At 44.0% G+C, this 269,169-nt stretch overlaps 1 protein-coding gene, 1 long non-coding RNA gene and 1 pseudogene across 6 annotated transcripts; 2 read left to right on the top strand and 1 right to left on the bottom strand.

The window, feature by feature from the left end:
• Positions 1-27,721: 27,721 nt before the first annotated feature.
• Positions 27,722-263,138, bottom strand: LOC148028953 (acyl-CoA thioesterase II). Of its 4 annotated transcripts, XR_015692350.1 has the most exons (19): positions 262,899-263,138; positions 262,040-262,132; positions 203,795-203,862; positions 187,778-187,841; positions 187,440-187,495; positions 187,236-187,361; positions 157,994-158,071; positions 141,268-141,355; positions 141,008-141,120; positions 89,236-89,295; positions 89,089-89,144; positions 71,346-71,450; positions 31,422-31,478; positions 31,126-31,230; positions 30,150-30,198; positions 29,937-30,005; positions 29,667-29,831; positions 28,740-28,761; positions 28,204-28,446 (listed from the first exon to the last, which is right to left on the bottom strand). XR_015692350.1 is itself a non-coding variant. In XM_087687717.1 (17 exons), exons 1-17 carry the CDS (start codon positions 262,918-262,920, stop codon positions 29,754-29,756), a joined length of 1,287 nt encoding a protein of 428 aa, XP_087543843.1. In that variant the 5' UTR covers positions 262,921-263,138; the 3' UTR covers positions 29,015-29,753. The 4 variants fall into 4 exon arrangements, 2 of the variants coding, with proteins under 2 accessions (XP_087543844.1, XP_087543843.1); XR_015692351.1 differs by lacking the exons at positions 28,204-28,446; positions 28,740-28,761 and adding an exon at positions 27,722-27,875; XM_087687717.1 differs by lacking the exons at positions 28,204-28,446; positions 28,740-28,761 and having other exon boundaries at positions 29,015-29,831.
• LOC148028955 (uncharacterized) lies at positions 134,580-139,598 on the top strand (annotated as a pseudogene).
• On the top strand, positions 163,739-188,510 carry LOC148028954 (uncharacterized). 2 transcript variants are annotated; one of them, XR_015692352.1, is made up of 2 exons: positions 163,739-163,992; positions 188,168-188,510. It is a non-coding gene; the product is annotated as an uncharacterized LOC148028954 (long non-coding RNA). The 2 variants fall into 2 exon arrangements; XR_015692353.1 differs by having other exon boundaries at positions 163,739-164,033.
• Positions 263,139-269,169: the final 6,031 nt, after the last annotated feature.

Genomic DNA, 269,169 nt, shown 5'->3' with positions numbered 1-269,169 from the left:
TCTGAGTGACATTTCTATGTTAGAGTTGTGGTAGAATTTCAGTTGTATTTTTTTCTTTGCTGACCTGATGGTCTGATGTAAATATTTTCCACGTAATTCAATTATCTTCACGAAAAAAAAGAGAGGTGTTGGGCCAGACTGGATAGGATCTACATTTGCCAAAGTGATTCTTTTCTTCCTGCAGTCATTAACATGTGGGTGGAATGACATCATGTCTTGTCAGATCATTACCCTTGTCTTGGAAATGAGCCATAGACCTGTTCATGCATTTGAGGCTCTCCTTGCTTGTTTGCCTCTTTGTTTTAACCAATCTTTTCTACAGCAAAATCAGTTTTTGGATGGTGTTCAGCAACTGATTGTTTCTTTTAGCTTGAGGGTTCTATCTGAAGGGATGGAAGCATGGGCTGTTTTTAGGGATAATGCCCGAGCGTTGTCTAGACAATATGGTATTCAACATACTTCCTCTTTACGAGCTGAATTGCAGCATGCCCAATCTTTATTGGCCCATTCATTGTCTCTGTGTCAGTTAGGGGATTCCAATGATGACTTGCTCACATGCTTTGAATGGTGGAAAGGTAGGGTTCAATCTCTTCAGGAAGAGGAATATGCAAAATACAAATTGTTGGCCAGAGCCGAAGCTTACACGATAATAATTGTCAATCCCATCAATTTTTTGCTCGTCTACACTAGAAATATGCCCAAGAAAATATAGTGCGTTTAATGGATAGGCAAGGTGTTATGGTGACTGATCTTGCTTCCATAATTTGGATGAGTGTTGGACTTTTATAGATCCTTATTGGGTCCACAAGAGATTCTTTTTGATACTTTTCACTTTGCTTGCCGATATATTTGTGAGTTGGTTAGTAATCAAGTCAAACCAGAATGGGTGGATTTAATGGACGCTAATATTTCAAAAGATGAAGCGGATAAAGTGTTGTCCCTTTTACCTCGAAGGAAAAGTCTTGACTGGGATGGGTTGCCTAATGAGCTATTTTCAACCCATGTGGAACAACGTAAGAATCGATTAACTCGCATGTGTTAGCAAGTGTGGAATTTTAGTATGATGCCTTCAGACTGGAAGATTGTTGTCATTAGGTTGTTGCCCAAGGTTCTCTCTCCAATCTCTTTGAAACAATGGAGACCCATTTTTGTTATGGGTTCTTTATATAACATCTTTTCCAAAATCATTGCCAATAGATTGCAGAAAGTATTTCCGCACCTAGTTCACCCACGTCAATACGGTTTCATTAAAGGCCGGAATATAATGCATAACATTTTGAATGTTCAACAGGGAATTGACTTTGCCAAAGCTTCAGGCTAGCGGGTTGTTATGCTTCAGCTTGATATTGAGAAGGCATTTGATCATGTTAGTTGGTCATTTTTGCGGCAATTAATGTCTACAATGGGATTCGGTCCTCGTATGGGTTCTCTGGTTGATACCATTAGTCAGGGTGTTGTGGCCTATATTGCACTTAATGGAGGGATTACGAAGGAAATTGCCTTATCTCGGTCTCTTCGGCAAGGCTCTCATTAATTATTGGATAAGTTCGTTGATCAAGGTGAGATAGTTGGCTTGTCTCTTCCTTGTGGTACCCAACTTGTGGGTCAATCTTTGGCAAACGATTCTTTTATGTGCCTCAAGGCTGATCGCACTAATGTTAATCGAGCAATGGTGGCATGGAATCTTTTTGCTTTGGCATCGAGTCTTCATATTAATACTTAGAAATCTACTCTACTCTCCTATACGGAGAATGATCTGCAGGCCTTGGGCTGGCATGTAATTGTGATATCAAGGGGAAATATAACTAGACACTTGGGATATCCTATTAGTGTGGAGGTAGCTCCTTGTGCCTTGCTGGATTGGATGGCCTCTTGGATTCATGATAGGTTCATGTATTGGAAATCTCAAGGTTGGCCTCTATATGTTAGACTTAAAGTTGCTCAATGCATTATGATTATTGTTTTTTTTGCCACTGCTTCCTTGGACTAAGAAGTCCCTTTTGGAATTGGTATAGCCTATTAGATTCATGTTGTGCAAAAAGAAAGGTAATCGTTTGGGACAAGTGTGGATTTCGTGGCAGCATGTGACTACTCCTAAAAGTATGGGGGGTGCAACTTTGTTGGATGTTAACTTGCATATGGCTGCTTTGAGGCTAATCCTTTTGTAGGCTCTATGTGTACAGAGTCATCCTTGGTCAGATATTACTAAATTTTTCATAGAAAAGACTGGCATATCTCATGGTAGCACAGTTATTCATGCTTCCTGGTGGCATGTGCTTAATTCCACGAGGCCTATTAAGATCTCCCAATCTTTTCTCCTTTCTCATTTGATTGCATCCTAGTAGAAGATGTTACGTTTTGCAGTTTGGCACCCTCTTGATATTCGTAAGAAGGAGAATTCGTTGCAAGGAGAAGTATTGGCTTCCTCCAGGTTTTGGATTGGTCGGATAAAGATTTGCAGTGAGACAAGTTTAATTGGATTGCTCATTTGGGGTTGCAGACAGTCCTTGATGGTGTTATTCTTGGGCAACCCCGTCTTTATTCTTTCAGGCGTATTCGTCCGTACTTTCGGGTGCCTCGCGGATATAGTGACATTTGGTCATCCATATAGGACAAACTTCAGAGGTTCTCTCCTTTGCATTTGTTACAATCATTGTATCCATGGCGTGACTAGATGTTTGTGCTTCTTGATGATTTCGAGAAGAGGTCAGCTAATCAGATATATCATCAGATGGTGGAGGCCAAGAGATGTGTCACTAGAAATGTTAATAAATTATGGCATATTCGAGATAGCAAAAAGAAGTGGCAGGAAAGATTTATTGGGGTCTTCCAACTGGTGATGTATTGCGTGCTTGAAAGATCTCTGCTGGTCGTCGTGTATTCTGCACTACATGTGATGAGACATTGCTTCATCTCTTTGTTTCTTGCCCTGTTGCTCGACATATTTTGAGTTTTATTTCCCACGTGTGGTCCTCGGAGACTCAACATCGGATACCAACTCGTTTGTGGATTATGGGAAACATGCCCTCTATGTCTTCTTTGCATTCTGATTATTCCTTCCTTTTCCATTTCCTTAGATGGACAGCCTTGTGGCATATTTGGCGTACTCGGAATGCCCTCCATGCAGACAGGAAACGAGAGCCAGGAGGGTTGGATAGCAACATTGGGGGATAATATATTTATCATTGAGTGGATGTGGGAGGACTTGCAAGAGGTGCACTACAAAGGATGTCTACCAGGTGACTCTAAATGAGCGGATAGAAGCTCAAGATAGAATAAGAGACGCAAATGTGATTGAGCTAGATCTTGGTACATTGGATGATCCATGACCAATTAAATTAGGGTTTGGAAGAAAGGAAGGACTACGTGTGACAAAAAATGAGACGTATCCTTTTGAGTTAAGGGATGGACTATTGAGGAGCTGCAAAAATTGCGTAAGGCTGGCTTGATATTTCCTATACAACACATGGAGTGGTGTTCGCCTATATTTATTAGGAAAAAGAAGAAGGTTGCCCCTGCAGTGCAAGCCTGCCTACAATGTCCATGCAGCACGCATGAAACAATGCAGGTAGATGGAAATACATCTGTAGCACAGTAACGATCAGTCTACAGGGGACAAACCTGAGGGAGAGAGAGAGAGGCAGACAGAAAGTAGGCTGTTGGAAAATCAGATGGGCAGAGCAAAGTTAGTACTTTAGTCTAGCCTGTGGGAATTATAGACGTGCAGACATGTGACCAAGCGTCTGTGAGAGAGAGAGAGAGAGAGAGAGAGAGAGAGAGAGAGAGAGAGAGAGAGAGAGAGAGAGAGAGAGAGAGAGAGAGAGAGAGAGAGATGGAGACCTCGTGTGGCATCAATATGAATTTTTTCGATTAGCACTTGGCTGGGGTAGAAGGTAGAGACGATTTGGATTCGGATGAGTCATCTTGGGTTGAGGACATTCTTGAAGATGTTGAAAATGATGAAGTGGGCAAATGTTGTAAGATAGAGAATGGACCTACAAATACGACTGTTTGGAACCCTCGCAGTAAGGTGGTTTTCCTCCTTTGCAGGAGCAAGGGGACAAGTACCAAGGTGACATGACTCAGCAAGCCGTGTGTACCCCTTCCTCGTAGACTACGCAAACTCTTCAGTGTATGCTTACTAGCTCGAATGATCTCATGCATGATTATGCACATGCAAATGACGGAAAAGCAATCTCTTTGCTAGATGGTGATCTTGTGGTAGTGGTCATGGGGACATAAATTGTATTGCAGCAGATTGCTGCCTTCCATGAGAGGGCAGCCATCTTTTAGTTTACAGGAAGGGTTCCTTTGATTCCCTAGATTAGAGTGTGGTTGCAGTCTGTGGTTTTGATAGATTATGCAAGTCAAATTGATGCTTTGGGGAAACTGCAAGCCCCTTTTATAGAGATGTATGATGATCCTAAGGGGTTTTTTGAGATACTATTTCGTTCTTTAGATGCTTGGGCGCACACAATGCAACATATTCTGGATGGTCAGTTTGTTCATGCTGTCCCATGGAGGCCCATGGAGGAATTTCAAGATATCCTTAGGCAAGCATGCTCGATCTGGGTGGGAGTGGTTAATTTCCCTTCTCACCTTTGGCCGCTTCTTCCTCTTGTATTGGGATCTCTATGTCAAGTCTTGGTGGAGCCCCATTGGCCTCTCGAAATAGAAATAGAGCTTGCATGCTTTGGGATACAAGCAAACCTCGCCTCAATAAACTTTGTGTTGAGGCACTAGGATTGCATACGTTGGGTCTTTGAGCTAAAATGGGAAACCTTTGTAGGACATCGTTCCAAATGTGGCCAATTGGGTCATTTGGTCTTTGAATGTGTTCATGCTCCAGAGGGTTTGCAGCATGGTTTGGAGTTTGAGGTGGATATGCAAGAGTGCGAGCCCCAAGCTCTATCACAACACTCCACGCCCCCCCCCCCCCCCCCCCCCCCCCCCCCCCCCGCACACCTCCCAAGGCAACACACAAATGCTAATATAGGTTCACTTCAGGTTAGGCTTACTGTCGAGTCACATTCTATGTGTCAGGATCAAGCGTGTAAGGATGCTCCTTGGGTTTCTGTGGTCAAACGACATGCTTGACAGGAAGCTTGTTCAGTTCTTGCGCATTGGGCTTATGACAATATCACTCAGACTTTGCAATGTAGGGGTAAAGGATTCTACTCAAAACCTCAACCGCAATCTTCTTGGGTACTAGCAGTTGGAGTGGTTGGTAAAGGTGCTACAGACTCTACTTTGAGGTTTGATGCTAGTGGAAGGTTGTTGCCCTCTCGAGATGCATTTCGTGTTTAGCAACATTAGTTTCCCCCTTGTGCATCGATTGTTGGATTGCAAATGGTAGAACTTGTGGATGTGTTTTTTGTGAAATGCAAAGATTTCAGGCTGCCAAATCAGTTGATGCAAAAGGGAAAGTGGTGATCCAGTAGATCTTCCCCTCTTTGTTCATCATAAAACTTGTCTTACGTAATATCAAAGGGGCTTCGTTGGCCAATATTAGTACAAATTATGGAGGACGGTTTTTGCTAGTAATTGGGATGTTTTTTGTGTAGTGGAGCATAAGCAGCACTTGTTGGCTAGTTCCATCTATGTGTGTAAGGACTTCACGGTTTTCTTTAGTGGTCAGGTTCCTCATAAATTTGGGGTGATGTTGGCCGTTCAATCTTCATTGTAGCCCTCATTTGTTTGTCAGGATGTGTGGGGTAGATTCTTGGTGGTGGAGATTATGTATGGGGGGGGGGGGGGGGCTTGTGGTTGCTAGGTGTGTATGCACCTAATAGAACTCAAGACTATCGTCAGCTTCGGGAGCATTTGCAATCTCTTTCCATGGCTCGTTAGCAGCTTGTTATGGGTGATTTTAATATTTGTGTAGCTATGGAATAGGTGACTTCGCCTCACTTTGTTATGGACAGCCCTAAGCATCAAGCATGGGATGTTATGGTTGCCTTGGCTTTGAAATAAGACATGTGGCCGTGGTTACATCGTCACAAGTTAGGTATTACACACCAATGTCTTCAACATTAGGAAACCTGGGCTTGACTGGATAGAATGTACATTTGCTAGAGTGATTCACAGAGATTGGCATGTGGGTGGAGAGGCATCACATTCTTTCGGACCATTACCCCTTGGTTTTGGACACGACTCATTAGCTGGTGCATGCCTTCAAGGCTCTTCTCGCCTGCTTGCCTTTGCGTTTCAATTAGTTTTTTATTTTGAATGATCAGTTTTTTGGATACATGCAACAGTTGATGTGTTAGTTTAGCATGTAGAATTTGTCTAGGGGCATTAATGCATGGCCTATTTTTAAGGATAATGCATGTGCCTTGTCCAGACAATATGACATTTAGCATGCATTTGCTTGTGCGATGAATTGCAGTATTTGAACTCTTTGTTGGGATATTTGCTTGGTTTGCAATAGGCTAGGGACAACTCTAATGATTTGGCCACATGTTCCGAATGAATGAAAGGGAGAGTTCAAGCTCTACGAGAGGAAGAATATGCTAAGTTCAAATTGCTAGCTTATTTGGATGCTTTGCATGATAATAATTGCCATACTCATCACTTTTTTGCTCATTTGTGTCAAATATTCATGGGAAAATATTGTGCGATTAATAAATGAGCTAGAGGAAATGAATGTTGAGTCCTCATCCATCATTTAGATGTGCCTTGGATACTATGGTGGGTTTGTAGGAAATTCTGTCTGATTTAGTTCTTTTTGCTCGAAGATACATTTGTGACTTGGTTTGAAATCAAGTCAAGCATGAATGGAGGGACTTGATGGAAGGAGATATCATAGAGGAAGAAATGCTATGCCATTTACCCCCATAGGAAACGCCCAAGTTGGGATGGGCTCCCTAATGAGCTATTTATGTGGAATAGCGTAAGGACTCGTTGACTCGTCTTTGTTAGCATGTTTGGAAATCCGAATTGATGCCTACAAATTGGAAAATTACATCTATTTGTTTGTTGCCCACGGTTCCTTCCTTGTCCACTCTAATATTTCAACTATGGGTTCATTATAAAAAATCTTTTCCAAAATCATTGCCAACAGATTGTAGAAAGTGTTTCCACAATTGATTCATCCCGGACAATATGGGTTCATTAAAGAATGAACATCATGCATAATATTTTGAATGTTCAAATGGGGATTGATTATGCCAAAGCCTTTGGCCAATAGGTAATTATGATCCAATTAGATATTGAAAAGGCTTTTGATCATGTCAGCTAGTCCTTCATGTGACAACCAATGTCTACCATGGGCTTTGGCCCCTGCATGAGTTCTCTTATTGACACTATTAATCAAGATGCAGTGGCATATGTTGCACTTAATGAGGGAGGTGCATAAAAGATTCCTTTATCTCATTCTCTCTATCAAGGACCCCCTCTTAGTCCTTTATTGTTTGCATTGTCACTCACCCCATAGTTTCTTTGCTGGATCGTTTGGTGCAGGATGGGGACATAATGGATTTATCTCTTTCTAGTGGCCCTCAACTTTTGGGTCAATATTTGGTAGATGATTCCTTTATGTTTCTCAAGGCTGATCAAACTAATGTCAATCCGACAATGGTAGTTTGGAGTTTGTTTGGTTTGGCCTCGGACCTTCATATTAATGCTCAAAAATCAACATGGGTCTCTTGTACAGGGACAAATTTGTAAGAATTGGGTCTAGTAGGAGTTGTTGTTTCCAAAGGAAATATTATGCGACACTTGGGATATCCCATTGGTGTGGAAATCCCTTTGGATGTCCTCCAAAATTCATGATAGGTTTATGTATTGAAAATCTTAGGGTTGACCTCTTCATGTGTGGCTCGAAGTCGCACAATCTATCATGATTGATATCATCTCTTATTTCCTAACTCTGCTTTCGTGGACTAGGAAGTCTCTCTTGTAATTGGTGCAACCTATCTATTTTATGTTATGGAAAAAGAAGGGCAATCATTTGGGCCAGGTGTGGATATTGTGGTAGCATATTACTATTTCAAAACGGTTGGGCAAAGCTACTTTATTGGATGTTCATCTTCACATGATAGCTCTGAGAATGGCACTTTTGCAAGCCCTTTGCGTGCATGCTCATCCTTGGACAGGTGTAAAGTTCTTTATTGACGAGACTCGTATCTCCTATGGTCGCACGGTTATCCGAGCATCTTGCTGGCACATGCTAAATTCTACGAGGCCTCTTAAACTGACACAGTCTTTTCGTTTGACATATTCGATTGCCTCTTGGAAAGAGATGCTTCGCCTTAGAGTTTGGCGTCCTTCGAATCTTCAAAGGAGGCTAATTCATTACAGGTAGAAGTGTTGGCCACATCCATGCTACTTCATTGGCCAAACAAAGATTTGTAGCAAGATAAATTTAATGTGATGGCTTGATTGGGGCTGCAATCAGTACACGATGCTATCATTTCGAGGCAGTTTCATCTTTATTCTTTTTGGCATATATACCAATACCTTTGGGTGCTTAGAGGCTATAGCTAGATATGGTCGACCCTACAATACTTGCTTCGGCTGTATATTTCATTGCTTGCTTTTCAACCTACTTCATCGTGGCAGGATTGGATGTTTGTGAAACTAGATGATTTTCAAAAAAGATCGGCTAAATAGATCTACCACAAAATGGTAGAGGACAAGTGATGGGTCACTGAGAAAGCAAATAAAGTTTAGTGTGCTTGTGATAACAAAGAGAAGTGGTGGCATAGACTTATAACACATAAATATCATGTTGGTTGCGGAATAATTAGAGCAGAGTGAACAATATCTATCCAAGGAGTAGCCACATCAGGCAGGAGGACATTTTTTGCAATCATGGAAGAAATTTGCCATAAGAGTAACCCTCGAGCACGGGCTACATGACCACAAATACCCAAGGTGGAGTAAAAAATAATTGCATTATGGGTACACCAAATGTGCCAAAGGGCATCTAAGGAATTGGAAAAGGTAGGCATAATCTGAATGCAAAGAAGATAATGAAGAAATCTTGCCCAAGACCCAAGAATGAATGGGTGTCTACTGTTGATGAGTCACCAAGGTCCACCTATGATAAACAAATCTCCAAATCTGTCTTGCCAGAGGGCAAGATATGATATGAAGAAGTGAATCGGTGTCTCATCACAAGTAGTGTAAAATACACAATGGCCCTACAAGATCTTACACGCACACAAGACATCCCTAGTAGGAAGACCACCAATAAGCAACCTCCATACAAAAACCCTCCCCCGATAAGGAATCTTGGACCTCCATAATTGAATTGGTTTTGACTTGTGCTTGACTAGATTTTTTTGGTTGGTGAGAAGGCTTGTTGTTAGACTTGTATCCATCCTTTTTGTTTAGATAGCCATCAATGCACACACACACACACACACACACACACACACACACACACACACACAGAGACACACAATTATATATTATGAAAAAAAGAGAGAGTTCTTTGTACTTTTGGTCATGTTGTACTTTTGACATTATATTTGGTAACCAATAAATTACCCTTCAAAGAGAGAGAGAGAGAGAGAGAGAGAGAGAGAGAGAGAGAGAGAGAGAGAGAGAGAGAGAGAGAGAGAGAGAGAGAGAGAGAGAGTGTGTGTGTGTGTGTTTTGAATACTCGAGCATCACACCATGCTAGAGCTAAACACGGCCTTCATAGACAAGGTGGTGGAAGCCTTGGGGCCTGATTTGGATGATAGAGAGTCAGAAGAAATGGTTCCATGTATGGAGATGGTTGCCCCCCTGTCTTGAGGTTCAGCTTGGTTATGATGTGTCTCTCCCCCCCCCCCCCCCCCCCCCCCCCCCCTTCCCCCCCTCCCAATTAAACATAGTAAACATGCCACCGATGCCATGATGGAATGCAGGAAGCACACCCTTGATGATGTGATGGCAGGTCCTTAAGCCCTTCGAGCTCATCCTTCCCCTTTTTCTTCACCAATATCATCATCTAAAGTAGAAGTGTTGGTTCCATGTAGCGGATGCCCTACCCCATGTGGTTTTGCCCTTCCATTCTCATCTTCTAACTCTATCTCTTCATCTACTTCTTCATCATCTTCTTCTTGATCAAAGGCATCCTGTGCCTCGCAAGAGGGCGCCAATGTGGCCTCACCCTCAGTCTCAATGGGTAGAGGTGTTCCAAGATCTGTATTGAGCTCATCCTCCCCCTCTGCTTCTTCTAACACTGGTTCTTCAACAAACTGGGCTTCTTGTGGGTACAATGGCTCATCCTTCTAACATGTCCACCTTGCTTCCTCTTCCTTTCTGTATCCTAACTCCATCATGATATTTTCTACTTTTGAACTCACATCCATTTTCCATCCTTCTCCCTTCACATAATATTCCATCATTTCTTCTTCTTTTGGAACTTCTTTAGTTTGGTATTCTTTGGGATAGGGGTAGTCGATGTAGAGGTATTCTCCTTCCGGGTGGTAGTCGGTGGGGACATCTTCAAGGTAGCCATATCCATCTCCTTCAGGAGGGTATTCGTTGTGGAAGTATTGATCTTCAGGGTAGCCTTCAGGGTAGTAGTCTTTTGGGTAGTAGTTGGGGTACAAGTCCTCAACTTCTTCTTGGGGGCGAGGGGTTCCAGGATCGGTGTCAAGCTCATCCTCCCCGCTCTCTTATTCTTCATGTTCATTCGACCATGTTTCTTTTTCTTCTTTCACCTGTTTTTGGCTCTCTTGCTTCTTTGGTTCTTCTTTGGTTAGCTTCGCTCCATTCTTCAACTCTTGGACTCTTTCAGCCTGCATCTGCTTTAAGTATAGCTCGGCCTGCTCTTTGGCTTCTTTAGATTCAGAGGTAGTCTCCTAGTTCCACCTCAGCATGATTTTCTCTTGTAGCTCCATGTCGAGTTCTCGGCCGTCTTCACTTGCCACAATCTAGCCCTCTCTCCCACCATGATCAACTGGTAGTCAACCTCTTGCAGGTCTTCATCCAGCTCTTCAGCCTTCTCTTCAAGATCATCGAGCATGTCGACTCCTTGATGGGTCTTCTTTAGCATGTAGATGGTTCTCCTTATTTGCTCGATCATTTTGAGCCGCAGCTCTTTTTTCCTATATGTGATTTTGAGCCAGTGACATAGCTCATCTTCCTCTTCAAAGAAAGTGTCTTCCCATAGCCTCAGCTCTTTGCAAGACATTTTGAATGGTATGCCGTGCGCTCCTATCACGCCTCGGCTCCCTCTCAACTTTGTTGGCACATCAGGCTACCTTCCAACTTTCAGCAGAAAACTCACCCGGAAGGGCATCGCGATGTGGTGCGTCGCGCCGTGTCGTGTTGCATCGTGTCAGGGTCATGTCGCGTTGGGGTCATATCGCGTCGTGTTGGGGCTGTGTCGCGTCATGTCGTGTTGGGGTCACCGCGTCGCGTTGCACGACGTGTTATGGTAGGATCTCCTCCGCGTCTGTGAGCCTGCTCCCCTTTCGAGCTAGTATGCTCCGCGCTAGAGTTGCTCTGATACCAAGTGTTACGGACCTTCACGCGACTTCATGGTAAAACCTATTATGAGGCACAAAAGGCACATCGGAATGGCACACAAGATATATCAATAAGGAATCTTTGTATTCATGATATCAAAAAAGGATTACATTGAGACACATCTCAAGACTACACCCTCGCGATGCCGCATATATGAGGGTTCACCACTGAGCATAAGGAATCACACGTAGCGTGAAAACCAAGCAGAGCCTAGAGTCACAACTACTCCCTATATAGGTGCATTTGATGATAATACCATTGTATAGCTACAAAGCCCATACCCTTACACGGGGGGGGGGGGGGGGGCGCGGGGAGGAGGGGGGTAGGTAGGTTTGTAGGTAGATGGGACAGGGAACATGGGGCGGCTATGCGTATCTGGTTTTTGGCTCCGCATGTCTTATCCAAGCACCCGTGCTTGAATGTCTGCATGGATTCCATTTGGTGCTGTCTCGTCATATGATTTTCTGCATGGCCTTGTGTGCTCTTTGCTTGGCAACCATTTGTCACTCGAGAGAAACCAGAAGGGAAAGGAGACAGGGTGGGCGCGTCATCACCTTACCTCATTAGGTGACATGTGCAAGAGGACAACAGTCGAAAGAGAGCTCGGGGAGATCGTTTCTTCATGGACGAGGGTAGTTTTCAGGAGGGGTCTGTTGCGGATGAATGGAAAGGTCACCTCTTGTGTAGCTCACTCAGTTCGTGAGTTGGAAAATATCTCTTACGTTTGTCCTCGCTTTTCAAAGCTTGTGCACCGCAGGTGGTGTCGTGGTGAGAGGATTGGCTGGTTACACATAGCCTTGGACGGGCTGGGGTTATGTGCAAGTTGTCCATTGGTCTGCTTAGACACTAAACTCCGCCCAAATGTTTCATCAAAAAGGCTTGGCCCAATGGTATTGAGATTGAGGTGTGGGTGGAGATTCAATTCTTAAGAGTCATCCAATTCCCTTTTTGAATAAATGTGTTGTCTTCTTGTGAATTGGGCGCGCCCGAATTTTAGGACGGGGGAGATTCCCCCATCAAGAAGTGTTTTCCAATCTGAAAAATCAGATTGCGTGAGCCCTTGCCCACCCTCAAAATCATCCAATGTTTTCCTTACACACTAGGCACGCCTAAATCTATCACACAAGTGCATGTGGTCCACTAGTTAGAGCTCCAAGGTGGTAGGGGATTGGTTTCCGGCTCAATACTTGTCAGTTGCGTCACACACTTTTTTAAATTGAGCATATTGTCTTTTTCCCTCTTGGTCACAGGTTCCCACCTTGGACCGGGGATCTCCCTTGCCTGTTGTCTTGCACACGGGTTGAATGGAGCCAATCATTCGTTATATGTCAACAATGCGCCCCTGCATTTTTCACACTGAATTTGCTATCTGAGCATGTGTGTAACTGACTGAAGAGTTGGGTCGCACTTGGCTCTAGTCGATGGTTGGTAACGCCGCTCCCCACACAAAAACATTATTGCACTACCCAAATGTTAAATTGGTTCCCTTCTCCCTAGTATGACCATATGGAAGTGTAGCCCATTGGAAGCTTTTTATTAGCTTAGTTGCTAGAGCAGCCCTAGGCTGGTGCGGCCCAACCCTAGGGTTGTAGATTCAAGCCTTGGGAATGTGCATTGGAGGCCCATCTCCTTTGTGATCTTGTCGTTAACCCATAGCGGGCTTTAAAAAAACATGATGGGCCTATCCTAGATGGTGGGACCCATGCTGGGATCTATCCTCGACCTTTCTCTCATAATGCACACTCATCAAAGGACAAATGTACAAATGGTGATCAATGGTCTAGATAAGAAGGAAACCAAGATCTTTCAACCCCTCAAGTGAGCAAAGAAAATTGCAAATACCAATACAAGAGTGTGAAGAGATGACAAGCCGTAGAAGTTTTATTACCAATAGAAGCAACATCATAGGAATGTACTATCTCTAGATGAGTTTGTGATAATTGAGATTGTGGTGGTTGTGATCTAAGAGAGCTTTGGACCAATATCCATGACTGTAATCACTCATCTTGTTAATGCATTATAAGTCATGTTTGTTTCTCTTGTGAATAGTCTTAGGGCCATTGGTGGATAAATTCTTACTGCACATATATAAGTTGCACTTTTATTATGATCAATTGGCATGTGTTGTGATATATTATATCTATCTCCATTATCAAACATTAAGAGGTGTATGCATGAATAGGTGGACTTAATACATATGTCCCAAACAATACTAGCAATGTGGTAGCTTCCTCTCCTAAATATAAAGGAAACCTTTGTCTCAAAAAGATAAAGGATCAAAAAGTTGAATATGACCTATCAGTGCAATTCATAGCCCATGTTGTACTTGGAAGAGTTGACATTCTCTGTCAGATCTCTCTCTCAGACTCTCATTGTGTGAATTGGCTCAAGGAGCTTTACACGTAGTTGCTCTTTTTGTCTTTGTGATATGCGTGTGCATGTATGTCTATGTGTGTGTGTGTGTGTGTGTGTGTGTGTGTGTGTGTGTGTGTGTGTGTGTTTGTTTGTTTGCTTGTCTCTTGCACATATGCTCTCTCTCTCTCTCTCTCTCTCTCTCTCTCTCTCTCTCTCTCTCTCTCTTCACTTTCGTTTTTGTTGGATCTCTCGTCTCCATATGTAACCCCCCAACACCCCCCCCCCCCCCTCTCTCTCTCTCTCTATTCACTTTCGTTTTTGTTGGATCTCTCGTCTCCATATGTAACCCCCCAACACCCCCCCCCCCCCCCCCCCCCCCTCCCCCTCCCCGCCCAACACACAAAGCATGCCAATGCTTGTTGAGTGTATCATATGATTGTTGATGGATCATTTTTTCATTCTATCTTCACCTTCCAAGGACCCATATTATGGAGATCTCAATTGAAAATGAAAGAAATTCTTTTACTACACATTGTCTTAGTTGAGTGCAACTCATGCAAACAAGTTATAATCAAGGGCAAAGAGGAAGCATGAAACTGTGTGAAAGTCAAGGACAAGAACACTATCAACCACATATGTTAGGTAGGATGACACTAAACAACACAAAACCAATTATGAGATGCTAAAGTGTCTCACTCATTAAACATAGGGTATTGGCAAGGTGGAAAAGATGGAGATCCTCAAAAGGTTTCTTGAGGACATACAAGTTACCTACAAGTTCAATGTAGCCCACCTAAGGTTTCTAGTGTTGCACATTGTCTTTTGGTAACTAGATTGCAGAATATACTCAACACAAAGAGGAACCAAAAGCTTAAAAGAGTTGTTCTTGAAATTGTAAGTATCATGATGTTGATGAATTTTGCAAGCTAGATGAGGAAATAAAATATTGTTGTTGCATCATGAGTTCTTGGTATTTATGGAAGAAAGCATGTGGCTAGATCTTGATTGCAACAAAATGAAACAATGCCACCATTACATTTGTGTGAATGATGATCACACACAGAAAAAGTATAACTACACAAAAAGTTAGAGACATAGTTGTGTCCTTTTGGACAAACAATGCATGTATCTTGCCCAACAAAAAGGAGGTTTGTTGAAAGTGTATTAATAGAAAAGTATAAATGCAACACCCAATATATCTTCTTGAGCAACCTTGGGTTTGTTTTCTTCATTCTAGCATTAATTTGATTGTTCTATAGTTGATTAAGGTTGCACATTGAGTTTGAAATATAATTGCACTATCTTTCATAGATTCTTACCTTATTTCTCCTACTACCACAAACTGTGAGTTACCATCCTAATGCAAGCTTCTTATAAGATTGATTATAGCTACTATCCACTATTACCTATCTCTTTGCTACCAAAAAACTAGTAGCTAGTTGTCTTTTATTAGCTCCCAATCTACTATCAAACTATAGCAAGTACCATATTAGTCTACATAAGATGTACAAGCGCAATATTAGCTACCACCTCTACACATTAGAAGCTACCGTTCTACAATGAACAGAAAATTTTTGGAGATTACAAATTAGAGGCTACCATATTGCTACCACATTGATAGATTGCTAACTACCACTTTGCTATACCATGCTCAAGATATGAGAGATTACAAAGTGTGAGCTACCAGTTTACTAGTAGACTAGAATATTATAGGCTAGGAGCTACCAATTCTTTATTAGTTACCACTCCACTATCAACTACCATTCCATTTTTAGCTCCATTAGATTGGGCACTATCACATTTAATAATAGTATACTTTGATTTTGCTACCTAGTCTACTACTTCTAGTCTACTAGCACTTTGCTACCCAATTGGAAGCTATCATTTTGTTTTCATCTTGCTACCTATCTAGAGATAGAGAATTGGGAGCAACTAGTTTGATATCAACGACCAATTATTATCAATTGTCATTTCACTTTTAGCTCCACTAGCTTGGTAGCTTGGGAACTACCATACTGTTTTCAACTAGTACTAGTTTGCTACTTTTAGTGCGCTATTAGTGTGCTTTTAGTGTACTACTAGTATGCTAAGTATCCATGTTAGCCTCATGTATGAAGTTTATTTGGTCAAGGTTGTTATCTATGCTACTTCTATATTGAACATAAGATGACATTTTTGATTTTATTTTTGTGAAATGTTTAAGAAAATTCAAAATTTTTAAATAATGTTATTGGGAAAAACATTTATGATATCGGTAGCTTTTAGGTACCTTCCATTATAAGGGCATGATTTATGTTTGTAGTTATAAGAAAAACCAAAACTTTAGGCAACATTGGTCGCTACTAGAAGGTGAATAGTGGGAAAAATATTAGTCTCATTAACTAGGAAAACATGATAGCTATAAGAAAACACAAAAATTTAGAGGTATGATAGTGAGAGATGAGGATAGATAGCTACTAGTATGGTAATAGCAAGTACTAGTGGGTCCAAACTAGCTAACTATAGAATAATGGTATATACCTTTTGCTAGGAAATGATACTAGTTTCATTAGCTAGAAGAATATGCTAGCTACTAGTAGGATAGAGGTAGCTATTAACTACCTGTACCAACATGAAATGGTAGCTACTAGTAGGATAGATGTATCTACATGTGGGATGGTTTAACTACTAGTAGGTGACAGTGGTAGTTAGTAGTGGAACAATGATAGCCACGACTCAACATAAGGAAGCTTTACATACTTATATTATATCATGGTTCATAGTCATCCAATGTTTAAGCTTAAAATTTTTTATCATTACATCACGTGTTAGATTCATCAAATAGTTAGGCTTTAACTAGAAGAACAAGGTAGCTACTAGTGTGCATTGGTAGCTATACTAGTAGAATAAAGGCAGCTACACCAAGAGGACACTAGTAGCTAGCAATAGGATAGTGGTAGCTACCAAAAAAATAGGACAATGGTAGCTATTATTTCTTGCTATGGTTGAGAATCAATCTAGGCATAGTCTGAAATGCCTACAATTTGACAATGGGGTGAATATGTCTCTAAGGCATATGAGCAACTTTTTGATAAGAGAAGTATTAAGCCTCAATTGACTGGCCCATGCACCCCGCCCCATAATGGTGTTAGAAAGTACATCTTGGGAGAGGTAATATTGTCTACTCTAGCATCACCATTCTTGCTTCTATGTCATTTTTGTCATTACATTTGAGCCTATTACTACTCCATAACAACTCTAAAGGACTTGATGTCCTAATAATCTATGTTGGTTGCTACTAACTAGGTACATTGCACCACCTACAAGAAGCAATACAAGATAATTAAAAAGTCAACAAAATTTATGAAATTGTATCTTTTGGCTAGCAACAAAATTTCACAAATAAATTATCAGTGCATGCGTATAAGACAATTTAGGAAAGAGTCTGCATTATGCATAATCAAGTAGACTTATCACAGTGTTTACCACATCACAGAGGATCGGAAAATGGAGCAGAGGAGCAGTAAAATGGAAGGAGATAATCGAAAGGGCACAGGACAAAGGAAGGAAAAGGTGCCCCGGATGGAGGTCAGACCTTGAAAAATTTGAATGACGACCTCTCCAGAAGGCCTCAATGTCGCCTCGAGAAAAGAAAAGAGTAAAAGTGCACCATTAATTGTGAAAGCGCTCCCGAATCCTTGTAAAAGAGTGCCAGGCTCACTCCTGTGCAAATTATATGCATTAGTTGGGAAGGGGATAAGTTAGAACAGTGGGAAATAGGAAAAGAGGGCCTAGGCTAACGGCCGACCATGTAAAAAGTGGGGATGACCGCCCAAAAAGTAGGGCACGTATATAAAGTTCAAAAGTGAATGAGAAGCTCATTCTTGTGTGTGGCCAAAACTTCTTCTTCTTCTTCTCTTGTTTCTTGCCTTCTTGTGTGTGCTTGAGTGAGGGATTGAGGGAGTGTGAGGGAGTGAGGGAGTGAGTGTGTGAGAGTGAGGAATCGTGGAGAAGAATCTCCCCATCTTCTCTCTTCATCTTCTCTTCTTCTCTTCTCTTCTCTTCTCTCGCACGATTATGGAGGTTGGAGCTTGATAGAGAGGGCTTGAGGTTGCTTGAGCTTACTACAAGGATCATGAAACTACCAGAGTGCAAGAGAGAGAAGGGAACTCGATCGAGCATCAAGGTAAGCTCACTACACCCGTAAGATAGGCATTGCGTGTCGGCTATGTGAGAGGTAGCCATGGCCACTCGGCTTGAAACGCTTAATCAATAAGCGGTCCATAGGCCTCGGGGTAGAGCTTAGTATCTCCCCTCCATTTTGGTTCCATTGCCAGGACAGACGAAATTGAGCCTTGAGTGCTACGCGCATTGAATCATCGAGCATAGAAGTAGGGTTTGCAGCCCGAACTAGTGCTTGAGATAGTTAGGAGATTTAGGAGGTTTTAATCCTTGGAGCAAGTAAGTATTTTGATTTGTTGTTGAATATTAGAGTAGGAGCATCCATCTCCATCTCTGGTTTTGATTTTTGTTGCATTAGGTTAAGATTAGGATAGGAAAAAGAAGGAAAACAGAAGGGTTCTGTTGCTGTTGGAAACAAGGAAATAGGGGCACAAATTCAGATTTCAGGCTGGAAGAGTGCGAGGGATTAATTTCTGAGGTTAGAGCAGGTTGGGATGGGGCAATAAGAGGCCCAGGGAACCAGGAAAGACCACATTTGACATTCTACCTTGTGAGAAGAGAGTAAGCTTGAGAGCCAGGGAGGGGGGAGAGAGAGAGAGAGAGAGAGAGAGAGAGAGAGAGAGAGAGAGAGAGAGAGAGAGAGAGAGAGAGAGAGAGAGAGAGAGAGAGAGAGAGAGAGAGAGAGAGAGAGAGAGAGAGAGAGAGAGAGAGAGAGAGAGCTGCAGGGAGATCGTCGAAGTGCTGATCGATTCGAGTGCCACATTGATTCCAGGTATGCTTCGCAGTTCCTTGTATTGTTTTGCACCTATTTGGAAGGCATGGGATGATTCCATGGAGTAGGTGTTGACCTTGAGGCATCGCGCGCAACCTGCGGGCCATCGTTCGCACCGTCGGACCAGTCCGTCTGATTCCCAAAATCGGACCACCGAATTTCGGGAGTCAGACCGTCTGACTGAGAGAATCGGACCACCTTGTCTAATCCAATTCCCAAAATCGGACCACTAAGAGAGTGGGGACCCAATGCCAAAATTGGACCACGTGTCCTAGTCCCAGAATCAGACCACTCGACCCATCGTAGTAGTCGGACCCCCTATCCGACTAGGGAAATCGGACCAAAGTAAAATCGGACCAGCCCGTTCGATTCCCAGAATCGGACCAACCCGTCCGATTGCCAGAATCGAACCACTTCACTAGAAATTAAAATAGAGGGTTTTTAAACCTGCCCTACAGTCCTGTCCACCCTGTTCACATCTCTGACCCCTTGAGAAACCCAATTTAGCCCTTAGAAGCCAGAGACCAAACAGGATAACTGAGGATTCACCCTGAACAACTAGACACTGAGCAGACCAAATTTTACATAGTCAGAGTGACCTTTGTTGGAACATCTTCATTGTCCTTGAAGTCACTTGCATGCTTGTAACCTCTTGATCCATAGTTTTCTTAGCAGAGTTCTTTGAACCATGTCCTCTAGGAAAAAATACTATAATGATTAGGATTGATGTTTGAACAATATTCTATGTCTTAAGGAAATGTATAGTCAACTATCATGTGTGATCTTCCATTTTCTTTCCTTTTGTATCTTCTTTATATTTTGTAGAATAGAAGAACTCTCCTTTGCAACTTCATCTAAACATACATTCAAGGGAGTAGCCATATTCTTTGTTTCATATGAAATGCTTATAGTACCCATCTCCTCCCCTACATCATCATACTTGACAATTGCCTCTTCTTTATCTCCATTTGAACATGCATTAGTCTTTGCAATCATAATATGTATTGAGTGCTCATGGCCATTATCTTTTGTTGTCTTCTTCTTTTGTGCAAACTTAGATTCTATAGTTATGACAAAGTAGTAAGGTAAAGGAAACATAGCGTAACATGATTAACCAATTTAGGGCTAGCAACCACCAATCTAAGAGATTGATAGCTACTAGTCTACTGTTTTGGGACTTGTAGTTGCCATTGGGATTGGTAGCAAGGGGTGGTAGCGAGGAGGCAACTAATAGTTTCATATTGGTAAATATTATACATTGCTATGGTAGCCACCAATCCTAGAGTATTGGTAGCTATTAGTCCCATTGGGACTAGTAGTGATGAGTCCTAGACTAGTAGATTAGTACATACTAGTCCCAAATTGATAGACTATCCTAGACTAGTAGTTGTGAGACTCCCTAGCTTGGTAGCTACTAGTACCAAATTGGTACTAGTGTACAAGACTATTAGCTATCAGTTATAGACCTCATCAACATAGATAAAAGGAACTAATAATTAGTTCAATCGGAAAGTTAGGGTGCATATATTGGACTAGATGCATTTTTGTGTATAAGAGTATCGAAGACCATAATGTTTGTGAAGCTCCCTAATAGGAGGTATCACTAGACTCCAATAGAAACATAGACTACATGGCATGCGAAATGTCTTACATGCATCTAGTAACCATACACCTATCCTTTAATAAAATAGTATTTCTTTTGGCCATGATATTGTGAACAAAACACAGTTGTGCATGAAAAAGATTCTTTTTTCTTAAGTGAAGTCATGCCCATCTTAAGCGCTATGTATATCTTCTTTTAATGCTTGTTGATGACCACTCCTTGCAATGCTTGGATGGTCAATATCAGCCTTCTTGAACATTTTTCAACTTCATTTTTGATGCATCTTGTATATGTCTATAGTCTTTTGTTTATTGCAAAGAGTCTTGTATGTGTCTATTAGCAGGACTAGGCTTAAGCAAGCACCTAGAGAGTGATACCATAAGTTTTATGCTTTCATGGATTCACAACGGTATTCTCGCAGTGATATGGATTTGTGTTTATAGAGGAAAAAGACATGTGATGATAGCCTTGTTATCTTGGTGCTTTGTATTGATGCCATGCTTATAATTGGGAGTGCTCATGTTGACATGGATGCTTTAAAGACTTAGCTCAAGAATAACTTTGAAATGAAGGGCATGGGGCAAGCCTTACACATACTTGGTATACACATTACATGCAATTACTCTAAGATACTTCTCTACTTGTCCTAGAAGGAGCACATACACAATAGAGTACTTGAGTGATCCCGAATGTGGGATGGTAAGCCTATCAGATATCCTTTACCTTCTAATGTGAAGGTTAGTTAGGTTGATTGTTTACATTCAGATGACGAGAGAGCTGAGATGGCCAAGGTTTCCTATGCATCTGCAGTGGGTAGTTTGATGTATGCCATGATACCCACTTGGTTTGATATAGTATTTGTAGTGGGAGTTATGGCACATTATATGATTACACCTAGTAGGTGACATTGGGATGCTGTGAAGGGTATCACGAGATACCTTAAAGGCATAGCATATATGTACATTGGCTATGGTAGCCAAGATATAGGAGTCATTGGTTACATTAACTTAGATTATGCAAGATATGTAGATATTAGAAAGTGCACGTATGGGTGTATCTTTACCTATACTGGAGGTGCTATCTTTTGGATGTGTAAGGTGCAAAAATGCACAGCCTACAAGGCTAAATAAATTGCATCCACACTAAGGCTTGCAAAGGAGGCCCTAGGGTTAGGCCGTCTGGTTGCTGCATCTTGGTATAACTATGACTCCTACGTTGCATTCTGATTTGATGAGTGCCATTTAATTGACCCGCAAGCCGATCTTCCATGCAAAGAAAAAGCCATTGAGGTGTGCTATCACTTCATCAGGGAGGTGGTAGAGGACAAGTCCATTGACATTGTGAAGATCCCTACAGATACAAATCCTACAAAATTTCTCATTAAAAGTCTCCTAGTAGAATGATATGCCTTTCTTAGGAGAATGACGGGCATAGGATGGGATGATGCCTTTTCTCATCCTGTTGTACTCTATGTGCATGTTGTATTTTTCTTCTTTTTCCTTTTACTCCTTACAAAGGTACATTCTCCTTTAAGTGGGAGGTTGTTGGGGTCAAAGGCCACATGTGCCTAGCCATCTACATTTACTTGTATACATTATTTGCACATCTATACATTGTAGGTGGTGGGTGCCCACCATCATTGTCATTTTATTCTTTATTCTCTTAGTCACAATAGAATAAGGAAAGGTAGGTCACACATTGAGTTCCCACACATTGGTCTCTTTCTTCTTGCTTAAACCTCTATAGCTCTTGCTCCCTTATTGCTTCTACTCGTGCTTCCACCTCTTGCTCACCTTTCATAATAACATAATCATTTTGCTCGAGTCTACCCAAATGTGCTATCATGTCTGAAGGTAGGATGCCAGTTACTCAATCATAGATGTACTCATCCCGATAGATATTTAAATAATTTACATTTATTATGGAATTCACTCTAGGTTCTTCGAATAAGAATAATTTGAGAAGTTTTAATAGTTCAATGTGCAAATCTGCTTTAGATTTGTATCAAGGTAGGCTAGCCTTTGAACATTGATGAAGCAATAGATGCCATATGGAGGCTGGAATGTCCACATAGTATCCTTGGGGATAGTAGAGGCTCTCCAAAGCTTCATGAAGTTTTCTCATTAAGAGTAGTTACATAAATAAAGGGTAGATTGGTACACGGTACGGAAGACTAGGAAGTCTTATCATAGTTCATTTTGAATCTAAATTGAAACAAGGTTAGCTAAATTGAATAATAATTTTGGAAAGGATTACAAAAATAAAAATAGTTATATTTTATTTATTTATATATAAAGGCTTTACTTAGGAGCCATACATCTCATATAACATCAGCCATGATACTAGTCTAGGAAAGCAGAGTAATATATAGATGGCTTACTCATGACATCTTGCATCTTGTTGAGAAATGACAAATGATGTATGCTCTAGGAAGAGATGTCATGAATCCAACATGCATAGTGAGGGGAGTAGAGAAAGGCCAGAGACTATATAATGATATACTTGGCTCACTTTTCAATGCAATGTCATAATACTTTTGTCCTTCAATCAAGTGTGTGTGTCATTGTCAAACACACAAGATTGTGTTTATGAGTCCAAGTCTCAATGTAGTGTCAAACAAAGTGTGGGAAATACAACTCAAAACTTTCAGCTCTTTTGGTCCCCATGGCTACATCATTGGTGCCAATGGTGGACATTACAATTTTTATTTTATTTTTCTTTGGTGCAAGTACTTTCTAACTCCTTGGCTTGGTTGTCTCCTCTTCTGTTCTTCTTCTCATTAGCTTTGGCTCCATTTAAACGGAGGGGAATTAGCTAAAGAGCTAGACTCTCCAAAAAGAGAGGCGGTTGTACCCTCACAACCTAGTGAGACTATTGAGTAGGCCACGGCTATGTCCCATGAGAACACACCAGAGAAAGAGAAGGATGAGGCCCAACCAAGCACATCAACAACTATAGGCATTCAAAGGGGGAATATATACCCTTACATGCACTTATCTAGGGGGTGACCTAGCACCAAAGGGGGGGGAAAATCTCAGCTCATTGTAATTTTGCACCTATTGCTATTTGTACTGATGAATCGTCTCCTACATTGCACGATGTACCTTGTGAGCATAGGGCTTCAAAAGCTCACTATGTAAGCTCTCTTCCCATAAAATATATTCAAGAAATTTTTCTCCTACAAGTTGCATCAGAAGAAAATTTAGTCGCCTATCTGCAACCCTAACTGTGGAAGCCATAGCCAAAGCTTCAAAGCTTGACATTTTCACTGTTTCTTCTCACTGAAGCTATCAACAGTGATTTTAATAACTGAGCTACACTCTCTAGAGCTCACTATAGATTTGGAAGTGCCCGAGTAAGCTTAGAAGTTATCCAAAAATATTTAAGAGAAGACCAAGACTCCATACCCATTTCACCTCAAGCTTTCTTTTCACTTCATTTTTACAACTCTCTTAGCTCAAGGAAGTTCCTACAACTCTGATTTGGTGATTTACTCAATTTTCAACAAGTTCTTTTTCATCAAATCAGAAAGAAGGGGATAAATTATCAGCAACATCAAGCTCAACATAAATATCTTCAAAACTTCAAGCGTAGTATCGATTGATACTCAACTAGTATTATTTGGCACTAATCTACTTGTGTTCTTGGGCAACTCACTTTCTGGTATAACAAGGCTCTAGGCATCATTGCTTGGGGACTATTTGATGATGCATTGCACCATATCTCTGGTATTAGAGATGCTAAAAAAGGCTTGGGATGAGCTTGACAAGATCTTTGGAAGTCAAGCCAAAAACTCTAAGGTCAAGTTGTTACTATAAGCTTGACATAAAAAACACTTCAATGACTAGGCATATTAACAAATTGAAAAGTCTAAAAACTCAACTTGTCACTCTGAAGAAAACAATAGATAAAGATGAAGCCATTGTTGTACTCCTTGCTAGTGTAAATGAGGATCCTTATGAAAATCTTGTCTCTACTCTTAACAATGTACCTAATTTGTCACAGAAAGATATTGAGCACTCTCTTCTTGATGAAGAGAATAAATAGAAGAACAAGAATGCAAAAGATAGTGTCCCATCATCTAGGAAAATCTCTTATGCACCAAAGGAGCTGCTGGAGCAAAAGGCCGAGACCGAGGATTCAACTCCGACAACAAAGATCGGATGACATGCCATTATTGTGGTAAGATTGGCCATACAGCCAGCGAATGTTTTCACCGTAAAAGAGCACAACAGGTACATAATGGTAACCATTAGAATCAGTTCATGAATGAAAAAAGAGAAGAAGAAGAAGATGCTTCCACCATCAACTCCTCCGATAGATTGTTTTGAAAAAATTATCTTTCCCATAGTGGATTTTTGTTTCCCTCAGTGGATTTGCTTTGCAAAACAAAACCCTTGCCAAAGATGTAAAGTTTCAAGCTTTAACTTAACTAGGTTACCTATGAGCTAGTTTCCCAGGCCATGTCATCATGTAGGGGGGACAAAAGCCAACAAGTGTAGGAACTTATCATTTGAGGGGGCCCGGGTGTTGAGAAATGACAAATGATGTATGCTCTAGGAAGAGATGTCCTGAATTCCACATGCATAGTGAGGAGAGTGGAGAAAGGTCAAAGACTATATAATGATGTACTTGGTGCACTTTTCAATGCAATGTCATAGTACTTTTATCCTTCAATTAAGTGTCTGTGTCATTGTCAAACACACAAGATTGTGTTGATGAGTCCAAGTCTCAATCTTGGAACCTAATTCACTTGTATGAGTTGATATTGTCTGTCTATGAGTCATGTCTACATCTTCCATCCTCCATAGCTCATGCCATGCTCTAGATCCACGTCTTTTGACACATCTAAGGCTAAATACTCTCCAAGAAGATCTAAAAACCCCTCTATACAATAGTTAGAATCTCTAAATTGATGGGAAAATACAACATGGTTGGGTGGAATGATCCACATAACCCTTATTGAACTATTGTATACCATAGTCTCACCTTTGTGGTGCACAGAGTAGGCCTTGGGTACCCTAGAGAAAAGATAAAAAGGCAGACAAGGTTGAGTCTCTTGGCCCAATGAAGTCTCACAAATCATAATATAGATTGTCGACTTGATCTATACGGATGCAGTAACTGGGAGGTGTCATATCTCATCCCATATATTGAGTCCATTGAAGTAGGCCTTAATGAATTGATAGCAAAGTGGCACAAATATCCATTCCATAAATTGGAAAAGATGCTCTCATAAATTGTACAAAAGACATGGCGTAGGCCTTGTTTATCAAGGACTTCATCCACCCATTTCTCTTAATTAAATGAGGCATACCTTAGTTTTTAAAACAAGCATGCTACTCACACTTTGAGATAGTTTTAAAAGAACTTTTTAATTATCTTGGCACAGGGTCCTTTGGCATGTTTATTTACATAGAGACACAGAAACATTCATTTACAAACAAGTTATTGTCATATTTACATCACATCTAATTTTAAGAGGAAAAACCCAACCCAAACCTTAGATTGCCAACTTGCCCTATTCATTCTAAGCCTTCCAATGCTATAAACCTTGTTGGGTTCATATTGGTTTTCTTCCCTATTAAAGGAGCGAGCGGACACGAGATTATATGATCTAACTAGAGTTCTGATGATTCTTAGCTGCCATAAGGGAAATATTCCTTTATTGAATACCTTACATACCTATATAGATCAGTTGCCTTAGGTAGTTTTATTTAGCTTTGGACAAAGAGCTTTCGGTGAGGCCTTAGGGGAAGCAAGATAATCCAATCTCCTTTTCAACAGTTGAAGTCACATCATCATGAATATCCTTTGAAGGAATTTGTACCAACCAAGATCAATCTTACAAATTAATAAGACAAAAAGAAGTCTTTCTAGATAATCCCTACCTTAAGCCAAGGTAACTTGCTAATGGATAATTTCAATTTTTTTTTCAATTGATAATTTACGATCAACTGATGGTTTGAGTCCAACCTACACACGTATATAAATATTCACAAATATTTAAATAAAAAGAAAGCTTGACTAGCTTGATTGTTGGAAAGTAAATAATAAACTAGAGTTAGCTTGATCACAGTATACTTGAAACTAGGGGTGGGGGACTTGTAGCTTCTACATGATTGTATGGGGCCATTTAGGTCAAAGGTATACCTTGATTAAATTTTGTATAATCCTTTCATTTACACCAGTGATCGCTTTCCTTCGTATTGGGACTTTCTCTCTCTCTCTCTCTCTCTCTCTCTCTCTCTCTCTCTCTCTCGGGCTAAACACACAATAGCCAAGACATTAGACAAACTTCTATTTTTAGAAGATACAACTCACTTCCATGATAATCTCTCACCTTGTCCTTTGTACTAGGACACTCCTCTCCCTTTCTTTTTCTTTTACTCTTTCACACAAAAAATTGAGCTAAACGTACAATAGTAGAGACATTGGACGGACTTTTATGCTTTCAGAAGTTGCAACTCACTTTGATGATAATTTACATGAAATCTAATGTCAATCAAGGATCAACAATTGTAGGGTTTGGATTAATTTATAATTTATAACAATTTAAAGGTTAACTTATTCAATTCTTTTAAGAACTTTGAAAATAATAATATTATGAGTTAGCTAGGATCATGGTATTCTTGAAATTAGGGACAAAGAAGGGGTTCACAACTTCTATGTGCTTGTGCAAATGACCGCTTTCCTCTCTCTCTCTCTCTCTCTCTCTCTCTCTCTCTCTGTCTCTGTTTGTCTGTCTCTCTCTCTCCTTTCTTTGCAAGGTAGTGGATTGATTGCTTGAGGTGTAGTCATGGATTTTTGGAGATGGCTTCAAACAACCTAAAGCCTTAGAGGATTGTCAAGGTAGAGGTACAAACTTCCAATGCAAAACCAAGCCTTATGATGCATCAAGTGCAAAGACATAAAGTACCAAAACACATCCACAAGTGTGCTCAATCAAGAGAGCATAAATCCATTGGTGAATCCAACGTGTATGCACCATGAAGCATTCACATTAATGACCAAATATGAAGGCTTTCATCTTTTCCAACTCTACTCAAGCAAGAGGATTCACTTTGTCATCATGAAACAATGCTAAAGGTACTTGGACTTTATATCCATACAATGCCTCAAATGGTGACATACCGATACTCATGTCATGACTATTATTGTAACAACACTCCGCAATAAATGCCAAAACATCATTAAAACATGTAATTTTCGCCAACAAAAAGATCCCAAAAACACTTCAAGACTTACTTTATCCAATTTTGGTTTTTATCTTGCATTGACAAAAACCATAACTAAAAGGTAGATATAATCATTTCTTTTTACTTGCAAAATGTCCAACTTGACTTTGCCAATGTGAACACAAAGCCTTTAGATAACTTGCACTAGTTTACCAAATAACTAATTCCACTCCCATCTATAGTGAAATGGGTTTTTGATTCTAACTAGTGTCAACTTTGCCAATGTGAAGCCTACTTGAAAACTATCCAATTTGAAATAGCTTTAGGTGTGAAAGGCCTGCATTGATTGAGGTTTATAACTTTGGTTAAAAACAACTTAATAGCTAAAAGCTTATGTTTGTAGAGTGTATTGTACCTTAAATTGTGCAAATTGAATCAAGCATGGAGGATGTTTTTGATGCATTTAAATTGATTTGAAACATCCTCTTGTCCTTCTTGATGAGATGTGTGTGTGTTAAAGCTTTTGAACAAGGCAAAACATATTGAAATTCTTTAACTCTTATTTGGATTTTTCATTTACTATACTTGCCATACTTACCTTATGGTTTTATATGGACATATACACAGATTTCAATTGAGAATCCACAACTTCAGATTTCTTGATTTATCCTACAAATCATTAACCTTCTTTTCGAAAATCTATGGTTGCATACATCCAGTTACTTTGCCCAAAATTTTGCTTCCAAAGTGAGCTTCAATAGCTTGCTCAATCCAATAACATTATGAGTCTTGACTCCTCACAGTCCACAATCCAACGACATTCTTGCTCTAGCATTTAGTGAAAGATTGAGAGAGGAGGAGATTGAGATTGGGATGGGCAAGATGTGTTCCTTTATGTTGTGGCTTGCATGTGACAATGGGACATTAATATGGATTGGGTAAGCATTAGAAGCTGACTTCGAAGAAAACCAAATACCTCATCAAACCTTTTGAGCCAATTTCTATACTTGATCATTAAGTTCACAATGGTTGATTGGAGTTTGGAGTGCAACTTGCCCATTGTTAGATCTTTATCCTTACATTACAATTGCTAGTTACAAAAGTAATTTATCAGCATATCATTGCTAGTCACATGTTCACTCCAGAATTTTAATTCTTCTTTTCCCTGGTTATTTACATGAGCTGCAGTGAAATAGTTGCCTAAATTCTCCACTCTCTTAAGCCTGCATTGATGCAAGTTGCATCCTTGTTAGGCAGGGAATATTAATCATACTGGTTAACAAACCTCATGGCATTGTGAAGTATACCCTGTCAGTAAAATTTACTTATCAAGCAGGGATATACATGCATTTGTTCTTCAGTGATCAATTTATCAACTTACACGAGCACTTCACTAAAGGAGACCAGCGCTTATATTTTACTAGGGTTTCAAAGGCTCACAGCAAGCAAGAAACAGTAAAATCCCATAGCTAAAGGTTGCAAAAAAGTGGCCATAGGTTGCTGGACATGTAAATATTGTTTTCGATAAAATATATTGTTGTATGGCCGTTTAAGCAAAAAAAGGTTGCTTCTTTTTGCCGAAAATAAGGCCATGGTTTCATTGGAGATCATAATGCTCTTAGAGAAGCATATTTGGGATAAAGAGTTAAACTATTCCACCAATCCGTCGGCGAGTCATATCGATGGATAGACGAAATCTCTGGAATAGGGACAAGGGCCAAAGCCCTTTTTTTTAGGTCAAACTCCAAGCACAAAGTATACGATGTGCTTAGTGTTTCTTTGTTTTATGGCCAATGGACACTATGAGTGGAAATAGATTAACTTAACTTATGTATTCAAAACAAGCCAAAATCTCAAAGTTTACATAGAGCAGAATCTCTCTTCTGAAGTTCTGTATAGTATTTATTGTATCAGAAAGTTGGATCTTCTGCTTGTCACTGTGGTGACTGGACTTTTAATTAGGCGATTCAATGGTTACTGGGAGTATGTGCTCATGCCTAACCTGCCAAGTGCTCTAAATGGTGAAGACTTTGGCACAATTAAGGTTGTGGGTTTAAGTTCTCCAGTGCACAAGGGTTATGGAAACCTTTGCTCCTCTAATATTTTTTATGGTGCATGTGGCTCTTACCCTTGCAGTAGGCTCCAATTGCAATGGCTCCTTTTCTCAGGTACAGCAGGAGAGATGTGCACCACTAGAGAGGCTTGCAGCCAAGGACTACAATCTGGACTTTGGCTTCATTTTGGATTTATCAAGCTTCCTGATCACTCCCTCTTGAGCTGTTGATACAACCAGCTGTAAAAGAGAATTACTGAGAATACAATAATGATTAAGAATTTACATTCCTTAATGAAATGGTATAGGAGCAAGTCGTTGACTGTAGCACAAGAAGAAATGTACCTCTCCCTCCATGTTGAACATTTTGCCCAACACCAATCCACGGCCATTACTAGCACGTGGGCTTTCGATCTTCAAGTTCCGGTAAAAGTGACACCATCATTAAAAATAAATGCCATTGGAGAGCTTAAATAAACCATCTAGAAAATAATAGAAAACGACCTGCTAGAGAACAATTGCCATTTTAGCAGTGTAGCACTGGAGTAGAACACTTACCACATACAGTAGCCATTCATCTGCTCGGAAGGGCCTATGAAACCACATACTGCACAATACAATGCCAATGTGATGCTACAAGCTGTGGAAAGAAATGCAAGCACTTCTTAAAGTAATACCCTTTCAATGTCACTAGTCTAAGCAAGAGAAGCAGAGTCAGCTGACAGCAGACTCCTATGGGAATGTACTTTTCTAAATGATGCCACTTCCTAGGTTCTTTAATAAAATAAAGATGAGTGATTTGATGATCTTTAATTTCCTTTGTGTGTGACATAGGATAGCTATGAATAATCTGCAACAGAAATGTGAATTGGAAGCAGTAGGTAAATGGATACCATGTCTTTACCGAGAAAATTTCAAAAACAAGCCCTAGAAGCTGCAGTAAATTATACTGTCTCCACTCAAATAGAATCACAAACCTTCATATTCATGGCTTGAAATACTTTTGATACCTCCCCAAAATCCTGTGGCTTAACTTTGTGAAGGTCATGCTTGGCACAGGCTGCTTTCTGACTGTCTAGCTGTGGTTCACCTAACATGAATCCCCATGTGCTTTCCAAACTCAAACTTTATAGCAGGTTTCATGATGATATATATCAAGACTAAGCTCTCTGAAACTGCTCTTTGTTAATGCCTTCATGGTTTCATGGTGATAAATAGCAAGACCAAGCTCTCTGAAGCTGCTCTTTGTTAATGGTTTGAAATCGTGAAAGAGTCTTGTGAAATAAACTTTTCAGTATCTGATTATAGTTATTTAAGTCTGTTTGAAAATATCTAAAATATACCACACTTCTGGTAGACTAGTGTGAAGAACATATTCACAAAGCAACAACTAGTTACAATACAGGAAATATACTCAATTTATCTGGAGTAGGGTGAACAATGTGGATGTTCTAGAATCATTTCTAAACAATAATTGTCTTGTATTTAAAACAAGATAGCAAATGAGCACATAAAGATAAGTTGAGCTACATACGTATGATCCAAACTCAAAGATCTTGTTTGAAATCCTGCCTCATCACGATGAGGACGCAAAGATACCTCAAGAAAGTGCATGTCTGAAGCATAGGCTGCCACACAACTGCCATCACAGGCATTGTAAATAATAAGACTTACAATAATGTTCAACTCCAAAGCTTGTAAGATTGAAATTCAAAACTCTATTAAATGATGGGCTCCCTTCAATAAAAGTATAAAGCTTAAACTGAAATTCAAATCCTATTAAATAGTGGGCTTCCTTCCAATAAAAGTAAAGAAGCTTAAGCTTTGTACCGTTGTAAAGCCTGGTCATCTGAAAGTTTACCCCTTGCACGTAACCACACTTTGGCCCTGCAAAGATAGAACAAATCCAGCCTGCATTGAGAAACTCCCATAGAAGAAGAGATTAGCAATACATGCAACCATGTGGCTGAACTCAAAAGTTACTGTCCCTAGAAATCCCTATAACCAAGTCTCAACTACCAAACCCCTATAAGCAACCACCCATAGGAAAAGATAAATCTTCCTCAGTCTGTAAGTTCATACTATGACATGGAGACCTATGGTGGATTTCCAGTGTCCCTTTAACAGGAATGCCTGGTCTCAGTGGAAGTTGAAGGCTGTTGTACAGTGTATTGGATTGTATTAAAGATGCCATGGCGGTTGTTGGCACTGTTCTAGTGCCCCTTGCATGAGGGCTGCATATCAAAATTGCTTGTGTATGTTATGGGATACTTTTCATAGAAGGGGCAATTGGCTACGTTTGAACTGTTTGAGTATGCATTCCATGAAATAAGGCCCTTTCCTAGACCATTGCTTTCCCTGTGGGAAATTGGGTCATTTTATGGCTGAATATCCAGAAAACATGGGAAACTCTGATGCCAAGTTGATCTTGCTGTTGATACAAATACAATGGTTGAAGGTCCTACTGTTGATGAGCCCCCTGTGCAGAAGAATGTGGATAAAGGTAAACAGCCCATGCAGTCTTCGGATCAATTTGAACCTAGTTGGGTTGATGTTCATTCAAAAAAAGGGAAAAAGATTGATGTTGAGTTGCCAATTGCCATGCCCAAAAGATCTCAAGACTCCTTCCACACAGATGTGCGAAGGAAGGATAAGTTTTATTCTAAATGTGCTGTTTCTAAAGTGGTTCCTTCTGGTCATCAGAGGTCTTGCCTTTGATAGCAAAGGTAAGGTGATTACTCCCTGAGATTGCCGTTATCCACACTCCACTCTTAAGAATGGGGATAATCCCTCTCCTTCTAAGTTCGAGCCTCGGGAAAAGAGAAAAGAGAAAAAACGGTGCATGGGAGGAGGCGGACAGAGAAGCCAGGAGAGACCCGCACACACGGAAAAAAACAAAATAAATAAAAATGAAAATAACCGCCAGAAAAAGCCTCTCCCGACAAACCCTTTCCTTTTCTTTCAAGCCTGCCTCCAAATTTGACCGGTCCCCCTCTAATCGATTTTCCGTCACCAATGGTTGTTTTTTTTTTAAACATCGTTTTTATTACCACACTTTCGTGCTTTTTTTTTTTTTTGGTTTTATCACAGAAACAAAAATTTTGAAATTCTGGTCCCAGTACTACTGCGGCCAGTGCCCACACACAACCTGCCTGCCTGCCAGTATGCAAGTTTGCGATAATGGATTTTCTGAGTTGCGTGCCACAGGTCGTTCTTTCTCAACAAAATAATTTATAACGGATTCGAATTCAAAATCTTTGCTGGATCCAGACTGATGATGAGTGAGTCGACCTGACGCGCACTGCAGCCGGCCGGACCCCGGCCTCTCATCACCAGAGTACCCTCGCAAACCATAATCCCTTTCCCATTACATTTCCTACCGACATCAGGATTCCCAACAAACCATGGAATTTAACAGGACTTTTTCTTCCAAAAATTCAACCAAGGGCGATTACAATTGATCCCAATACGATAATCCAGATGCAATTTAGATACAAGAAGCTGCAGACAGCCAAGAATGGATATGGATTTACGCCTTCTTGTTTGAAGAGTTCTCCTTCTGGTTCTAGCAACTATGCAATTGAAAAAACGCTGCTTGCTTGGCAAAATCATTGAGAATCATGTGCCAGCAGGTTTGGGCCGCTGGAGTTATGCCTACATCCTAGAAGAAGGGCATTATTAAGTTGATTCCTAAGGTCCCTTCTTCGTTGATACTCAAACATTGGAGACCAATCTCTTTGATGGGCACATGTATAAGCCTTTTTCCCCTATTCTGAACATTCAATTGGGCATTAACTGGGTGCAACATTCTCACTAGGAGGTTGTAGTTATACAACTAAATTTGGAAACGGCTTTTGATTACTTGGAATGGTCATTGTTGCAGAGCTCATGCAAGCTATGTGTTTTGGACCTCACATGTCTCATTTGATTTACACTATTAGCAGTGATGCTTCTTGAGTTATGCTAAATGGTGGCATCACTGAATCTTTCTCTTGCACATTTGGTTAGACAGGGCTGTCCTCTTAGTCCCCTACTTTTTGCCCTAGCTAGCCACCCAATTCTTACGATGTCATCGCATCTAGTAGACATTGGACAGTTGGTTTGTCTCTTCAATTGCATCAGCACTTTGTTGGGCAGGAATTGGCTGATGATACTTTTATGAAGTTGAAAGCTGACCGGAATAATGTTCATAAGGCATTGGACATTTGGGATTTGCTTGGTTGTGCTTTAGGGCTGCATATTAATGCATCTAAGTCCTCTTTCATTAGTTGCACTAAATGTGATTTGCAGGATTTGGGATGGCAGGGAAAAGTGATTCAGAAAGGACATATTACTGGACATGTAGGTTATCCTTTGGGTGTGGATGTGACACTGAAGCATTTACTGCAGTGGATCTCAGATAAGCTGAATAACAAGTTTCTCTATTGGAAATTTGAGGCACGGCCCTTCCATGTGCATCTCAAAGTGATGCAGGCAATCATGCTTTCTATACGTAGATCTTGCCGCTTCTACCTTGGTCCAATAGTAATTTGTAGGAAATTACATGAGCCTCAATGAAACATCTAGCTGATTTTTACAATGATATTTTCTCAAAAAATTATGGCCTTTTCTACGTGCAGTTAATATTATACCCCCTCCTAGACGAGTGCCGATTGCATGGCGCTCATATCAAAGGTAACTTCTTGTTGCATGCAAAAAATATTGGGACAATTGATGAGGAGTCACGATAGAGGAGAGATGGTGGTCAACACTAAAGAGCTGGGAAAGGCAATTGCGAGGTGAAAGGTTGCTCAAGCTCTAACATGGCTATATTAAAGGTGGTGGAGTGATGGTTGCCTAAGAGATGATGGATCATGGTTGATGTGAGCCACCAAAGTTGATGCGCTTGCAAGAGGTCCAATGCACCTTTTATGTCACTCGCGCTCTCCCTATGGGATCTGTCTTACTTGTGCATTGAGTGATGTGCGTGCTTGTGCAACTAGGAGTTGGATCGAATTCCAAGTAAACTTCTTGGTGAAGCTCTTGTCTTAGATCACTTCATGTCAGATATCCTTGCCTTGGGTAGAGTACAACATTTCTAGTGAGTCCTATTAATGAGACTGGGATTCTTTAGGTCAGAGACAAGCACCTCCTCTTAGCGTTGTCATCATCTTGGATCACCCCATGATAGATATCCTTGCCTCGAGGAGAGTACAACATTTCTAATTATTCCTATTGGTCAGGTTGGGATCTTGCATGTCAGTTAGAGAATCATTAAGAGATGAATTTATGTAGGCTCATAATCTATATTTACAGTCCTTAAGATTGTAAGCATCATCATATTTAGTTGTTTTTTGTCATTCTTGAGTTGAGACAACATGGCCAAATGTACTCATATCTTTGTCTTAGGCTACTTTTTTGGCTTTGTTTTTTTAATGAACAAAGAAAATTTGATTAATAACACCTCGGAGAAAATCCCCTTGAGGTTAGATACAAAGGAGAAAGAACCTCATAGAGAAAGGCTTAGTACATCATGAATACAATGGTTCTGTTGACCACCAATTTGGTGGGCGATAATGCCAAACCATTTGAGGGACTATGTGAAAGAAGTTGCCAAAGTCATCAATGTACAGTCCAAACAGCAAAGGAGAGAGGGGACAGCCTTGCTTTACACCCACCGTGCTAGACATTGAGTCTGTTGTGCCTCCAGGCACTTGTACTCTCCTTGTCACAGTTTCATACAATGCATAAATACATCACTGTATATCCTCCTGGACCCCAATGGCTCACAACCTTTGCATGAGTCTTGCACGTGGTGTAGTATCAAAGGCTTTGTGGAGGTCCACAAAACAACAATAGATTTTTTGTCTCCGTGATCATCCCCCCTCAATCAAGGCCCTTAGCGTGAATATATGGTCTAGCATATTGTATCCATGGCGGAAGCCTTCTTGTCCTGTAGACTGTATTTTATTTGTTTCAGCCCACCAACTCAACTCATGCTCCACAATAGAGGCATATATCTTTGCTAGCATATGGCCAATCATAATAGTGCGGTAGTTGTTAGTGACCAATGGATCTCCACTCTCAAAAATCGGCACTATTGTGTGGTCACACCAATTTATTGGAAACCCCTCACATACGGCTCTATTGAAGAGATTCGCCAATATAGGGGCTAGTGCATAACATGCATGTGCAAAATGCTTTGCCACAAGGCCATCTTGATCATGTGCTCTCCCGTTCTTCAACCTCCAAATGGCATATCTCACCATCCTTTCCGTAAAGAGACCACACTGTGTTGCCCTAGAGTTTGATGGACAGTGTCAGATGGGAGAGGATCGAGGTGCAGCTGAAGTGCAGTAGACAGTGTGAGAGTGAGAGACAGAGTTGAGCACGATACCCAATGCAATAGTACTGAATAGAGTGTTAACTGAAAGTACAAATGATAACCCTTATACCTTAGGGTTATAAGGGGCTGTTCACACCCGAACACAGTAAGTGCCCGTAAGTGTGCACCACAAGCACATACAAAATAGTACACATAATCTGGGGGAAAAAACCTCTCCTGCCGAGAGTAAAAAGTGCCCCAGTGTCCTACTAGTGATCACCCGCACACTCCCATATGAGCGTAGGCGTAAGTAAGGCGTGTGAGATACCCAACAAACCCCCCTGGAGTGAAGAGTGATCAAGTGTACAAGGATCATCCGCCACCAAAGGGCGTCAAATTCAAAGCATCGCGAAATGCTTCAAATTTGTCCCGTGGAAGAGCTTTGGTGAAGATGTCTGCCACATTGCTGGTGGTAGGACAGTAGACAAGGCTGATATCACCTGCATGTAGCCTCTCTCTGACAAAGTGGTAGTGAATCTCTATGTGTTTCGTGCGAGCATGAAACACAGGGTTCCGTGCCACTGCAATGGCACTCTGACTGTCAGTATATAAAGGAGTAGGCTCCGTAACAGATACATCCAAATCAGCAAGTAAGCGTCTAAGCCATACGCACTCAACTGCAGTAGTGAAGGCTGCCTTGTACTCAGCTTCACATGACGACGTGGCAACAGTGGATTGTTTCTTGCTAAGCCAAGAAATGCATGATGAGCCAAGAAAGAAACAATTGCCACTAGTGGAGTGACGAGTATCAAAATCACCAGCCCAATCAGAGTCACTGTAAGCATGTAACTGCAGTGGTCCCCCCTTGGCATAAAGCAATCCAAGAGCTCTAGTACCCTGCAAGTAACGAAACACACGCTTCACAGCTTGCCAATGCGACATACGAGGCTGATGCATGTACCTGCTCAAAACTGAAACGGCAAACTGTATGTCTGGCCGAGTGTGGCATAGATAGATGAGACATCCCACTGCTGGAGCATAAGTATGGATATCAAACAAATCACTGTCATCATGTAATGACAGTTTGAGCCCAGGTTCCATGGGTGTACAAACTGGCTTGCAATCCTGTAAGCCAAACTTCTCAAGAAGTTGCCCAATGTACCTTGACTGACATAATCCAATGCCTCTAGCATCATGTACAAACTGGATGCCCAAGTAATAGTGCAAAATACCCAAGTCAGACATGTCAAAAGTTTGCTGTAAATTATTTTTGAATGCTGAAATCTGATCAGCATGTGTTCCAGTGAGCAAAAGGTCATCTACATATAGACACAAAATCAGCATGGATCCCCCCCCTTTATGTACATAAAGGGTAGACTCAGATGGGCTGTTTACAAACCCCTGACTAAGCAAGAAAGCATCTATCTTTGCGTACCAAGCTCGTGGAGCTTGTTTCAAACCATATAGAGCTTTTTTCAGCTTGCATACTAAATTTTCTGAGCCTTCAACTGCAAAACCAATGGGCTGCTGTACATACACTTCTTCCTGAAGTTCCCCATGTAAGAATGCAGTCTTTATATCCAGCTGATGCACTTTCCAACCAAAATGTGCAGCCAAGGCAATCATAGACCGAATGGTCGTCATACGGGAGGTAGGAGCAAAGGTCTCCTCATAGTCAATGCCCTTTTTCTGTGCGTAGCCTTTAGCTACCAGCCGTGCCTTGTACTTATCTATGGATCCATCTGCATTCCTTTTCAATTTGTAGACCCATTTCGTACCAATGGCACGCTTGCCAACTGGCAAAGACACCAAATCCCAAGTATGATTCTTATGAATAGAATCCAATTCAGCTTGCATGGCTGCCATCCAATGCACACTATGTCGTGCATCCTCAAAACATTCAGGCTCCTCATTATCATGAGTACATGCTGCCATAACCAACTCCATGGAATGTGCTGAATCATGCAGTCGAGTTTGCCTTCGAGTACGACCAGCCAAGGGTGTTTCCAAATGACTATCTCTCATAGTCTGCGTGTACCATCTAGGCACCTGTCTTGCTTCCTGACTGTGTACAAGTTCCTGCTGAATTTCAGTTTCAGCAATGTGCTGATTTACTGCATGTTCCATAGGAGCAGCTGGCTGAACATTAGGTTCATTTGCTGAAGTACCAGCTGAATCACCAAATGTGATGGGCAGCAGCCCTTCAAAGACATCACGGGCAGCCTGATATGTATCAAAACCAGCCAAGGATAATTCTGATTTTTCATCAAATACAACATCCCTGCTGACAAAAACCTTCTTGGTCACGGGATCATAGAGTCTGTAGCCTTTGCTTTCGCTGCTATATCCCATAAAGATGCATTTTACAGCCTTGTTGTCCAACTTCTTTCGAAGTACCTGTGGAATATGGGCATATGCAAGACACCCAAAAGTACGGAAGTGGCCAACAGAAGGTTTGCGGCTGTGCCAAGCCTCAAAAGGTGTGACGGTTTTCAAGGCCTTGGTAGGGCATCTGTTCAAAATGTGGCAAGCGCACATGACGGCTTCCATCCAAAAACTATGAGGCAAACTCTTTGCCTTCAGCATACATCTGGCCATCTCCATGAGTGACCGATTTTTCCTCTCTGCTACCCCATTCTGCTGTGGAGTATATGCAGTAGTGTACTGATGGATAATGCCCTTCTGCTGCAAATAAGAATTCAGCATAGAGGACATGTATTCCCCCCCTCGGTCCGAACGGAGAGTCTTAATCTTGCAACCAGACTGAGTTTCCACAAGTGCACTGAAAGCCAAAAATGCATCATACACTTCTGACTTCTTTTTCAAGCAGTAGACCCAGCAAAAACGTGTAAAGTCATCAATAAATGTTACAAAATAGTAACAACCACCCAATGACTGTGTCTGCATGGGCCCACAAACATCCAAATGCACAAGCTGCAATCTGGTTGTTGCTCTAAAAGCAACATCACGGGGAAAAGAGAAACGATGCATTTTCCCCAAAATGCAACCCTCGCATAAATGCTCAGGAGGTCTCTCCAAGAGAGGTAATCCATCCAACATCTGAGTACGCTGTAATAGCATCAAGCTGCCATAGTTTACATGCCCCAAACGAGCATGCCATAACTCTGCCTCTAACATAGCAGGAGTAAGAGTGGATGTCAAATATGCAGACTGATCTACCGAAAGAGCATCCAACTCATATAACCCATGACACAGAGAACCTGTCAAGACCAATGTCATGTGTTCCTTGTCACGGACCATGCAACGGTCATCATCAAAGGTGACCTGCAAACCACAACGTGCCATAGAAGAAATGGAAAGCAGATTCTTCTTAATGCCAGGCACATACAAAGCATCCTGTAGGCGGAGAATAGAGCCATCAATGGCTGTAAGCTGAATCTCCCCAATACCACGAACAGGGTATGATGCATTATTAGCACACTGAACAGACTTCCCAACGGGAGGTGCACCAAGAGAAGCAAACAAATCTCTACGAGATGTGATATGCCGTGAAGCACCACTGTCAAAGAACCAAGTGTCAGCATCTTCTGTAGAGCTAAATGCTCTATCAGCCCAAGAGACATCATAACTGCAAGTGTAAAAATAATAGTCCCTGTCTGCAACAAAGGACGCGGACTCACTAGCAGTGGAAGGAGCTGCAGAAACGGACATCCCTGACTCCTTCTTCTTTTCTTTGGCGATGCGCTTCCTGCACTCAGTGATGTAGTGGCCAGGCTTCTTGCAGTAATGGCATTTTCCTTTCTTGGCTTGCGTGCCCCCCTGTTTCTGACTTGTCTGTGAAGTGTTACTACTACCAGAACTCTGCGAAGCATTTTTCCCTTGGCTGTTTTTACCCTTCTGTCTTGACATAAAAGCCTGCTCAGAGGCTATACCATCCACACCACTGTTCCGTCTAGTTTGCTCTTCCTCTAGAAGCAAATTGACAAGCTGAATGAAAGTGATGGGCTCTTTCGAAATCCTCATAGTGAGGTTCAAGGCAGTATGAAAAGCCAAGTAAGAGGGAGCCAGTGAATTCAATGTCGTAGAAATCAGCTGCGCATCTGAGTAGTACTCATCCACATTCATGAGTTGCTCCCGCAAGTCCTGAATTTTGTTGAGATGATCCTGCATAGAATCACCCTCATTCATCTTTAGAGTCTCTAGCTCTTTCTTCAAGAAAGAGATGCGAGTCTCATTCTTTCCTGCAAACATCTGCTCCAATATCAACCAAGCTTCTTGTGAAGAAGCTGCTGAACGAATATGAGGAATGATAGAACGCTGAACTGCCAATGCAATCAGCGACATAGCCTGTGCATCCCGTGTATCCCAAGTTTTCTGAGCTGCAGTTCTTGGGGGAAGTGGCTGAGCGGGGTGAGGTGGAGGGGGCTGAGGTTGCCCTCTTGCACGTCCTCCTGGAGGAGGAGTAGCGGGAGCCACAACTCCCGGTCGTGCTTCCTCTCCACTGACATAATCCCACAAATTTTTTGCCACTAATACATTCTTCATCATGAAAGACCAAAGGGAATAATTGTTCCCATCCAATCGGTCTTCCTTGGACACATAGGTGAATACATCTCCTCCCTGATTTGCCATTATTTCCCAAAAGGCAATAGAGCAATGTCAATGCAGTACGGGCTGGAAATCTGCAAATTTCCAGAAATTGCAGCAAACACAAGTCTGCAATTAATGTGCAAAGGGTACTCTGTCACAAAAAACTGTCACTGATGCACGCTTCCCAAGGTGCAATTAGTGCTCAGCAGCACTAAAACATCAAAAGCCCCAAAATTTTCTGTCACAAATGTCTGTTACAAAAGCCCCAAAATGTGCATTCAATGTGTCACAGACAGACACAGCACGTTTCCCAATGTGCAAACAGTGCAGTGCAACACTGTTATGAATAAATCCCCAAAATTTTGCCAAAATCTCTGTCAAAAACAGTCGGTCTGTGACTGTATCAGCAGTTTAAATGCATTTGTCCTCCAAATACACAAAAGCCCCAAAATTTCTGACCATTCAGTCCAGAAATTTGCATGATATTTACTTTTCCAGTAAATCTGTGCCAACTGCGTGTGAACCGCCGCTTCCAGAATTTTATTCTGGGCTGAAATAATAAAATTTTTGAAAATTTTACCTGGTCGTGTGGCAGAGTACTGACGTGGAGTAGGTCGTCTGACGGGCGGGCGGACTGGCTGACGTGGAGCTTTACAACGGCGGTAGGCAGATTGGCGGGCTGCGCGAATCTGAAGTGGGCAGGCAGGTCGCGAGCAGGCGTTGACTCCGCCTGCACGAAACAGGGCCCTGGCGGACTGGTGGAGCTGCTCGCGAGCTGACGAGCGACTGCTGACGGGCAGCTGCTGACGTGGACGAATGTAGTGAGAAGCTTGCGCTGACAAACGTCAGCACCTGCAGCTGACGCGACACGCCTGCTGGTGGCGCTCTGGGACAGGGCAGTGTTGCGTGTTGATTGTGAGCTGCGCGCAGGGTAGTACTGGGCAGGTCTAGAGCTGGCGACTCGGGGGCAAGACTGACGGGGACTCCTGGCTGCTGACTGAGGACAGCTCTGATACCAAATGTCAGATGGGAGAGGATCGAGGTGCAGCTGAAGTGCAGTAGACAGTGTGAGAGTGAGAGACAGAGTTGAGCACGATACCCAATGCAATAGTACTGAATAGAGTGTTAACTGAAAGTACAAATGATAACCCTTATACCTTAGGGTTATAAGGGGCTGTTCACACCCGAACACAGTAAGTGCCCGTAAGTGTGCACCACAAGCACATACAAAATAGTACACATAATCTGGGGGAAAAAACCTCTCCTGCCGAGAGTAAAAAGTGCCCCAGTGTCCTACTAGTGATCACCCGCACACTCCCATATGAGCGTAGGCGTAAGTAAGGCGTGTGAGATACCCAACAGACAGGGTATCTACTCTTATGATGGAGCATCATATAAAGAAAAAGAGAGAGAGATCTATTACCTCACGCACCATGAATGAAAAGAAATACGAAGAAATTCATATCATGATTCGCTTTGAACTCGAAGTATGAGACAAGAATTGGAGAATGAAATATGACAGCACGTCAAAGCCGAACTGATAGAAAATCAGAGGGCAGAAATGCAAGACATGCAGATAAAGATTAAGAATGACTTACAAATACAAATGCTGTCCGAAATGTATACGCTGAAAACTGAAATGTTGAAAGTGGTAGATGCCTACAAACACACCAATGTAAAGGTAGCCGACTACCAAATGAGTGGGGATACAGGTAGGAACGTGCATTTCGTTGAGCAGCTAGAAAACTAGGAAGCACTAGGGGTTCTGGAGGTGTGGCCATACTATACTGGGAAGACCTCAAAGGGATAGTGCAAGTAATGAAAAGAGATGATGATGCACGATATTTATGGATTAGGATACATGTAGGAAGACCATGTGATATATTCATCGCAATGTGCTATTTCCCTCCTGCAAATTCTACCTATGCCAAACGAGATGGATCTCCCTTTGATGTACTCTATGAGGATATCATGAGATATGCTAGCATTGGGGACATATTATTAGTAGGAGATTTCAATGCACACACTGGAGATAGACAAAGTGACTTTTATATACATGATAATGCCATGCTCAAAGAGATCGACATAGATGAAATAGGCCTACGCAGGAGAGCCCATGATAAAGTAGTGAGTACCTATAGGACACACCTATTGACTTTGGGAAGTGCACATAGACTAGCCATCTTTAATGATCTGCCACACTGGCTAGGATCTGACAATTTGACATGCTGGAATCACAAAGGAGGGGCAAGTACTGTGGACTACTTGATGGGCTCACCAGCATTGATACAAGACATCCAAAACTTTAAGATATCTAAGAGACCAATTGACATTCATGCTCTCTTGTGTACATATGAAACATGAAACACCATGCCTTCCTAGACATCGCAAATACTACTTTACAGAAGACACCTCACATATCTACAGTGGTTCTCTGCAGACCAGTTTACATACATTGGACTTAAGTAGATCGTTGGAAGAATGTACAAGGGATTTAGCAGAGGCCATACATGGATCAGCCATGTATGCATTCCCACACACCTTGCCCCTATATAGACCCACACGATCTACTGCTCCCCAAAATAGTTGGCATGATGATGAGTGTAGAGTCGCCCGAGCTCGCTTACAGAAAGAAGTGGAGCTAGGTACTCAGATACATCGCCAAGCAAAGGCGTTCTTCAAACGCCTTGTGTGGAAGAAGAAACAAGACTACTTAGCGAAAGCAGAAGTAGAGCATGGAAGATGTTTCATGAAAGAAAGCCCCCATACAGATTACATCACTAGATGCTTGGCTTGACTATGGGAGATAATTGTATGACCTGCCAGGACAGCCACCTATGCAGCCCCCACAAGCTTGTAGGCCAACATAGTGGTCTTTCTTCACATGGAAAATGGTTAGGGATGAAATTTATAGATTACAAAACGGGAGGGCACAGGATGAGGATGGACTAGTATAGTAGAACATTTCTCACATGCTTGTGACATATTAGCACCCATATTAGCACATATGTTCAATAGAGCTGTATGTGAAGGTTTCCCTATGAGTTGGTCTGACAATTCTATAATCCCGCTAGCAACTACAGGACTATCATGATCGGTCATACTTTGGCCAAGATATACGGATCTATATTGGAGCATGAACTTAGTGAGTGGACTGAAATGCAAGGCAAGAGAGCACAAGGACAGGCAGGTTTCAGACGAGCATATACCACGCTAGACCATATTCTCACACTTAGAGCCATTATTGAGGAGGGTCGAGCCCGAGACGAGAGGATCTATTGTTGCTTTGTAGAATTTCGCAAAGCTTTTGATATAGTGCCTTGTACACGCATCATGCAGAGATTGCAGGACATTGGAGTACCAGAGGGTATATGATGGGGTGTCTATGCATTATATGAGGCAGTGATAGGTCATGTATGAGCACTTGGGGGGCTATCAAAGAGGATTGACAGTACCATAGGAGTGAAACAAGGATGTCCACTTTCACCCACATTGTTTGGTCTATACATAGATGAAGTGTTTGATTACATAGACCGAGGAGGAGGAGCTGGAGTTAGCCTGGCAGGGGTGCTGATACCAATATTATTGCATGCAAATGATATTGTTCTCATTTCAGATTCACCGGAGGGATTGCAGTGCCATCTAGACGCTTTGCATATCTTCTATAGAGATAAAGACCTCACAGCCTTGGAAAGCCCAAAACCATGGTTTTCAATACTTCAACAGCATGGATGACTAGATCTATGTACCATTCACATTTGGGGAAGACATATTGGAGCATGTGAGGGAATATGTCTATTTGGGAGTCACCTTCTCTGGCCCATGTTTTTCGTTGAGAGGGGCATCAGAGGCACGTCTGGCACGTGGATTGCTCACATACAGTTCCAGGAGCCCCGCACCAAACTTTGGTTGTTTGACACCCTAGTTACACCTACATTACTATATGGAGCAGAGGTATGGGGTTGCAGCTTGTACCACAGGCGTCTTAGACCACTCATTGATTAGATTGGAGTAGAGAGGGATTATTATAATGGTTGGGATAGCGTGGAAAGCCCATTGATCATGATGATAGCACGCATGATTAGGAATAAGCCCTCCACCCCACATCCCATTGTCAGAGTAGAGCTAGGGCCAACACCTACAGTTATGGAGGCACTCTTTAGGGCAGTGACCTTTTGGCATAGACTATGGGAACTTCCACGCCATAGATACTCTAGATTGGCACTAACCTCATCAAGACAACTAGTAGTAGGAGGCAAGAAGAACTATTGGTTTTCACAGATGGCTATTTGGATGAGGTGCTCAGAGCTGATATATTGAGGATTGAGACAGTAAGGACATGGATCCATCCACCACTCCCTCCAGGATCGAGGATGGAGTTCTACAGAAGTCATTTCTTGTGTCATTCTGATGATGGTTTCACTATTCGGCCAGCATATATGGACACCCATCTCTCCCATAGCGTACGGGTTGCTATTGGACAGATTTGCACCTCCTCTATAGGCTTCAGATGGAGACAGGCAGATGGACAAATACCCTACCAAAGGATAGGACTTGCTAGCTTTGTGATCGAGACACTGAGACAGAGGAGCACTACATATGTAGATGCACGGTATATTATGACATATGAGGACGGTACCACTGCCTCTTCTGTGATGGATTTGGACCTCTTTGTCGCATCATGGAGTATGAGGACCAGAGATGCCTAGGTCTTTTCCTCCTAGAGCTCGAGAGGCGCCGAACTGCACTACTGCGAGATAGGTGGCTAACTCATCCAGAAGGACACACACAGAGAGCAGTGACACACTTTTTCTACAGAGCCGACCCTACTGACACTACCAGCCTAGCAGAGACAGAGCCACCCCGCTGCGGACACCTTACAGGCCACGCCGTGGAGTCACATTGGATAGAGCCATTTCCCTTCATCGAGCACGATGGCCCTGTCTACCAGAACCACGTTCGAGGAGGCCACACCACAGTCGGATTAGAGCCATTATCACAAGATAGCGAAGACTCACCACCAGGCATATCAGTGAAGCAGCTAGGGACCGCATCATAGCTGAGATTATGTGCAGATCTTGAGATCAGCTACAACCCATAGTCTCCATCACACTTTTGTACATGACTCTATTAGATCTAGTTCTCCTTTCCTTCCCTTTTCTTTTCTATCGATGAAACAACACTACACATGGTTCAATCCTAATATAGTCCCATCGTATAGTTATTTTCAGTATGTTTTTAGTATTGTTTCATAGGCCACCCACTTATTTGTAATGTTATCTTTACCTTATTGATGAGATGGCATTAGACATGGATGTACTCTGGATTTTGTCTCATAGGCCACATTGGCCTTATGTAGACGTTAATATATCTTTCTTTCTTTCTTTCTTTCTTTCTAGCAAAGGTTTTACATACAAAAGCCATAGAGGCATTTCCATGTAAGATGGGCTCTACTGCACCACGTAGATATACTGACTCTCAAAATGCTTGATATGATGCTGAGTGCAAACACACTAGGACTTGCCTACAGAGGGATATTATACTGGGGACATGCACACACAAGCATGCACGGAATGTCTTCTGTCATCTTGTGTAGAAAAAGAAGAGGGATTATCTAGCCAAACTAGAGTTTGAGATGTATCAACTCTTTTTGAGCAGGGACAATAAGATGGCATGGAGGAAATTTTATGGTAGACAACCCCCTATTGAGTTGACATCACCTACGGTATGACATGAACATGCTAATGCACTGTATGATGTTCCATCACGAGAGCAAATTTCTTGTTTGTCAAACTCTACGCCAACAAAATGTGGATTCTTTATAGAAAAAATGGCAGGGAGGTTAAAGAATGGAAGAGCACAAGATAAAGATGGCCTTGTGGCAAAACATTTTGCACATGCATGTTATGCATTGGCCCCTATCTTGTCAAATATCTTCAATAGAGTTGTATGTGAGGGGTTTCCAGCAAGTTGGTGGGACCAAAAAATAGTGCTGATTTTTAAGAGCGGAGATCCATTGGTCACTAACAACTACCGCACTATTATGATTGGCCATATGCTAGCAAAGATATATGCCTCTATTGTGGAGTATAAGTTGAGTTGGTGGGCTGAAACAAAGGGGATATGGTCTGTAGGGCAAGCTGGCTTCCGCCAAGGATACAATACATTAGACCATATATTCACACTGAGGGCCTTGATTGAGGAGGGACGATCATGAAAGAATAAAATCTATTGTTGTTTCGTGGATTTCCACAAAGCTTTTGATATAGTACCACGTGCAAGACTCATGCAGAGGTTGCAAATAATTGGGGTCACAGAGGATACGCAGTGGTGTATTTATACATTGTATGAGATAGTGACAAGTAGAGTACGAGTGCCTGGAGGCATAACAGACTCAGTGTCTAGCACGGTTGGTGCAAAGCAAGGCTGTCCGCTCTCTCCTTTGCTGCTTGGATTGTATGTTGACGAGATCTCAGATTACATACAAAGATGGGGTGGTATGGCTAGGGTATTGATACCAATTTTGTTATATGCAGACGATATTGTGCTCATCTCCAATTCACCTGAGGGGCTACATCGACATGTGGATGCATTGCATGTGTTTTGTGAAGAGAAAGGCCTCAAGATTAGTCTTAGAAAGACTAAACTTATGGTCTTTAAAACCTCGGCAGCTTGGGCGACACGCTCAGAACATCACTTTATGTATGACGGTCGGTTTGTGGAAATGATCAAACAATATGTATCCTTGGGGTCACTTTCAAAGGGCCATAGTTTTCATGGAAGGAGACTTCAGAGGCTAGGCTTGCACGGGCATATGTAGCTTTGGGCACTCTAGAGCGATAGTGTGCACACATATAGTTCCGGGAGCACCGTACCAAATTATGGCTCTTTGACACTTTAGTTATGCCCACACTACTCTATGGAGCAGCCATTTGGGGTCCAAGCCTTTATCATACTAGACAGGCACCTCTCATGGATTATAACGGAACTAAAGCACAACGTTATGATGGTTGGGAACATATGGAGAGACTGTTGGTCATGATGATATCATGTATGATAAGGGCGAAAGCCTCAGTACCACAAAAGATCATCCGAGCACAATTGGGTGTAGCATCCATGGTAGTTGAGGCACTATTGCAGGCAATCACCTTCCTCCAAGAGGATATGGCAGCTCCCTAAAGACTGATACCCTAGGCTAGCTCTGGAGTCTTCAAGACAACTTGCAGCAAAGGGAGATAGACAGTGTTGGTATGCACACATGAACATGTAGCTGAACTTGCATGGCATGAATATAGACAGATTGCCACCATTCGATTACAGTCTTGATTGTCCCACTTTGAGTCTCAATCGTTCAAAGTTAAATAGACTAATCAGAGCAGATATCACTAAAGTGGAGACAAAGAGGACTTGGTCTAAGCCTCCTTTCCCATTAGGCACAAAGATGGCACAATACCAACATTACTTCTTGCAACTTTCCCATGACACTTTTATAGTGAGGCCGAGATATATGGATGCTCAACTTTCTCACACGTTTTGAGTTGCTATTGGACAGATCCACACCTCATCACATCAGCTGATTCTTGAGACAAGTCGATGGAGCCGTGTTGCAGCAAATGAGAGGATATGCAAGCTTTGTGGATGGGAGGTAGAGAGAAAGGAACACTACATTTGTAGATGCACTGTATACTATGATATACGAGGCCGCTACCATTGCCTCTTTAAGGAGGGCTTTGGACCATTGAGATGGGTGATGGACTATGAGGACTAGAGATGTCTGGGCCTTTTCTTATTGGAGCTCCAACGACATAGAGCAACATTGTTATGGGATCAGAGGCAACCCAAGTCACATCCACCCCTCTAGAGAGTAGTTACAGACTTTTTCAGTATAGCTAACCCTCAGCCACTGCCACCTTAGACACTACATCTCCTATTGATAGGCACCATCAAGGGACATCATTAGGTGGTATCACAGTAGACAAAGCTACAACGTTATGTAGAGCACGACACCTTAGGATTCTTGCTCGGCAACACAGGTCCGCTCATATGCAACACATTCGCGTCATGATTGCTCATTATAGACGAAGATTACCATGTCGAGTCAGGTGGGGGTAGCTTGTAAAGTCTTGGTGGATTCCAGAAACTGAGAGGGAGATATTCTATACTCTTTTAGTTTCTCAGTTTTTCATATTATTTGTTTTCCATATTCTTCATTTTCCATTTCAGTTTATCATGTAGACTTAGACACAATTTTTTTTTCTTCCCTGATGAGAGATGATGATGCTAGTTCTATTAGTTATGGTCTCATAGGCCATTTTGGTCTTTTCTCTTTCTTCTCTCTCTCTCTCTCTCTCTCTCTCTTTTTTTTTTTTTTCGTAAAAGGTAATTGTATTAATTACGAAAAAAATACAAGATTACTGGATTACAAGATACATGATGACACAAAGCCATCATGTGAAGCGGTTTTCTCTATCTCTCTCTTTTTTATCTGATTACAAGATACACGAGGGCCCTAGGCCAACGTGTGGGGAAGCCCCGTAGTGATGCACTGAAAAGATTACACCAATCATGGCAACGACCCAGAGGCAATTGCCATATGCCACGGATGCAAATCCTCCCGAGGGAGCAAGTCGGAGTGTCGGATGATATCTAGCTGCCAATGCAAGAGGCCTTTAAGCCTGGCAATATGTCGGGGTACATTAGAGGCCGAATCAAAGAGAAAAGCATTGTGCGTGGTCCAAATGTGCCAGCATCCCCAATATCTGAAAAAGTGAAATAAGAGCTTCTCATGCAACTGTGGCGGTGCGGGATACTTCGGGCGCACAAAAACCCAGTCGAAAGGAGTTAGCGAGGACCCCACCACCGCGCGCCAAATGTGCGACAAGAGCGACCAGATATTCTTGGCGAGCGGGCAAGAGAGAAAACGATGTCGGGCCGATTCCGCCGATGTGATACAGAAGAAACAATTGCCATTCGAGATGCGACGCTTGGCAAGGGCCGAGGCCAGAGGAAGACCACCAATCATGACCCGCCAAAGAAAAACCTTGCATTTGAAAGGTGTCTTATTGAGCCAGCCTTCCATCGCCGTTTTCTGCCACCATGACAGCGATTTCCGCAGTCCCCAAACAGTATTAGCTTTCTCTCCCAGCCATTGGTGATCTTGAACAAGAAGATGATACACCTGATTAGTAGAGGCCTTTTCCAGACTGAGGCGGCCTGCAAGGTCCCAGTCCTGCCAAGGGCGATCCACAGTCAAGGCAGGAAAGGGTTGCCGACCCTGAAGTTCCGACGAAAGCTGCTCCCATAAATCACGGTATCCACGCGGGATCTTGAAGAGTCGCCGAGCAGTCCGAAATGATACGAGGACATTGCGAGTGGCAAGGGTAGCATCCGCAACCGACGTCATACCTAAACGGGCCATGCGATTGAATCTTGGTCTGAGTTGATGTTTATCTTCCCAGGAAAGGAGTCTCGATACCGCCAACAATTCCTGCTGAAAGGAGTTAGTCTGCAAGCGGTCCCCTACTGGGTGCCAACGGGCCTTTTGGAGCACCACTTTCCAAGAGCCGACCAAGTGCAGTAACAAAGAGGAAGAGGGACTGGAAATACGAGAGTCAGCATTAAGGACATGCCACCAGGAGGCCCGAAGCCGTGTGTTGCCATGGCGGAGCCCGCCGTCCTCAAGAAAATAACGGGTTATGATGGTCCATGGGTGATGGTCCACACACATGGCACGAAAAAGGGACCAACGGAGAGCTAACATGTGAGTGTGTGCATCCAAAATAGCTCCTCCACCCATGCGCTTAGGGGTACATGCGTGTGACCACGAAATCCAGGAAATGCCGGCCTGCAGTGAATCCTTCTTCCACAGCATGAAACGGATGGGATGAGTGAGGGCCTTCAAAGTAGTAGGCGTCCATGGCAACAAAGGCAGGAAATACGTTAGCATTGGAAGCATGATTGTCTGGGCCACTTTGAGGCGGACATGGAATGGCCACGCTTGCGACTTCCAATACATAAACTTCGCCGCCAGCTTTTGTGAAATCCACTCCAGCAGGTCTTTGGGCCGTACATCCACCCCCAATGGGTATCCAAGATGCCTGACAATGGATCCACGGGAAACCACCTGGCCTTGCCAGCCTAAGGACTGTAAATCAGGCTCCGTGCAACTGAGAATGGCTGACTTGAGGGCATTGATGCGAAGCCCAGAGGCCTGACCAAAGAGTGTCCAAACATCTAATGCCCTGCGAATGTTGTCCCTGTCCGCCTGCAAAATCATAAAGGTGTCATCAGCCAAAGATTGGCTAACGAAGTGCTGACCCAACGGAAGAGACAGGCCGGCCAGCTGAGCAGAGGCTGCCATGGAGGATAACATTGAAAGGACCGGGTGAGTCGCCAGGGCAAAGAAGAGAGGGCTCAAAGGACAGCCCTGTCTGACCGAGCGTGCAAGGACAAATGGCTCTGTAACTCCACCATTAAGCATAACTCTGGACGAAGCCTCAGCACTAATGGTGTAGATCAATCGGGACATTCGGGTACCAAAGCCCATAACCGACATGAGGTCTGCAATGAAAGACCAGTCCACATAATCAAACGCCTTTTCCAAGTCCAATTGGATCAATACCACTTCCTGGCCGGAGTGCCGCGCATAGTCAATAGCCATTTGCACATTTAAGATATTATGCAGAATGTTGCGGCCCTTAATGAAACCATATTGGAGAGGATGCACAATAGCTGGAAGGTGCTTGTGAAGCCGATTTGCCAGCACTTTGGAGTAGATTTTATACATGGAGCCCATCAAAGAGATTGGTCTCCAGTGTTGCAGCTTTGACGGCGAAGGGACCTTTGGAATGAGTTTGATAAGAGCTTGTTTCCATGAGGAGGGCATGACTCCCGTTTCCCACACCTGCTGAAACATGGCCACCAATGGCTTCACCAACTGCGTGGCCGAGGTCTAAAAGAATTCATTAGTGAGACCATCCCAGCCAGGACTTTTATCATTCGACAGGTGCAACAAAACATCCATGACCTCTTCCTCGCAAATATCCGTCTCCAAAGCGGCTTGCATATCAGCTGGAACCTGCTGGCGGACCAGACGATAGAAGACCGAGCGGGCATGCGTAACCTGGCTAGAAGGCGAGGAAGAGGAACCAAGAAGGTCCATAAAATAGTTTCTGCACATAGTGACAATGGTCTGCGGATCCGTGACCATGCGACCTTCCGAATCCTGGAGTCTAATCATATTTTCGCGAGCCGGAGACGCATGCAAGGCGCGGAAGAACTTATGAGACTGGCAGGCGCTATCTTGCATTGTGTCCGTCAAGTTGTGGAGCTTGGCCTGTTGATAAGATTTCAACTGAAACACTTGACTAAGATGGGCCAACCGCCTCTCCAGAGACAGCAGAAAATCATCATCAGGGGAATCTAGGAGCAAGGAACGGACCAAAGCCAGTAAGTCTTCTGCTGCATGTCGACGTTAGCGGCAAAGCGAGGCATGATGAATCCCATACTGACGAGCAACCCGCTGCACATTAGAGAGTAGCCGTGCAAATGAAGGCAAGCCCTCAGAGGCGAAGTCCAATAAGAACCTCTCAATCAGCTGCTGCATATAGCCCTGGAAAATTGAATGCTTCAAATAAGAGGAGTTGAAACGTAAAGGGAGCCTATCCAGGAATTGCACAAAAGGTGCAATAGAGTGTGCCCGCATCTCAAGCTGGAGGGGGAAGTGGTCCGACAACGCATATTGCCGCAAGACCTTCATTTCCAGCATCTCGGGGAGAAAATCATCGCCCTGCATGATATACATTCTGTCCAGTCGCGACCAGGTAGTTGCATATTGTGCGGAATGAAAAGTAAAGCCTGAAAAAGAAGGGTGAAGCCACGACCAAAGATCTTGCTTGAGCACGTGCAAAGCAAAGGAACTCCACACCCGGCTTTCCGGCGTATCCATTACCGAATGCCCTGAAGTGGATTGAGAAGAGTCAACACACATATTGAAGTCTCCCATCAAGAATCCCCTTCGGCCGAGTGACATGGAGCCCTGCAAAGTGGACCAAAGATCTCGTCGGGATGCAGGATCATTCGGAGCATAGAGGCCCAACAGCCATAAAATCTCTCCTTCAAATAAGACTTCAATCACCAGAAAGCGCCCGTGCACATCATTTTTAACAAGGACAGGCTGATATTTCTCATGGACAATCATCAGCACGCCCGAATAGTGGGTAGCATGGGTCCCTGCATAAAATAGACGGAATCCATGACAATCCATCACTTTTCCTGCGTCATCGTGACTTTTGTGCTCAACTGCACACAATACATCCCACTGGTTCTCGTGCAAGACGGTCCACATGGCATGTTGCTTATGGCGAGAGCAAATGCCTCGCACATTCCACGTGGCTATCTTCATGTATCCTCAAAGAAGGAAGTCAGGAACGAGGCGCCTGCTGCCTCGATTTCACCTTTTCTGCGAGAGCATCCAGGACACCCTCATCCAGAAAATCAGCCAATACTGCGAAAGAATTCTGGCGACCTGCTTTGGAGGTAGAAGGGAAATCCACTGCCTTGGGAGAGGGGCGGGGATAACGCCGATCCCAGGGTGTAATAACATTTCCTTTGGCATCGAACGCCAGCTTGGCAGGTGGGCCTCTGGGGCCGTCGGTATAGGCTCTCCTTGGAGACTGATTGCGGGGGCCCGACGGGGCCGTAGGACGCGCAGCCTGCTGTGAAGTGGCCATTTCTTTCCGGCGCGTATACGTGCGCACGGAATCCTGGGAAGCGGGAGGCCCAGGATCCGCCAAGCCTGCATCCAACTTTTTACCTTTTTTTGGACGTGCCTCAATCCAGTCAGTGCGATGGGGATCCACACTCAGGACCTGTTGTTTGCCTTTATCCATGACATGAGGAGACTGAAGGGCTTCCTGGGGCGTGGCATCAAGCACCATGTCGTCCTTGGGCAGCACAACCTGCGCATCCTCGGAAGACGATTGCTTTTCAGGGCATTCGGCCATGAAATGCCCCAATTTACCACATGAAAAGCAGTGGCCCGCAAAGTTGCCCCATTTTAAGCGAAAATACAAAGGATGCATGCCCGAACAATTGAGGCGAAGCCACGCGGGCCTTTTCCTGGCCGTGTCCCATAGCATGCATAAACGGTTGCGGTTCATCGCCCTGAGGCTTGGGGGAACCAGCACTGTTCCCACAACTGCCATCGCATCCTTCAACATGGGCCAATAGACCGCGGGACAGTTTTCCACCTCCACCCACACTGGGCATTCGCGTTGAAGCAGACGCTGGAAGTCGGCCATGGGGCGCCATGGCACAACATGGACCAAGCGGCGATCAAAGAATAGCGGCAACTTGGACAGGAGCTCAGCGCGATGCGTTTCCGATTTCAGCAGGACCTCATAAAACCCGCGAGGTCCAAGGAAGATCTCGTCAACAGACTCCCCTTGCAATAGATGGTGCAACCACTGGCGAATGTGCGAAAGCACTGGGATCCTGCCGGTGAAGAAAAGTATAACTGCACGGTCATAGAACATCGAGAAGGATCGCAAGACGGATTTGGGGTCCACCGTGGCTTCCAGCACATCATCCGTTCCCGCAACAGAAAAAGATTCGGTATTATGCTGGACATAATCACCAAGCAGAGTATTGGCGAAGTCCAGCAAGTGCTCCCAGTCAATTTCCTGCGAATCCACAGGATCAGAGGCCACTTGCGCATAGGAGCGTTCCGGAGGACTCATGGGCTCATCGGGCGTATGCTTGGAACGTTTGCCGGCAGGCGGCTGTTCAGAACTCGGCGGCAACTCCTCCGTGCATGGCACCATATCTTCCGGCTCCTCAGCATCGGAATCAGGGCCAAGGGCTGCCACCGTCCGGTCAAGAAAATCCAAATCCAGGCCAGCCATACTGCTGTCTTCACACGCGTCCTGGCAGAGGGCGAGCTAGGTTAGGTGAGGTCGATCCTGCGCAGGGACGTATTGCTAGTTCCCAGCTTCGCGCAGGATCCAGTCAAGCCTGCGCTGCCCGGGAGGACGGGGCCAGGCGGCGCGCAGGGTGGGATGGCGAAGGAACCACAGGGCAGGGCGGCGCAGCACGCAGGCGGGACAAAGACGAACGGCGCGCAGGGGGGGCGATGAAAGGACGCAGGGTGTAGCGACAGGCGAGAGGGTAGGGCGGCGCGCAAGGCGGCGCCAAGCCCGCAGGTCAGAGGGGCGGCGGCAGGAGGGCCAGACGTGCGCAGGACGGCAGACGGGCGCAGGAGGGCTAGACAGGCGCGCGCAGGGCCAGACGTACTCGCAGACGCTTTCTCTCTCTCTCGACGAACAGAGGCGACGACAGGGCGTCAGGCGACTGGGCTGGCGACAGGGCTTCAGGCGACGACGACTGGGCTGGCGACAGGGCGTCAGGCGACTGGGCTGGCGACTGGGCTGGCGACAGGGCGTCAGGCGGCGAGGACGCAGACGAGAACCGATTTAGGGCGCGCCAGAGCATTCGACGACAGGGCGGGGATGTTTTCTCTCTCTCTCCTACAGAGCTCTCTCTCTCTCTCTCTCTCTCTCGGATAGAAAGTCTACCACATGTGAAGACGAGCTTCAGATTCTGCACGAATAAGAGCGGCCATGCCTGGGACAGATCCACCAGAGGATTCTCTCTCTCTCTCTCTCTCTCTCTCTCTCTCTCTCTTTTCCGTAAAAGGTAATTGTATTAATTACAAAAAAAAGGTACAAGTTTACATGATTACAAGATACACGATGGCTCTAAGCCATCTGTGTAAAATCTCAGTACCAGACAAACCAAAAGTTACAAAAGTCATGGCAAAGACGCGGAGGAAATTGCCATATGCTAGGGAAGTAAGTCCTCCCAAGGGAGTAGGTCAGAGTGCCGAATGAGATCTATCTACCAATGCAAGAGACCTTTAAGCCTCACAATATGTCCCGAAACATTAGAGGCCGAATTAAAAAGAAAGGCATTCCGAGTGGTCCAATTGTGCCATTATTCCCAGTATCGAAGAAAGTGAAACAAGATCTTCATATGCAACTGTGCCGGTGTGGGGTATTTTGGCCGTACAAAAACCCAATCAAAAGGGCTTAGCAAGAAACCAACCATTGCTCGCCAAACCACTGACAAGAGTGACTAGATATTCTTAGTGAGAGGGCAAGAAATAAATCGATGACAGGCCGATTCCACAGTAGTGGTGCAAAAGAAACAATTGCCGTTAGAGATCCGACGCTTGGAAAGGGCTGAAGCAAGAGGAAGACCACCAATCATCACCCTCCAAAGAAAGACCTTACATTTGAAAGGTGTCTTATTCAACCAGCCCTCCATCACAGTTGCCTTTCACCATGACCGGGATTTCCGCAATCCCCATACAGTATTAGCTTTAGCAACCAGCCATTGATGATCTTTAATCAGAAGATGATACACCTGGTTAGCTGAGGCCTTTTCCAAATTCAACCGACCTGCAAGGTCCCAGTCCTGCCAAGGACGATCCAAAGCAAGAGCAGGAAAGGGTTGCCTACTCTGGAGCACTAACAAAAGCTGTTCCCATAAATCACAGTATCCACGAGGGATTCTGAAAAGCCTCCTAGCTGTACGAAACGATATCAAAACATTACGACTGGCAAGGGTGGCATATGCAACAACTGAAGTCAAGCCCAAACGAGCCATGCGGTTAAATTTTGGTCAGAGCTTATGTTTGTCTTTCCAAGAAAGTAATCGCAAGGCTGCCAATAATTCCAGTTGAAAAGAGTTAGTATGTAAGCGGTCCTCCACTGGATGCCAACACGCCTTCTGGAGAACCAATTTCCAAGAGCAGACCAAATGAACAAGCAGGGATGAGGAAGGACTAGAAAATCGAGAGTCTGCATTAAGAACATGCCACCAGGAGCTCCGAATTTGTGTATTACCATGCACAAGCCCGTGATCCTCAAGGAAATAGCGGGCTATAACGACCCACGGGTGATGATCCATACACATGGCCCGAAAAAGAGACCAACGAAGTGCCAGCATATGAGTTTCGGCATCCAAAATAGCCCCACCACCCATGCGTTTGGGGGTACATGTATGCGACCAAGAAATCCATGAAATACCTGCATGCAAGGAATCCTTCTTCCATAACATGAAACGAATGTGTTGAGTAAGAGCATTCAAAGTAGTAGTAGTCCAAGGCAGAAAAGGCAAGAAATATGTGAGCATTGGCAACATAATTGTCTGAGCCACTTTGAGGTGAACATGGAAGGGCCAAGCCTGCGACTTCTAATACAGAAACTTAGCTGCCAGTTTCTGTGAAATCCACTCTAGTAGTTGCTTTGGCCGAACATCAACACGCAAAAGGGTACCCAAGATGCCTGACAATGGAACCACGGGGAACCACCTGTCCCTGCCAGCCCCATGACTGTAAATTGGACTCCGTACAACTGAGAATGGCTGATTTGAAAGCATTGATTTGAAGACCAGAAGCATGACCAAAGAGCGTCCAAACATCTAATGCTTTGCGAATATTGTCCTTGTCCGCACGCAAAATCATAAAGCTGTCATCAGCCAAAGATTGAGCAATGAAGTGCTGTCCAAAAGGAAGAGACAATCCAGCCAATTGAGTAGAAGCTGCCATAGAAGATAACATCGAAAGAACCGGATGAGTCGCAAGGGCAAAGAAGAGAGGACTCAAAGGGCAACCCTGTCTCACAGAGCGTGCAAGGACAAATGGCTTGGTAACACCACCATTCAGCATAACTCGCGAAGAAGCCGCAGCACTAATGGTGTAGATCAAGCAGGACATCCGAGTACCAAAGCCCATAGTAGACATAAGTTCTGCAACAATGAAAGACCACTCCAAGTAATCAAAAGCCTTTTCCAGATCCAATTGAATCAATACCACTTGCTGATCAGAGTGCCTTGCATAGTCAATAGCCATTTGCACATTTAAAATATTATGCAGAATATTTCGGCCCTTAATGAAACCATATTGAAGAGGATGCACAATGGCCAGAAGATGCTTGTGGAGCCGATTCGCCATCACTTTGGAAAAGATTTTATACATCAAACCCATCAAAGAAATTGGTCTCCAATGTTTCAACATTGATGGCGAAGGAACTTTTGGAAGCAGTTTAATAAGACCTTTCCATGAGGAAGGCATGAACCCCGTTTCCCAAACCTGCTGAAACATAGTCGTCAATGGTTTCACCAGTTGGGTAGCAGAAATCTCAAAGAATTCATTGGTGAGACCGTCCCAACCGGGACTTTTATCCTTGGGCAGGTGTAACAAAACATCCATAACCTCCGCCTCACAAATATCTGTCTCCAAAGTAGTTTGTATATCAAGTGGAACCTGATTGCGGACCAGATCATAGAAAACTGAGCGTGCATGAGTAACTTGGTCAGAAGGTGAAGGAGAAGAACCAAGAAGGTCTAGAAAATAATTCCTGCACATATTCACAATAGTCTGAGGATCAATGACCATTCGACCTTCTGGATCCTGGAGTCTAGTCATATTTTCTCGAGCAGGATGCATGTAGAGCTCGAAAGAACTTATGAGTCTGACAACCACTATCTTGCAAATTCTCAGTCAAATTTTGCAATTTGGCCTGTTGATAAGATTTCAACTGAAACTCTTTAATAAGATCAGCCAAACGCATCGCCAGTGACAGCAAAAATACATCATCTGGAGTGTCCACCAGCAGAGAACGAACCAAAGCCAGTAAGTCCTCCACTGCTTGTCGACGGCACCGACAAAGAGAGGCATGATGAATCCCGTACTGCCAAGCAACCCGCTGCACATTAGAGAGCAATTGTTCAAAAGAAGCATTGCCCTCAGAGGCGAAGTCCAATAAAAATCTATCAATCAATTGTTGCATATAGTCCTGAAAGATTGAATGCTTCAAATAAGACGAGTTGAAATGCAAAGGGAGTCTATCCAGAAATTGCTTAAAAGGTGCAATGGGTTGAGCAAGTATCTCAAGCTATAGAGGAAAATGATCCGACAAGGCATATTGCTGCAACACTTTCATTTCCAGCATCTCAGGAAGAAAATCATCATCCTGCATGATGTACATGCGGTCCAACCACGATCATGTAGTTGCATACTGCGCAGAATGGAAAGTAAACCCTGTAGAAGAAGGGTGTAGCCAAGACCAAAGATCTTGCTTAAGTACAGCAGAGCAAACGCATTCCACACACGACTTTCCGGAGCGTCCATCACCGAATGCTCTGATGTGGACTGTGAAGAATCAACATACGTATTAAAATCCCCCATAAAAAAACCCCCTCTGCCAAGTGACAAGGAGGTCTGCAAAGTATTCCAAAGATCCCGACGGGATAGAGGGTCATTCGGAGCATAGAGGCCCAACAACCATAAGATCTCTCCTTCGACTAAAACTTCAATCACCACAAAACGGCCATGTACATCATTTTTAATAAGAACAGGCTGGTATTTCTCATGTACAATCATAAGCACACCAGAATAATGCATGGCATGCGTCCCTGCATAAAACAAGCGAAACCCATGGCAATCCACAACTTTTCCTACTTCACCGTTGTCACAACTCTATAGAAATAGAATTTGTATCCTTTTTCATTAATTTGCCTATATAATGATTTATTAAATTTATTTCCTTTGCACTAATTAGATATAAAGAAAAGTGCATTGGAGCTGGCCACTGATGAGTGGTCACAGGTTATGGTGGACCCACGCGGTGGGTTAGAGAAAAGATAGTTCACACTTCCACCTATATGGCCCGATTGGGCGCCTGTGACTAGAACTCACGCATATCAGGGTTAGACTCGCACACAGAAAGGATTGATGCCTTGAAGTGTGGGCTAGATCCACCAGAACAAACAATTACAATCAACAAGATGGCATGATCATGAAATGCTTGTATAATGTGCATGTGTGGGCTGAAAGCTTGAAATGCACATTTCTTTGCATAGGAAAGTCACATGAAGATTCGGATACCATTTTTGCGATGTACACGGAAAAAGCTTTCATATGACACCCATATTAGGGGGGGGGGGGTCCCCTAAATTTTAGGAGATCCCTAAATTTTAGGAGGTCCCTAAATTTTAGGAGCCTCGAATTAGCCTAAAAATGCTAGTCCTAAAAAATAGGGATGTCATTCTAAAAATAGTAAGTTCTGTACTCTAACTGTGCTTACTAAAATTGGTTGTTTCTATTTTTGACAGTATTCAACCCAAAAAGGAAGGCCATAGAGAAGAGACAAGTATCAAGACACTTGTCACACAAGTTTCCAAGTGTCCCACCACTTGTCACATCTCATGACATGTGGCTGGACACTTGTCTTGTGCTACTTCACTTTCCCCTTTTGTACTAGCTCTCCCCTCTCCTATAAATAAGAGCTCGTTTTTCTTCATTCAACATCATTTTTCTTTGCTGTAAACTCATGTACAGCACCTACAGATAGCCAGAAACTGGCCCCATCCATCCCCATCATCATCCCCCACTTCCCCATTATCAAATTCCTCCATATTCCCTCTTCTATCACTGCTGTTTTACAGGACAGTAAGCCTGTAAATTCATTACAGCACCTCCTTCTCGAGCTCTTTCTTCCATTTTAGCAACAAGAAGCAAGCCCTATCCATGTACTGTTGATCAACGATGGAGAAAGGCTGATTTCCCCTTTTTCTTCTCTTATACTGTAAAGAAATCAGTTCTTATCATTGCATAATAGATAATGCATGTGTGTTTGTACATCTTTGCATGATCTTGTGAGAGTGAGAATTACTTCTTCTTACTCTTAGGTTGATTGTAACTGAGCGCTTCCCTAAGGGACTTGGGTTGAGCAGAAAATACATTCCTTCGGGGGGGGTTGCCCATCTTCAACCCTCAATCTTGTCTCCATTACTTTTTCATTTTCATGGCTGTAATTTTGTGAGTAATTTTCATTTTCAGCTTTAAGTGTTCATTCTCTTTTATATTAAATCTCGAAAACAAGCGAATATCATAATTGTTAAGCATACTACGTTGTTCGGGGCGTTTACAACCGTGACTCTTGTGCTCAACAGCACACATGACATTCCACTGATTCTCATGCAATACAGTCCACATGGCATGTTGCTTATGGCGAGAATAAATGCCTCGCACATTCCACATGGCTATCTTCATGTGTATTCAAAAAGAAAATCAGGAACGAGGCACAGCTTGCCTCGATTTAACCTTTTCTGCAAGAATGTCAATGACTCCCTCATCCAAAAAATCAGCTAACACGGCAAAGGAGTTCTGACGGCCGGCTTTAGAGGTAGACGGACTATCCACTGTCTTGGGGATGGAACGGGGATAACGACGATCCCATGGAGTAATCACATTACCTCTAGTATCAAAAGCCAACTTAGTTGGTGGGCCCTTTGGACCGTCCGTATATACTTTCCTAGTAGACTGATTACGGGGAGTAGAGGAAACCGTAGTATGAGCATTGTGCTCTGAAGACACCATTTCTTTCCTGCGCATATAAGTGCGCATGGAATCTTGTGAAGCATTAGGCCCACTATCTGCCAGGCCAGCATCAAACCTTTTATCTTTTTTGGCACGCACATCTACCCAATCATTGCCACGGGTTACCTTTATCCAAAACTTTAGGTGGCTGGGTTGCATCCTGTGACGGAGCATCAAGCACCATATCTTCCATGGGCAGCACAACATACTCAGTATCTGAAGTCGGTTGCTTCTTTGGGCATTCGGCCATAAAATGCCCAAATCTTCCACAGGAAAAGCAATGGCCTGCAAAGTTTCCCCATTTCAAACGAAAGTGCAAAGGATGCATGCCAAAGCAATTAAGACGTAACCAAGCAGTCCTTTTTTTAGCAGTGTCCCATAACATACATAAACGGTTACGATTCATGGCCCTTAGGCTCGGGGGGACCAGAACAGTGCCCACAACGGCCATGGCATCCTTTAACAGTGGCCAATAGACAACCGGACAATTTTCCACTTCAACCCACACCGGGCATTCACATTGAAGCAGGCGCTGAAAATCTGCCATTGGGCGCCATGGCACAACATGGACCAAAAGGCAATAAAAAAACAATGGCAGTTTAGACAGGAGATCAGCACGGTGCTTCTCAGATTTCAACAACACCTCATAGAAGCCTCGGGGCCCAACAAAAATCTCCTCAACACACTCCCCTTGTAGTAGATGGTGCAACCATTGACGAATATGGGAAAGCACTGGGATCCTGCCAGTGAAGAAGAGTATAACAACACGGTCATAAAATACCAAAAATGAGCGCAAGACATTTTTCGGGTCCACCGTGGCTTCCAGAACATCTTCAGCTCTCGAGTTAGAAAAAGCTTCATGATTATGTTGGACATAATCGCCAAGCAGCGTGTTTGCAAACTCTAGCAAATGCTCCCAGTCAACATCCTGAGAATCCATAGAATCAGAGGCAACATGAGCATAAGAACGTTCCTGATGATCCATTGTCTCTTCCGAAGTATGCTTGGTGCGCTTGCCCGCAGGCTGGAAGTCAGGACCAGGAGGCATCTCCTTTGTGCAAGGAACCATATCCTCTGGTTCCTTTGTATTAGAATTCGGGCCAAGGGCTGCCACCGTTTGGTCGATAAAAGCCATATCCAGACCAGCCATGTTGTATCACCACCCGATTAAGCCTGGCAAGTCTGCGATACACTGGTTAGGGCATCCACGCTGTGGCACAGCACGATTGATGGTAGGCAATATGTAGGACACGAAAAACGGGGCGGGCCAGGTCAGCAGAGTGCAGGTCGCGCGAGCAGGCGCCAGGGGCCAGCGCAGGAATAGCGTCCACGCCTGCCTGCGTTGCTCTCGCTCTGTCTCTGTGTCGCCGCTTCTTTTCGTTGACGAAAACAGTCGAATTAGGGTTTTCTGCAGCAAGGCACAGATGTAGGCGACGGCGGGTCTAGGTCCAGGCAGCGGCAGGCGACGGGCCCCCAGACGACGGCGACGGGCCTCCAGATGCAGGCGACGGGTCTGTAGGCGACGGCGTCGGGGCGCATGCGACTGCCACTGGGCTTGAAATCCCCTAATGGTTCTATCCACTGATGGCAAAATATTAGCCACGTCTATACCAAACTGTGGTTGGCCTAGTTCATGATAACCACTTAGAATCTCCTGATGAAACGTCAGGTTTTCAATATCTCTACGAATGGATCTACCACGATCTGAAATCCCTTTCCGAGCCCTGATCCTAGCAACCTGCCGTCACTCATACCTTGTGGATGTAAGCATGTCCCTATGAACATGCAACACATGGTCTCTGCCAGTTGCTTGATGTCAACACTCCATATTGATCGGATGGCCACAAAACTTGCTATCAGCGTATAGACACATTTAATATTTAAATATTTAAATATTAAGACTAAATATCAAGACAAAAAACCAATGCCACCGTATTTGAGTTAATGCCTACAACCCAGTCAATGTATCTGTCTACAAAGACGATGCGCCTGCTCATGAGAGAGAGAGAGAGAGAGAGAGAGAGAGAGAGAGAGAGAGAGAGAGAGAGCTTGGTTGTTGAGGGACTTGGAGGTCTCAAATCCTTGAGCTCCCAAGACTAGCATTGGCTCTCTTCTCTCTCTCTCTCTCTCTTTCCATTTCCAACAACACCTCCCCTTATAGTGTGTCACTACTCTAACTCTCTATTTAGAACATCCTTTGAACTCCACCTAATCCAAATCCTTTCACTAGAGACAACCATCCTCCACCGTGAAAGTGAAAATCCTGTCTCTGCTAGTCGCAAATGATCTTAAGGAGGATGTCCCCTCTAAAGAAGAGACCAATACAGATTTAAGAAGTGGATATGTCTGTCCTCCACTTTGGAAGTAATCCCTTTGTCACAATCTGTATTATAGATCTCTGGCCCTTGATGACTGGTCAAGACTACCCCTGGATATCTTGCAATAACACATGGATTGTATATCAATCTCCAACTGAGGAAACATGTATAGAGAACCTCCCACAGGATAGGTAAGTCTTTTGTCCAATAGTGTGGCTCAACTTTGATTGCAAACAGTGATTGAAGAGAAGAGGCTGTCACCTCCTCTTTTGAATTGTCGTTGATGGTAGCTGGTGGAGGCCACATGTTCTGATAATAGCATTTCAAATCTGACCTTAAACTCCTCCCTAGGTCTCTGGTATTGGTTTCCTAAAAGATCTAGTGGATTCTATGCTGCCATGGTCCTCCGTGTAAAGGTATAACGGATTGATGACTCCATAGCAAAAGTTACTTCCAAGGCTCCTCACCTAGAAGGAGACCCATAATAATGAGCTTAGCCAATAGGTCTTTGCTCTAGATGTCTAGGTCCATGATTCCTAAGCTATCTTTGCCCTAGCTAGGCTCCCATCTCCTGCTGACCAAATAAAGTCCCTAATGATATGCTTCATTTGCCCAATGCATATGACTCGGAGAATGCTCAACATGAAGTGATGTACCACATGGATGTCAGAAGAACCTTGTCTCAGCAACCATCACTCCTAATGCTCAAAAGAAGAGGTGCCAATTACTACTCTAAAGTAATGTTAATCCGACATGACATCCAATATATCATCAGTCCCTCACAGTGTGAGATGGGAGGAAGTACAAGGATCATCCGCCACCAAAGGATATCAAATTTAAAGCATCTCGAAATGCTTCAAATTTGTCACGAGGAAGAGCTTTGGTGAAGATGTCTGCCACATTACTGGTGGTAGGACAATAGACAAGGCTGATGTCACCTGCATGTAGCCTCTCTCTGACAAAGTGATAGTGAATCTCAATGTGTTTCGTGCGAGCATGAAACACTGGGTTCCGTGCCACTGCAATGGCACTCTGACTGTCAGTGAACAAAGGAGTAGGCTCAGTAGCAGATACATCCAAATCAGCTAGCAAGAGTCTAAGCCATACGCATTCAACTGTGGCAGTGAAAGCTGCCTTGTATTCAGCTTCACATGACGATGTGGCAACAGTGGATTGTTTCTTGCTAAGCCAAGAAATGCAAGAAGAGCCAAGAAAGAAACAATTGCCACTAGTGGAGTGACGTGTATCATAATCACCAGCCCAATCAGAATCACTGTAAGCATGTAACTGCAGTGGTCCCCTCTTGGCATAAAGCAACCCAAGAGAACGAGTACCCTGCAAGTAGCAAAAAACACGCTTGACAGCTTGCCAATGTGACATACGTGGTTGATGCATATACCTGCTCAAAGCTGAAACTGCAAATTGTATGTCCGGCCTAGTATTGCATAGATAGATAAGACATCCAACTGCAGGAGCATATGTATGTATATCAAACAAATCATTGTCATCATGTAATGACAGTTTCAGTCCAGGTTCCATGGGAGTACAAACTGGCTTGCAATCCTGTAAGCCAAACTTCTCAAGAAGCTGCCCAATATACCTTGACTGTGATAGCCCAATACCTCGAGCATTATGTATGAACTGGATGCCCAAGTAGTAATGCAAAACTCCCAAGTCAGACATGTCAAAAGTTTGCTGCAAATTTTGTTTGAATGCTGAAATCTGATCAGCATGTGTTCCAGTGAGCAAAAGGTCATCAACATAAAGACATAAAATCAGCATAGATCCCCCTTCTTTACATACGTAAAGGGTAGACTCAGATGAGCTGTTTAGAAACCCCTGACCAAGCAAGAAAGCATCTATTTTTTCATACCAAGCTCTAGGAGCTTGTTTCAAACCATATAGTGCCTTTTTGAGTTTGCATACCAAATGTTCTGAGCCTTCAACTGCAAAACCAATGGGCTGCTGTACACAAACTTCCTCCTGAAGTTCCCCATGTAAAAATGCAGTCTTGATATCTAGCTGATGCACTGTCCAACCATAATGTGCAGCCAAAGCAATCATAGACCTGATGGTCGTCATACGGGAAGTAGGAGCAAATGTCTCCTCATAATCAATGCCCTTTTTCTGTGCGTAGCCTTTAGCTACCAGCCGTGCCTTGTATTTATCAATGGATCCATTTGCTTTTCTTTTCAATTTGTAGACCCATTTCGTTCCAATGGCTTTCTTCCCAAATGGCAAGGACACCAAATCCCAAGTTTGATTCTTAGTAATAGAATCTAATTCAGCTTGCATAGCTGCCATCCAATGCACACTGTGTTGTGCATCCTCATAACATTCAGGCTCTTCATTATCAAAAGTACTTGCTGCCATAATAAACTCCATGGTATGTGCTGAATCATGCAAACGAGTTTGTCTTCTAGTACGACCAGCCATGGGTGCATCCAAAGGACTATCTTGCATAGTCTGCAAATACCATCTAGGTAACTGTCTAGCATCCTGACTGTGTGCAAGCTCTTGTTGAATTTCAGTTTCAGCATGATGCTGAATATTCCGATCAGCCAGTGGCTGAATTTCTGCACTTTCCATAGGAGCAGCTGGCTGAACATTAGGTTCATTTTCTGAACCTCCAGCTGAATCACCAAAAGTAATGGGCAGCAGCCCTTCAAAAACATCACGGGCAGCCTGATATGTGTCCAAACCAGCCAAGGATAATTCTGATTTTTCATCAAAAACAACATCCCTGCTGACAAAAACCTTCTTTGTAACGGGATCATAGAGTCTGTAGCCTTTGCTCTCATTGCTATATCCCATAAAAATGCACTTAACAGCGTTGTTGTCCAATTTTTTTCTAAGTACCTGTGGAATATGGGCATAGGCAAGACACCCGAAGGTACGAAAGTGACCAACAGAAGGTTTACGGCTGTTCCAAGCCTCAAAAGGTGTGATAGTCTTCAAGGCTTTGGTAGGGCATCTGTTCAAAATATGGCAAGCACACATGACTGCTTCCATCCAAAAACTATGAGGCAAGCTCTTTGCCTTCAGCATACATCTGGCCATCTCCATGAGTGACCGATTTTTCCTCTTTGCTACCCCATTCTACTGTGGAGTATAAGCTGTAGTATACTGATGGACTATGCCCTTCTGCTGCAAAAAAGAATTCAGCATAGAGGACATGTATTCCCCCCCTCGGTCCGAACGGAGAGTCTTAATCTTGCATCCAGATTGGTTTTCAACAAGTGCACTGAAAGCCAAAAATGCATCATACACTTCTGACTTCTTTTTCAAACAGTAGACCCAGTAAAAACGTGTAAAGTCATCAATGAATGTCACAAAATAATAACAACCGCCCAATGACATGGTTTGCATAGGCCCACAAACATCTGAATGCACCAACTGCAATCTGGTTGTTGCTCTGAAAGCAACATCACGAGGAAATGAGAACCGATGCATTTTCCCCAAAATGCATCCCTCGCATAAGTGCTCAGGAGGTCTCTCCAAGGGAGGTAAGCCATCCAGCATCTGAGTACGCTACAAAAGCATCAAGCTGCCAAAGTTTACATGCCCCAAACGAGCATGCCATAACTCCGCCTGTATCATAGCAAGAGTAAGAGTGGATGTCAAGTATGTTGACTGATCTACTGAAAGAGCATCCAACTCATATAAACCATGACACAAAGATCCTGTCAAGACCAAAGTCATGCATTCTTTTTCTCTAACCATGCAACGGTCATCATCAAAGGTGACCTGCAAACCACAACGTGCCAAAGAAGAAATAGAAAGCAAATTCTTCTTGATTCCAGGCACAAACAAAGCATCCTGCAGGCGGAGAATAGAGCCATCAATGGCTGTGAGCTGAATCTCCCCAATACCACAAACAGGGTATGATGCATTATTGGCACACTGTACCGATTTCCCAACGGGAGGTGCACTAACTGAAGCAAATAAATCTCTGCGAGATGTAATATGTCTAGAAGCACCACTGTCAAAGAACCAAGTGTCAGCATCCTCTGTAGAGCTAAGTGCTCTATCGGCCCAAGAGATGTCATAACTGCAAGTATAAAAACAATAGTCCCTCTCCACAACAAAGGACGCGGACTCACTAGCAGTAGAAGGAGTAGTAGAAACAGACATTCCTGACTCCTTCTTCTTCTCTTTGGCAATGCGCTTCCTGCACTCAGTGATATAGTGGCCGGGCTTCTTACAATAATGACATTTGCCTTTTTTTGCTTGCGTCCCCCCTTGTGTTTGATTCTGCGATGTGCCCGAAGTGCCAGAACTCTATGGAGCATTTTTCACCTTGCTGTTTTTGCCTTTCTGTCTTGCCACAAAAGCCTGCTCAGAGACTATAGCATCCACACCACTATTTTTCTGTGTTTGCTCCTCCTCTAGAAGCAAACTAACCAGCTGAATAAAAGTGAGTGGGTGCTCAGCAATCCTCATGGTAAGGTTCAATGCAGTATGAAAAGACAAGTACGAAGGAGGTAAGAAATTCAAGGTGGTGGATATCAACTGTGCATCTGAAAAATACTCATCTACATTCATGAGCTGCTCCCTCAAGTCCTGAATCTTATTTAAGTGATCCTGCATAGAATCACCCTCATGCATCTTCAGAGTTTCCAACTCTTTCTTCAAGAAAGATATCCGAGTCTCATTCTTTCCTGCAAACATATGCTCCAAAGTCAACCATGCATCTCGTGAAGAAGATGCCGAACGGATATGAGGTATGATGGACCGCTGAACTGCCTGAGCAATCAGCGACAAGGCCTGTGCATCACGTGTATCCCAAGCTTTTTGAGCTGCAGTTCTTGGAGGAAGTGGTTGAGGTGGAGCGGGCTGAGGTCCCCGTTGTCCATGTGTGCCATGGGGAGGAGTAACGGGAGCTACAACTCCCGGTCGAGTTTCCTCTCCACTGACATAATCCCATAAATTCTTGGCCACTAATACATTCTTCATCATGAATGACCAAAGCGAATAGTTGTTTCCGTTCAATCTGTCTTCCTTGGATACATACGTAAAGACATCACGTCCCTGATTTGCCATGATGACAAATTTCCAAAGACAAAATGAGCAATGTCAAAGCAGTATGAACTGGAAACCTGCAAATTTCCAGAAATTGCAGCAAACACGTTTCTGCAATTAATGTGCAAGGGCGTACTCTATTAGAAAACTGTCTTTTAATGCACGCTTCCCAAGGTGCAAACAGTGCATTGCAACACTGTTATCTCAAAATTCCCAAAATTTTTGCCAAAATTTCTGTCAAAACAGTGTTTCTGTGACTGTACCAACAGTTTAAATGCAACTGAGCACAAAATACACAAAAGCCCCAAAATTTCTAATGATCCAGTCCAGAAATTTGCATGAAATTTATCCCCCACTTGTTCTGTGCTTGCCGCGTATGAACCTCCTCTTCCAGAGCTGTGTTCTGGGCTGAAATTAAAAAAATTTTGTTTAAAAATGTACCTGACGTGGAGCAGGCCACGAGCAGAGGCAGGTCGCTGGTCAGACGTGCGAACGAAACGCAGGTTGCTGACGTGGACACATCAGACGGCGGGAAGACTGTCGCGAGCTGCAGGCGTTGAGTCGTGGAGGTGTCACACGACGGGCAGGACAGTCGCTGTGTGGTAGGTCGTCGGGCGGGCGGGCGGGCTGGATTACGTGGACGACAGGCGGCGCAGGGCAGTCGTGTGGCAGGTTGTCTGGCGGGCGGACTGGCTGACGTGGAGCTGCTGGACAGTCGCGAGCAGTGTGGCACGTGGAGCAGGCTGACGTCTGACGAATAGGACGACAGGCGAACAGTCGAGCGTGTTGTGTGGCAGTGCTGACGAAACGGATCTCAGTCGACGTAGCTGGCGCCTGGGTTGACGAGGGCAGTGCTGAGGAACAGCGCGTTGGTGAAGCTGCGCTGGCGGGCTGTAATGCGGGCAGATTGACGACGAGGTGGCGCCTAACTGCTGACGAGACTGACGATGCACTGGAGACAGGTTGCGTGGAGCTGTGCGCTGGCGGCCTAGAGCAGAACTGGCGTGGGCTGCAGATTGCAGACTTGCACACTGCAGGCAGAAGCTGAGTTCAGAGCTGTGCTCTGATACCAAATGTGAGATGGGAGGATCGAGGTACAGCTGGGATTCAGTAGACAGTGTGAGAGTGAGAGACAGAGTTGAAGCACGACACCCCAGAGTATAGACTGAATGAGTGTAACCAGAAAGTACAAAGTACAACCCTTAACCTTAGGGTTGTAGGGGGTGTTCACACCCGACACACACTAAGTGCCCAAATGTGTGTAACATAAGCACATAAGTACATACGACAATAAGACCATAAGTCTGGGGGAAAAAACCTCTCCTACCGAGAGTAAAAAGTGCCCCAGTGTCCTACTGATCACCGACACTCCCATATGAGCGTAGGCGTAAGTGAGGTGTGAGTCAAATACCCAACACACAGAACCCAAGTAAAGTCCTCATACGGTCGCCATTCTGGCTGCCTAGTGTGGGATACTTAAAATTCATACGATTTGTGCCAATTAATTAAGCCACCACTAGATGCTCTACAAAATATCTCGAAGGCCACTACAAAGGGCATAAAGTTGCTCTCATCCCCGTCTAAATCAATTATTGTGTCGTGTACAAACTCCACACCAAGGAGCTTGTTGAGCTCAAGGATGGGAAACCTGATGCTCTGATACCTGTGGCTCTATCTATCAATAAAGAGCTCATGGCCTCTGCTACAAATAGAAAGTCAATAGCCACAAGGAAGTGGCATTGGGAGGATGATTATATAGCTAGATAATTCAGCGATCAGTCAAGGGGCTTGTTGAGCTCAAGGACGGGCAACCTGATGCTCTGATACCTGTGGCTCAATCTATCAAGAAAGAGCTCATGGCCTCTGCTTCAAATAAAAAGTCCAGTCACAAGGGATTGGGATTGGAAGGGTGATCATAGAGCTAGATAATTCAGCAATCAGTCAAGGAATATAGCAGTATATCCCTTGTCATTCAATTCATCAAAGAGGAAAGCATCAAATTTTCCAGATGTGATCTTCGCATCAAATACCCAATCTATTGAAGCATTTCCAACAATAAAGCAGCTGAAATCTCAAAAACCGCTTGGAAAATGCAAGAAAAAGTAGTATTCAAAGACTGGACTAGCTGTAAAGTTGCAAGTTTTCTTATTTCTTTGGGCTGAGGATTCATGGTCCTCTTTTATTTGGAAGTTGGCGTAATCAGATGGGCAAGGAGTGAAATGTCCGCAACTGTATTGAGGCATCCATGGAAACCAGCCATTTCTGCCTCTGGAGTTTTCAAGCAGTTAAGGTGATTTGGCACATGGCTTTAACAGTTGTTCAAAGGTGAGCCTGAAATTAGGATTGCATAAGTTGGGTCCCAAGTCCTTGTCAGCATTTTGAGGCATTAGCAGAGCCCCCAGATGTCCCAGAACTGTCAGTGGTCTAGCTTTAGGCTTATCTTGGGGATTGCATTTCATAGCAACACAGGGGAGCAGCTTAGAAAGCTGATTGGGTGTGGGCAGTACATGCCAGCATCATCACTTGATAAATATAGCTCTAGAGAACCTTGGGAAGGACTCAGGAACAAGCTCTATTTGGCAAAGAATATAGTGCTAGAGAACTTTGGGAGGCAGCAGGCTCTATTTGGCAAAATCATGCAGCATACTTTACAAAATCAGCAAAGGCCAGTTGACAGATTCCTCCAAGAGAATTTTCTTACGGCTTAGACAAGGAGAACCTAAGTGCCATTGCACCTCAACCTCGTGACTGTTTGTATCTGTTTCCCATTGAGCTGCTTGGGATGTTATATAATCAAATAAGAATGCCATTAAAAGAAATAGAAAGTGCTCTCAAAGGCAATTTTCTTCTGAGCCAGTTGAGAAAAAGTTGTTCTTCACATTCATGCAAAGCTGGCACCTTCCAAGGATCCGAAACCTTCCAACTTGTTCATTTGGTAGAACGCTTGTTTATCCTTTGCAAATATGAAAATCAGCAAGCTCTATCTAAAAATGACATAGGCCTGAAATTGATGACAATCAGCATATTCATTTTGTGGGAAAAATAGAGTAGCTTTTAACATCTGCTTTAAAATCTATGAATGAAGAGAAATGCTGGATGGGCTTTGTATAGTCAACCTTGGCTCCAGTGCTGTAGGCATCACTTTATCTTCAGGATCACAAAGCCGAATATCGATGGGTCCAGGAGGCATTTTTCTCTTAAGGAGCTTGGTTCTGTACAATCTGTGCAAACATTCAACAGCCAGAAACAAGTTAAAATGATTTAGAACAGATCCTAAAGTTTACTTAGCATGTCTCTGTATAATGACTTTATGCAGTTGAATTTCTCAGAATTACAACTCAAGGAGATTTCAGGACAAAAACAGCAATGTTTCATGAAAGTTTTTTCCAAACTTTAGACCTACAGGGAATTATCTTTTTGACATTATGCACAGTGATCCTAACACTCAAAAACACCACTTACGAACTTCCAAATACAATTCTATTCTCTTTAACATTTCCAGTGAGCCCTTTCAAGTTTAATAGAATTGAAAGTTATTGCAGTTTGATGGCAAAGATCTCTTGTTTATAGACATTGGTGTGTCCTCATGTCTAACTCACACATGAAACTTTAGAAGCTTCAAATATTGAAGCAAATCCTCTATCCATACTCTGCTCTTCCAGGTCTCTCTCTTGTTTGGCTCCATCATTCATGTGATTGCTGGTTAGTGATGTTACTGTCAGGTGCCCGAGACTTTTACCACCTAGGAGCTTCCTTGCATGCCTCACATTAACGTTCTTAAGCAATCATGTATCAACATCAGCATTTTAAAAACATCACCAAGGCATGCAAATCGTAACATTACATAGCCCTCCTAGGAAAGCTTTTCCGGCAGCCTATGACATGTTGTAGTGGCATGACTTGTTTTGGCACAAAATCTTTCCGTAGCACAAAGCAACACTTTCATGCAAAGTTTAGAGATTTTGATATTACCAATACATCCAAAACAACTCCAAACCCCCAATACAACTTTTGAATCACCAAAATTGGAGTTTGGATGAGGGAGAAATGGCATTTGGTTTTTTGGGGTGGACGGGGAGGGGAAGAAAGGGGTTGGTTTTTGCCTAATACAAGCCATGTTAAGCAAAAAATTGCCTAAAATGCACAAAATTGAAACAATACAAGAACATTTTAGTTATATTGGAGCACCATAGTGTATGTCCAACTATGCGAGGAGTCTTTCCCAACATGCCATCTAAGGCTAAACATATTCACTAGCATGATCAGATGGGGAAAGTCGTGCTTGAGGAATGGGCCATTGACCTCAATGATATGCAGCTCCTTTTTTTAACTGCTATGTGAGTCAACACCTTTGTGTGTGGTCTCAAAAATTTAAGACAGGTTTTGGTATCTATGTTTTGTTGTGCATGCGTGTACTTGAATTGCTTACTATAATAAAGCACAGTAAGCACTCTTGGTGCTTCCAAACTGCTAGCTGCATCATAGTGAGTATCCTTTTCTTAGGGTACATGCATGTATGGTCTTAGAGGCAAGAAGTAGTGCTCTTGTGGATTCAGTCCCTAGTTCCTATGCTTTAGGAGCCAGCACCAGACCTCCTTCAGAGATGAGGGAGGTGGTGGACCTAGGACATGGAGGAGCGATGCAGAGCGCTAGAGACGGCACAATGCTAGTAGAGGAGCCAGCACCAGTGATAGTGAGAGCGTGAATACGAGGGACATGGGCAGGAGCAAAGAGGCCCAAAGCTGAGATAGGCGAAGGGACAGTGGAGAGTGGTCAAGGACCTTCGACCACCATCCCATAGGCTGCCACCTCAGCCTTCTATGGCTTCCACAGTCACTTCCCTGGTTATCCAGGAGATAGAGACTCCATAACAGTTGACTACAACAGCACCGTAGATTACACCTACACCACAGATTACAGCAGCATAGCAAATAGATGAAACATAGCCCACAGAGGCAGTGTTACTAGCAGCGACACAAGAGATGCAGTAGGTTGCAGACGTGCCACCTCACCAGGCAGAGATCCCAGAGTTGATCCCATCACATGTACTCGACACCCAGCAAGGTGGAGAGGGTGAGGAGACACAAGAGAGGTAGAGGACTTGGATGCATACTCCGAGGACTTCCCCCCACTATACCGGGCACCAGAGCTAGCAGAGAGGACGCATGAGGGGGTGCATGCTAGGAGATAGTAGAGACAGGCATGGCCAACAGAGCCACGCCCATCTGAGAGGTTGAGACTCCATGAACATACTCCGTAATGTACAAGGCTTTGGAGGATGCCACTTCACGTAGGTCGGAGCCTCATGGGGAAGGACTTACATACAGCATTATTAGGAGCAGCAGTTGATTTTCTCATGTTGCAAGAGCACCATCTCTTGAGCAGAGAGGATATCTCGATGCTGCGAGAAGCTGTTGCCAGGTCAGAGTTACATGTATTGGGCAGCAGATGTGGGAGATACAAAGATACAGGCTAAAGTATGCATATGCATTGGGGAGCAGTGGATCTAGTTGGTACAAGGCTGGGGTATTGTGATTCCAGGAAAAGCTATGTGGGTCTCAGTGAGAGTGGAGAGTCCCTTATTGGTATGCTGGTCATTTATGCCAGTGAGATAGGAGAGTCTTGGACTACCCTTAGTAAGTTGCTACCACAGGTGGATCATTGGATAGTAGGGGGTGACTTTAATATGGAGGAGGCTCTCGAGGACAGGAGAGGCTGATACATGGAAACTATTAGAGGAGAGCAGGCTGCTTGGGAGGAGTTAGTACTTCAGACCAAAGGCCAGGACCCACGGTTCATAGCAGAGTATAATAGGTCCACAGGCTCATTCCAGTTCTCCAGGAGAGACATGGCAGTAGGAGCTAGGACTTTCTCTATGATTGATTGATTTTATGTAGACGATTGGGCTTGCAACAGGGGTGGCCTAACGGGCATCATGCCTGGCATGACTCTCTCAGACCACTCACCAATTCAGCTACTTCTCTTTGAGAGAGTCAGTGGACCTCACTCTAGTGTTAGGATTCCAGAGCACTTGTTCTATGAGGATGATCTCAGAGAGAGTCACACAGCTGTGGAGATCCAGACCCCTCTTGGTTGGATGAGCAGCTACTGACTTGGATGAGATCTTACAGTAGATTAGCTCCTTGTTTAGGGAGGAGGCTAGGAGGAGGAGAGAGGGCCTTCTAGAGAAGGAGAGATTTGCCAAAGCATCATTGGCTGCCCTACAAAGGGGAGAGGAGAGACGGCCAGGGTGGACAGCTGAGAGGATGCGCATTGCCAAAACAGAGATTGATGCTATGAAGGAAGCCAGATCAGAGTATAGGTTTTACATGAGCCTCCTTCTAGACTCAATCAAGTGAGAGGGTTAACAAGCATTTTTTCCACATACAAGGCCAAAACACTCCAGACAGGGTGTTAGGAGACTTAGGAGAGTAGATGGATCTATTCCATAGGGTCCTTTGGAGGAGAGACAAGTGGCTACACAGTACTACACAGCTTTGCTTGGGTCCACTATTAGGCCTCTGGGATACAAATGGGATATGGGGACAATATGGCAGAGCACAGAAAAGGTGATTATAGATAGGATGAGTAGATATTTGATGGCCCATTTTACAGAGGAGGAGGTGCAGAAGGCACTTCTGGCATTGCTCTCATGCAAGTGTCCAGGCTTTTCAGAGGGATTGATTCACCTCATTCCCAAAGGAAGTGGAGACAGATTGGAGATCACACAGTGGAGGCCAATCACCTTGCCCTACAAGATCCTTGCAAAGGCAATCAGTCTCAGATTAGCCCCATTGATGCCAGATATCATTCACCCTACACAAATAGGTTTTGTCCAAGAACGCAACATCTTAGACAGGATCTTCACTTTCTAGGACTCCACGGCTTTGGGTAGATCTAGGAACCAATATCTTATTGTGCTACTTCTTGACTTTGAGGAGGCATATCACCGCGTTGATTGGGAGTTCCTAGAGGGCATGATGCTGAGGATGGGATTTCCAGAGCAATGGATCTGAAGAACAGTGGCTCTTTACTCCTCAGCACACATCCAGGTTATGACCGGTGGGGCACGAGGAGACAGATTCAACATTCAGAGATTGGTTAGATAGGGCTGCCCACTAGCTCCCTTCTTGTTGCTGTCTGTAGCAGAGGCCATGAGCTCCTTCTTGAGAGAGAGATCTACAGGTATCAAGTTACCCATCTTGAGTTTAAGGAGCTTCTAGATGTGGAGTCAACTTGCCATTTTCAAAAGGCCAGTAAGTTGTGCCTCCCTCACTCGATGTGGTCATCGAGTTCTTTCAAGGGGAGGTGTGTATGAGGGAGTACCTCTCTAGCTCCCTCACCCACGGTGTTGGCGTCATGTCGCAGTGCGTTGATAGCTCCACCCACCCACCGTGACATAGTCCCTTTTACTGAGGCCCGGCAAGCTTGTAAATGATCTTTTGACTATGAATATGATGTGAAGCCCCCAAGATGGGCCCTTGTGCAAATCGCGTGCCATGTTATGTTCCGTGTCGCGTTCCGTGATGTGTTGGGGTGCCCCGTGACGTGTTGAGGGGTCAGGATGGCAAAGTTATGGGAAGGGTCTAGTGCTGCCCCGGGGCCTCCCCAGGGGGTCCCGAGCGGGTCTCTGAGGGTTGGACCATCAGTGGATGACACAATAGTCTATCAAGATGGGGATGAGAATAACTTTAGGGCCCTTGTAACTGCCATGGAGATATTATGTAGAGGAGCAGGTGCCTTAATTAATTGGCACAAGTGCTATGGATTTTGGGTATTTGATTCTAGGCAGCTCGGTGATGACCACATGGATTTTACGTGGGTTCCCTGTGGGACTGCAGTGAGATATCTTGGTTTCCATGTGGGGATTGACATTACCTCAAAACAACAGCGAGCATCCCTCCTCTTGAGCATAAGATAGAAGCTTATTTATTGGAGCTCAGTACAGCTCTCACTAGCAAGGAGAGTAGTGGTCACCAACCAGGTCCTTCTTGCGACTATGTGGTACATCACTTCCTGTTGGGCATTCTCCAAGTCATGCATCGGCCATGTGAAGTGCCTTATCAGGAACTTTAATTGGTCCAGAGGAGGCGAGAACCCGGCTAGGGCAAAGGTTGCTTGGGACGTCATCATACAATCTAGATCCAGGGGAGAGTTGGGAATCATAGACCCAGATAGCCAGAGCAAAGCCTTGATGGCTAAGCTCATTGTTAGGGGTTTGCTTCTTGGTGAGGAGCCCTAGAAGAAACTTTTGATAGGGAGGCTACACGCTATGACACCTACGTACGGAGGACCATGGCTGCCCAACATCCATTGGATTTTTTAGGAGATTAGGACTAGGGACTTAGGGAGGAGCTTTGAGATGAGATTCGCGGCTGTGCTATTATTAGAGCCTAGAGATTTGTACTACCAAGGCTTCACTAGCTACCCCCCCACTACAGCCGAAGGAAAGAGAAGGCAACCTCTACTCTTCAATCACCTCTTGAGATTAGACTCCGGTTGTTGGGAATAAAGGCCCTCATGCCTTTAAATGTGCTCGGGTGTGAACACACCCTTAGTGTAACGTATCCCCCTGTCCACTTGTAGGACACGTCTTAGCAGCCCATCAGGAAGAGAGTCTAGAAAGCGCCGCCTAGCACTCATAAGGAATGTCACAGGGTTTGCGATCAAGGTCTTCCTGAGTCTGCCACGAAGTGGAAGTATCTGGCCGTTCCCACTTAGGACCGACCTGAATTAGGGTTTTCCTAATAGTCAAGTTTCTAGGAAGTAGCTAGTGTCGAGCCCCACATGAACCACTTTGCGCAGAAACATCAGGGTCGAAGCGGATTTATACTGCACTTGGTTCAAGGAGAATGGGAAACGAGAGGGATGGGAAGCTCAACCTTCCTGCCCGTAAGGCATAGTCCCATTCCGTTCCTCTAAAACAGCATAAGTCGGGTCTTTAACTCTATTGATTCTAGGTCATCGCTACTTCGCTATCAATTCCTTCGAGAAAAGTTCCCAGCTAACCGGAACCACCCTTCTGTAGGACGGACCCGGAGTCACGTCCACCGCACTTTCCTCAGGTGCTTAGTTATCTAATTACCTACCACATTAAGTTTGACATGCAAAAACAGCTTCCTTAATTAACCAATTAATCACTGGTTCTTTCATGTAACTTAGGCACTGACATAGAAAAACAATGTCAAGCAAGTTCCTTTTTCAATATTTGATCTTTATTTATCATAGTCTTTGGAATACATCAAATATCCTGCCTGAAGGCTATCCTAGCAATCCTCAAGATTGCTACTCCAAGCTCCGCCCGTTGACTAGTATGCGGGCCTCGAGATCCCATCTCGAGTAACGTCGGCCCCTTGTGCAGGATCCGGAGGCAAGGGATTTACGGCCAGAGCCTCCCCTGGCACCCAAGTGTCCTCCTGCTCCAAGCAGCACCCACGAAGAGACCTCTCGTGGCGGGTTCGGTCCACGTACCCGGCGCGGCTAACAACCCCCTTGGATAGGGTTAGGCAGACAGCCGGAGGTAATTGAAACTGCCTCTCCCTCCAAGCTTTTAACCTGAAGCATTAGTTGTTTTTCTTGAATTAGTTCCTTGAGCAAAGAAGTACAAACAATGCACCTAAGTGTACAATCACGAGCATTCCAGTGGTCGTTCGTACGGCCAACTGCTAAGGTGTGATTCCTTTTTCCGAAATACTCCCAGTATTTGATCCTGGATCATTCGCGACTTGGCAAGATCCCAAAGGTTTAGCAAGTTGGGTTGCTTGTTTACCCTTTTTCCTTGGGTTAGGGTTTATATCCTATTGACCCCAAATTGTCACTACCTTAGGTTTCCTTATATTATAGTCAATAGATCCTAGACAACCCCGTCGTCCTAACTTGGTTGGTCAATTTACTTCTTGGCAATTCACCATTGCCCTAAGCTTGACAAATCAGTTCCCAAGAGGGAGTGTTGTAGTAGGGCAACTACTCATTTCCTAGAGAATCTAATTTGTAATTAGAACTCCCCAATCTTGGTCTAAGGTGTAGCAGTACTATCTTGTGATTTAGACGCAAGAGCATATGACCTTGCAGGCTTGTTGCACGAGATAGGTGTCAGTACCTAACTTGAGGGATTATATCTCTCATCATATGGTATTTCTTGATCAAGAATACCTTTGATCAAGATATAGGGTTTGGAAGTCCCATTTCTGTTATGCTGCCAAATTTCACCCAGAATAGGTGAAAGACAGCCCACTGTAATTTCTCTCTTTTTTAAAAAAAATAAATAAATACCGCAAGGGGCGCCTAACTTAGGGGCCAACAGGGTGTCTGTGTTGCAACAGGAGCATTCTAGCTTCCTGTATTTCTTCTTGATTCTGTCTCTTTAAGTTCAGGTAAAGTGGGCGACTGTGAATTGGGTGAAAGCATTTATATATTTTGGTTGTATACTACCGCCCTTTCCAGTGAACAGGCCGGTTACAGTTGTTCCATTACCGGGATCGAATCACTTTTTCCCTAAAGAGCGAGCCAGGGTTTGTTTGGGTGTAAGACACAGAATTGTGCATTATGGCTGATAGAAAGGAAGACACCAGAGAGGGAGCGTCTTCATCACAGGAGATCCGTGTTGTTCATGAGGTGGGAGAGTCTTCTAGACCTCCACAGTTTGTTACTCCTCCTGTTATGGTTGAGCCACAAGTTCATAGGGCTTCTTCTATGGATGAAGACATTTTCAAGACTCAGTTAGTTGCTGTTGTGAGTAGGTTTACTCAAGTGATGCAGAATCCAAGGTTTTTGGCATTTTTGCAGCCCTCCCTTCCTTTATAGCAAGTGGGCAATCTGCAAAGATTTCGGATCCAGTAGAGGTCTAGGATAAGGGTAAGCATGCTGCGGATTCAGTGGAAACACCAAGGTAGCTTGCGGAGTCAATGGAGACTCCAAGATTGGTTCCGACTGTCCAGGAACAGGTGGCGGAAACGCTAGTTACACAGGCATTGCCAGTTCAGCTTGCCACTTTACAGCAGCCAAATGTTGGCTTAAATGGACAGGGAAACAGTTTTCAGGCTTTACCACGGGTTTTCCCACTGACCTCTGTACATCTTGGGTACTTTGGAGGTGGATCTGTATTTCAGAGTATGGCTGGTTATGCGCCTGGAAACCAGATTTATGTACCAGGAACAGTGTTTGGGGGTACACAGGGTTTTATGCCAAACTCCATGTATGGCAATATAGGCATGCAGTCTGGATTTCAGGGTGTTCAGGGCAGTTTTGGCATGCCACAGGGCACTTTTGGTATGGCTGGTTATCAAAATCAGCAAGCAAGTATTGTGTCTACAAGCCCTGTAGTCAGTGGTTCGGCAACTCCTATGCCACCTGTTAGTGTTCCTATGTTACATGCATATCCTACGGACCCTTTGATGGCTCATGAGAAGCCAAAGCCATACAAGGAAGGTGGTGTAGCCGTACAGTTTGACATCTTTCGAGGATTTGAAGATAGGACTAAGGCTCTTTCTTTCTTACAGCAGTTTGATGCCGCATTTGCAGGAGGGAACTTTACAGAGCCTTCTAAGGTTCGGAAAGTTGCCACTTTTCTTAAGGACAATGCTAGTCAGTGGTGGAGTACACTGTTGATGCAAGGACAAGCTCCTGCCACTTGGACTTATTTTAAGCAAGTATTTGCTTCTGCTTGGTTGACCAATGAATTTGAGATCGATGTTATGTCAGCTTGGCACAATTTGGATGCATCTAAATGCAAGGATCTGGAAGACTATAACAAGAAGTTTTGGGAGGCTTTACTTCCAGTCACTTCTTACAGGGTTGTGCCATTGACCGAGTAGATAGAGAAATATTGCTGCCAAGGAACTCCAGAATTATTGTACAAAGACAAAGGTCACCACTTTGACTCAGTTAATTGAGAATGCTACCACAGGAAATGCATTATTGTTGGGACAGTCAAGTGGTTTTGGGGGCAGCATTAAACATGATAAACCTGAGAAATTTTCAGCAAAGAAGCCATTTGGTAAACAGGTTTCTCAGATTTCTCAAAGTACAGGTAAACCTTGGCAGTTCAAGAAGAAGCCAGCTAAGTTCTTTGGACAGCAGTCAAAGGACCAGAAGAAACCTTTTGTGCGCAAGTCTCTTGAAGAGAGAAAGGCTTTAATGGCTGAGAGAAAGTGCTTTATCTGTGAGTAGACTGGTCATATCGCATCTAATTGTCCGGACAAGAATAAGAGATCAGCTGATGATGATAAAGAGGACAGGAAAGGAAAGAAGCCCAAACCTTTAGCAGGTTTAGTGCCAGATATGTTGGGAGACAAGCCACACTCGGATGCTAATGAGCTTTGCAGAGCTTGGGGTAAAGTTAGGGATCAACATGTACTCATTTTCTTTGATCCTGGAGCTAAGGCAAACTTTATCTCACCAGAGTTGGCTTCTACTTTGGGCATTAGAGCAGATGAGATGGGCTACACAGCAGAGGCAGGGTTGGCATGTCCTGGCCACTCAGAGTCTGTGACACCCATTCTTGGAAAGCTGTGTCTTCATATACAGTCTTATGTTGATGCAAAAGAATTTTATATCATGTCACTTGAAGGCTATGATGTCTTGTTGGGAATGCCATGGATGTATAGAAAGCATGGTGTGTTGGATGCCTTTAACAAGACACTGACTTTGGAACATAGGGGAAAGACTCATGTGCTTGATGTGAAGCTTAAAGGAGAGTCTATACTTGTTGTATCGGCTTCTGCCATTACATCTGTAATAAAGAGTCATCTTTCTGTGTACTTGATTTTTGCACGTGATGTCAAGGATAATGATGAGTCAAATTTCTCTATGTTAAATAGAGATAGGTCTGCTTTCTTGTCTCAGTTCAGTGATTGTTTTTCTGACTCATTACCATCACAGTTGCCACCAGAGAGGTCTGAGGATCATGCGATAGATTTGGCGCCAGGTAGTAGCCCACCAAATAGACCTCCGTATAGGGTTAGTGCAGCCCAACAGAAAGAGATATTGAGCCAGGTGAATGAGCTGTTGGAAAAAGGGCTGATTCAGCCAAGTTCATCTCCCTTTTGCTCACCAGTGCTCTTAGGGCAAAAGAAGGATGGCTCTTGGCGCATGTGCATAGACTATCGAGCGTTGAACAAGAGTACCATCAAGAACAGGTTCCCCATTCCAAGAATTGACGACATCCTTGACCGTTTGGAAGGAGCATCAATTTTCAGCAGGATAGGTTTGAAGAGTGGATACCATCAGATCAGGATTAAGCAAGAGGATGTGCATAAGACTGCATTTAGGACCACGTTTGGTCTCTATGAGTTCTTGGTAATGCCATTTGGACTTACTAATGCTCCTGCTACGTTTAATCGAATGATGGACAGGATTTTTCGTCCATACAGGCAGTTTGTTGGTATATTCTTTGATGACATGATTGTCTTTTCAAAGAATGAACAGGAGCATAGAGAACACTTGAAAGCAGTCTTTGATGAGCTTTGCAGTAATAGGTTGCTTATTAATGGCAAGAAGAGTGAGTTCTTGGAAGAAATCCAGTTCCTGGGGCACATAGTGTCAAAGGATGGTATCCAAATGGATCCTACTAAGGTTGAAGCAATTAGAACATGGCCAGATTTGAAGTCTGTCCATGATGTTAGAAGCTTCTTGGGTTTGTATTCTTACTACAAGAGGTTCATTCGCATCACATCTCGCAGAGATTTATTTCCTTCTGTTGATAGCTCCAATTGGCAAGTCTGCACAGTGTGCCAACGATGCATCATACCTTGTTAGAGGTATTAGGGAGATTGTGCTTACAGCCATTGATGGCTCTATTCTCCGCCTACAGGATGCTTTATTTGTGCCAGGTATCAAGAAGAATTTGCTCTCTATTTTTTCTTTGGCATGTTGTGGATTGCAGGTCACCTTTGATGATGACAGATGCATGGTGAGAGAGAAGGAACACTTGACTTTGGTCTTGATTGGCACTTTATGTCATGGGTTATATGAGTTGGATGCTCTTTCAATTGATCACTCAGCGTACTTAGCATCCACTCTTACTCCTGCTATGTTATAGGCAGAGTTATGGTGTGCTTGCATGGGGCATGTGAACTATGGTAGCTTGATGCTCTTACAATGTACACAAATGCTAGCTGGATTACCTCTTTTGGAGAGACCTCCTGAGCACTTGTGCAAAGGATGCATTTTGGGAAAAGTGCATTGGTTTTCGTTTCCCCGTGATGTTGCTTTTAGAGCCATAGCCACGTTGCAGTTAGTGCATTTAGATATATGTGGCCCTATGCAGACAAAGTCATTGGGTGGATGTTACTATTTTGTGACTTTTATTGATGACTTTACTCGCTTCTGCTGGGTCTATTCTATGGTTAAATAGTCATAAGTGTATGATGCATTTTTGGCTTTTGTAGCACTTGTTGAGAACCGATATCGTTGTAAAATAAAAACTCTTCGTTTGGATCGAGGGGGGGATTATATGTCCTCTATGCTAAATTCCTTTTTGAAGCAAAAGGGCATTGTTCATCAGTTCACTATTGCTTATACTCCACGGCAGAATGGGTTTGCAGAGAAGAAGAATCAATCACTCATAGAGATGGCCACATGTATGCTGAAAGCAAAGAGCTTGCCACACAGTTTTTGAATGGAAGCCGTAATGTATGCTTGCCATGTTTTAAACAGATGTACCACCAAAGCATTAAAGAATGTTGCACCTTTTGAGGCTTGGAACAGCCGGAAACCTTCTGTTGGGCACTTTCGTACCTTTGGGTGTCTTGCATATGTACACATTCCTCAGGTACTTAGAAAAAAGTTGGATAACAAGGCTATCAAATGCATTTTTGTGGGATATAGTAGTGAGAGCAAAGGCTATAGACTCTATGATCCTGTCTCTAAAAACGCATTTGTCAGTAGGGATGTACTCTTTGATGAGAAATCAGAACTATCCCTTGCTGGTTTTGATAGATATCAAGCTGCTCATGATGTATTTGAAGGGCTGCTACCCATTTCATTTGGTGATTTAATTGGTGTTTCAGCAAGTGAACTTAATGTTCAGCCAGCTGCTCCATTGGAAAATGCAGAAAATCAACAATTGGTTGATCTGAATATCCAGCAAAGGGCTGAATCTGAAATTCAGCAAGAGCTTGTGCATAGTTAGGAGGCAAGACAAATGCCTAGATGGTTTTTACAGACTATGAAAGATAGTCATTTGGATGCACCCTTGGTCGTACTAGAAGGCAAGCTCATATGCATGATACTACACATACCATGGAGTTTGTTATGGCAGCAAGTACAGTTGATGACAAGAAGCCTGAATGTTTTGAGGATGCACAACATAGTGTGCCATGGATGGCAGCAATGCAAGCTGAATTTGATTCTATCATTAAGAATCACACATGGGATTTAGTGTCTTTGCCCATTGGGAAGAAAGCCATTGGAACAAAATGGGTCTACAAGCTGAAAAGGTATACAGATGGATCCATTGACAAATATAAGGCAAGGCTTGTAGCTAAGGGCTATGCACAAAAAAAAGGTATTGACTATGAGGAGACATTTGCTTCTACCTCTTGAATGACTACCATCAGGTCTATGGTTGGTTTGGCTACCCATTATGGATGGACTGTACATCAGTTAGATATTAAAACTACATTTTTACATGGAAACTTCATGAGGAAGTATATGTACACCAGCCCATTGGTTTTGCAGTTGAGGGATCCGAACACTTGGTTTACAAGCTGAAAAAGGCTTTATATGGCTTGAAATAAGCTCATAAAGCTTGGTATGCAAAGATTGATACCTTTTTACTTAGCCAAGGGTCTATAAACACCTCATCTGAGTTTACCCTTTACGTATGTAAAGAGGGGGGATCCATGCTGATCATTTGTCTATATGTTGATGGCCTTTTGCTTACAGGGACACATGCTGATCAGATTTCAGCATTTAAACAAAATTTGCAGCAAACTTTTGAGATGTCAGACTTGGGGTCTTTGCATTATTACTTGGGCATTCAGCTCATACATGATGCTAGAGGTATTGGTTTATCACAGTCAAGATACATTGGTAAACTTCTTGAGAAGTTTGGCTTACAAGATTGCAAGCCAATCTGTACACCAATGGAACTTGGACTAAAGATGTCATTACATGATGATAGTGATTTGTATGATGTAGACACATATGCTCCAACATTTGGATGCCTTATTTACCTATGCAACACTAGGCCGGATATACAATTTGTAGTTTCAGCCCTGAGCAGATATATGCATCAGCCACGCATGTCACATTGGCAAGTTGTTAAGCATGTCTTTCGTTACTTGCAGGGTACTAGATCTCTTGGATTGCTTTATGCCAAGGGGGGACCACTACAATTACATGCTTACAGTGATTCTGATTGGCCTGGTGATTATGATTCACGTCACTCCACTAGTGGCAATTGTTTCTTTCTTGGCTCATCTTGCGTATCTTGGCTTAGCAAGAAACAATCCACTGTTGCCACATCGTCATGTGAAGCTGAATACAAGGCAAGCTTTCACTACCATAGTTGAATGTGTATGGATTGGACGCTTGCTAGCTGATCTGGATGTATTTGTTATAGAGCCTACTCCTTTGTTCACTGACAGTCAGAGTGCCCAGTGTTTCATCCATGGACGAAACACATTGAGATACATCACTTTGTCAGAGAGAGGCTACATGCAGGTGATATCAGCCTTGTCTATTGTTCTACCACCAGTAATGTGGCAGACATCTTCACTAAAGCTCTTCCTCGTGACAAATTCGAAGCATTTCGCAATGCTTTAAATTTGATCTCCTTTGGTTCCTTGTACTTTTGATTACTCTTCACTCCAGGGGGGTTTGTTGGGTTTCACTCACACCTACGCTCACAGAGGAGTGTCGGTGATCAATAGGACATTGGGGCACTTTTTACTCTCGGTACGAGAAGTTTTTTCCCCCAGACTTATTCTCTTCTTTCATATGTGCCTATGTTACACACTTATAGGCACTTATCATGTTCGGGTGTGAACACCTCCTACAACCCTAAGGTTTAAGGGTTGTACTTTGTACTTTCAGTTTACACTCTTTCAGTCTACTGCACTCTCAGCTGAGCTTCGATCCTCGCAACCTCTCACAGATAGGAGAGGCTGAATGGTGGGTTTGAGACTAGATGAAGAAGTTGTGTGTATAGAGAGACAAAATTGAGGTGTGGTGTGGAAAATACCGTGTATACTCTGATACCATGCAAAACAAGCGAAAGTGCAAAGATACGGTAGGGTTTACCGGGAGTAACACAAAGTGTGTATGGTAAACATTAAGAGAGAAGAGAAACTCAAAAACAAAAAGAACATGATGATGATGCAGTGAATCATACTATGAGAAGAAAATCTAATACAGTAGAGCCGAAGCTTAAAAGATAATTGCATTGTCCTGTTTGAATCAGGCGGTAACACTTATGGGAAATCTGCATAATGAAGGGAGCGAAATGCAGTCCTCTAGGTAGTGGGCTGTCGAAGTAATCATTGGAAGGTGAAGGACAACTGTTAAGGGATTGAACCGCAATCCTCTGATGCCGTCGGAGACGTGGAAGATAATCACCAACTGTTGAGTGAGCGAATCGTGGTCCTTTGATGGCCGAGAGTGACCGAGGTAGCAAAACGCAAATCCCAGAGTGCTGGAGCTGTCAAACGCAGGGAGAGCAGCCCCAGATGCTGACGCTAGGTGGATAATGATGACGCCAGATGATGAAAGATAAACTGGGCTGCAAAAAACGCAGGTCCCAACAGCCTCTGTGATGGAGGCGCCAGGCTGCAAAAACGTAGGTCCTAGCAGCCCCTGTGATGAGATCACTGCACTCCATGATGGAGATTGTCGCTAAAGACTAGGATGTTGACGCAAAGCTAGAGATAAAGCCATGCAACAAGAAGATCTCCACACAGAAAAACGCAGGTGAAGGTGAAGCCTGATGGAGAAGGATGCTAACGTCAAGCAGATGGTGGTGGCACCAGGTGGAAGATGCTCCAAATGCAAGGCCTCATGTTGGAACAAGGCGCCTAAAGCACAAGAGGAAGGGTGAAGGCAACCATGAGCTACGAATCGCAATGTCCTAAAGGGGTGTGAGGGCAGTGGAAGGGGCTAGTGAGAGAAGTGAAGGGTGTCTAATGACGGAGAAAGAGGGGGTAAAGAATGAATGAAGAGTGGTGGGGTGGTAGGGTTGAAGAATGAATGAAGTGACTGCCTATTTATAGATATAGGCTATCCAGGGTAGCACACCACTATATGGGCGCCCACTGAAAAAGTGGCCAAAATGTGGGCACCAACTCTTTTTGGGGCTGTTAGCGTGAAACCCTAAATGAAGTGTGCGAACTAAAGAAGTGGTTTCTCAACATGTGGAAGGGTCCTTCAAGTGAAGTACGGGGGGGAGGGGGTTGGGTTTGTGTGAGCAACAAGTAGATGATGTTAAGACGATGGGAGGAGACGTTCTAATGCAAGCGCAAGTGATGTATTCCTTTTCCCTTCTTTTTATGGAGAATAAGGCTAAATGTCTGGTTTGGGACAAGTCAGTTAAGTGCCACATAATGAAGATGAGGTCAAGCCATGACATGTTGAGGATAGTGAATGAGGAAGAGGCACTACATGATTGGTATTACATTGAGGAAAATTGGCACTGTTCAATGATGCATCTCACTTTTTCAAGCACTACGATGAGTGCTAGCACACAAAAATTCCAATCATGAAGGATAGGATGGAGATAACACCCATCATATCCCAATAGAAATTTGAGATATGGGGCATAGACTTCATTGGCCTATCAGTCCAGCTACTCAATCCTCACAGAAACAAAATACTGTCGTTGCTATAAATTATCTCCCAAATGGACTGAAGCTGAAATTGAAAATGTGGAAAAAAAGGCAGGGATCATCTATAGTGAAAAATTACGGTGAAGGCAAGTAGACAAGCACAATTGTTGATAAAGGAGTTTTTTTTTTTCCAAGAAAAGAGAATTCTATTAATAACACCTCGGAGAAAGCCCCCTAAGGTAAATACAAAGTACAAGAAACTCTGTGAAGAGTAACTAAGTACATCAAAGATACAATGGTTGTGTAAACAACCAGTCTGGTGGGCTAAAGTGACAGACCATCTGAGGGGTAGTATGAAAGAAGGTGTCTGAATCCCAAATCCGCAGGAAAGCCTCTCTATTCCTTCTCCTCTCAGAGCTGCCCTGCAACCTCTCCCATCTCCCACAGAGAGTGTGGACTATCTCTCCAAATCCTCGATAAAGACTCCCCAGTGGGTATATCCTGAAGATCAATGACTTGGCTACATCTCGCAGTCCATATGTACCAAGCTATAATGCTGGAAATCAGCTCCCATCTGTGACAGGGTTGAACCCTAGGGAGACAGAAGAGTAAATTTCTTGAGCCTTGACCCACTGACACAAGAATTTCCTTGCTATAGCAACTAGTTAGATTGCGCCCTGGAGAGGATGTCTAGGACCTTGTAAGGATCTTGTCATGCATACATAAATGCATGTGTCACAAGTTTTGGTAAAATCCCTGTAGCGTCTAAAAGTAGAGGGCCACCACAAGCTACTTAGGATGATTGTACACCTGATTGGTTATTACTCAGCCTTTGTATTAGACTTTGTACCTTATCTCTGATGTATCATTGAAGTCATATACTTGACTTATTTTGTAGTTTACTTCAAGAAGTCTTTTGAAGGAATTTATTAATAGATTGCTCTTTTCCTTCTTTTCTTTTTTTTCAATAAAAAACAACTTTATGGAAGACTTCCACTCTCACATTTTACCTGCTATCTCCAAAGAAATCTGGCCCAAAAGGTATGAGGTCTCATGAGTCATAGCTTTAGGGGTAAGTCAAAGCTTTGAATAGATAGTAGAAAAGATGAGGCTCTCCTCTTCTCCTCAACAAACTACTAAGGAACCTGAAAAAGGCTCTGATGTGACAGAAGATGCACCTCACACTAGGCTCACATGGGCCTTCTCCCTATGCCCTGATGTATTCGAGTTGAGCTGAGCTGCCCAAGCAAAAGGCCTGGCATATATGGTCTAATTTGTTGAAGTCAAAAGATTTGAAGCTTCTTCTGAGGCTCGTAACCTCACATAATGCCATTCTCTTGTGCACGCTGCAAAATTATCGTCTTCCACCAAAACAGAAGAGACAAGCTTCCACAATCAGGCTATATGAACCATTTCTCCAGCCCTCCTTGCTATGTACTTTCTGACATTGGAGATATTTTCACCCTCATTGCAATGTTCACACCTCTGGTTGGCCAACTACCTACAATTTTGGAGAACATAGACCAATTTTCTCCTGATGTTTTAGTCTTGCAGTGAAGCCTGCATTAATTGGCAATGACATTGAAGACCAGTTCAATGCTCAACCTGAGGGAAGGAATATCTGCACAAGATGTTTTGTCCCACCTTGGTGGGGCTTGGGGATGGGTCTGACGATGAAAGAAGAAAGGAGAAAGAGGAAGATCAGAGGAACATAGACAAGGGGAGAGGGGGACAAGGAAGAAGGAATGGACAAGAGAGGCAGGCTGCCATCAAGGCATCATGGTAGGAAGGTGGAGATGAAGGGAGGAAAGAAGAAACAGGGAGATGAAGAGAGAAGGCAGCATGAAACAGGGTGTTAACCTCACACAAGTTGAAATTCTTCGACTCCTATCATGCCTTTCTTGAATTTCAACCTTTAGTAGGACACTCATGAATAATCTAATACCAGCAAAGTGACACATTCACCCGTAATGAGATACTCTTCTGCTCTAACATTGATGCTTGCCAAAGCAAATAGAGATATGACAAATGGGATCTTTCTCTTTCACAAAAATGCAGGCCACAAAAGAGAGTCAAAATCAGTACTTTCGCAGCTTACACTGGGATTCGTGGATCAGTCAGGTAGCTCTCCCTCAAGTCCTCCATTGACACAAGCTGGCACATCAACAATTTGAAAATCTTTAGTTGCCTAAAGCATCATCTTCTTTAAGCTAGCATATCAAGAGATCCAAACAGCAATTGTAACCTTCTCAGGGTCTGGAGCTGGTGGCATAACTTCCTGATGCATGAAGCCTTCTTCAGCTCTCTGAAATGACAGAGCATAATCATTGACAAATGTTTTATTGGAACCATAGTACACACAGACACACACACACACACACATCATTACTGTTATGAGTTTCTTCCATAACTTTTCCAAATGTCTCTTTGACCCTAAAATCACTGTAATAAGCATACTCGGCTACAAATGCACAATGTAGGGAAAAGTTCAGAAAAGCTAAACAAAGCTGGACAACAAGTGGCACATCTTTCAAAGGAGCTTGATATCATTTAGATGAAGAGTCTTTTTTCTATTAAAGTTTTTGCTGACAGAAAAAGCTTGATTAGGTATGAAAAGAACATATAAATGAGCTACACATTTAAAATTGTGGAAGGTAAGAAGATGTTATGAGCTGGTTCCTTGTGGCCATATCCATTTTGCATTTCTGAAAGTTCTGGAAGCTCAAAAGCCTTTTGACATCTAGTATCTCAAATGTTCAACTTCCAAGATATGATCCTGGTGATAAGATCCTATGTTGTGTCAAAGTATCTTTGTTTGGTTGCCACTCTGCATACTAGGAACATTTTGTAAGAGGCATCCCTTTGTAAGGCAGTCCACCAATATTAGTTGGCCTGTCTAAACCAGATAGAGCAACGACAGTGATTGCTTTTCACTAAATTATTGGAAACTTTTCCAAGGACCTAAGGTGATCCAAATTCTTTTGGCATGCCTACTGGGATCACAATACTGGCACATTGCAACAGGAGCTGATACACCGACCTGGACCCAGCCACTTGTTTGATTCATGGAAGAAAACACCGAGCTTATCAAACAAGACCCCATCAGAGCCTACAATGGGATCCAGGAGAGTGGGTTTCGAGGGCCCCATTCCTTGATAGACCATGCGATGTGGCCTTCTTTGTCTACACCACCAGATTGGGGAGGAGGATTCAAATAAGTAGGATCAGAGCACAGCCAGCAACTGCTGCCCATTAGGACAGACGAGGCATCTTAGATCATTTTTGTCAAACTTTTGGAGGAGGTTGGATGACAGCTTCAGGCGTAGGATATTTGACTTGTAAGTGAAGGTCTAAGTTCCTGTGGAGTGAAAGAATTCTCTATTAACTCTCTCTTATTTGAGTCTAGCAGGAAGCTCGCAAATGGTAGCATCATTCTCATCTTGTTCCTTCATGGCCTTTATCTCTAATTTGATAGTATGAATCCTCTCAGCAGTCCGGAGCTGCCTCTGTGTGTGTGTGTGTGCGCGCATCAGGATCGGGTTGAGCTTCAGAATAGGGGACTACCATATCAGTACATGGAACCATTTCTTCCCCCTCAGCATCCAAATCGGGCCCCAAAGCCTCCACCACCTGATCAATAAAAGCGGTGTTCAATTCAGACATGACTGCTGTAGCAGCAGAGTACACGGGTTATGTCCACCCTTCTGATCATGCAGGTCTGCTCCAAATCATGCACTTCAACTAAATCTGCAGGTTGCTTCTCTCTCTCTCTCTCTCTCTCTCTCTCTATATATATATATATATATAGAATCACAGGAGGGTCTACAGCAGCATCTCCACGCCCTTCATGACTTTTGTACACAGCGCAGATTGACAGTTAATCTTGGGAAAACCAAGATCTTGATCTTCCACACATCAGCCCCAGTGAGGAGGAGATCAATCTTCACTCTAGGAGCCAGAGAGGTGGAGGTTGTGGACTCATATGCCTACTTAGGGATCACTTTCACTACATTTGTTGGGAGATTCACCATGGCACCAGCAACCAAAGGTTAACCGACACAAGGATACACAGCATTGGCCATGATGGAGAGAAATGGCACCAAGCACACTTCTAGGAGCCTTGCACATGGAGATGGCTATTTAATACACTGGCCACACCAACCATGATGTATGGTGCACCTATTTGGACCCTTGGCCTGGCTACATACCTATGGACACAAATTGAAAGACCATAGATCATTATGCTCTCATGGATGACACACAGCAAACCATCAATACCACATGAGATTATTAGAGCTAAGTTTGCTACACCCCCCATAATGGAGGCCCTGTTTTAGACATCAGCTTCATACATAGAGTATGTGACATGCATTTGGACAGACTACCTAGGAGGGCCTTCAAGGCAAGATGAGACTTCATGGTATGCATAGGTCCAGGAGTGGCTTACAAGATATGGGATTGACATGGACCATCTCCCGCCCTTTCAATATGATCATGACTCCCCCTTCATACAAGTCTCCAACACAGAGAGAAACTTGGTCAATGTGACAGGATCTCTACTAGTTGTACATACACCCACATGGCTATCACCAAGGCAGCCGCTTCCCCCGAAGATATCTTAGTATAGAGACCACTTCATGGATACTACCACGGATGGCTTCATTCTAAGACCTGATACCTAGATCAATACATGCTGCATGAGAGGCGGATAGCCTCGCTAGCTTAGGGTATCCTCTCACTAGCTTGAGATCGAGACCAAGAGAGCAGCCCACAACCCTAGAGCTGAGTGGATTTGCAGATTATGCCAGGAGGAGGTAGAGAGCGAGGAGCACTAGATCTGCATATGTAGAGCCTATAACACAGTCCAAGCTAGATATCCCACGCTATTTGGAGGAGACACCTTGCTTAGACTAGTTATGGAGTCTCCACACCAGCACCACTTGGGCCAGTTTCCAGTTGAGATCCAAAGGCTCCACACATCACTACTATAGGCTGCCACTACACAAGAGGGTGATGGCAGTCACAACTTACTGATTTCTTCAAGGCAATGCCCACACATGCGGCACCTACACAAAGAGGGGTGACAGTCCAAAGAGTAGAGGAGATTAGAGTGGAACACCGCCTGCAAATACAGTGATACCCAACACAGATGATACATCAAAGACAGATGAGAGAGACCACAAGCAATATGAGAGAGATTAGAGTGGCACACCGCCCGTAGATACAATGGTACCCGACAGAGATGATACATCAAAGACAGCTGAGAGAGACCACCAGTGACATGAGCAGAAGCTCACAGAGTTGAGGACCCAGACAATAGGCTACCCTCATACTATCTCATCCGGAATATCTGGCATTCTCTACCCATCCATCTTGACTGGGTGGAACTAGGTATACAAGTATCATTCAGCTATACAACTAGACATGTACTATCTCATCCTCTCATTGGATCCCTCTGTGAGCACTCTTTATCTTGTACACCACTTAGCTTCTTTTATAGTATATCGTTGACCATACTCCAGCACGTCATATTTCGATGTCCAGTAATGATCAACATTGTACACGATTCTATCTCATAGGCCGATTTTGACCTCAGAAGACGTTAAAATATCTTTCTTTCTTTCTCTTTCTCTCTCTCCGTCTGTTGTACAATTCTGCCCAGATCTATTCAGTTTTCACCATTCATTCTTTCTTCATTCTCTCTGTCTGGTGACAAAATGGTCTGGTGATGAAATGCAGAGAGACTAACATAATACAAGAGATTCTGAACTGATGAGATGGTCTGGCAGATGCACCACTGAGCGTGACTTCAATCTGCAGTAGAGGGTCTACTGTGTTGTCACATCAATCTGCAGTAGCCCGACTTCTTCCCACAGGGTCTCATGATTTCTGGTCGCCACCTGAAACAGTGATGAACTGCAGAGATAGAGTGATGAAATGTAGAGAAAGTGACGATTTTGTGTGTGGTGACGAAATGCTCTGAGACTGAGGAAATGCTTTGAAACAGTGAAGCAATGCACTGAGACTGACGAAATGCTCTTTTTGTGTGGTGATGAAAACGTAGAGACTGATGAAATCCTGAGCTAGTGACAAAATGCTCTGAGACAACATTGATTGCTTGATACAGTGACTAATGCAAAGACAGTGATGAAACACTCTCCCTAAGTGACCAAATGCTTGTAGAGTTTGCAGTGACAGCTTGCATTTGACAGGACACACAGAGTAAAATATACCGGTGTAATAAATGCAAAAGTGCACACATTGAGACAAAATCTGCTGTAGCAAACATGGGTGAACCAACATCCCCAAGAAAACAGAGTGTTACCCGGAATGAAGAAAAACCCTTCCAAACCCCCCCAAAACTTTACCGAAGATGCATACACAATGCACCCACACCAACAAGCATTAAAAGATGCTCAAAGGTTGCAAAATTATTGAAAACAACAAGCATGGGAAGCATGGAAGACATGAATGAAATCTTTCATATGGGCTGAAATTAAAGAGATGTAGGCATCAATGTATGACAAAGCACAGCAAGAAATGAAAACACATATGCAAAAATGCATTAGTGAGTGGGAATAGGGTAAATACAATGAAGTGAAGGCAGAATTACAGACTGAAATGACTGACAACTTTATAAAACTGGATATAACTTGGAGAACGGAAATGGAAAGCTGGAAGAAATATACTAATGCTTGCATAATCATCAAAGATGAAGAAATTACTCAACTTAAATCAGAGTTAGATGCATATAAGAAAGACCTAGCGGCATATAAAAAGAAACTTGATGTACAAAGGCCATCACAGGATGCCCCAAAACTAGAAAAAGAGATGGAATGCCGCAAGAAAGACATGCACACATGAGTAGATGTAGTTGAAGGAGCAAGGAAGAAAATGGAAACAGTAAAATGCTGAATGGATTGACGTAGCAAAAAAGAACAAAGGGGGACATGAAAACAAAATAGAATTGATGAATGCAACCATAGAAGAAGAAGCAAGATGAAAGAGTTGGCACTGCAAATCCATGTGGTAGGATGGGCTGAGAAAGGAACCCCACAAGAAGATGCAACTGCTCTAGGTGACAAAATGGGAGTAAAGAAAACACCCATCTTAGATGCATGGCATGTGGGAGACCCAATGGACAAGAGAAGGCTCATCCTCATGCTGAAATTTGAGAGTTTGGATAAGAAGAGAGCTTTTCTCACAAAATGTGGGCCTCTAAAAGGGATAAAGATATACCTCAATGAGGATTTGACACCTGCCCAACTAGAACATAGAAGGGCAAGCGTGCCTAGGATTTTGGAGGCATGAAAGGAAGGGAAATATGTAGTGTATAGGGACGGCACAGTGATTATTGCAGAACACCGGCAACAATGATGGTGCATGGCCTATGAGACACTTAAGATGTTGGTATGGAACTGTAATGGAGCATTACACCTAGATGCTGGATATTTTGAGGATAGTTTTTGAAATATGGATATAGCCATGTGTACAAAAACACATCAATGTAAACGGGGTTGATTGCCTTATGTCCATGGGTACAGATGGGAGAGTGCATTCTCCCCACATGCTAGAAAGCTTGGTAGCACTAGGGGTTCTAGAGGCATGTTTCATGAAGACCTTAGACATGTGGTGCAAGTGACACAAAAAGACAAAGATGCACAATACATGTGGGTCAAGATACACACAGAAAGACCACATGATATTTTCATCGCTATATGCTATTTTCCCCCTGCGAATTCAGGATATGCTCCACAAGATGGATCACCATTTGATGTATTGTACGAAGATATCATGAAATATGCCAACTTAGAGACGTGCTATTAGTAGGGGACTTCAATGCGCAAACTGGGGCTAGACAAAGTGACTTTTATATATAGGATGATATCATGTTTAAGCTGATTAATAATGAGGTGGGTCTACGTAGGACGTCCCCAGATATAGAAATGCCTATGGAACACACTTACTAGCTTTGGGCAATGCACATAGATTAGCCATTTTCAATGGCCTCTCATGCTGGCTAGGATCAGATGCTTTGACATGCTGGAATCACAAGCGAGGAGCAAGTACAAGGGATTACTTGATGGGTTCACCAACTTTGATATACCAGACATTAGAAACTTTGAGATCTTGGGGGGCCCCATTGGAATAGCACTTGACCATGCCATCTTAACCTTCTCAGTCTACTGTGGATGTATGAGAGATACATTATCATACCCCCCCAGGCACCCAAGATATCACTTTGTAGAGGAGACCTGACACATATATATAGTGGCTCTCTGCGTGACAAGATATGAATGGTAGATCGTGACAAATCGTTAGAAGAATGCAGAAGAGACTTGGCGGAAGCTTTGCATACTTCAGCTATGTATGCATTTCCATATAGCATATCATCAAGCAAACCTCCACGCTCTACAACCCCCCAAAATGGCTGGTATGATGATGAATGCAGAGATACTGGCACACAACTACAAAAGGAGATTGCTTTAGGCATTCAGACACACCGCCAAGCAATGATACTTTTTAGATGCCTTGTATAGAAGAAGAAATGCACTTACTTGGCAAAACTTGAGACAAAAATATATCAGCATTCTTGGGGTTGGACAGTAAAAGCGTATGGAGAATGTTTCATGAAAGGAAACCCCCTATATAGATTACATCGCCTAACGCTTGGCTGCATTATGGAAGACAGCTATATGATGTACAAGGACAGACACCTGTACAATCCCCACAGGCTTGCAGGCCAAAACAATGGCATTTTTCACCAATAAGATGGTCAAAGAAGCAATTTATAGACTGCAAAATGGAAAGGCACAGGATGAGGATGGTTTAGTAGCAGAGCACTTCTCACATGCATGTGACATACTAGCTAAAATGTTCAATAGGGCTGTTTGTGAGGGATTCCCTCAGAGTTGGTCAGACCATAATATAGTTCCATTATTTAAAAGTGGTGATCCTTTGATCCCTAGTAACTATAGGACCATCATGATTGGCCACACATTGGCCAAGATATAAGGCTCCATATTGGAACATGAACTTAGTGCATAGGCAAAGAGGGATGACAGAAGAGCACAAGGACAGGCTGGATTCAGACATGGATACACCACTTTGGATCACATCCTCACACTCGAGTAATTATTGAGGAAGGACGGGCTCGAGGCAAGAAGATCTATTGTTGCTTTGTGGACTTTTGTAAGGCATTTGACATAGTACCTTGGGCACATTTCATGCACAAACTACAGGAAATTGGTGTGCCAGAAGGTATGCAGTGGAGCATATATGCACTATATGAGAAAGTGACAGGTCGTATATGCACATCTAGAGGGATGTTTGAAATAATTGACATCACCATAGGAGTAAAACAAGGATGTCCACTCTCACCCACATTATTTGGATTATATATAGATGAGGTGTCTGAATATATTGATAGGGGGGGAGGGAATGGAGCTCACTTAGCTGGAGTATTGATACTGATACTACTTTATGCAGATGATATTGTACTTCTCTGATTCACCAAAGGGCTTGCAACAACACTTGGATGCATTGCACACGTTTGCAGGGATAAAGACCTCACAATGAATCTTGGAAAAACCAAAAAGTGATGGTATTCAATACCTCAGCAGCATGGGTGACCCAATCTATGTATTAGTTCACAGTCGGAGGGGATGCAATGGACCATGTAAGGGCATATGTATACTTGGGAGTCACCTTCTCTCGCCCGAGACATTCACTAAGGGGGGCAGCTGAAGCCTGACTAGCAAGAGGTTACACAGCACTTAGGGGCCTTGAGAGTCAGTGCGCTCATGTACAATTTCAAGAGCCCCACACCAAATTATGGTTTGACACCTTAGTGACTCCTACCCTCTTGTATGGAGCTGAAACATAGGGTTGTAGCTTATACCATAGATGACTGACCTTGCTCACAAATCACATAGGCCCAAAGAGAGAACATTATGATGGCTGGGATCGCATAGAGAGACCATTGATAATGATGATATCACGTATGATCAAGAGTAAGGTCTCTATACCACACCCTATTATCAGAGTGGAGCTAGGGGCAACACCCATGGTTGTAGAGACACTCTTTAGAGCAGTGACATCCATACATAGGATATGGGAGCTCCCACATCATAGATACTCTAGATTGGTATTGGCCTCTTCCAAAACGTTAGCACAAGAAGGGGAGAAAGATTGTTGGTACTCACAGATGACAACATGGATGAGTCTACATGGGTTAGACATCAATCGGCTCCCCCCATTTCACTATAGTTTGGATTGCCCTAAACTCGCCCTTACCTGACTTGAGCTGAATTCAATCATTAGAGCTGGCATTTTGGAAGTGGAAACAAGGAGAACTTGGATCCAGCCACCTCTCCCTCTAGGATCCAGGATGGAACATTACCGGGATCATTTTCTACACCTTTCGGAGAATGGATTCATTGTTCAACCACAGTACATGGACACACCTCTCCCATGGTATGCAAGCGTGAGGATGTCACACTAGTGCAAAAGAAGCACTTGCCATTCAAAATTCAGTGCTTAGCAAGAGCTGAGGAGGTGACGAGAAGTCCACCAATAGGAACTTTCCAAAGAAAAACCCTGCATTTGAAGGGGGTCTTGTTCAGGCAACCTTCCATCACCATCATTTTCCACCACGTCTTAGTTTTATGCATACCCCAAACCGAATTTGCTTTGTCAACCCCACCCAATGATGCTCCTTGATCATGCAATGATACACTTGGTTAGCTGAGGCCTTTTGCATATTCAGATGGCTGACAAGATCTTAATCTTGCCAAGGATAGGTAGTGTCCAATATAGGAAAGGGCTGCATAGGCTACACCACCCTCAATTTGGCTCCATAATTCAAGTTATCCACAGGAAATCCAGAAACATCTCCTGGCTGTACAGAAACACATCAACACTTTGTGGCTCTCCAAAGTGGCATCAACAACAAAAGAAACCAAGACAAGCCATAGGATTAAATTTGTGACCTTGCACACATAGGGCTTGCAAAGCTACCATTCTCAGAGCTATTACATGAAGAAAGACATCCAACAATGCAGCTCCTGCCAAGTGTTTTAGAGTAGCAACATGCTGCCAAGATATCCACACCTAACCCCAAATGACTACCCCCCTTTTAGTACTCCCTAGATGTGCCATCCCTTGCCTTGAACGGATCGGAGGTCAACAAGATCATCATGGTAGACATCCCCTAGCTCGACATCAAGAGGTAAGGAAATCTTCAAAGATCTTTGCTTCAGCGCCGTGCTTTAGCCCTTCTCTCCATCAAAGCTTGAATTTGTGGATTAGCTTCCAACACCTCAAGGTACGTGAGCATCAAATTAATTTGGAATGATTGAGCCAATATGTCTTTGTAACAATTGATGTACAAAAGGTTTGTTAAAGTGTCCCATATGTAAGCATAGGCTACTAGTAGCTACAATGTCAGGGTCTTCTTAGTGGTCCTATGCTGGGGTCCCCTGGATCGCCCTTGTGAAGAAGTCGGTAAGCTGTCTTTGTGTAGGACCTCTCTGTCCAAGGGCTCGACTCCTGAGTAGCGTTTGTCTAAGTTGTTGGGTCTCAAGAAGGAAGAGGCCAAGGCATCTCTGATCTGCATAATCCATGACTCTCGATAGAAGGCCAAATCCATCTTTGAACAAACAATGAAAGTAGCCTCGGACTTCGTAGTAGGTTGGACAACAACATATATAGTGCTTCTCAGTCTCGCGCTCGAGCTGGCAGATCTGACATATGCTCTCCTTTGGTGGTATGGATTTGTATCTACTAGTCTCAATTTTAACTGATGTAAGGATGTATATATGATCCCGTGAGATAGATGAGCATCCATGTGTCTTGGGCGGATAACAAAGCCATCGTCTTGAATGTGGAGAAGATGCTCTCTGTAGAAAGCCATCTTTGTTCCTAGTTCATGCACTGGTGCTAGCCAAGGCTCTTGAGTCAGATGGTATTACGGCTATGAAGGCCTAATTGTTCTTCAGCCTTCTCCTTGCATCCTCCACCATCTGCTTCCTTTTTTCCTTGAGTGCAGCTCTTCTTTCTTCGGAGATGTCCACCTGTTGTTGGTCGTCTAGCTAAGGTAGGGAGGGAGGCTGTGGGACTAATTCCTCTTCATGAGGTCCCATCTCGAAGTTCAATCCAGCCTCTTCCTCGTGTCGGGCTTCCTAATGCGCCCCTTTGGCGAACCCTAATGCATCCACCTCTTGTGGGGTTGGGCCTGCTTACAATAAATACTTTCTTTGTGCTTCAGAGCTTAGGCGAACTCCCACCAGTTGCGCTGGCATCTGCAGTCCTGCCTTCAAGGCCCTGTGTGCAATCCCAAGCTTCTTCCTAATTGTCTCAACGATCTCCCTTTCCTCTATCGAAGTTCAATCCAGCCTCTTCCTCGTGTCGGGCTTCCTAATGCGCCCCTTTGGCGAACCCTAATGCATCCACCTCTTGTGGGGTTGGGCCTGCTTACAATAAATACTTTCTTTGTGCTTCAGAGCTTAGGCGAACTCCCACCAGTTGCGCTGGCATCTGCAGTCCTGCCTTCAAGGCCCTGTGTGCAATCCCAAGCTTCTTCCTAATTGTCTCAACGATCTCCCTTTCCTCTATCTAAGTGACATCGAGTAGCATATTGAGGAAGGCGCATTGTTAGGCCTCAAAACTCATGTGGACAGCCACTGCACTGCCTTCTGCCAATATTTTTTCTTTCTCCACCTGAGCTAAACGGTGTACCAAGATTTTAGCTCTTCTTTCATTTTGATTGGCCCATTCTTTTGCTGTCCTCTTCATGTCCTCGAGGCTTTCGCCCTGCCTCTGAGCTAGCATCGTCAACCTCCATTCTTGATCTTCCATTTCTCCTCTTAGCTTATGCTGCTCTTCCTGTGCCGAGACTGCCTCTTTTGTCAATCTTTCCATCTCTCTTTCGGACTTGCGTGCTCTTTCCTCCCTCAACACCTCCAGTTCTTCTGTGGCTTTAATGATCTTCTCCATTTCAGCTTGCAAATCTTCATAGAGCCCCACAATCTCTTCATTTTGTCTTTGTAAGCACCATATGACCTCGGTTTCTTCATCCAATATTGCCTACCATTCAACTTCTGTCTCCTCTTTAGCCTATAGCTGCTCCTTCAGCTCATTAACTTCCATTTGAGCCATGGCTATTTGGCGTGTTTTCTTCAATTGGGAAGCAACCATGGCCTCTCTTTCGGCTTCTAGCTCTACTACTGCGATTTGTTTCTCCTCCTTGGCTTTCTCTAGAGAAGCTCCTTGATATATTCATCGTACTCTGCAGGTGGCCTCTCTGTTGTGGGGACGGAGGTTGTGAAGGCTGCCACCTTTTGCCTCTTCGGGTCTTGCCTCAACTTCCGCGTCTACTGCTGCCGATCTTTTGGTTCTTGCCAGAGGGGTCCCTTCTCCTGCTCCTTTGCTCATTAATTTATTCACGAAGTACTGGACCCAAGCCATAAGGTTGCTGGCGTCCACCTGGGTTGTAGAACTAGGTTTGGACATGGCGCTGGTGGTGGCGGGCGCCAGGAGAGTGGGAATGGGGGTGATTGGGGCCTTGCCCTTGCCTTCTCGCACTGCAGGTGGTACGAGCTCTAGCACGTGGGCGCTTGAGCTCAGCCCTTCATCTCTAAGCAGGCTCACAGGCTCCGGCTCATCCTGCCTGGACTATTTCTCAATGGACCTGCACGTTGCAAGGGCTATGTCTTCCTCCTTCTTCTCAACTCCTCTTCCTCTTCCTACTTTCTATTTCTTTTCTCCTCAGCCTTTTTGAACTCCCTCCGAGCCTTTTGCGAGTCCATTTTTTCCTTTTTCCTCCTCTCCTCTTCTTGCTTTTCCCTTGCAATTTTCTTCTTCAACTTCTCAATCTTTCCTTGGCTAGTCTGCTCTTCCTGTTCCCTGTTTTCTTCTTCCTCGCTCAACGTCCTTTCGTTGGATTGTGCCTCTTGTTCCTGGTGAGGTGGCGACCTACTTGGTGTTTCATACACTCCTCCTCCTTCCTGCCCTTGCCTTAAGGCTTCTCTGATGATGGCAGTAAGAACCCCACCGAATCCAATGGTTGAGGCCTTTGAAGATGAAGCTTTCCTTTTAGCCTTGGTGGCAGGGGATTCTCCTCCGATGGACTATCCTCCTGTTGCCAAAGCCTTTGCCGAGGTCTCGATGGTCTTCCTCACAAAACTGTTGAGGTTCACCTCATCTAGCGACTGTGCTGCAATGCTCTCTAACAAGGGGACATTAATGCGGCTCATGATGGTGTTGTACCTCTAATTAGAGAACAACGCGTGCACCATCTTGGCTTGGAGTTGGATTTCGAGATCCAGAATTTCCGCCAAGCTGACGCCGTTGTTGGTGTGAACCTTCATCTTGTCCATTCCTAGCAAGGCGTATACGTCTCTCTTCGGCTTCCTCTCTACTTTGTTTGCCAAGCCCAATGTTTTTTCTACCAGCTCTGGGGTCAATTCAATCTGCGCCCGACGAGTTTCCTTCCCCTCTCGCACGGTTATGGTGCCGTGGTTCTTGTGGAAAGTCCGCAAAAACTCTACAAAGTGGATGTAGTCTACCCCCTAGCTTACTGCTTCCATGTATTTCTGCAAATTGCATTGCTCAATGATCTACCTCACAGCCCGTTCTTCGATGGCCACGTCTTCTAGGTTGAATATATGCCGGAACTTAAACTGATTAAGGTCTCATGTTTCCACCAAAAGACCTTACTGTGTATGTTTTTCTTCTGAAAAAGGCAATTTGCCAGCCTTTGCTTGGCCTGCCATGATGGGTGCCTATCATGAAGCCATATTCACAATTAGTGTTATTCAGAATAATCACAAGCAAGAGGAAACAACTACATATTTGTTGAACTAAATTGCTCAAGTGTAGAAGTCGATTTTTCCTCCAATTAGTCTATTGATTTCAAATTTTATTGATATTTTCCACACTCACAAATTGTTTTCATCCTACCATTGAGGGTTCCAATGTGTGCATTTCCTTTATTGTTTTCCTTATGTGTTTGGTTTGATTCACCTAACCCTCTCCTCCTGAATTGAGAAGAATTCTTCCGAGGATTAAAGGGTTAAAGGATGAAGGGCCTTTAGCATATAATCTTAGTGTTTTACTTTCGCATGAGCCAAGCATAGAAATTCGGATTATATTCTAAATTAGCATAGCTGTCCATGTCAAAAGGGCATATGCCTACATGCGTAATATAAGTGAGAACATCAAGCAAGAAGTCGTCGGAGTCCACTCGGCTAGCAATATTCAGCTCTTCCTCGGTGAGGATGCAATCTAAATAAGGATGTCCCTTAATGTGTTCTTCCAAGCGTCGATTACGGATGGTAGTCAACACCCTATAGGAAGTTGAAGCTACATATGTTGGGTCGTATTCCAATGCCTTGATTGCTTGTCACTACTCAGCATTGGTCATTATTTGGCTACATATGTTCAGAGATGACAGAGAGGGAGATGGGGGGGGGGGCAGCCTGCGTCTCAGGCCTAGCCTCGGCAACAGGCAGCAGGTGGACGTGCGACACCCCCTCGACAGAGCACTCCTCAGCCCCCTCATGCTCCCCAACCTGGCAGGACCACAGCCCCCCACATCTACCACCCGCGCCACAGACTATCCCTCCTGAGTCCCCACAATCCCCACATCCTAGGGTCCCCCCCCCCCCCCCCCCCCCACTGACCCTTGCCCATAGCCCCCCACTCCCAGGACCACTAGCACACCCCCCCCCCCCCCCCCAACACCCGCCATATACTTCCGTCCACCCCACCATCCCTCGATCATCCTCCCCCCCACCACCTCCCGTACCGAGCACCTCCCCTGATCCGCACCTGTTTCAGGCGACCCTCCCCCACTCCCACCCCCCCACCTCCCACAAGAGGTGATGAGCCACAAACGCCTACATCCTCTTCGCACCAGCAGTCCTCCCCCTCCCATACAACCACCAGCTCATCCACCCCTGCCGCCCGTCACACCTTTCCGAGACAGGCACACCTGTTGCCACAGGAGATCTTCCGCAGTGGGTTGCAGAGAGTTCCCACTACCTCTAGAGGTGGGGATCTTCGTGGTTCGTAAGTCAAGGAGGGGCAAGGTCCATCCACTAGCACCACTCGATGGAACAAACTACGCCTTCTTTCTTCAGTCCTCTCACTCTGGGGAGTGGACGACGACACAGATAGAGGAAGAGTTGAAAAGTCAGGTGGCGGACCACACCTCCCAGTGGATGGGAGAAGGACTAGCACTGTTTACACAGCAGTGGCCTGGTTGTATGATGGACATTAACTGGTGAGCTAGTGCTGACGTCCCTTGCCTGAGCATTATCTTTCGAGCCCTCCACAGTGGAGAGCTCCGAGGGATGTGATTGAGTGGCCCCTAGCTCAGGCGGCCCGTTTCTACCACTGCACAGAGGCTCGACTCTCATCATGGTTGATACATGCATTGATAGTATCACCTGGAACTTCTATCACCCCATTGGTCCGGCCGAGGGCCACCATGGGGGAATGGAGCTCGCCATCCAGACCGGTGGCAAAGTGTACCTGTATGCCTCATAGCTCCTCCTCGTCATCAGCAACCTCCACACCGAACAGATGTCTATTCGGGCTGTCACAGGTTTCCCCATGAGCTTACATGTTGCATCATGGAATGTGAATAGCCTCCACTACAGTGGGGCACGTGGTTCCAGGAAATTGATTGTTCGGTAGGAGTTGTAGCCTGCCCTTGCCAGATGGATTGACATCTTACTTCTACAGGAGCACAAGCTCACCCCCACCCAGGCCCAACAGGTAGGGAAGGTACTCCCAAGCAGCTCGCACAGTTACTCGGAGCACGCCATAGGTGCCCACGGTAGAAGTGGAGGCGTATGCACCTCTATTGGTCCGAGTCTTACCGCTTGTGTTCAAGACCACGGGACGATAGTGGCAGGGAGGGTGCTATGGATCAGATTGGATATTGGGGACTCGTGCCTTGGAGTCCTTAATATCTATGCCCCTACGGAGGTTAGGGCACGCAGCAGGTTCTGGGTGGAGATCGGAGAAGGACTCCCAGAGGTGGACTCTTGGATTGTTGGAGGAGACTTCAACAACTTGGAGGCTTTGAAGGACCAGCAAGGAAGAGGGAGAAACTACCAAGGCATGGCCGAGGAGGAGCACGAGGCATGGGAGGTGTTTCTACTGGCAGTAGGAGCACGCGATGCCTGGAGCGACCCTGCCTTCCACAAGAGGGAGAGGTCGCTGGAATTCTCTTGGGGGTACAGGCGGCTAGATGGAGTCCTGCTGGAGCGGTTGGACAGGTTTTATGTGGGAGAGTGGGGTGGCTCTCGGGGAGGCCGGATTGGGCTGCTGGCGGGCACCACCTTGTCCAATTATTGCCCAGTTCTCCTGACACTAGATCCCCTAGCATCTGCCCTAGACTCACGATCTTGTCGGATCCCTGACTCGGTCTTCAGGAGGGAGGAGGTGACGAGATAGATAGAGCAGATTTGGACTAGAGAGTGAGGCAAGAGGGGCCAGATCGCAGAGGAGGTTGCAGAGGCCCTAGTTGAGTCGAGCAGGATTAGCCAAGAGGCAGCCATACAGGCCAGGCAGCAAAGCTGGGAGGAGGAGAGAGCACTCCGACGGGACCTTGCAGCCACGCAAAGATTATTACAGGTGACACCAGGGGATCCCACTCTCCACGCACAGGAGGTGCATGCGCGAGCAGCCATTGCTGGCCTAGAGGACAAGCGCTCTAAGTTCTCTTTCCGCACCTCAGTAGCTTTCTGGGCGCGAAAAGGGGACACGATGTGCAGGGAGTTTTTTCAAGTGCACTAGCCTCGCACCTCTGGAGATCAAATACGCAGCCTCCGAGATCGGTATCGGAGGACCCGTTCTAGCCCAGACGAGGTGATGGAGATTGCTACCGATTAGTATAGTCACCTCTTCTACCAGAAGACAGTCTCACTAGAGGACAACGATGTAGACAGCAGGTCTGGGATAATATCCCGTCCCTCGTCACAGAGGAGATGGAACGCTCCCTCCTAGCTCCCTTCATATAGAAGAAACTAAAGGAGGCTTTCCATACACAAGACGGGCAGAAATGCCCAGGAGAGGATGGCCTCTCTAAGGCTTTCTTCGCTACCTTTTGGGACGTGGTGAAGGAACCCCTATTGTTGGCCTTTCAGGAGATCTTCACCTCAGGACAGATGCAAGGGAGTCTATCAGCAAGCCTTATCAGTCTTCTCCCTAAAGGGGGAGACCGGTTGGAGCTTTCCCAGTGGAGACCGTCGGTCAGTGGCCTATAAGGAACTGGCAAAGATGATAGGTAGGCGACTACGCCCCTTGCTTCCGAACATTATCCATGACACGCAGACAAGCTTTGTCCAGGATAGGAGCATCCTGGACAATGTATTCACCTTCTTTGAGGTGACAGAGTGGGCCTAGCACAGTGGGCAGAGACTGGCCGTACTACTCTTGGATTTTGAGAAAGTCTATGACAGGGTGGACTAGGATTTCCTAGAGGGAACCATGGTAAGGTTGGGTTTCCCCCAGGCTTGGATTTCTGAGCTCTCCGCACTTTACAAATCGGCCACCAACAGGGTTCTCATAGGAGGGAGACGAGGGGAGGAGTTTCGGTTGGAGAGATCGGTCCGATAGGGCTGCCCCCTAGCCCCGTATTTGTTCCTTCTCTTTGCAGAGGCGATGTCTCACTTCCTCAGGTCATGTGTGAGCAGTTTACGCAGCCTCCGACTTCTAGTAAGAGAGGAGACCGAGTTGTTAGACTCAAACTATGCAGATGACACAGCGCTCTACATAGAGGACGACGAATTGATGCTAGAGAGAGTGAGGTTGGCTCTTGAGGTGTTTTGCACTACAGCGGGTGCAAAAATCAATTGGCGAAAGTCGGTTGGATTCCTCACAGACCCGGACTCGAGCATGGAGTGGGGCGTCCACCTGGGATTTAGATGGGGGAGCAGAGGAGAGACCGTCCAGTACCTAGGGTTCCAGGTCGGACTCGACATCACTCCCGCCCAGCAGTTTCTTCCAGTCCTCGATTCTATTTGGAGGAAGCTGACCTATTGGAGCACGGCTCGCCTCTCACTAGCCGGCCGAGTCCTGGTTGTTAACCAAGTCCTCCTAGCGACGGCCTAGTACATCGCCTTGTGTTGGTGCTTCTCCTTCTCCTGCGTACTACAGCTTTGCCGCCTAGTGCGGAACTTCCTTTGGTCCGGGTCAGACGGCTCTAGGGATTCCAAGGCCAAGGTGGCGTGGGCGACCATTATATGACATCGGTCAGAGGGAGAGCTTGGGATCTTAGATCCAGAGTATCAGAGTATGGCCTTCCTAGGCAAGCTAGTTGTCCGCAGCTTCACACCAGAGAGGGTAGACTTGGAAGGTCCTATTGCAGGAGGGTCTTCAAGACTGTAGACCAAGGCTTGGCGGTGATTGGAGGCCGTCTCTGAGATGGATCTTCACGACAGCCCAGATCACCCTTCCTACGCAGCTTGCTCCGCATGTGGCAGGGCCTCTCTAAGGCCCTTATCCAGAGCCCCCCAGGTTGCCAAGAGGAGATAGACCATCAGCCATTGATTTGGAACCCCCAGGTCAGGAACCGGGAAGGGACATAGATCGGCGAGCGCCCCCCACATCTAGTGGGCTGGTTGGGAGGCTGGCCCGGCTCGTACAATCAGGACATGGCGGGAGGTGTATAGGATGGCGGATGAGGAGGTGCTGAAGCAAACATCAGGCTGCTAGCAAGGAGTGGAGATGAGGAGAATGGAGATAGACGCAGCGATACCTCAGGAGTGGCTTGCTCCCCCGATCCGAGAGCTGATAGAGCCCGGGGAGGTATGGGCCGCCAGATTTTCACCAGCAAGCATCCCCTTACAGGTGGCAAGAAGAGTGGGTGGCGCTCCGCCTGGGACTTTTTTCACAGTGCAGGAGGGGGGGTGTCTGGCTCTTGACAGAGGGCAGTAGGACGAGGGGATAGCTGTCCTTTCATGGAAGAGGATCTGGGTGATTGGCCTTCAAGGGAAGATATGGCGGCTGGACCCTTTGGTCTTTTGGCAGGAGCTCAGGGAGTGGCACCTCTAGATCTGGGAAGGAAGGCCACTTGATGAGCTGGAGTGGGATCCGGGAGAGTGGCTTTGGCCAGCCACTGTGGTTGCCAAGAAGCCACCGCCGAGGTTCCTGGAGTACACCGCCAGGATTGGCAAACACGTACTAATGCAGGAGCACATGGATTGGGCGCCGTCACGTAGCAGGCATTGGGCGGAGCACAACATCACGAAGCCTTTCCGACGGGCCTTCTAGCGCCACCTATGGGACAGCTGGAGGCCGAGGAGTGTGTCGTATTTTTTGTGGCTGGTGGCACATGGAGGCTTGGCGGTGGGAAGTTGGCTTGCCCAGATGCAGAAGGAGGGAGCTTGTAAGTGCTCCACACAACAGTTGATGGAAACCCCAAAGCACTGCCTTTGGTCATGTGAGGCGGCACAGCTCGTGTGGAGAGGAGTATGCCGCATCTTGTGCCGAATAGCACCCAGCCTTGATTGTATCTCTTGGGGTGCTTTCTATTGGTAGGTAGTCAACCAGGGCCGCCACCTTCTGTATGAGGCCAAATGCAGGACACGATATTCATGATCGAGGCAAGGTCGTACGCAGTGGTGGGTTTAGAGGCTCTACCCATTTGCCAGGTACTGGAGCCCACAGCAGACCGCTCTGAGGTATGGGAAATCATAGGGAGTCTCACTGGTTGGCATATCTAGAAGGCTGTCAGATGGCTTTCGGCGGAGAGAGACCTTCAGTACAGGCGACCCTAGCGGAGCTCTGGACCTCCATCATCCACTCCCTTTGAGGCCGATGGAATCAAGTGCAGGGCGAGTCCAGGGCTCGCCAGGAGCTCCGTGGTCATTTCATGCGCACTTGGGGCGGCCAGGACCTGTTCTTCGTGATGCAGGCAGGCAGTTGCAGATGGCGATACACCCCTACCTCCCCCGGTGGCTTGTTGCCCCTATCCCCCCTAAACCGCCTTGAGAGGCTTGTATATATGATGTATCTGTGACTCTCACCAGCTCCAGCTTGGTTTGTTGAGCATGAGCACTTCTTTGTATTCAGGTTTTTTCTGGAGTAATATAACTAGCCGCATTTCATTTGCAAAAAAAAAACTCATCGCCCGTATTTTCAGCTAAGTCTACGGCCAGGGTTAGAATTAACCGCCACACATAAGAAGGTCTAAGGCTGGCAGGTGGTTGGGGTTTGACTAAACTAGAGAGTTCAGCAACAGTTGATTGTTGCGGCTTGAGTTGCTTTTGAGGTTGTGGCTTGGCTTCCTGTTCAATAGGCTAGGCTGTGGCGGTTGCTAAGGGTGCATCTGAGACCTAAGGGGTACTAATAGGACTAGATTTGGGCGGTTTGTTAATACCAGGCTACGGTTTTGAAAGATAGATTGTTTTGGCCCTATTGACCTAGGCTCTGCAGGTTCTATGGACTTAGCGGCTGATTCTCTTGTGGCCTGAGTGCCGGACTTGATGGGATGGTTCGTGTGGTCAAGTTTGAGGGTGGCTTTTGAGGAGTGCTTTTGGCCATCTTAGCTTTAGGTACCCAGACATGGGTGTTACCCTCATAGTAACCTTGCGCTTGCAATAAGGTCTTTCGGATCCATCGCGGCTTGACCGTTTGTTGATATTGGTAGCTTCTGCTATGCCTCCTAGGTTTCGAGTGTGGATCCTTAGCCTTGCGAGGGCGTGGGTGTATGCTCTTGGGTGGCGGTCCTTGATGTTTAGGTACCCATTTAAATTGGGGTTCATGGGCTTCAGCGTTGGGTTCAGCGGGTTGCTGGCATTGAGGCTTGGCAAGTTGTGACGTGTCCCGACCCCCCTCATTAGACTTGATGGTGGATTTCTCTGCTGGTGGCTTTGCAGACTTGAGAGGAGTCACGCCACTCTTGCTGAAAGCTGTAACTTTGCGAACGTTGCACATGGCTAGGTGGATACACTGCGACTCGTAGTCAACATTGCAATGAGCTTGCTTCTTAAAAGTTCATCCTAACAACGACTCCGTGCCCGCATCTTTGGTGTTGGGCAACACATAGAAGATCATCGGCATGCTTTTAGACTGTATAGAAACTGCAGCCTTGCACTTTACTAAGAGTGCACATGATCGGCCCCCATACGCTCAGTTTAGTGTTAGTGGGCTGTAACTGCGGTTTGCCAAATTGGGTCCAATGATCATGAGTTAAGACATTAAATCCAGCTCTCTCATCGATCAATGCATTGATGGTGTATATGTACTTGGCAATGACTGTTATGCTTAGGTAAGCTTGTTCTATAGCTTCCTCATCCTCATCGTCCATCTCAGTGATAGTGGCTACTCGTACTTTGACAAGGGATGCTAGCATTGGAGGCTCATGCAGTGGGTGCGCGGGGGGGAAGTACTTATTGCAGCTGCCATTGAAGAAGCCTATGCCCTCACCTTCTAGGGTTTCGAGTTCTACGTTGCTAGTTCAACTAATAGACCTAGCTCCTGAAACTTCATTTTCTATTTATGTCCTTTGATTGAGTACAACAGTACTAAGTCGCCCTGTTCAAAGTCGCGTTGTTTGACATGCTTGTCAAACCAGTGTTTGTGTCTTGCCTTCTCACATTTTAGCGCATGGATGGCTAGAAGCCGAGTTTCCGAGATAAGCATTAAGCTCAACCAAGCGTTCCGTCCATGCCTCCTTCCCGTCCCATCTCTCTTGAAGGGCTATCCTCAGGCTAGAAACGAAAAACTCTAAGGGTAGAATTGCCTCACTACCATAGGTCAACCTAAAGGGAGTCTGACCTATAGCCATTTTGTAAGCCGGATAGTAGGCCCACAAGGCCGCCATTAACTTGTTATCCCAGTCACAACGTGAAGCAGAGATTTCCTTGGTCAGGACATTCACCAAGATCTTATTTGTGGATTCAGCTTGACCGTTTACTTAAGGATAATAAGGCGAAGATTTCCGATGGATGATTAGGAAGGTGGATAGGAGATGAGCTATCACTTCGTTGATGAAGTGTGTGCCTTGGTTGCTAACAAGTTCAATGGGGCAGTTGAATCGTGAGATCACTTGCTCCCATAAGAACTTGGCAGTGGTTCTAGCATCATTTTTTCTCATAGCTCGTGATTCTGCCCATTTCATTAGATAGTCGGTGGCGACAATGATGTACTTGTGAATACTGTGCCGCGGGACTACTGGGTCTGATCAAGTCAATCCCCCACTTCTCGAAAGGTTGTCGTGCAATGATTGGGGTAAGCTCCATGTGGTCCTTACGAATAGGGACCTTAGTCCGTTGGCACTCATCACAATCCTTTACGAATCGTGTTGCATCTCGGAAAAGGGTGGGCCAACACAGCTGGGATTGCAGCACCTTGCAGGTTGTCGTATCTCTACCACTGAAGTATCCTCTTGTAATTCCACCGTGTGCCTCTGTAAGTATGTCATGCATTTCATGCTCACACACACATCTGCGTAGCAATCCGTCTTGCCCCAGCTTGTAGAGTTGGCCTGCTATCAACTAATAGGGTTGGATCTTTAGGATGAGTCGCCTAAGTCGGGCCTTTTCTATTGGTCGTTCAAGTAGTCCGTGCTCAAGCACTTGGACTATGTTATCTGCCCAATTCTGAAAACGTACTCACTCTCTACTCTGCTCTCTCGTACTCTCTTTCTCTCTCACTGCGCGTAACGACTGTCTGTCTCGATCACCGTGCCTAATCGGTCTCTACAAATTGGTGTCAGAGCTGCAGTTGAGACGTTCGTGCCTCTCGAAGTTCAAAGAGGACAGACGAGCAAGTCGTAAACTGCATACATCGTGGGTAGTCAAAGGCGAGTAGGCTAGTCGACAAACAGGCCACGACAGGCAGCGGATAAGTCACGACAGGCATTTGACATGAGCGGCAATCGTAGGGCCTTGCAGCAGTCACCAGGCCACGCACCAGTCGCCAGGCCACGCACCAGACGTAACGGGCAGTAGACGCGACCAGTCGCTAGAAGGCGCACACGATCAGCGGGGCTCATGATTTCAGGTGACCAACGGTGCTCACGGCGCACGACTGGCGAGGCTCGCGGTGCATGTTTGACAGGTAAACAAACCCGTCATCCATATCTTTTTTTCCTCTTCTTCTTCTTAATTTGTTGAAAATCCTCTTCCTCTAACCAAGGTTCGCGCACGCAAGCACAAAATCTCAGATCTGTGCAAAATTGGCCCAAAAATTTGGGGCTTTTCCCGAATTTAGAGATCTCAACACAGAATTGGACAATCTGACTCAAAAATTGCAAAGTCGGTGCACATTTGCCCAGGAATTTTGGAGCTTTTCACATTTTAGTGAAATTCTTTCAATTTCATTGAAATTAATACATGCAAGACTTGGAAAATTTGGGGATTTGTCCAGATTTGGTGCAAACAAGATGCAACAGTGATATCTGTCTCGGAAATTGTAGGAATTTGTGACATTTTGTCCCTGAGATTTGGGGCTTTTCATGTACATGCACAAATTGGGCTGAAATTAATCCAATTTCTCGACATTGAGGCACATTGGATCCCGTGCAATTTGGGGCTTTTGTAGTTTGGGCAAAATTTGTCTAGCATTTCGTTATTTTATGTACATGCAGGTTGAATTCCACACAATTTGGACATCAACACTTGGTAAAATTTGGGGGTTTTGCTGAAATTGCTCTATTTTGGCAAAATTGGACTGTCCTATGCATGACAGAGGAAATGCAAATGTGTGTTTGATGCTTTGAGCACAAAATTTTGTGGCTTTTGACCGTTTGTGTCAAATTTTATGCCCATGGGTACATATACAACAGAAATTGCAGCAGAAATTTTGGGATTTCTCATGTAATGTGATGCATATGCCCTTGTAACAGCTGTAATCAGTTGGATAATGCTGTAGCACATGGTTTAGTGCTCCTGAAAATTGAATTACACATCTGGAATCTGTACTTCTGCGTGGTCATTTATTGCTGATTGGTACTTGTTTGTACCTTACAAGGCCATTGACTTATCACTTATTATATTTAGTTTGTTACACTTACCTACAGCTGGCAAAGATATAACACCAGTCAATTAGTATAGTCGGTTATGCACTGTTTGACTTAGAAGGCCACTTTCCTTTATGTTGTATCTTATCTATACTTCGTGTACGTTGTATAGTGTGTGGAAGAAGAAGAAACCAGCAAGAAAACGTTTTGGCCTCCATCTCTCTTCTTGTGTTCTTGAGCGTATACAGTGTGTGTTTGGCGTAGCAGCTCAAGCACATCCCCCCATCATGCGATTCTTGACATGGTATCAGAGCCGCACCAGTGAGAGAGGCTGATTTTGAAGGCTGAAGTGAATGAGAAGAAGCAAGGTTCGAGCAAGCAAGCAACGGGTAAGAAGCTCTCCCATTCTTCCACTCTCTCTCTTAGATAGTGCCTATGGAGGCATCACAAGCAGGGTTGAGCAAAAATCTCAGATTGCTGTGAGATTTGGTATGCGAGCAGATCACTGTCTATTCTGCAGATTAGCCCTTTAGAGCATTCCCGCAATTATTTTGGGTATCTAAGGCCGTTTCAGGCCCCGTTTTAGAGCCGCAAGGTTGCAGACAATAGTTTCAGGGTACACTGTGATTTCAGCTGTATTGACCGAAAGTGGGTGCACAGGTTACAGATTGCGAATCTGTAATTTTTGAGATGTTTGCAGGAAGCAAACATAAGGTGTATGAACAGAACTCCCTCAGTCGCAGTTCAGACTAGACTGGAAGAATTGTATGCATAGAAGAGTGCTGCAAGCAAAGTGTATTGGTTGAAAAAGCTTATGGATTTGCGTATGAAAGAGGGTACAGCAATGTCTACTCACTTGAGTGAGTTTAACTCCATTTTCAGCCAGCTGGTTGCCTTGAAGTTCATGATTGATGAGGAATTTAAGGCTACTTTCTTGCTTTGCACTCTGCCAGAGAGTTGGGATACATCTAGGACTGCTATGAGCAATTCTAATGTAATCCTGTTGTATGCTGATGTAGAGAGTGCTCTACTTATGGAAGAGATGAATCGGCAAAACAATGCATCCAGCAAGTCTTCCAGTGCTTTGCATACTAGGGGCAGATCACAGCAAAAGGGCAAATATGATGGCAAGGGACGCAGCAAATCACGTGGCAAAGATGTTGAATGCCATCATTGTGGAAAGAAGAGTCAACCTAAGAAAAGCAGTGTAAAAATTGAAGAGGTAAATGTAGTCACTCATGACAGTGACAGTGGAAGTGCACATGCTTTACCTGCAGATACAAATGATGACATGCATACTTGGATTCTTGATTCAAGTGCTTCCTTTCATGTCACCCCTCATCGTGAGTGGTTTTCCGCCTATATAGGGGGTCAAGATGGTAATGTCCATCTTGGGGATAACTATGCATGTGAGATTGCAAGTATTGGCAGTGTGCAGTTAGAGTTTCAGCATGGCTCTGTCTTTACACTTCAGTATGTACGGCATGTACCTCAGCTCAAGAAGAGCTTGATTAGCACAGGGCAGCTAGATGATGATGGTTTTCATACCACCTTTGGTGATGGAAAATGGAAGATCTGTAAGGGATCTAGGGTTATTGCCACAGGTTACAAGAGTGATACTTTGTATCCACTTCATGTATCTAGTGTGCGTAACCATGTTGTTGCCGTGACCGAGCAGCCAAGCATTTCTTGGCATGGCCGGTTGGGACACATGAGTCAAACAGGAATGAAACTGCTTTCTCGTTTGGGTTACTTGCCTTGTCTTCATTATGCTAATTTTGAGCATTGTGATTATTGCATTTATGGCAAACATGCACAAACGTCTCACAAAAAGTCTCTTTCTTTGAAATCTTCTCCTCTAGAGTTAGTACATTCGAATGTATGTCAAATGACAAGATTATCTTTAGGGGGAAAAAAATATTTTGTCACCTTTGTCGATGATGCTGCACACAAGGTATGGGTTTATCCCATTCATAGCAAGGATGAAGTGCTTGATAAGTTTAAAAAATTCTTAGCATTTGCTGAAAATCAGACAGATAAGGCACTTAAGTGACTCCACTCTGACAATGATGGGAAATATGTGTCCAAGGCCTTTCAGGAATTTTGTGACAGCAAAGGGATAAAGAGGGAGCTCACTGCCCCTCATAATCTGCCCCAAAACGGAGTTGAAGAGCGTATGAATCTAACCATACAGGATAAGGTCCGTACGATGCTGTCTTATGCTGCATTACCCCATGATTTTTGGGCAGAGGCTGTTATGACAGCCGTTCACTTAATTAATCGGTCACCAAACATGTCTTTGGGAAGGGGAGTTCCCCAAGAAGCGTGGTCGGGCAAGCCACCTTCATATGCTCATTTGAAAGTGTTTAGCTACGAGGCTTTTGTGCACATTCGTAAAGAAAAACGCAGCAAACTTGAGCCGAAGTCCTGTAAATGCATTTTCCTAGGATATGGTGACGAGGGTGAAATGGGGTATAGATTGTGGGATCTCGAGAAAAGGAAAGTAATACGCAGCAATGACATTATCTTCCGGGAAGATCGCATGCACAAACAGCCCGAAAAGACTGAGGAGGTCCGTAAGGTTGTATTCCGAGAAGAAATACCTTTTGGACAGGAAAATGTGCCCGCTGTACAGCAGCAAGTACCTGCTGTAAATAAACCTGTAAATGCAGGAAATGATGCTGAAAATGATCAGCCAGCTATTGCCCATGAAAATGAGCCATTACATATGCATGAACAGCCAAGACAGCAAGCTGTTAATGCTGATTTACAGGCTGAAATGCCAGGACGACATACTGAAAATGGAAATTTGCTGGAACAGCCAGCAAACAATGACCATTCGGTTAGGAGATCATCTAGAGCTACTAGACAACTGACAAGTTTGTTCCTAGTGCAATTAATGTGGCTGAATATGCCATGCTAACAGACTGTGGTGAACCGTCTTGCTTCAAGGAAGCAATGGACAGACAGGACAGCAAGAAATGGTATAAAGCCATGCTGTCAGAGATGGAATCTCTTGAAAGAAATGGCACTTGGGACTTGGTGCAGTTGCCCAGAGGGCAGAAAACCCTTCCATGCAAATGGGTTTACAAGATGAAGGTCACTTTTGGTTCCTCACCAAAGTACAAAGCAAGATTGGTTGCAAAGGGGTACAAGCAAGAGCATGAAATTGACTTTGATGAGATTTTCATTCCTGTAGTCAAGATGACTACATTGAGAACCATTTTGGGCTTGGTTGCAACAGCTGAAGACATGAAGCTCATACAGATGGATGTAAATACTGCGTTTTTATACAGTGATCTGCATGAAGGCATATATATGCAGCAACTTGAAGGGTTTGTTGAACAAGGGAAAGAAAAAATGGTATGTAAACTCAAAAGGAGTTTGTATGGGCTGAAACAAGCACCGAGAGAATGGTATCATAAGTTTGATACATTCATGCAGTCCCAAGACTTTCATAGAAGTCAAGTGGATCACTACTTGTACACTAAGAAGGCAGTAGATGGCAGCCTGATTATCTTGGTTTTGTATGTTGATGACATGTTGATTGCTGGCAGGGATACTCATGCCTTGGATTTATTGAAGCAAAGTCTTCATGGCAGCTTTGACATGAAGGATCTTGGTGATGCAAATCACATTCTTGACATGTGAATACTCAGAGATAGATCGAAAGGCTTACTCTATCTATCTCAGCAGGAGTATATCTCCAAAGTTTTGCAACGTTTCAATATAGAGGGGGGGGAACAATTGGGGTTCCATTGCCTCCATATGTGAAACTTAGTGCAGAGGACAGCCCTACATCTGATGATGAGAAGGCTGAGATGGCCAAGATACCATATGCTTCAGCTGTTGGCAATTTGATATATGCTATGGTTGCTACACGTCCTGACATTGCCTTTGCAATGGGAGTGGTTAGCAGATACATGGCAACCCCTGGCAAGAAGCATTGGAATGCAGTGAAAGGTATTATGAGATACCTCAAAGGCACAAAGGAGTTGTGCATCTGCTTTGGAAAGCAAAAGGCATCTGTTGTTGGCTTTACGCATGCAGAATATGCTGGTCATTCGGACTACAGGAAATCCATTTCTAGGTATGTGTTTACTTTCACAGGAGGAGCAGTCTCTTGGATCTCCAGGCTGCTACAAAAGTGTGTTGCATTGTCTACTACAGAGGCAGAGTATGTGGCTACCACTAAGGCATGCAAGGAGGCTTTATGGCTTTCACGTCTTGTAGGAGAGCTTGGCATCACAGAGTTACATGTTCTCCATTGTGATAGTTAGAGTGCTATCATGCTAGCACGGAATCTTGTCTTTCACGCAAAGACAAAGCACATACAGGTGAAGTACCACTTCATTAGGGATATTCTTGACAGCAGGGACATTGAGCTTGTCAAAGTGCATACAGATGATAACCTTGCAGACCTTCTCACGAAGGGTCTTCTAGCAGAGCGGTTTGCTCGTTGCTGATAGATAATGGGAGTTCGATAGATATATGTACTTCAGCTTTGTACATACCTAGACTTAGCTAATTATTTTCTCCTCTTAAGGCACATTGCCTTTAGATGGGAGGTTGTTGGGAATAAAGGCCTTGTGCCTTTTAAATGTGCTCGGGTGTGAACACACCCTTAGCACTTGTACTTACACATATATATCCATCTAAAAACCTAAAGATACTCGTCATTGTACCTGAAAACCTGCTTACTCTCTACTCTGCTCTCTCGCACTCTCTCTGTGTCTCACTGCACGTAACGACTGTCTGCCTCGATTTTCATACCTAATCGGTCCCTACATATAATGCCTTGCCCGGCAGATTCTCCTGTGGGGATGCGAGACATATGGTTAGCCATGTAGTGTTGCTTCCCTTTACGTACCACCACGGAGAAGTCAAATTCCAAAAGTAGAAGTAACCATCAAGCAATGCATCCTGTACCACCGCAAGGTTTATTAACAAGATACAACAAGGCTTGGTGGTCCACAAAGAAGGTAAAAGGTGTAGCCAAAATAAAATGCTGAAATTTCTTTGCAGCAAACACCATGGCCAAGTCCTCTCTCTCCATTGTTGAGTAATTTATTTCGGTCTCAGTGAGTTGTCTACTAGCAAAGCTCAATGGATAATCTAGGTTCCGTTCACCAAGCTGGCACAACACAACTCTTACGGCGAATTTCGAAGCATCAATATGCACATGGAACGTGAGTGTCCAATCTGGAGCTCGTAGAATTGGTGCCGTGGTCAGAGTCTCTTTCAATTCCTCATACGCACATTGGCATTCCTCGGTCCATTCGAATATGATCAGCAACTTTGTATAGAGGTCTAGCAATCAATGCATAGTTCAACACAAACCGCCGATAATACCCTATATGGCCTAAGAAGCATTGAACGCCCTTGTAATCAGTTAGGGGTGGAAGATGGACAATGACCCTTACTTTTGAGAAGTTTGTAGCAATGCCGTTCTTTGACAATACGTGCCCTAAGATGCATCTGTGCTTCACCCAAAACTGACACTTCAAGGGGTTCAATGAGAGATGATATAGTTGACACTGTTCAAAGACTGCTCGGAGTTTGTCCAAGTGTTCCCCCCAAGTAGAGTGAACACATAGGTCATCCACGAAGACCTCTAATTCCTTCCTAAGCATATCTTTGAATATAGTGCACATCAGTCGTTGAAAGGTAGCTAGCACGTTAGTCAACCCAAAAGGCATGACTATGTAGGCAAAGACGCCCCATTCAGTGGCAAATGCGGTCTTGTGCCTATCATTAGGATGCACTTGCACTTGATTGTATCCAGAGAAGCCGTCCAGGAAACTATAGGCCTCTTTACCTATTACTCTTTCGAGCATGCGCTCGGTGTATGGCAACGGATAGTTATCTCTCTTTGTAGCCGCGTTTACCTTCTTGTAATTGAGGCACACTCTAATCTTTCCATTCTTCTTCAATATGGTGACTATGGGCTAAGCCCAGTCCGTGTGCTCAATTTTGTAGATAAGCCTTGCCCTCATTAGCTTGTCAATTTCTTCCTTGACGGCGTGGGTGTGCTTAAGATTCATGGGATACGGTCGCTGCTTGACCGACATTGTGTTTGGTGTCATGGGTATGTTGTGAGTCACCACACTCGGGACTACCCGCTTGAGCTCTTCTAGGGACCAAGCCAAGACGTCTATATATTCTCGTAAGAGAGCAATGAGGTTTGCTTCCTCTTCCTTGGTCAAGTCATCGACAATAAAGACAGGTCGGGGTGTCTCCCCTTCCTTGGCTAAATTGACCTCCTTGACCTTGGCGGGTCCTTCCATTGGTTCACTTGCTTACCCCTGTCATTTGGCTCCCGGCAAGATCACTACCCTATTCCCTTTTTTGAATTTCGTGAATCGCCTTGGTAGGTCTTGCGGTTTTCGCTGCTCTTCTGTCTGCGTATCTTTAGGTAGCTTCCGTTGTTCCTCCCTTAATCTTTGGCGTTTTAGGTGGACGGATAGGTTCCCCTTGGTACATCTAGTTTTGGAAGGTCGAGATATCTCAAGATCACTATCCGAGCTGACTTCCGACTCAAAATCGAACTCCCTATCTTCACTAGAAGAGGGAGTCTCTCTTGGTGGTCGCAGCTCAGAAGGTGAGTCCGTTCTCAGCAGTGGTGCATTACTCGGATGGGCTAGGCTTGTCTGCTCATAGTCAATTGCGTCTATGTGCTCCAACCAAGTTCAATCACAGTCCTTGCACATGAATCATTTCTCTATTCTAAGGGCATTTTGCTTGCATGGTCTGGAGTCAACTCGTATTTGTTCGATTACACATCCTCCAGTGTCGTATTCTATATTGTCTATTTCCCTTTCGCTCTCATAACTAAAGGAACAATAGTCTTCATATACATCGTCAGAGCTACCTTTGTCTGACTACTCATCATTTTCCAAGTTCCAATATATCTTCTCTCGTTGGTTAGGGACTAAAGCCCAATGGTACATCAAGTTTAAATTGTGCACCTTGAACCATTGCCATTCAGGCTCATCCAAGAGATCGTGGAGTGGCTTGAGATTAGTTGTTGGATTGCCAGTTGGTCAAATGTTCTAGGATCTCCAATAGCTCTCGTCTATTGTTCAGGACTTGGAATGTGACAGGGTTGGATTTTCCGCGTATGCTTCCAGCTATCATGTAGACCGGTATTGAGGTGTGTCCTTGGGCTTGCCAATTGTCTTGTTGGCTTATTCGTACTCCTCATTGTCCGAGAACGGCACGTCGATGGTAGCAAGAACGTGCATCCAATCTCGCTCGTCCTCAAGACATGCAATATACTTAGTTAAGGTCCCATAGGATTTCCTAATCTGGTCGTCACCCTTCAGCATGGTGAAGATAGCATCTAGGTCAACTAGAGTAGTCTTCCAAGTGTCCATCTCTATCCTTACAGCCCCTGTTCGATTGCCTAGGGAGATAAGATCATTGCTCCAATCTTCTATGACTCGCGTTGCGCATCCAAGGTCGGCCTAGCACAATGTCATAGTCCACTCCCTTCATGACTATAAAGTCAATAGAGAATTGGACTCCTGCTATCTTTAGTGGCCAATTCTTTAACACTGAACTTTTTCACCTTCATTCCATTAGCCAATGTGACGTTGAACCTAGCAGTCTCGACCGGAGGGCTACCCCAAGTTTGGAGCACCGCATGGCTTAGCACACTAACTCCCGCTCATGTGTCTATGATTTCCTTTCTCGTGACATCTCCAAAAGCTAAGACTGGCAGGACTGCATGCATCTCTGTGCCTTCCAAGAAGGCATTCACGTGCAAGGACTTAGGTACAAAGTGTAGCGTTAGGCTAGGTATTTGTGTTTCTGCGTCGTGCTCGTGCAAGTCTGCGATAGCTTGCTCATTTGATTCTTTGACCCACTGTTTCAGCTCTTGCCATAGCGTTGGGTGCTACCTAAGAAAGTCTCCTAGGCTTAGAGTCACAAGGGTGGTCACCAATGTATTCAGGAGGTTGCTAGCTGCTTACTTCTTTCCTAACCCCGCGGTTGGCCAATAGCCTTGACTAATTTGCTGGCCCATAGCATTTAGACTTTGTCTAAGCGGCATTGCTTGTGGTGTAGCCACATCCCTCGATTTTAGTCATGAGGGTGGGACTAGTGTGCTTATGCTTGAGAGATCATCGATTTCGTCTTCAAAGAAACTGGACATCATGCCAATGATGCCCAAAGAGAAAACGAAATACAAATTTCAATCATCACTATGAAGAGCAACTTACAGATTACTCTTCAGAAGACGATGCTGAAATATACATAATCACAGAAGAAGAGTCATCATCTAGCGATGAATGAGATAATCAATCTTCAACCACTTCATCTTGAAGAGATAGAAGACAATAAAACATTTGAACAATCTTGTCTATTTGATAAGAATTTGTTCAAGAAAATATCAAAGGATCAAGTTAGCGACACTTTTGACAAAGCCTTTGAGAGAAATATGTTGAAAGAGTGGACAAAGCTCTTTAACCGGAATAATATAATTTGTTATGAATTGAAAATCAAAGAGCAATCCATAGACATCAACAATACTAAAGGAAATATTAATTTGCCTTTATTATTGCTAAATGATATAAAAGAGAAGCTCAGGAAGATTCCTGAGAATGATCAAAAGAAGATTGGATATGTGCACCTTGGCGCAGTACATATCATAATTCAGTCCCATTATCGTGCAGGGATTGACACATCCATCAAGCTTGCAATTCTTGACAATAGGATTATTGATAGAAGAAATGCATTGCCTGGAATAATGCAAGGCAATATGGCCAATCAACAACTAGGATTTTACCTATTTCCTAGATATACGCTAAGCTTGCAGGATAGGAACATTGATTCTGCATTGACCTTAGCCTATAAATTTGGAATGTTCCAAGAAGGAACTAAGCCATTCAATATTCACTATGCTATTAGTTATGCCTTGACAAATAGCGTTCACTCGCTTAGATTCAAGGATAGAGATATAATAGCCATAGATGAAATCTATTTCTCTTTTGAGGAAATAGAATTACCATCAATAGAGAAACCTCTATTGTTGGATCAAGAATGGGATCTAGATCTAAATCCCAAACCTGTTAATCAAGACATAATTCCGAAAGGAAAATCCTTCATTGATAGTGATGGCTTTCTTCACAGAAATCCAACTATCAAAGAAAACAGGGGGGAGAGTAGTAATACAGAAAAAACCCTCACAAACGCGCCTGTGTAAACAAGGAAAGACATTTCACGCTTTAAAATTAAAGGTGAATTGTTTAATGGGCAACACTGGAAAGTCTGTAATTTTCTTATAGACACGGGAGCTCATTATAACTACATTAGCCACGTTATAGCTAAAAATCTAGATACAACTAAGCTACACAAAACTCATAAGTATACACATCTGTGGACTGGATAGAATGGTGAAGTAATCGAAACTGCAGAAGTCCGTCTAAAGATAGACAACCAAAACATAGACCTAACTATGTTTGTCGATCACATAATCACTAATAGTTATCCTATAATCCTAGGAATGCGATTCTTGGAAAAAGATTGTAGTCAATACAGGATAGAAAATGGGATACTCACTATAGTGATAAATGGTATAACTATCAAAGTAGAAAAATGTTGACAGTTGGAAAAACATTTTCCTCTTTGAATAATAATATATACATTAAAATTATTGTACAGACAAAAGACCTAAAACGAGAATTTGATGCATACTTGAACAAGGGTTTATTCATCTCAATATGTAAACAGGAAGTATTGCACCACAATGATTGGACAATTGAAGATAAAAACGTTGTAATTGGCAAAATATATCTAGTCTGGTAGAACACAAAAATCCAAATTGAGCAGGTTATCATAACCTTGCCCAGGATTTATCAAAATAATAAAACAGGTGTTGTCATAATCCTTGGAAATGATTTCATTAATCTTTTTAAGGAATACCGTCAGACCTTGGATACAATCACATTTGTAACACAATGCGATACCACGATCAAGACCAAGAGGCTTGATTATGAAATAAATAGAATAATGCAGAATGAAAAAATGGAATTCCAAATAGAAAAGTGGAATGAAAAATTCAAGGAATGTTACTCTGAGAATCCACTAGCATTTTGGGAAATCCATAAAACATTTGCAAAAATAGAAGTGCTAGAAAACAAAATAATAAGGAAGAAACCTATGATCTATTCTCAAATAGATCAAGAAGAGTTCAAAATCCAGTTGAAAGAACTACTGGATATGGGTTTGATTAAGGAATCAAAGAGCCCACATAACTCACCGGCATTCATGGTTCGCAACCACAATAAAATCAAACGTGGAAAAGCCAGAATGGTGGTAAATTATAAAACCCTCAACAAATATACAAAATTCAATGGGTATTTCTTACCCAACAAACAATTACTTTTGGACAGAATCCGAAATAAAAACATTTTTTCCAAATTCGACTGCAAAAGGGGATTTTGGCAAATAAAATTAACCAAAGAAAGTATTGAATTGACTGCTTTCTCAAACCCACAGGGTCACTGTGAGTGGATCATACTACCTTTTGGATTGAAAAATGCTCCACAGGAGTTTCAACAATGGGTAGATAATGTCTATAGGAGAAATTCTTCCTTCTGTTGATGACATATTAATATTCAGCAAAAATGTCAAACAACATGAAAGACATATCAAAGAATTTTTCAAAATTACAAAACAATCAGGAGTAAATCTTTCGATTAAGAAGATGGAATTATTCAAAACAAGAATTGAATATCTCGGATTTGTGATTGACAATTCAGGGATAGAACTCCAAAAACATATAACAGAGAAAATTGTTAATTTTCCCAACCAATTAGAAGACACAAAGCAACTTCAAAGATTTTTGGGTTGTGCAAATTACGCAGAGGAATTTTTCGAAAACCATGCAAAGGATCGGAATCCTCTACAAAAATTATTGAGAAAAAATATAATTTGGAAATTAACAGAACAGCATACACATGCTGTACAGCATATTAAAAATCAAGCCAAAAATCTTCCTTGGCTTGAACTCCCAACTAGTAATGGTCAATTGATCATTGAAACAGACGCCTTAGAAGCTTTTTGGGGGGGAGTGTTAAAGGAAAAAATAACAGAAAAAGAAAAAGAAAATGTTTGCAGATATTGTTCTGGAACATTCACTAACACAGAGCAAAAATATCATAGCAATGAAAAAGAGATATTAGCATTAAAAAGAACTATGAAGTTTAATTTCTTTTTATTGCCTAACCAGTTTATTGTGAGAACAGATAATACTCAAGTACGTGGGATGATATGGAATAATCTTCCTAATTTACCACAGTACACGAGATTAAAGAGATGGCAATTATTCTTCTCTTTTTATAATTTTGATATTGTGCATATTCCCGGAGTTACTAATTATCTTGCTGATCTTATGACCAGGGAAGGCGCATAACCATGGAGAAATCCAAAGAGATTAAAAATCAACTCCAAAAGACTCTACAGCTGGTCAATATGGCCAAATATGAACTTGAAAGAAGTATTGAACTAATAAATGAATTTCCATTTGATGAATTGCAGGTACCAATCCCAGTTCTTACTGGAAGTTCATATCTACAAAAGGTGCAGCAAAACGCTAGCACTTCATCTTCTGAAAAGAAGAATAATATGCTGGTTCTACCAGTAATATCTTCTGTAAAGAAGAAAAACCTACAGGCTGTAATGCTTGATAAATCGCCCCTTGGTAACAAGGCAGGCATATCCTGTGAAACATCACCGACTAGAGTAGATAATAACGATAAGAGTATTATTAGTCCAGTCGAAGGACCTAATGTGATTGAGTCCACTGGACCAGTCGAAGGACCTAGTGAGACTGCTAATAATAACTATACAACTAGTACACCTAAGTCTGATAACTTACAGGTATCTGTTGCTGAAGATAAACCTTACGAAGCCATCAGCATCAGAGACTTTGCTATACCCAAGGATCATCACATTGCCAAAAGCTGATCCTTTCCTAATTAAGAAACTGTTTTATTTCAGTTTCATTGATCAGAAATATACAACCTCTTCACTGGAAGAAATCAGACAACTACCAGAGATATTCCTCTGGGTTAGCAATTACATGCTTGAGAAGAACCTGACAGCAAACCTAAACTTCAAGTTCTTCAATGCAACCCCTGAACCACAATACACACGTGGAATACACTTCGTCATTGTTCGCGAAGCAAAAAATAATGAAACTTTCCCAATGGAGAATAAGGAGGCAGATAACAGCAAAAAGATGAACATTAACAGCCTACCCTTCAAGAAAGCTCAAGGATTAACAATAATCCTAAAACAATTAAGAAATGTCCTCAAGGATGGAAAAGGACATATCATCAGCAAAGTCTACAATCAGATGGATGTCACTATCCTCCTACAAGACTATTCGCCGATGGGCGAAGAAGACAAGAAAACTTTGCAAATAATAATTCAAGGAATAATGGCAAACAAACAGAGAAATGCCGTGAGATCTTTTGTAAAAGCAACCACAAAGAATGCAATCAATGCATAATACAGATAAACCCCTTTCAAAAGGAAAAAGACGGTGAAGAAAAAACAGCCGAGAAAAAGATGCAAAATTGACAGCCCTTATATACCTGTCAATTTATAAACCACTCCGGTCACATCCTGTAAAAAGTAGTGCTCCTCACCGCCTACTTTGACAAAAGCACGCCGAGCCTCTCTTTTAAAGATGCCAACGCAAAAGTCTTTCACGCAGCAACAGCGTAGAAAGAAAGAACCATTCCACGTAAAGGTTACATCCAACTTTACAGCACATAACCCAATACCAACACAGCTCCTACCCTCAGGAACCTATATAAGAGACCCTTGGGGCTCATTGTAGGGGAGGAAACTGGTGGAGGAATCGAGTGATCATACTTAGATCCTTCTCTCTTAGCTATGTCCTGCGAGTAACACACTCGTAGAGGCAAACCTTCCAAGGCCTATCCTATAGTCTCATAACCGCTGATAACCTTATCTTTCATTCCTGCTTATAGCCTATACCTTGTATCATTCTTCATATTATGCAATAAGAGATACTCTGTTCATCATCTTGTTTCTTCAATTATGTCTTGGTGTAAAGAAATTAATCCACGACTTTGGTGTGCATCGACTAAGGGTATCCGGAAAGGGGAACACGGCCACAAGCTTCTAACCTGCAGAGCACCGAGAAGGCATTCGGTTCTGAAGCGTCGCCAGGTATCTAAGTCGATGTTATAATCAAAGTTTGAAGGAACAGGGTTGGTAAGCTGTAGGATCACTTGTTGTCTGATGTGAATGAATAGAGATAAGGGCAAAAGCTAATTAATGGAAAGAAAGGTTGGTCAGGTTGGGTTCTGAGATAAAAAGGATATGGTAGTAGGAATGGTATCACCTCTATACCCTCATAAGATTTCTAGTAAATGGATTCTGGATACACTTATATTATAATAAAGAATTATAATTCCGCTACACTCTGGTTAGTGTAAACAGAGTTCCATGCCTAATAGCTTGATGCTTTGGTTTGGTTCTCGACACTAGTATGGGCTCAGCGTCTTTGACGTGCTCTTGGGCTTCTTTCACCCACTCCTTCACCTTCTCGATGGCTTCGAGCTAGCGCTTTGGGTTGGGGTACTCCCCGACCCTAGCACTTCCCATCATAGCCGTCTTTGTGGCTGACATTTCTGCCTCTGTGTCAATGACCTTCTGTCTAGCAGGCGGTTTCGTGGCACTTTCGGTTTTGAGCACGACCTTATAATCTGATCTGCTCTTCCTCCGTCTCTGACTCTTCTCTTCGATTGAGGTTGCGTTGAAATTGCTAGGCCCTAGCAATGATATGCCGGCCTGCTTTGTTTGTAGGCGGGTCATGACATGCAACGGGATGGGCATAGTCCCCCCGTTGAGTGTCTCGGCACCGAATAACCCTCATGAGACCGATGGCTTGTTGCCGAACTAGAGAATGGCTTCCTTTTAGGGCAGTCAACAAAGAGATGAGTGATTCCACACAACACATCTTAGGTCAGTCTTATCTCTATTAGCTTGCTCCCTCTCGGGGCAACGTGAAGAAACGTGTCCTGGGTAGGCGCAAGTCCAACACACGATTGGCTCTTGTGTCTGCCCTCCAATGCCTCTACCTCTACCTAACGCCATCACGGGTACTGGCCGGTAGTCCATAAGGACTGCATTGTCTTCTTCATTGTACGATACATAAGGGCTTGCATAAGGCTCATCACCATTCGGCTCCTCCACGTAGTGGACTGAAGTATCACTCGATGGATGGGTTATGTAGGGTCTAGGTGGTCTGGGGATACCTGTAGGGTTTATCTCCATCCTAGGGATGGTGGGCTTAGCGTCATTAGGTGCTGGGAGGGCCAATGGGACTCCCCTTTCAAAGAAGTTCGGCAACCTATTCGCAAGGTAGGGTTGACTGTAAGGCTGCGAGTATGGGAGTCTCCGAGGTAGTCGACAATGCATGGCATCATGGCTGAACCTACCGCAATTAGCGCAAGGTCTTTACCTAGGGTCCTAACACTCGGCTGGCAGGTGGTTTCCACTACAATGCACGCATCAAACGTATGGGCGCATTGGTTGTCTCATCATCTCTTGCAGTTTGGCTATTTCCATCTTCATCTCTGCTAGATCTTGTCCTAAATCAGTGCCATTCCCTTTATCCTGAGCGCTTGGGCCTGATCTCTCACTCGGCCGTTGAAGCCCTTTCGGAATCCCTATGCTAGACTCTTCTTGATTCGAACTCCTAGAGCTTCTCTCCTTGAGCTGCTCATCCACTCTAATAGCTTCTTCAAATACCCTTGCAAGTGCGTCTCGCTACAAGGTCGAGTTGCCGGCCAAGACTTTGTAGAGCTCTTCACTTCGTATTTTGTTAATGAATACCATGGACACCGCCCTTTCGGTTGGTCTCTCGCCCATAGGGATTCTCTTGAAGAGGCTCCTCACATAGGTCATGTAATCTTGGATGTCCTCTTTCTCTCTCTGCTTGACATTCATAAGTCGCACTAGCAGGTTATCGAAGTACCCAGGTTCGGAAAATCTCTTAATGAAGAGATTTTTCAAGCCATTGAAATTGGCTCGCTCTGTAGCATCCAGACTCGTGTACCAGGTCCTCGACCCTTGTCACCTAAGCACAATCCGAAAGCTCGTGAGCGTTGAGTAGGATCACTGAGGCCGTTGGTCTCGCAAACCTGCTCGAACTACTCTACAAAACTGTAGTGTCATCGTTTGCTTGGTATTTGTCTAGCTGCTTTGCTACCACGGGAATTTTTTATTGCCTCTTAGAGCCTTGGCTGACTCCCAACCCTACCACTAGTGATGTTGCTAATGCTGCAGCGCTTTGCTCTGCTGTCGTATTATCTAGCAGCTGCTTCGTCAGAAGCTCGCTCAGCATGGGGTCTCCTTCTAACGCTCTCGCTCTCTATCTGATTTCTGCCTACTAGAGCTAGCACTCTCTAGATCTCTCGCATTTCCATGCTCTCGCGTAAGCTCCTAGTTTATTGATCCTGGTTGTATGCGACTATGCCTTGCAGAGCCTTGCATGCTAGCTTTCTCTTCACCTTAAGATTTGCTATGATGTTCTCTGCAGGTCTGCCATGGTGTTCTGGCCGGGTTCGAGCATCATATTTGCTCACTAACTATTGGATAGCCTCAGGAAAATCTCCTACATCAAGTTCTTCGTTGCTTCTACAGCATGAGCTACCCTCTTTCATGTCTAAGACTTCCTATTCTGCCAAGTTGTCGACTAGGTTGATGAGGTCGGGTAGATCCACTTCCATGACAGTGTCGGTCCTTGTTGCGTCCGGCTTTTCAGCTGTATTCTTCGCTTGGTCCTACTTTTGGGGATTCGATCACCTGTCTATATCTTGGGATCATCTCTTATACTGGTGGGTTCCTTCAAGTTTTTGTATCTGAGTGAGTTCCTTGTTAATTACAACCAGTCCTCAACTTACCCTCACTCTGTGCGTGTGTGTGCGTGTGTATTCTTTTCCGTGCACCATGCGCAACCAGGCTCTTAGCTCTTCTTAAGTGTGTTTTAAGTGTTGAAAATCAGAGAGAGTAAGAAAACAAAGTGTCTAAGCAGCTCTAGCACTCTCGTTTATGGTTTGGCCTGATAGGCTTGTATGTTCGGTTTCTAGCTGTCCTCGCCGGCTTATAGGGTTTTTCGCTACACTATGTCGTTTAACTTGTTCAGGGTCAATTTGGGGTCTTACAACCACCCCACCGCACTAAACACGTCAAGTTTGTGAAAATGTATTGTTGCATGATTCTTAGCTGTTCGGCCACGATTTCTAGGCATGTGACTGTCTGTAAAGCGTTCAGTGGGTTCTTCCAATGCAGATCACACTCTTCGTTGGTCGGGGTTTATCAAATTTCTAGATTTTCTCTCTCAGACTGTGTCCAATTTACCAGAGTCTGATTTTGAAAATCGGACATCTGATTTACCAATGTCCGATTCTAGGAATCAGACAGGGTCAGGTCCGATTGTCACAATCGGACAAGGTATATCCGATCGGACAGCGTGGAATGGTCCGATTTGAATATGTCCGATTCTTGGAATCGGACAGGGACGCTTGGTCCGATTCGGATAGGTGTTCGATCGAACAAGTCACTGGGTCCGATACTGTGGTCCGATTGTCGCGATCAAACAAGTCGAGCATCTGATCGGACGAGGTGGTGTGTCTGATTTTCTCTCGCTCGATTCTCGGAATCGGACAAGGGTGGATTGTTCGAGTGGTGACGTGGCGGGTCCGATCCTAAGTGTCTGATTTTCTCGATCGGACAAGGTCTTTGGTCCGAGCATCCGATTCTAGGAATCAAACACTGGAAAAAGCGTCTGATTCCGCCAGCCGAAACACGTGTCGACTACAATTTGATGAAAATCTCCACACTCAAGCTACTATCACCTACAAGACCTTCCAGAGTTCAAGCAAGGATGTAAACCAAGGGTCTCATATACCTGAATCTCGCAAAAAACTCCGACACGCTCCAATTGATCCAATGTGAGCTCGTGGCCTGCAAGCTCTCTCTCTCTCTCTCTCTTTTCGTAAAAGGTAATTGTATTAATTATGAAAAATGTACAAGTTTACTTGATTACAAGATACATGATGACACTAAGCCATCATGTGAAAAGGTTCCAGTACTAAGAGTTACAAAGTCATGGCAAAGACGTAGAGGAAATTGCCGTATGCCAGGGACGTAAGTCCTCCTGGGAGAGTATGTTCGAATGCTGAAGAAGATCTATCTGCCAATACAAGAGACCCTTAAGCCTAGCAATATGCCGCTGAACATTACAGGCGGAATCAAAAAGAAAAGCATTCCGAATGGTCCAGTTATGCGAACAGCCCCAATATCGAAGAAAGTGAAACACGAGCTTCATATGTGGCTGTGCCGGTGTTGGATATTTGGGCTGCACAAAGACCCAATCAAAGGGCCTTAGCGAGAAACCAACCACCACTCACCAAACGGCTGACAAGAACAACCAGATTTTCTTAGCGATAGGGCAAGAAATAAATTGGTGACGGGCGGATTCCACACTGGTGGTGCAAAAGAAACAGTTGCCGTTGGAGATTCGTCGCTTGGAAAGAGCCGAAGCAAGCGAAAGACCCCCAATCATCACCCTCCAAAGAAAGACCTTATATTTGAAGGGTGTCTTGTTTAACCACCCCTCCATCACAGTTGCCCTCCACCATGACCGGGATTTACGCAATCCCCATAGAGCATTAGCTTTAGTAACCAACCATTGATGATCTTTAATCGGAAGATGATAGACCTGGTTAGCGGAAGCTTTGCCTAAACTCAGCCGGCCTTCAAACTCCCAATCCTGCCAAGGACGATCTGAAGCAAGGGCAGGAAAGGGTTGTCTGCTCTGGAGCACCATCAAAAGTTGTTCCCATAAATGCCTGTATTCACGAGGGATCCTGAAAATCCTCCTAGCTGTACGAAACGATATTAACACATTGCGGCTAGCAAGGGTGGCATCCGCGACTGAAGTTAAGCCCAAACGTGCCATACGGTTGAATTGTGATCGAAGCTCTTGTTTATCTTCCCATGAAAGTAACCGCGAGACTGCCAGCAATTCCAATTGAAAAGAATTAGCAGCTAAGCGATCCTCCGCCGGATGCCACTAAGCCTTCCGGAGGACCAGTTTCTAGGAACATACCAAATGGGCAAGCAGTGATGAAGAAGAACTGGAGAACCGAGAATCGGCATTAAGAACATGCCACCAAGAACTCTGGATTTGGGTATTGCCATGCCGAAGCCCATGCTCCTCAAGGAAATAATGGGCTATAACGACCCACGGATGATGATCTGAGCACATGGCGCGGAAAAGAGACCAACGGAGGGCCAACATGTGAGTTTGGGCATCCAAAATAGCTCCTCCACCCATGCGTTTGGGGGTGCATGCATGCGACCAAGAAATCCAGGAAATGCCTGCATGCAAGGAATCCTTCTTCCATAACATAAAACGAATAGACTGAGTCAGAACATTCAGAGTAGTAGTAGTCCAGGGCAGCAAGGGCAAGAAATATGTGAGCATCGGCAACATAATTGTCTGCGCTACTTTGAGGCGAACATGGAATGGCCAGGCTTGAGACTTCCAATACATGAACTTAGCCGCCAGCTTCTGAGAAATCCACTGTAGAAGCTGCTTTGGGGGAACATCAACATCCAAGGGGTACCCAAGATGCCCACTGACGTGCTCAGGCCCTCCCGCCACCGACTCGCCCCCGCCACTGCTCATCTCGCTCCCACCATCGCTCTACTCACTTGCTCCCGACATCACGCCACGCTCCGTCCAAGTCCCCAAACCTCTTCCGGAACCCCAAAATCCCCAACACTCCCCGTCCGAGTCCACTCAAAATCGGACGCCCTCTCATCCGACTCAGACACTGCCACGTGGACTAAACTGTCCGAGTCTCCACAATTGGACGACGCTCGTCTGAGTCTCCGCCCTCATCCGACTCGGACACCAGTCCCTCGTCCGAGTCGCACAATCGGACGCCCCCTCTCCACGTGACCACGCGCCTCGTCCAAGTCGACAACCGGACCATACCGTCCGAGTCGCCGGACCACGCACGCCAGCCCGCCCCGGCCATCGCCCTCCCTGCTCCCTCGACAAGAGCAGTTGCCATCTCTCCTCTCCTCACAGACCCCGGCCTCGGCACCCATATCACCCCACCGCCACTAGCCCTGCCCATACCCGACTTTTCCGCCACCTCCCACCACCGCCCATCATGCATCCGCAACCACAATGAGGCCGGATGCCCACATCCCCTGAGCAAGCCCCGGAACTGTGAGGAAGGGATGGGCTCGAACAAGACATCCCCGTCACCAAGCAACCGCACAAGGGGGGAGAAGAATGAGAAATACTCAGCGATTTGGAGCAGCATTGACAAGGTGACAGACTACCACACAAGGAAAGGCATGGAGGCCCTCCGAGATATATGCAAGGCGCATGACCAAGGCATCAGCAACATCAAGGAAATCATGGCAACAATGTGCGCGGAAACTGCACACCAAATCAAGGAGGAAATAAGCACGAAAGTGCAAGAATGGAAGAACGAAATCTACGCCGAGATCATATCACACTTCACCTCCTGGAAGGTGGACATTGAAACATCCCTCCAGGAGAGAGAAACAGGGTGATCGAAGAACTGAGGCACGAGCTCGATGAATATAGAAACCAGCTGGACCTACTCAAGAAGGAGGAAGGAGAAATCACCGAAACAACGCCCACCAAGGTGCAATCCGAGATCAACGAGCTGAAGACACAAGTAACAAAGGAGCTCAACACGTGGGCGAATATAGTGAAACAAGCACAAGCCGGAGTGGCCGAGAACTCCAAATGGATTGAGGTAGCCAAGAAGTCGCCAACAAAGAAGGAGGAGTTTGTGAATGCAGCACTGGAGGAGGAGAAAAGGAGAAAGCTTAGAGCGCTCCACATCCGGGTGGTCGGATGGAAGGAAGGGGATAGCCCCCTGGCAGATGCCCAACAGATATGTGGAAAGCTGGGAGTAGAGGACCCTCAAATAGTGGAGAATGCATGGCGTGTAGGGAAAGACCTCACCAAGGGAAGGCCTCTTATCCTCAAATTTGCCAACTTAGAATCCAGACGAGCCTTCCTCTCTAAAAGGACAGCTCTAAAAGGGGAAAAAGTCTACCTGGAGGATAACCTCACACCCGCACAGGTGGCACACCGCAAAGAATGCATGCCATAGATCCTGGAGGCTCGCGAAGCGGGAAAATGGGCAGTATACAGAGATGGTCGGGTCATCATCACAGATAAGCGCCAATGACGGGGCGCGGCCTATGAGACCCACCTGAGTTTTGCAGTGTGGAACTCCAACGGAGCTATGAAGACAGGTGCAGGATTATTCCAGGAGACCTTCACCGGCAAGGACATCGTCCTCTACACAGAAACCCACCAAAGCCCAGGCACCTACTTACTAGAAGTGAGGGGATATAGATGGGAGACGGCATGCCGCCCTAGAGCCCGAACAAAAGGAGGGACCCGAGGGTCCGGAGGGGTGGTTGTGTTGTACAGGGAGGAGCTACAGCCCATGGTGCAAGTCATGTGGAAAGATGAGGAAGCCCGGTTCATGTGGATCCGGATACACACAGATCGCCCCGAGACATATACATGGCGGTGTGCTATTTCCCACCAGCACACTCTCCATACGCACCACAGAAGGGCGAGTCACCATACCTACCACTGTACGAAGATATCATGCACTACTCCAGCTTGGGGGATGTCGTGTTGGCTGGAGACTTCAACGCACGCACAGCACAAAGGCATACCCCCTTCTTCGAGAGCGAAGACCACATGTACAAAGAGATTGCACCGGAGGAGAAAGGACTCAACCGGGCGTCACAGGACACAGCTCAGTGCACCGAATATGGCGAACACCTACTGGCGTTAGGGGGGGCACACGAACTGGCCATCCTCAATGGCCTCGACAGATGGCCCAGGTCGGATGCCCTCACATGCTTCCCACACAAGCACGCGGCCAACTGCATCGGACGGGGGGCACATGGAGCACCCACACAAAAACTGGGAGCAAGCACAGTGGACTATATCCTCGGCCCTCTACTTATCCCCGACGTCCAGTCCTTTAAAATATCACCTCGCCCACTCGCAGTGGCTGCCGACCATGCATACCTACAATTTGGCATAACCTGCAGGTATGACCTAACCCACCCAGCAAGCAACCCCCCAAGATTCCCCAGGTACCACTTTACCAAGCTAACTGCGAGCGCATACTCCGACCATCTCTATTGGAGCCTGCAAGAAATGAACCCCCATGCACCCCTAGAGGAAGTCACAGCACAGTTGGCGGGCATACTACACACCTCAGCTGCCGAATACTTCCCCCACACATCCCCCTCCCCCCACCCCACCCCTTCGAACAAGAATGTCCCACAGAATAGCTGGTACGACGCAGAGTGCAGGGAAACCCGGCTCCATCTTCAACAGGACGAAGCAGGGGAGTACACACGCATAAACAGGCACGCTTGATCTTCCGTCGCCTAGTGCGACGGAAGAAACAAGCCTACCTCTCCAAAGTGGAACACGAATTCTACCAGCTATTCTTAGGACAGGACAGCAAAGAGGCATGGAAGGCGTTTCAGGAACCCCGAGCCCAGACGCCCATCACCTCCCCGGACACTTGGCACGCATATGCAACCTCACTATACCAAGTACCCAAGCAGCCCCAGCTACCCCGGCCCCCAGGGAGCAGACCCGGATCATCCACATTCTTCAGTACGGGGCGGGTTCGGGACGCCATTGACAGACTCCAAAATGGCCGTGCCCAAGACCACGAAGGCTTGGTAGCAGAGCATTTGCCCCATGCTAGAGACATACTGGCACCTCTCCTAGCACACATGTTCAACAGAGCCCTATGCGAAGGCTTCCCAGCCAGTTGGTCAGCCAACACCATAATACCTATCCTGAAAGCCGGAGACCTCATGGTTCCCACGAACTACCGAACAGTCATGGTTGGCCATGTACTAGCCAAGCTCTATGGATCCATACTGGACCACGAGCTGAGCAAGTGGGCAGAGCAACACCAACACCGAGCAGCAGGACAAGTAGGGTTTAGGAGGGGGTTCTGCACCCTTGACCATATCCTCACACTGAGAGCCATCATAGAGGAGGGCAGAGCACATGGAAGACGGGTGTACTGGTGCTTCATGGACTTCCGCAAGGCCTTTGACACAGTCCCACGAGCGAGGCTCACGCAGAGACTACAGGAACTGGAGGTACCAACTGAAATACGATGATGGATACTGGCACTATACGAATCGGTAACGGGCCGAGTTCGGGCACCGGGAGGGCTGTCAAAGGAGATCACCAACACCATCGGAGTCAAGCAGGGATGCCCACTCTCGCCCACCCTATTTGGCCTCTACATTGATGAGATCTCAGAGTACATAGATAGATTGGGCGAGGAGGGATCGAGCCTGGGAGGGACACTGATACCTATCTTACTATATGCGGATGACATAGTCCTCATCTCCAGCACACCCGAAGGGCTGCAGCGCCAACTGGACGCACTACAGGCCTTCTGCCAAGACAAAGACCTAACTGTGAACCTGGGGAAAACCAGGTCATGGTGTTCAACACGTCAACCCAATGGCTCCGACGGTCGGTACCCCCCTTCACATACGGTGGAGAAACCGTGGACGTGGTCCAAAGATACGTCTATCTGGGGATTACATTCTCTGGACCGAGATTTACCCTGAGAAAAGCCGCGGAAGATAGACTAACCCGAGGCTATGCAACCCTCGGGTCAATGGAGAACCAATGTGCCCGCATACAGTTCCAGGAACCCCGGACAAAGCTCTGGCTTTTTGACACCTTGGTCACACCAGCCCTCCTGTACGGGGCTCCCATATGGGGGTCCAATCTCTACTACACGCGGAGGGCCCCACAGGATCAGCCACTGCCTAAGGAGGAGGCCACCTATGAGGGATGGGACTAGATGGAGAGACCCCTAATACTTATGATCTCACGGATGATCCGAAGCAAGCCCTCTGTACCACACGAGATCATCCGCACAGAGCTGGGGGCACCGCCCCTCGTGGCTGAGGCCCTCTTCCAGACCATGACCTTCTTGCGCCGAATATGGGACCTGCCCCGGCACCGGTACCCCAGACTCGCCCTGAACTCATCCAAACAACTAGCAACACAAGGGGACACTGAGTGCTGGTATGCCCGAACAGAGACCTGGCTACGGCTCCATGGCCTGCACATGGACCACCTCCCCCCACTACAATACAGCCTAGACTACCCACACCTGGAGCTCAGCCGAGAGGAGGTAAATCGCATCACCAGAATGGATATCATCCAGACAGACACCGCCAGGACATGGGTGACCCCCACATCGGAACTAGGAACCAAGAAGGCTTTCTACCGAGAACACTTCCTGCATATCTCCCCGGACGGCTTCATCACCCGCCCAAGCTACATGGACACACACCTGTCTCACGGGGTCAGAAGTACCATCGGACAGATCCGCAAGTCCTCACACCAACTACGGGTCGAAACGGGCAGATACGGGGCCAACCCCCTCCCCCCAGAAGACCGAATCTGTCAGCTCTGCCATCTCGAGCCAGAGACAGAGGAACACTATATCTGTAGATGCCCAGTGTACTACGAAATCCGGGGACGCTTCCATTGCCTATTCAGCGAAGGATTCGGACCACTCTCCAAGGTGATGGAATTCAAAGACCAGAGATGCCTGGGGCTCTTTCTACTGGAAATACGACGCCACAGAGACCACCTCCTACGAACCACGGAGCAAAGACAAGGAGCCACCAACCAACGCACACTCAACGACTTCTACCAAATACCAGCTACCCTCCCCACCACCGAGGCCCCACCAGCCCAACCGGCCTCCCGGCCCCCGGGGACCACCTTAGAAATAGCCACAGCAAGAGGTAAAGCCCGGCGACCACGCCCCGCCGGCCCCCGTCCCCGCAGAAGACACTGGTCGAAGATACAAGGGATACTACGCCGCCATCGGAGGGCCCTGCCCCGCCGCTTTAGCCTCTCCATGCTAGACCGACCCATGCGGGACATCTTAGGATGCACACCCCAGGAGCAGTTCCACACCGCACTGGGAGTACCCCTAGATTGTATCTAGTCCAGATATCATTTTGTACCTACTCAATTTAGTTCAACATAGCATAAATGTTAGCTTCACTGGGACTTTTGAAATCTCCCAGACATTTGTATGCAACATTTTGGTCTCATAGGCCAACCTGGCATGTTGTAGCAATCAATACGATTTTAACCAGCAAGTTCCTAAAGCGCTAGTGCTAATTTTCATGGATTCAAACGGTGGCGGATGGCTGAGCTGGAGTTTTCCTAGATGCAAAACGACGTCAGGAATCCAACGCAAGTGACGGATCTCCATTCCGAGGTAATTTGATCCCCCATTTAATCCCCGCAAGGTTTGGGGTTGTGAAGCGGCTACTAGATCTGGAAATCAAGAAGAGCATGATGAAGCCCAGCTTTGTAGATTTTGATGCCACGGAGCCAGCCGTCCAATCGAATTGCGATTTCTGTGCTACAAGTAAGTATTTTTGGTTTTCGATGATTAGTCGAGTAGGAGAAATCATTTCAGTACTTTGCTTTTGATTTTTATTGCATTTAAAGTAGGATAGGATCGAGAAATCGGAGTGGAAAGCTCAGGGTTCACTGCTGTAAACCAGGCCTGAACAGGGTACAAACATGGAAAAAATGAGTGCTTAGATGTGTCGGAGTCGCAAGGAGAGTGATCGGGAAGATTAAGGTTGTGCCTAGCAAGGGTTTAAGGCCCTGGGAGGCAAGGGAAAGCCTCATTTGTAGTCTTAGCTTTGTGTGTATATGTGTGTGTGTGTGTGTGTGTGTGGAGGAGAGTGATCGGGAAGATTTAATGTTGTGCCTAGAAAGGGTTTAAGGCCCTGGGAGGCAAGGAAAAGCCTCATTTGTAGTCTTAGCTTTGTGTGTGTGTGTGTGTGTGTGTGTGTGTGAGAGAGAGAGAGAGAGAGAGAGAGAGAGAGAGAAGAAAGAAAGAAAGAAAATCCCAAAACTCCTATCTATCTCAAGCTCCGGTTCGGGGATGAAACCCTTACTTCGACGCTCGATTTGAAGCGTGCAAGCGCTCAAGCTTGAATCTGTTGGTCCCACTAATAGAACCAAAATGTTGGGAGCTCACACTCAACCGCCAAGACCTACGGACTGCTTATTCCTTCAAGCATTTCAAGCGAGCACTAATGGCTACCTCTCACATAGCTGACGCGCCATCCCTCTCTATGAGTGTGGTGAGCTTACATTGATGCTCGATCGAGTAACTCCCTCTCTCAAGCACTCCGACAGCTCCACGATTCGTGATGCAAGCTCAAGCATCCTCAAACATCTTCCTCCAAGCTCCATCCTCCATAGCCACTCACAAGACAAGATGAAAGAAGAGAAGAGAAGAGAAGAAAAAGAGAGGAGATGGTGGAGGGCTTCACCTCCAAGACCCCTCACCCTCACACACTCACTCCCTCACTCACTCGCACTTCCTCTCTGAAGTACTCACATACAAGCAAGCCAAAGAAGAGAAGAGAAGGAGAGAAGAAGAAGAGTCCACTTTGCCACACACCAAAGAATAAGCTCTTCCTTTACTTTTCAGCTTTGTATACAAAACCCTAAATCCCTTTTGGGGCGGTCATCCCCTTATCCCCTTTTTTACATGGCCGGCGGTGGCCTAGGCCCTTTTTTCCATTGTCCTCTTGTCTTCCTAGCTCCCTTCCTACCGCCCACCATTTACCTTTACAATTTGCACGGATGAGAGCCCGGCACTCTTTTATAAAATAAATCATAGTGCACCTTGCGCTCTTTTACAAAAGTATTGACTTGCGCTTTTTCTTGTGCACCTCTCTTCTTGATTTAGGACTTCTTTGCACTTCCTGTGTTTCCATATTTTTCTTGGTACGCCTTCATCTTCTATTTCACTTTTGCCTTGGCCTTGTGTTCTGCTTTAGATTTTCCGGATTTTCCACCTTGTTCGTCTATGAGGGTTAACACAACCCATCAGAGTCTACTCTTTATATATGCAAAGACGGCGGGGAATCCTTGCTAGTCATTGTCTTTATGTAGATGATCTTCTGCTGACGGGGACACATGCTAATCAGATTTCAGCATTCAAGAAAAATTTACAACAAACTTTTGAAATGTCTAATTTGGGGCCTTTGCATTACTATTTGGGCATTTAGTTTATTCATGATGCTAGAGGCATTGGGTTATCACAATCCAGATATATTGATAAACACCTTGAGAGATTTGGCTTCCAAGATTGCAATCCAATTAGCACACTGATGGAGACTAGACTCAAGTTGTCTTTGCGTAATGACAATGATCTGTTTGACATTCATACATATCCTCCAGCAATTGGATGTCTCATTTATTTATGGAACACAAGGCCAGATATTCAATTTGCAGTTTCAATCCTAAGTAGACATATGCACAGCCCACGCATGTCACATTGGCAAGCTGTGAAGCGTGTTTTTCGTGTAGGGTAGTAGGATTCTTGGATTGCTTTATGCCAAGGGGGGACTGCTACAATTATATACTTATAGTGATTCAAATTGGGCTAGTGATTTTGATTCACATCACTCTACAAGTGGAAACTGTTTCTTTCTTGGCTCATCTTGCATTTCTTGGCTTAGCAAGAAACAATCCATTGTTGCCACATCGTCTTGTGAAGCTAAATACAAGGCAATTTTCACTGTTACAGTTGAATGTGTGTAGCTGTGACGTTTGTTGGCTGATCTTGAATGTATTTGTTACGAAGCCTACTCCTTTGTTTACTGACAGTCAAAGTGCCATCACAGAGGCACAGAACCCGATGTCCTATGCACTGATGAAACACATAGAGATCCACAATCACTTTGTCAAAGGCAGGCTACATGTAGGAGATATCAGCCTTGTCTAGTATCCTACCAACAAAAATGTGGCAAGCATCTTCACCAAAGCTCTTCCTCGTGAAAAATTTGAAGCATTTCACAATGCTTTAAATTTGATCTCCTTTGGTGGATGATCCTTGTATGTTGATTACTTTTCACTCCAAGGGGGTTTGTTGGGTTTCACTCACGCCTACGCTCACAGAGGAGTGTTGGTGATTCGCAGTAGGACATCGGGGCACGTTTTACTCTCCATATGAGAGGTTTTTTCTCCCAATCACATTATTCTCTATTTGTGTGTTTATGTTACACAGTTTAGTCAGTTATTGTACTTTACACATTTTGGATGTGAACACACCTTAAAGCACTTACCCAACCCTAAGATCTAAGGGTTGTACTTTGTACTTTCACTTACACTTGGGAATTGCATCATGTGTGGAGCTATATCTTCACTCTCACTTTCATTGTCTCTACTATTCACTCTGTTTCCAGCAGAGCTACCATCTACATTTCTGACACATGTGGCCTTAGAAGCTGAAGGGCTACATATGCCATGGATGCTTGGTAAAGCCTCAAAAGAAGAACCACAAAGGAAGAAGACCAAGATGTTTGAGCAAAAAAAGTCAGCTAAACAAGAACCAAAGCAAAAGGATGGAGGTACATCACCTTTGCCATCCAAAAAGGAGCTAATATATTAGCACATAGTAGAATATACAAGAGAAGGACAATGTTTCTCTTGTGGAGGTCTACCTAAGGAATCCTTGCAACAGGAAACTCCGTCAGAGAAAAGGAAGCTCTTTATGGCTTAGGATAAGATTGCTAATCAACCTGTTCTCATTCATTAAAGTATTGAATTTATGACTATAGAATTAACAAGGTCATCCTTGAAAAGGCCATAAATTTATAAGGACTTTCCAGTCTATGGCGTGCCATCTACTGAGGTCCAATTCCAGAAATCTCTGCAACCAATGTGGATAGTAGAGACTATTGTCCTAGCTGATCCATGCAGCTGCATCATTAACTCCCTCATCATTGATTTGTTAAGTCGGAGGGGCCTTGCACCACCACTTCCTTTGCAATTGTGAAAGACAGCTTATTCATCACACTACATAATGGCAAATGTATACTCCCCCATCTTCCATAGTAGCCCATAGATTGCCTTGGAGACTTTATATTTATGTTAATTCTCCTGCAGTACTATCAAGCCTTTTCTTCTCTGTTTAGATCTAGCCTTGCTTTTGTGTTCTTGTACTATCTCGTTGTCTACCTCCTTTTTCCCAAGGAAAACTAAGTCAATTATTTGGTTTCTCTACCTAGTGGTTGAACCTTGATAACACGGTAATGCTGATGATCCTTTTCTTCACCTACCAATATTCCAAAAATTTCCAAGCACATGAACTCTTTGCAGTTATTCATTGATATTGCCAGTTGATATATAGCCTTTACAAAGCTAAAAACTCTACCTTGAAGACCAGCAAACCAGCACCATTACTTAAGGGATGGCCAAATTTCATCATCGAATAAGACTATCCATTGCTTGGGGTATCCATTGACCTAGAGGCTAGAACATTTCACTTCAAGTTGCCATGGCATGGGTATATAGTCGCATAGTACTATATAAGTTTTTCTTGCCTGTTCTGATGTGGTCTACACAGAATAACAATAATTCTATATCTCAACCATGAAATTCTACTGGGGAAAGGCATAGTTGTTTGCTTAATATACAAGATGAGATTATTATATTCAATATTGCATGGGCAATCATAATAGTGGCCCTTTGTCTCATTCTCGGGCAGATATTTTCTGACACTGGCCCTTAAGACATTGGGAAGCTTTTGGTTAAATTTGTGCTTGGGATTCTTGAACCTTCTTCCATTTAGAGTCACATATGTTCTGGCATTCCGGCCTGCTGGACTGGCTGTTTGCACAGCTCATATAGTAGACTTCTTGTTCTTTGATGTATCACTGTAGTCCTATAAAGAGATTCTTTGTATTGTTACCTCTTGGAAAGCTTTTTCTGATAAGTTCATCAATAGATTTTCTCCTATCTTAAAAACTTTAATTACAACACACACTCTGCATAAGGTTTGGAAAAGAAAAACCAGACCTGAAATGATGTTATCATAATGTATATCATGTGACCCTGTTGAAAAGCAGTAACATGGCGTGTTGCAAAGCTGTGCCCATCACGAATGCGTTTAACCTGGTAAATAATTGGCACTGCAATAGCAACTTGGTTACATAGTGACCTTGAGGGAAGCATTTGTAAGCTTCCATACCCGCACATTAATTACATGTACCAGAGTGCAAGTATTAGTGAAGACTACATGCTAGAAGCAAAGGTTTCCATTTCCCTGCATTACTTACAATTAAGGTCTCCAGTGCGCAAGAAGTATGAGTGAAGACTGTGTACAAGAAGTGAAGGATCAACAGACTTGCTTGCTGCTGCCAAAGCCTGCAAAGAGACACAGAACAAGAATATTTTAAGTCTTCTGCATCCCTAGATCAAGCTATCTACATAGCAACATCCTACAACTTTGATCACAATATGCATCCAAATATTTCATAGCCTTATTTTGTATGTGGAACTTTGATCACAATATGTAATCATCAAAATATTACATAGCCTTATTTTGTATGTGGATAAACAGCCATCTATTTTTTATCAAAAGGATCCAGAATTACTTTTATAGTGGAACGAATGTTTGTATTGTGGATGAAACAAACAGCTATCTTCAACAACAGAATTCGCAGCTATTCAACATTGGAAATGTTCTTTGCTGACCTGGAACACACTCCTTAATGATACAAACATTGACATACTATTGTGATTATACTACAATTCTATATACATTAGAGACATTTTATTTGAAACGTACATGTCTAATCAGGAAGAACAAGAGTGAGAGAAAGGATTGAGGGGAGAGAGAGCTCAAGAGAGTATGGTTCAACTTCAGGATGCACAAGGTCATATGATTACGAATCCGCAGTCCATTGTGCATATGTGTAGAGAGTGCTTACTCAACCTTCTTGGCTCTTCATCCCCCTCTACTCAGCAGACCACCCAAGCTCGTTCGATGATTTGGATAGGGATATCTGTGCGGAAAAATTCATGGATGTTTTGTTGCATCTGCCCAAAGACAAAAGTCCAAGATGGGATGGCTTGACTAATGCCCCTTGTCATACATGACCAACAAGCCTTCAAACCAAATCTCCCCTTGGTTTGCTAGGGGATTGGCCTTCACCTTGCTTCTTGAAAAAAGAATTCAGCCCCAAATTGACATTGGTTGGCTGGCCTCTTAAATCTCCCTGAAATTCTTTAATTTTAGCCACTCGAATTCAAGTCCCAAGCGCTCAATTCCAAGCATACATTCCGAGGTGGCTGTGAAACCCTAATTTCTACTGTAAATTAGGGTTTACAGCAAAGACTTTCTATATCTCCGCCTCTGATGAATCAAATGACTGGGTTCTACTAAGATAACTTAAGAGATGGCTACGCGATGAGAGAGAATGCTGCAGGGAGAGAAATTTTAAAGTTTCATCACAAAAAATCCTAGTAAATTGTTGCTGCTCTGCTCAAACAGCCATGGAAATTGTCACCTACAGCTTAGGACCACAGAAAGATTGCTACCCCCTCTTGTTTGCTATCACCTAGGTCCACCTAAAGGGCTCCAAACTATTGTCACTTATTGTAGGACCAATGCTTGGTGGCTGCAAATCACATTGACTACATCTCCTTGCTCTCTAACGGTCTTCCTTCTCACAATGGCTGAAATATACTTCCACCAACCCTCAAAACGTTTTTCCCACTTTTATGCGAAAGTTTTGCCAAGTGGCAAGCCTCTAATCTCATTTTCTAGCATTATCCAACTTATTAAAGTAATTTTTAGAATATTAAGTTTGAAAATTAATTTAATAGTTATTGTAGTGCCGGAAAAATAATTCTACCAGCCAATAATTAAATTAGCTAGGCCAATTTGTCTACCAAGTGTCCTTGAGCAATTGTTGACCCCTAGATTGGCATAAATTAATTAATTAACTTGCACCTCACATGTGCAAGTCACTCATCAAATGCTAAGTAAAGCAATAAAATTTCTATCTCTCTGGTGTATGCTAACTCCCATCTGTAACCTGTTACCTATGGTGGAGAAAGAGAGAGAGAGGAGAGAGAGAAAAAAAAAATTCTATAATACAAATGTTCTTCTAGTATTATAAATATCTATTTGGCCATCAAGGAATTCTCACCGATGTGGTTTATGCTGCCCACAATTATGTGTGTTCAATATAGCAACTTGAGTAAGTTCCACCACCACATGATTTGTGACATGGTATTAGAGCTATAACATTTTTTAGGATTGTGAAGGAGTAATAGTCCAAGCAAGCAAGCAATATATAAGAGCCATGAAACATGTCCAAGTAGGATTCCATAGTCTGAGGTGGCCTTGGTCCATCTAAGTCTAACTAGGCCTCCACGATCTGAGGAGTAAAACTTTGTAGTGAGTTTGAGTGCTCTTGTTTAAGTCTAACTAGGACTTCACAATCCAAGGTGGCCTTGGACTACCCAAGTCTAACTAGGTCTCCATAGTCTAAGTTTAAGTCCAAGTACTCTTATCCGAGCCAATGTTAAGTGTGGCCAAGTTGGCTATGTGGCTAAGTGGCCAAACTTGAAGTAGTCCAAGTCTCAGTGTGGATGGTTGAAATGTACTTGATTCAAAATCCTAGGATGGGTTAGTTTGGTATCGTCTTGGGACTTGGTCCTAGTCATCACTATTTGTGCTAACTATGAGTGTATGGATTTAGGTGACTAGGTGCTCCCTAGATCTACCTCACAAGAGGAGCATCCAAATATATCCCACAAAGATCAACCAGTGGGTTCCTAAAGACACAACTACAGTCTCTAATAATACTTTAGCATTGAACTAACACAGTCACAATTTCATGAGCTATCAAAGACTTGAGACGGGTAAGCACTGTACTTGGTTCAATGAGAGTGAGAAGATAGGGGGAGTTGAGTATCAACTCCTCTGCCGATAAGACATAATTTGACAACGGTCCCCCTAAAAAAATGCTTAATTGAATCTAAGACAACCCTAGAAATAGAAACGTTTGTCGGTATTTTCAAAAAATTTGGGAAAAGCTATTAAGTAAGCAAATACTCACATTGTAAAAATATATATAAATAGCTTTTTTTTTTAAATTTACATCGAGTTCCTTAACACATCTTTCAACACAGTAAGCAAGTTTATTTCATATATGAAGGGGCAAAGGCTCAGCTAGCCTCTGTTCAAGCACCCATTCATGATGAAGATGCCATTGCCATCCGTTTGGATGCAACTTCGTGTGGACCATTTTCAGCTCGTACAAGCTTTGTGTGTTCATTTGTGCTAGAGGTCGTCCAAGAAAACCTTCCCTCAATTCATGACCCTCTGACAACAAAGCGACGTGGCCTTGATATACCATCTTCTTCGTGGTTCGTGACCTTCGAGAGTCAATTTTAGCCGACACAATGGACATGCATAAAAAATTCCTTTTGAAAAATATAGTAATTTATATTATTATCATATTTACAACCCCTTCGAAGAGCAAATTAATCCCAACTAGGTTGCCACCCTGCCATGTTTATCTCGAGTCTTCCAACGCTAAGCCACATTGGGCTCAGATAGGTTTCCTTCCCTATCTTAGGATCTGGATCGAGATTGTAACTTTAGACCAGAGCCCCATTGGTTCTCTCTTGTTGTAAGGAAAATACTTCCTATATGGATGTCCATACATACCTAAACGATGGTTGGCTGCCTTAGATAGTCTATATACAACTCAGGGTAAGTAGTATCCAATGCAGCCCTAGGGATGGCACGAATATAATTAAAATATTTTTTCTATGAGTTTAATGCAACTAATCAATCAAAACAATTCATCAACAACCATTCCTTTCCAAATAAGGATCAAACTAGACCTTTCATAGAATTTTCAATAATTTAAAACTTTCTAATGGAAATTATTAGTGATTTTTCAGTCAACCACAAAAAATCCAACACATAAATTAAGTTACTCTATTATGCATGCAAATGCACTTTAATGAAACTTAAGATATCTAAATTTATTTCTTGATCATCTTGAAAAATACAAAAGAACACTTGCTATTTATTGCACATTTTTTACTAATTACTAAAAATATGAACACAATGTGGAAATTTGTAAGAATATTACTTCTTTTGGTAAGATTTCTAGGCTATGACTATATAAAATACTAAATTTTATTGACCAATTACTTGGAAGTTTAGATTGACCAATTTCCTTATGGGTGTGACCAAGTGAAGCCTGAATGGGCAATTTTTATAGAGGCCGAAATCATTGAGGAGGAGATTGAGAAGGTGTTGTCTCATCTACCCCATAGGAAAAGCCCTAGCTAGGATGGCTAGCCTAATGAGCTATTCTCAACACATGGATTAGCTTAAGAAGCAATTGACCCATCTTTGTCTACAAGTTTCGCAGTCGAGTTGCATGCCCTCAAATTGGAAGGTTGCAGTGCTTTGCTTGTTACCAAAGATTTTCTCTCCTCATATTGTAGAGTTGAGGCCCATTTCTGTTATGGGATCCTTACATAAAATTTTCTCTAAGATCTGTTATGGGATCCTTACATAAAGTTTTCCCACAATTAATTCACCCGCAACAATATGGTTTCATCGAGGAATGCAACATCATGCATAATATTCTAAATGTACAATGAGGGATAGATTATTCAAAAGCCTCTAACCAACAAGTTGTTATGATTCAACTAGATATTGAAAAGGCTGGCGTGTATCACGCTTAATGGGGAACTGAATGATGAGATTACTCTCTCGTTTGCTTCGCAAGGGATGCCCTCTTAGTCCCTTGCTATTTTCTTTGATAACAAATCCGATGCTCTCTCTGTTGGATAAATTGGCTTTTGATGGTGAGATCGTTGGATGGAAGTGGAGAAAAACTTTTGGATTAGTCTCTCATTGATGATTTCTTTATGTTTCTGAAGGCTGAAATATCCAACTTTGAAACGGCAATGGTGACTTGGAGCCTTTTTGTCTAGTTCCAGGCTTGCATATCAATGCATAGAAATCTACTTTGATCAGTCGTACAAAGAGGGATTTGAATAGCTTGGAGTGGCCCAAAGGTGTGGTTCTTCGAGGTGAGAAAACTCAACACTTAGGTTATCCCATAGGGGTGGATGTGGATCCTAATGCTTTGCTCCACTCGATATCTTCCCACATACATGATAAGTTTATGTATTGGAAGTCTTAAGTTTGGTCTCTATATGTGTAACTAAAGGGACCCAAACAATCATGATCAGCATGATTTCATATTTTTTATATTTTTTGCCATTGCTACCATGAACGCAAAAGTCATTGCATAAGCTCGTTCAACCTAACCACTTCATGCTCTAGAAAAAACAAGGAAATCAATGGGCCAAGTGTGGGTATCCTAGCAATATGTAGCTACGCCAAAATGGTTAGGTGGTGCTACCTTAGATATTAAAATCCACACGACTGCTTTAAGGTTTGCTCTTTTAGAGGCTTTTTATATTCAGCATCGCCCTTCGACCAATATTGCTAGGTTTATTTTATGGAGGATGTTGGCATTTCCCGCGGGCGCACTACTTCTAGGCTTCATAGTGAAATATCCTAAATTCCATCAAACCATTTAAAACTTCTATATCTTTTTTCTCACCCACTTGATTGCATCATGGCAAGAGTCTCTTCACCTTACTATATGACGCCCTCCAAATTTCAAAAAGGAAGCGAATTGTTTGCAAGCAGAGGTTTTGGCTACATCCAAGTTGCCTAATTGGCCTCATGGAACCAACGTTCCTCCTCAAATAGGGTGGTAAATAACCTGATTTAGCGCTAATTACAATAAGTATAAATTTCACATAAACTAAAAATGCACACTTTACCACTTTAATCTTGGACCTTGGACACCTTATTGGCCCCAAAATTGGCACCCCTAACAATTCTCTTTATCTTATATTGCAAATGGAAGGAGTACAACTGAGATCCTCTAATCTCCTCCGCTAATCCAACTATCTCTTTTTGTCAAAACTAACCAACAAGCCTCCAAACCAATTTGCCCCTTAGTTTGCTTGGGGATTGGCCTTCACTTTGCTCCTTGAAAGACAAATTCAGCCCCAAACCTGATATTGATCGGTTGGCCTCTTGAATCCCCCTGAAATTAGCTAATTTCAGCTGTACAAATTTAAGTCCTCATCCCTCAATTTTGAGCACACATCTCGAGGCAGCTGTTAAAACCCTAATTTCTACTGTAAATTAGGGTTTACAAAAGAGATTGACTAAAATCTCTTCCTCTAATGGCTCAAACTGTTAAAATATACGAAGATAACTTGAGACATGACTGGGGGATGAGTGAGAATGCTTTAAAGAGAAATTTTAGAGTTTCATAACGAGAAACACTAAAAATCTTTTGCTGCCTTGCTTAAATAGCCATGGAAGCTATCACCTACAGCTTAGGACCAAAAGACTGCTACCCCCTCTTATATGCTATCATCTGCACCAAGAAGACCTTGGGTTGTTGTCATCTACTCCAGGAGGGCTCCAAACTGCTATCACATGCTATAGAATTGATCCCCGGCGGCTGCAAATCAAATCAGTAGCCTCTATTTGCTCCCTAAAAATCTCCTTCGTTCTCACAATGGCTGGACTAGACTTCCACCATCTCCTAAAACCATTTTCCCCACTTGCATGGACTAGTTTTCCAAATGGAAGCCTTCTAATCCCATTTTCTAGCATTATCCAACTTATTTAATTAACTTTTAAAATATTAATTCTAAAAATTAATTTAACAATTATTCTAGTGCTCAGAAAATTAATTCCACCAACCAATAATTAAGTTGGCTGGGCCAATTTGTCTTCCAAGTATCTATGAGCAATTATTAGCCCTTAGACTAGTATTAATTAATTAATCAATGCCTAGTTTATAATGCCACCACTGACATTAGTGGCCAATAAATTGGTCTAGGCCAAAATCTGACACTAGATACCACCTAGTACTTGTCAGGCATAATTTATTACAATATTTGCCTTCAGCACCAACTCATACCTTGGTGTTCTAAGTCCTACACTGAAATAATTGACTTGTATCTTACATGTGCAAGTGACATTAGCACATTTGATTAACTTTTAATCAAATACTAAGCAAAGCAATAAAATGTCACGTCCTCGTGACACTTAATAAGCAACCGCAAAGAGTCAAATTTAATAAGATGGTGAGATAGGGTTTTACCCTTATTGTTATGGTTGGATTGAGCCTTAGTGAAACCCTAATCTCATCATCCTATTCAATTTAGTTAACAGAATAGTGAGATTGCATGTTTCTTTACCCTTATCACTGTGGTTGGATTGAGCCTTTTGTAAAAACCCAAGATTTTCTAAAGCAATCAACTAATCAAAACTGCCACAAAATGGTAGAAGATAAAAGATGGATTAGTGAGAAAGCTAACAAGGTGTGGTTAGTTCATGATAGTGCAGCTACGTGGTGCGATCACCTGCTTTACTTATGGAAGTCAAAGTGTGCCTATCAAGGAAAAGTTTTTCTCTGGTGTGGCCATTCTGCTTGGTTGACTTGAAGGCCTAATGTAAAATTTTCTATATTAATTTTTTCCATGTATTAATTTATACTTCTTCACAAAGAGAGAGAGAGAGAGAGAGAGAGTGTGTGTGTGTGTGTGTGTGTGTGTGTGTGTGTGTGCGAGTCCTAATTTCTGTAAAAATTTAGAGTTTATAGCAAAAATCCTCCTATCGTCCATCGAATATGGCTGAGATCTGCTAAGAATGGCTCAAAAGTGCTGAGATCTTTTGAAAAATTATTGGAGAAGTTGAGAGAGAGCCAAGATGAGAGAGAAATCTGATTTTCTTACCAAGAAAACCCTAAAATCTGCCTACTCAGCCTGCTTTTAGTGCACTCACCTAATGCCAAGTACCTCCAAAATGATGTCCCTGATTAGCAATATTGTTACCAATCCCTAGAAGGTGTCTCCCTACTGTCCCTTGCCTGCTCAGGTCCCCCAAATGGTCGTCTTCTGTAGCAAATTGCTGCTCTTTGATCAAAAAATGGATCAACAACTCCCTCTCTCTCGCCCCCAAACTATAAACTAGCTGAATGGCAAGGTTGATTGCGGAGATCCAGCCCCCAAAAATGCTTTCTCACTTTGCATGCGTATTTTTGCCAAGTGGCAGCCTTCTAAATCCATTTTTCAGCATTATCCAACCATTTAATTAATTTTACAATTAAATAATCCTAAAAATTAATTTTAGCACTTCTCACCTTGTCCAAAATTAAATGTGCCCATCCATAATTAAATTGGCTAGGCCATTTGCAACCTAGAGTGGTCCTCAACCTCTATTGACCCTTAAACTAACATTAATTGATTAATTAATGCTAGTCCCTAATGTCACCACTAACACTTGTTGGCCAAATAATTGTCCTAGGGTCAAAACTAACACCAACTAACCCCCAAAGTCTAGCTGGCATAACTTATCACAATTTTTGCCTTTGACACCCACTGCGTCCTTGAGGTTCTTGGCCTATTACCATGAAATAACTACCATGTGCATCACATATGAGCTTTGCCAATCAAACTATACACTGTGTTGTTATAAGCAAACTCAACCAATGGCAAATATTGCTCCCACTGTGTCTTGTGGTCTGAAACATAGCACGTCAAAAGATCCAACACAGTAAAATCGGCTTCCTCAGACTAACCATTTTTCTACAAATGGAAAGTTGATGAGAATTTCGGCATGGTACCCATGTTCTCAAACAACCCCTTCAAAATAAACTAGACATCTGAGAGTCTTAATCACTAACGATCAACTCTAGCATACCATGATACTTAAAGATATGTTGCAAAAACAATCATGCCATATGATCAACCTTTATTTTATTCCTCATCAGAATGAAATAGGCTCGTTTGCTAAACCTGCAAATGATAGTCCATATCCCATCATTTCCTGTAGGTATCCTAGGAAACTCAAAAATAAAGTCCATTACAATGCTCTGCCAAGGCCTATTTGCAATAGACAAAGGCTGCAACAAGTTCGGCATCTTTTGCCTATCATGCTTTACCTTTTGACATACAATGCATGTCCTGCCAAAGTGCTCTACATTATGCCTCAAAGCTAGCCAATAAAACAAAATGCTCCAGTGCCTTAATAGTGGCATCAATACCTCTATGTCCTACATATGGAGAGCATGACTTTCAATGATAACTCTAGGCCTCAATTGCTTCGTGACACAATCGTCCATGCATAATCAGAAATCCATCTCTTAGCACAAAGTGCTCATGTCTTTGGCCATTGTATAGCTGATCATAAACATTAGCAAAGTCTAAATCGGTAGTATTTTGCTCTTTCATGGCATCCAACTCAGTGTGATAAATCATATTGACGGCTGAAATTTGTAGCTTACATGACAATGCATCAGCCACAATATTCTTTTTACCATCAATATGTACAATCTAAAAATGAAACATAGAGAGAAAATTCGTCCATCTCAAATGCTTCTCTGACAACTTTGTCTGCATGAGAAAGTACTTTAAAGTCTAATGATCTATCTGCACTATAAAATTAGCCCCCAACAAATTATGTTTTCACATAGACAATGCATAAATTACAGCCAAGAGCTCTTTCTCATAGACTTGCAAATTCTTCTGTAGACCATGGAGAATTCTACTCTCATAATCCACAATACAGTCATCCTGCATAAGAATAGCTCCAATGTTGTTACCACATGTATCATACTGTACGACGAATGACTTCCTTAGATCAGGCAATATAAGCACAAGATCTAAAGTCGTCTTTTCCTATAACTTTTCAAATGCTGAAATTTTCACTATTGTCCATCTAAATGGCACATTTTTCTTCTGCAAAGCATGAAATGGAGATGTAATTTTAACAAACACGAGTACATACTTCTTATAGTAAGAACATAAACCCAAGAAGCTGCGGATCTCGTACACATTTTTCAAAGGTGGCCAAGATTGTATAGCCTCAACCTTTGTAGGATCCATGTGAATACCATCAGCCAATACGATGTGCCCAAAAAAATGGATTTCATGCAAAAAAAAATTCACTTTTCTTATCATTGATAACCAGCCTATGCTTATGCAGTTCATTAAACACAATGTCCAAGTACTTTCTATACTTTGCCTCATTCTTTGAATAGACAATCATGTCATCAAAGAAAGTGTCCACAAATCCTCTATATAGTCTAAAGATGTGATCCATCATCGGCATGAGTATTCGTAAGCCCCAAAGGCATGACAAGAAACTCATATAGCCCAAAAGATGTCCTGAAAGCTATCTTAGGCACATCCTCTAGTCTAATGCGTATCTGATAATACCCACTTTCAAATCTATATAGTTGAATATAGTTGTCCCCTGCAATCTATCCATAACGTCATCGATCCAAGGAATAAAAAAGTGATTCTTTATTATGATCTTTAGCTGAATCAGCCCTTTTTCTAACAACTCATTCACTTGACTCATAATCTCCTCCTACTATGCTGCAAGGACTCTGTAGAGTGGCTTATTAGGTGGGCTGCTTCCATACATAAGATCTATACCATAATATTCTGGTCTAAGCGGACTCTGTAGAGTGGCTTATTAGGTGGGCTACCTCCATACATAAGATCTATACCATAATATTCTGGCCTTTTAAGCAGTAGCTATCCTAGAAGTGACTAAGAGAAGCAATCACCATACATTTTCAAAAATGACATGCGATCCTTCTCTAACTTAGACATGTTCCCAACATTCTCACTATCATATTTATCCTTAGTAAAAACCATGTACGCTAAAAGATTATTTTTCATTACTTTAGAAATGGCAACTGCAAATACAACAAGGACATATCCACCTTTCAATTTTACATCAAGTGTGAGCATCTGAATTCCCTGACAATTGTAGAAATTTCAGGTGTTGAATTCAATGTACGATGCCTTTCCCTATTGGCACAGGTCCGGAGGTGGCTGTCACACTCTAATTTCTGCAAAAATTTAGGGTTTACAGCAAAAATCCTCTTGTTGTCCATCAAATATGGTTGAGATCGTTGAGAATGGTTCATAGCTATTGAGATCTTTTGAGAAATTACTAGAGAAGTTGAGAGAAAGCCAAGATGAGAGAGAAATTTTCTTTTCTTCCCGAGAAAACCCTAAAATATGCATGTTGCCTGCATTTAACGCAGTCACTTGACTACTACTAGGCACCTCCAAAATGCTATCATCTGATGGCATCTGAATTCCCTGACAATCACACAAATTTCAAGTGCTGAAGTCAATGTATGATGCCTTCTCCTATTGGCATAGGTCCCGAGGTGGCTGCTACACCCTAATTTCTGCTAAAATTTAGGATTTACGACAAAAATCCTCTTGTTGTCCACCAAATATAATTGAGATCGTTGAGAATGGTTCACAACTATTAATCTTTTATGAAATTACTGGAGAAGTTGAGAGAAAGCCAAGATGAGAGAGAAATTTGCTTTTCTTCCCGAGGAAATCCTAAAATATCCCTATTACCTGCATTTAACCTAGTCACTTGACTACTACTAGGCACCTCCAAAATGCTATCATCTGAGTAGCAATACTATTGCCAGCCCTTGAAAGGTGTCTCCCTGCTATCCCATGCCGGCTGAGGCCTCCAGATGGCTATCTTTTGCAGCAAATTGCTCTTCTTTGATTAGAAAATGGACCAACTCCTCCCTCTCTCTCCCCCCTAGACTCTAAACTAACTGAATGGTTGAAACCCTGCTCCCAAAAACGTTTTCTCACTTTGCAAGGGCATTTTTTGTAAGTGGCAACCTTCTAAATCCATTTTCTCGCATTATCAAGCCATTCAATTAATTTTCAAAATTAAATAATCCTGAAAATTAATTTCTGCCCTTCTGAGCCTACCCAAAATTAAATATGTCCATCCATAATTAAATTGGCTAGGCCATTTGCAACCTGGAGTGGTCTCCAACCTCTATGGACCCTTAGACGAGCATTAATTAATTAATTAATGCTAGTCCCTAATGTCACCACTAACACTTATTGGCCAAATCCTAGGGTCAAAACTGACACCAACTAATTTCCAAAGCTCAGCTAGCATAACTTATCACAACTTTTAGCTTTGACACTCTCTACATCCTCGAGGCCCTTGGATTGTTACCATGAAATAATTGCTATGCATCACATACCTTTCAACTTAATCAAATGTTATCGGCAAGATTAAAGCATCTATGTACACACACACACACACACACACACATATATATATATATATATATGTGTGTGTGTGTACATGTGTGTAGATATATATATATATATATATATATATATATATATATATATATATATATATATATATATATATATATATATATATATATGTACATATGTATACATATGTACATATGTACATATGTATACACACACACACACACACACACACACACACACACACACACACACACATATATATATATATATATATGTATGTATATATATATGTACATATATATCTACATATGTACATATGTAGATATATATGTACATATGTACATATGTACATATATATCTACATATGTACATATGTAGATATATATGTACATATGTATACATATGTACATATGTACATATATATATACATACATATATATATATGTATATATATATATATATATATATATATATATGTATACATATCTATATATGTATATATATATAATATATATATACATATATAGATATGTATACATATATATATATATACACATATGTATATATATATACACATATGTATACATATGTGTATATATGTATACATATGTGTATATATATATACATATGTATGTATATATATATATGTATGTATATATATATATATATATATATATATATATATATATATATATATATAGAGAGAGAGAGAGAGAGAGAAACATAATGTTGTTGCCTATGTACTAGCCCCTAGCGCCACCAACCTGACCTGCACACGGCCTACCTGTAATCATGTTGCTCTGCAAAAAGCGGAAACACTGACCAACATACCAATGAATCATCAAGAACAAAGGATGCACTTGCACATTGTGCAACCCTCCACAGGTTGGGAAAAGATAGTCATGATGTGCACACAGGCCTATAAATAGTTGGTAGAGATCTACGTACTTAAGCACCAACCAGAGAGCAACAAGTCAGGAGCATCAAGTCAAATCACTAGCGCATCAGATCAATCATTACTTGTAGCTAGGGTTTCAGGCACAGTGAGTTGGGACAAAGAGAAGGAGGCAAAATAGAAAGAGCAACATGTGAAGGACCATATCTCTGGCACAACCCCTCTCAATTGAACGCAGGGTTCACACTTGAAAAGTAGGGGGTGCAATCTTGATAAAACTTGATATACGTCCTCCTAAATCTGATATCCTGCAATGATGTCCTATTTTCTAGGCCTACAAGTCAACACAAACCAACCCTACCTCTACACATAGGGCTGAGGTAGTGAGAGACAATGACAGAGAGAGAGAGAGAGAGAGAGAGAGAGAGAGAGAGAGAGACAGCAACTACAACAAGTACAGAGGCGGATGGACTGTGTTTACCAGACATAGGACACACTTGTGCAACGCTGCATAAATGCAGAAATGGACACCATCAATGGCATCGATATGGATTTTCTTGATCAACACTTGGCTGGAATAGAAGATAAGGATGCATTGAATTTGGATGAGGAGAGTCTCGGGCTAAGGAAATTCTCGTGGACGTAGAAGGTGTTGAAGCAGGTGAGAGTTAGCCGAAGGTACTATTGGACCCTAAAGATACAACTGTTTTGAAACCCTTGCAATAGGGTGGTTCCCCTCCTCTGCATGGACAAGGGAACATGTTCCAAGGTGAGATGTCTCAACAAGATGTGTGTGCACCTTGCTCATAGTCCAATGAGTCTTTCTGGCATGTGCTTGTCAGTGCGAATAATTTGATCAATGATTATGCCCATGCAAATAAAGAAAAAGTAACTTCTTTACCATATGGTGATCCTATGGTGGCTGTCATGGGGACAGAAATAGTATTACAGCAAATTGCTTCCTTCCATATAAGAGGGCAGTCTTCTTTTATTTTACGGGAAGGACTCCCTTGATTCGCCATATTCGAGCATGGCTGCATTCAATGCTGTTAAATGATGAGGCATGTCAGACCAATACTTTAGGACAAGTGCATGCCCCTCATATGGAGGAGATTTATGATGATCCAAAGGGTTTTTTTGAGATTCTCTTTCATTCTTTAGATGCTCCGACACGGATAATGCAAGTATCCCTCTATTTCTAGACAGTCAATGTTCATGTTGTTCCATGGAGACCCATGGAGGAATTTCAAGAAATTCTGCGACAAGCATGCCCGATTTGGGTAGAAGTAGTTGATTTCCCTTCTCACCTTTGGCAACTTCTTCCACTTGTATTGAGATCGCTTGGTCAAGTTTTGGTGGAGCCTTGCTTGGTCTCCCGGAACAAGAACCGAGCTTACATGCTTTGGGACACCAAAAAACCTCAGCCTAATAAAATTCGCATAGAGGCGCGAGGGTTGCATATGTTGGTTTTTGAGTTGAAATGGGCAATTTTTTTAGGACATTGTTTAAAATGTGGTCAGTTCAGCCATTTTGCCTCTAAATATAATCCATATGTCTTACAGCATGGTTTGGAACTTAAGGTGGTTATGTAGGATGGTGAACCCCAAGCTATACCCCAATAACTTATTCCTTTCCCCGTGCCTCCTAGTTTGCATGGATTTGCTAATAAAGATTCCCTTTGAGCTCAGCTTGTTGATGAGCCGCATCCTACTGCTCAGAGTTAAGTGTCCAATGATGCTCCTTGGGTTTCTATGGTTAAATGCCATGCTCGCCAGAAAGCTCGTTTGAGTCCTGTGCATTCGGCCTTTGATAATATCACACAGACCTTTCAACATAGGGGTAAAGAATGTAAGAGGAAGGACATATTGAAGCTCAACTGAGAGTACAGTTGATAATGAAAAGAATGTAAGAGTGTGATGGCACGACATCCAAAAGCAATAATCTGAAGTGTAAGGTGCAAGTACAAAGTACAACCCTTAAACCTTAGGGTTGTAAGAGGATGTTCACACCCGAAGAGCATAAAATACGATAAGTGCCCAAACCGTGTAACATAGGCACACAAAATAAAAGGAAATAAATCTAGGGGGAAAAACCTCTCGTAAGGAGAGTAAAAGGTGCCCCACTGTCTTACTGAGGATCACCAACACTCCTTTGTGAGCATAGGCATGAGTCAAACCCAACAAACCCCCCTTGGAGTGAAGAGTGATCAAGATACAAGGGTCATCTATCAAAGGAGATCAAATTTGAAGCATTGTGGAATGCTTCAAATTTGTCAAGAGGAAGAGCTCTGGTGAAGATGTTTATCACATTACTGGTGGTAGGATAGTAGACAAGGCTGATATCACCTACATGTAGCCTCTCTCTAACAAAGTGATAATGGATCTCGATGTGTTTCGTACGTGCATGAAACATTGGGTTCTTTGCCACTACAATAACACTCTGTCTGTCTGTGAATAAAGGAGTAGGCTTCGTGACAGATACATCCAAATCAGCTAACAAGCATCTAAGCCATCCGCATTCAATTGTGGTAGTGAAAGCTGCCTTGTATTTAGCTTCACATAACAATGTGGCAATAGTGGATTGTTTCTTACTAAGCCAAGAGATGCAAGATGAGCCAAGAAAGAAACAATTGCCATTAGTGGAGTGACGAGAATCATAGTCACCAGCCCAATCAGAGTCACTGTAAGCATGTAACTGCAGTGGTCCCCCCTTGGAATAAAGCTGGCTTTGTATTGCATAAGTAAATAAGACATCCAACTATTGGAGCATATGTATGGATATCAAACAAGTCATTTGCATCATGCAAGGACAGCTTTAGTCCAAGTTCCATTGGTGTACACACTGGCTTGCAATCCTAGAAGCCAAACCTCTCAAGAAGTCTACCAATGTATCTAGATTGTGATAATCCAATGTCTCTAGCATCATGAATAAACTAAATGCCTAAGTAATAGTGCAAAGGCCCCAAATTTGACATCTCAAAAGTTTTCTGCAAAATTTTGTTTGAATGCTGAAATCCGATCAACATGTGTCCCTGTAAGCAAAAGATCATCAACATATAGATATATGACCAGCAAGGATCCCCCTCTTTACATACGAAAAGGGTAGACTCTGATGAGCTGTTTATGAACCTTTGGCTAAGTAAAAATGCATCAATCTTTGCATACTAAGCTCGAGGAGCTTGCTTCAAATCATATAAAGCCTTTTTCAGCTTGCACACCAAGTGTTCGGATCCCACAACTGCAAAACCAATGGGCTGCTGACTTTGATAAAGGATCACAAACAGGTAACTATGATGTTGATGGTGGGATGCAGGTAAGCAACAAAAGCCTACCACAGACACCTAACTCTTGCATCCCAAAGTATTTTAGATGCAGACCTGATTCAGCAAAAAAGTGCTGCCTTTCACAAGAGGGCAGTAAATTATGCATTCGTTGGAGTCCCATTTTTTAAGGCCTACTGTTGCTTTAGTTGCTCATTGGAGGAATCCTATCTGTTAGCTACTATGTTCATCATGTACACATTTGTCACATGAATGTGTTTTACCACTGTTTCTAATTGTTAGAATGCATATTTGTCATATGGTGCTATTTCTAACAAGCATTTGGGATAATCCTTGCCTTGACAACAATCCTGTTTGTAAATTGGTGAGTTCAAGACGGTAGTTTCACAAAGAAACGAGTGTATACTACACTTAACATCTTCAAAAGGCCATAAGAGCTGTAAACCAAATAATATCCTAAGAGCACATATAACCATGCAAACACGCAGAGTTTTGAAGGTTATGAAGGTATCATAGCTTGGGCTCTGCTGCGGATGTTGCTAAACAGGGTAAGCTTGAGGTATAGCTGTAGATCTGGAGGATTTCTGTAATCCTTTACTTCATTCTTGAATGATTATCATAGATAGCATATTGAAGATTAATTAGTTTTGTTCTATTTTTAGCTAACAATGAGTACCTGTCCAACAAGCTGTCCACCAAAAACATGTCCAGGTGTAGGTGAACTTGGTAAAGTAGTTGCCCGATACAAGTCCACCTTCAAAAGAAAAAATGCTTCGATCATGACAAATCACTTTCCAAGCAAGTGCACACTGTGCATACATTATGCCATTCCACAATTCCATCAATATTGACATAAGTACAATTTGTTTTGTAATGTGAGGTGTGGTATCCTGGCCTACTTCATTGCCATAATTTCCTACTGCATTTGCAAAAAATTCAACCTTTCATTCCAAAAAGAAAGACCCCTCAAACTTCCAAAAGATGTCACGCATATAACACATGCACAAAAGCACACTGCACAAAATGGGAAACAAAAATTACTTGGCCACTCATCATTGGCTGTTGCATAGAGAAAAAGAAGATGGTAGTGGCACTGGGTATGGTTGGTTTGGGGGTGGTGTCTGTGTGTCAGGGTTCATTTAGGCTATACAAGAAAAGGAATAGTGGCAGTTGGTACTGCTGAGCCCTACCTATCATGCAGAATTTCCACAAAAGCAACAAACACAATTGGCGTCCCTTGATGAAACAAGAGGTCTCATTGAAAGCAATCCTCATAACCTCATAGGGTGTGTGCCAGTACAAAAGAGACCATCTTATGTCCCTTAGGGGACTATTTGTCCTCTCCATGTTCTATCTGCAATGGGTTGTCCACGTATGCTATGCAGTCATACTGCCAGTAACCTCACATCTCTGGGAAGAATGCTCTATCCAAACAATTATGTTGAAGCTAAAGTGGTGACCATGCAAATAGGCTAATCGTATGAGAGCGAGCCATGTACTCCATGTTCATATTTATTGAGGTGCCAATGAAAAGTAGTTGAAGCATGTAAAGCTCCTACATATCACACTTGTAGGGGGTTCGTTCAGGCTTTACAAGAAGACGGAAAATGGTAGTTGATACTGCAGTGTAAGTGTACCTGCCTATCATGCAGAATTTCCACAAAACCAACAATTACCACTTGGTATCCTTCCATGCAGTAAGAGGTGCCTTTGAATGCAATCACAGTAACATCATATAGCACATTTAATGCCTCTAGCTAATGTTGCTTAGGGGGCTATTTGACCCTCTGTGTCCAACTACATGAGTTGTCTACATATGCATAACAAATAAGCTCCCATCTTTGACCAGATTGTTCTACGTAAACATTGGTGTTGAAGTTGAAGTGGTTGTTATACAAGTGGAACTGATGTAAACCATGCTACTCCATGATCATAGTTTTTTAGCTGCCAATGAAAAGTACAGCACGTTGAGCTCCATAAAGGATCGCATTTGTAGAAGGCTGATGACTAGCCCACACCAACAAAGTTCCCACTGTAAACACCATGTGCACAACTAGGCAAAGAGAAAGATTTCGTGCAATCTTCATCTCAGCAACTGCTCCTCAAAGTGACCGTCTTCTGGTGGGCTACAACAACACTCACAATCACCACCGAGGAGATCCTTGGCCAATTATGTCATGTTCCTGATAACTTTTGACACCATTATCTCAAATGTCCCTTGTCTACTGAGTGTGCTGCTGGCACTCTACCATCTAAATGACCTAAGGAAAATCAGATAGGATTCATTCCTTATGGTTGTTCATTCAGTCCGTCACCTCTTCCCTCCAGCCTCTCCACTACTCTCACATCCCTTCAGGAGGACATTGGGGTTCATGGTTTGTGGCTGTCTTCATCCTCTTCCTTGTGCTACAGCACCCTTGTTCCCTTGTATCACATTCACTCCATGATTCAGGTCTTCATCGTTCCATTCATCAGAGTTTCTTCTCTCTTCCCTTCTGTTCTCCATGTTTGCCGACTTCACTCCTTGTATAGGAGGGCAAGATGACTTCAAAAACATCTTCACCACATCATCCTGCTACTCTCTAGCACATTGAGACACAAGACGGAGTGGACCTCACAGCTTGCTCCTCCAACTTAGGACATGACCAGAGAGTCTTCAGATGACCATGGAATGCAAAGACCATATGAGATCTCACAAACCGAATACGATCTCATTCTCACAATATCAAGCTCAACAATAGATTAAAGATAAGTTTGAGTTTTTCCCTTTAGATTTGTTGTACCAATCTAATAATTTTGCAAGAAGGATGGAAGCTCCACAAAGGATTGGCCATCCTGATATGGAAACTAGCATGAAGTACAAAGCATTTTCCTCTCTAGCACCTTCATCTCCATCTCTACCTCTTTTATCTTTTCCATACACATCTCCACCGTCATTCACTCCTATGTCGAATACGCAAATCAAAACTTCTCAATATTTTCGATTTACTTCTACTTTTCCACAAGATATTAGCGATGCTCAAGATGAAGAAACTCTTCATACCAAGTATTGGTCCATAAGCCCTAAAGAGGATAGATTTTTCCATTTGAACTCAAGAAAAGGTAAGCAAAAGTTGCAAGTTTCAATGGCAAGTGCTCCTTCATCCTTTTCTTACTTCATCCAGCACTTTAGGCGATGAAGCGCAACGTTTACATATCATGGTCAATTTGATTTTCATGAATCATCTTTTTCATCATTTGCATCTAATGGACAAAAGGAACCTAATTCATTTTCCACATCTACAACAATCACAAATCCATTTAATCTCCCACACATTCCACCCACTAGTTCCGCTACCCCTTCAACCTCCATTAAATACACCTTTCGTGTCCCAATGCATCTCTTGTATCTACGGTCCTAGATGGTCTACCTGGTACTTGTCAGAGTTTTGCCACTATACTTTGTTTACATGCAAAAGGAGATGCTAATGCTTACACATTTGATGTGTTGGTATCATTGTTGTTTCAACAAGAGAAATCAAGGCTAAATCGCTCTAGTATAAGTATGGATAATCAAGCATTTGCAGCCAGCCATTGTAACAAAGAGAAGTCATGGTAGCCCTCAAACTCCGAAGGAAAGGCAAAACAACTTCTATGGACTCCTCAAGCACCAAAGATGATGGTGCTAAGAAAAAGAGGTGCAATTATTGCAAAAAATAACGGGCATGTAATTGAAGAATGCAGAAAGAGAATGACAAGTGAAAAGAAGAAACGATCCGGCACGAGTGTTGCTGAAAATTCAGCAAACGCAAAGGATGCAACCGCAGATTTAGCAAGCTAGTCTTATGCATTTGTTGTGCATTGTTTGTATGATCCTTCTTCACATGAGCATGGTCTTTCAGTTTGCTAAAAATTGCATCATCTATATAGGTACATAGGTGCACATGTTCCAAAGAGGATTTCCCTGACAGATCCTAGTAGGTTCAAATCTTGGAGCTAGGATTGACATCCACGTTCATGATGGGTTGTACGTGATGGAGAGCAAGATTGGCTTCTAGTCTAGTGCTCACATGAGGGGATGCTTTGGGGGACTGGCCAAAGGCAGGAAATCCATGGTCACATATGTTCAGATGCATTTTTGACAAGATAGTCTTGTAGACATTGTTGAGAGACATTGAGAGCTACTATGACTCTTCTCTATTTTTAGGAGCTGGTACGATTGACATTGACATCAAGTTCTTTCCAAGGCACCCTAGTGGTGGCTTACGCACCCACTGCTTGGGTATCTTCTAAACCACATATATAACCCCAAGCTGCTTGGCAACAAGTACATGCTTCATCATATATTGATAACTAGTGCCATCTACTTTGTCTAAGTCCCCAAACATGCTAAGCAAATCATTTTGCCCAGCCATTGCTTGCTGAAATTTCTGGTTTTTTTGTAACTAGCTGCTGTCCAAAGTACAAATGTAGTTGCAACATAAAAATAAAGCAAAAAAAGGACCAAAAACTTACAATTTTTCCAAAAATTGATGGAGTGGATAAAGATTTTTCAGCTAAAAGGACTCCAATGTGCACAAATGTCAATATAGAAGGTATAATTGGCCTCAATGTCAGTGAATTTGGGGAAATTTTGGACTAAGCAATTTTTTAACACTGGGTGCAAAATCCCAAAATTTTCGTGAGATTTGGGATTTTCAAGCAAAAGCCTCAAAATTCTAGAAGAAATTTGGAGGAGATTTGGATTTCTTGCAAAATCCCCAAATTTTAAGCTTCACAAGGGCACTGCACGCAAACAAGAGCAATTTAAAAGGTCTTAATACTGATTAAGATTTGGGAGCTATGTATTTTAATGGAAAAATAGTGTCGGGCAAATGGGACCGCGTACGCAAGCAGCAAAAGATTGTTGGCTGACTATCGGGTCAACAAGCGTTAGATTCAACGTGATAGATTTGGAAAAACAAGCATGGAAAATTTTGATGAGTTTGACTAGCGTTGTTATGTCCTTGGACATCTAGATGGACGCTAGTAGCATTGGTTGCGGTGGTTATGAAGTGACTTAGTGCGAATGTACTAAGGACACTTCAAGATTAGAGTAGGCAAGTCTTATAAATAGGACTCAAGGCCCTATTGAGCACATTGATTGTGTGATCACCACTCTTGGACTCTTGGCCCATTGGCCAACGCATCCGGACATCCAAATGGCGTGGGCTAGTGGTATGGAATGCCAACCCTTGGAATGTGGTCCTAACCCAAAGTACTGCGTGTGTAAGCCCGTTTGGCTCCAGGCTTGGGAGATGAGTCTAATATCCAATCCCTTTTATGTTGAGTTTGGCTTGTATCTTGTCTCATGTGTAGGTTGGATCCTAGGGGGACATTTCATTGGTATCAGAGCATCAACCTGCAATTTGGCTCAAGGCTCGATGACGTACAAAAACCACTTTTGCTCATGGAACCATAATGGTTCGCGCCTAACAGGTTGTTAAGGGTGGTATGGGAAATTGCTAACGCAAGAGGCATGCATGGGGGACACGCATTGCAGGAGGTGGGTACGAAAGCAAGGTATGTTTCATACCCATGCTCTGATTTTGTCTTGGGATGATGATAGTGCACAAGTGTTTTTTCGGTCATTCTGACGGTTGGAGTTTGGGGGCTGCCACTCCAGGGCTATGGCAAACCGTCGTTGAAAACTTAAAACTTTGTGAGCCGAATCAGCATCAGAGAATTTTCATTGATAGTAAGCTTTAGCATTTAATGTTAATATTAGCATTCACTTTAATGTCAATGTAGCATTAAATGTTAGTGTCAATTTGACAATTTAATGTTTGTGCTTATGTTACTTTTAATTTTAATGTTAACTTTGTTATTAGTCTCGATTTTGGGGTGTCAAGAAGAGAGAAATATTAAGAATTAGACAAGCCAGAGAGAAAGCGACAAAATCTGTCGTTTTTTTCAGACGAATAGAGAGAGAAAAGTGACGGAAGGAGTCCAGACGGAGAGAGAGAGAAGGCGATGAAATCACGGAAGGAGTCCAGACGAAGAGAGAGAAAATGACAAAATGGATTGACTTTGCCAATCCGGCTTGGCGTCTTTTTGTCCAGGCGTTGTGGGTGGGAGGCAGCGCATTCGCTTCTATCTTGACCGAGAGGAGCTTACGCTGTACATGGTGGATTGGGGTTGCGTGAACAGAATGTGATTACTCAGATGCCACGATCCCTCCACGTGGATTAAAGAGGAGAAGAGACAACTATCCACATTTTATATTCCTTAATCTAGGCGTTAACGTGTGTAAACATGTAGCCTCATTAGAATTTTAACTCTCCTCCTCTATACTCATTCGTTCAATCCGTTCTTTTTAGTCTTAACTTAAAGACTAAAGCTAGGCCTTTAAGCTGCCGCCTTACCACCACCTACCCGCTCCAATACTACGTTAAATACACAACGTTTCTGCTTCTTCTGTTTCTCTCTCTCTCGCTCTCCTTGAAATTCCAAATTGACTCTTCTCTCAATCTATCTCAAATCCTCTCCCTTTGTTAATACCATGCCTTCTCATGGTGTATCTCCCTTTGAAAGGTCCATTTCCACAAAATCTCAGCACATGGAGGACATGAACACACGCACTGGCAGCATCCGAAAGCTTCTTCTTCTTTCAAGTCCAAAGGAGATTCGTCCATTGTGGCAATTCTCCGAGCTCAAGTAAAGAAAATGTAGTGCCAATTAGCCGAGACTTAAAGTCGGTATGGTTAAAGATACTGTCTTGTCACTTTGGTTCCATAATTTGAAGTTCTGGTTGTGTCTAGCGTATCATTAGCGTTGAATCTAATTTCAATGGTCATAGTCGCTTAGGAGCGGACTCGAATCCTCCGCACTCGCCATTTTCTGTTTGTGCCTACAGCCATGAGGAAGTTGCCTCTTCAATTTCAACCGGATCTCTTTAAAGGGGAGGAGAAGGAATGTGATAAGACAAACATTGACTCGTGGCTAGCCAAATGGACAATGTCTTTTGATTTGTATCAAATTGATGATGCTCAATGCATCAAGCAAATACAAATCATGTTATAGGGGGAAGGGTTATGCTTGGTGGATAGGCTTACGCTGTAAGTCAATGACTTGGGCTGATTTTCAATCCATTTTTCAGAAACATTTCATGATCAATGATCGGATTGAAAATTTTCAAAATTTATTTGAGCTTGATACGGGAAAGAAAAGCTTGGATGCATACTCACATGGATTTAAATATTTATTGTATAAAACGAAGGCCTTGGATGATCCTCAAGTACTGCTCTACATCCAATATCTTTTTGGATTGCCCGATAGCCCGAACGTGGAGGACGAGATGGCTAGGCACTTCAAGACTATTTGGCTAAGGGTTATATTGAACCGAGTAAATCCCTATGGGACGCATCTATTCTTCTTGCTAGAAAGAAAGAACGCACGATGTACTTTTGTTCAATTACAAGGGTTTCAATTAGGTGATCATCAAGAATAAATATATGTTGCCAAGGATGGATGATCTTACAAAGTGACTTTGTGATGCACGTTATTTTACCAAAATCAATCTAAGGTCTGGATACCATCAGGTACAGATAGCTTCAAAGCATCTTCTAAAAACAACCTTTCGAACATGGTATGGACATTATCAATTTTTTGTCCTACTTTTTGGATTGGCCGATGCTCCCACAACTTTTCAACAGATCATGAATAATCTATTTTTTTCAATCTAGGAAAGTGGATAGTTATTGTCTCAACGACTTCCTTATTTACAATAAGTCGCTAGAGGAACACGCCAAACGCTTGCGTATCGTCTTATGTCTCTTAAGACAAGAGCAATTGTTTACTAAACTATCCAAGTGCGAATTTCTTCGTGCCCAGTTGTTATGTCTTTGCCATATCATCACAATTAATGGCATTTAAATTGAACCAAAAAATATACAAGTAGTGCTCAATTGACCTATTCCTACAACCATAAGAAAAGTAAAGTCTTTTTAAGGTTTTACTAGATTTTTTCAGAAATTCATTAAGGACTATGCTCATATTATTGAACCCTTAATATGTTTGCTTAAGGGTACCCGAAGCAAGAAAAAGCACATTAGTCTGCCCATTGTTTGGACTAGAGGCTTAATTAATGTTTTCAAACATTGCAACGGCTTGTTACCACTACACTAATGTTGCAGATTATCAATCTGAAAAAAGCTAATGAGGTTCATACGGATGCGAGTGATTATGCTTTAGGTATTGTCCTTCATCCGGATGGTTGCTCTATTGCCTTTGAGAGTTGTAAGCTCGCTAATTCCCAAACACATTAAACCATCTAAGAGCAGGAATTGTTGGCGGTCATCCATGCATTTAAAGTATAGCGACATTATTTGTACGGTGCCTAGTTTATTATTTGGACATACCACCACTCATCGAAATACCTCTATGATCAACCTGATCTCTGTGGCCACAAGGCGAGATGAGTGTCAGATGGGAGAGGATCGAGGTGCAGCTGAAGTGCAGTAGACAGTGTGAGAGTGAGAGACAGAGTTGAGCACGATACCCAATGCAATAGTACTGAATAGAGAGTTAGCTGAAAGTACAAATGATAACCCTTATACCTTAGGGTTATAAGGGGTTGTTCACACCCGAACACAGTAAGTGCCCGTAAGTGTGCACCACAAGCACATACAAAATAGTACACATAATCTGGGGGAAAAAACCTCTCCTACCGAGAGTAAAAAGTGCCCCAGTGTCCTAGTGATCACCCGCACACTCCCATATGAGCGTAGGCGTAAGTAAGGCGTGTGAGATACCCAACAAACCCCCCTGGAGTGAAGAGTGATCAAGTGTACAAGGATCATCCGCCACCAAAGGGCGTCAAATTCAAAGCATCGCGAAATGCTTCAAATTTGTCTCGTGGAAGAGCTTTGGTGAAGATGTCTGCCACATTGCTGGTGGTAGGACAGTAGACAAGGCTGATATCACCTGCATGTAGCCTCTCTCTGACAAAGTGGTAGTGAATCTCTATGTGTTTCGTGCGAGCATGAAACACAGGGTTCCGTGCCACTGCAATGGCACTCTGACTGTCAGTATATAAAGGAGTAGGCTCCGTAACAGATACATCCAAATCAGCAAGTAAGCGTCTAAGCCATACGCACTCAACTGCAGTAGTGAAGGCTGCCTTGTACTCAGCTTCACATGACGACGTGGCAACAGTGGATTGTTTCTTGCTAAGCCAAGAAATGCATGACGAGCCAAGAAAGAAACAATTGCCACTAGTGGAGTGACGAGTATCAAAATCACCAGCCCAATCAGAGTCACTGTAAGCATGTAACTGCAGTGGTCCCCCCTTGGCATAAAGCAATCCAAGAGCTCTAGTACCCTGCAAGTAACGAAACACACGCTTCACAGCTTGCCAATGCGACATACGAGGCTGATGCATGTACCTGCTCAAAACTGAAACGGCAAACTGTATGTCTGGCCGAGTGTGGCATAGATAGATGAGACATCCCACTGCTGGAGCATAAGTATGGATATCAAACAAATCACTGTCATCATGTAATGACAGTTTGAGCCCAGGTTCCATGGGTGTACAAACTGGCTTGCAATCCTGTAAGCCAAACTTCTCAAGAAGTTGCCCAATGTACCTTGATTGACATAATCCAATGCCTCTAGCATCATGTACAAACTGGATGCCCAAGTAATAGTGCAAAATACCCAAGTCAGACATGTCAAAAGTTTGCTGTAAATTATTTTTGAATGCTGAAATCTGATCAGCACGTGTTCCAGTGAGCAAAAGGTCGTCTACATATAGACACAAAATCAGCATGGATCCCCCCTCTTTATGTACATAAAGGGTAGACTCAGATGGGCTGTTTACAAACCCCTGACTAAGCAAGAAGGCATCTATCTTTGCGTACCAAGCTCGTGGAGCTTGTTTCAAACCATATAGAGCTTTTTTCAGCTTGCATACTAAATTTTCTGAGCCTTCAACTGCAAAACCAATGGGCTGCTGTACATACACTTCTTCCTGAAGTTCCCCATGTAAGAATGCAGTCTTTATATCCAGCTGATGCACTTTCCAACCAAAATGTGCAGCCAAGGCAATCATAGACCGAATGGTCGTCATACGGGAGGTAGGAGCAAAGGTCTCCTCATAGTCAATGCCCTTTTTCTGTGCGTAGCCTTTAGCTACCAGCCGTGCCTTGTACTTATCTATGGATCCATCTGCATTCCTTTTCAATTTGTAGACCCATTTCGTACCAATGGCATGTTTGCCAACTGGCAAAGACACCAAATCCCAAGTATGATTCTTATGAATAGAATCCAATTCAGCTTGCATGGCTGCCATCCAATGCACACTATGTCGTGCATCCTCAAAACATTCAGGCTCCTCATTATCATGAGTACATGCTGCCATAACAAACTCCATGGAATGTGCTGAATCATGCAGTCGAGTTTGCCTTCGAGTACGACCAGCCAAGGGTGTTTCCAAATGACTATCTCTCATAGTCTGCGTGTACCATCTAGGCACCTGTCTTGCTTCCTGACTGTGTACAAGTTCTTGCTGAATTTCAGTTTCAGCAATGTGCTGATTTACTGCATGTTCCATAGGAGCAGCTGGCTGAACATTAGGTTCATTTGCTGAAGTACCAGCTGAATCACCAAATGTGATGGGCAGCAGCCCTTCAAAGACATCACGGGCAGCCTGATATGTATCAAAACCAGCCAAGGATAATTCTGATTTTTCATCAAATACAACATCCCTGCTGACAAAAACCTTCTTGGTCACGGGATCATAGAGTCTGTAGCCTTTGCTTTCGCTGCTATATCCCATAAAGATGCATTTTACAGCCTTGTTGTCCAACTTCTTTCGAAGTACCTGTGGAATATGGGCATATGCAAGACACCCAAAAGTACGGAAGTGGCCAACAGAAGGTTTGCGGCTGTGCCAAGCCTCAAAAGGTGTGACGGTTTTCAAGGCCTTGGTAGGGCATCTGTTCAAAATGTGGCAAGCGCACATGACGGCTTCCATCCAAAAACTATGAGGCAAACTCTTTGCCTTCAGCATACATCTGGCCATCTCCATGAGTGACCGATTTTTCCTCTCTGCTACCCCATTCTGCTGTGGAGTATATGCAGTAGTGTACTGATGGATAATGCCCTTCTGCTGCAAATAAGAATTCAGCATAGAGGACATGTATTCCCCCCCTCGGTCCGAACGGAGAGTCTTAATCTTGCAACCAGACTGAGTTTCCACAAGTGCACTGAAAGCCAAAAATGCATCATACACTTCTGACTTCTTTTTCAAGCAGTAGACCCAGCACAAACGTGTAAAGTCATCAATAAATGTTACAAAATAGTAACAACCACCCAATGACTGTGTCTGCATGGGCCCACAAACATCCGAATGCACAAGCTGCAATCTGGCTGTTGCTCTAAAAGCAACATCACGGGGAAAAGAGAAACGATGCATTTTCCCCAAAATGCAACCCTCGCATAAATGCTCAGGAGGTCTTTCCAAGAGAGGTAATCCATCCAACATCTGAGTACGCTGTAATAACATCAAGCTGCCATAGTTTACATGCCCCAAACGAGCATGCCATAACTCTGCCTCTAACATAGCAGGAGTAAGAGTGGATGTCAAATATGCAGACTGATCTACCGAAAGAGCATCCAACTCATATAACCCATGACACAGAGAACCTGTCAAGACCAATGTCATGTGTTCCTTGTCACGGACCATGCAACGGTCATCATCAAAGGTGACCTGCAAACCACAACGTGCCATAGAAGAAATGGAAAGCAGATTCTTCTTAATGCCAGGCACATACAAAGCATCCTGTAGGCGGAGAATAGAGCCATCAATGGCTGTAAGCTGAATCTCCCCAATACCACGAACAGGGTATGATGCATTATTAGCACACTGAACAGACTTCCCAACGGGAGGTGCACCAAGAGAAGCAAACAAATCTCTACGAGATGTGATATGCCGTGAAGCACCACTGTCAAAGAACCAAGTGTCAGCATCTTCTGTAGAGCTAAATGCTCTATCAGCCCAAGAGACATCATAACTGCAAGTGTAAAAACAATAGTCCCTGTCTGCAACAAAGGACGCGGACTCACTGGCAGTGGAAGGAGCTGCAGAAACAGACATCCCTGACTCCTTCTTCTTCTCTTTGGCGATGCGCTTCCTGCACTCAGTGATGTAGTGGCCAGGCTTCTTGCAGTAATGGCATTTTCCTTTCTTGGCTTGCGTGCCCCCCTGTTTCTGACTTGTCTGTGAAGTGTTACTACTACCAGAACTCTGCGAAGCATTTTTCCCTTGGCTGTTTTTACCCTTCTGCCTTGACATAAAAGCCTGCTCAGAGGCTATACCATCCACACCACTGTTCCGTCTAGTTTGTTCCTCCTCTAGAAGCAAACTGACAAGCTGAATGAAAGTGATGGGCTCTTTCGAAATCCTCATAGTGAGGTTCAAGGCAGTATGAAAAGCCAAGTAAGAGGGAGGCAGTGAATTCAATGTCGTAGAAATCAGCTGCGCATCTGAGTAGTATTCATCCACATTCATGAGTTGCTCCCGCAAGTCCTGAATTTTGTTGAGATGATCCTGCATAGAATCACCCTCATTCATCTTTAGAGTCTCTAGCTCTTTCTTCAAGAAAGAGATGCGAGTCTCATTCTTTCCTGCAAACATCTGCTCCAATATCAACCAAGCTTCTTGTGAAGAAGCTGCTGAACGAATATGAGGAATGATAGAACGCTGAACTGCCAATGCAATCAGCGACATAGCCTGTGCATCCCGTGTATCCCAAGTTTTCTGAGCTGCAGTTCTTGGGGGAAGTGGCTGAGCGGGCTGAGGTGGAGGGGGCTGAGGTTGCCCTCTTGCACGTCCTCCTGGAGGAGGAGTAGCGGGAGCCACAACTCCCGGTCGTGCTTCCTCTCCACTGACATAATCCCACAAATTTTTTGCCACTAATACATTCTTCATCATGAAAGACCAAAGGGAATAATTGTTCCCATCCAATCGGTCTTCCTTGGACACATAGGTGAATACATCTCCTCCCTGATTTGCCATTATTTCCCAAAAGGCAATTGAGCAATGTCAATGCAGTACCGGCTGGAAATCTGCAAATTTCCAGAAATTGCAGCAAACACAAGTCTGCAATTAATGTGCAAAGGGTACTTTTTCAAAAAAACTGTCACTGATGCACGCTTCCCAAGGTGCAATTAGTGCTCAGCAGCACTAAAACATCAAAAGCCCCAAAATTTTCTGCCCAAAATTTCTGTCACAAATGTCTGTTACAAAAGCCCCAAAATGTGCATTCAATGTGTCACAGACTGACACAGCACGTTTCCCAATGCTGAAAACTGAACCTGCTGTTCAGCACGTTTCCCAATGCTGAACCTGAACCTGTTGCACGAACTCCTGTGTAAAAGAAAAGTGCAGAATGTTACCTCTGCGTGTTGACGACGGGCACGATTCCCGAGGTAATGACTGCTGGGTACAGTCGGACTGACGCACAGGTACAGGTGTGCAGGTCCAGTGACACGCGCAGGCAGGACTGGGCGCGCGCTGGGCAGAGGAGGCGGCACCCAGGACTGAGTGGTGGAAACAGGTGGCGCGCTGGCAGCTGGAGCTGACGGCACAGTCTAGCTCAGCGCAGGGAGGCTGCGCAGGCAGACTGACAGGCGAAGGGGCACGCTGGGCAGACACAGGACAGAGGACACGCTGGGCAGAGGTGGCAGCACGCAGGTACAGGTGGCGCGCTGGGCAGGGCGCGCTGTGCAGGACAGATAGCACGCTGTGCAGGACACGCACAGGTACAGGCGGCTGGGGCAGAACTGGCGGGGGCTGGCTGAACTGGAGTGGGCTGCAGACTGCAGACTGAAGACTGCTCTGAGCTGAGCTCTGATACCAAATGTCAGATGGGAGAGGATCGAGGTGCAGCTGAAGTGCAGTAGACAGTGTGAGAGTGAGAGACAGAGTTGAGCACGATACCCAATGCAATAGTACTGAATAGAGAGTTAGCTGAAAGTACAAATGATAACCCTTATACCTTAGGGTTATAAGGGGTTGTTCACACCCGAACACAGTAAGTGCCCGTAAGTGTGCACCACAAGCACATACAAAATAGTACACATAATCTGGGGGAAAAAACCTCTCCTACCGAGAGTAAAAAGTGCCCCAGTGTCCTAGTGATCACCCGCACACTCCCATATGAGCGTAGGCGTAAGTAAGGCGTGTGAGATACCCAACAATGAGCACAGCTTTTGCAAGACTTTGACTTCAAAATTTGCTATATGAAGGATGTAACTAGTATAGTTACCGATGCTCTCAATTGAATTCTTAAAGTCAATATATTGTTCTTTTCTAAAATTTTGACTATATCAAAGAGAGAGAGAAAGAGAGAGAGTATGCAAGACAAGCTTCTCGTTTGGCTCCTGCTCACCCATCGCTGCACGCCATCACTCAGACCTTTCAACGCAAAGGTAAGGGGTTTTACATGAACCCTCAATCTTCACATGCTTCGATGGGGGATGATAAAAGGAATTCCAATTTTGCTTTGCGCTTCGATGTGTAGGGGAGGCTTGTGCCTCCTAGGGAGATTTTTCGTTCATAGCAACAGCAGTTTCCTTCTCGTGCTTCAATTGCTAGTTTGCAAAGGGCACACCTTGTAGATATAATCCAAAGCGAGATGGAAAGACTCCAGGCAGCTAACGCTTTAGACGTAAAAGGGAAAGGAAAAGCAGTGGTTCAGTAGTTTTCTCATTTCCAATTTATTATGAGAATTGCTTTGTGGAATGTGAAAGGTATCTCTTCAGGCAGCAAGCAGTATCGGTTGTGGAAAGTTGTGTTTGTCGAAAGGTGGGATGTATTTTTTACAGTGGAGGTTGGATTCTCTTATGTTTACAAGGATTATATAGTTTTTTACTACAGTCAAGCTCCATATAAATCTGGAGTTATGTTGGCTGTCAAATCCTGCCTGCAACCATTGCAGGTTTCTCAGGACCCTCGAGATCAATTTGTGATTCTGGAGATACTTTATAAGGGAGAGGTTTTGTGGTTAGTGGGTGTGTATGCTCCTTCCAGAGCAAGGGAACGTCATCAACTTTGGAATAACCCGCACTGCCTTTCCATGGCTCGTCAAGGTTTTGTCATAGGTGACTTTAATGCATGTGTATCTAGGGATCAGGCTACTTCTCTGCACTCAGTTATGGATAGTCCTGAGCTACATGCTTGGGATTCCCTTGTAGCTGGGTCTTTGAAGCAGAACATGTGGTCCTAGATGTATCCATTACAATCTGGTTATACCTATCGATCTTTGTAGCATCCTAACACCTGGGCCAAACTGGATCGGATATATATTTGTCAGAGTGATGTCTTTCTTCCTGCAGTTATTGAAATGTGGGTGGAACAACAGCATGTCTTATCAAATCACTACCCTTTGGTCTTGAAAATGACTCATAGACCTATTCATGTATTTAAGGCTCTTCTTACTCGGTTGCCACTTTGTTTTAATCAATCTTTTCTGTAGCAGAATCAGTTTTTGGAATATGTTCAACAATTGATCGCTTCTTTTAGCTTGAAGGTCCTATCTGAAGGGAGGGACGCATGGGCTGTTTTTAGGGATAATGCGTGAGAGTTATCCTGTCAGTATGGTATTCAGCATGCTTCCTCTTTACGAGCTGAATTGCAAAATGCCCAATCTTTATTGGCCCACTCCTTGTCTCTAAGTCAATCAGGGGATTCTAATGATGACTTGATCACATGCATTGAATGGTTGAAAGGCAAGGTTCATTCTCTTCAGAAAGAGAAATATGCAAAATACAAACTGCTGACCAGAGCTGAAGCTTTATGCAATAATGACTATCATCCCATCAATTCTTTGCTTGCCTGCACTAGAAATTTGCCCAGGAAAATATTGTGTGTTTAATGGATGAACAAGGTGGTATAGTGACAGATCTTGCCTCCATCATTCATATGTGTGCTGACTTTTGTAAGTCCTTGCTAGGTCCGCAAGAGAATTTTTCTGATGCTATTCTCTCTGCTCGCCGATATATTTGCGAGTTGGTTAGCAACCAGGTCAAACCAGCATAGGTGGATTTAATGGAGGCGGATATTTCAGAAGATGAAGTGGAAGAAGTGCTATCCCACCTACCCCGAAGGAAAAGCCCTGGCTGGGATGGGCTCCCTAATGAGTTGTTTTCAGCTAATGTGCAGCGGCTTAAAGACCCATTGACTCGCATGTGTCAGCAAGTGTGGAATTCTAGTATCATGCAATTTGACTGGAAGATTGTTGTCATTCGGTTATTGCCCAAGGTTCCCTCTCCAACCTCTTTAAAACAATGGAGACCCATTTATATTATGGATTCATTATATAAAATTTTCTCCAAAATCATTGCCAACAAATAGCAGAAAGTTTTTCCGCACCTGATTCATCCACGTCAATATGGTTTCATTAAAGGTCGGAATACAATGCATAACATCTTGAATGTTCAACTGGGAATCGACTATACTAAAGCCTCAGGATAGCAAGTAGTTATGCTTCAACTCGATATTGAGAAGGCATTTGATCATGTTAGCTAGTCTTTTTTGCGGCAATAATTGTCTACAATGGGATTTGGCCCTCGCATGTTTTCTCTTGTTGATACTATTAGTTAGGGAGCTCCGGCTCGTATTGCTCTTAATGGAGGGATCACAAAGGAAATTGCCTTATCTCGGTCTCTTAGGCAAGGCTTCCCTCTCAGCCCTTTGCCGTTTGCTTTGGTTACCCACCCAATGCTCTCATTGTTGGATAAGTTGACTGATCAAGGCGAGATAGTTGGCTTGTCTTTTCCTAGTGGTACTCAACTTGTGGATCAATCTTTGGCAAATGATTTTTTTATGTTCCTGAAGGCTGATCGCACTAATGTTAATCGGGTAATGGTGGCGTGGAATCTTTTTGCTTTGGCATCAGGTCTTCATATTAATACTCAGAAATCTACACTTCTCTCCTATACGGAGACTCATCTGCATGCCTTGGGCTGGCATGGAATTGTGATCTCAAAGGGAAATATAACTAGATACTTGGGATATCCTATTGCTATGGCGGTAGCACCCCGAGCCTTACTGGATTGGATGGCCTCCCGGCCTCCCGAATTCACGAGAGGTTCATGTACTAGAAATCTCAAGGCTGGCCTTTGCGTGTCAAACTGAAAGTTGCTCAATGTATTGTGATCAATATGATATCGTTCTTTTTGCCACTGCTTCCCTGGACTAAGAAGTCCCTTTTGGAACTAGTTCAGCCTATCAGGTTTATGTTGAGAAAAAAGAAAGGGAATTGTTTGGGTCAGGTCTAGATTTCGTCGTAGCATGTGACTACGCCTAAACGGATGGGGGAAGCAGCTTTGTTGGACGTTAATTTGCATATGAAAGCCTTGAGGTTGGCCCTTTTGCAGGTGTTATGTGTATAGAGTCATCCTTGGTCAGACATTGCAAAATTTTTCATTGAAAAGACTAGCATCTCTCATGGCAACACAGTTATTCGTGCTTCCTCGTGGTATGTGCTTAATTCCTCGAGGCCTATTAAGATCACCCAGTGTTTTCTCCTTTCTCATTTGATTGCATCCTGGCAGGAGATCTTACATTTTTCAGTTTGCGCCCCCCTGAAATTCGCAAGGAGGCGAATTCGCTGCAAGGAGAAGTCTTGGCCTCCTCCAAGCTATTGGATTGGCCGGACAAAGATTTGCACAGACTCAAGTTTAATCGGATGGCTCGTTTGGGGTTGCAGACTGTTTTTTACAGTGTTATTCGTGGGTAGTCCCCTCTTTAATTTTTTAGGCGTATTCATCAACACTTTCGGATAACCCGTGGATATTGTGACATCTGGTCATCCATACAGGTCAAACTTCAAAGGTTCTCTCCTTTGCCAGTGCTACAGCCATTGTATCCATGGCGTGACTGGAAGTTTGTGATCCCGGACAATTTGGAGAAGAGGTCTGCTAATCAAATATACCATCAGATGGTGGAGGCCAAGAGATGGGTCACTACAAATTTGAATAAATTATGGCATATTAGGGATGGCAAAAAGAAGTGGCAAGAACGATTCCTTCAGCTTTGGAAATCTAAGGTTCCCTATGGAGACTGTTGATTGGTGGTCTTCCAACTGGAGAGGTGTTGCATGCTCGAAATATCTCTGCTGGTCATTGTGTATTCTGCACTACATGTTATGAAACATTGCTTCATCTTTTTGCCTCTTGTCCAATCGCACGACAGATCTGGTGTTTTATTTCTCAAGTGTGGCTCTCGATGACTCAGCTCTGGATAACAGCCCGTTGATGGATTATGGGAAAGCTGCCCTTCGTGCCTTCTTTGCATTCTAATTATTCCTGCCTTTTCCAATTCCATAGATAGACTGCCTTGTGGCATATTTGGCGTACTCAGAATGCCTTTATTTTTTATTCGGTCTCGGGCATCCATGGTCATGTGGCCCGTGTTCGAGGTTTAGTATTATGGCAGATTTCTTCTATGATATCAACCAACCCGGTTCTTCCTGACATTACTACCCCCTAGCTAGCTATTGTTCACTACTCCAGCTATGTTTGAATTAAAGTCCTTATAGTCTTTCGTCACTTTCTCTGATGACCTAATGGTTTGATGTAATAGAATGTAAGAGATTTAGTGAGAATGCTGACCTGATGGTCTAATGTATATCTACTTAATTCAATTATCTTCACGAAAAGAAGAGAGATCTTATGCAAGAGAGATCAACTTGATGCATGTTCCCACAAGAAAATGTTGTAGACATTTTGACAAAGGCTTTACAACGTGAGAAGTTTGAGGCTTTCAAGTCCTTGACGTTATGATCCTTCGGTGATTGATGATCCTCATACTTCATCACATTGGCACTACAATAAGAGTGTTAGGATTTGCGAATTTTGGGTAGTGCCCAATGTAATTTGTGTGGTGTGGACACTTATTAAAGTGTCCAAATGTGGTGTGTCTTAGGACTTTAAATGTGGCTACTAGGTTCTAGAGTTAATCAAACTCTAGTTACGGTGTGAGAGGTGTCAAGAAAAGTGGCGGGACAGTATGCACTCATACCATATCACAGAGAGAGTAGTGATTGCAAGGAGAAACACTAAGTGTACAACAAACACTAAGAGAAGAAAACTCAGAAACTCAAAAGAAGAAGAGTTAAGAAGATGATGAGTGATGAATCACTGAATCATGTTGAATAAATCAAGCTAGTACAATGGAGCCAAAGCTCGAAGATGACTGCACTATCCTGGCTGATTGGCAATAGTATCTAAAGGAAACCTACACTATAGAGGGAGAAAAACACAGTCCTCCAAGTAGTAGGGTGTAGAAGATAAGGCTAAATTATGAAAATCAGCAAGGCAGCCTACAAGATGCACAAACGCAGACCCAAAAAGCCCAAAAACTGCAAAACACAAATTGTAGGTACCTTTTGAAGCCGATGTGAAAGCCAGGAAGGGTCTAGACTGCCAAACGCCACCTGTAGGGCTGACACCAAATGCACAATACTATTGCCAAGTGTAGCAAATGATCCCAAACTGTAAAAGCCAACAAACAAACTAAGATCAACTAGACAAGCAACAGAAAGAAGATTTCTTTGCAAATCTGGAACATGAAGAACTCCTCTTAATATTCTAAGCCTACAAAGAGGAGATTTCTACTTTCTAGGCTTCCAAAAAATTAATCTGTGACTCCATTTGCTTGAAAAGATGGAAACGATTTTCCTTAGCTGAGGCAAGCTCGATGTTAGCCTTATGTAGCTCCTCTTTTGAGTATTACATCTCCTCATGGAAAGAATAATACAAATTTTAAACACAACCTGTAACTAATATCTCTAAAGGACTTTGAAACGCTAGGTGTGGAGAGTTGTCGCTACCAAACGGGATGAGTCACCAAGTAGCTTATGGTGGTGGGCAATTGGACGAAGGAGACTGCAGCCAAAACACAACCTGCATGGAGAACAGGGCGTCTGACAGTAAGGGAGCAAGAGCCACGAATTGCAATGTCCTCCTCACGGGGCGTGAGCAGCAATGGAGAGGCTAGAGATGAGAAGAATGTAGGAGAGAATGACTGAGAGTGTCAGGATGAATGAATGTGAGAGATGCCAAATGGGGGGAGTTAGTGCCATATTTATATGCACAATCTATCTCAAGTGGCGCCCCAATAAGTGGGCACCCATCCCATTTTGGAGCTGTCAGTGCGAAACCAATAGTAATGAATGGGATGACTAGGTTTCTCAACATTGGTTAGGTCAACCTTAGACCTTAGTTGTACTTCGTACTTTCATTATGTTGTTTTTTTTTCGTAAAAGGTAATTGTATTAATTACGAAAAAATACAAGATTACTTAATTACAAGATACATGACGACAATCTAAGCCATCATGAAAAGAGGTTCTAAGTACTACAAGTTACAATGTCATGGCAAGGACGCGGAGGAAATTGCCATATGCCAGGGACGTAAGTCCTCCCTAGAGAGCAAATCAGAATGGTGGAGAAGAGCTAACTGCCAATATAAGAGGCCCTTAAGCCTCGCAATATGCCGCTAAACATTATAGGCGGAGTCAAAAAGAAAAGCATTCCGAATGGTCCAGTTATGCCAACAGCCCCAATATCGAAGAAAGTGATACATGAGCTTCATATGTGGCTGTGCCGGAGTGGGGTATTTGGGCTGGCCAAAAACCCAATCAAAGGGGCGCAGGGTGAAACCAACCACCCCTTGCCAAACAGCCGACAAAAATAACCAGACTTTCTTAGCGATGGGGCAAGAAATAAATCGGTGGCGGGCGGATTCCACAGTAGTGGTGCAAAAGAAACAGGTGCCATTGGAGATTCGTCGCTTGGAAAGAGCTGAAGCAAGCGGAAGACCACCAATCATCACTCTCCAAAGAAAGACTTTATATTTAAAGGGTGTCTTGTTCAACCAGCCCTCCATCACAGTTGCCCTTCACCATGACCGGGATTTACGCAATCCCCATAAAGCATTCGCTTTAGTAACTAGCCATTGATGATCTTTAATCAGAAGATGATACACTTGGTTAGCAGAAGCTTTGCTTAAATTCAGCCGGCCTTGTAGGTCCCAATCCTGCCAAGGATGATCCGAAGCAAGGGCAGGAAAGGGTTGTCTGCTTTGGAGCACCCTCAAAAGCTGTTCCCATAAAGGCCTATATCCACGAGGGATCCTGAAAAGCCTCCTAGCTGTACGAAACGATATAAGCACATTGCGACTGGCAAGGGTGGCATCCGCAACCGAAGACAAGCCCAAACGTGCCATCCGGTTGAATTGTGGTCTAAGCTCATGTTTACCTTCCCACGAAAGTAAACGCGAGACTGCCAGTAATTCCAATTGAAAAGAGTTAGTAGCTAAGCGATCCTCCGTTGGATGCCACTGAGCCTTCTGAAGGACGTGTTTCCAGGAACATACCAAATGAGTAAGCAGCGATGAAGAAGAACTGGAGAACCGCGAATCAGCATTAAGAACATGCCAACAAGAACTCCGGATTTGGGTATTGCCATGCAGAAGCCCATGGTCCTCAAGGAAATAACGGGCTATATCGACCCACGGATGATGATCCGAGCACATGGTGCGGAAAAGAGACCAACGGAGTGCCTGCATGTGAGTTTGGGCATCTAAAATAGCTCCGCCACCCATGCGTTTGGGGGTGCACGCATGCGACCACGAGATCCAGGAAATACCTGCATGCAATGAGTCCTTCTTCCATAGCATGAAGCGAATAGACTGAGTAAGAGCATTCAGAGTCGTAGTAGTCCAAGGAAACAATGGCAAGAAATATGTGAGCATTGGCAACATAATTGTCTGGGCTACTTTGAGGCGAACATGGAAGGGCCAGGCCTGAGACTTCCAATACATAAACTTAGCCACCATTTTCTGAGAAATCCACTGCAGAAGCTGCTTTGGGGGAACATCAACACCCAAAGGATACCCAAGATGCCTGACAATGGAGCCACGAGGAACAACCAAACCCTGCCAGTCCAAGGACTGCAAATCCGACTCCGTGCAGCTTAGAATGGCTGATTTGAGCGCATTGATACAAAGGCCGGACGCCTGACCAAAGAGACCCCAAACATCCAATGCTTTTCGAAGGTTATCCTTGTCCGCACGCAAAATCATAAAGGTATCATCCGCCAGGGATTGGCTAATGAAGTGTTGTCCTGTAGAAAGCGACAGTCCGGCCAACTGAGAAGAGGCTGCCATATGAGATAACATGGAAAGAACTGGATGTGTCGCAAGGGCAAAGAATAGAGGGCTCAAAGGGCACCCCTGTCTGACAGAAGGGGCAAGGACAAATGGCTCAGTAACACCTCCGTTCAGCATGACTCGCGAAGACGCCGCAGCGCTAATGGTGTAGATTAGACGAGACATCCGAGCACCAAAGCCCATAGCAGACATAAGTTCAGCAACGAAAGACCAGTCCAGATAGTCAAAAGCCTTTTCCAGGTCCAGTTGAATCAGTACTACCTCCTGATTAGAATGCCTTGCATAATCAATTGCCAGTTGAGCATTCAATACATTGTGCAGAATATTTTGGCCCTTAATGAAACCATACTGGAGAGGGTGCACAAGGGCAGGGAGATGCTTATGGAGCCGATTCGCCATTACTTTGGAAAAGATTTTGTACATTGAACCCATCAAAGAAATTGGGCGCCACTGTGTCAACTTAGATGGCGAAGAAACTTTTGGAAGCAGTTTAATAAGTCCATCTTTCCATGAGGAAGGCATGATCCCCGTTTCCCACACCTGCTGAAACAAAGCCTGCAATGGTTTCGCCAGTTGGGTAGCAAAAGCTTCAAAGAACTCATTGGTGAGACCAACCCAACCCGGACTTTTATCCTTGGGCAAGTGTAACAAGACGTCCATAACCTCTGCCTCACAAATATCTGACTCCATAGTAGCTTGCATGTCCTGCGGAAGCTGATTGCGGACCAGGTCATAAAAAACCGAACGGGCCTGAGTAATTTGGGCTGAAGGTGGAGAAGTGGAACCGAGAAGGTCGCGGAAATAATTCCTGCACATATGCACAATAGTCTGTGGATCCAGGATAAGGTGGCCTTCTGCATCCTCGAGTCTGGTCATATTCTCTCGAGCAGGAGAGGCGTGGAGAGCTCGAAAGAACTTATGGGTCTGACATGCACTATCTTGCAAAGTCTCTGTCAGATGTTGCAATTTGGCCTACTGATATGATTTCAACTGGAATTCTTTAATAAGATCAGCCACCCGCATGGCCAGTGCGAGCAGAAATGCATCATCCGGAGTGTCCACCAGCAGAGAACGAACCAAAACCAGCAGGTCCTCCGCTGCCTGTCGACGCCGCCGACAAAGAGAGGCATGATAGATCCCATACTGCTGAGCAACCCGCTGCACATTAGAGAGCAATCTTTCAAATGACGCAGTGCCCTGAGAGAAAAAGTCCAAGAAGAATCTGTCAATCAATTGTTGCATATAGCCTTGAAAGATTGCATGCTTCAAGTAGGACGAGTTGAAACGCAAAGGGAGTCTCTCCAGAAATTGCTTGAAAGGTGCAATGGGTTGTGCAAGCAACTCGAGCTGCAGAGGAAAATGGTCCGACAAGGCATATTGCTGCAACACTTTTATTTCGAGCATCTCAGGAAGAAAATCATCATTTTGCATGATATATATATGGTCCAACCGCGACCATGTTGTTGCATACTGGCGGGCAGAATGGAAAGTAAACCCTGTAGAAGACGGGTGTAGCCAGGACCAGAGATCTTGCTTAAGAACAGCAAGAGCCAACTCATGCCACATACGACTTTCCGGCGCATCCATTACCGAGTGCTCCGATGTGGACTGGGAAGAATCAACACACATATTGAAATCCCCCATGAAGAAGCCCCATCTGCCAAGTGACAAGGAGGTCTGCAAAGTCTGCCAAAGCTCCCGGCGAGATAACGAATCATTCGGAGCATAGAGGCCAAGTAACCATAAGATTTCCCCTTCGAATAAAATTTCAATCACCAAAAAGCGGCCATGAACATCATTTTTAATAAGAACAGGCTGATATTTGTCATGTACAATCATGAGCACACCCGAATAATGCATGGCCTGTGTTCCTGCATAGAACAAACGAAAGCCATGGCAATCCACAACTTTTCCGGCTTCACCGTGACTCTTGTGCTCAACAGCGCACAGGACATCCCACTGATTCTCATACAATGCAGTCCACATGGCATGTTGCTTGTGTCGAGAACAAATTCCTCGCACATTCCACGTGGCTATTTTCATGTGTATTCAAAACAACATCAGGTACGAGGCACAGCTTGCCTCGATTTGACTTTGTCGGCGAGAATGTCCAGGACTCCCTCGTCCAAGAAATCCGCCAACACCGCAAAAGAGTTTCGAGGACCAGATTTGGAAGTAGACGGCATATCTGCTGGCTTGGGGTTGGAACGGGGATAACGACGGTCCCACGGGGTAATGACGTTGCCTCTGGTATCAAAAGCCAGCTTAGCAGGTGGACCCTTTGGACTATCCGAATACATTTTCCTGGCGGGCTGAGGACGGGGGGCAGAGGAAACCATAGCAGGAGCAGAGCGCTCGGAAGACAACATTTCCTTCCTGCGCATATATGTACGCATGGAATCTTGTGAGGTAGTAGGCACAGTATTCTCCATGCCAGCAACAACCCTGTTGCCTTTTTTTGCACGTACTTCAACCCAATCAGTGGCATGGGAATCCAGACCCGAAACCTGTTGTTTACCTTTGGCCAGAACTTGGGGCGGGTGGATAGTATCCAGCGACGGAGCATCACACACCATATCTTCCATGGGCGGCGCAACATGGCCAACATCTGAAGTGTGTTGCTGCTCTGGGCATTCGGCCATAAAATGCCCCAACTGTCCACAGGAAAAGCAATGTCCTGCAAAATTGCCCCATTTCAAACGAAAGTGTAATGGATGCATGCCAGAGCAATTGAGACGTAACCAAGCAGGCCTTTTCCTTGCAGTGTCCCATAACATACACAAGCGGTTGCGATTCACAGCCCTGAGACTAGGAGGGACCAGAACCGTGCCCACAGCGGCCATAGCATCCTTCAATAATGGCCAATAAACAACCGGACAATTTTCCACTTCTACCCACACAGGGCATTCACGTTGCAGCAAGCGCTGAAAATCTGCCATCGGGCGCCATGGAACCACATGAACCAACCGGAGATCAAAAAACAAAGGCAGTTTAGACAGGAGAGTAGCACGGTGCGTCTCAGATTTCAACAGGATCTCAAAAAAACCTCGGGACCCAACAAAAATCTCTTCAACACATTCCCCTTGTAGCAGACTCTGCAGCCATTGGTGAATACGGGAAAGCTGCGGGATTCGACCAGTGAAGAAGAGTATCACAGCGCGATCATAAAACACCGAAAAGGAGCGTAGGACAGTTTTTGGGTCCATGGTGGCTTCCAGAACATCGTCAGGTGCAGAGTCAGAAAAGACTTCCTGATTATGTTGAACATAATCACCAAGCAGAGTGTTGGCAAATTCCAGCAAATGCTCCCAGTCAACATCTTGAGAGTCCACAGAATCCGAAGCAACCTACGCATAGAAACGATCCTGATGAACACCTATCTCTTCCGAGGTATACTTGGTACGTTTACCCGCAGGCTGGATGTCAGGACCCGGGGGCATCTCTTCGGTGCACGGAACCATATCCTCAGGTTCCTCAGCATTAGAATCCGGGCCAAGTGCTGCCACCGTTTGGTCTATGAAATCCAGATCCAAACCAGCCATCTTGTATCACGATCTGATCTCGAAGGAGGACTGACCCACAGTGCAAATCGCTGTCGGCTGAGTTAGAAATCTGCACCCCTGTAAGCTGGTTTCTCACACGGCGGAGGACGACCCTCGGGACGTCACACGAACAGGTTGCAGGCGTTGACGGGCCGAGGTCGCGAAAGGCAAGTACAGACGACAGGTGGCAGGCGTGCAGGGATAGAGCTCGCAGGAGGACAAGGCCAGAGCTCGCCGAAGGCAGAAACGGCACAGGCGAACACGCAAAAGCAGGGACCCGCAATACCTGTTTCCGTCAACGCCCAGGAGAATTGGCCGGAGTGCAACGGCAGTATGGCGAAACGAGACGGGGGCCTGCGTCAAACGTGGCGCAGTCCACTGACAGCAGCGGAACAGCAACAGGGGCGGCAGTTCGCACAGGCACAGGCGGGCGAGCACGGACACAGGCGGCAGTTCGCACGGGCACAGGCGGGCGAGCACGGCGACGGACGAGCACAGGCGGACGAGCACGGGCGACGGCGACTGTCGCGGCACAGACAGGCGACTGAGGCGGCGGACAGGCGATGGCGTGTCAGGCGACAGACGCGATGGCGTGTCAGGCGACGGCGGCTACAGACGCGACGACGGCGTGTCAGGGTTTCGGTCCCGCTCCCGCCATCGCACGCTCTTCTCTCTCTCTCTCTTTTTTTTCGTAAATTCTCTCTCTCTCTCTCTCTCTCTCTCTCTCTCTCTCTCCCTCTCTCTCTCTCTCTTTCGTAAATCTCTCTCTCTCTCTCTCTCTCTCTCTCTCTCTCTCTCTCTCTCTCTCTCAGTCACGGGACACGAGGGCGCCGCAAGAAGGGAGGATGCATGTCAGGTCACAGTGCAGGTCAACAGCTGTTCACAGTGCAGGTCGGCGGCTGTTCGCAGGTAGGCAGGGACAGGGCTCAAGCAGGGCAGAACGGACCCTGCGCAGCTCAGGCAGTGCGCGAGGCAGATTCCCACGTCTGCTGGTCAAAGGGAAGCACGACCCCAGGTAGGGAAACGCGTCCACAGGTCCGCCATCACACACACACTCTCTCTCTCTCTCTCTCTCTCTCTCTCTCTCTCTCTTTTTTTTTTTCCGTAAATCTCTCTCTCTCTCTCTCTCTCTCTCTCTCATTATGTTGTTCACTCTTGAGCTAATACATTCTCTTCAGCTCACACTATCTACTGTTTACCGTCTCTCGTTTCTCTCTCCTCCATAGCCAGCTATTTCTCACAAATTAGCCATGTCAGATTTTTATGTTGTTCACTCTTGAGCTAATACATTCTCTTCAGCTCACACTATCTACTGTTTACCGTCTCTCGTTTCTCTCTCCTCCATAGCCAGCTATTTCTCACAAATTAGCCATGTCAGATTTTTCACAAACTCTATGGACTTAGGGGAACTATCATCTCTTCAGCTCACACTATCTACTGTTTACCGTCTCTCGTTTCTCTCTCCTCCATAGCCAGCTATTTCTCACAAATTAGCCATGTCAGATTTTTCACAAACTCTATGGACTTAGGGGAACTATCAAAGATGGGAGCTCATACCTAGCACTATTGTTTCCTATCTATCAACCGCCAAATATAGCCATGCTATAGATTTATCAGACATATCCACTGCACAAACTCTCTCTAGGCACTAGACATGGGAGAGGATGCGGGGCAGTTCGGATACAGGGCATTTCTTAGGATTTTGGCACTTTCTTGCATTGTCACATACACATGCTTTGGCCCTATAGACCTCCCGACTGTTTATTTCCCTTCATTATATATTTCTTGGTTTGAAAGTCCTTTGCATGGCTGTTTTATTCTTTGCCTTGGATACTTTGTCCCAAGGGGATTTTATCAATATAATCCTTCTTTTCTCTTTCAAAAAAAAAAAAAAAATCTTTAAAGGATCTTGCAAAAGTAATATCAGTCATGGAGATCTAGATGACATCAATGGCAACTCATGAGGTGTTTTTGAGCCTACAAACATTGACGATGATAATAAGACCTCAAGATTTATATGCATGCTATGGTACAAACCATGATGCAACAAATTCCAGCCATGTCAACATATAGTGCCATGATAGATAAGTATAAAAATGCTCTATGAAACAAGTTGATAGTATGTTACTATGTGGAAGCACAAATATTGGATCTCATCTACTGCTACTATTACCAATATCCATGGCACACATATAGTTACACTTCTCTTGACCTTGAATAAAGCCCAAGACAATGTTGATTAAATGCGATGTCAGCTCTCTATAAGCCAACCAATAGCAAGGTCATTATTTCTGGGAGGCAAGGAGAGGCATTATGACTGGAGAGATCAATTAAATAAGGTCTCCCTTGCCTTGGACCTGATCTTCTCACACATGATGCCATTATACTTGCTCCACTCGCCAACCACAAGCTTGAGGCCTGAGACTCCCAGTGAAGAGTGCAACAGAGCTTCTAGATCAGAGCATGCAAATGACACATCTTTGAATGCGAAGGATGACAATATGATTTTGAGAGCCTTCAACTTGTCCTGAGACTCCCAGTGAAGAGTGCAACAGAGCTTCTAGATCAGAGCATGCAAAGGACACATCTTTGAATGCGAAGGATGACAATATGATTTTGAGAGCCTTCAACTTGAATGCGAAGGATGACAATATGATTTTGAGAGTCTTCAACTTGTCCTTGAGGTTTTTTGCAGTCACAAGATCAACTAACACAAGTCAGTTTGCCTTCTCAGAATCCCAGACTTTGGCATGGATTGGGGAGTTAACCTGAATTTCAGATGGGGTGAGCAAAGGGTAATGGGCCTTGACATTCAACAGGATATGTGACTTTCCACATACAATGCTAGAGTATCATGCCTCCTATTGGGAAAAGATCATTGGTGGTCAATTGGGTCTTGTTACCCACACCTTGGCACATTGCTTTCTGTTGATATTCTTGGCCTCTTGCACAACATAATTGTCTTGCCTTATTTCAAACATCTAATGGTCTAGTTCAGTGGATAAACAGACTCTTGAGCCAATTTGGAATATGTTAAGGGGAGGCTTAGTCATCATTGAACTATGGTATCAAAGGTTTGGCCATTCTAGGCACGCTAGAAGTCAAAGGTCTCACCCCATGTGCACAAACGTGGAAGCTTTTACAAGTAGGACGGTTTTCAAGAGTGTCAAACCTGTCTTGACGAGCAAATAGGCCTTTCTTGCATTAGATTTCAATATGGATCCTGCAACTCTAGTCCCGATTCAACACTTATCCACAGCCTAGCAGCGTCTCAACAAAGTACTAGTGCAAGACTCCATGACATGTCAGTGGGAGATTAATAAGCAACCAATCATCTAGAATAGGAATTGCCTAGCCAACAGTTTCTAGAATCCTCACAGGGATTTACAAGCTGGTGCCATATCTAGTAGTTGCCAACTAATCTTCAATGAAGAACATTCTCCATTGTACACCACCCTAGCCAAGCACTAAGACTTAGACAAGGAACACATGAGATACCATACCTTGTAATTCCCAGTAGAAGATGCCATTGCCCTGCTGATCTATACTTCTTTGCCTTGGCTTTCTCCCCTATTCCACTTAGACATCCCTAAGAAGCTTTGGGTGCATTTGATATAACTCTACATCTAGTGTGAGAGCTCACTTTTTGCTCTAGCTCTAGGGTCAAGCCCATGTATAATGAGCCACATTCTTTTTTAACACCACAATGAAAAAGGAATGCCCATATGATTCTACATCTATGTATGTGTCCAAGAGTTGGACTTGCAAAAACGACTCCCCTGGGTCCATTATCACAACGTAGCTAGTTGTTCAAGGATGAACAAGGTCAAGGATGAAGATTAAGACTGATTTGGAGGAGAAGAGCTGATTTGGGGGCCAAACAGATAGGGGAAGAAATAATTTTCTCAGGAATGTGAGGCAAGTGCTAAGAGATAATTGGAACATCCGAACAAGGGTGGATCGCACACTCTGCTTTGATACCATGATAAAATATCGAAGCAATCAAACAAAAGAGTGAACCATGTCCCTATCTAGATAGAGATAGGCCAAGACTTTCGAAGTCCCAGGAGGACTAAAATGCAATGTAATTTGAGGAGTTAGAAACAATGAAGCTGAATTTAGAATGAGTTAATTTGATTTCATTTACCACTAGCTTCGTGAAACTTGACACAAGCATACCTCAAGACTCTCCAGTTGCAATATCTTTTCCACAGTGGCAATGACACCATGCTCCTTTTCTGAACACCAAATAGATGCAGGACAAAGCAAGTCTGCATTATCATGGCATAAAACCAAGCATACAACCTGACAATAAAGTAGGTTTGAGCACATATAACCATATCTAAACTGTGAAGGAAAAAATATCAAGAACAAGAGTGATACCTCACTTTTGGCAATTACATCTGCTTTATGGGTGTGTTTGATGGGTCCAATAGAAGCTGATCATGGGTAAAGTGTTACTACAAACCTCAAACAACTAGACAAATAATCAAGTATAAAGAAAATCTCTCTTTGTCCCTTAAAATAGAAGTCATTATGTCTTTCAGAGGTTAAATAAATCTTTCCATAATCTTTTTTTATCATTTAAGAGGAGAGAAATATTTCAATAAAGACCTCAGAAAAACCTCTCAATGTAAAATACAAAATTGGCCCTATATAGACCTCCAATGATACATCTTCACAGCTAAAATTTTATGCTACTGGAAAATGAAAATACAAACCATGTCCAAAATAGTCCCCTGATTTTAAAGAAGGCACCTTATCTGCAGATGGGCTGACTTCAGCCTGCATAGACAAAAGCTATTCAAGAGAATGACCAGAACAAGTGTGCTGTTCGCTACGCTCACATGTCATAAACTATGCTCTAATCAACAAGTCTAGATGATTAGACGTCCAAATAAACATTTTCAAAGCGGCTAAACAAGCAAGAATGTGAATAAGAAAAAGCTTGCTTGGTCAGTGAAGAAAACTACTTACTTAGCAGTTAGGAAATGAACCTCATAGGCCTTAGAGGTTACCTTAAGGTTGTGTAACTGTGGCATAAAGAGACTTTAAAACTATTAATGTATCTTTTATTTTATATTGCATTCTTAACCCCTTTGTTGATGCAGAATAATTGCCTTAAATGATCTGGTGGATGGCCTCGTGTCTGTGGAAGAGCGAACTCTAAACCCTGAAGAGATGGTAGAAAAATGGATTTAAGTCCAAGCCTTACGTAGTAATAGATTGTGTCTAAGCCATAAGCAGTGGTGGACTGATAATTTAGCATTGAAACATGGAAGGTCACCTTAACCTAGAAAGGTGGAAGAACAGTATGGATGGAAGATGAACACTATACAGAGTGATGTGTGGAAGATGAACAGTATGCAGACTGATGCATGGATGATAACTTTAGCACTCACGAAGTGTTGTTTTTGGACTTGACTTGGTCATTTAACAATTCATGATTAAGCATTGGGTGAGTTGCATGGACTGTATCTTTGATTCAGTGTTCTTTCTGTACTTGGTTAGGTCATTTAGTGGTTATGATTAAGCATTAGATGAGTAGCACATCATTGCTTGCTAATTTCAACCTTCATTAATCATATGATTATTCAGTTTTGTAAATCAGGGATCCTTCAGCAAATATAGAAATGAAGACAAGTGTACGCGAGGATCAAGACAGAGTATGGCTGAGGTATGCGCAGTGAGAGAGAGAGTGAGTGCAGAATAGAGAGTGAGTGCACAACACTCAATGTGTAGGTACAATGATGAAGTGTACCACTCTAGGTTTTTAATAATATATATATAAAGTATAAGTATAAGGGTGCATGCACACCCGAACACCGTAAAAGGCACGATGAGCCTTTATTCCCAACAACCTCCCACCTAAAGGCAACATGCTTAAAGGTAGAGGAAAGAATCAGCTAAGCCTATGTATGTACAAAGCTGAAATACACATATACTATCCAACCCCCATCATCTAGTAGCAATGAGCAAACCGCTCTGCTGGAAGACGTTTCATGAGAAGGTTTGCAGGGTTATCATCTGTCTGTACCTTGACAAGCTCAATGCTCTTGCTGTCAAGTACATCCCTGATAAAATGATACTGCACCTGTATGTGCTTTGTCTTTGCATGAAAGATAGGATTTCGTGCTAGCATGATAGCACTCTGACTATCACAGTGGAGGATAGAAACCTCTGTAATGGCAAGCCCTCTCACTAGACATGAAAGCCATAAAGCGCCCTTCCATGCCTCAATGGCAGCCACATACTCTGCCTATGTAGTAGACAATGCAACACACTTTTCCAGCCTAGATATCCAAGACACTGCTCCCCCTATGAATGTGAACACATATTCCTCATGATTTCTCTTGAGTTCTAGAATTTCATAGCTTTCCTAGTAGTTTCTAGCCTATAAGATGTTCTAATAATTTACCAAGTGAGTACTCTAAGATCACAGTATTTTTTAAGAGACTTTATCTTATTTCTATTGAATTCGGATAGAATTTTTTTTGAAAAAAACATGTGGTATCGCAATTGGTAAAGGGTTATTATCCACGCCCGTGACTCCATTAATGACTCCCATGCTCATAACTCCAATTGTTGCTTCCACGTTAGTAGGGTCATTCACGATTTATGCTTTTGAATTCTTTTTCTTTGAGGCCATGACAAACCAATATACTCTACATCCGTGAAGCCAACAAACAGATGACTTCTGCTTTCCAAAACAGATACACAAATGCTTTGTGCCCTTAAGGTATCTCATAATACCCCTTACTGCTTCCCCATGCTTTTTGCCAAGGTATGCTATGTACCTACTAACCACTCCCACCACAAATGAAATGTCAAGACATGTAGCAACCATAGCATACATCAAGCTACCAACAGCTGAAGCATAAAGAATCTTGGCCATCTCAGCCTTTCCATAATCAAATGTAGAGTTGTTATCTACACTAAGTTTCACATATGGAGGTACGGTACACCAATGGCTTTTCCCCCTTCCATTTGAAACGTTCCAAAACCTTAGTAATATACTCCTGCTATGACAAATAGAGAAGACCCTTCGATCTATCCCTCAGTATACCCATGCCAAGAATATGATTGGCCTCACCAAGATCCTTCATATCAAAGCTACCATGTAAGCTTTGCTTCAAGGAGTCCAAGGCATGAACATCCCTACTTGCGATCAGTGTGTCATCCACATACAAAAACCAAGAGAATAAGGCTGTCATCTACTGCCTTCTTGGTGTATAAGCAATGATAAACTTGAGATCTATGGAATCCCTCAGATTGCATAAATGTATCAAATTTATGATACCATTCTTGTGGTGCTTGTTTCAGCCCATACAAACTCTTGTTGAGTTTACATACCATGTGCGGTTTCCCCTTTATAACAAAACCCTCAGACTGATGCATATAGAGTTCCTCATACAAATCACCATGTAAGAATTTTGTCTTTACATCCATCTGTATGAGTTCTATATCTTCAGATACAACCAAGTCCAAAATGGTTTGCAAAGTAGTCATTTTGACTACAAGAGAAAAAATTTCATCAAAATCAATTTCATGTTCTTGCTTGTACCCTTTAACAACGAGTTGTGCCTTGTGCTTTGGCAAAGAACCAAAAGTGACTTTCATTTTGTAAACCCATTTGCATGGCAACACTTTTTGCCCTTTAGGCAAATGCACCAAATCCCAAGAGCCATTTTTCAGGAGAGATTCCATCTCTGATAGGATAGCCTTATGCCATTTCTTGCTGTCTTTCTACCCATTACTTTCTTGAAGCATAATGGCTCACCACAATCTATCAACATGATAAAATCAGCCATATAATTGACACCAGGAACAAACCTATCTGGCTGTCTTTGCACTCTGGTCGACCTATGGATCCAATGATCAAGATTTGCTGGCTGTTCAGCCTACAAATCTACATTAACAGCTTGTTGTTCTGTGGATTCAGCATGTTGTACAGCTAGTTTTGGTTGTTCCAAAGGCATCCGTTCTTGCTGAAATTGTGGTACATCATGGGCAATATCTTGCTGATCATTTTCAGCATTATTCCCTGCATTTCCAAGGACATTTATAACAGGTATTTGTTGTTGTCTAGCGAGCATTCATTGTTATCATATCGGTACATCCTCCCGGAATACAACCCTTCTAATCTCCTCTATCTTTTCGGGTTGTTTGTACCTCTTCCCGAAAGATAACATCATTGTTGCGTACTATTTCCTTTTCTTGATACCCCATTTCACCCTCGTCACCATATCCTAGGAAAATACATTTACAAGACTTTGGCTCAAGTTTGCTATGTTCTTCCTTACGAATGTGCACAAATGCCTCGTAGCCAAATACTCTCAAGTGAGTATACGAAGGTGGCTTGCCCGACCATGCTTCTTGAGGGACTCCCCTTTTTCCCAAAGACCTATTTGGTGACCGATTAGTCAAGTGTATGGCTATCATAACAACCTCTGCCCAAAATCCATGAAGTAAAGCAACACATGACTACATGGTACCGACCCTGTCTTGAATGGTCATCTTCATACGTCCTACCATACCATTTTGGGGTGGATTATGAGGGGCGGTGAGCTCCCTTTTAATCCTTGGCTATCACAAAAGTCCTCAAAGGCTTCCGCCACATATTCCCCACCATTATTAGAGCGAAGACACTTTAATGTCTTGCTAGTCTAATTTTCAGGAAGTACCAAGAATTTTTTAAATTTATCCAAGGCCTCATTTTTACGACGGATTGGATAAACCCATACTTTGCATGTGGCATCATCAACAAAGGAAATAAAATACTTCTTTCTCCTTAGAGATAACCCTGGCATCTGACATACATCTAAGTGTACCAACTCTAAGGGTGAAGACTTTAGAGAGAGATTTTTTACGTGACATTTGAGCATGCTTACCGTAAATACAATGATCGCATTGTTCAAAATCACCACACCCCAAAGACGGCAAATAACCCAAACAATAAAGCACTTTCATTCTAGTTTGACTTATGTGTCCTAACAGACTATGCTACAAAGAAACACTTGGCTGCTTAGTTATAGCAACTACATGGTCACGCACGTTAGATACGTGCAAAGGATACAAAGTATCACTTTTGGAGCCCTTGGCAACAATGCGAGAGCCCTTATAAATTTTCCATTTGCTATCCCCAAAGGTGGTGTAATAGCATTCATCATCTAGCTGCCCTGTGCTTATCAAGCTCTTCTTGAACTAAGATACATGCCTCATATTATGCAAAACAAACACGGAGCCATGCTAAAAGTCCAATCTCACACTGCCAATGCTTGCATTTTTACATGCATAGTTATCCCCCAAGTAGACAATACCACATGCACCACCATTCTAGTCAGAAAACCACTCATACTATAGTATAACATGAAAAGATGCACCTGAATCAAGTATCCAAGTGTGCATGTCATCCTCAAAATCTGCAATCAATGCATGTGCACTCAAAGAAAAAGCAAGAAGTACATCACCATCATTGTCATTCTCATGAGTGATTACATTTACCTCCTCTATCTTCACATTGCTCTTGTTTGTAGGCCAACTGTCCTTTTTATCAGCCTTGTTGTCTTCAGTGTTTTTGTTTTTACCTTTCTCTTTCTTCAATTGAAAATAGTCCCATTTGTAGAATCCTTTCTTCTCACAATGATGACACTCCACATTTTTGCCAAAGACTTGTTGTGTGCTCTATTTACAGAACTGCCCTTTTGCTGAAATCTGCCCCTAGTGTACAATGCATTAGAAGACTTGTTTCCTAAAATATTTTGCCTGTGGAGTTCTTCCATCAGCAAAGAAATCTCCACATCAGAATATAACAACTGAGCATTTGAGTTACTCAAACCTGTCCTGAAAGTATCCCAACTTTCAAACAAAGTGCATAGCAAGAAAGTAGCCTTGAACTCATCATCAATATGGAAATCCGAAGTAATCAACTGACTGAAATCTGATTTGAACTCGTTCAAATGTCTAGGCATGGCTATGCCTTACTTCATGTGAAAGTCCATCAACTTTTTCAGCCAATAAACCCTGTTGGCTGCACTTTTCTAAGCATACAATTCTTCAAGTATTTGCCACATTGCATATGCTGAATTCAGCCTCTCAATGTTAAAGAGCAAGTTGTCTGATACTAAGAGCTCAATGGTAGAGCGTGCAAGCTCATCCAAATCATCCTACTCTTCTTGTTCCATACTTGTTGGTTTTATTCCCTTCGTTTTGATGGGCTTCACCTGTTTCTTCTGCACCAAGACATTGTAGCACTCTCTTTGTCATATTGCAAAATTATGTGCACCCTCAAGCTTCTTAATGTGCAAAAGATTGCTGTTGTCATTGTTTACAGCCATGATTTGCAGCACTAATTGACTAAAAGTCAACAAATACAAGCCCAAATGTCACATAAATGACCACAGTATACTGCAAGTATCAACCAGCAGTGAAAATCAAGAAATTGCAGAAATTTCAGATCTACAAATTGATTTCCAGAATTAGAGAATGTCTGCTACTGTACTCCGCAAGCAATTCCAACCACATGTATAGTCCAATGCACCAATTACATTTAAGATGACGGATAACCCATCTTCTTCATCTCATCCAAGCCCAATGTCAAGTTCCTACAACCCCTTTGAGTCGTATGAATCAAAACCCTCTCCTATTTCTCCTTTTGGTGTACAAGAAACGGATGATTTCTGTATGTAAACTTCAATAGAGGGGCCTCTAGAAGCAAATATCCTTCAGCAAGTATATCTATATCTTTTGTTTCATTTGAGCATGTAAGCCACTCTTCTCAAATGCCTCCCATCCCACACTTCGATTTCCTCTCTTCTTCATTCCAAAACCTTGGATTATACTCCACATCCACATCCCCCACCCTAGGAGTTGGAACCTCCATTTCCGCTCATAGCACATATCACAATGCATCGTTACAAGGCATGCCACCCTTTAACACTATACCCTCAAGCCACTTTGTACCATGGGGCTTCATTACAAGTCATGTCACCCTTTAACACACTTTTCTTCACCTTTCTACAAGTGAGCACATCATTTCCCATTGGGATGGCTGTGATGGGCATCCCCCTCGCTACCCCCAATCACACTCATCCTTTGACCTCTTAGACAGGGATTTCCATCTTCTACTTATGGTGTGTCATCACACTTTCCATGGGTCACTCCTCTGCAGGCATTTCCATCCTCTACTCCATGTGTCACTATCCCTTCTACATATGCAGTCATCATGCCCATGCCTAGTCAAGCCATGCCCACATTCGGATCCATTGTGCACACTTCCCACATGTAAAACCAGCAATGGCAAGAACTCACAATATGTGAAGGCAAGCCAAACCAAGGGTGACTTCCCTTTTTCAAACAAAACCAAAGAAACAAATTCCATCTAGCAACAACTTCCTACGAAAAATAGGTTTTACACACACTACCAAAGATGAGGCTATGTGGACGAGGAGTGTTGCACCAAGGCCCAAGGTCTTCCTCCTCAGAAACCTCAGCAAACTGCTACAACTGCCTCTACTCTTGCTAGACAATCAAATGGAGCTACGCCTCTTGCTGCTGCCCCATTTGCTTCTTCAACCCTGGCAGCTACTGGACATGTGGCACACAAACAACTTTGTGAGAGTGAAGGTCAGGATCGAAGCTCAACATAGAAAACAGCAGACAGTAGAGAGTGAAGCACGACACCCAATGCAATAGACTGAAAGAGTGTAAACTCAAAGAACAAGGTACAACCCTTAAACCTTAGGGTTGTAAGGGGGTGTTCACACCCGAACACGGTAAGTGCCCGTAAGTGTGTGTCATAAGCACATACAAAATAATACCATAAGTTTGGGGGAAAAAACCTCTCCTATCGAGAGTAAAATGTGCCCCAATGTCCTACTGATCACCGACACTTCAATGTGAGCGTAGGCGTAAGTGAAATACCCAACAAACCCCCCTGGAGTCAAGAGTGATCAAGAGTACAAGGATCATCCGCCACCGAAGGAGATCAAATTTAAAGCATGGCGAAATGGTTCAAATTTCTCACGAGGAAGAGCTTTGGTGAAGATGTCTGTCACATTACTGGTGGTAGAACAATAGACAAGGCTGATATCACCTGCATGTAGCCTCTCTCTAACAAAGTGATAATGTATCTCAATGTGTTTCGTTCGTGCATGAAACACTGGGTTCCGTGCCACTGCAATGGCACTCTGACTGTCACTGAACAAAGGAGTAGGCTCCGTAACAGATACATCCAAATCAGCAAGCAAGCGTCTAATCCATACGCATTCAACTATGGTAGTGAAAGCTGCCTTGTATTCAGCTTCACATGACGATGTAGCAACAGTGGACTATTTCTTGCTAAGCCAAGATATGCAAGACGAGCCAAGAAAAGGCGGCTCCAGAAGGTCCGTCAGAAGGGCTCCATGATGTTGTGCTCCGCCCAGTGTCTGCTACGTGACGGCGCCCACTCCATCTCCTCCTGCATCAGTACATGTCTCCCTATCCTAGCAATGTACTCTAGGAACCTAGCTGGCTTCTTGGCGACCGTAGAGGCCGGCCATAGCCACTCTCCTGGATCCCACTCTAGCTCATCAAGTGGTCTGCCCTCCCAGATCCAAAGGCGCCACTCCCTGAGCTCCTTCCAAAAAACATAGGGGTCCAATCGCCATGTCTTCCCCTGAAGGCTCACCACCCGCATCCTCCTCCACAAAAGGGTAGCAAACTCCTCATCCTGCTGCCCTTTGTCAAGGGCCAGACGTCCCCCCTCCTGAACGATGAAGAAAGTCCCTTGCGGGGCACCACCCACTCTACCTGCCACCTGAAGGAGGATGCCTGCTGGCGAAAACCTAGCTGCCCATACCTCCCCGAGCTCTATCGGCTCACGTATCCGGAGAGCAAGCCACTCCAGAGGTATTGCTGTGTCTATCTCCCTTCTCCTCACCTTCACTCCTCTCTGGCAGCCTGATACTCACTGCAACATCTCCTTGTCCGCCATCTTGTACACCTCCTGCCATGTCCTGATGGTACAAGCCGGGCCGGCCTCCCACCCAGCCCACTGGATGTGGGGGCATTCACCTATCTATGGCCCTTCCCGATCTTTAACCTGGGGATTCCAGATTACCGGCTGACGGTCTATTTCCTCCTGCCAGCCTGGGGGCCTTTGGATTAGGGCCTTTCGGAGGCCCTGCCACATGCGGAGTAAGCTGCGAAGAAAAGGTGATCTGGGGGGAGTGATCTAGGCAGATGTGAAGATCCATCTCAGGGACGGCCTCCACTCCCCGCCGAGCCTCAGTCTACAGTCCTGAAGGCCCTCCTGCAATAGGACCTTCCAGGTCTGCCTACCTGGTGTGACACCGCAGACAACGAGCTTGCCCAAGAGGGCCATACTCTGATACTCTGGGTCGATGATCCCAAGCCCTCCCTCTGACCTATGTCGTATGATGGTCGCCCACGCCACCTTGGCCCTGGAATCCCTGAACCATCAGCCCCTGACCAAAGGAAGTTCCCCACTAGGCGGCGAAGCTACACTATACACGATGAGGAAAAGCACCAACACGAAGCAATGTACCAGGCCGTCTCTACGAGGACCTGGTTAACCACCAGGGCTCGTCCGGCTAGTGAGAGGCGAATCGTGCTCCAGTAGGTCAGTTTCCTCCGAATAGAATCCAGGACAAGAAGAAACTGCTTGGCAAGAGTGATGTCGAGTCCCACGTGGAATCCTAGGTACCGGACAGTCTGCCCTCTGCTTCCCCATCTAAATCCCAGGTGGACGCCCCACTCCGTGCTGGAGTTCTGTGAGGAAACCAACAGACTTTCGCCAGTTGATTTTCGCTCCCGCTGCATAGCAGAACACGTCAAGAGCCAGCCTCACTCTCTCCAGCATCAACTCATCGTCCTCTATGTAGAGGGCTGTATCATCTGCATACTCTGAGTCTAGCAACTTAGTCTCCTCTCTCACTGGAAGTCGAAGGCCGCTTAATCTACTCACACGTGACCTGAGGAAGTGAAACATTGCCTCTGCAAGAAGAGTAGAAACAGGTATGGGGCCAGGGGGCAGCCTTGTCGAACCGATCTCTCTAGCCGAAACTTCTCCCCTCACCTTCCACCTATGAGCACCCTGCTGGTGGCCGATCTGTACAGGGCAGAGACCCCACAAATCCAAGCCTAGGGGAATCCCAACCTCACCATGGTGCCCTCTAGGAAATCCCAATCCACCCTGTCATAAGCTTTCTCGAAATCCAAGAATAGTACGGCCAGTCTCTGCCCACTGTGCTGAGCCCACTCTGTCGCCTCAAAGAAGGTAAATACATTGTCAAGGATGCTCCTATCCTGGACAAAGCTTGTCTGTGTGTCATGGATGATATCTGGAAGCACGGGGCATAGTCGCCTACCAATCATCTTTGCCAGTGCCTTATAAGCCACTGGCAATAAGGTGATCGGTCTCCACTAGGAGACCCCCTTTGGGGAGAAGACTGATGAGGCCTGCGGAGACTCCCTGGCATCTGTCCTGAAGTGAAAATCTCCTGGAAGGCCCTCAGTAGGGGGTCCTTCACCACTTCCCAGTAGGTAGTGAAGAAGATCTTTGAGAGGCCATCCTCTCCCAGGCATTTCTGCCCATCCTGTGTATGGAAAGCCTCCTCTAATTCCTTCTCCGTGAAGGGGGCTAGGAGGGAGTGTCCCATCTCCTCTGTGACAAGGGACGGGATGTGATCCCATACCTATTGTCTACATCTTTGCTCTCTAGCTAAAACTGCCTCCTGCTGGAAAAGGCGCATGTAATAGTCAGTGGCTATCTCCATCACCTCGTCTGGGCTAGAACGGATCCTTCCATACTGATCCCAAAGGCTGCGTATCTGCTCTCCTGCAGTGCGGGGCTGGTGCACCTGGAAGACCTCCCTGCACATCGTGTCCCCCTTCCATGCGAAGGTTGTTGAGGTTCGGAATGAGAACTCCAAGCGCCTGTCTTCTAGGCCAACAATGGCTGCTCATGCACGCACCTCCTGTGCGTGGAGGGTGGGATCCCCTGGTGCCTCCTGCAATAATCTCTGTGTGGCTGCAAGGTCCCGCCGGAGTGCTCTCAAGAGTGCAGAAATATACACGGGGGTAGAGGAAATATCTGCGTGTGTCTCTGACTTGATGACCTCGATCTTCGTCAGCCCGAGCACAGTCTGTCTCAGCCAACAGATCTCAGGATCAGGATCAGAATAATGTGTCAACAATGTGCTAGAGGACTGCTGATATGGCACTATACTGCCTGCTGCCGACATGTCCTCTGCCGTATGCTATACACTGATGTGCCAAACCCTAACTCTGCAAAAACCCTAACAGAGCCTGTCCAAGGGATGACTCTACCTCTAACACCCCCTCTTAGATCCTGGACGAGGCATCAGGCTGAGGGATCTGGAATGCTGACGAAGTAAAGCCTGAGGAAGCGCCTTCGTGAACAAATCTACAAGATTATCCTCCGTCTTGCAATACTTCACATCAATGGTCCCATCCAGAAGCTTCTCCCGAATGCAGTGATACTAGATCTCAATGTGCTTCGTTCGGGCATGGAATACAAGATTCCGTACCAAGGCAATGCAACTCTCATTGTCGCACCGTAGAAGAGTAGGACGAGTCTGGAGGCAGCCAAGCTCCACCAACAATCTTTGAAGCCACACAACCTCACATGTGGTGGAAGACGCAGCTTGATACTCAGAGGGCTTCCGTGGGCTGCTTCTTGCCACTCCAAGAGATAACACCTGTACCCAAGGTAAAACAATAGCCTGTAGTATACCGCCGGTGGTCCACATCGCCAGCCCAATCCGAGTCACTCCAACCGGCATGAACAAGATCTAAAACATCTGTACCTGCTAGATAAGAAATCCCTAAGTCAGAAGTCCCCCTCCAATACCAAAGAATCCTTAGAGTAGCCTGCCAATGCACCTGTTTGGATTCACTCATAAACCCTACCAAAAGACCCACAGCAAAACAAAGATCAACACGAGTGTTGAGAAGCCAAATCAAAGATCCAATCAACTGACGATAGCGGGAAGCATCCATCACGGGAGAATCTGTGTGTGAAGTGGCCTTCCAGTTCGGATCCATAAAAGTAGTAATGGTCCGACAAGTCTCCATCTCAAAAGTCACCAAGAGCTCTTGTATGTACCTCTGCTGAGAGATTGAAATCCCCCTCTGAGACTGATAAATCTCGTGACCCAAGAAGAAATGAAGAAGCCCCAAATCCGTCATCTCGAACGTCTGATGTGAAACTGTCTTGGTCTCTCGGACCTTCTTTGCATGATCCCCTGTCAGAATCAAATCATCAACATACAACACAAACAAAACACGACCAACCTTGGAATTCTGCACATAAAGCTGCGGATCAGCCTTGGAGCGCCCATAATCCAACTTCGACTAAAGAAACGAGTTAATCTTCTCGTTCCATGCATGCGGAGCCTGCTTGAGACCGTACAAGGCCTTCTTCAACCTGTATACTTTCCCATCCGAGGACCCAAAGCCAAGAGGCTGCTCAACATAGATCTCCTCCTGCAAATCACCATTGAGAAAGGCTAACTTCACATCCAACTGATAGACAGGCCATCTCCTATGGCCAGCCAAGGCAAGAACAGCTCGAATAGTTGCCATACGAGCAGTGAGGGCAAAAGTATCATGGAAGTCAATGCTTGGGCGCTGAGCAAAACCTTTAGCAACAAGGCGAGCCTTGTGCTTCTCCAGAGAACCATTGTTAAGGTACTTGGTCTTGAAGACCCACTTGATGCCAATCACCTTCATGTGAGAGGGACGAGGCACAAGACACTAAGTGCCATTCCTCTCAATAGCCTCCAACTCTACTTCCATAGCCTTCCACCAATGGTCAGACTGCAAAGCCTCCTTCACTGAAGTGGGCTCACGATCCTGCATAACACGGGTCATCAAACAATAGTTAGAGCAAACAAGCTCCGTAGAATGTGCCTGATTCCTCCGTGACCTCCGCAGTCCATCCTGTGGTTCCCACTCCTCAGGGACCCCCTCGATCCCTGAATCTCGAAGTGTGTCACGGGCCCAACAAGGAGGAGGACGAACCTCTCCCTGTCGCTCTCCATCTGCTGAAGACTCGGGTACATCCACCGGCGGAAGCTCCTCGAGGGTGGCCGGTGGAAGGGAAGACTCTAAATCAGAATAAGAATCTCCATCAAGAGACTCTGGCTCCAAAGAAACTATCTCGGGAGCCCAACTCTCCCCTGGATCTCCAAGGACGGGGTGCTCCTCATCCCTCTCTGTGGCCGGAACTTCCATGAACCGCACATCTCGGCTCATGTAGACATCCCGCTTGACGAGATCAAACAGGCGATAACCTTGGGACTGGGAGCTATAGCCAACAAAAACCTATCATCGGAAAGCCGCCTCGAATTTGTCACGCTGTGTCTTCGGGATGTGCACATAGGCGTCACACCCAAAGATCCAGAAATAAGAGACATCACGCTTCGTCCCAAAGTAAGCCTGCGTGCCCCCCTTGTTACAGTAATGGTATTTTCCCTTTTTGGCTTGCGTGCCCCCCTTGTTTTTTACTTGCCTGTGATGTGCCAGAAGTCCCAAAACTCTACGGAGCATCCTTCACTTGGCTGCCTTTGCCCTTCTGTCTAGCCATAGAAGCCTGCTCAGAGGCGATAGCATCCACACCACTATTTCTTCTTGTTTGCTTCTCCTCTAGAAGCATCCACACCACTATTTCTTCTTGTTTGCTTCTCCTCTAGAAGCCAACTGACTAACTGAAGAAAAGTGATTGGTTGCACGGTAATCCTCATGGTGAGGTTTAAGGCCGTATGAAAAGCCAAGTACGAAGGAGGTAATGAGTTCAAAGTGGTAGACATCATCTGTGCATCCGAATAGTACTCATCAACATTCATGAGTTGCTCTCGCAAGTCGTGAATTTTATTCAAGTGATTCTAAATAGAATCACCTTCATCCATTTTCAATGTCTCTAACTCTTTCTTTAAGAAAGAGATGCGAGTCTCATTCTCGCTTGCAAACATCTGCTCCAAAGTTAGCCAAGCTTCTCATGAAGAAGCTGCGGAACGAATGTGGGGGATAATTGACCGCCGAACTGCCAATGCAATCAGCAACAAAGCCAGTGCATCCCATGTATCCCATGCTTTTTGAGCTACTGATCTTTGTGGAAGTGGCTGAAGTGGAGCAAGCTAAGGTGCTCGTTGTGCACGTCCTCCTGGAGGAGGAGGAGCTGGAGCCACAACTCCAAGTCGAGCTTCTTCTCCACTGACATAATCCCAAAGATTTTTTGCCACAAGTACATTCTCCATCATGAAGAACCAAAGTGAATACTTATTTCCATCCAGTCTGTCCTCTTTGGATACATAGGTGAAGACATCTCCTCCCTGGTTTGCCATGATTATCAATTACCAAGAAAAAGCAAAAGAGCAATATCGAAGCAAGACCACACTGGAAATCTGAAAATGTCCAGAAATTGTAGGAAATAACTTTCTACAATTAGTGTACAGAGATACACTTTGTCAAAACTGTCTGTAATGCATGCAGTCCAACGTGCAATTAGTGTTCAGCAACACTATACTAGCAAAATCCCCAAAATTTCCTGCCTCAAATGTGTTCAAAACAATCTTTCTCTAACTGTAGCTGCAATACATATGCCAATGTCCTCAAAAAACATAAAAGCTCCAAAATGTCTGATAAATTTGGCCAGAAATTTGCATCCAATGTGTCCCAGACACGTTTCAAAATGCTATGCCTGCTACGTAGGAACCCCCTCTTCTAGAAATTTATCTGGAATGAAAGGATTTTTTTTTTAAATTAAAATACCTGACGTAATGACGGGCTGTCGCTGATTACTGGCGCATGTCAGGTCACAGGGGTGGTCAGCGTGGTGCTAACGGGTAACAGGCAGCGCAGCACTGGCGTGGCATTTATCAGCTAATGGCTGACGTGGCGTTTGACGGGCATTAAGCAAGCGGACGTCCAGCGGGGCACGATAGGTAACGAACGGCACAAGGGTGAACTGGACGGGCAAACACGAGACGTCAGGCGGGTACAGGCAGGTACAGGCGGTGCTGCAGACGGGCTTAGCGACTGCAGGCAGGTGCTGCTGGTTACTGAAGCGGGGCAGACTGAACTAGCGTGGCAGATGGCGAACAGGCGGCTCAAGGGCTATGTTTGCCACAAACGCAAGCAGCAGAAGACTGGCGGGACACTGGTCAAGCTGCTGCAGGTCGTGCTGAAAGAGCCAAAAGTTCCCAGAGGCTGAGAAGAGCTGAGCTGAACTAAGCCTCAGCTGAACAGAGCCAATGCTCTCATACCAAATGTGAGAGAGGACAGGATCGAAGCTCAGCACAGAAACTTAGTAGATAGTACAAGAGTGAAGCACAACACCCAATGCAATAAACTGAAAGAGTGTAAACTGAAAGTACAAGGTGCAACCCTTAATCCTTGGGGTTGTAGGGGGTGTTCACACCCGAACACGGTAAGTGCCCGTAAGTGTGTGTCATAAGCACATACGAAATAATACCATAAGTATGGAGGAAAAACCCTCTCCTACCGAGAGTAAAAAGTGCCCCAATGTCCTACTGATCACCGACACTCCTATGTGAGCATAGGTGTAAGTGAGGCGTGAGTGAAGTACCCAACAGTATTTCTCTCTCTTTGGCTCTCTGTCACATAGTGGGCACAAGCATTCCTTTGTCTATATGCCCTTCCATCTGCCTATCTCAACCCTCCAGTGGTTGGATGAGGTGTGGATCTAGCTGTGCACGAGGCAGTTGTGTATCCATGTAACTAGGTCGGGTGATGAAACCATCCTCAGATACCTAAACAAAGTGGGTCTAGTAGTGTGCCATCCTCATGTTGGGGGGAAGAGGGTGGAGAAAGAGCATGTGTGTGGCTGTGTGTGTGTGTGTGTGTGTGTGTGTGCGCGCGCGCGTGCAAGTGGGTGGGCGTTTGTGTGTGTGTGTGTGTGTGTGTGTGTGTGTGTGTGTGTGTGTGTAAGAGAGAGAACAAGAAGAAGAGCGTGTGAATGAGACGAAGGAATCAAGACTGAAACTAAACGCAGTAATGAACTAAGTACAAGTAGCTACTACACAAGTGCAGAAGCATGAAGTTAATACATTGAATGATACCTTAATGAAAAGGTTTAGTTAACATGAATAAATTGAATGTGCACACAAACATACACATAAATCAATTGATTGTGTATTCATAGAACCTTAGCCAACTGATGGACTTGCCCATGTACAGCACAACTCATGTATGCAATTTCCTAGATTTTCCCAAAGAAGAGGTATTCACAAACCAAAAAGCTCTGGTATCCGTGGTCTTTTGTTGTTTTCAAGTAAAACTGTCCTAATAATCGTTGAAATCAGAGTAACATGGGACAGCCATTTTCTAGCTTCCCTTCCCATCCCTATCCCGCCATCCCTGCACAGTCCCAGTCCCATCCCATGTTAGAGTGCCTTCTCAAGGTGACAAGAGATGGCAATTCATGTTCTGATCCCCATTCATGTCCCCATCTCCAAAACTCGTACCATGTTACTATGTTTGAAATCCTGATGCACCAAGAGCTGGTAGTCTTTAACCCATTAAAACTTTTCAAAGTGTATCATCAAAAAAGAGATCAGGATCTGGCTGCCAAAAGAAGCCGTTGCAAGTGCCAATGCCTGTTCATTTGTAATTTGAGCTGTTGAGAACAAAAAGTTGTGAAGGATACAAAGTTGAAATTTGTGAGGAAGGTAAGTAATCTCAGTGCTTACCTCTCCTTTCCATATGAAGTATAGCCCTTCACCAACTTCACCCTCTTGAGCAATGAAATCACCAGGACCTGTCAATTCCATAGTCACACACAGTTGACATAAAAACCATGTAAACCAGGACTATTGATAATTGACATAATAATCACCGCCATTGAGAAGCTGAAATGGCTTGTATCAAAGACTGCACAATTTATTTATTGAGAAAACGAACTGGATCAGAATAACTTGGGCATAAAGAAGAAGAAACATTAACTCTCACATTCTTTGCCCTGAAAGACCCCAATGTGTATGATTTTGGAGCCCTGATTACCCCTCCATGGAAAATCTAAGGTAGTGATTGTGCATAAACTATCCCTCAAAGAATAAATGGATGCATTACCTCTAGTCCAAAAGTTGGGATATCATCCCCAACATATGAATGATATCTGCCCAAGCATAAATATAGTAACACCCAGTCCTGAATGCCACAAAGAGCAATCTTTGATAGTGTAGCACATCTAGAAAAGCACCACGATAGAACTGAAGATCTCAGCAAAGTAACTTATGCAGACTTGAGATCATTCTTGGAAATGTGTCAAGGAAACCAAGAGGTGAGTGGAGAATCTTGTAAATTATTGACTAGAAGCCCAACCCCGCAATGGCCTCATTGTCCATCCTAAACATCATATGTCCATTGCTTAGTGATTGTTAACTAGAAGTCCCTCCGGTTTTGAGCAATGTATTGGTCACTATGGTGGATGCAGCTCCATGCAGGAGAGAAGACCAACACACACACACACACACACACAGAGCTCAGACTCCTGCCCACCCACTGCCGCACCCAATCACTCAGACCTTTCGACGCAAAGGTAAGGGGTTTTACATGAATCCTCAATCTTCACATGCACCGCCAGTGAATGATAAAAGGACTTCCGATTCTACTTTGCGCTTTGATGCGCGGAGGAGGCTTGTGCTTCCTAGGGATGTTTTTCATTCACAGCAATAGCAGTTTCCTTCTCGTGCTTCGATTGCTAGTTTGCAGAGGGCAGACCTTGTAGATGTAATCCGAAGTGAGATGGAGAGATTCCAGGCAGCCAAAGTTATAGATGTAAAAGGAAAAGGGAAAGTGATGGTTCAGTAGTTTTTCTCATTTCTGATTTATTATGAGAACTGCTTTGTGGAATGTGAAAGGTATCTCTTCGGGCAGTAAGAAGTATCAGTTGTGGAAAGTTGTGTTTGCTGGAAATTGGGATGTATTTTGTGATGTGGAGCATAAACAACACACTTTGGTTGGATCTTCTTATGTTTATAAGGATTATGTAGTTTTTTTCAGTGGTCAAGCTCCACATAAATCTAGAGTTATGTTGGCTGTCAAATCCTCCCTGCAACACCATCATTGGTTTCTCAGGACCCTCGTGGCCAGTTTGTGATTTTGGAAATACTTTATGAGGCAAAGGTTTTGTGGTTGGTGGGTGTGTATGCTCCTTCTACTCCAAGGGAACATCATCAACTTTGGGATGACCTGCACTGCCTTGCCACGGCTCGTCAAGGTTTTGTCATGGGTGACTTTAATGCATGTGTATCTAGGGATCAGGCAACTTCTCTACACTCAATCATGGATGGTCTTGAGCAACAAGCTTGGGATGCCCTTGTTGCTGTGTCTTTGAAACACGACATGTGGTCCTCGATGTATCCATCACAAACAAGATATACCTATCATTCTTTTCAGCATCCAAACAGCTGGGCCAGATTGGATAGGATTTACATTTGCCAGAGTGATTCCTTTTTTCCTACAATCATTGACACGTGGATGGAACAATAGCATGTCTTATCAAATCACTACCCTTTGGTCTTGGAAATGACCCACACACATGTTCGTGTATTTAAGGCTCTCCTCGCTCGGTTGCCTCTTTGTTTTAATCAATCCTTTCTACAGCAAAATCAATTTTTGGAATGTGTTCAGCAACTGATCGCTTCTTTTAGCTTGAAGGTCCTATCTGGAGGGAGGGACGCATGGGCTGTTTTTAGGGATAATGAGCGAGAGTTATCCCATCAGTATGATGTTCAGCATGCTTCCTCTTTACGAGCTAAATTGCAGCATGCCCAATCTTTATTGGCCCACTCCTTGTCTCTGAGTCAATCAGGAGATTCTAATGATGACTTGCTCATATGCATTGAATGGTTGAAAGGCAGGGTTCATTCTCTTCAAGAAGAGGAATATGCAAAATACAAATTGTTGGCCAAAGCTAAAGCTTTATACGATAATAACTGTCAATTCCTCTCACCATTGAGGGTATTGAAGAGCCTCCTGCCAGGTATTCGGCTCAGAATGTGCTATGTAATCAGCTGTAAACAGCGATGCAAATGATGCCTGAGGATCGAGCCGGGCAAATCTTCTAGGTCCCTCCGGAGTGGAATCCGGTGGTAGGATCCCTAAATCCCGCATGGTTTGTTGGTACCAGTGAGGTAACAAGTCTCGCGAAGGGGGCATGGGAGGTGAAGAAACTGCGAGAATGTCAGGAGCGGGAAGTAGACCAGGCTTAGTAGGCACGATCTCTGATGATGTGGAAGAAGGAAGCAGATCGGAATCCAATGCAGAAGACTGCACAATATCCCTCTGGTAGAAAAGATTCATTCAACTTTGGAAGTCTAAGGTTATGTATCACAGTCAAGTCTTCATGTGGAGACTCCTAATTGGTGGTCTTCCAGTTAGAGAGGTGTTGCGTGCTCAAAAGATCTCTGCTGGTCGTTGTGTATTCTGCACTACATGTAATGAAACATTGCTTCATCTTTTTGTCTCTTGCCCGGTTGCTCAATAGATCTGGAGTTTTATTTCCCGTGTGTGGTTTCCAGCGACTTAGCACCGGATAACAATCCGTTCATGGATTATGGGAAAGATGCCCTCTGTGTCTTCTTTGCATTCTGATTATTCCTGTCTTTTCCATTTCCTTAGATGGACTGCCCAGTGGCATATTTGATGTACTCAGAATGCCTTTATTTTTTATTCAGTCTCGAGAATCCATAGTCATGTGGCCCGTGTTTGAGGTTAAGTGCTATGGCAAATATCTTCTATGATATCAGCTGACCTGGTTCTTCCTGACATTGCTGCTCTCTGATTGGCTATTGTTTGCTCTACTCCAACTGTCCTTTCTGTGTGATTTCTGTGTTAAAGTCCAAAAAGTCTTTCGTCGGTTTCTCTAATGACCTAATGGTCTGATGTAACAGAAAGAGAGAGAGAGAGAGTAGAGAGAGAGAGAGAGAGAGAGAAAGTAGAGAGAGAGAGAGGGAGATGGCGCCCGCTCGCGACCTGCCGCCTCGTCGCCATCCGTGGCCTGGTCCCCCCCGCGTACAGACGGCATAGGCCGTCGCCTGCTCGTCATTCGTCCTGGAGGCTGGAGTCCCTGCCGTCGCCCACCCATATCGTCAGCGTTCTTTTCACGCGACCTGCTCCTCAGCGCCGTCCTGGTCCGTCACGGGTTCCCTTGCGCCATTTTCCTGACCACTTCCGCTGCCACGCCTACAGACGCCCGTCTGCTTTCGTCTACTCTGCTGTCCGCAGGTACACCTGCTCGTTCTCTTCCCTTCTGCAGAGGTGCCCGGCTGCGGTCAACCCTAAGCCCCACAGTCGTCAAACAGGCAGCGTCTCAACCAAAATGCTTGCTGATCTGTACGAAGAGCGAGAGAGAGAGAGAGAGAGAGAGCAACAGGAGAGAGAGAGAGAGAGTGAGTGAGAGAGAGAGAGAGAGAAGAGAGGGAGTCGATGGCGCCCTGTCGTGACCTGCCGCCTGCACCGTTTCGTTACCTGCGCCCTGTCGTGACCTGCTGCCTGCGCCTGCACCGTTTCGTCACCTGCGCCCTGTCGTGACCTGCCGCCTGCGCCTGCACCGTTTCGTCACTCCTGGGGTCGGGGTCCCTGCCGCCGTCGCCCTGCAGTTCTGTCAGGCCTTGTTCTTCGCGTCCTGATCCTGCGCGCCGTGTTGGATCGTCCCGGCTTCTGTTGCGCCTGTCTACTGTCCCGTCACGCTGCCACGCCTGCAGACACCCATCTTGGTTCGACGATTGTGCTGTCCGCGGGTCCGCGTGCTCGCGTTTGTTCTTCTCTGCAGAGGCGCACAGCTATTGTCAACCCTAATCTCGACAGTCGTCAGAGAAGCAACGCCTCAACCAGAGTGCCCACTGATCTGTACACAGAGAGAGAGAGAGAGAGAGAGAGAGAGACGCCTGGACAGGTGCACGCCTGTTCGCCTGTGGTCCCCTGCTTTACGTCCGCGTGTAGAGCTAAGGAAGCCGAGAGCGAGAGAGCGGATCGCCTCGACTTGCGCGCCGCCTGGAGACCCATCTGACTGCCGCCTCATGACTTCTTCAGAGAGAAGACAGCAGTATGGCTGGCCTGGATATGGATTTTCTAGACCGGACGGTGGCAGCCCTTGGCCCGGATTCTGATACAGAGGAGCCGGAGGATATGGTGCCGTACACGGAGAAGATGCCTCCGGCTTCTAAACTGCCGCCTGCGGGCAAACGCTCCAAGCATACTTCTGACGAGCCAATGGATCCTCAGGAACGTTCCTATGCGCAGATTGCCTCTGATCCTGTGGATTCGCAGGAGATTGACTGGAAGCATTTGCTGGACTTTGCCAATACTCTGCTTGGCGATTATGTCCAGCATAATAATGAAACTTTTTCTGACGCGGGAACTGATGATGTGCTGGAAGCCACGGTGGACCCGAAATCAGTCTTGCGGTCCTTCTCGGTGTTTCATGACCGTGCCGTTATACTTTTCTTCACTGGCAGGATCCCAGTGCTTTCCCATATTCGCCAGTGGATGCACCATTTATTGCAAGGGGAGTGTGTTGAGAAGATCTTCCTTGGACCTCGCGGCTTTTATGAGGTGCTGTTGAAATCGGAAACACATCGGGCTAAGTTACTGTCCAAGTTGCCATTATTCTTTGATCGCCGCTTGGTCCATGTTGTACCATGGCGCCCTATGGCCGACTTCCAGCGTCTGCTTCAACGAGAATGCCCGGTGTGGGTGGAAGTGGAAAATTGTCCGGCGGTCTATTGGCCATTGTTGAAGGATGCGATGGCAGTTGTGGGAACGGTGTTGGTTCCCCCAAGCCTCAGGGCTATGAATCGAAACCGTTTATGCATGTTATGGGACACGGCCAGGAAAAGGCCTGCGTGGCTTCGCCTCAATTGTTCTGGCATGCATCCTTTGCATTTTCGCTTGAAATGGGGCAACTTTGCAGGACACTGCTTTTCATGTGGTAAATTGGGGCATTTTATGGCCGAATGCCCTGAAAGGCAACCGTCTTCCGAGGATGCGCAGGTTGTGCTGCCTAAGGATGACATGGTGCTTGATGCCCCGACACAGGAGGCCCTTCAGCCACCTAATGTCGTGGATAAAGGCAAACAACAGGTCCTGGGTTTGGATTCACGTAGCACCGATTGGATTGAGGCACGTCAAAAAAAAGGTAAAAAGTTGGATGCAGGCCTGGCGGATCCTGGGCCTAATGCTTCACAGGATTCCATACGCACGTATATGCGCCGGAAAGAAATGTTCACTTCACAGCAGGCTGCGCGTACTATGGCCCCATCTGCCTCCCGTAATCACTCTACAAGGAAAGTCTATACAGACGGTCCCAAGGGCCCACCTGCTAAGCTGGCGTTTGATACAAAAGGTAATGTGATTACACTCTGGGATCGGCGTTATCCCCGCCCCACTCCCAAGGCAGTGGATTTTCCTTCTACCTCTAAAGCAGGTCGCCAGAATTCGTTTGCCGTATTGGCTGATTTTCTGGATGAGGGTGTCCTGGATGCTCTCGCGGAAAAGGTGAAATCGAGGCAACAGGCGCCTCGTTCCTGACTTTCCTTTTTTTGAAGATATATGAAGATAGCCACGTGGAATGTGCGAGGCATTTGCTCTCGCCATAAGCAACATACCATGTGGACTGTCTTGCATGAGAACCAGTGGGATGTATTGTGTGCAGTTGAGCACAAAAGTCACGGTGAAGCAGGAAAAGTTGTGGATTGTCATGGATTCCGTCTGTTTTATGCAGGGACACATGCCACGCACTATTCGGTCGTGCTGATGATTGTCCATGAGAAATACCAGCCTGTTCTTGTTAAAAATGATGTGTAGGGCCGCTTTCTAGTAATTGAAGTCTTATTTGAAGGAGAGATTTTATGGTTGTTGGGCCTCTATGCTCCGAATGATCCCGCATCCCGACGGGATCTTTGGTCGACTTTGCAGGGCTCCATGTCACTTGGACGAAGGGGGTTTTTGATGGGAGATTTCAATATGTGTGTTGACTCTTCTCAGTCCACTTCAGGGCATTCGGTAATGGATACGCCGAAAAGCCGGGTGTGGAATTCCTTTGCTTTGCGCGTACTTAAGCAAGATCTTTGGTCGTGGCTTCACCCTTCTTTTTCAGGGTTTACTTTTCATTCCGCCCAATATGCAACTACTTGGTCGCGGTTGGACCGAATGTATATCATGCAGGGGGATGATTTTCTTCCCGAGATGCTGGAAATGAAGGTCTTGCAGCAATATGCGTTGTCGAACCATTTCCCCCTCCAGCTTGAGATGCGGGCACAACCTATTGCACCTTTTATGCAGTTGCTGGATAGGCTCCCTTTACGTTTCAACTCCTCTTATTTGAAGCATCCAATTTTTCAGGGCTATATGCAGCAATTAATTGAGAGGTTCTTATTGGACTTCGCCTCTAAGGGCTTGGCTTCATTTGCACGACTGCTCTCTAATGTGCAGCGGGTTGCTCGGCAGTATGGGATTCATCATGCCTCTCTTTGTCGGCGACGTCGACATGCAGCAGAGGACTTACTGGCTTTGGTCCGTTCCTTGCTCGTGGATTCCCCAGATGATGATTTTCTGTTGTCACTGGAGAGGCGTTTGGCCCATCTTATTCAAGTGTTTCAGTTGAAATCTTATCAGCAGGCCAAGCTGTATAACTTGACTGACACATTGCAAGATAGCGCATGCCAGTCTCATAAGTTCTTTCGCGCCTTGCACGCTTCTCCGGCTCGCGAAAATATGACTAGACTCCAGGATTCGGAAGGTCACATGGTCACTGATCCGCAGACCATTGTCAATATGTGCAGAAATTATTTTATGGAACTTCTTGGTTCTTCTCCCTCGCCTTCTAGCCAGGTTACGCATGCCCGCTCGGTCTTCTATCATCTGGTCCGCCAGCAGGTCCCACTTGATATGCAAGCCACTTTGGAGGCGGATATTTGCGAGGAGGAGGTTATGGATGTTTTGTTGCACCTGCCTAAGGATAAAAGTCCTGGTTGGGATGGTCTCACTAATGAATTCTTTGAGAACTCGGCCACGCAGTTGGTGAAACCATTGGCGGTCGTGTTTCAGCAGGTTTGGGACACAGGGGTCATGCCTTCCTCATGGAAAGAAGGCCTTATCAAACTGATTCCAAAGGTCACTTCGCCGTCCATGCTGCAACACTGGAGACCAATTTCTTTGATGGGCTCGATGTATAAAATCTTCTCCAAAGTGCTGGCGAATCGGCTTCACAAGCACCTTCCAGCTATTGTGCATCCTCTCCAATATGGTTTCATTAAGGACCGCAACATTCTGCATAATATCTTAAATGTGCAAATGGCTATTGACTATGCGCGGCACTCCAGTCAGGAAGTGGTATTGATTCAATTGGACTTGGAAAAGGCATTTGACTATGTGGACTGGTCTTTCATTGTTGATCTCATGTCTGCTATGGGCTTTGGTACTCGGATGTCCCGATTGATCTACACCATTAGTGCTGCGGCTTCTTCAAGAGTCATGCTCAATGGTGGGGTTACAGAGCCATTTGTCCTTGCACGCTCGGTCAGACAGGGTTGCCCTTTGAGTCCTCTCTTCTTTGCCTTGGCGACTCACCCGGTCCTTTCAATGCTATCTTCAATGGCGTCTTCTGCTCAGCTGGCAGGATTGTCTCTTCCTTTGGGGCAGCACTTCATTAGCCAATCTTTGGCTGATGACACCTTTATGATTTTGCGGGCGGGCAGGGACAACATTCGAAAGGCATTAGATGTTTGGACGCTCTTTGGTCAGGCCTCTGGTCTTCGTATCAATGCCTTTAAGTCGGCCATTCTCAGTTGCACGGAGCCTGATTTACAGTCATTAGGCTGGCAGGGCCAGGTGGTTTCCTGTGGCTCCATTGTCAGGCATCTTGGATACCCATTGGGGGTGGATGTACGGCCAAAGGACCTACTGGAGTGGATTTCACAAAAACTGGCGGCGAAGTTTATGTATTGGAAGTCGCAAGCATGGCCATTCCATATCCGCCTCAAAGTGGCTCAGACAATTATGCTACCAATGCTAACGTATTTCCTGCCATTGCTGCCGTGGACGCCTACTACTTTGAAGGCTCTCACTCATCCCATTCGTTTCATGCTATGGAAGAAGGATTCACTGCAGGCAGGCATTTCGTGGATTTCATGGTCGCATACATGTACCCCGAAACGAATGGGTGGTGGAGCGATTTTGGATGCAGAAACTCATATGCTGGCTCTTCGTTGGTCTCTTTTTCGTGCCATGTGTGTGGATCATCACCCGTGGACCATCATAGCCCGTTATTTTCTTGAGGACAACGGGCTACGCCATGGTAACACACGACTTCGGGCCTCCTGGTGGCATGTCCTTAATGCTGACTCTCGATTTTCCAGTCCCTCTTCCTCTTTGTTACTGCACTTGGTCGGCTCTTGGAAAGCGGTGCTCCAAAAGGCCCGTTGGCATCCAGTGGGGGACTGCTTGCAGACTAACTCCTTTCAGCTGGAATTGTTGGCAGTATCGAGATTACTTTCATGGGAAGACAAACATCAGCTCAGACCGAGATTCAACCGCATGGCCCGTTTAGGTATGACTTCGATTGCGGATGCTACCCTTGCCACTCGCAATGTCCTCGCATCGTTTCGGACTGCTAGGAGACTTTTCAGGATCCCGCGCGGATACCGTGGTTTATGGAGAAAGCTTTTGTCAGAGCTTCAAGGTAGGCAACCCTTTCCTGCCTTGGCTGTGGATCGTCCTTGGCAAGACTGGGACCTTGCAGGCCAGTTGAGTCTGGAAAAGGCCTCTACTAATCAGGTGTATCATCTTCTCATTCAAGATCACCAATGGCTGGGTGTGAAAGCTAATACTGTTTGGGGACTGCGGAAATCGCTGTCATGATGGCAGGCAACGCTGATGGAGGGCTGACTGAATAAGGCACCTTTCAAATGCAAGGTCCTTCTTTGGCGGGTAATGATTGGTGGTCTTCCTCTTGCCTCGGCCCTTTCCAAGCGTCGAATCTCGAATGGCAATTGTTTCTTCTGCACCACTACTGCGGAATCGGCCCGACATCGTTTTCTTTCTTGCCCGCTCGCCAAGAATATCTGGTCACTCTTGTCGCAAATCTGGCGCGCAATGGTGGGGTCCTCACTAACTCCTTTCGATTGGGTTTTTGTGCGCCCAAAGTACCCCACACCGCCACAGTTACATATGAAGATCTTATTTCACTTTTTCAGATACTGGGGATGCTGGCACATATGGACCACGCGCAATGCTTTTCTCTTTGATTCGGCCTCTAATGTACCGAGACATATTGCCAGGCTTAAAGGGCTCTTGCATTGGCAGTTAGATCTCATCCGGCACTCCGACTTGCTCCCTCGGGAGGATTTGCATCCCTGGCATATGGCAATTGCCTCTGGGTCGTTGCCATGATTGGTGTAACCTTTTTAGTGCATTAGGACGGGGATTTCCCACACGTTGGCCTAGGGCCCTCATGCCTCTTGTAATCATGTAATCATGTAATCTTGTACCTTTTTTCCGTAATTAATACAATTACCTTTTACGGAAAAAAAAAAGAGAGAGAGCAACAGCTTTCAGCGAACAGTGGGAGCAAGAGCCTGAGCGAGCACGGGAAAGAGGCCTCGTGCTCCTTGCTGGCGGACGTGCTCTTTCTACCCTGCGGGTGTCTGTTGTCAAGTGCAGGGTCCATTCTGCCCAAGAGAGAGAGAGAAAGGTCTGCGTTGTTTCTGCCTCCCGTGAGCTCTTGGTTCGTCCGGCACACGTAGTGATAAACCGTGGCTAGTCTGGATATGGCTTTTATAGACCAAACGGTGGCAGCTCTTGGTCCAGATTCTGATACAGAGGAACCCGAAGATATGGTTCCTTACATAGAGGAGATGCCGCCTGGTCCTAACTTCCAGCTTGCAGGCAAACGCACCAAGCACACTTCGGATGAGACAATAGATCATCAGGATCGTTCTTACGCGCAGGTTGCCTCGGATTCTATGGACTCTCAGGATGTTGACTGGGAGCATCTGTTGGAGTTTGCCAACACCCTCCTTGACGATTATGTGCAACATAATCAGGAAGCATTTTCTGACTCTGGAACTGAAGATGTTCTGGAAGCCACTGTGGACCCGAAAACTGTCTTGTGCTCATTTTCAGTGTTTTATGAACATATTGTTATACTCTTCTTCACTGGTAGGATCCTAGTGCTTTCCCGTATTCGCCAGTGGTTGCACAGTCTGCTATAAGGGGAGTGTGTTGAAGAGATTTTTGTTGGGCCCAGAGGCTTTTATGAGGTGCTGTTGAAATCTGAGAAGCATCGTGCTGATCTCCTGTTTAAACTGCCATTGTTTTTTGATCGCCGTTTGGTCCATGTTGTGCCATGGCGCCCAATGGCAGATTTTCAGCGCCTGCTTCAACGTGAATGCTCGGTGTGGGTTGAAGTGGAAAATTGTCCGGCTGTCTATTGGCCCCTATTAAAGGATGCCATGGCCGTGGTGGGCACTGTTCTGGTCCCCCCGAGCCTCAGGGCCATGAATCGTAACCATTTATGTATGTTATGGGACACTGCTAGGAAAAGGCTTGCTTGGTTACGTCTTAATTGCTCTGGCATGCATCCTTTGCACTTTCGGTTGAAATGGGGCAACTTTGCATGGCACTGCTTTTCGTGTGGAAAATTGGGGCATTTTATGGCTGAATGCCCAGAGAAGCAACAGACTTCAAACACTGAGCATGTTGTGCTGCCCATGGATGATATGGCGCTTGATGCTCTGTTGCAGGATACAACCCAGCCACCTAAAGTTTTGGATAAAGGTAAACAACAGGTTTCGGGTTTGGATTCCCGTGGCAATGAATGGGTTGATGTACATGCAAAAAAAAGGTAAAAGGTTTGATGCTGGCATGGCGAATACTGTGCCTACTGCCTCGCAAGATTCCATGCGCACTTATATGTGCAAGAAAGAAATGTTGTCCTCAGAGCACACTGCTTCTGCTATGGCTTCCGCTGCTCCCCATCCTCAGCCTACCAGGAAAGTATATTTGGACGGTCCAAAGGGTCTACCTGCTAAGTTAGCTCTTGATACTAGGGGTAATCTGATTACCCCATGGGATCGTCGCTATCCACGTTCCATCCCCAAGACAGCAGATATACCGTCCACCTCCAAATCTGGCCATCAGAACTCTTTTGCTGTGTTGGCTGATTTTTTGGATGAGGGAGTCCTTCACATTCTAGCAGAAAAGGTTAAATCGCGGCAAGTTGTGCCTCGTACTAGATTTTCTTTTTGAATACACATGAAGATAGCCACGTGGAATGTGTGGGGTATTTGTTCTCACCATAAGCAACACGCCATGTGGACTGTATTGCATGAGAATCACTGGGATGCCCTGTGTGCTGTTGAGCACAAGAGTCACGGCGAAGCAAGAAAAGTTGTGGATTGCCATGGGTTCCGTTTGTTTTATGTAGGGACGCATGCCATGCATTATTCCGGGGTGCTTATGATTGTACATGAAAAATATCAGCCTGTTCTTATTAAAAATGATGTACATGGCCATTTTGTGGTGATTGAAATTGTATTTGAAGGAGAGATCTTATGGTTACTTGGCCTCTATGCTCCGAATGATCCTTTATCTCGCCCGGATCTTTGGAATACGTTGCGGACCTCCTTGTCACTTGGCAGAAGGGGTTTTTTGATGGGGGATTTTAATATGTCTGTTGATTCTTCACAGTCAACATCAGAGCATTCGATAATGGACGCTCCGGAAAGTCGTGTGTGGAATGTGTTGGCTCGTGACATTCTTAAGCAAGACCTTTGGTCTTGGCTACATCCTTCTTCTACAGGGTTTACTTTCCACTCTGCGCAGTATGTGACTACATGGTCGCGGTTGGACCGCATGTACATCATGCAGACGGATGATTTTCTTCCTGAGATGCTCGAAATGAAAGTGTTGCAGCAATATGCCTTGTCGGACCATTTCCCTCTACAGCTTGAGATGCTTGCACAACCCATTGTACCTTTTAAGCAATTTTTGGATAGATTCCCTTTGCGTTTCAACTCGTCTTATTTGAAGCATTCAATCTTTCAGGGCTATATGCAGCAACTGATTGATAGATTCTTATTGGACTTCTCTTCTGAGAGCAATGCTTCGTTTGAACGATTGTTCTCTAATGTGCAGCGGATTGCTCAGCAGTATGGGATCCATCATGCCTCTCTTTGTCGGTGGCGTCGACAGGCAGCGGAGGACTTATTGGCTTTGGTTCATTCTCTGCTGGTGGACACTCCAGATGATGTATTTCTGTTGTCACTGGAAATGCGTTTGGCTGCCCTTATTAAAGAGTTTCAGCTGAAATCTTACCAGCAGGCCAAATTGCAAAATCTGACGGAGAATTTGCAAGACAGTGCTTGTCAGACTCATAAGTTCTTTCGAGCTCTCCATGCCTATCCTTCTCGCGAGAATATGACTAGACTCCAGGATGCAGAAGGTCAAATGGTCATTCATCCGCAGACCATTGTGAATATGTGTAGAGATTATTTCCTCGACCTTCTTGGTTCCACTTTTCTACCTTCAGACCATATTACTCATGCCCGCTCAGTTTTCTATGATCTGGTCCGCAATCAGGTTCCACAGGACATGCAAGCCACTTTGGAGACAGATATTTGTGAGGCGGAGGTTATGGATGTTTTGTTACACTTGCCCAAGGATAAAAGTCCTGGCTAGGATGGTCTCACCAATGAGTTCTTTGAGGTCTTTGCTACCCAACTGGCGAAACCATTGACGGCTATGTTTCAGCAGGTGTGGGAAATGGGGTTCATGCCTTCCTCATGGAAAGGACTTATTAAACTGCTTCCAAAATTTCCTTCGCCGTCTATGTTGACACATTGGCAACCAATTTCTTTGATGGGTTGTATGTATAAAATCTTTTCCAAGGTAATGGCGAATCGGCTCCGTAAGCATCTTCCTGCCCTGGTGCATCCTCTCCAATATGGTTTCATTAAGGGCCGCAACATTCTGCACAATGTATTAAATGCACAGTTCGCTATTGACTATGCAAGGCATTCTAATCAGGAGGTGGTACTGATTCAATTGGACCTGGAAAAGGCTTTTGATTATCTAGACTGGTCTTTCATTGCAGAACTTATGTCTACTATGGGCTTTGGTGCTCGGATGTCTCGTCTGATCTACACCATTAGTGCTGCGGCTTCTTCGCGAGTCATACTGAATGGAGGTGTCACCGAGCCTTTTGTGTCAAGATTGTGGGAGAGAAGGAAGGAGTCTCACTTGTAGCTTTCTCACTTACACAATGGGGGAATACACACAAAGGTGGAGGCTGAAAACAGTTTTCCTCTTCTTAGTTGTGTAAGCCAAAAGAACTCTAGTACAGAGAAATAGAAGAACCCTATATATGGGTCTCAAACCAAACTCAACTAACTAAGGTGGCATACTAACTGAGCCACGAACTAGAGTAGATAAGGATAGCTGTCATCTAGCTATTATTCATGGGCGGTGTACCAACCGCATCTGCAGCTAACAAGTCGGTGGCATAAATGCACAACGGTCACCCTGGCATATCACGAGTAGAGCTCGATATCTCAACACTCCCCCTCGAGCTCCCAATTCCTGCACACCAAGCACGTCTCTAAACTTGCGCAGCTTCTCTGCACCCAATGCCTTCGTGAATATGTCAGCTACCTGATCCTCTGTGCTGACATAAACTAGATCAATAAAACCTAGTAAAACCCTCTCCCGCACATAGTGATAATGCACCTCAATGTGCTTTGTTCTAGCATGATAGATTGGGTTATTTGCCAAGTGTATACTGCTCATGTTGTCACAATAAATGACAACTGGCCCATCTGTAGGCTGATGCATACCTCACATGCAGCCATTGCTGCACCCCTGTACTCAGCCTATGTGCTCGACAAGACAACTGTAGGTTGTTTCTTGCTGCTCCAAGTGACTGCAGCACTCCCAAAAGAGAACAAAAATCCACTGATAGATCGTCTATCAGAAATACTACCAGCCCAATCAGCATCAATGTATCCATGCAACTATATCTGAACCCCAGTCTCATAAAATAGTCCATACTGCAATGTGAACTTCACATACCTGAGTATGCGTCTAGCCGCATCCAAATGCGGTTTCCTTGGAGCCTACATAAACTGACTTACCAATCCAACAGCATAGCCCAAATCTGGCCTGGTAATAGTCATATAAATCAAACTTCCTACTTTGCGTCTGTACATAGTAGGGTCTTCCAGAAGCTCAGCTTCACATTCTGCTCCAAAGGAACTGAAATAGGCTTACAGCCTGTCATCCCATATTTGGACAGCATGTCCAATCCATACTGCCTCTGCAAGAGCCGTATCCCACTTGGTGATCTAATCACCTCAATGCCCAAGAAATAACGTAGCTCTCCCAAATCCTTCATCTCAAACTTCTCCTTCAATAGCATTTTCACATGAAGGATATCTTCATCACTATCACCTGTCATAATCAAATCATCAACATAAATGACAAGTAGCATAATACCTTTCTCTGTTTTTCTCACATAAAGTGAGAAATCTGCCTTGGAAATCTGAAAGCCAATAGTGACAAGATACTGTCCTATCTTGTCAGACCATGCTCTAGGTGCTTGCTTCAAGCCATACAAGGCTTTCTTCAACCTGCAAACAAACTCGGGATAAATAGCATGCACATTACCTGGTGGCTGCTCCATATAGACCTCTTCTTGCAAATCACCATGCAATAAGGCATTCTTTACATCCATCTGATGTAAAGACCATCCCTTTGATGCAGCCATAGCAATGACTGCTCTTACGGTTGCCATCCTTGCAACCGGACTGAATGTTTCTTCATAATCAATGCCATATGTTTGTGCATACCCCTTGACTACTAATCTTGCCTTGTATCTGTTCACAGAACCATCTGCATTGTGCTTCACCTTATAAACTCACTTACAACCAATTGCATTCTTATCTTTAGGCAAAGGTACCAATTCCCATGTAGCATTTGATTCCAAGGCATCCATTTCTTCATCCATGGCCTTCTCCCATTTTTCTTTTCCCATGGCTTGCTCAAAAGAAGTGGGTTCTGGTTCCTGTATCACTTTGACCATATAGGCATAGTGAATGGCTGTAAATCCATCATATTTCAGCCTATCCACATGATACCTAGCTCTGGTAGACCTGCGTAAAGTAAGTTCACTCTCAGGTGCTCTCAAAACATTCCTGGTCTTCCTTACTCCAAGTGTAACAATAGAAGGAATACCCAACTCATCATCAATGCTCTATTCTGAGCCACTAGATTCACCATCCACATAAGAGTGACCTGCATTCACATCAAACATGGGCTGATCTACCTTCTCTTTTCCTTTTCGTGAAACCTGCATACCGCTATCTGCATTGTTTTGAGGAGATTCTCCTGATCTCAATCTGCCGTCCATGGCGAAGAATGTGAACCACTGCTAGAGGACGCTCCAGGTCCACTAATACTTTGTGACTGCTGCTGTGAATTTTGTGCAGCATTACCATTTTGTGCATCTACATCATCAATCACATTTACTGGTTTATACCAGCTACTCATCTCATCAAAAACATCTCTGCTCACTATAAACTTACGAGTAGAAGAGTTATAGCATATATACCCTTTCTGCTGCAGAGAGTAACCAATAAAGATGCACTTCTCAGCTTTTGGATCCAACTTGGATCTCAACTCATCTGACACATGAACATAGGCAATGCAACCAAAAAATTTCAAATGAGAAATATCTGGTTTCCTACCAGTATACCTCTCCTCTGGAGTCATCCCATGTATTGCTGCAGTGGGAGTCCTGTTCATTATGTAGACTGCTGTAGCAACTGCTTCAGCCCAGTAAAAATCTGGCAAGTCTTTTTCATTGAGCATGGCACGAGATACCTCTCCAATATACCTGTTTTTCCTTTCTGCAATTCCATTTTGTTGTGGGGTATGACTGCATGAATATTGCTGCTTTATGCCATGCTCCTGCAGGAACCTTGTAAACTCATTTGAGAGGTACTCTCCCCCTCCATCTGACCTTAGGCATTTTATTTGCAGGCCTGTTTCTTTTTCAACCATAGCTTTAAGAGTTTTGAAATGCCCAAACACTTCACTTTTATTTTTCATAAAATACACCCAAACTTTTCTGCTATAGTTATCAATAAAAGTGACAAAATAATGACAGCCTCCAATAGATGCAGCTTTAGTAGTCCACACATCAGAGTGGATTAAGTCCAATGGCTTCTTACTCTCTTGAACATGTCTAGGAAATGGTTTCCTTGCCTGTTTTCCAAATTAACAGGCTTCACATACATTATGCATTTCTGTAACCTTGAATTTAGGCAATCCTGCAACAATATTTTGGGCTTGCATTGATTTAAGTCGCTGTACATTAACATGACCAATGCGTTTATACCAGATATCAATATCTGCAACTACACCAGTCCCATGTGCAAACATTGCTGCACTCAATTCAGGCATGTCTGCATCCAACGTAAACATTCTGCCCTTCTTCTTTCCTTTTGCTATCAAGCGACCTTTATTTTTCATATCCTCAACAAAGCATCCATGAGAATTAAATCTGACCTGGAAGCCCTGCTCAACCATTTGACCAACAGAAACCAGGTTCTTGGTGATATTCGAGACATGAAATACATCCGACAGGTATTTCTTTTTCCCATCCTACATAGACAAAGGAATTTTTCCAATCTGCACAATAGGATGTACAGTATCATCACCAGTCTCCACAAATCCTGGTTTTTCCATTTTCCTTGCATCCTGCATCCATTCTGCATGACCTGTCATGTGGTTTGATGCGCCTGATTCAACATACCACACATCGTTGCTTTCTTCTACACTTGTCACAGAATTGGTCATGTGCTGCACCATAAACAAATGCTCATTTCTGTCATCACCCTGTCTACTAGAAGATGCATAATTCCCTTGTTGCAATTTTCCATTCATGATGTCATTCTGCTTTTTATAGCAGTCTTTAGCCATATGACCCATTTTACCACAGTAGTAGCATTCAACATTGTTGTTCGCATTTTGGCCTTTTTGCCATCCACCATGACCTCTTTGGCTCCCCCTGCCTCTAGAGTTACCACGTCCTCCTCCATAGGACTGGTTTTCTTGAGTTTGCTGCATATTCTAATTTCTACCACGGCCTCCAAATCGGCCTCCTCTACCTCTTCCAGCATTTGAGTAGAAGACAGCTTCTTTTGAAGTTCCTTCTGAAGAAGATGCACCACCATTTCTCTGCTCCTCAGAAATTAGAAGAGCAATCAACTCCTCAAAATCAGGAAATCTTTCACGGACGGAAATGGATGTTCGGAACTGTGCATAATCCTTTCCTAGACCATTCAAGGTCACAGAAACTAAATCGTCATCTTCCACTGGCGACCCAATGGAAGCAAGTGTATCTGCAATCTTCTTCACCTTCATGTGGTAGTCATTGATGCTCATACTTTCTCTTTGCACATTGTGCAACTCTTGCTTGAGCTGCATTTTCCTGGCTTGCGTATTTGTGCTATACATTTTTAACAAAGTATCTCTCTCCTTTGGCGTACTTGCATCCTGAATATGCACAATCATAGAGTCTGAAATACTAATAGACAGCCAATACATAACTTTTCCGGCTCTCTCATGCCATCCTTTAAATGCCTGCATTTGTTGTTGATTGGGAACATCAGGAAGAACTGGTTCTTCTTCGTTTCCTGCAACGAATTCCTAATATCCTTTTCCCATAAGGAAATTCGTCATTCTAAACTTCCATGCTTGGAAGTTGTTCTTGTCAAGCTTTTCAGTGACAATCTGTGAAAGAGAATCAGACGCTATTACAGAACACTGCAAAGAATTCTGTCACTGCAAAAAACACAGCTTCAGCCTCACAAGGGCAAATCTGCAAAACTGACGAAAGTGGTATTTGACCACACAATCACTTCCTAGTGACGATTTTGCATCAACAAGCAACAAGGATGATTCTGTAACTCCCAATGTCTCTGCGCATAGGCATACGATGCAATTTCTACAGAAACTTTTCACTGACCTGTAGAATAGTGGTCGCACAGCAAAAAAAGGGCATTTTCCTGAGTGCATGCGAAAAACTTCCGCCTCCAAAACGGGCCCCAAAATGGCCTCGAATCAAAAAAACAAGGCAACCAAGGCTAAAGCCCTATCTCGCAGCATATACTACCCTCTTGCTATACCGCGAAGGGCGTCTTAATCTGAGACAATGCACTCTTGCACTTTCCCGCTGTGCTACCTACAGAGACTTGCTCCCAAACTCGAAAAATGAAAGCAACACTGGTCCTCTTACCAGAACGCCGCGAACTTGGTTTGCTTTCTTGAGCTCCTTACCACAAACCAGGCTCTGATACCATGTCAAGATTGTGGGAGCAAAGGAAGGAGTCTCACTTGTAGCTTTCTCACTTACACAATGGGGGAATACACACAAAGGTGGAGGCTGAAAACAGTTTTCCTCTTCTTAGTTATGTAAGCCAAAAGAACTCTAGTACAGAGAAATAGAAGAACCCTATATATGGGTCTCAAACCAAACTCAACTAACTAAGGTGGCATACTAACTGAGCCACGAACTAGAGTAGATAAGGATAGCTGTCATCTAGCTATTATTCATGGGCGGTGTACCAACCGCATCTGCAGCTAACAAGTCGGTGACATAAATGCACAACGGTCACCCTGGCATATCACGAGTGGAGCTCGATATCTCAATATTTTGTCCTTCATCGCTCTGTGAGACAGGGTTGCCCTTTGAGTCCTCTCCTTTTTGCCCTTGCGACTCATCCATTTCTTTCAATGTTATCTCATCTGGCAGCCTCTTCACAGTTGGCTGGATTGTCTCTTCCATCTAGACAACACTTCATTAGTCAATCCTTGGCTGATGACAGCTTTATGATTCTACGTGCGGACAAGGATAATCTTCGTAAAGCATTAGATGTTTGGGCCCTCTTTGGTCAAGCCTCTGGTCTTCGCATTTGAGTGTTAGTTGTTGCGTTATGCACGGTTGTTTGATCAATTTCATATAAATAATCCCTAAAAGGGGGCTCTTGTTACTCATTTTCAAAAGGGGCAGCAAGGGAAGGACAAAACAAAATCAAACTTCCAATCAAAATCAAAAACAAAATCAATCCGAGCAATCACAAGGAAACTCCCAGTCACAACTCAAACTAGGGTGGCAAAATGTACCTAAAAAGAACAGGTATTGTCAACATTGTCAAAAGGGTGGCCATTTTGACGACGAGTGTCGATCAAAGGCAAGAGGCACAACACCAAAACCGAAGTCTTAGACCCCAACCCCTCAGTTGGGCAAACCCCAACAAGGGAGCCATGGCAACGGGCAGTTTAAAGCTCAGATTCACACTGCCACCGGTCAGCCATCTCAGTCAACAACGTTCTCAACTCCAAAGGGCTTGCCTGACTAGTCTGTAGCGGCCCACATCGCCTCTGTAGAGATATCAAATGCGAGTCTCATCCATATCTCTAAGTTGCCTCCTGATGAGGTTTCTGCAAAGGCTCACTCGTCACAATCGAGCACTTCAACTCATGTTTCGATTGTGGACAGTGGAGCTACACATCACATGACTCCTATAGAGGACATCTTCTGTACCCAATCCCCTGCAGCCGCGGGCGGGTCCGTGTAGGAACAACTCCTCGGTCAAGATTCAGGCTCAAGGTTGTGTCAATTTTTCCACTAACAAGGATCTAGATCTGGCTTTGTTGGACAATGTATATCATGTTCCGCAACTTGGGTTGAACTTGTTATCTGTTCAACAGCTTTGCCAATTGGAGCGAGCAATTTTCTTTACAACGACTATAGTCGAGAACCTTGACTCTCAAACTAGTTTAGTGATTGCTCGTGGTGAGGCACAGCCTAATGGCCTATACCACATGACACTTTCTGACCAAGCCGACAGCTGGGCTCCATGTTTCATAGCTTCCAAGCATTAGCTATATCTCGAGAGCTTACAAACAATGAGTGACTTTGGCATTTTTCCTTAGGGCATCTTGGTTATGACTCTCTTTATGAGTTGTCACGACGTGAGCTGGTTGAGGGCCTTCCCCGCCTGAGGCTAGCTCGCGATGTCTGTAAAGCCTATCAACTCGAGAAGCAGCACTGTACCCCTTTCTCTCAACAATCCACACATCATGTTGAGACGCCTCTTAGATTGATTCATGTTGATCTTTGTGGACCGAAATCCACTGCCGCCTTGAACGGCGTCCTATACTTCTTTTTGATAGTGGATGATCATTCTAGATACATGTGGGTGTACTTCCTCAAGCATAAGTCAAATGCTTTCACATATTTTTCTGCTTGGGTGCTGCTAGTTCATAACTAGACTGGACGTCGTGTTGGTTGCATGAGGAGTGATAGCAGTAGTGAGTTTATCACCCACGAGTTTTTCGAGTTTCTACAGTAGCATGGCATCTCTCACCAATGCACCTCTATCAACTCCCCTCTCAAAATGGAGTCGTAGAGCATAGGAACCGGACAGTCATGGAAATGGCACGCTCTATGCTATTCGCAGCAGAGCTCCCTGAGCGCCTTTGGGTTGAGGCTATTAACATTGCGGTCTACATCCTCAATCGCTACCCAACTGCAACTCTTCCTCAGAAGACCCCGTATGAGGCATTCTTTGGCTCTGGCCTATTATTTCCTACTTCAGAGTCTTCGGGTGTTGTGCCTACACACACGCGCCTGATGATAAGATAGGAAAGCTCACTTCTCGAGTTGATCTCCTTATTTTTATCGAATATTTCTCTCAAGCAAAAGCCTATCGTTTGTTCGATCCTCAGACAAATAAGATGATTATTCAGAGGGACATCATTTTTTACGAGAGGAATATCGTGCAGTCCTTTGTACCGGATTCCGATCCGATTCCTCCTTTCACATCATCGGAGATCATGCCTACTGAGCATGGAACTCTTATCTCTCACTATCGTTACCCTATCTTGTAGCATTGAGATGTTCTCTATGGTAAGAGATGCTACTCTTGTAACTAGTGCTCTACAAAGGTTTTGTGATGAGGCTTCATCCCTATTTGAACAGCCATCCTCCAAAGTCTTCTACACTCCATGAGAGAATCCTCAAGGGGAGCATCTGAGTCTCTAGGATGAGAGTGGCTTAGCAATCCATACTTACTTTATTGTCTCCTTCTAGAGTTAACTCTTTCAAACCTCCTCTTCGCTAACTCTACTACTTGGGGGGGAGGGGATGTGAAGAAATGCTCTAAACACAAAAAACATAAAACCAATCATACAACAAAGCACAAATTGATAGAGCACAGTTAGGGTTAGGGTAACGCAGAGCCAATGAATACAAAGAATACTCAAGTGAATGTCTACTAAAAATACAGTACTCCTACAACAAGCACACTATGCAATGAATGAATATTTAACCTCAAACTCTTGTGTCTCAAAGACCAAGGCAAAGGTAATGAGCTAGAGAGTGTATTGTACTCCGAACGGATCCTGAAACGCAGCAAGGCAGCCTCCGAGGGCCGAACACCAAGAAGACAACTCTAGAAGCTAAATCTAATACAAACAGGCAATGAGGAGAGAGCAAGACTAAAACACAAGTACCTAAGGAGAGAAAAACTACAGTAAGCAAATGATAACATGGCAGACTAATAGCAGCAAAAACGCAAGTATGATGATACAACAAGATGATAGCAATAAAAACGCAAGTACGATGACATGGCAATCCGTTCAGTAGCTATAGATCACAACACAACAATTCAATAATTTGCTAATTGGAGACGATGTGGTTGATTAACAAATGTAACAAAAATTAATGTAGGCAGCGCGATGGAGACTGAAAATAGGGGCCAAACTGATATAGACAGCAATGGGAAGCTTCAAATGAGATGTCCTCCACAAATGGAGTGTGGGCAACGAAGCTAGAGGGACATAAAACTTATAAAACGAGATTGAGCTGAATGGAAGGCAACCTATCTATTTATAGAAAGTTTCAGGACCTCATACCACCCACCATTTGAAAACTCTCTCAAATAGCACACCAATTTAGCGTTTTCACTAATTAAGCATTTTTTGGGCAATTTAAGTGGCTAATTCAGCATGTATTGCTTTTGTTAGCTCAACACCCCTCTCAGGCAAAAAAATTAAGCTAGAAAGAAAGACCAACCCAAAGTTTTGAGTATTTGACTTTATATGTTTTTACCCCAAGGTGTCCCACCCCAAAGCAACTAGGGCATCAGACAAAGGGTGCACAGTGGTTGCCCACTAGCCTATCAAGACTACAAAAAGGATGGTTATCTTACCAAGGGAGTCTAAGTAGTTACCCCAAAGAGGCTAGGGCATTGAATAAAGGATGCAGCCAACTGTCTATTGGCCTACCAAGTCCTACAAAGGCAGATGGAACCCCAGTGATTGAAATCAGATGGAGGAGGAGAGTACCTCTCTAATGAGTTCAATGACTTCTCAAGGTCTCATGGAATAAAAAGATAATTTACTTGTAGGTATACCCCATAGCAAAATAGGATTGCAGAAAGGAAAAATAGGCATATTGCAGAACTTACAAGAACATTGATGGCGGAAAAGAACTTGGCAAAATATTTTTAGTCTAAAGCTGTTCATACTGCTATCTATATTATAAACCGAACTCTCATAGCTATAGTTCATGAAATGACCCCCAAAGAATGCTTTACAGGCAAGAAGCTCGATATAACCAGCCTTCCTTCCGTGGATGGGTGGTAAATCCCTGATTACAACTTAATTTTAGCAGCAAACAATTAATGCAAATCTGAAAATACAAATTTACCTACAGATCTTGGACAATGCACACTTGATTGGCCCCAAAATTGGCGCCCCTTTCGGTATTTCTTTAGCTTTATTGAAAAAGAAGTTGATTTACAATGGAATTCTCCCGATCCCCTTCGCAATCCAAACTCCCCTTGCTGTCCAAAGTGACCAGCAAGTCTTCAATCTATTTTGCCCCCCCTTGATTCGAGCACTTAATTGGACTTCATCTACTTCATAGACGATGGAAATACCCCAAATTCAATGGCTGGCTAGTCCTCCACCTGAATTTAGCTGAAATTCACCTTTAGCCCTAAAAAATCCAAGTCTTGGAGCTTCCAATTGCTAACATGCTTCCCGAGGCTACTGTTAAACCCTAATTTTCAGCAAAAATTAGGGTTTACAGCAGATAAATTTGCAATTTCTCAACCTCCAAGGGTCCGAATGCTGAGATCTTCAAAGCAAGGCTATGAAATGGCTGGGAAATGAGAGAGAAAGGTATAGAGAGAGAAAATTCAGAGTTTCTTGGCAAAGAATGATTGAAAATCAATCAAATGCAGCTGCTGCCCTACGACAATAGCTTGTAGATGCAAAGAACTGAAGAAAATCAGTCATTTACTGCTACTGCCCTGTCTCAACAACACCTGCTGTTGATTGGTCTTCTCCTGCCCTGGCTGCCTCAAAAGGTCCTCAAAAGGCTGCAAATCAGACCGCAGCATCTCCTCCCTCTCTCTTGCAAGCTGAATACACTAAAAATATCTCTCTCCAGTCTCTAAAGACGTTTTTCAATCTTGCATGGGCATTTTTGATAAGTGACAGCCTTCCCAAATGGTTTTTTTAACATTATCCATAATTAAATATTAATTTTCAATCAATAGTGCACCAGCTACTCCAAATATGCCACCACCAGCAACACCTGGAGTTGATTGGGAGCTCTAGTTAGATATGTGATTTATGGTAACTTTGGAGTATATAACACCTCAAAGACAAGTAAATGAGCATTGGATCACAAACATGTCGAGTCATGCACAATCAACATAGCTGAGAAAGGAATATTAGTCATAAGATGATAAAAATGTGAGAACCATACATACATATATGTGTTTAGGTTTGACGTACATATATGTGTAAGTTTCCTACTTAGCATTGAGATGTTTTGAATCTAATAATTATTTCGGTGTCTTGAAAAATAATCTAACTGGCCGATAATTAAATTGACTAGGCAACTTTCATTCCCAAGCGTCTCAGCGCCATCTTTGACCATCAAATTGGCATTAGGTGCCATTAAAACGCCACTTCTCTAGTGTCACCAACTGACACTTATGGTCAAATGAATGACCTAGGTCAACACTGACACTAGATACCACCAAGTACCTGTGCAGCATAACTTATAGCAACTTTTGCCTTTGACATCCCGTAATTTCCTCAGGTCCCAGGCCATAAATTTACTTTAACCCCAGTTGCATCTCACATGTGCAACATTTACTTAATCATGTAATTAAAAATTAATCCACATATTAAGTGAGGTTTCAAAAATACATGCCCTCATAACACTCCATGTGTTATACTTGAGAGTCTTTGGTTGTATTGCATATGTTCATGTGCTAGATGAGCTGCAAAAAAAACTTGATCCAAAGGTTGAAAAATGTATTTCCACTGGATACTCTTTAGACTCGGTGATTTTTTTTTTATTTCAATAATGATTGTTTCAAAAAGAGAAGGTGGTAGTCAATTAAGTAACAGACATGAGACAAGTAGCCAAATCCAAAGGCTTTCACAAAATAAGCAAGCTATCCCTACCAGTATTGAATGTTGATAACAAAGGAATATGCTAGTGATGTGTGAAGAAAATATAGTGGGTATGTGTACAAGCAAAAAATATGTACAGAAAGCAAAGCTAGCAAGGCCAAGCAAGCAAGGGACATTGCCTAGGAGACTACCATGTGCAATGCCGCGAATATGGTGGATCCAGAGTCGACCGCTCAGAAAGACCGAAAAGGGATAAATAAGCACAAACTCATGTTGACAGGAACATAATACCAATGCACTAGAGTTATACAAGAGGCAATGTAAGTGTGATCATGCTCATGCAAAATGCTATACAACGGTGCCACTTGGACAATGCCCTCGTAGGGGAATTAATCACTTGTCCAAGCACCCTTTTACAATCATGTCATCCTAACACTGCAGATGAAGATACAATGTTTACAAATGTACAATAAATATAATGTCTAAATCAAAATCTCTGAGCATCATCACTGTCACTATCAAGAGAAGAAGTCGCCCCTCTCAAACTAAAAGGGAAAGTTGTCAACCGCTCCCTCTCACCATCGGGCGGTGGAAGGAGAAGTTAGCACCCCCTCTGTCCCCAAGATATTGATATCAATGGGGGAAAGAAGTAGCACCCAAAGAAGAAGAGTGAGATACATGTTTAGCTAAAAACCTGTGAAATGAATAGCCTCCAATGTGGCCTCCAAAGAAGCAATGATGAATCCTGGAAAAGAAGTGCCACCAAAAGATGCAACCATAAGAAGGAGTTCCAAACAATCCAAGTCTTTGCTCTGAGCTAGACGGTAGATCCTGTAGAACCAAATGTCAACTTGAAACAACTATATAATATCATAAAACATGCAAACCTCAACTTCAATAGAGACTACAAGTGGGTGTTGTGTACAAAGGTAAAAAGACTTCCACTATCAAAAGGTTGGCACACTAAGAATGTAAGAAAGTAAAAGGAGAAATGTGCAGTAGAAAAGAGGAGACAAACTAGAGCGTGCCCTTCAAGGATCAAGTGATGTGTAGGTGGAAAGTGGAAAGGGATCACAGTCAGTATCACAAAGATCTGAACCAGAGAAAGGCTCCACAATCTGCTAGGCCGATGGATCTATAGAGAAAGTGGACTCAAGTGTTTCTAGCTACATACTCGAAAGAGATGGCAACTCTGAGCGGGAAAGGGACTCATCAAGTATGTCCTCAAGAGAGACAACACATACTCGAGGATAACTAAAGTCCACAACAGTAGGATGGACAGACATTCCTGACAACTCCTCAAGTAAAGAGGCAGCAGAAGAACCAGTTGCCATATGAGCAGTGGGTCTACCCTACTGTCTCAACTGTGGAGAGGGGGGTGGGAGTGCCCTTACCAAATGGGCTCAAGACACGAGTCTTGGGCGGACTGCCTTTAGCCTTTAAATGACCCTCCTCATCAAAGTGACCAGCCTTTTGATAATATTGACAATATTGATTTTTCTTTGGTACATTCTACCACCAAGGTTTGAGTTTTAATAAGGAAGTTCCTTATGATTCACTAGCTTGGGTTTGATTTGGATTTTGATTGAAAGTTTAAGTTTGCTTATCCTTTCGTTGCTACCCCTTCTGAGAAGATGCAACAAAGGCACCTCTGTGGAGGATATCTCATTAAACTAATCAAATAGACAAGTGTAACGCAGTAGCTGACACTCAAATTCATAGAACGTGGGCATATAAGACTGTGAGATCAACTGCTGCACAAAATGGAAATATTCCTTGGCAACTTATTAAGGAACAATGTAACTTACTCATTAGGGACTTAGAGGCCCACAGGTTAAGAACGAGATGAGGAGACGACGATACTCAACCAACTTGAGTTACAATTCATCCTTATCAATGATTATGAAGTTTTGCAACTCATGATTGCGACGAGTCCGATCCCACACTACATAGCATTCAATGAGATGGGCCCAACGAGGTAAGGTCAAAATGTTGGAGCTGAGAATGAAATTCACGAAGGAGGCCTTGCATCAACTCAACTATGGCTATGACATTTCAGCTCTTCCAAAAGTGACAAAACTCATATGGAAACCAATGGGGGTTAGGCTAGAGTTCTTATCCGAGGACAAGTTCCCATAAACCTTGGAAATCCAAAACATGCCTCATCAAATTGCACCAAGTTATAACATTCAACCTGTTAAAACGAGTCGTGTATGGAAACGCATGCTTGGATGATGAGAATGAATGGGATGCTAGTGGGGGATAGGTAGACAATGTAGGATATGGAGGTGGATAAGGTGGATTTGGTAGTGGTGGATAGGAGAGGGATGGATTAGGTAGGTAAGCAAAAATAGACCATGAGTACCCAAGGAGTGTTGATTCATGCAAAGGTATGCAAGCATGAATATTTCCATAAGGTACCCATGGTGGAGATTGAGACATTAGGACACGTGAGCCCTCTCCAAATGTCGATTAGGGAATAGAAGAATGACTAGTCGGTCCACCAGATAATGCCATGAAGGCAAACTACAGTACCAACTAGGGTACACTCCAGTATGTTTGGGATGCATTCCCAAAGGGATAGCCCGAAATTGTGTGTGGAGAAGGCTGAGCCTCGGTCACAGGTACACTAGCCAAATATGTGGAACGAGATGTTTTAAAGGCTATGCCTAAGTGTGCGGAACCCCACGAGGTGGTGTGTGATGGCACATGTGGTACACTTAATGGAGGTTGAAAGGAAGGTACAGCAGAATATAGTAGCATGAAAAGGAGCCCAAGAAGATTTTTCATTGGTGTCGAAGTGGAAAATTATGTGGGTTTCTTTTGTCTATTAAATGCAACAAATTGAAAAGATGATTGTGAGATGGATGTGGATGCACCTACTCCAGTTTGACCATGAGAAACAAAATCATTTGAAGGAAAAGGAAGTGAAGGGATGCTACGATGGAAGTGGTGTATAGCCCGTGTTAGTTTCCACTTGCGCATTGCCAGTCCATGGTGGAGATTCCATCTTTCCTGCACAATCATTAGCTCTATGCATCAAATCTAAAAGAGAAAACTCACTCTTACCTTCAATCTATTGTTGAGCCCTATACCCATGGTAATCCGAAGTCTCTCCAGCCATGCCAAATCCATCAATGGGTGGCAAGCTAGGAGACCCACTCCTAATTTGTTTTTGGACATGTTTGGCTATGGAGACTGAAGTGGTATGGAAGTGTTCAAAGTCATCTAACCTTTTTGTTGTTTCAGCTTTTGCGGATGAACTTTCTAATCAAAGTCCTAGGTATCTCAAAGAGAACTTGGCTCTAATACCATATGAAGAAATGCTCTAAAAATAGAAAACACAAAACCAATCGTACGACAAAGCACAAACTAATAAAATACAATTAGAGTTGGTGCAACTCAAAGATAATGAATCCAAAGAATACTCAAGTGAATGTTTCCCGAAAATATAGTGCTCATACAGCGAACACACTATGCAGTGAATGAATGTTAAACCTCGAACTCCTCTGTCTCAAGGACCAAGGCAAAGGTAATGAGCTAGAGAGTGTGTCATACTCCGAATGGATCTCGAAACACAACAAGGCAGCCTCTAAGGTTCTAATATAGATGGGCAATCAGGAGAGACAAAGACTAAAAACGTAAGTACCTAAGGAGAGAAAAAAGTTGCAGCAAGCTGATGGTGACATGGCAAGCTAACCGTAGCAAAAACGCAGGTATGATGACACAGCAGGCTGACGTTAGCAAAAATGCATGTATGATGACATGGCAGTCCGTACAATAGCTATAGATCACAAATGCAACAATTCAGTAGTTCACAAGCTATAGATGTTATGGCTAATCAGCAAATGCAATAGAAATCAATGTAGACTGCGCAATGGAGGCTGGAAACAAGCACCAAACTGATGTAGACAGCAATGGATAGTTTTGGATGAGATTCCACGAACAAAGTGTGGGCAGCGAAGCTAGAGGACCTAAAACCTGCAAAAACGAGATTGAGCTGAATGGAGGACAACCTACCTATTTATATAAAGTTTCGGGACGTTGTAACACACACTGTTTTAAAACTCTCTCAAACAACACACTAATTTAGGATTTTCATTAATTAAGCATTTTTGGAGCACCACACAAAGAGCGACATCCTCAGGCTCCTTTTCCTTCTTCGGCATCAACATCTAGATTGAAAGGGGATTCCTACCCTTCTTGGTATTCTACATGTTTTGGCACTTGTCTACGACATCAATCTCCCCCCTCCCCCCATTGTACCTTTCCCTATGCATTGCATAATTTCATCATATTTGTATGAAGGAACTTCGGCAAGAGAACAATTTTCCCATGAGGGACACTATCCAATTGGCACTTGCTACATGAGCATTCTTCAACATGTAGCATATTGTGTATCCATTGTGCAGAGCACCATTAGACAGATCCTAAGCTGTTTCTACCGATGAATTCCGCCACCATCCTTCTTCACATGATACTTCATCATCTTTCCCTCATCACAATCCTCAAGTGGATGGGTAAGCTTGTATTGTTCTATGATGTATGGGGTGTACTATCCCTACTCCCATCTTTTGTGCCACTATTACTTAATTAGCCGCCACCCATAAAATTAAATTTTCCACAACCACCACAAAAAAAAAAACAAACAAAGAAAAGTTCAATGTGGTTCCATCCGCCTTTGTAGGGCTTGGTAGGCCACTAGGCAACAGACAAGCACCCTTTGTCCAATGCCCTATCCTCTCTAGGGTGACTACTTGGACTCCCTTGGTAAGATAACCATCGCCTCTGTAGTCTTAGTAGGCCATTGGGTAACCGACATGCACCCTTTGTCCAATGCCCTGGCTGTTTTGGGGTAGGATACCTAAGGGTAAACATTAATGGTCTCCCTCGCTTTACAACTTATTATATTTTTAGACAACCCCAAAACATGTTTAATTAATGAAAAATGCAAATTGGTTCACTGTTCGAGAGAGTTTCAGTGATGCCCCAAAAACCCTAATTTTTGGGGCATCCTTTAATATCTATTAATAGATAGGCTACCCACCATTTAGCCTCATCCCTTTTTGCAAATTCTCATCCCTCTTCACCACTACTACTCGTACATTGTGCCTTCCACCTACCCCCATTTTACCACATCCTTCCACTCTAGGACGGCTATGATGGGCATCCCCCTCACTACCCTTGAATTCTCACAATTCCCCCATATGACCTTTCAGATACAGGGATATCCATCCTCTGGTTATGGATTGCCGTCAAACATCCCTTGGGTCACTTCTACGCAAGGATTTCCATCCTCTGCTCCACGTGTCCCTATCCCTCCACCTTGAGCTCCACATGCGGTTACCATGCCCCACCCTTGCCCACATTTGGATCCTCTAGGCACACTTCTCATATGCATAGTGGGTACTCTAAGATTCCTTCCCAAGTGTACTCCATTCCCCCACCCTATCCCCCCTATTCACCCTATCACCATTACATTCCTTCTCCATCTCCTAGCGCTACCACTCCTGTTGCAACAGCCAAAAATGCCTTTATGGATAAGATTCATTTTAATGAGTAGAATTCGAACTTCATACAACAAGTGCTTGAATCTCAAGGACTTTGGGACCTTGTCATTAGTACCGAGCTCGAACCCTCGATTAGCTCGCCCTAATCACACCCTTCAATGAAGAGCCCACAATGCTACATCCAATGTTGAATTAATGCGAGGATTACTTCTTGAATTTCACTCTCAATTACAGCATTTTTCCCTCGCATCTAAGCGTTGAAGTCATCTCATTGACCGCTATGCGGCTCGAGATCGCACTCGACATATCAATCACGATTTTAAGCTTCAGGAGTTTTTCATTAAGAAAGGGGATGATCTAAAAGTCAAGTTGGCTGAATATGGGCGGTTGAGTTTGCCACTACTGGCTCCCTGAAGCCAGATAAGGATCAGGTTACGTTCTTCGTAAACAAGTTGCCCGACAACTACTTCCAATTTATCTAGCACATTATCTTACTTCCTAGATTGCCGACCTTCTACAAGTTTGAGTGCTAGTTCTTGCGTTACACAAGGCTACATGATCAAGTCTACAAGAAGTCCTCCACACACATCCATTTTAAGGAGCAAGGGTTAGTTGCCTCTTCTTTGGGAGGGAAAACCAACAATGGTGGCAAGAAATTGCAAGATGCAAAGGCAAGCCAAAACAAGGGTGACAACGCTTCCTTCGATAGAACCAAAGAAACACAACCTCTTTGGCAGCAAATACCTAAGAAAAATAGGTTTTGCACACACTATCAGAGGTCAAGCCATGTGAACAACAAGTGTTGTACCAAGGCCTAGGGTCTTCCTCCTAGAAAACCACAGCACACTGCTACAACTACCTCCACTCCTACTAGCCAATGCAGTGGGGCTACGTCTCCCGCTGCCGCCTCATATGCTCCATCTGCCCCAACGGCTACTGGATATGTGGCACGCAAACAGTCTCAACAACCAATCTTCTTCACTACTCCTGAAGGATTCATTGATTGGTCTGCTAGTGGCTCGCCTATTGTACTTTATGCATCCATTCCTAGAGCATCCACTACACCTTCTAGGACCACTTCCCCACCTTGTCACACACAATGGTGGCCACACTCTTAGCCTTTCCCTTTTTAGACTTCCGCTGCATACTTAGATACTCATTGCATTGCACTTAGCTTTGCTTTTCTTTATTGTCAATTTTGTTTTTTGGAGCATCTCACTACTTACCTTTATGCTTGCAAATTTTGATCTCTTTTGCAAGGTTTCGTATTTCAATAAAGGGCTAACATGCAGGCTTGCACCCATCCTATCTGAGTTGAAGACAGGCGATGTGTACCATTTCTTTCATGGCTCTATCTACTTGGAGTTTTGCTATTCTACCACCATGGAGGCTTCTCCTCCTGCGGAGGATCGTCTAGCATCTCTCTTGATGCTATCTTGGCAATGCCTTCTATCCTTACTCTTCCAATAGACATGCTTCATCATCTTCATCCGTATGGTTCTTGGCACCAAATGAAAACCAACATCATCCAGCTCCTCTTCCTTCTCTGGCATTGACATCCAGGTTGGGAGAGGACTCCTTCCCTTCTTGGTATTCTTGGTATTCTACACGTTTCGGCACTTGTCTTCGACATCGGCCTTTCCCCCCCTGTTGTACCTTCTATGCATTACATGATTTCATCATCTTTGTACTAGGGCACTTGGGCAAGTGAACAATTTTCCCGGGAGGGATGTTGTCCAAGTAGCACCTACTATATGAGCATTCTTTAGCATGTAACATACTATGCATCCCATTGTGCAAAGCACCACTGGACGGATCCTAAGCTATTTCCATCAGTGGATTACGCCACCATCCTTCTTCACATGATACTCCATCACCTTTTCCTCATCATCCACGTCCTCAAGTGGTTGGGTAAGCTTGTACTCTTTTGTGATGTATTGGGTGTACTATCCCTACTCTCTTCTTGATTATTGTTACTTAATTGGCCGCCACCCATAAAATTAATTTTCAATAACCACAAAAAAAAACAACCCAAAGAAACACACACACACAAAAGTTCAATGTGGTTCCATCCACCTTTGTAGGGCTTGGTAGGCCACTAGGCAACCAACGAGTACCCTTTGTCCAATGCCCTGTTCTCTCTAGGGTGACTACTTAGACTCCCTTGGTAAAACCATCATCTCTGTAGTCTTGGTAGGCCACTAGACAACCAATGAGCACCCTTTGTCCAATGCCTTGTCCTCTCTAGGGTAACTACGTAAGACTCCCTTGGTAAGATAACCATCATCTCTGTAGTCTTGGCAGGCCATTGGACAACCGACATGCACTCTTTGTCCGATGCCTAGCTACTTTGGGGTGAGACACCTTGGGATAAACATTGTCGGGCTTTCCTTTTAGGCTCAATTTTGGGCCTAAGAGAGGATATTGAGCTAAAACACACTTTACAACTGATTAACATTTTTAAACAGCTTGAAAACACGCTTAATTAAAGAAAAACGCAAATTTGGTGCGTGGTTCAAGAGAATTTCAGTGATCCCCTAAAACCCTAATTTTTGAGGCACCCAATATCTATAAATAGACAAGCTGCCCACCATTCAACCTGATCCTTTTGTGCAAGTTTGTCACTCTACCGTGCAGATTTCAGTTGTCAACCACCTACCATCTGCTATCTAGCCATCTCCAATCACTATCCAGCCCTAGGCGGCTTGTTTCCAACCATCACGCTGCTGTTTGGAGGTCTCTATCTACTGATACACCATAGCACTTGATCAGCCTGCGTTTTTAACATATGGTGCCTGGCTGCAACCATCTCTCCCACCAGGCGACTACTACAATACCTGCATTTTTGCTGTCCAACAAGTTGTCTACATCAGCACACACCTCTCTTGTTATTGCTTAATAATTCTCTACCTCCAGTGACCAGTTTTCAGCCTTCTCTCGTAATACACTGCTACGTTTACAAGATTTCAACCTCCAACTGTTGTGTTTTGGTGACCAGCTTGCTGCCCTTCATTATTCAGTACTCTATCATCTCCGACTCGTAGTCGTAGCACTTGGGATCTATCTCCGATGGACGCCACTCTCCAACACTACATTGCTCTTTCCTTGGGCATTCTATACACTCTCGCATTCATTTACAACATTCATTCACTTCAAAGTTTCTTCTCTCCGTTTGTCTCTCTGTTTGAGTTTTGAGCTTTTGTGTTTTGCATTTTGCGTTTAGGGCTTGAGTTTTGCTCGTCTTTGTGTTTCAATCTTGGTCGTACATCTAAGTTTCCTGACTACAAACCCTAGCATATCTTCGCATCATTCACTTCACAATTTCTTCTCTATGTGTTTCACTTTTGGGTTTTGCATTTGCGTTTTGTGGTTTTAGGGGGGGGGGGGGGGGGGGGGGGGGGTGTTTTGGGGGGGTTGTTACAAAGGGGAGGAGTGGGTTCAGAGTGCAAGGAATATAGAAGCATATAACTAGACTAAAAGAAAGACGTGAACACACACACACACACAAAAAGTTGTAAACTGGATGACTACTGTTGATCAGTCCAATTGCATCAAAATAATAATAAAATAATCATCTGCTGCCATGAAAATGATGTCCTGCCATGTGGCAGTATAAGATTGCCTGTCTTAAAGTCTTTGATACCATACAGTGACCCCTCTGTAATAGCACGAGAGAGATCGTTCCATTCACCACCCAACCTCGCGTAGAAGATTGCTGGCTCCTCTCCTTAGTTCCAACTGCCAGCCGTCCACTTCAGGTGAGTCCTACTATTCTTAGACTCACTCTCTAGGCTCCCCTTGACCCCATTCGGGTGCCCAAGGCCCTCGGACGATCATCCCTCGCACCTGTCTCCCATAATTTACATTTATTAATGTAACATTTCCTTCCCCTTAAGAATCGGGTTCGTCCTCGAAAACAATACTTGGAAGGTCCAACTGTAAATTGGGAAACCTTTTCCTTAAAGTACTTACTCGCTCCCATGTTGAGCTTTCTTCTGAACAATCTTTCCATTTGACCAAATATTCTTGATAAATAGTATTCCTTGTTTGTCTATTACAAACATTTAATATTCTTTCTAGTTCATGTGGATTAGATTGGTCATCTATAGCTCCTCAATGTTATCATTTAAGATTAGATTGTCTAAATCACCCAGCTTCTTCCTTAGCTTACTTACATGAAAAACTGGATGTGTTTTACTACCAACAGGTAGTTGGAGCTTGTAAGCATGTTCTCCCACCCTTTTAAGTATTGTGAAAGGACCACAATACCTGGGTGAAAGCTTTGGACATCGTCCCGTTTTCATGGTTTTAGTTTGTTCAGGCACCTTAAGATAGACCAATTCTCCTTCTTCAAAGGAGATGTCTCTTCGGTGAGGATTTGCATAAGCTCTAGCTCGATTTTGAGCTTTCTTAATATTTTCTTGAGCAAATTTTAACATACTATTCATATCCTCCAAAAAGTCCTTAGCTGCCTGAACCTTTTCCTTATGCAGTCCCACTGCATGAGGAGCTCTAGGCTGAAACCCATACATTAACATAAATGGACTATATCCAGTGGAAGAGTGCTTGGCACTATTATATGCAAACTCTGCTATCGGTAGATACTCTTCCCAATTAGTTTGCCTTTTACTTACATATGCCCTGAGAATATCTTCAAGGATTTGGTTAATCCTTTCAGTTTGCCCATCAGTTTGTGGGTGGTCCGTCGTACTCATGCTAAGTTTAGTATCCAACTTCCTAAATACAGCACGTCAAAATTGACTATCAAATTTTCTATCTCGATCAGAAACTATATTTGCCGGAAGGCCATACAATCGGTATATGTTCTCTACGAACAATCTAGCCAATTCTAGTGTTTTAACATCAGTTGAAGTTGGAATAATCCTAGCCATTTTGGTTAGCCTATCCACAATCACCCACACAGAATCGTGCCCCCTCTGTGTTCTGGGTAATGCAACAATAAAGTCCATGGAGATACTCTCCCATTTTCCCGAAGGAATCTCTAATGGGTGGAGAAGTCCTCCCATTTTCAATCTTTCAGCTTTATTAACCTGGCATTTATTACATTTGACCACATAGTCAAGGACGTCCTTATTCATTCCAGGCCAATAGAACTGCCTTTTGATAAGACTATAAGTCTTATTAACTCTTGGATGTCCCGCACTAGGGGTATCATGACACTCAAAGAGTATCTGGCGCCTTATTTCTTCATCTTTCGGAACACATACCCTACCCTTGTAGAGTAAATAACCATTATCAATGGTAAAATTCTTCCACTTGAATCTCATTTGAGCAACCCCTGATGCTCCATTTCCTTGATGAACATCCTCAGATATTCCTTCCTCTGTGGAGGCTCTTCCATTTGGATCCCCATTATTTATTGCTTCCCATATGTTGGAATATGCCGGACCAACCTGGCATTTTCCTTTCAAAGATTCAAGTAGATCGCAAGTGAACTGAGTAAAACTCAATTCATTTATGATGGGCATTCTGCTGAGTGCATCAGCCACTATATTGTACTTCCCCTTTCTATACCTTATTTCGTAGTCGAACTCTTGAAGGAGTCCGGCCCATCTCACTTTACGCCCTTGTAGATCCGGTTGGTCATTAAGCCACTTAATGCTTTCATGATCCGACAAGATCAAAAGTTTGGCACCGTACACATAGTGCCTCCATTTCTTTATTGCATGTACTATTGCATACAGCTCCCTCTCATAAACAGAATAATTCCGTTTTGCACGGTCTAATTTCTTGCTTTCAAAAGCAACTAGTCGACCTTCTTGTAATAAGACCGCGCCTATCGCCTTATCACTGGCATCGGCTTCAACCACAAATGGTTTATTGGAATCCACAATTAATAGTACTAGAGCTGTAGCAATAGCTACCTTAAGTTTTTGAAAACTTTCATTTTGGTCTATTCCCCAACTAAAGCTCTTCCCTTTCCCTTTAAGTTGGTCTGTCATTGGAACAGCTATTTTTGCATAATCTCAAAGGAATCTACAATAAAATCCAGATAAACCTAGGAAGATCTGCAGCTCTTCCAGATTGCTTGGAGATGGCCATTCAATAATTGCCCTTACTTTTTCTGGATCCATCTTGATTCCCTCTTTTGAGAATAGAACTGCCTTTTAATAAGACTATTAAGTCTTATTAACTCCTGGATGTCCCGCATTAGGGATATCATGACAATCAAAGAGTATCTGGCGCCTTATTTCTTCATCTTTTGGGACACACCCTACCCTTGTAGAGCTAGGGGTATCATGACACTCAAAGAGTATCTGGCGCCTTATTTCTTCATCTTTCGGGACACATACCCTACCCTTGTAGAGTGAATAACCATTATCAATGGTAAAATTCTTCCACTTGAATCTCATTTGAGCAACCCCTGATGCTGCATTTCCTTGATGAACATCCTTAGATATTCCTTCCTCTGTGGAGGCTCTTCCATTTGGATCCCCATTATTTATTGCTTCCCATATGTTGGAATATGCCGGATCAACCTCGCATTTCCCTTTCAAAGATTCAAATAAATCACAAGTGAACTGAGTAAAACTCAATTCATTTATGATGGGCATTCTACTGAGTGAATCAGCCACTATATTGTACTTCCACTTTCTATACCTTATTTCGTAGTCGAACTCTTGAAGAAGTTCGGCCCATCTCGCTTTACGCCCTTGTAGATCCGGTTGGTCATTAAGCCACTTAATGCTTTCATGATCCGACAAGATCAAAAGTTTGGCACCGTACACATAGTGCCTCCATTTCTTTATTGCATGTACTATTGCATATAGCTCCCTCTCATAAACAGAATAATTCCGTTTTGCACGGTCTAATTTCTTGCTTTCAAAAGCAACTAGTCGACCTTCTTGTAATAAGACCGCGCCTATCGCCTTATCATTGGCATCGGCTTCAACCACAAATGGTTTATTGAAATCCACAATTAATAGTACTAGAGCTGTAGCAATAGCTACCTTAAGTTTTTGAAAACTTTCATTTTGGTCTATTCCCCAACTAAAGCTCTTCCCTTTCCCTTTAAGTTGGTTTGTCATTGGAACAGCTATTTTGGCATAATCTCGAATGAATCTACGATAAAATCCAGATAAACCTAGGAAGATCTGCAGCTCTTCCAGATTCCTTGGAGATGGCCATTCAATAATTGCCCTTACTTTTTCTGGATCCATCTTGATTCCCTCTTTTGAGATAATATGCCCCAAATAGAACTGCCTTTTAATAAGACTATAAGTCTTATTAACTCCTGGATGTCCCGCACTAGGGGTATCATGACACTCAAAGAGTATCTAGCGCCTTATTTCTTTATCTTTCAGGACACATACCCTACCCTTGTAGAGCTAGGGGTATTATGACACTCAAAGAGTATCTGGTGCCTTATTTCTTCATCTTTCGAGACACATACCCTACCCTTGTAGAGTAAATAACCATTATCAATGGTAAAATTCTTCCACTTGAATCTCATTTGAGCAACCCCTGATGCTCCATTTCCTTTATGAACATCCTCAGATATTCCTTCCTCGGTGGAGGCTCTTCCATTTGGATCCCCATTATTTATTGCTTCCCATATGTTGGAATATGCCGGATCAACCTCGCATTTCCCTTTCAAAGATTCAAGTAAATCGCAAGTGAACTGAGTAAAACTCAATTCATTTATGATGGGCATTCTGCTGAGTGCATCAGCCACTATATTGTACTTCCTCTTTCTATACCTTATTTTGTAGTCGAACTCTTGAAGGAGTTCGGCCCATCTCGCTTTACGCCCTTGTAGATCCGGTTGGTCATTAAGCAACTTAATGCTTTCATGATCCGACAAGATCAAAAGTTTGGCACCCTACAGATAGTGCCTCCATTTCTTTATTGCATGTACTATTGCATACGGCTCTCTCTCGTTTTGCACGGTCTAATTTCTTACTTTCAAAAGCAACTGGTCAATCTTCTTGTAATAAGACCGTGCCTATCGCCTTATCATTGGCATCGGCTTCAACCACAAATGGTTTATTGGAATCCACAATTAATAGTACTAGAGCTGTAGCAATAGCTACCTTAAGTTTTTGAAAACTTTCATTTTGGTCTATTCCCCAACTAAAGCTATTCCCTTTCCCTTTAAGTTGGTCTGTCATTGAAACAGCTATTTTGGCATAATCTCGAATGAATCTACGATAAAATCCAGATAAACCTAGGAAGATCTGCAGCTCTTCCAGATTCCTTGGAGATGGGCATTCAATAATTGCTCTTACTTTTTCTGGATCCATCTTGATTCCCTCTTTCGAGATAATATGCCCCAAATATTTGACCTCTTGTGCGAAGAATTCACATTTAGTTTACTTCGCATAAAGGGAATGTGTTCTTAACAATTGGAATACTAGTAGTAAGTGTTCCAAATGTCCTGTTGATTTACTAAAGATCAAGATATCATCCAAGAAGACTACTACAAAGTGTCCTAGATAGGGCCGTAACACACTATTCATCAGCTTCATAAAAGTAGTTGGTGCATTAGTGAGGCCAAAAGGCATCACCAAAAAATCATAATGCCCATATCTAGTACGAAATGCTGTCTTAGGAACATCCTGTGCCTTAATTCTTACTTAGTGATAGCATGATCTTAAGTCTATCTTTGTGAAGAATTTTGCCCCTTGTAATTAATCAAAAAGATCCTCCATTCTGGGCATAGGAAATTTATTCTTCACCGTTATCTTATTAAGTGCTCTATAATCAACACAAAGTCGCATAGAACCATCTTTTTTCTTTACCAACAAAATTGGCGAAGCCCAAGGTGAATTGTTGGGTTGTATAAACCCTTTATCAAGGTAATCCTTAATTTGTCTTTCAACTTCTTGGTGTTGTGTTTCACTTAGCTTATAAGGTGGTTTAGAAATAAGGTGTGTATCTCTATCTGTGTCAATTGGGTGATTTACATCATCCCTATCTGGTGCGAGGCCACTTGGTAAATCAGAAGGAAACACATCTTTAAATTTGTCTAACAAACCACTTAATTCATTACTTACATTCAACTCACAAACATAAGAAAATTATTGCTTTATATTACAGAAAGTAAAAGTGTTTTGTACATGAAGGGACCATAACATATATACCTCACAAGCTTCCTTCTTTATCAGCTTCTGAACTTCAGTGGAACACAACAAAGGGTTATCAGATACTTCATGTTCACCTTGAATCACAAAAGTCTTACCGTCCCTTTCAAATTCCAGTGTATTATGATGATAACTACGTTTTAAGGATGGTTCCAATCCCCATAGCCACTCCCTCCCTAAAGCAATATCAGCTCTTTCCATATTCATAATTTGGAAATCAAGTTTATCTTTATATCTTTGGATCTCGATTTCCAACTTGGATACCATTGTATTCCATTTTTTATTATCCTGACCTTGCATCATACGAACAATATATTGATGCCAACTCTTTTGTTGGGGAAGTTTTAATTTTTTGAAAAGTGCATAATTTATGAAATTGTGGGTGGCAAAGTCATCAATCATGACTCTAATCCTCTTTCCAGCTATCAATCCATGCACTCTAACTAAATCATGTGGTCCAAAAGTAGGCTGCCACATAGAAGTTGACATACAACACCTGTGTTGTACATCCTTGTGCAAGACCTCTAAAGATTTATACTTTCCATGCCCCTTTAATTCCAAGGTCTGCACTACATGGATTTGTTTTTCTTTTCCCTTGCCCTTGTCCTTATCCTTTCCTTTATCTTCCCTCTTTTTCCTTTGAGGGTAATTCCAAGCAGCATGGTTAGGGGATAGGCAATTGAAACACAACCTTTCTTTTTTGGCCTTATCAAAGTCATCTTGACTTAACTTTGGCCTTACATATTGTTTCTTTTCAAAGGGTTATCTCTTGCCCTTAAGAAATGGCATTTTCCTTTTAAATTTGCCTATGAATTTTGAGGTTTCAAATTCCTTAGTCTTGGGCTCCGTATCAGTGAGACTAGTGAGTGTACTTGGACACGTATTATCTTCATTGATTAATGCAAATTTAATTGCGTCTTCAAGCGTCTTAGGTGAACTCCTTTTCACTTCCTTTTTACAGGCCTTATCTAGTCCCCTAATGAATCCTCTTGTCTTTTGAAATTCATCTATTCCTTCCAATTTGAGGATTATCTCACGATACTCCTCCAGATATGTCAGCAAAGGTCTTCCCTTTTGTCACATAATCCCAATCTTCCCAATTTCTTTCCATTTCATTTTCAAGAAGGAATTTTTTCAAAAAGACCGATTCAAATTGAGCCCAAGTTTCAGGTATTTTATTTGCCTCCTTTAAAGTTCTCCACCATTTATATGCCTTTGGCCCCAAAGTTAAACTGGCCTCCAATGCTTGGAGATGTGGAGGGTTTTTAAGTTTGTGCAAATCTTCCCATTTTTGGAGAAAATTAAAGATAGTGTCTTTATTTCTGTCTTTTTCCTCCCCGAGAAACTGAGGGGGTTTTATATCTTTTAACACTGGGTTATCCCTTAACTTTTGGTGGGTTTCCCGAGGATCTCGCATAGTCACATCTAGATCTTTCGATGAAGATGGAATATCCGAGGTTTCTACCTTATTTTTATCCCTTTCTAGTAACAAGGCTAATTGAGATTTTATTTATGTGAGTGTTTGAGTTAGGAACTCCATTTGAACCCCCTGTGCTTGCACACGAGCAGTTAAATCATCAAATTGTTCTCGTGTAGCAAAAAATTCTTCCCATTGTTCTTCTTGAATTTCTGTTTCATGGGGATCCACCATAGGATGGTCCCCAGAACTAGAATCTTCCGTCATCCCCTTTTTCTCTTTACCCTCCATTAATACACTGGAATTAGAAAGCAAATATAAGAAGTTTGCGTACAAAATGAAGTACTTCCCTGATTATACTGATAGGGCAGCTGTTGATGGCTTTAACAGTTTAGCGATAACCAAAAAAGTGAGGAATAGTTCGACTTTCCTCCAAACCGAGCCGGTCGCGTTGAAATGAAGCCTGTCGGGCAGGAACACATAATAAGGAGGGGATTAAACACACACCCCCCCCCACACAGGTCACATGTAAACCAGCTATACCCACAGCTATATTTCAAACAGGACTTCGCCCATACTGACATAATCTATCAAGCGACGGTGGCCAATATTGACGTAATCTGTCAGGCGACGGCTGGCCAACGTCAGGTCTATCAGGCGACAGCTGGCCAATGCTGACGTAATCTGTCAAGTACACGAACTCTAGCGACGGCGCCAACACGGATTCGAATCCAAGCTCAAATTGAAGATTGATAGGGTGTGAGACCATCATGCCAACATGAAAGCATTCGCCTCAAGTTAAAACGGGACCCAACGGCTCTTTCCAAAAGACGGGACCCGACGGCTTTGATACCAGTATAAGATTGCTTGTCTTAAAGTCTTCGATACCATACAGTGACCCCTCTGTAATAGCACGAGAGAGACGGTTCCATTCACCACCCAACCTCGCCTAGAAGATTGCTGGCTCCTCTCCCTAGTTCCGACTACCAGCCGTCCGCTTCAGGTGAGTCCTACTATTCTTAGACTCACTTACTCTCTAGGCTCCCCTTGACCCCGTTCGGGTGCCCAAGGCCCCCGGACGGTCATCCCTCGCGCCTATCTCCCATAAGTTACATTTATTAATGTAATAGACAACCTGCCCGACCTGGCCTGGCTACCCAAATCGCTGCCCAAACATGTGGCAACTACACCAACTAATGCTTGACCTGCTCTAGAACAAAATGTGACTACATAAACAGCCCTAAACTGCCATGTAGATGTCTATGCCCATCCTGGGGATGACCATATCTTTGACATCTGTTGAGAAACCACATCATTCCATACAATTTCCCTTCTTCATTCCCATTTTCGGTTTCCGTTTCCAGCCCCAAAAAGACTGTGAGAGTGCGCAGCGAAAGAAGAACACGAACACAGAGGAGAGGAGAGATGAAGCAGAGAATGAAGGAAGAAAATCTGCACTGACTGAGATGAATGCTGAATACACTGGAATGGACAGAACAGTCCCTGCACGCAGCCCGGAGCGTCAGTGAGGGAACCAGGACAGACTGGAAGCAGAGGCAGCACCAATGCCGGAGACGGAGACGGAGGGAGCAGTGCTGAACCTGCAGAGCATGAATGAGATGAATGCTGGACTGACTGGGGGGGGCAGCTATAAATAGCCCCCAGCCAGAAAACTGGCCGACCAGCTAAACTGGCCGACCTGGCCAGATCTGGTCCGACTGGCCAGATCTGGTCCGACTGGCCAGTTCTGGTCCGACTGACCAGAACTGGTCCGACTGCCCAAAATAATGGGCAGTCACCCCAAAAACAGCCCAGATCTGGGCTGTAAAATGCCCAGGGCTGCATACATACTAAGGCAGCCTGAAAACACACTGACAGAGCTCCTCTGTCTCCTGTCAGACTCTGACAGGAGCTCACAACCAGGAGATGACAGACTGAGACTAAATAAGAGCAGGCTAACACCCCCTCTCAACTCCTGGGAGAGTCTGAAGACCCAAGAACCGCATGTGATGAAGCAAAGAAGCCTGAGGCAAAGGCTTCGTAAAGAGATCAGCTGCATTGGCCGCCGTAGGACAATAGACCACCACCAGCTCCGAATCCACGATCCGCTCTCGAACATAGTGATACTGAACCTCAATGTGCTTCGTACGAGCATGAAACACCGGGTTCTTGGCCGGAGCAAGAGCACTCTGGTTATCCACGCGCAGCTCCGTAGGTCCGGTCTGGGGAAAAGCCAATCTCCGCGAGTAAGCGTCGGAGCCAAACTGCCTCCATAGCGGTCGAACATAGGGCCCGATACTCAGCCTCTGTAGAAGAAAGTGCCACAGTAGGCTGCTTCTTGCTGCTCCAAGAGACAGCACCAGATCCAAGGGTGAAAGCATAACCTGTAGTGGATCGTCGCGAATCCACATCACCTGCCCAATCAGAATCACTCCATCCAGAAAGGGTAATCCCATCTCCATACATGATCCCAAAGGATCGAGTCCCCTGCAAATAGCGAAGAACCCGCAAGGCCGCCTGCCAGTGATCCTGGGTAGGAGTCTGCATAAAGGAAGACAATAAAGCCACCACAAAGGAGATATCCGGCCGAGTGTGAAGCAGCCAGATAAGAGAGCCGACAAGGCACCTGTAACGGGTGGGATCGGTAAGAGGAACGCCAGCTGTCAAAAGCTTGGACTCAGGGTCCATAGGGCATGAGATAGGCCGACACTCAGCCATATCAAACTCCGAAAGAAGCTCGGAGATGTACCTGTGCTGCGAGATAAAAATGCCCTGTGCCATCTGATAGATCTCCAGACCTAGAAAGAAGTGAAGGATCCCTACATCCGTCATGTCAAACTCCTGCTGTAGAATGGACCGTGTATGCTCCACCTGCTGAGTATCGCTCCCTGTAATAATAAGATCATCCACATACAAGATGAGAAACACCGAAAGAGAATCCACAACCCGTAAGTAGAGGTTGGGATCATAAGCGGAGCGCGCAAAGCCACTCTGTAGAAAGAAGCGGTCAATCCGCTGGTACCAAGCACGAGGAGCCTGCTTGAGGCCATAAAGAGCCTTCCGCAGCCTGTAGACATGATCCTCCTTCCCCTGCACAAGAAAACCAGGAGGCTGTGAAACATAAATCTCCTCCTCAAGAACGCCATTAAGAAAAGCAGACTTGACGTCCATCTGATAGACAGGCCAACGGTGGTGAGCAGCAAGAGCCAAAAGCACTCGGATGGTGGACATCCTAGCTGTAGGAGCAAAAGTCTCAAAGTAATCCAACCCTGCACGCTGGGCAAAACCCTTGGCAACAAGCCGAGCTTTATGCTTGTCCAAGGAGCCATCTGCAAGATATTTGGTCTTAAAGACCCATTTCACACCAATCACCTTCCGTTTCGCGGGACGCGGAACAAGCTCCCACGTCTGGTTTCGCTCGATGGAGTCGAGCTCGGCCTGCATAGCCTGTCTCCAAATATCCTGTGCAAGAGCCTCCTCCACAGTGGAAGGCTCGGAATCCTGAAGAATCTGTGACATAAGAGCATAGTTCACACATAGTGAACTGTCCCGCTGGGCCTGTAAACGGGCTGATCGACGAGGACCTGTAGAAGAAGCAGGAAAGTGAGTAACACCTGAATCCTGCATGAGCCGGCGATACCATAAAGGAATCCTGAGAGACTCCTTCTGTGAGGGAGACCGGGGGGTCTCCGGAACCTGTAAAGCACCCAAATCGGAGAGGGACTCCCCCTCACCGAGTGAAGGTAAATCCTCCGCATCTGAAGAAGGCTGTGTATCCTGTAAAGATCCCGAAGAGGCGGTAGAAGAGCTCGTAGAAGACGAAGGCACATCCACCAAAGGGGTAAGGGAAGCCGAAGGAGGAGGAGGAATAGGGGGGGTGCTAAGGGTGATCCTGGAAGGAAGTGAAGGGAGAGAAGGTGGGAGGGGATCCGTCGATGATGAAGAAACATCGGAAATAGAACCATCAATCGGATCCTCAGAGGCCGAAGCCTCATCAAAGATCACATCCCTGCTCACCTCAACCTGCCGCGTCGTCGGGTCGTAGAGCCGATATCCCTTCGTGGTCGTACTATAACCAACGAAGATAAGCTTTCTCGACTTAGAGTCGAACTTCGTCTTCCTCTTCTTCTTGTCCACATGGACAAAAGCATCGCACCCAAAGATGCGAAAATGGGACACGGAAGGCTTCTTTCCAAAGAAAGCCTCATATGGAGTCATGTCCTGTAACGCCGAAGTCGGAGAGTGGTTGCGTATATGCACCGCTGTAGCCACCGCCTCACCCCAAAGGAAATGAGGAAGACTCCTATGCTCCAGCATAGATCGGGCCATCTCAATCATGGTCCGATTTGCACGCTCCACCACACCATTCTCTGATGGTGTGTTCGTATGGGAATACTCCACCCGAATACCATGATCCCTGCAAAACTGAGAGAAAAGGTGAGAAGTGAACTCTCCACCGTGATCAGCTCGAACACCACGGACTTTGGAAGTTGTTTGGGTCTCCACAAACACCTGCCACTCACAGAAACGGGAGTACGCCTCGCTCTTGTACTCCAAGAAATAAGGCCACACATAACGACTAAAGTCGTCCACAATCAGCATCAAATACTTGGCCTTCCCAAGGGAGGCCGTGCCCATAGGTCCACAAAGGTCGGTATGAACCAACTCAAGCGGTGAAGTAGCCCTCCTAGAAGCAACCTGCGGGTGAGGCTGCCTGAGCTGCTTGCCCCTCAAGCAGCTAGGGCACAAAGTGTGAAGAGGAGGGAAATCAGGAAGTCCCTCCACCATCTTCCTCCTAGAAGCCCGGCGAAGAGAATCAAGGTTCAAATGACCATACCGAGCATGCCAGAGCAGCCCAAGCTCATGGGAAGTCCGCGCAGCCAAGGCTGTGAGCGTATAAAGCCCACCCTCCTGTGTACCTGTCCAAAGAGCATCACCTGTAGAAGCATCCTCCACTGTGACTGCATCCTGAGTAAAAATGACTCGGGTACCTAACTGAGTAAGACCATGCACAGATAATAGGTTAAAACCCAAATCAGGCACATAGAGAACTTTGGCGGAGGAAGACCGCCGGTCTGAAAACATAGGTAAAGTCCCCACTCCATGAACAGGAACTGTAGAATTGTCACCAATGGTGACTGTACCCCCTCTGGAACGAAGATCCTGAAGCCAATCCTGACGGAAGGTCATATGTGAAGATGCTCCACTGTCGACGAGCCAAGGCTTCTCCTGTGTGGTAGAAGCTAGGGCAGTGTCTTCCTCAACAAAGAGATGCACAAACGCAGATTCTGTTGTGGCTGGGGCCGCCTTTGAGTCCTTCTCCTTAGGCTTCAAATGGGGATACTTCTGCCAACACTTCTCCTCGGGATGAGTGCCCTTCCCACAATGGGGACACTTGGGCTTCTTCTCCTTCGCATCCTTCTTATCTTCCTCCTTCTTGTCCTTGGACTTCTCCTTCTTTTGTTTCTTCTTCTTGCCACCACCTGTGGCAGCCGTAAATGCCTTGGTGGAGCCACTGGCTCCCACCTCTTTGAGTCGCTCGTCATGCTCCAAGACAAGCGGGGAAAGCTCCTCCCATAGGAGAGTCTCACGGGTTCTCGTGGTGATGAGGCTGGTGTAGAAGACATCATAGCGGGGTGATGGCAGCTGAGTCAACAGAATCATCGCCATATCCTCAGATGATATCAGACGACCAAGAGAGGCAAGCTCGCCTCGCATATCCTCCATCTTCGTGATGTGCTCCTTCATGGAAGAAGAACCATCAAGACTGAGCATCCGCAACTTCTTCTCCAGGGAAATCTTGTGGGCAAATGTCTTGTGCTGATACAAAGACGCAAGCTTTGTCCATACTTCCGCCGCGGTTTTTAACCTGTGAACATGTACAAGAACAGAATCATGGAGACTCATAAAAAGAAAGGAACGGGCTCGAGAGTTGAGCCGATCCCATAAGGCTGCACGGTCCATAGAGGTGCCATCGGACGAATCCACGGGGGGTCGGTCGATGGGCGAAGAAACAAGATCCCACAGATCAAAGGTATCAAGGATGCAAGCCACCTTGCATGACCATAGGGAATAGTTGGAACCATCCAACTTGTCTTCCTTCGGAAAGGAAGGGAGAATCGGCACCTGGATAGAGGGAATCAAGGAAGGCATCCGCACAGTAGATGCAGTCTTCACTGAAGAAACCTTCGCAGTAGATGGAACCCTCTGAGATGCATGGACTGAAGAAGGACGAGTGCGAGGAGGGTCATCCCGTTGTCGAACTTCACGATAGTCCCGCCGCCGCTCAGAGGAATGATGAGAAAGAAGCTCATCCTCTGAGTCTTCAAAGCCTGAAAACTGGTAAGACATCTTCCAATCTGCAAAATACCAAAGAAAGTTGTGCCGCTGACGAAATAGGACCAACAGTGTGGTCACCAACCACCAAGATGCAGGCAGAAAGTGCCTACAGCCACCTGGATCTGCAAAACGCAAATAGATCTGATGGCTAACACCAGAAACGAGACCACCAACACCGGGAACTTGCCCAGACAGAGGTCGCCTGCAGGATAGGAGCAGCCAGGGTAGAAGCGACCTGCAAAACAGCAAAACGCAGGCTGTAGGAGGGTCGCCCTGCAGCAGAGGAGGTCGCCTGGCAGCAAACGCAGGGTTGCTGCGGCACTGGATGACGTGGCAGCCCCTGTGTACAGCAAACGCAGGCTGTACAGCCTTCTGATGCAGTCGCCTGGCTGGAATAGACCTGTTGGCAGCCTCCTGAAGGAATCGCCTGGCTGTTGTGGGACTGTGAACAGCAGCAGTAAGGTATTTCTCGCGTCCTCCGTGCTCTCAATCAGGCGATGATACCATGTGAGAGTGCGCAGCGAAAGAAGAACACGAACACAGAGGAGAGGAGAGATGAAGCAGAGAATGAAGGAAGAAAATCTGCACTGACTGAGATGAATGCTGAATACACTGGAATGGACAGAACAGTCCCTGCACGCAGCCCGGAGCGTCAGTGAGGGAACCAGGACAGACTGGAAGCAGAGGCAGCACCAATGCCGGAGACGGAGACGGAGGGAGCAGTGCTGAACCTGCAGAGCATGAATGAGATGAATGCTGGACTGACTGGGGGGGGCAGCTATAAATAGCCCCCAGCCAGAAAACTGGCCGACCAGCTAAACTGGCCGACCTGGCCAGATCTGGTCCGACTGGCCAGATCTGGTCCGACTGGCCAGTTCTGGTCCGACTGACCAGAACTGGTCCGACTGCCCAAAATAATGGGCAGTCACCCCAAAAACAGCCCAGATCTGGGCTGTAAAATGCCCAGGGCTGCATACATACTAAGGCAGCCTGAAAACACACTGACAGAGCTCCTCTGTCTCCTGTCAGACTCTGACAGGAGCTCACAACCAGGAGATGACAGACTGAGACTAAATAAGAGCAGGCTAACAAAGACTTCCTAGGGCCTTCTGAAAAAGTCAAAGCGCCGCTCAAGAGACTTCAATGGGCGAGACTCAAGACTGTTTGTGCCTATATATACGGCACCACCCATTCATTCTTCACTCACCACTGATTCATTCTGTCAATCACCCATCATCTCTCTCTCTCCTCTCCTTCCACCATCATCAGCTCCTATTGCCAGGCACCAACATCCACCATCATCTAGGCTCTGTTTTGGTCGTACCCTCCCTCGTCCTCAGCTAGCGCTTCCCTTCCATCATTGGCAACAACTCCTACGTGATCCTACACCTTGCGTTTGGAGTCCACACCCACTTGGTGTCATTTTTCACCTATCAAGCAGCATCATCCCTCACCTTGTGTTTGGCAGCCTAGAGGTGTCTGCTCTATCTAGCGTCATGATCCATCAACTAGTGTCATCATCAGAGTCTAATGGTGTTTGTGTTTTGCACTTTGACGGCTCCTCCACCATCTGGCATCACACTATCCAGCTAGCGTCATCATTTTGAGGCCCTACATCCTTGCATTTTGACATCCTAGCGGCTCCTCTACAGTTGGTGATCTCCTCCTCCAATTGGTAACAGCCCTAGAGACCATTGTTGCTTGTGTTTGGGCAGTCTACCACATAACTGCTACTAGCATCAGCTCATCGGGCCTATGTTTGCAGATTTAGGGGCTCCTCACCCTTCGACAACAATATCCCTGCTCCAAGCAACACCTCATCATCCATGCATTTGCAGAATGAGAGGCTTCTTTGGCAATCTCCCTCCTCCAGGGCATCCTTCGTGCTACCACACCCTTGTATCAGATTCACTTCATTATTTCATTCATTCAAATTGTTCTTCTAAGTTTTTATTCTCTTCTCATCAGTGTTTGCCGCACACACTCTGTGTTTCTCCCTACAAAACCCACTCTCTCTCTGGTTGCTATCATTTTTTGATATGGTATCAGAGCGAGAAGTGCTCAGTGAGCCATGAAGATCCTCTACATCAGTGAAGGCAAAGACAAGTTGCAAGATCGGCATCAACTTCTAATCATTACTCTACGTCTAATGCGTCACTGAGAGATATCCTTATTCTCCCTCCCACATTCTCTTTTACAGGTTGCCACTATGTTACCATGGCGTCTCCACCGACAGATGGCCTATCTCCTAGGTGCTCCTATTGCGGCAAGATCGGTCACACCCCCAAAGATTGTCGACATCGACCTTTGCTTCCTACCCCACCGGAGTATATGCGTCTTCCACCAAGCACTCCTTGTATCGCCTCTCCTTTCTAGGCCACAGAGATTGTTCTGTGTCAACTCTCAGCTTACTACACTCAAGGCAATGAGATGCATCACACACCCCCTAAGTCCTCACAAGTAAACAGAGACTCTAAGACCTCATGAGGCGATCAATCCTCCTAGAGGCCACCACATTGCATAGAGGTTTCCCCCACCCATTTTCAAGTCTAGTGGCTACCATGGCCCCCATCTCCTCCATAGCCCACTCCATTGAGAGCTCGCAATTGTTCCCTACCCTTGGCTCACCCTAAGCCTCCTATCCCACCCACTTCTACTCAAGTTCAAGAAGACATCTTTAGGCGCTCTCCAACTTTTGCTCCTTCCAAGCTCGAGATACCTTCTTTGGCACGACTACCAGTACTTCCTTCATCTTCAAACGCCTTAGGGTCCAAAATCAATGAGTTGGAGTCCCTCTCTCTCTCAAAGGGGAATCATGTTCCTTCGCCCTCAAAGGGGGCAACTCCTACTCCATCTCCCATTTCAGAGGGGGCCCTACTACTCTCGAAGTTCTTCACCCACCATTCTTTACTTTCGAGGTTTGGCTCTCTTTCGAGTAGTTTTACCTCCACTATAGCCCAACATCTAGAGGATCTATCTTTGATCGGACCCTTGGATTTTCAACGACGACTTTATGACTAGGCCTTCGTATTCCTTCTAGCATGGTGTAACGGAGCTAGTGGCTTCTCACCCGAGGTTGTGTTTCAAGTTCTACCGTTCATCTAGTCTCTTAACTATCTTCACAAGTCTCCTTTCACATGGCATTATTTGATTACAAGGTGGATCTTCTTCTCTTCACCTCACTCCTCTTTTGTGCTCCTTTTTGGGGTTGAGAGGGGGTGTTGGAAAACCACATCATTCTGTATAGTCTCCCTTCTTCATTCCCATTTTTTATTTCCATCTCTAGCCCCTAAAAGGCTTTCTAGGGCCTTCCAAGAGAGTGGAAGCACCACTCCAGAGACTTCAGTGAGCGAGACTCCAGAATATTTGTGCCTATATATACAACACTACCCATTCATTCTTCACTCACCACTGATTCATTGCATCAATCACCCATCATCTCTCTCTCTCTTCTCTCCTTCCACCATCATCATCTCCTACTGCCAGGTGCCAACCTCCATCCTCATCTGGGCTGCGTTTTGGTGGCACCCTCCCTCCTCATCTGGCACTTCCCTTCCATCATTGGCAACAACTCCTGTGTGCTCCTAGGAACACCTTGTGTTTGGAGTCCACACCTACCTCACGTCATTTTCACCTCTTGTGTTTGGCAGCTTGGAAGTGTCTTCTACGTCTGGCGTCATCACTAGAGTCTAATGGTGTTTGTATTTTGCACTCTAGCGGCTCCTCCACTATCTGGCATTACACTATCCAGCTGGCATCATCATCTTCAAGCCCTACATTCTTATGTTTTGACATCCTAGTGTCTCCTCTACAATTGGCGATCTCCTCCTATGGTTGGCGACAACCCCAGAGACCACTGTTGCTTACATTTGGACAGCCTAACTCATCCTCACCACCTCGCGTCACATCCAGCTACTAGCGTCAATTCATCAAGCCTGCGTTTGTATATTCAGAGGCTCCCCGAAAGAATCGAACCACATATACTTAATCCTCACCCTTCAATAGCAGTCTTCATGCTCCCGCGACACCTCATTATTCCTGCATTTGCAAACTCAGAGGGTTCTTCACGAATCTCCCTGCTCTAAGGCATCCTTCGTGCTACGACATCCTTGTATTAGATTCACTTCATTATTTCATTCATCATTCATCTTGTTCGTTTGAGTTTTTATTCTCTTCTCACTATTTGCCGTACACACTGTGTTTCTCCCTGCAAACCCTATTGTCTCTCTGGTTGCTTAGTCATTTCTTGACAACACCCCCTCTCAAATCATGTACACGGACATAAAGCCAAGGGATTTGGAATGTTGACAAAGAACGGCCTGAGGAAGGGCTTTGGTAAACAAATACCACATTATCCTCTATCTTGCAATACTCCACATCAATGATCTCATCCGAGAGCTTCTCACAAATGTACCGATACTAGATCTCTATGTGCTTCGTCGAAGCATGGAAAATGGGATTCTGTGCCAAGGCTATGCAACTTTGATTGTCGTACGGAAGTGAAGTAGCCGTTGTCTGCGAATAACCAAGCTCCTCCAACAACCTCTAAAGCCAAATGGTCTCACAAGTGGTAGTACAAGCCACTTGATACTCAACCTCTGTAGATGAAATGGCAACTACAAGCTGCTTCGTAATGCTCCAAGAAATCGCACCTATACTTAGAAGAAAACAATAGCCTATAGTCAATCTCCTATGATCAAAATCTCAAGCCCTCATCCAACATCATAACACCAAAGAACCATATGCACTTGCTGGATAAAATAGGCCAAGGTTGTGGGTCCACCTCAAGAGCCTCAGTATCCATAAGGTAGCTTGCCAATAAACCTTCTTAGATTCACTCATTAAGTCTGCAAGCAAACCCGTTGAAAAGCACAAATGAATCTATGTATTTAGGAGCCAAATCAACGACCCAATCAATTGTCTATAGCAAGAAGTATTTGCCAATGGAGAATCTATATCAGCCATAGCCTTCCGATTCAAATCCATGGGAATAGAAATAGTCCAACACTCCAACATCTCAAAAGTGGTCAAGAGCTCCTGCACATACCACTGCTAGGAGAGAAAGATCCCCCTCTCAGTCTACCATGTCTCATGACCTAGAAAGAAATGAAGAAGCATCATATCCGTCATCTCAAACTTCTCATGGAGTACCTCCTTAGTTTGCTTGACCATCTGGGCATGGTCATTTATCAAGGTGAGATCATCCACATAGAGCACAAACACTTCATATGCCCTTCAGCTAACATGTGGACATACAAATTTGGATCGGATATAGATCTCCGATACCCTAACTTATCTCGAAGGAATGAATCTATTTTCTCACTCCAAGCATGAGGAGTTTGTTTGAGACCATAAAATGTCTTCTTTAACCTCTATACCTTACCATTCGAGGAAGAAAATCCAAAAGGCTATTCAGCATAGATCTCCTTCTTTAAGTTGCCATTCAAGAACTTAGATTTGACATCCAACTGGTAAACTAGCCATTTCCTATGGTTGGCAAGAGCTAACACTGTCCAAATGGTAGCCATATGGGATGTGGGTGCAAAAGTATCATGGAAGTCAACACATGGCCGCTATGCAAAGTCATTGGCAACCAACCATGCCTTGTGCTTGTCGAGTGTGCCATCACTGAGATACTTGGTCTTAAAGACCCACTTGACTCCAATTACCTTGCAATGAGTAGGTTAAGACACAAGATACCAAGTGCTAATCCTCTCTAGACTTCAACTCCTATTCCATGGCCTTCATTGATGTTTAGACTGTACTGCCTCCTTTATCACTGTCAACTCCCTATCCTACATGGCATAGGTCACCAAAACATTGTTACTACAAACAAGCTTAGTGGAATGTACCCAATTCCTCCAAGATCGCCATGGTCCATCTTGTTGATGCCACTCCTCGCAAAGTCCTTAAATCCCTGCACCACAAAGTCTCTCACAAACCCAACAAGGAGGAGGCCTATACACCCTTCACCGCTCTATGGTTGTCAAAGTCTCTAGAACATCCACCAATGGGAAAGCCAGTGGAGAACCAATCTCCTCATTCGCAGACGGAGCCTTAAGAGATATAGGCTCCACTGGAACTAGCTCAGGTACCCAACTCACATGGATCTCCAAGAATAGGGTACTCCTCAACCCCCTCAAATGCTGAAAACTCCACGAACTGCATCTCGGCTCATCTAGACATCCCATGAGACGGGATCATACATCCTGTACCCCTGTGACACAAACTTGTAGCCAACAAACACCCGGCTCTTGGAAATTGGCTCAAACTTATCCCTCTGCTTCTTTGGAATGTGAATATAGGCATCACATCCAAATACCTTGAAATAGGAAACATCCAGCTTTTAGTCCAAAATACACCTCAAAAGGAGTCATACTTGCAACGACAAATGTAGGTGACCAATTTAGGATATGAACTCTAGTGGCCACTACTTCGGCCCAAAGATACTAAGATGTCTATCGATGCTCCAGTATAGTTTGAGCCATCTCAATCACACTCATGTTCTTCCACTCCAAAAGGCTATCTCTTGAGAAGTGTTAGCATTAGCATACTCTTGAAGAGTGTTAGCGTTAGCATACTCTTGATGAATCCCTTGCTCTACACAAAACCAAGCTAATTCATTGGAGACAAACTCTCCACCTTTTTTGGATCTCACCGTCTTAAGCTTCCTACCTAAATGGTTTTTCTCCGAGATAAGCCAATCCTGAAAATGTGAGAAAGATTCAGATTTTAGTGATAGAAAATACGCTGCCCATGCCATCTTGTTGTAATCATCCACAATCAACATAAGTAAAGACTCCCCTTGAGCGATTCTATCCTCATCGGTCCACACAAATTTGTAAAAACAAGCTCCAAGAGCTCCTTTGCATGTCTCCAAGCCTTGTTGAAAAACCTATCTCTATGCTATTTACCACGGATGCAAGATATGCACAATGGATGGCTCACCCCAACATCTAGCAATCCATGCACAAGCTAGTCATGAGCTACCTTCCTAAGGTTCTCATAGTTGAGATGGTTGTACCAAGCATGCCATAGCTCGGACTGAGACTGAGAAGTAAGAAGAAAGAAGTAAGGATTGAAGAGCTCCACACCTTATAGACATCATTCTCCTCATGCCCTTGGCAAAGTACTTGTCTTGTCTTTCCATCAAGAACCTGAAAGGCGTCCCTGTCAAACTCAACCATGAGGTCAAGTCCACAAAACTTGCTCACGGAAAGGAGATGATAGCCAACCCTAGAACGTAAAGAACCCTCAAAGTGTGAGTGCCATTATGCCCATCCGGAATCAACTAGGATCACCCTTACCCTGTGTAAGAACAAAAAGAACTATCACCAATTAGAATATACCCATGCATTGACCGCATATGGGCAATGCCATCTAGAGGAGGAGTCATGTGGCAGGAAGCACCACTGGCACAATCCATCCTCGTATCTGTGGGACCATTAATGCTGCATCAGACAAATACCATGAAGAAGGCTCAATAACCTATAAATATAGAAATGCTATTGATGAAGGAGCAGCCACCACTCCTAAAGTCCCTTTTGTAGTCTTGTTTTCCTCCTCGGTGTCATTTTTATCCTTATCGGGACAATCTTTCTTCCAATGACCTATTTTACCACAGATATGGCAAGTGGACTCCTTGTCCTTGTTGTTCTTGTCTTCTTTCTTCTGCTTTTGCTCCCCTTCTTTTGGAAAGCGTGACCTATAAGACCTCACATTTCTAGGATTTCATTCCCTTCAATTGTTCCTCTTGGTCCAAGACCATAGGAAACAGCTCCTCCCATTAAAGGGTCTCCATCCACCCTAAAGCAATCAAAGCGGAGTAGAATGCACTGAATTGAGGGGCCAAGTGCAATAACAAAGTAATCGCCATATCCTTAGAGGAGATCGGCTTGCCAACATTATAAACTTGCATCTGAAGAAGCTGTCGAAGCTTATTCACATGCTCCTGCATGGAAATGGACTTGCTTGGATTCAAAGTCCGCATACGCATCTCCAAAGAGACCCTCTTCATGACAATCATCCTATTATAGCGCTGATCTAGTTCAAGCCATACCTATTGAGCATTGGTAAGATGCTCAATATGAGCTATCATGGCTGGAATACATGAAAGAAATAAGAAAGGACAAATGCGTCCCAATGTGCTTGTACCTTCACCAACTCCACTTTCTCCGAAGAAGAAAGTTTGAAAAGATCCAAAGCCAATGGATGATCAATGGCCTCCATCACGAGCTCCACCAAATCATAAGACTTCAAGATGGCAAGCATCATCATCCACCAAATACGGTAGTTTCCCCTTCTAGGTTTTGATCCTATGGGAGAGCTAGTAACACGGCATCCTTTCAGTCCATAATCGCCTGGAACTCCACATCGATTTTAGATGACATGGCTCCTAAATAACCTACACAAAACAAAGGGTAGCCCCCTCTGATGTCAAAAAAGCAGCCTGCTAGGGCTTCCTCCGCTCCTCCTTCACACACTTTAATCACCAAAGGTGATAAAAAATCGAAATCTGCTGTAAGAGGCTGAAAATGCAGCATTTTCTCCTAATTTAATAGCAAAACCTGCACAACAACAGCCAACTCCCTTCCTTTCCTGCATGTATGCACTTGCATTATGTCAATGTATAGCCCTCATGCTCGCCCTTGAAGGTTACAAACCCAACCCTGATGTCACATTGAAACCTGCTCTTCAGATCTGCCCACAATCAATGAGCCCTTCTACACTCCTCTCATACCATGTCAGAGTGCAGTGAATGCACAAGCACTAAGAGAAAGACAAAAACACAAAGGGGGGGGGGGGGGGGGGGGGGGGGGGCGGGGGGGGGGAGAGAGAGAGAGAGAGAAAGAGTCAACAAAATGCTGAAGACTGCAGAGTAGGAATGCTGAATACTGAAGGCAGATATATACAATGGGCTGTCAGACTATCATTAGCTAGAGCTCTCTCTCTCACCTGCAAGAAAACTGAGCAAAATGACCCTGGGCAGGCCTGAAATAAATAGGCCAAAAATAATGATTAAAAATGACAGGTCAGCCAGTTGTAAACTGGCCAACTGCCGCTGATCAGTTCTACTGCATCAAAATAATAAGAGAATAATGCATCTACTGCTACAAAAATGATGTCCTGCCATGTGGCTGCCATGTGGCAACCTATCCGACTGCTCCAGCCTGCCCAACCTGACCTGCCTGCTCAGACATGCTGGCGACTGCACAAATTGATGCCCAACCTGCTCCAGAACAAAATATGACTCCTGTGCCTGGGGATGACCATATCTCTAGCAAGGGGTGGAAGTGGGATCTCCTCAAAGTCTAGTGAATCAGCTAGGTCCTAATCCATGACACATCTTCTCCCTCCTAAGGAACAATTCTCTCTCTTGCCTCCATGGCAAAGACCTCTGAAGTTAGCACCTCAGTTGTGTCTACAAGGGTATGTGCAATGCAGGCAATCAGGGCTCTTGACCAAAGGAGCTTCTGTGGAGGCTAGAGTCACAGGCATACCAATGATGGCACTGGGAATCTAGCTTCCCTACAAGGGTTGGGGGGTTAAGTATATCAATCACGCGCTAAGGACTGTGCGGGCTTCTATAGAAAATGGTTGGGATACCACTGGTATTACTGACAAAGTCTAAGATTCCTAACTCGTAACTACTCATCCAACAAGCCTTAAGCTCTTCACCTAGAATCTACCTAGATCGCCACCTAAGCTTCACTGCGGAAGCTTATGGATGGACAAATCCATCATCGTATTATTTTGTCTGCAAATAGAGATATGTCAATTCTTCGCTAATGTGCTATCTACTCTATTCTTTGCTCAAATGTTGTTTACCACACCATGTAATTTTATAGTATCTTGTGCAATATATCCTAAGAGTCAGGTTATTCATCCACTCATTTAAAAGTTATGATTGGCATCCGTTCATGCTTACATACATTCATGGTAATGCAAGATATGTATGATCTATTCATAGTAATAAATCTGATGAATGAGGACAAGACTTTGTGGATTCTGCACCTGTATGCCCCAGACGAGATTTTGGGTGGACATCTTGTGCAAGGAAGAAGGGTCTTGTGTGGCATTGTGATGAGGAAGGTTAGTGCTAGGACAAGTCAAGGTTTAAAGAGTCTGCACAGTCCAGAGAGGTGACTAATGCAGGGTGTTGCTTCTGGTCGCAACATTGAGGTCTCTGTAGTGAACCCAGAGATTTTCCTAAGATCCAGCTGCTTTTGCTTGCAGCAGCAATGGTGTAACCTGTGTACATCATAATTTTGGCAATGAGTGGGAGCTCCATAATGTGCTGAAGCTTTGCACAAAGTCTGAATTCAGATGGAGCTGTAGTTCGGACAATCCAGCTATTCCAATATCAGCTACAATAAGTTTTGAAAGGCCTGGAAGTAGTAAATATGACTGAGGGATAATTAGAGAGATAATCACCATAACTAATGAGAGATTAATCACTGGAGATACTAATCTGGATGCTTACCAGAAGTGATCAATCAGGGCTAACAAAAGAAAAGAAATTACTTTATTTGGAATCCCTGGTGATTCAAAGTAGACTAAAAAGGTATAGGAAATAAATCATTGCACTTAGAACCAGGCTGTGTGTCTCACTAACTGTCAGTCCATGTTTTACATATCATCTGCTCCTAGATCTCCCAAACTATTATCTGCATTCTTTATCAGCCCAGGACCTAATGCTGAGATGAAGTAAGTGGCTCGAAAAACAACAAGATGGAATTGCAACAACACTCTTTGTCACCCTTATGTAGCAGCAAAAGTATGCCTTTGGTGCATGGAAAAAGCTTCATATAGCTATGTTATGCATGGAAGATAGAATCAATATAGCTCTGGTTAACTGTAACTTGTAGAAGCTTGGCCCCGCTTTGTAAATAAGGCTTAGCACTATCATTATTGACACACATGGATTTACAAACTCTGGTTAAGATTGCTAAAACCGGAAGAATGGTGCCCATTTTTAAGACAGGCTGTATAAGATGTCTTTATTGACTAACCCACTGAAAGCTGGAATGAGTATATAGAAGTTATGACCGAAATACTTACTGAATCGCCTGATCCTCACAACTTCAGCAATTTTACTTATTGAAGATCCTGGCAGCTGTTGTAATATGGGGATGCACCCCAAGAAATCAACCACTGAAATTTTCAAGAAAAGAGCAATGATTTCTCAGGCTTCTCAAATCGGTGAAGAAGGAAATCAAAACAAGTCAATGGCTAACAGTAAGGTAACTGAGCATGTCATAACAGCTCAATCTCGCATAACAGTGCTCATTACGCTGCATGACAAAGACCAAGCTGGTGCATCACTGATTAGCAGACAGTAATTAACTATTGTGCAGATTAGGCATGCTAGGTGCGATCAAAAAAAGTCGATGGCTAACATAAGGAAACTAAGCACGTCATAACAATTTCAATCTCACATGAAAGTGTTCACATACTGCATGACAAAGACGAAATAGAAAAGGCTGATGCATCATTGATTAGCAGAGGGTAATTAATTCTTGCGCAGACTAGGCATGCTTGAACTTCCATGCTTGCAGGAGGCTCTCAAAAATGAGGTTTTGCGTTGCAAATATGATGCTAAAAAGGGTTTTCTTTCTTTGCGATTATAATCCATCTGAATGAGACTTCATTCATTCGGAGCAGCTTGTTGCTCACTTATAACGATGCTGCTTCCCAGCACCATTAATGATGCTGGGTGCAATCATGGTATACGCCATTAATGATGCTAGTGCAATCATGGTAATACAATCTCACATGGTTGTGTACAAAATCAGTAATGAGACGAATAGAGGGATCTCACATGGCAAATAGATGTTTTTCCCGCAGTGTTAGTAGTATCTCCAAACAAGGTCAGTTGAAAACAGAGCAGGGGGGGAACAGAGTCATAAATTGGACCTACCCTCGTCAGCAGCCATGGCCATGACCAGAAGCTTAGAATTATGATGCAACCGGAGTAAGCGTTCCAGCAATTGCGTCAATTTTTGCGTATCAAAACTTACACATGCCGTGCTGGCCCGGATCACAGCTCCCTCTCGATCCTATTTCTACGATTTTGTTGCGGAAAAGCACTCCTGTACTCTCTTTTTCTATAAGTGCGAGCCATATCAGGCTGGTTACATACCACGTGACGGATCACCAAGCCATATCACTCTCGTCACACACCAAGTGTCGGCATGCACTTTTTGAAATTGGGTACAAACATGGGCATCGTACCTTTACACACCAAATGGGTATAGTTTGTAAAAAAATAAAAAATAATAAACTTACATTACAAATGCAAAAAGTGCACCCTTGTCCGCCACTTTACAAAGTGGGCAGGGAGGACAAAAGTAGGTAGGGAGTTCACCTGTTTAGTAGATAAACAACAAGTCATGTCCTCTCCAATGTGTAAAGGATTGCCGAAGTCCAAACCTTAAAAAAGTGTTTTGATTGGTTAAAGCTTACAAAGTGGGTGTCTGTCATTTGGTGTGTAACCAACCTCAACTGTTATTTGGAACATCACCCCGAGTGGCAAGAACCATCCCTAAAGATGGCAAATGTCGCAAAGCCATGCGCGCACAAAAGGGAGGAATCGATCCGAAGACCGTTTAGAACTTAGAACCTAGACACCCACCTCGACCAATTGCACTACAGCTCGTTGAGGCCCGCATACTCTTTGCTCACAAAAAATAAAAATGTCAACCTACATGCAATATAGTGATACACTTTGCATGTGTGTGTTATGGTATCTTATGCACATGTTTGGATGTGGTGTCATGTGTGTCTCGATGTGTTTGAGCATGACGGGTCTTCATATGTAGGTATTTTTGTGTTTTTCACGTATATTTCTGTATGGCATGCATACGCACATGTGTGTATTATAAAAGAAGAGTATGATGCAACCTTATAGCCCATTTCACTACATACCGTTTTAATCAATTACATGGTCAAATTTGATATGAAATTGATTGTGTGCTAATTATTAAAACCACTCAAGTAAATTGTACCTACAAATAATATTCTAAGAAACAACCTCTAATCAAAGAATTATTATAGTTATTATATATGAGAGCAATCAGATGTGAAGCATTGTAGTATATTGAGCAATATTTATCATGTGACGTTGTAATTACATGTGCATGCTATGTGATAATGGAGCTCCCCTATTATTGTCTAGGTTCTCTTCATTTTCTCTTCTCTTTGCTCCATGTTCTTTGTACATTGTTGTAACCCTATAAGTTTACTTGGAACAATGTTATGACAATGAGGCATTACATCATCCATGTTCTTTGTACATTGTTGTAACCCTATAAGTTTACATGGAACAATGTTATGACAATGAGGCATTACATCATCCACGCTTGCCAAATAGAGGGCAAGTCCCAACTTACAAGTAATTTCTCCTTGGCAAGTCATAATTTTGAATCTCTTGTTGAACAATTTTAGGAATGCTCTACCCTTGCCATGTATGTTAGATACCAAGTTCAGTAGATCCATGTATGTGTTTATGTGTTCTCGGGTGTCCTTAGGAAGTTTTTGAAAAAGAAAAGTGTGGTATGTACATGTATAATACATGTACATATTGAATTTATGTCCTACGAAGTATTGTATAGTTCCACAATGTTTATGCATGTAAATCAAAGAGTTTTTGGATCCATGTTCCCCACATGTTTGCATACAAGTTTTGTGCAAGCATATTATCATACTATTTAAGATATGTAAAATTGGGAGTTTGCATGTTGTATGTACAAGCATATGTTTGCAGGTATGCACACATATAGGGAGGGAGATATGATTTTTTGGCTAAGAATATTTAGAGTTTTGAAAATGGAAAATGCCCATGTATGTAAACTTTTTAAAAAATTTCCTAACAATATAAAAGCGAAGGTACTGATATGCGTTCTCACTATTGGATAAATAGATCATACATAGGATTACAATATGAAGCACATACATATATTCCCAATCATTAAACATGCATGTCTCTAAAACTACATATAAAGCGTACACGACACTAAAAATTCACTCAAAACGAATGTTTGTAATTTGCAAAACACATGTAACTTAATGTAAGTACCTAGATATGACATCAAAACACTCAAAGATGTTGCAAATGATTAACTCATATTGTTTTTTCCTTTAAGCATAAATATGCTTCTTTTCAAGTGTATTATTTTTATACTTATAACTTTAAGTCTACACCATGTTCCTGTTTAAAGCCCTTAGCAACCACTCTGGCCTTATATCTTGGCTTGGGGCATCTAGGGGTACTTTTCAACTTGTACATCCACTTGCATGGCAAAGCACACTTGCCACTCGGCAAAGGAACCAAATCCCACATATGATTATTCTACAATGAGTCATACTCCGACTACATAGCCCTCTCCCAAGAGTGCCTATCACCTCTGCACATGGCCTCATCATAAGTAAGAGGCTCACCAACATTTGTCACCATAACATAATCCATAGAGGGATCAATCCGCACAGGCTATCATCTATCTCTAGTAGACCGCATCTCAAGTTAGGCTATGGGACCATCATACATAGAGTGTGTCTCATGGGTAACAGAAGAGACCAACTAGAGGCACAATAGACTGAGCAATGTAATGGAAGCTTAGTACATAACCAACCAAGATGCATACCTAATTGACAACATCATGATAGAGATAGGTGATGCCCCAAAGTAATGTTAGATCAACCCACTAAGCATCAACTGTGTACATAAAGCATGACAAGAGCATGTGCATATCACCAAGTGCCATGATCTCATTGTAACATCCTCAATCTCAACTACGTAACCAAATGTTCAATGTAACATCCAAATGTTAAGTAGCAGCTCCCATTGGAACAAAAGTCAAATGCCAGACGAGAGCAAACAAAGCTCAAAACATCATGTGGAAGGCATCCATACATCCAAGATCCAAAAAGCATACATCCGGGAGCACCCAATCCAAGTAACTTGCAAAGTGCTTATTGGAGCATCAAATAATCATAGATAGCAAAATGAACGACAATCAATGTCAAGATTCAAAGCTCTAATCTTAGCTCAAAAGCAATCCGGGAGCACAACCAAGCATGTAACATGAGCCTTAAGCATTGATACATCAACCTGAATAATCGGTAAGCACTTGGGAGTAATATGCATTGCTTTCACTGATAAAATAGCATTTATCCCTACTTATTATAGCATTAAAAAACCTCTACAAAACTGAGCAAAAGAGTGCTCAAATCAATCCCATAGCATTGCAATGCATTGGCATAACATCCCTAGATGATAAGGCATCAAATAAACATCTTGGGAAGCATAAGTGACCTCCATACAATGATTGAAGTGTTGTCCATAGGTAGTATACATCAAACCACTATGAATACATAGTTAAGATTTAAAATGGGAAGGCTAAAATCCAACTCTAAGAGCTAGTAAGCAATGTCGGGTGCCAAAGGGTGAATGCCCAAGTGTTAGCCAAGGAGTAGAGGCCAAATGCAAGGCAGGAGAAGTGCCTAATGAGGCAGGAAAAGGGGGAAGGACATCAAGCATAGATACACTACATGTAGCCCCTCTTGTTGGAGCTACTAGTGCCTATAATGGATCCCAAAGAAATGATGACTAGGGCCATGGGAAGGCTTGAAGCAAGACTCAATATGTCTGCTACTATCATCGAGAAGAAGAAGAGCACTGAATCAAACCTCGAGGTGAAGAATCCATGGCTGCCATTGAAACTGTGAGCTAAAGCTTTTCTCCACAAGCTAAAGCAATGTCGGGTTCCTCAATGGTGGTGCAATGGCTCATATACTACTTGAAGGGAGTGAGCCCTGAAGTGGGCATGGAGTGGAAGTAAGAGCTATGGTAGAGAGAGAGAGAGAGAAAGAGAGAGAGAGAGAGAGAGAGAAGATGTGGGAACTCCAACAGTCACAACGTGTGACGGCCTTCCCCTTATTCAAATGTCACTAAAAGAATAAAGAATGAAGTGACAATGATGGGTGCTCGCCACTTGCAATGTACAAGTGTGAAGGTATGTGGGTACTATCAGTGTAACTAATATGCGGGCGGCTCGGCACATTTGCGTTTACCCCCAACAAATCCCTCAACTCATGGGCCATGATTGTCTCCTCATCTATTCCCCTAGCCAAGGTCAAGTGCTTTAGTAGTTCCTTAGATCTTGAATAGGGAAACAAGTACTCCATGCATGATAAGAGAGAAGATTTGGAAAACAAGGATGTCTCCTCTATAAGGGGCTACATATATTTGAGTTTTTTTTCTTGTGCACTCATTAGTATATCTATCAGAATGATTCTCTACACTCATTGGTATATCTATCAAAACTAAATATTCTCTGCACATGTCAATATTTGCACTTGGGCATATGTGCCCATATATGTGCCAATATAAGCAAGGCTATTTGAATCGGTAATTTCAATGGTCATACTGGCACCCAAGACCAAAGCTTTTACTGATGCATGTTCTAATGGTGGTGCTTGACATTTCAAAATAAATTGGCATATATTTCCATCTTATTTATTGTCAATATTTCCTTCATCCCTTGTAGTGATCATTATCTTATTGTAAGCATGTATCAAGATGGTTGTTGAAACATTATACAAATTTGGTAATTTATTTAGTTAGTTGTAAGAAAAATTCATTCAAGTGGTTTGCATTCATGACAATCAATGTGCACATTGGAGAGTAATGCCCTTATCAACATATTTGAGACCAATGCCCAATCTTTGCCATACAATCTAAATTTGAGTAGCTTCACCACAATGAGTCTCTTGCACATCCCAAATGTTATTTTGATATTATCATAATATTAAAATGAAAGATATACAAAATATTATTATTGGAAATAAAGACAATTTACCAAGGCAATACCCTTATCAATTTTCTTGATATTCACTACATGCTAACAAATAAATCCTCCTTTGTAATAAGCATAGTGAATTAAACGTGATCCAATTGGAAAGAAACTTAACCGAGTGAATTTCAAGGGTATAGTCCTCTATTTTTCAATCCATGTGTTACACATTTTGTCTCTTATTCTCTTGTTAAACCAATTTATAGTTTCTGTCGTATACCGTTTTCCAAATAGTTTGGATAACTTTAAATTCACATGCTACTTTTAAGGATAAGAGGTCAAATAAGTGCATATTTGTGGGTACAATAGTGCAAGAAAAGGGTACAGATTGTACAATCCTGTTTCCAAGAAAGTTTATTTAGTAGAGGTGTGATTTTTGATGAAAATTTAGAATTATCACTTGCTAGTTATGACACATATCAGGTTGCAAAAGATGTGTTTGAAGGGTTGCTTCTTATTTCTTTTGGTGATACAACTGGAGCTTCATTAAATGAACAAAATGTTCAGTCAAACTACTCCATTAAATAATGTAGAAATTCAACCTATGGTTGATCTAAATATTCAGCAAGATGTTTAATAACAGGTTCATCAAGAGCATGTGCATAATCAAGAGGGTAGGCACATACTCAGATGGTACTTGCAGACTCTACAATATAGTCATTTGGATGCTCCTCTCGATGGTTGTACTCCAAGACAAACACATCTACATTATCATGCTAATGTTATGGAATTTTTAATGGCAACAAATACACTTGATGATGAAGATCCCAATTCTTTTGAGGATGCACAACAGAGTGTGCATTGGATGGAAGCAATGCAAGTTGAATATGATTCTATAATGAAGAATCAAACATTGGATTTAGTTACATTGCTTGTTGGAAAGAAAGTCATTGGTACTAAATGGGTCTATAAACTGAAATGAAAAGTAGATGGATCCATTGACAAGTACAAGGCCACGCTTGTGGCAAAATGCTTTGCACAAAAAAAAGGTATTGATTATGAGGAGACATTTGCTCCTACATCTTGCATGACTACAACCAGGTATATGGTTGCATTGGATGCCCATTATGGTTGGATTGTGCACTAGCTTGATATTAAAACTACAGTTTTACATGGGGAACTTAGTAAGAAGTGCATCTTTAGCAACCCATGGGTTTTGTAGTTAAAGGATTCGAACACTTGGTATGCAAGCTAAAAAAGGCTTTGTATGGTTTGGAACAAGCTCCATAAGCTTGATATGCCAAAGTTGATGCCTTCTTACTCAGTTAAGCTTCCATTAACAACCCATCAAAGTCTACTCTTTACGTATGCAAATAGGGAAGGGGAGGGGGAGTCCTT

Source organism: Lygodium microphyllum, chromosome 11, assembly GCF_053477565.2.
Source record: "Lygodium microphyllum isolate KBCC chromosome 11, Lygodium_microphyllum_v1.1.10, whole genome shotgun sequence".
NCBI lineage: Eukaryota > Viridiplantae > Streptophyta > Polypodiopsida > Schizaeales > Lygodiaceae > Lygodium > Lygodium microphyllum.
Note: the sequence above shows the minus strand (reverse complement) of the source record. Positions and strands in the feature narration are given on the sequence as shown.

Excerpts from the sequence above, each read along its gene's own strand:
- LOC148028953 (XM_087687717.1), bottom strand. The coding sequence starts at position 262,920 with ATGGCCATGGCTGCTGACGAGG. Across the intron at positions 141,356-157,993 it reads GTGGACAGCTTGTTGGACAG|GCTTTGGCAGCAGCAAGCAA; the intron begins GTACTCATTGTT and ends GTCTCTTTGCAG. Across the intron at positions 141,121-141,267 it reads GCGCACTGGAGACCTTAATT|TGCCAATTATTTACCAGGTT; the intron begins GTAAGTAATGCA and ends TTGCTATTGCAG.